We start from the raw sequence: 288,358 nt of genomic DNA, 5'->3' as shown, positions 1-288,358 counted from the left end.
ATTATAGTCAAAACAGGAATAGTGAGATTTTTGTAAATAATGAATCCATTAATTTAATTGAATTGATTCAGATTAGAAAAATATATTTAGTGTTCCAAGTCCATTAACCATGTTTTCTATCACTGAGTTCCACATGTATAAAGAAATATTTCCATCACTCTAACTCTTATGCCATAATAGAGAAGAAAGGTAATTATAATAGCTTTTTATTGACAGATTACAAGTATGCAGTGAAGTACACAGATCCTAAGTAATCAGTATAATGAGTTATCACAAAATAAAAGTCCCATGCTACCAATCCCAGGGCAAGAAACAGAATCTAACCATACTGCAGGACCAGCCCCTGTCCTCATTTCATTTGCTATTCTTTCCCTTCTACCCAAAAGGAACTACTATTCTAACACCATGGATTATTTTTGCTTGTTTTCAATCTTTGTATGGATGGAATAGCACAATACCAATTTATTTCTTCCACTGAAATTTTAATCGGTCATCTATCTTGTGTGCAGCAATAATTTTGTCTTTTTCATATCTGTGTAATGACAGATTAGTATATGATAGTTTAAATAGCCATTCTACCATAAAAGGACCAGTGTGTTACTTCTAATTCTTGACTCTCACAAATACTTGTCGCAAGCATTCTCATTCTGGTCTTTCAGCAAGCATATGTCTAAATGTCTGGTGAAGAGATTTTCTGTGTCAAAGAGGATATATACCAAATAATTTGTATTGAACACAAATTAATATTCATTCCAGCAGTGTTGATAGGTTCTTTTGCATCATATTCTATCTTATACTTGATAATGGTCACTTTCATGCTTTTATCCATTCTTTTTGAGTAGTAGTATCTAAATGTGAAAATTGCTTACAAATCCTACATTACTAAATAAGGTGGCAATTTTTTTTTGATATTTAGCAAACTATACGGATGTCTTCTTTTGTGAAGTTCCCAGACTTAAATTTTTTAATTGAAATTCCTAGCTTTCACTTATCAATTTGGAGGAATTTACATCGATTAAATATTAACACTTTGTCAGTTATATATCTTGAATGTACCTTTTCTCAGTTTATGCTTGTTGGCTCACTCCTTTAATGAAGTCTTCTTAACACGGAAAATGTTCAGTGTAGATCAATTTTTTCTTTGCTATTTAATCCCTTTTTCTGGTTTAAAAAAAATCTACTCCATAATCTTCAATGGCTTGATATTTTGTATGCTTGTGTGTGTATGTGTGTGTAGACTACCATTTAGTTATTCATTAACTCTGATGTTTCTTCTCTCAGTTGCACAATTTTGTCAAAGACTCTTCTTATCATGTAAACATTAGAGCAACAGCTTTCAAAAGCATCCATTCCCTTGGGTGGAAAAATCTCCTCGTATGTGATACTTACCACATGTTCTCCCTTCTTTTTTTAGTATAAATTTATTTAATTGGAGGCTAATTACTTTACAATATTGTATTGGTTTTACCATACATCAACATGAATCCACCACGGGGGTACACGTGCTCCCCATCCTGAACCCCCTCCCACCTCCCTCCCCATCCCATCCCTCTGGGTCATCCCAGTGCACCAGCTCCGAGCATCCTGTATCATGTTCTCCCTTCTTATTAGTGAACTTGGGCTGCCATAACCAAATTCCATAGACTGGGTGACTTAAATCACCGAAATTGATATTCTTGCAATTCTGGAGGCTATAACTTAGGAATTAAGGTGTCAGCATGGTCAACTTCTGGTGAGGGCCCTCTTTCTGACTTGCAGATGGCTGCCTTCTTCTGTCCTCATGTGGAGAAGACAGAAAGGAGAGGGAGAGAGAGAGTCTGCACTCTGGTCTTTCTTCCTCTTTAATATAAACGTCAACATGCAAATTTTCAGTCCATCATACTTTTTTTCTTGGATTTTGATCTTACAATTTCTCAAAATCATTGTCCACTCCCTGATATAAAGAACATGTTTTTAATATTTTGTTCAGTTTTTATAGTTGTTCACTGAAAGAATTGAGTCTTCCATTTCAGTCTACAAATTAGATGAACTCAGATGTAACCCTGATCCTCTGTTTGATCTGTTTGTTTGTCCCTCGGCCTTGAGCCTCATTGTGTTTTATTCAAGAAGATTATTTGATTACTGTAGCAAAATCCTAGTCCATTTCTTATTTCCTATGAATTATAAAATTATATAAGGATATACACACAATAAACATGAATCAGTTATGTATGTTGTTGAATAATTTTCAGAAATCCCTGTTAAATGATCTTCTATTCATTAAACTGGCTCATACTACCCTGTCCCTGAACTGTGCTTGTGGAAAACAAGTGATGTTAGACATTAGTGGCACAGAAATTAGATACAGGAGAAATAGAATCAGAAATCACAAAGAATAAATCTGGTAGAAGTAAGAGAGGGGTTGCTTAGGATGCTACAATTTTTAAAAATTGGGATTCAAAGTTTTGCCATCTCTGTTGCTATGTAGTATATTCTTCAGCCAGGCACAATGTAGAAGATAGTGTGAGGATTAATAACAATATACTGAAATTGTAGGTTCACTTCAGTCAACTATGTAATACATAGCATAAAATCCCTAAGGAACACGGGAGAAAAGACACATTTAGACTTTAATTTGCATGTATAATGAAATATTTTGTAACTCATGCATCTAATTTTGTGTCATTTCTTTAGATCATTCTATTCTTCTGAAACTGAATGAGACTTCACCACGGACTTTCTGCTGGCCGTAGAATTTGTTGAAGCAGTATTATATCGCCCATACTTTGAAAGTTCAGCAGAATTCCTAGTGGGTTTCCCACACAGGCCACTCACAGATCAGGATCGTAATGTTCTCATGAGTAACTTCAGCAGATGGGAAAAAGCACTTATGACGGCAGTAAAACTCATTCAAAAGATAAATAAAAGCACAGGTATGATTATGAGTTATACTGTCCATGAAACCTAAATGAACTAAAGTCATTTGAGAACTAAATATATTTAATGATCCATTCAATAGGAATGATTGAATACCTGCTATATTACAGATATATTGAATATAATTATAACAGTTAGTGAAAACTACCCTTCTAGGACCTCACATATCATGCAGTTTCTGCAATAGTGACAGTTCTAAAATAAACACTTTCATATATTTCTTCTTAAAATACTTATTGCTACCCTAAAAATACTCTAAGTTTTAGATTACATTTCAAAAGTGCTAATCCATGATAATCAGACCCTTCATTATTGGTGTATAATTCTCCCCTGTGTAAGGTGTGCTCATCCACCAAGACAGAGAATATAATAAGAAACAGATGGCTGGGGTGCAACTAGGAAGACAGAGTGCAGAGATACAGAGTTATATAAGATTTTTGAATATCAATTAAATAATAGATATTAGGTTTCACGTTTTCACACATCAGTTTATTTATTGTCCTTAAAAACAGTATGTTGATGACAGTGTTTACATTTTGGAGTAAAAAGATCCACTGAAGACAAATAACATGTCCTAAAGGATATTCTGAAGCAAAATAAAACTGCTGCTGCTGCTAAGTCGCTTTAGTCGTGTGTGACTCTGTGCGACCCCATAAACGGCAGCCCACCAGGCTCCCCATCCCTGGGATTCTCCAGGCAAGAACACTGGAGTGGGTTGCCATTTCCTTCTCCAATGCATGAAAGTGAAAGTGAAGTCGCTCAGTCAGGTCCGACTCCTAGCAACCCCACAGACTTCAGCCTACCAGGCTCCTCCGCCCATGGGATTTTCCAGGCAAGAATACCGGAGCGGGGTGCCATTGCCCTCTCCTGGGTTGTGTTTTACTACAATTTTTGTTGGTGTGTTTTTTTTTTTTTACTATCCAGTATTGCCTGCCTTGAAAATACAGAAGTATTGATGAACTAACAAACACTTAAATATCAATGTTTTAAAATTAGGACTGTGGAGTCTCTGCTATCCTAGTCCATCTTTTCATGGACTAACCCTATAGTTCAGGGAGGCTAAGTTGGCAAATATCACTTAGTTTTAGTGCCAGTTGGACATCATGAGATCTCCTTCCTCCAGGGAAAACATTCACTCTAGAAAGAAAACATTGCAAACAAGAGTAAGAAAAGGGTTAACATGGGTCTCAACAATTTTATTTGTAACACAGTGATGATACATAGTAGGTGCATTTAATTTATTCCATAAAATATTGTGACTGTTACATTGTGTGAGAATTTTTGAATGCATCTCATTCTCAAATAAGGGAAATAGCACTTCATTTTACTGTTAGATTGCCCCAAACAATGCATTTTCTTTTATACTTTGACAAGGCTATTGTCTCACAGGACTACTAATATGTTACAAATCCTTTAATTAGAAATTTTACCTTACTCTGTATACTTTTGTATTTCTAAGTTCTTCATAATTTTATTAACGGAAACATAAATATTTCTATTTTCACAGGAGGTTTATTTTTAACAGTTTGGAAGAAGCTCATGACTTCAAAATTTGCTCGGGCTATGGGACGTTTCTTCATTGAAAAGCTCCTCTTAATACCAATTTAGTAGCCTAAATTTATGCTATTACAGGTTGATCAGTTTAATTCCATGAATAAAAGCAATCAAATTTTATAATGACTATGAGAAGTTTGTGGTCCTTATTATCCCTGCTTCATCTTTGTATTTTCAAAGTTATCAGCCAATAATCCCCTCAGCCAACCTCTCCTTAGAATTCAGTTACATGTCTGGTGGAACCCTAATTAATCTCAGAATGCTTGAGTTACATATGAATATGTCAATATCTGTGTCAAAGGAAGGTTGTTGTTGTTATTTAGTCATGAAGTCGTGTCCAACTCTTTTGTGACCCCATGGACTGTAGTCTTCCAAGCTCCTCTGTCCATGGGATTTTCCAAGTTTTGATATTTCTTTCAATGCTCATTTATATATTGCCAGATAAGCAATGCAAATTCTCCTGTAAGAGATTATTCTTACAAGATACAACTTTGGGCACTGAAGAGAGTTTTTAACTAATTTATATTCTAGGACTGAACTCAAAGTACTTTGCCTTATGAGCACAATTATCAATCCATGTAGTGAAAGAGGCTGCTTTCTTAGTGTCTGAGCACTTGGAGAAATCATTTCAACATCAAGTAGAAAATTTCTGAGCTATTCTGGTGTAAACTAAACAAAACTGTAATTTTCCTTTTAAATACAATTTTTGTTTCTATTGAAGGCGCTAAGTAAAAAAGCACATATTAAAAATGAATAAAAAAGTATCTGAAACTGTGTTTAAACTACTGCTAATGGCATGAGGACTGATGCTGAAGCTGAAACTCCAGTACTTTGGCCACCTCATGCGAAGAGTTGATTCATTGGAAAAGACTGATGCTGGGAGGGATTGGGGGCAGGAGAAGGGGACGACAGAGGATGAGATGGCTGGATGGCATCACCAACTCGATGGACATGAGTTTGGGTGAACTCCGGGAGTTCGTGATGGACAGGGAGGCCTGCTGCTACTGCTGCTAAGTCACTTAAGTCGTGTCCGACTCTGTGCAACCCCATAGACGGCAGCCCACCAGGCTCCCCCTTCCCTGGGATTCTCCAGGCAAGAACACTGGAGTGGGTTGCCATTTCCTTCTCCAATACAGGGAGGCCTGGTGTGCTGTAATTCATGGGGTCGCAAAGAGTCAGACACAACTGAGTGACTGAACTGAACTGAACTGAATGGCATGAGTCAGACTAAATAAGTAGGCTAATTATCTTCTGATGGTTCTGGTCACCAGTCGTACTTTTCCCCTATATTATGTCACTTTTTCGTTTCCCCTGCAAACCCCAGTATTCTTTAACTACCTCTCAACCAAATGTGTCCCTTATGAAAATAAATGATTTTTTATGTTGTGTGCGTTTGCTAGGGGAAGGTCTTATTAGGGAAGATCTATTGTTCAAAAGTAGAAAACAGATTGGTCAATGTCTACATACAGGTGAGACATTTTTACATTACAAAAATAAAACTAATAAGTGAAGTCAAGTGACAAAGATGTATCTAACCACAAAAATACCCAAATCACCAAAACAACCTTGAGACAGAATAAAAAGCTGGAAGGCTCACCCTCCCTGGTTTTAAACTGTGTAATAAATCTATAGTAACCAAAACAGTATGATATGGACATATAAAGAGGCACATAGATCAATGCAAAAAAAAAAAAAATAGAGCCTAGGAAAAAACCTAAAAATATTTTGGTCAATTAATTTACAACAATGCAGATTAGAATATACATGGGGAAAGGGCAGTCTCTTTAATAAATGGTGTTGGGAAAACCAGAGACCCACATGCCAAACAGCTGAGACTGGACCACTATCTTTTATCGTTCTAGTGCTCAGTCATGTGTGACTCTTTGTGGCCCCTTGAAATGTAGCCTGCCAGGCTCCTCTGTCCATGGAATTTTCCAGGCAAGAATACTGAAGTGAATTATCAATTCCTTCTGCAGGGGATCTTCCCAACCCGGGGACTGAACCTGAGTATCTTGTGTCTCCTGCGTTAACTGGCAGATTCTTTACCCCTGAAGCACCAGGGAAACAGTATAGGATTTCCTCAAAAAATTAAAAGTAGAACTGCCAGTGATTCAGCAGTTTCACTTCTAGGTATTTACCCAAATAAAACAAAAACAATTCAAAAGGAGATTAGCACTTAACTGTTTATTTCCACATTATTTACAATAGCCAAGATGCGGAAGCAACTTTGGTGTCTATTATCATGAATAAACACAAAGGCACACACACAAACACACACGCAGAGGACTTTTGCTCAGTTATAAAAAAAATGAAATGCTGCTATTTGCAAAAACATGGATGGACTAGAAGTCATCATGTTAAGTGAAACAAGTCAGACATAAAGACAAATACTGTAATGTCCCACTTTTATGGGGATTCTAAAAAACATAACAAACAAAAAACAAAATGAAAGCACATTCATAGATACAGAAAACAAATGGGTGGTTTCCAGAGAGGAGAGTGTGAGGGATTGTGTGAAATAGATGTCAACTGTAAACAGGAACTTGCCATCTACCTCTGCAAAGATTAAATCATGTGCTGCTGCAGCTGCTGATTTTTAACACCCCTTGAAAGGAGTTCAGAGTAGAGAGCAGAAATGAAGCACTCTGTGTTCATAGTTAGATATTTTCTGAAGCTGATTTGTGAGTCCAATTCTCCTATCTCCTCATATCTAGAAAAGCTCTAAAATCCTTCATGGTGATAGCCACTCCTTGTGACAAGCAGAAACGTTCTGAAAGAAAATATGTGCTTGACTACATGCACCCTCTCTTCACCGAAATCACATATATACCAACCTTCCCCTCTACCTCTTAGCAGCAATTTCTCAGAGCTATCTGAGGTGCTGTCTCCTGGGCTGCAGTCCTCATTTTGCCCCAAATAAAACTTAACTTGCAACTCTGATACTGTGCATTTTTTTAAGTTGACACAGCTAAAGGAGATTAAGAGGTTCAGACTTCCCATTATGAAATAAATAAGTCAGAGGAATATAACATACAGCATAAGGAACATAGCCAATAATATTGTAATTACTTTGCATGGAAACAGATAATTACTAAGTTATGATGACCATTTCATAATGTTTTTATATGGTGCATCTCCTGTTGTACAGTGGAAACTAATATAATGTTGTAGATCCATTGTTTCATTAAAAAGAAAGAAATTTAAAAAGACTATCAAAACTGGTATCTGTTAAAGTCGCAAATATTTAGAAACAAAACAATAAAGGAACAAATAATTCATAAATAACAGAATATATGACAAAGAACACTTTTAAAAAATTTACTGAATGAAAATAAAAATCTGACAGTCCAAAATTCAGTGGAATGCTCCTAAAGCAGTGCTACAAAGGAAATTTATATTTTTAAAAAGTTAGATTGAAAAAAAAAATGGGGTCAAAAGTCAATAATCATCTTCCATGCTAAGAATCAAGAAATAGAAGACAAAAGTAGACTCAAGATACAATGAGAGGAAGAAAAGAATGAGTGGAAATCAAGGAAATAGAAAAAGAAGAAGAATGGATCAGCAAAACCAGTTTCAAGTTGTTCAAAAATGCAAGTAATGTTGATCGAGATAGAAAGATAAAGACATTAGATTAATGAAGGAACCTCACTACACATCCTATAGACATTAAAAAAATAATAAAGAAATAATATGAGCAAAATGGTGCTAATAAATTTGACCCCCAAAAAACAGATTCATGGAAAGACATCCTTTACCAAAACTGATTTGAGCAGACTTCCCTGGTGGTGTGGTGGTAAAGAATTCACCTGCCAATGGAGGAGATGCAAGAGATAAGAATTTGATCCCTGGGTCAGAAAGATCCCCTGGAGAAGGAAATGGCAACACACTCCGGTATTCTTGCCTGCAAAATTCCATGTACAGAGGAGCCTGTCAGATTACAGTTCATGGGGTAATAACAGTTCCAAAAGTCTTAATTCATTTCAACTTTAATTCTAAAGTCTAAGCCCAAAGTCTCATCTAAATCCTGTATGGATGAGACTCAAGGTATGATTCATCATGAGGCAACTTCTTCTCTAGCTATGAACCTATGAAACCAAAGAAAGTGTGTATCTTCCAAGATAGAACAGGCATAAAATAGGCATTCTGATTCCAAAAGGAAGAAATAAGAAAAAGACAGAGGTATCTGGTCCCACGGAGAAGGCAATGGCACCCCACTCCAGTATTCTTTCCTGGAAAATCCCATGGGCGGAGGAGCCTGGTAGGCTGCAGTTCATGGGGTCGCTAAGAGTCAGACACGACTGAGCAACTTCACTTTCACTTTTCACTTTCATGCATTGGAGAAGGAAATGGCAACCCACTCCAGTGTTCTTGCCTGGAGAATCCCAGGGACGGGGGAGCCTGGTAGGCTACTGTCTATTGGGTCACACAGAGTCGGACATGACTGAAGTGACTTAGCATAGCATAGCATAGCATCTGGTCCCAAGTTTGTCTAAAAGGGCAAACAACATGAAATCTGAAGGCTTTTAGATTTGATTCTTTGTCATCTGCACCCTTCAGAGGATCAACATTACCCCAACAGCTCGGGAAGGGGGTCCTTGCAGCAGCTCTCTGCTTGTTTATCACTTATCACACATAAACAGAGAAATTTTAGATTTTTTGGGCAGAGCTGGTGATGGGATTTAATCTTGAAGGGTATTTTTAAATCTGTGTAAGTATAAACTAGCATAAAACTGGGGAGCCCCCAAAGTAAAATAACTGCCTTCAAAGCAGTGTATTTGCATACATTTTTCAGATGACATCTGTTAATCTGAATTCAAATTGCATATTACTGAAGTAGAATGAGACAAGCAGGGTGCAGTGTCTGAAGATTTCTTGCCCTTTAAAAATAAAATCTGTCTCCATCTGCTTCTTACTTATATCCTTAAAATCATTAATTAAGTTTGGGATTGGGAAAGATTTACAGTTCATGTGAATATGCTTTGACAGCGATATTCTTTGTCGTAACACATTCATAATAAGAGAAATGCAAATTAAGCACATGCTGGAACACCAGTTCTCTACTCGCCTCTGAAATTAGCAAAGCTAATTTATGAAACATGAAATCTTTCATACCAGTGTGTGTCTGCTTAGTCGCTCAGGCATGTCCAATTCTTTGAGACACCATGCAGTGTAGCCCACCAGGCTCCTCTGTCCATGGGAATTCTCCAGGCGGGAATTCTCCAGGCAAGAGTTCTGAGTGGGTTACCATGCCTTCCTTCAGGGGATCTTCCCAACCCAGGGATTGAACCCAGGGCTCCTACATTGCAAACAGATCCAGGGAAGCCCCCTCAAAATATGGAACATCTCATGAATTTTTGTGTCATTATTATCAGTTCAGTTCAGTTCAGTTCAGTTCATTTGCTCAGTCGCATCTGACTCTTTGAGACCCCATGGACTGAAGCACATCAGGCTTCCCATCACCAACTCCTGGAGCTTGTTCAAATGCATGTCCATCGAGTCACTGATGCCACCTCATCCTCTGTCACCCACTTTTCCTCCTGCCTTCAATCTTTCCCAGCAGCAGGGTCTTTTCCAATGAGTCAGTTCTTCGCATCAGGTGGCCAAAGTATTGGACCACGGCAAAATAGTACAAGCACAAAATAGTACAAGACCAGGGCAAAATAGTACAGAAAGGATCTGGCCATGTATAGCAAGACCACATGCATTCTCACTTTTCAAAAGTATATTTTGCTACAACCATAAATTCATTGCTATTCAGTCACTCATTCAAGTCCAACTCTTTGCCACCCCATGAACTGCAGCATGCCAGGCTTCCCCTTCCTTCACTATCTCCTGAAGTTTGCTCAAACTCATGTCCATTAAGTCGATGGTGCTATCCAACCACCTCTTCCTCTGTCGCCCCTTCTCCTCCTGCCCTCATCTTTCCCAGCACCAAGGTCTTTTCTAATGAGTCGGCTCTTTGAATCAGGTGGCCAAAGAATTAGAGCTTCAGCATCAGTGCTTCCAATCAATATTCAAGGTTGATTTCCTTTAAGATTGACTGGTTTGATCTTCTTGCTGTCCAAGGAATTCTCAAGAGCCTTCTTCAGCACCACAGTTTAAAAGTATCAATAATTTGTTGGAAAGTGCAAAAAAACTGTACAGGGAATTCTCCCAGGCACCCATCACCTAAATTCCCTCAATGTTAAGATTTTACATTATCAAAACCAGGATATTGATGTTGACATTGTTTCAATCCATACAACCTGTTCAGATTTCACTGGTTACAGCAGTACCCATGTGTGTACCTGTATGTACGTGTATCTCCGCAAATTTATCACATTTGTAGCTTTGTGCAATTATTACCATAATTAATACACATAACTGTACCATTAACACAAGGCTGGGACATCATTCTACCTCTTTACATGACTTTCCTGATGGCTCAGTGGTAAAGAATCTGCCTGACAATGCAAGAGACACAGATATCATTCCTAGGTCAGGAAGATACCCTGGAAAAGGAAATGACAACTCCCTCTAGTAGTCTCCCCTAGGAAATCCCATGGACAGAGGAGCCTGGCAGGCTACAGTCCATGGAGTCTCAAAAGAGTAGGCCATGACTTGGCAACTGAACAACTAATATTCTTTGCTATAGGTGTATGAATTTGTTTATTCATTTATCCACTAATGCTCTTCAGGCTTCTGGCTATTATAGCTTTTAGCTACTACAAAGTAAGCCACAAAAAATCTCTGTGTACAAATGTTTTGCATGGAAATAAGCTATCATTTCCTGGGGCTGTATATCTAAGAGTTTAATTGCTAAGTCATATGGTAAGTCCATTTTAGTATTAAAAGGAACTGCCAGATTATTTTCCAAAGTGGTTTTGCCATTTTACATTTCTGTCAGAAACATATGAATGATCCAATTTCTTGCATCCTAACTAGCATTTGTATTATCTCTATTTATTTTTTAGCCATTCTAATAGGCATGTAATGACCACTCACTATGGGTTTTAATTTCCTCAATAGCTAATTTTGTTAACATCTTTTCATGTCCTTATTTAACATCCATATCTTTTCTTACCTAAAATGGTGTTTTGCTCATTTTTAAAATTTAAAAAAACTTATTTAAATTGAAGTATAGTTGATTTCCAATGGGGTTTGATTCTAAATGCAATTTCGTCCCTCCTACCATCTTGCTGGGACTTCTCCTTTGCCTTTGGATGTGGGGTATCTTTTTTTGGTGGGATCCAACATTCTCCTGTCAATGGTTGTTCAGCAGCAAGTTGTAATTTTGGAGTTCTCTCAGGAGAAGATGAGCGCAAGTCCTTCTACTCCGCCATCTTAAAATACATCCTAAAGGAAATCAGTCCTGAATATTATTGGAAGGACTAATACTGAAGCTGAAACTCCAATACTTTGGCCATGTGATAAGAAGAACTGACTCATTGGAAAAGACCCTGATGCTGGGAAAGATTGAAGGTAGGAGGAGAAGGGGATGACAGAGGATGAGGTGGTTGGATGGCATCACTGATTCAATGGACATGAGTTTGAGTAAGCTCTGGGTGTTGGTGATGGACATGGAAGCCGGGCATGCTGCAGTCCATGGGGTAGCAAAGAGTCATACATGACTGAGCAACTGAACTGAACTGATTTTCAACGGTGTGATGGGCTCTGCTTAGTCACTCTGTCACATCTGACTCTTTGCAACCCACGGAATGTAGCCTGCCAGGCTCCTCTGCCCATGCAGATTCTCAGGCAAGAATACTGGAATGTGTTACAGTGCCCTCTTCCAGGGAATCTTCCCAGCTCAAGGATCAAACCCAGGTCTCCTGCACCGCAGAAGGAATCTTTCCATCTGAACCACCAGGGACGATCTCACCAATAAGCCTCAAAGATAAGATAAGGACTCTAAGTACAAGAATAGCTCAGAAAAGAGTGTCAACCATAGGCTGAGATTAACACATTATTGGCTGGAGATGTATCAATACTTTTTTAGAGAATGATAGAATAAACATCACCTTGTGAAGTTGTTACAGCTTAAAATTGATCAAAAGTTCATTATATAAGAGTACATTATACAATGTACAAGAATTCATTGCACATTTTACAATATACATTATGATTGGTGTTAGCGTTCACAATTCACTCCATTAGGCTTTTGTTCCAATCTCATGTATGTTAGACAGTCCATGGAATTCTCCAGGCCAGAATACTGGAGTGGGTAGCCTTTCCCTTCTCCAGGGGACCTTCCCAACCCAGGGATCAAACTCAGGTCTCCTACACTGCAGGTGGATTCTTTACCAGCTGAGCCACAAGGGAAGCCCAAGAATACTAGAGTGTTTAGCCTATCCCATCTCCAGTGGATCTTCCCAGCCCAGTACTCACACCAGGGTCTCCTGCATTGCAGGCGGATTCTTTACCATCTGAGCTATCAAGTGAAGTGAAGTGAAGTAGCTCAGTCGTGTCCAACTCTTTGTGATCCCATGGACTGTAGTCTACCAGGCTTCTCTGTCCATGGGATTTTCCAGGCCAGAGTACTGGAGTGGGTTGCCATTTCCTTCTCCAGGGGATCTTCCTGACTTAGGGATTGAACTCATGTCTCCTGCATTGCAGGCAGATCCTTTACCCTCTGAGCCACCAGGGAAGCCCTTCAATTCAGTTCAGTACAGTCACTCAGTCATATCTGACTCTCTGTGACCTCTAGGACTGCAGCACAACAGGCTGCCTTGTCCATCACTAACACCCAGAGCTTGCTCAAACTCATGTCCATCGAGTCAGTGATGTCATCCAACCATCTCCTCCTCTGTCGTCCCCTTCTCCTCCTGCCTTCCCTTCTTTCCCAACATCAGGGTCTTTTCCAATGAGTCAGTTCTTCGCATCAGGTGGCCAAAGTATTGGAGTGTCAGCTTCAGTCATTCCTTCTGATGAATAATCAGGACTGATTTCCTTTAGGACTGACTGATTTGATCTCCTTGCAGTCCAAGGGACTCTCAAGAGTCTTCTCCAACACCACAGGGTCTTCTCCAACACCACAGAGAATCCCCTACATAAGAAGAAAGTAGGGACCAAGGAACATGGTAAAGGCATAGCCAGAATATTACAGAAATGGCAATGACAGAAGGTTGTATCAGAAACAAGACTACCACGTTGGTGGGAGAATTGGAATGTAAAACAAGTAATGGATAGTAAATTTGGGAAGATCAGTTAGGGCCTGTTTAAGAAATATCTTTAAATTTAGACTGAGGCATTTTAATTGGGCTCTTAAGGTTTAATTTAACAACAAGGATATAATGCTTGTGCAGTAGGACTTCTGAATGTTTCCTTCTTGCTTATTTAGTAGAGTTTTTAATCGCTCTATTAATATATAATAAGCATTCAAAAATTTCCACATTTAAAAGTGTATTTACTGATAAATCTGATATGTTTTGTGGCTTTGGACCAATCGTCATAGATAATGACTGCATGCATTACTCTAAAAAATTTCTTTTCTCCTTTGTGTTCTTACCTTCAAGAACCTCCCTACTCTGATGTCCACTCTCTCCCTGACCCCCACATACCACTAACTCCTCACCCCACCCCACTCCCCAACTTCACAGGCACCACTGATCTGCTTTCTATCACTGCAGATTAGACATTAGCTAGAGATTTCAAGCTGTTGTGTGCTCTTTTTTGTCTGGTTTATTTCAGTTATAATTATTTTGAGATTCAGCAATCTACTTGTACATGTCAATATTCATTCATTCTCATTGCTTAGCAGGATTTTAATTGAAAAGGATGTTGGAATTGGAAAGAGACTATTGAAAGTCTGAGTCAGGATAATGCTTTCCCTTGAAGATCTTCCAGTTGGTTAAGAGTTAGAACTATACAATCAGAGGACAATAAGAGGCTAAGGCATAAAATATTGGACAAAAGTGAGTGTGTTGTGAGCTGGAATAATCTGGGAATAGAATAAGATAGGAAATGAATCTTGAAAAAAGAGTAAATGTTGATGGACTGAAAAGAAAAATATCCATGAATAAAGAAATAGAATGAGTTAAAGGATGGAGTTTGAAATTAGTATGTACATGCTAAGTTGCTTCAGTCATGTGCAACTTTTTGCGATCCCGTGGACTGTATCCCACCAGGCTCCTCTGTACATAGGTTTTATCCAAGTAAGAATAATGGAGTGGGTTGCCATGCCCTCCTCCAGGGGATCTTCCTAACCAAAGGATTGAACACACATCTCTTATGTCTCCTGAAGAAGTTAGTTTGAATAGTAAAAGATATAACATTAATTTTATTCTGGAAAAAATGGATACCAAAAAAAAAAAAGGAAATAACAGGTTTTGGTCAATGTTATTGGGAATGATGTATTTCCTGCCGTCGAAGCCAAGAAAAATATTCTTCAGAGGAAAAATCAATAGGAAGTGAGAACAGTTTGGCTATAAAGAAGGAGGCACTTTTTGTGATCTTATTAATGTTTCTTCACCAAAACTGATTCATGAAGTTTGTCATTTTGACAATAGATCAGGAGTTTATTGCATGTTCAGTGGGGAGGACTGGGAATTTTAGAGTCTCCAGTATGACTAGGTTGTTGTTTGGTCAAATCAGAGCTTTCTCTTTTTAACAAATGAACAATTGTGAAATTTACAACCTTGTATTTCTTTTCCTGAGGCCAACTGTTGGGCTTCTCAAGTCATTTTTCTACGTTATCATTTGGGAAAATATCCCTTTGGATCATAATGGAGATTTGGCTGCTAATGGTACCTTTAAGGGCAGCATTCCTTGTGGAATTATTGACAGGGTGATTTTCTTTAGCTAACAGGATTTTGTGTGCAAGCCTGAATTTTGTTCCAATCAGTGTTTTGGAAAAACCCTAGAAATTGTTTGATGAAGTCACCTAGAGATTGCTTGAAGCTGAGCATGTAGTAGGCTAGTGGGCTGATCGCCTAGAGATCTTTCAGGATTTCCCTATTAGCAGGTTTTATGCAATTATGGGCTCCCCAGGTGGCACTAGTGGTAAAGAACCGGCCTGCCAATTCAGGAGACAGTCTTCTCTGTTAGAAACAATATTAAATAATATTATTTTTAGCTGACAGGTAGGTGCATGGTAGGTGAATGGAAAGAGGAAACTGAAAGGTGGCTGTCAGGTGTTTGGTGTGGCTTGAGACACATGTGGGTTCCCAAGACCACATTCATCCAGTCATAGAGGAAAGGTTTAACTGTTTTCAGACTGATCCTTGGAATGGCAGCCACTTGCCCCTCTCCTCTTGAACTAAAGACTTTTTCCAACTTCAGTGTGTTTTTGCCTTGAGATAACTACAATAACTCAGAGTTCAATGCAACTCATCTTTGTACAAAGGTGGATTAATATTTATTACTCTTTTTTGACATGTTGCCAGTTCTAAGCTGCCAGGTCATTGAATCAACCTATTTATGTACAGTTATGTTGATTCTCCTTTCTTTACTAGCCAAACAAAAATTTTTTTCAAGGTCTTCACGTCCTTTGTTGATCACAATCAACAGCTAGAGACATCACTCTGTCAGAAAAAAATGGGGAGGGGTAATTGTATCAAATATTCTCAAGCACAAATAGTTTCCTTCAAAATGCTTGAACCTTGGCTCACCTTTCTTCTGCTACACTGAATCTTCTTTGAGCTCTTTCCATTGTGTCCCCTGATTCATTTTAAATAATCAACAAATATAGTCCTCACTCCCTTCATGGACTGTCCCTCCTTTTCCATTGCTTTATCTTTCCTTCAACACTTTTTTCCATGGAGAATAGTTTCTGGGTAGACTTGTTCACTTACAGCTCATAAACTACAAAGCAGACTCCCCAAGATGGAAACTACCTCACTGAACACTGTTCATAAATTCCTACAACATCACCATTTCTATTTACTTTCATCTCTATTTCTCCATCATTAACAAAAATTGATTGCTGTACATTCTTAACAATAATTCTGCCCCGACATTCCACGTCCAAGATGGCCGCAGTCGGCAAGGAGAGACGTCGCTAAGGGGCTTACCTCAGGCGAGGGCTTAGAGGTTTTAGAAAAAAAAAAAAAAACAATAATTCTTCTTTTAAAATTATCTATTAAAAACCTTACTGCTGGTGTTTCTCCTTATTTTCTGTCATTCGTTATCTCAAAATGAATTCTTAGAATTAGACACTCCAGTAGAAACAGGAATATTTTCCTTGATAAGCTTGATACTCACCCTCTTGGGATTAAGCAGATCCATAATCCTATATGGATAATATCACTGTGCTAGATATAAAATGGCCACACGATCTGTGCAGCTCCGCCCATAAAGGGCTAGAGTCTACCTCTCTACTTCTTAAACTGGACTGGTAGGCGATTTGCTTTGACCATAGAATATAGTAAAAGCATTGCTGAGTGAATTCCCAGCCTAGACCTTAAGATGCCTTCTGCTCTTGCCCTTTAAGAAAGCACACGTCTTGTGAACAAGCTCCATCTACCCTGCTGAAGAGACACAAGGTAGAAAATTAGATTACAGAAGCCAATCACCAAAATTGAGGTTGTTCTATATCATCCATCTTCAATTCAGCCTCCAGATTACTAAAATCACATTAGTGAGCCAAGGCAAGATCAACAAAAAATCTGTCCAGCAGAGCCTAACACAAATTGCTGGCCCACAGACTGAGTTCACCATGAATGTTGTTATAAGCTGCTAAGTTTAGGGGCGATTTGTAGCATGGCAATACACAACAGATAGAAACACATTAGTAATTTAGAAAGCAGATATTTTTCAGGTTTTAGAAAGGTAAGTTCAAAAATATAAAAAAATCAAGTACATTCTAAAAACTTGCAGATAGGAAAATCAAAATCACACACAATAATCAAATGACTTAGATATTTTACCAGTAATTGAAAAAAAGGACAATGGAGTAGAGTTTTCAAAGAATTGAAGGAAAAAGCCTTAAATCTTAGGATTTTATATCCTATCAAGTTGTCATTTACATTTCAGGATATAAAAAAATATATATGCATTCAGTTCAGTTCAGTTCAGTCGCTCACTCGTGTCTGACTCTTTGCGATCCCATGAATTGCAGCACGCCAGGCCTCCCTGTCCATCACCAACTCTCGGAGTTCACTCAGACTCACATCCATCGAGTCAGTGATGCCATCCAGCCATCTCATCCTCTGTCGTCCCCTTCTCCTCCTGCCCCCAACCCCTCCCAGCATCACAGTCTTTTCCAATGAGTCAACTCTTCACATGAGGTGGCCAAAGTATTGGAGTTTCAGCTTTAGCGTCAGTCCTTCCAATGAACACCCTGGGCTGATCTCCTTTAGGATAGACTAGTTGGATCTCCTTGCAGTCCAAGGGACTCTCAAGAGTCTTCTCCAACACCACAGTTCAAAAGCATCAGTTCTTCGGCGCTCAGCTTTCTTTATAGTCCAACTTTCACATCCATACATGACCACTGGAAAAACCATACCCTTGACTAGATGGACCTTTGTTGGCAAAGTAATATCTCTGCTTTTCAATATACTATCTAGGTTGGTCATAACTTTCCTTCCAAAGAGTAATTGTCTTTTAATTTCATAGCTAAAATCACCATCTGCAGTGATCTTGGAGCCCCCCAAAATTAATACATCAGTTTTCCTTAAATGATGACTTAATGGCAAACTTTTTCATCCTTAATGCTTTAAAATTTCACTATAATAGATCTCTTGATTTCTTTCCTCTTGGAACTCTAATTAGATCTTTTGTTGCAACTCCATGTTTTAAGTTTTAAAGACCATTTCTTTATTCTTTTGCCAGAGAACTTCTTAGCTTACTTCCAGATCACTTGTTTGATTAGCTGTGTTTATTTGAATATTCAGCCCATTTGTTCACTTCAGTTTTTCCAAGATATATAGCTGGTTCCTTCTCATGATCATTTATCCTTGTTTCAAACAAGATTATTATAAGATTAAATGTATTAAGATTCTGGCTTAATTTCAGTGATTTGTTTTCTTACTGTCTGTGCTTCTGTTATGTACTGGCTTTCCACATGTTTAAGCAGTGACACCATTTATTGTACAAATGGCAGAATACATAATCTGAGCAGGCACTGTTTTTAGATACTTTATATAGTCCTTAATCCTTTTATTTGGACAGTTCAGTTCAGTGTCGTCCCCTTTTCCTCCTGTCCCCAATCCCTCCCAGTATCAGAGTCTTTTCCAATGAGTCAACTCTTCACATGAGGTGGCCAAAGGACTGGAGTTTCAGCCTTAGCATCATTACTTCCAAAGAAAACCCAGGGCTGATCTCCTTTAGAATGGACTGGTTGGATCTCCTTGCAGCCCAAGGGACTCTCAAGAGTCTTCTCCAACACCACAGTTCAAAACATCAGTTCTTTGGCGCTCAGCCTTCTTCACAGTCCAACTCTCACATCCATACATGACTACTGGAAAAACCGTAGCCTTGACTAGATGGACCTTTGTTGGCAAAGTAATGTCTCTGCTTTTGAATATGCTATCTAGGTTGGTCATAACTTTCCTTCCAAGGAGTAAGCATCTTTTAATTTCATGGCTGCAGTCACCATCTGCAGTGATTTTGGAGCCTAAAAAATAAAGTCTGACACTGTTTCCACTGTTTCCCCATCTATTTCCCATGAAGTGATGGGACCAGATGCTATGATCTTAGTTTTCTGAATGTTGAGCTTTAAGCTAACATTTTCACTCTCTACTTTCACTTTCATCAAGAGGCTTTTGAGTTCCTCTTCACTTTCTGGCATAAGGGTGGTGTCATCTGCATATCTGAGGTTATTGATATTCCTCCCACCAATCTTGATTCCAGCTTGTGCTTCTTCCAGCCCAGCGTTTCTCATGATGTATTCTGCATATAAGTTAAATAAGCAGGGTGACAATATACAGCCTTGACGTACTCCTTTTCCCATATATGCATTATATAACTTTAAGTAGAGTCTGAGCCAAATCCTATAATCAAACACAAAGTTTCTGTAATGAAACCAAAGGCTTTAGATTTCAGAAGATTGAATGAGTTTTCAATGAGGCATTCTAGTGGTAAAGAACCATGCTAGTGGTAAAGAACCCAACTGACATTGCAGGAGACATAAGAGATCCCTGGGTCAATCCCTGGGTCAGGAAGATGCCCTGGAAGGAAGGTATAGAAACCCACTCCAGTATTCTTGCCTGGAGAATCCCCATGGACAGAGGAGCCTAGTGGGCAACAGTCCATGGGACATGACTGAAGAGACTTAGCATGCACACACTCACATCCTAAACAAGAGAAAGAAGAAGTTTAAGAGACGACACAATAGATCTATGAAGTTTATGCAGTCAAATGAATAAGGCTAAACACCTTGGTAAAATTTATTTTTGTCTTAGAAAAATACCAAAGGTAAAGTATGTGAACCATAAAATTGAGGGTAGTCATCAATTAGATCCATTAAACTATGATTTACTTAACAAATAATGAACTGTAACTTGCTTTCAATGATCAAGCTCACTTTTTTTTTTTTTTTTACAAAAACTTACATGTCCTCAAAGCCTCACACAGCCTAAACAGTAAGATGTTTGTTTAAGTTGTTTTTCGGAAACTTGGAGTCAGCTGTTTCCAGTTTGAACTTGAGTCTGTTAAGACAGGTTGACCACCAACCTTCCCACTGGGCAATTGTAGTTCCTCAGCCCTGGTAGTTTGAAAGAGGAAAGGCGAGGATGTGACTTCCAGAAGTTAATCCATCTCCTCCTGTTTTCCTTCAGTTCAGTTCAGTTCAGACTCTTTGCCACCCCATGAATTGCAGCACGCCAGGCCTCCCTGTCCATCACCAACTCCCGGAGTTCACTCAGACTCACGTCCATCGAGTCAGTGATGCCATCCAGCCATCTCATCCTCTGTCATCCCCTTCTCCTCCTGCCCCCAATCTCTCCCAGCATCAGAGTCTTTTCCAATGAATCAACTCTTCACATGGCCTTGCATGAGGTGGCCTGTTTTCCTTAGCTACTTCTAAACAAGGGCTTTTGCACTGCTCTGATTTTCTTTCTTAAAAAGTGGCAGGAACTGACACTGTGTTTTGTTTTTTTTTTTCCCTCACCTCCAGGTTGGATCCTACTCCAGGTAAAAGCCACGCCATCTTCATACAGTCACCTCAGGGATTTCTCCAATTTTCTATTTTTTCCTGATGTTTTTCCTATGGGCTAGCTAATCTTGGAGAAGGGAATCAGGAATTATCTTAAATCAGCATTTGGACAGGAAGAGAAAACAAAATTAAAATTCAATTACAACTTTCTCCAGCTTTTCTATGTGCCATTCTATATTGTCACTCTTGCTCCATTAGGTTTCTTAAACTTATTTCTCTTATTGAGATTTCTGGACACAAGGTTATGAACACATTTAAGGCTTTTGATACACACTGTCAAATTGCAATGAAATATTTAAATTTATAATATAGCTGTTAATGAAAGTGTTTATTTCCCCAGTCTAGGGCTAACACTGGACAGGTAGTATTTACATTTTTTTCTGATTTGATAAATCATAGTTTTAGTTTTTCCTTGTGATGACAAACACTTTTATAAGTTTATTGTTTAGTCACTAAGTCATTTTTGACTTTCACAACCCCATGGACTCTAGCCTGACAGGAACTTCTGCCCGTGGGATTTCCTAGGTAAGAATACTGGAATGGGTTACCATTTCCTTCTCCAGGAGATATTCTCAACCCAGGGATTGAACCCACATCTCTTGTGTCTCCTGCATTGGCAGGTGGATGCTTAACCATTGAGCCAGTGTTGGAAAGCCCTATAAATTTATTGGCCATCTGTGTTCTTTATTATTGCATTTTCACATTATAAGTTTTGCCCACTCTTTCTTTGAGAATATTATCTTTTTCTTATTGAATTAGCAATACTAATTTATAAACTAATTAATATTAATATCTAATTAATAAATTAGAAAGTACTAACATTACCTCTTGAGAAACCTATATGCAGGTCAGGAAGCAACAGTTAGAACTGCACATGGAACAACAGACTGGTTCCAAATAGGAAAAGGAATACGTCAAGGCTGTATATTGTCACCCTGCTTGTTTAACTTATATGCAGAGTACATCATGAGAAAGGCTGGCTGGAAGAAGCACAAGCTGAAATCAAGATTGCTAGGAGAAATATCAATAACCTTGGATATGCAGATGACACCACCCTTATGGCAGAAAGTGAGGAAGAACTAAGAGCCTCTTGATGAAAGTGAAAGATAAGAGTGAAAATGTTGGCTTAAAGCTCAACATTCAGAAAACGAAGATCATGGCATCTGGTCCCATCACTTCATGGGAAATAGATGGGGAAAGAGTGGAAATAGTGTCAGACTTTATTGGGGGGGCTCTAAAATCACTGCAGATGGTGATTGCAGCCATGATTAAAAGATGCTTACTCCTTGGAAGGAAAGTTATGACCAACCTAGATAGCATATTAAAAAGCAGAGACATTACTTTGCCAACAAAGGTCCATCTAGTCAAGGCTATGGTTTTTCCAGTGGTCATGTATGGATGTGAGACTTGGACTGTGAAGAAAGCTGAGCTCAAAGAATTGATGCTTTTGAACTGTGGTGTTGGAGAAGACTCTTGAGAGTCCCTTGGACTGCAAGGAGATCCAACCAGTCCATCCTCAAGGAGATCAGTCCTGGTGTTCATTGGAAGAACTGATGTTGAAGCTGAAACTCCAATACTTTGGCCAACTGATGCCAAGACTTGACTCACTGGAAAAGACCCTGATGTTGGGAAGGATTGAAGGCAGGAGGAAAGGGGATGACAGAGGATGAGATGGCTGGGTGGCATCACTGACTTGATGGACATGGGTTTGAGTGGACTCCAGGAGTTGGTGATGGACAGGGAGGCCTGGTGTGCTGCAGTTCATCAGGTCTCAAATTTGTCAGACACGACTGAGCGACTGAACTGAACTAAATTGAACATTACCTAGGAGAAGGCAATGGCACCCCACTCCAGTACTCTTGCCTGGAAAATCCCATGGATGGAGGAGCCTGGAAGGCTGCAGTCCATGGGGTCACTGAGCATAGGACACGACCGAGCAACTTCACTTTCACTTTTCACTTTCATGCATTGGAGAAGGAAATGGCAACCCACTCCAGTGTTCTTCCCTGGAGAATCCCAGGGATGGGGGAGCCTTGTGGGCTGCCGTCTATGGGGTCGCACAGAGCCGAACACGACTGAAGCGACTTAGCAGCAGTAGCAGCAGTAACATTACCTAGTGATAATTTCTTTGCTTCTTCTGGTTTCTCTCTACAACTCTCTAGCAACAAAAGGCACATGGTGACAACTGAGAATGTGTAATACTTTGAAATGTCCTTGATCTTAATTACAAATACATTTTTTAATATTTTCACTTTTTCAAGCATTTGTTCCTGTTCTGTAAATAGATTTTACCAATCACCCTATTAACTCTTTTTTTCAATAAAATATATGAATTGACGCATTTAAATTTATCTGCTTGATCTTTAAACTGAGCGTTTTTTTTCTCTTGCTTAAATTATTTGTAACTTTACCTTATGTTATTATGTTCTAACATCTTCTATACATCCTACTGTGCAGGCAACAGTGTTTCATTGTATTTTGCCTTCACTTGTCCTTGTGTCACAGGAAATGCTGTACTATTCATGGTTTCATAGCCTGAACTACCTGAAATATCTTGTTGATGTGAGGAACTGTTATATGAAGAACAATATAGTCTGCTCATTTACTGATGGTTCAGGCATGGGGTAGTGGATGGCAGGTTTTCGGATCAGGATTTTTTAAATGTTCTGGCAAACTTTGCAGATTTCTCACTGGTTATACCTGGGCTGCCACGTTACTTTACTCCTCATCCTCGTGCATCCTCGTACCCCCACTTTCCATCACCCCTGATTATCAGTCGTCTTTCACCTATACTGTTCTTACTACAGTTAATACTTTTGGCACTTCTACTATAAGCAGGAACCACATGTAAACTCTCATTTTAAAATCTACCACTCTGTGTTTGTTTCTTTATTGTGTTGATGGTTTCCTTTTTGAAATTCATCCCACCTGTTCTTCAGCTTCAGTGGGGTTCAGTTTCATGTATAAAATCTTCAAAAAAAAAAAAAAAAAAAAGCCATCTTTCTTTCTGGTTTATACCTTTGGTTTATTTCCTGGTTCTCTACAACCTTTGGTTTATTTTCTCATTTTTCCTACTGTCATTACTGCTGAAACTCAGAGGACTATCTCCTGGGTCATGAATAATATTGATAGCTCAATGGCACTGATGTTTGGTAGAGGTCTGAATATGTGCATAAGATTATTTTAGAAGTGACTATTTTTAAGTTTATGCATCAAAAGAGTGTTCTATTTGTTCTAAATTAACCAAGATCTCAAAATAGTTTCAAACCACTCTATATGCAGAGGGTACTTGAACTAAATCCTGCCCCAAATGCCTTTCTCATGCATAAGGCCTAAGTAAAAATGCATTTATTTTTAAATTGTTACAGTTGTGAAACATTCTTTGGACGCTGTTACATCTACCTACTTATCAGATTAGATCAGTCGCTCAGTCCTGTCCGACTCTTTGCGACCCCATGAATCACAGCACGCCAGGCCTCCCTGTCCATCACCAACTCCCGGAGTTCACTCAGACTCACATCCATCGAGTCAGTGATGCCATCCAGCCATGTCATCCTCTGTCATCCCCTTCTCCTCTTGCCCCCAATCCCTCCCAGCATCAGAGTCTTTTCCAATGAGTCAACTCTTTGCATGAGGTGGCCAAAGGACTGGAGTTTCAGCTTTAGCATCATTCCGTCCAAAGAAATCCCAGGGCTGATCTCCTTCAGAATGGACTGGTTGGATCTCCTTGCAGTCCAAGGGACTCTCAAGAGTCTTCTCCAACACCACAGTTCAAAAGCATCAATTCTTCAGCGCTCAGCCTTCTTCACAGTCCAACTCTCACATCCATACATGACCACAGGAAAAACCATAGCCTTGACTAGACGGACCTTTGTTGGCAAAGTAATGTCTCTGCTTTTCAATATGCTATCTAGGTTGGTCATAACTTTCCTTCCAAGGAGTAAGCGTCTTTTAATTTCATGGCTGAAGTCACCATCTGTAGTGATTTTGGAGCCCCCCAAAATAAAGTCTGACACTGTTTCCACTGTTTCCCCATCTATTTTCCATGAAGTGATGGGACTGGATGCCATGATCTTAGTTTTCTGAATGTTGAGCTTTAAGCCAACTTTTCTCACTCTCCACTTTCACTTTCATCAAGAGGCTTTTGAGTTCCTCTTCACTTTCTGGCATAAGGGTGGTGTCATCTGCATATCTGAGGTTATTGATATTTCTCCAGGCAATCTTGATTCCAGTTTGTGTTTCTTCCAGTCCAGCGTTTCTCATGATGTACTCTGCATAGAAATTAAATAAGCAGGGTGACAATATACAGCCTTGACATACTCCTTTTCCTATTTGGAACCAGTCTGTTGTTCCATGTCCAGTTCTAACTCTTGCTTCCTGACCTGCATACAAATTTCTCAAGAGGCAGATCAGGTGGTCTGGTATTCCCATCTCTTTCAGAATTTTCCACAGTTTATTGTGATCCACACAGTCAAAGGCTTTGGCCTAGTCAATAAAGCAGAAATAGATGCTTTTCTGGAACTCTCTTGCTTTTTCGATGATCCAGTGGATGTTGGCAATTTGATCTTTGGTTCCTCTGCCTTTTCTAAAACCAGCTTGAACATCTGGAAGTTCACAGTTCACATATTGCTGAAGCCTGGCTTGGAGAATTTTGAGAATTACTTTACTAGCGTGTGAGATGAGTGCAATTGTGTGGTAGTTTGAGCATTCTTTGGCATTGCCTTTCTTTGGGATTGGAATGAAAACTGATCTTTTCCAGTCCTGTGGCCACTGCTGAGTTTTCCAAATTTGCTGGCGTATTGAGTGCAGCACTTTCACAGCATCATCTTTCAGGATTTGGAATAGCTCAACTGGAATTCCATCACCTCCACTAGCTTTGTTCGTAGTGATGCTTTCTAAGGTGCACTTAACTTCACATTCCAGGATGTCTGGCTCTAGGTCAGTGATCACACCATTGTGATTATCTGGGTCGTGAAGATCTTTTTTGTACAGTTCTTCTGTGTATTCTATTACGGTCTATTTGAAATGAAATTTTTCTTTCTTGAAGGAAGTAGGATGGCAGGTCCTTCACTCCCTGCTTGCACAGAGAGAACCAGCATAGCCAGCAGGCTTTCCTTTCCATATCGGTAAATGTCGAGGAGCTGTCTGACATTTAGTAATTGTGCAATCCCTCACTACAGATGATTTATTGTATTGCCAGGTGTCTCCTCATCCAGCAACTGTACTTCTTTCTATTCCCAGTGGGAAGCATGATTGCTACCTCAGATTCATCTTTTTAGCCTTGTCCACACCACACCATATTAGAAGGGCCTTTGATGAGGTTTCCTCCAAAACCTGCAGTCAGTTTTCCCAATGGGCTAGAGAGGGCTATCCCTCTCATGTTCTTTATTGGCCCAGATCTATCTGGAGGTTTCAGTAGACCTTAAAACATAAAGTGAAAGAAAATGCAAGTGAAAAGATTGAACCCAGGTCTCCTGCATTGCAGGCAGATGCTTTACCATTTGAGCCACCAGGGAAACTCCAAAAATAGAAAAGTTAGGCAAAACAAGATTTATGGCATATGACTTCCTGTTGCTATGCCTCCCTTTTCAAAACATATACTGGAGTAAGGAGAGAAAAAGGCTTTGAGATTTTTACTTTTTCTCTATTGTGTATTGTCATATCCCAGATAAAATGGCAAAAGAAGTGTCCTTTTTACGGTGGTGATCAAGGCATTTCATATATAAAAATGCAGGTGTGTGTGTGTATGTGTGTGTGTATGTGTGCATGCTAAGTCACTCAGTCATGTCCCACTCTTTGCAACCCTGTGGACTGTAGCCCACCAATCTCCTCTGTCCATGGGATTCTCAAGGCAAGAATACTGGAGTGGGTTGCCACGCCCTCCTTCAGGGGATCCTCCCTATTCAGGGAGCAAACCCGCATTTCTTATGTCTTCTGCATTGACAGATGGGTTCTTTACCACTAGCCCCACCTGGGAAGACTCCAAAATGCAGGAGTTCTGATTAAGTAGAAGCCTTGTGAGAATATCACTCTTATACTGAGAAAAAAAAAAAGTCTTGCAATATTCAAAATCATACATTTATTTCAGCTCGTTGGAGAAATGCAATCAAAAGCAATTGAGGTGAGCTGAATTCTAGAGATCATCAAGCCCTTCCAAGGAGAAATGAGACCTAAGAAATTCTGTTTTGCCAGAGCACAGGGCACTGAAGTGGCAGCCCTAGTGTGAGTAAGAGGAACACAACTGAAATTCTAACAAATTTGTAAAGGCTGTGTGTGGGCTAATATGACAGTTTAGAAATCCCTGGGATCCCAAGTCATAAGAGACATACAGATTTATTCAGCAGATTGTCTCCTTGAGCTGCATCCTCTGACTTCTGAGAATGATTTGACATAGATTGCAACAATATTCTTTTAGAGCTTTCTCCTAGAGTAATGGAAATAAAAGCAATAATAAACAAATGGGACCTAATTAAACTTAAGAGCTTTTGCACAGTCAAGGAAACCATAAACAAAAAGATAAAATACAGAATGAGGGAAAATATTTGCAAACAATGCTACCAACAATGGATTCATTTTCAAAATATACAAATAACATATAAAGCTTAACATCAAAAAAGCAAATAACCCAATTAAGATAAAAAAGGACTGTTCTATACATCAGTGTCTCTTTTGCTGTCTCGTATACAGGGTTATTGTTACCATCTTTCTAAATTCCATATATATGCGTTAGTATACTGTATTGGTGTTTTTCTTTCTGGCTTACTTCACTCTGTATAATAGGCTCCAGTTTTATCCACCTCATTAGAACTGATTCAAATGTGTTCTTTTTAATGGCTGAGTAATACTCCATTGTGTATATGTACCACAGCTTCTTATCCATTATCTGCTGATGGACATCTAGGTTGCTTCCATGTCCTGGCTATTATAAACAGTGCTGCGATGAACATTGGGGTACATGTGTCTCTTTCAACTCTGGTTTCCTCAGTGTGTATGCCCAGCAGTGGGATTGCTGGATCATAAGGCAGTTCTATTTCCAGTTTTTTAAGGAATCTCCACACTGTTCTCCATAGTGGCTGTACTAGTTTGCATTCCCACCAACAGCATAAAAGGGTTCCCTTTTCTCCACACCCTCTCCAGCATTTATTGCTTGTAGACTTTTGGATCGCAGCCATTCTGACTGGCGTGAAATGGTACCTCATAGTGGTTTTGATTTGCATTTCTCTGATAATGAGTGATGTTGAGCATCTTTTCATGTGTTTGTTAGCCATCTGTATGTCTCCTTAGTCTTTTGGACTCTGTGGGAGAGGGAGAGGGTGGGATGATTTGGGAGAATGGCATTGAAATATGTATAATATCATATATGAAATGAGTTGCCAGTCCAGGTTCGATGCACGATACTGGATGCTTGGGGCTGGTGCACTGGGACGACCCAGAAGGATGGTATGGGGAGGGAGGAGGGAGGAGGGTTCAGGATGGGGAACACATGTATACCTGTGGCAGATTCATTTTGATATATGGCAAAACCAATACAATATTGTAAAGTTAAATAAAATAAAATTTAAAAAAAAGAAGAAAAAAAATAAATAAATAAATAAATAAAAAAGGACTGATGATCTAAATAGACATTTCTCCAAAGAAGACTTACACATGGCCAATAGGCACATGAAAAGATACTCAACACTGCTAATTATTAGAAAAATGCAAGTCAAAATGTCCATGAGGTATCACCTCACACCAGTCAGAATACCCATTTTCAAAAAGGCTATGAATAATAAATGCTGGAGAGGGTGTGGAGAAAAAGGAACTCTTCCACACTGTTAGTGGGAATGTAAATTGTTCCAACCATTATGATGAATAGCATGGAGAGTCCTTAAAATACTAAAAATAAAACTATCATATAATCCAGTGACCCCATTCCTAGGCATGTATCTGGTGAGTGAAGTCGTTCATTTATGTCCGACTCTTTGGACTGTAGCCTAACAGGCTCCTCCTTCCATGGGATTTTCCAGGCAAGAATACTGGAGTGGGTTGCCATTTCTGGAGAGAACAATAATTCAAAAAGATACATGGCCCCAGTGTTCATAGCAGCTAGCCAAGACGTGGAAGCAACCTAATGTCCATCAACAGATGAATATGAATAAAGATGTGATACGTATACACAATGGAATATAATTCAACCATAAAAGAAAATGAAATAATGCTATTTGCAGCAACATGGATGGACCTAGAGATTATCATGCTAAGAGAAGTCAGATAGAGAAGACAAATATGATACTTCTTATATGTAAAATCCTAAAAAAGTGATACAAATGAATTTATTTAAAAAACAGAAATAGACTCCATTTGAAAACAAACTTGTGGTTACCAAAGGGGAAAGGGAGTGGGAGTTTGGGATTAAATTATTCATGCTACTACATATATGACCAACCTAGACAGCATATTAAAAAGCAGAGACATTGCTTTGTCAACAAAGTTCTGTCTGGTCAAAGCTATGGTTTTTCCAGTAGTCATGTATGGATGTGAGAGTTGGACTATAAAGAAAGCTGAGTGCTGAAGAATTGATGCTTTTGAACTATGGTCCCTTGGACTGCAAGGAAATCCAAGAAGTCCATCCTAAAAGAGATCAGTCCTGGGTGTTCATTGGAAGGACTGATGTCAAGGCTGAAACTCCAATACTTTGGCCACCTGATGCAAAGAGCTGACTCATTTGAAAAGACCCTGATATTGGGAAAGATTGAAGCAGGAGGAGAAGGGGCCAACCGAGGATAAGATGGTTAGATGGCATCACTGACTCAATGGACATGAGTTTGGATAAACTCCGGGAGTTGGTGATGGACAGGGAGGCCTGGCATGCTGCGGTTCATGGGGTCACAAAGAGTTGGATACAACTGAGCGACTGAACTGAACTACATATAAAATAGTTAAAATAGATAACCAACAAGGACCTACTGTATAGTGCAAGGAACTATACTTATAGTATCTTGCAATAACCTATAATAGAAGAGATTCTAAAAAACTATATATATATATATGTAGAACTGAATCACTTTGCTGTATACTTGATGATAACACAACATCATAAATAAACAATATTTCAATTTAAAAATTTCAAAAGTATACTTGCAATGAGAAACCTTTCCCTGCAAGTCAAAATAAATATAAATTTAAATATTAATTTAAACTAATACTTTTATTAATGTGCACATCCCAACAACTTTCAGCAGTGCTATAATGAATTGTTATAATTTTTGCCAATATAACTAAATAAATTTTTATCTTTCTTTTAGCAAGATTAAGAACATTTACCTAGTTCTTCCCTCTTAAATTAATTGCCTCTTCACTTTTTTTATTTTTGTTATTTCTTTTTCTTAATGATTTGCACACTGAATTATATAATAAGAACTGTATATTAATTTTTCTCTAACACAAGGCATATATTTCTCTAACATATATTTTCTCTAACACAAGGCACATATAACATATATATTTCATATTTGATTATGTTGATTTAAATAAATACAAAGATTATTCATTTTTTTCTGATACAATTTTGTCTTTATTGGATCTAATGTATGAGATGAGCGTATAGATTTTTTAGAGTTAAGATGATCAGAAAATAACAGAAAAATTGCAAAATATTTTTTAAATATTTAAAAAATTACAAGATCAACCCCAGCCATTACGATTCAATTTCATCAAATATATTTGTTTATATGTTTGCAGTCCTGATATTCTTCTAAAATAATTCAGCCTTTAGTGTCAGTTGTCTATAAAAATAGAACTCTATGTCTGCACAACTGAGACCTAAAACTATGCTTTATAATTTTATATTAACACTATTTTAAAACCACGATAAAATCAAGAATATCGTATCAACCTAGTTTAAGTTCTTAGTACTGATCAAATTTTAGGATATTACTTGAACTATTTTTGCATTTTTATCCCACTTACTAAAACATTTCCATTGTTTAAATTCCTATAGTTTCATTAGCAAGTCTTTTTTTCTTACATAAATTCTTGTATAGCAACATCATAAACATGGCCATTAACTTGATTAAAAGTTAAAGTCCTCTATTTGTATGATACACTTCAGCAGAAAATCTTTCCTTAAGGAAATGACATTTATTTGGGAATAATATTTTTTCTAGAAATCCTTCAATTCTATTTTTTCCAAAATGATATTGGCAACGGCTTAGTCGTTATATACAATGAGGACAGAAATTAAAATTCCAGTATGCATTGTTGTTAGGAATTGGGATTCAGCTCAAAGGACTGTTGACTTTCGAACTCAGGGAAACCTTGTTAACATAAAGTCAAGAGGACTGAAGCAAAATATAACAAAGGTAATATACAAGGAGTGACAAAGGGACAGAGTTTTGGTCTATGTTTTGGCCAGTGATAAGGTGGAGATAGGGAGAAGATCCAGAAAGCAAATAGACTAGGCACTAGTGATGTAGTCCAAATCCTGGGTGACAAACATAGCACTTCTCTTTGTAGAAACTTAGTGGACAAGCATATCACAAACCAAAGACAGGTGCTCCATCCACAAACTCTAAATTCACAACACAGTGGCATAGTGCCACTCACAGAAGACTGCTCGCCAGGATGCAAACCAAAACTCAGTAAGGACATTAGATACTCTGCTGTCATAGTTACTTGCCGTTGTGCTCCCCAGGCTTCCCAGAAAGCTCAGTGGTAAAGAATCTGCCTGCCAATGCTGGAAGTCCAGGAGATGCAGGTTGGATCCCTGGGTCAGGAAGATCCCCTGGAGGAGGAAATGGCAACCCACTCCAGTATTTTGCTTGGACAATCCTATGGAGAGAGGAACCTGGAGAGCTACAGTCCATGGGGTCACAAAGTGAGACATGACTGAGTGACTGACCACATGAGCACGTGCTCCCTGGGAACACAGACTCAAGAGGTCCAGTGGTGAACACTTTGGGCCCCCTGCTGTTCTAAATCAGTGGTTGGCAACTAGGTGCAATTTTGCCTTCTGGGGGACATTTGGCAATATCTGGAAACACTTTTGGTTGTCACACCTGGAAGACGGCATGCTACTGACATCTAGTGGGTAAAGGCCAGACATGCCTCTATGAATCCTACAACCTATATGCCAGTCCCCTACCGTAAAGAATTATGTGGACAGAAAGGTCAATTAGTGCTGAGGTTAGAAACCCTCATCTAGATGAAGGAAAGCCAACAGGTTCACTGGTAACTCCAGGTCTTGTTGTTCCCCTGCAGGAAAAATACGAAGAGGATCATCCTATGGTTCAAACATGCCAACCACCACCCAGAATTTGATGTTAGGAATCATGGCCTTTATTGTCCTAAGAAACTGAGGTCCAGTCCAGAGACATCAAGTTGCCCAAAATCACATGTTGCATCAAGAAGAGAAAAAGGCCTTGTACTGATGAACCTATCTGCAGGTAAAGGATGGAGATGCAGATGGAGAGAATGGACTTGTGGACACAGCAAGGAAAGGAGCTGATTCTGCTGTTAAGTCACTTCAGTCGTGTCCAACTCTGTGTTACCCCAGAGACGGCAGCCCACCAGGCTCCCCCGTCCCTGGGATTCTCCAGGGAAGAACACTGGAGTGGGTTGCCACTTCCTTCTCCAATGCGTGAAAGTGAAAAGTGAAAGTGAAGTCGCTCAGTCGTGTCCGACTCTTCGCAACCCCATGGACTACAGCCTACCAGGCTCCTCCGTCCATGGGATTTTCCAGGCGAGAGTACTGGAGTGGGTGCCAAATCGAAAAAGTAGCATTGACATATATACACTACCGTGTGCAAAATAGCTAGCTAGTGGGAAGCTGCTGTATAACACAGGGAACCCAGCCGGGCGCTCTGTACCTACCCAGAGGAGTGGGCTGGTGGTTTAGGGGGTTGGGAGGTAGGCTCAAGAGGGAGGGGATATATAGTTATGACTGACTCCTCTTGTGTGACAGAAAACAATACAACTTTGTAAAACAATTATCTTCCAATTAAAAAAAAAGAAAGAAATAGGCCTAGAACTCAGATATTACAGTTCTTCCATCTGGCACTTTTATTTGCAAAATATGTGCCCTGCATTTAAAAGGCTGTTAAGAAATGGACAGGTCAAGAGAGCGACCTAGAGATGGTTCTGATCTCAGGGAAGATGAAACAGACTAGGGAACAAATGAGCCTTTCCACCAGCGAGTTGCCTTACCAATGAGGCAGTCTACCAGCAGGGGGCGCACAGCTACCTTCTTGAAAAAAATTTTCAATCAGCCTGTTTGTTACCAGGAAGATAAATCTTAACAATCCACAGACCCTGTCATTGAAGACAACTTGTTTTGGAACTTCTTAGAACTTTAAGATGCTAATTTGCTTCAAGTTGACATCTGTATAAGAGGGAGATGACAGTCACAAACTTGTTTTTTTAAATGACACTTTATTCTGTATTAGCTTTAGTATGATTGAAAGCATGGGAATTGGGGTAAATATCCAGACTTTCGAGAGCAGAGAGTGGCCAAACCAAGTGTTCAGTTCCTGAAAAAATAACTCAAGCCCTTAATCCTATGGCATATTTAATAGAGCCACAATAATGAGTTAATATGAGATTACATCTTAGAGAAGATGAAGACGACTACGGCTAGATTTAGAATTATTTTGGCAGATAAACTAGTGGATAGATTTTAGACATCAGAGATCTAGCTCTGTTAAATTAAAAAAATCTGAAGAAATTTCAAGAGTGGAGTGCAGACAGAGAGAACAGGTTTGATCTGGGACCAAAGTGCTGTTTTCCACTGAAGGAAAAAAAAAAAAAAAAAAAAAAAAGAGGCTATAAATTGTCTGGGTATGAGAATGGAAGTGATGTGCAATGCATAGACTGCAGGCAACATTAGCATTCATTTTGAATTTTGAACTAAGTTTAAAAGCATATAAACAACAGAGAAAATAGCTTCTTGATGTTATGTGGTATCCCTTTGTCATAAGAAACTTTTTAAATCAAGCATTACAGATGTTTTTTATTTTATTGAAATGTAGTTGATTTGTAATGTTGTGTTAATTTCTGCTGCACAGCAAACTGATTCAGTTATATACACATATATTCTTTTTCATATTCTTTACATTATGGTTTATCATAGGATATTGAATATAGTTTCCTGTACTATTCAGTAGGACCTTGTTGCCTATCTATTTTATATATAATAGTCTGCATCTGCTAACCCCAAATTCTCAATCTTGCCTTCCCCAACCTGAAACCACTGTCTTTATGTCTTGTTAGTATGTTTCCATTTTGCACATATGTTCATTTGTGTTGGGGTTTTTTGTTTGTTTTGTTTCGTTTTGCTGTACTGGGTCTCCCTTGCTGTGAGGACTTTTCTCTAGCTGCAGCAAATAGGAGCTACTCTCTAGTTGCAGTGCATGAGCTTCTCATTGTGGTGGCTTCTCTTGTTGCAGAGCACAGGCTCTAGGGCACACAGGCTTCAGTAGTTGTGGCTCCCCGGCTCTAGAGCACAGGCTCAATAGTTGTGGTGCACGGGCTTAGTTGCTCTGTGGCCTGTGGGATCTTCCCAAATCAGGGATCAAACTTGTGTTTTCTGCATTGGTAGGCAGATTCTTTACCACTGAGCCACCAGGGAAGCCCCCAAATTACTTGCTTCTTTAAATGTCTTTAAAATTGCAGGTGGACACAAATCATAGATTGTTGGGGGCCAGAGTGAGGTACTCCGCCCGTGACAAAGGTCATGAGGAAGGAGGCTCGACATACGCAAAGGTGGGATTGAGCCTCAGGAGTCCCCCTGGAAATCCTCGAGCATCTACCCCCATAACCAGAGCCTGCTTACTTTACTTCTTTGTGCTCTCACCTACACCTCTGACTTTACAGGGGGCTGTCCCCCACCACCTCTTTCGGAGAAGGAGTTAACCTAGAGATCCAGTTAATAATAATTCCTGGGCGTGATAAGACTGTTTTAACCTACAAACTCCTCTGAAGGTTCTCTAGCCTGCCTGACAGGCTTGTCCGGCCACATGTGATTGCTCACAGCCTCCCAACCATGAGAGGCACGAGATGCTTTAAACCTTCTAAAAACAGGTTCCTTAGAAAAGTTAGAAAACTATTAGTATAAGTATAATGGGCTAATTAGAAATTGTGTTGGTGAAGGGTTTTTCATTTGTTGAGCCAATGTTTGTTGCTAAGTCTCCATATCCCCTGCCCTTACACACATTAATGAATATATAGAATTAACCTTTGATATTAATCACGTTAGACCTTAGGCTAAGTAAATTCTTTCCTTAACTAAAACCCACTACACCCTCACCCTGTAGGAATGTAACTTTATTTGGGTGGCGTCTGTTTTGAGAATAATCAGCCCTGGAGAAATAAGTGTCCTGGTTGACTGACTGCTGTCACAAGGAGAGGGTTGTAAATTGTCAGCAGGCCCCCCCGCCCAGAAGATGATGTAACACCCCTAAGACCTCTGTATACATTTGTGTGAAGCACCTGACTTTAATAAAAGTCAGGACTGCTGTCCCCACGTGACTTTTGTATAACATCTCAGTGTATAAAAACAGACTCTGGAAAATAAAGAATTGGGATCAGTTTCTTGAAATACTGGTCTCCCCATGTCGCTCGCTCTCTCACTCTGGCTGAGTCTCCATCTGGAGCGCGGAACCCTCCATGCTTACTAATTATGCCTGGGCTTCTAAGATCCGACCGGGGAGGCCTCAGTGTCTCCTCTCCTTCGGGAGAACGGAAGGACGCCTGCAGCCTACGTAAGTGGTGCAAACTTCTTGTCTTGAAGTTTTATTGGTCTCCCGCGTAAACCAAGCTACTCAGCCTCTTTTCTCCACTGAATTTTCCTACTGAGCTATCCTTATTCTATTACTCTTTATATCTTTAATTAATATCTAATTGAAGCTATCGTATCCTGATCCTCGCCTATGCCGTCTCTCCTTTGAATACCCTGGATCAGCCGGGGCTGGTCCCCGGCAATAGATTACATTCTTTTATTCCCCAGCTGTATTGAAAGATACTTGGCTTGTGCTATACCCAAGATTCTTAGAGATATATTCACAGATCCTCTGTGGATAAGCTTGGCGGTTCATGGCAGAGTTCTGTTGCCTGAAGTAGGAGAATGTGGCCATCATTTTTTAAAATTCAGATATTGAATGGGACTTCCCTGGTATTTCAGTGGTTAAGAAGCTGTGCTTCCAAGGTATGGGGCTCAGGTTCAATCCCTGGTTAGGGAGCAAGAATCCCACATGCCATGAAAAGTGTTAGTCACTCATCTGTATCCAACTCTTTGCAACCCCATGGGCTCCTTTCAGGCTCCTCCATCCATGGAATTCTCCAGGCAATAATACTGGAGTGGGTAGCCATTCCCTTCTCCAGGAGATCTTCCTGACCCAGGGATCAAACCTGGGTCTCCTGCACTGCAGGCAGATAGTTTACTGTCTGGTCCACCAGGAAAGCCGTCACATGCCATGCTGCTGCTGCTGCTGCTAAGTCGCTTCAGTCGTGTCCAACTCTGTGCGACCCCATAGACCGCCCACCAGGCTCCCCTGTCCCTGGGATTCTCCAGGCAAGAACACTGGAGTGGGTTGCCATTTCCTTCTCCAATGCATGAAAGTGAAAAGTGAAAGTGAAATCGCTCAGTCGTGTCCGACCCTCAGCGACCCCATGGACTGCAGTCTTCCAGGCTCCTTCGCCCATGGGATTTTCCAGGCAAGAGTACTGGAGTGGGGTGCCATTGCCTTCTCCGGTCATATGCCATGAGGCACAGCCAAAAAAAAAAAAAAGTCATATATTGATGGGTGAACCTTGGAAATGCAGATCAATGAACTTGAGCTCAATATCCAGCAAGATTCTAGTATGGATCATTAAATAGATGGAGAGTGAGAATTTAGGAAAGCCCATCACCAGCCATTGCTAGTCAGAATGTTTAAAGCTTTTGACTGCTGCATCTGGGCTGCTAAGGACCATATACCCTTTAAAGGGCCAGTTACCTAGTAGCAAGTCCTCCCAACCTGTACTCAGTTCAGAGCATCCTAAAGGTGTTTTCATTTCTTAGTGTTAACAAAATCACATTTTGAATGAGAAAGAACTGAATCTTACTATGCTGTTAATTGTTTAAGATGCTGCCTCAGGGAAGCCCTAAGTTTTTCACAGCCACTGAGCACTAAGCACTGACAAAGAGAAAACACTTTTCCAGACATCACTGTAGGCAGAAAATGAATGTTGCAGAGGAAATCTTACCTGGCTACATGCTATTTTTTCCTGTAACTTAAATTAAGGATATTAAGAAATAGAATAACGTGCTTTCCTTAATTAATCACAGTGAATATGGCTTATCATTTTCAATATCATTTTTTTAATGAGAACTTACCCCAGATTAGTTACTCTTGGCAAGAATATACCAACTGCTGTAGTCCGTATTTCTTGTCCTGGCAATCCTTCATTAGGAAAACTTCTTTAGAAGTTAGTGAAAGTGAAGTCGCTCAGTTGTGTCCAACTCTTTGTGACCCCATGGACTGTAGCCCACCAGGCTCCTCCATCTGTGGAATTTTTCCAGGCAAGAATACTGAAGTGGGTTGCCATTTCCTTCTCCAGGAGAACTTCCCAACCCAGGGATTGAACCCTGGTCTCCTGCACTGTAGGCAGATGCTTTACCATCTGAGCCACCAGGGAAGTCAAGTAGAAATTTATACATATATAAATTATATATGTTTTTCTTCTAACAGTTATATGGTCCATTTTTTTCTTAGGTAGTCTTTCCTCAGGTTAAACTTCCAACCTGCTGTCACGCATTTGTCTCATCCTTGAATGTGTTCAAAGTTAGAAATAAAATGGATTTCACTTTCTCCAGAGGAAATCTCTTAAATTATATCACCTTTTCATTGGGTATTTCCTGCCATTTTGTGAACTTCCTGACTATGTGATCAATACTTTTTATAGAAATATATATTGTTGACTATTAGAAGGTGTTTATTAAGTTAAACAAACAACTGTTTTTCATAAATGCAGTTTCTCACCCACTGTTCTTCCGTCTAACTCCCACCTCTAATTTTGACACTTTATTAGTTAGAAATACTTTCAGTGGCAAATAATAGAAAACACACTAACTGTGGCTTGAGTAGACAGGAGTTCATTTTTCTCACATATCAAGAGGTCCAGAGGATGGCAGTCCAGGGCATCTGGTAGCTCATTGATGTTATTGAGGAGCCAAGCTATTTTCTGCCATCTTCAGCCTCTCAGCTTCTATAATCATGGCAGTTGTCTCATTTGGCTCCACCTTTGGGCAGACAGAGGAAGAGAGAACAGCAAAAGGCCAAAGGTCTATGCTAGTCAAGTCTGTCCATTAAAAAATCCTTTCACTTACTTAATTGACCCTGACTGGGTTACTCCGGCATCCTCACACCAATCATTGGAAGATGGCTAGAGAGAAAGCCTGTGGATGGGACAGACTCCACCAAGCAACCCCATCTGCCACATCTACTTATCTCCTCCTACTACACCCTCCATCCTAGTGAAATAGTAATTTCAGTGATTCTTAACATGTTTTGATTGTTCAGTACTGCCAAGTGTGATACAGAGTAAATTATATTCATTATTTTGTTTAAACCTGATAAAATCCCATTCAGTAATCATCAGTTCAGTTCAGTCACTCAGTCGTGTCACTGTTACTATTAATATTCTTATTTTAATGTTGAAAAAGGGGAGAGGTCATATGGCTAATAAGTGGCAGGGCCTATATCTGGCCCAATGAAATGTCGTGAACTTAATAAGCATTGATTTGGCCTCCCAGCTGTGAGCTACAGTATGAAAAGTGGACTTAGAGATTCTTTTTCTCCTTTTACATTTACAAAAACGTAAAATTCTTGAGTGTTAATGTTTCAGACCGCTCCGATACCTAAACTTCTGAAAAGAAAGTGAACCTGTAAGATGAAATGTGAGGAAAGAACCAAATTTTTGTCTACAATCAATGATCTTTGTCCTATTTTCTCTTTGAGAGGAGGGACAAGGGGTTTGAGAAGAATGCTAAGTTAGGCGTGCAGGATCTGATTTTTTTTTAAAGGTGCTTGAGGCAGGAGGGCGAGCTGCTTTCTTTATTTAATTTTTATTATTTTTTAATTTTTTTTTTGGCCTTGCCTCCAAAGAATGTGGGATCTTAGTTCCTCAAACAGGGATTGAACCTGCACCCCTGCACTGCAGTGTGGAGTTTTAATCACTTGACTGACAGGGAAGTCTCTAGGCTCTGATTTTAACACTCTTCAGCTGTGTGAACTTGAGCTGGGAAATGTTTAGCACCTGGTTCTCTGGGGATAGCTTTGACATGAATGTTGATCGATAATTGTACTTGTGTTACCAAGACTAAAGTGAGGCCATGAAGGATTTGTGTTAGATCTTCTCTTGTTTGTCAATGACGTGACTTCTTCACTAAGTCAGATAACAGCACTTAAATATTAGAAGGAGATTTTCTCAATTTTTCACAATGTAACAGCTATGGACTAAACACATTTTTAAGTTTAATCTGTTTTATTAACATTTTCTTCATTTTCTTTTGATAGACAGTCAACAGACTGAAAAATTGAACGCTGACTTCCACCATGTAAATATTTCCCTTATAGCCAGTTTCAAGCTACCAGTGTGATGTTGCTGAATGTGGGATTGGGAAAATGGGCAGTAAAGAGCACACCATTATACACTGTTTCCATTATACAGATACAATAGATATAAGTAACCTTAAGAGAACACAAAAATAATAGGTTGGCCAAAGAGTTCATTCAGGTTTTCCATAACATTTTATGGAAAAACCCCAAAATACTCTTTGGCCAACCCAATAATTAGAAAGTGATGAGATGTGAGTATCTATTACTTTTATTTTTAATATATTTTATTTTTAATAATGACTGTGTTTAACAACTGGATCCCAAGACTCCTGAAACCTTAACATTGGACTGATTCTCAGGAGCTTGTTGGAGTGAGGCCCAGTACCTGATTTAATTTATTTGACTTACTATTTCCTTAATATAAAAGGGGTTGACTTACTATTTCCTTAGTATAAAAGGGAAATTAAAATGCTTGCCTTGTCTAACAATCTATGATTGTTGTGAGAGTTACATAAAATGATCCATTTGGTGAAAGAACTTCCTAACATCAAAGAAAGTAAAAGTGAAAGTTGCTCAGTCATGTCCAACTCTTTGCAACCCCATGCACTATATAGTCCATGGAATTCTCCAAGCCAGAATACTGGAGTTGGTAGCCTTTCCCTTTTCCAGGGGATCTTCCCAACTCAGGGATGGAACCCATGTCTCCCACATTGCAGGCAAATTCTTTACCAGCTGAGCCACAAGGGAAGCCCAAGTATACTAGAGTGGGTAGCCTATCCCTTCTCCAGTGGATCGTCCTGACCCAGAAATCAAATCAGGGTCTCCTGCATTGCAGGTGAATTCTTTACCAACTGAGCTACGAAGGAAGCCCCCCTAATGCCAAAGTACTATGTAAATATTATCTCAGGAAAAAATTTTTTTAAAAAGGAGAATGTAGGAAGACAAAGCAAAAAGCATGTCCTGGAGAAATGAGCACTGTTTCAAAGAGATAAAATTAAAAATAAATCTCAGGTCAATGCATCACTTTGACAGTAAAAACATTCTGCGAGGGTTCAGGAAAGAAAATGAACTCAGGGACGTGGTGAATGGTAAAACTGGCCAATTCTTTGCATCTCCTCCCACCAAGAGGTTAATGATGGGCTAACCTGGTAACTTGCTTTGGCCAGTAGAGTGTGGTACAGTCAATGTACCATTCGTTCTGGGCTTGGCACACTTCTAATTGCTGCTTTTGGAACCTAATGACTGCAATATGATGGGAATGGGGGGCAACTTCAGACTTAGGAGGGACCCCCCAGTAGAGATTAGCTAAGCCTGCCTAAGTCAGATGATTGCCGAGTTGAGCCTAGTCCAAATTATTGAACTTCAGCACCATGAACTGAATAAATGGCAGTTGTTAAATCACTAAGACTTGAGGTAGTTTGTTACAGAGTAAAACCCAACATTGCAGTATTCAAGGGTTCAAGGGTTTATATCAGGTTCTTAGTTTGAGGTTGTATTAGAGTCTCCGTATTACTTATTGTCAATTTGTATAAGAACCTGTGAGTATGCATTTTTTTAAATTGAAGTATAGTTGATCCACAATGATGTGTTAGTTTTAGGTGTACAGCAAAGTGATTCAAATATACATTTGTGCATATATATATTCTTTTTCAGATTCTATTCCATTACAGATTATTGTAAGACATTAAGTATAGTTTCTTGTGCTGTATAGTAAGTCCTTGGTGATTATCTATTTTACATGTGAAAAGTGAAAGTGTTGCTCAGTCATGTCTGACCATGACCCCATGTAACGTAGTCTGCCAGGCTCCTCTGTTCATGGAGACTCAGGTTCAATCTCTGGCTCAGGAAGATCCCCTGGAGTAGGAAATGGCAACCCACTCCAGTATTCTTGCCTGGAAAATTCCATGGATGGAAGAGCCTGGTGGTCTGCAGTCTATGGGATCACAAAGAGTCAGACATGAAGTTTCAATACTATATATACAATAGATAATTAATAAGGACCTACTGTATAGTATAGGCACTCTTCTTAATACTCTGTAATGACCTATATAGGAAAAGAATCTAAAAAGAGTAGATATATATGTGTATGTGTATTTATATATATATATATATATATATATATATACACACACAACTGATTCACCTTGCTGTATAGGAGAAACTAACACAGCATCTTAAACCAACTATACTCTAATAAAAATTTTAAAAAATCAAACTTGTACCTTTTTCTCATCATTGTATCAGAACATAAAATAAATGCCTGTCAAACTCTTGGTGTAAGATTCTGTATGATGCCACATTCAAAAAAGTTCTCTGTTCTTATTTATTATCGACACAGAAATATTAACATGATTTTTATCTTTGAAAAGTGTAACATCAGCATTCCCTGGAGCCAGCTCACTTGGTACAGAAGAGTTATAAATGCAGTAAAAATAAAATTTATGATCTTGTTCTTAATAATTTTCCAAGATACTATTTTTCAAAGTAAATATTTACTTAAGGGTTCGGACATCATTCCTGGATAGTTAGAGCAATTATTCCATTCTGAGGTTTTAAAAAAATTGTTAAATTAGCTTTTTGGATCATATGGTACAGACTATGGGGTCTGTTTGAATTACAAACAGTCCTGTTTCCAATGCTTCCACCATTTTTGGGAGGCTGGGGCATGACTAAAAAAATCCACCCATCAATGCAGGAGATGCAAGAGACATGGGTTTAGTCCTTGAGTTGGGAAGATCCCCTGGAGTAGGAAATGGCAACCTACTCCAGTATTCTTGCCTGGGAAATTCCATGGACAGAGGAGCCTGGCGGGCTGCAGTCGATGGGGTCACAAGGAGCTGGACACGACTGAGTGACTGAGCACACACGCACTTGAAATGCTGAGAACAGAAGGAAGAAGGAAGGGGCATGACAAAGAGAGGCAGAAATTAATTGGAAATATACTAGGATGTAATAATCATGATTAAAAAAAAATCTGGGAATGTTTTGAGTAAAAGAAGCACAGATTTGGAAAGGGTGTGATGTACAGTTCATGCCATTGCTTCTGATGAGCACTTTACCCAGGATAACCCAGGAGATAGATTTCTATCATAAACATATGTCTGAAGGAGAGAAGATGTGAATCATGCAACAGAACCATGTTTGTGTTCAGCTTGAAAACACATCAAACAGCATTATCATCAAATATTTGCAGAGCACGGCTTGTATACATGAATCTGTATTAGATGTTATGATCAGTTGCTCCTGTGCCGCTATGCATTAGTACTCTATAAATACTAACACTCCGCTGCATACAACTGTTTACAGGTCAAACCACGTTATTAGAAATGGAAATAGATCTCTTCTAGGAGAGGCCAAGACCCCACCATGGTGGGGAATAGCCATGTTCTAACGATCACTTCAGGAGGTCAGAGACAGTCTAGTATGGGAAATTACTAGTTTGCTCTCCTTTAAGATAGCACATGAGGAAACAATCGTTTAAGACGGGGAACAATCCTTTAAGATGGGGAAATAATGGAAACAGTGAGAGACTTTATTTTCACGGGCTCCAAAATCACTGCAGTTAGTGACTGTAGCCATGAAATTAAAAGACACTTGCTCCTTGGAAGAAAAGTTATGACCAACTTAGACAGCATATTAAAAAGCAGAGACATTACTTTGCCAACATAGGTCTGTCTAGTCAAGGCTATGGTTTTTCCAGTAGTCATATATGGATGTGAGAGTTGGACCATAAAGAAGACTGAGCACCGAAGAATTGATGCTTTTGAACTGTGGTATCGGAGAAGAATCTTGAGAGTCTCTTGGACTGCAAGGAGATCCAACCAGTCAATCCTAAAGGAAATCAGTACTGAATATTCATTGGAAGGATTGATACTGAAGCTGAAACTACAATATTTTGGCCACCTGATGCAAATAACTGACTCATTGGAAAAGACCCTGATGCTGGGAAAGATTGAAGGCGGAGGAGAAGGGGATGACAGAGAGGGTTGGATGGCATCACCAACTTGATGGACATGAGTTTGAGTAAACGCCAGGAGTTGGTGATAGACAGAGAAGCCTAGCGTGCTGTAGTCCATGGGGTCACAAAGAGTTGGACATGACTGAGCAACTGAGTTGAGCTGATGATAATACACTTATATAACAGTTATAATACTTATATAACAGGCACAGTAATATTTAATTTGAAAGATCATTAGGAAGTTGAAATCACTGCTTGTCACAGTAAGTAGGCTATTATTTTGGTTCAAATCTACCCTCTACCCTCAAAAAACAAAACAATATAAACTGGGTACATCCTGAAGGTATTGTGGTTAGGATGGTAGGAGCTTAATAACACAAGATTAGTTTTAAAAGTGAACATACATTTATTGTTTTTTTTAAGTAATTTTCTTTTAATAAGGGGGTAATTCTTAACTAGTTTAGGCAGTAAGGTATATTGGAAAATGTGCAAGATTTTTTTTTCTTTCTTTTTTTTTTTATTTTTTAACTTTACAATATTGTATTGGTTTTGCCATATATCAAAATGAATCCACCACAAGTATACATGTGTTCCCCATCCTGAACCCTCCTCCCACCTCCCTCCCCACTTGGTCATCCCAGTGCACCAGCTCCAAGCATCCAGTATTGTGCATCGAACCTGGACTGGCGACTCATTTCATATAAATGATATTATACATGTTTCAATGCCATTCTCCCAAATCATCCCATACATTTAGAAGGAGAAAATAAATAAACCATAACAAGTTAGACATTTTTTAAGATGCTGATTTAAAAATCCAGATGAAACATCATATTCTTTGTTAGATTCCTCAAATAGCATTTGTAATAGCATTTTTTTATATTGATAAAAGGAAAATAATTCAGATTTTCCTCTAACATGCTTGATGGACCTTGGTTTTTATTCTATTTAGTCTGGAAAAAATTTGGGAAGTGGTTCATAACTTTTTCTTGGGAAGTGCATGTTAAGTTTTGGAATTGATGCCAGTTTTAGAAGAGTCTATCAAGCTTCTTTCCTATATGAGTTACAAGATTTGGGGGAATTTCAAGTTTTCACTAAATGACAAATTTTAAGTATTCTTTTAAAAGGATATAAACAACACTTGACCTATTTTTTTGTTGATGTCCTCATGTCATGATGTGGATAGAATGGGAAGAAGCTATATATACTCTTTCAATATAAGAATAGGTTATAATATATATCTGAAAGCTATTCTTATATCTGGTAAACAAGCAGTAATTTAACTATACCCAGATGTGACTTTTTATCCCATGATTCCAATAAATCCAAACTAAGTATATCTCCAATTCAACTTCCCCTTAATTTGTATCCCAGCATCCCATACTGAGGAGGGGAAATTTAAGTGGAAAGGAAATGGCCTTACAACAAACTGTAGGAAAAATATCTTTCTCTCGAGAAATACACAAAACCTACAATCAAATGCTAGTCCATTGCTAGTGTTCCTCTTAGGGCCTTGGAAGAGGTACATGTAACTATGAGGCAGTGAAGCTTATCTTAAGCTTCACCTAAAATTCACCTTTGCTTTTCACCTTTTTCCTTCCTTTCCTGCTCAAACACATCACATCTTTCTTAACATCCTTTCATTGCTTCAGCTCCCCATGTTCTGACATTTTGCTCCATCGTTATTGAAATTGTTCCCTCAAATGTAACAACATTCAACAGCTTTTCCTTGGTTTCCATTCTACTTGATCTTATAACATTTTAGGCTATTGATCACATGCTCCTTGAAACTCCCCCTTCTCTTTTGTTTTTTGCTGACTTTTGGGTCCCCAGTTGTCCTTCAGCCTTGCAAGTCTTCTTTTTCTGCTCTGTTCTGGCCTGTCTCTTCCTTAGCCTCCCACATCACATAGATCCCTATGATCTCCTTATCTGCCTTCTGTACTCATCACTCTGTGGACTCCAGAGAGAACCCTCACCTCTTACAATTGCAGCTAGGACCTCCACAGGGAGTGATCTCTTAATCTCTAATTCCCATCTTTCCCTTTCAGTTTGCTTCAATTTCATTTTTCCACCCATCTGAAGGGCAGGCTGCTTCACAGTCACACCAGCACCTTAAAATGACATGTTAGAAATCTGCTTCATCCTCAAGCTTCCTCAACTGACTCCACATTGGTCTCAAGGATATAAATTTTGGAGTAATTTTGATGAGATCCTCTTTGAAATATTTTAAATCTCAGGTTATCTTCAAGGCAATTCATTGAAAAGGCCTCCTTAACTCTCTGTCAATATAAATTACCATTTCCATCCATCTGTCTATGAGCTTTGCACTGAACCCTGAATAGTATACTGTGAATATTCAAACCTTACCCATCTTTCAAAGTCTAGTTTATAAACCACATCTTCCTTTCAAGTGCCTCTGAAGAGGCCCATTAACATTGACTTTCATCACTTGGCAAAATCAGCAACAACTCCCTTCTCTGAACTGGGCTTAATTTGGATTCTTCCAAGTTAAGCAATGGAGACAGAAGTTTGAAGACTCCAAGAAACTTCAAGGCCAGTTAATTTTTCCACCACTCCTTCATTTATTCTCTACTAAGAATACTGTTATACATTTGGACATTACCCAGACAGGTTTTTGGTCCTCTATTGGTGAGATTTTTTTCCCAAATGCCCAAGTACATCTGAACCTCTATCTTAGGGGCTGAGGACCCAGAGTTATATGCACATCTAGGTTATCTAAGCTTGTTATCCCAGACAAGCCCATTGTGATTTGTTTACTTTCAGGCTTCCCTGGTGGTGCAGCAGTAAAAGATCCAGCTGCCAATGCAGGAAACACAGAAGATGCTTCCATCCCTGAGTGGGGAAGATCCCCTGGGGAAGAAATGGCAACCCACTCCAGTACTATTGCCTAGAGAATCCCCACAGACAGAGGAGCATCCATGGGGTCACAAAGAGTTGGACACGGCTGAGCACAAGCACAATCACCTGGTCACATTCCTGGTCTCCCTGCTGGAGCCACATCAATCTCTCCCTTTGCAGTTGGAGAACCAATCCTGGAGAAATTAGCAGATGCTCCAAGGATGTGTGGGAGCTCACTGCACTTTCTGCTCAGTCATGCTATGAACCTAAAACACTAGGTTATTACCTTACAGAAAGGACTGGCATTCTGTCTTTCCAGACACATATGTGACAAAAATGGTAATCACTGTAAGAGTAAAGTCACTCAGTCATGTCCGACTCTTTGCGACCCCACGGACTGCAGCCTACCAGGCTCCTCTGTCCATGGGATTTCCAGGCAGAGTACCTGAGTGGATTGCTGTAACCACTGTGCTACACACTAACTCCATGTCTTCATTTGAGGACAGTTCAATCCAGAAGCCCCTCTAGTCTCTAAAAATGACCCAGAAAACAGCAGACAAACAGCTTGTTTGCAACTTGTTATGCATGCGTGTGTGTATGTGTGTGCTATGTCATGTCCAACTCTCTGGGACCCCATGGACTATGTAGTTGCCATTTTCTTCTCCAGGGGATCTTCCTGACCCAGAAATCGAACCCTCCTCTCCTGTGTCTCCTGCATTGCAGGCAGACTCTTTACCACTGAACCACCTGTGACCAGCTTGTTCCATTTGTTCAGTTCAGTTCAGTTCAGTCTCTGAGTCATGTCCAACTCTTTGCGATCCCATGAACCACAGCACTCCAAGCCTCCCTGTCCATCACCAACTCCTGAGGTCCACCCAAACCCATGTCCATTGAGTCAGTGATGCCATGCAAACATCTCATCCTCTGTCGTCCCCTTATTTTCCTGCCCTCAATCCTTCCCAGCATCAGGGTCTTTTCAAATGAGTCAGTTCTTCTCATCAGGTGGCCGAAATATGGGAGTTTCAGCTTCAACATCTGTCCTACCAAAGAACACCCAGGACTGATCTCATTTAGCATGGACTGGTTGGATACCCTTGCAGTCCAAGGGACTCTCAAGAGTCTTCTCCAACACCACAGTTCAAAAGCATCATATCTTTGGCACTCAGCTTTCTTTATAGTTCAACTCTCACATCCATACATGACCACAGGAAAAACCATAGGCTTGACTAGACGGACCTTTGTTGGCAAAGTAATGTCTCTGCTTTTTAATATGCTGTCTAGGTTGGTCATAACTTTCCTTCCAAGGAGTAAGCGTCTTTTAATTTCATGGCTGCAGTCACCATCTGCAGTGATTTTGGAGGCCCCAAAAATAGTCAGCCCCTGTTTTCACTGATTCCCCATCTATTTGCCATGAAGTGATGGGACTGGATGCCATGATCTTAGTTTTCTGAATGTTGAGCTTTAAGCCAACTTTTTCACTCTCTTCTTTCACTTTCATCAAGAGGCTCTTTAGTTCTTCTTCACTTTCTGCCCTAAGGGTGGTGTCATCTGCATATCTGAGGTTACTGAGATATTTCTCCTGGCAATCTTGTTCCATTTGTTACAGTTTGTGAAATCTACCTTCCCAAAAAAGCACCCATCAAACCTTATTGCAAGAAAGAGCAAACACAGTCAGCTAATCCCATTCATTTCCCGATAGGAAAAATCATCAGCTGTGCGGTTGACATGGTTTCAGGCCCATGCAGGAGAATTTGAGCATGCATCTTCCAAAATGCATTTCTATCATTCTTTTCTAAATTTCCACTTCACTCCTAGTCTGTATTTTGGGGAAGAGGGAAGAAGAAATGTGGGAGAAGTAATGACTTCTCACATTTTTTAGAGATTCAGTAATAGTATCAGAATTTTAAAACTGATTTCTTTATGGAGGCCTCACACATCAGCCCACAGATTAAGAGAAGGGGAAGACTCTTCATGATTTGAGTCCAGGCTTTTGTGGGAGCAGGAATTTACTTAATGTACTATTTACTTAATGTGCTAATTACTTGTTGACCTCTAATTATCTATTATCTCCCCAAAGACTATAAATTTATGAAGGTTTAGAAATGTCTGCTCCCCTCCTCCTCCTCCGTTCTCCCTTCTCCTCCTTTTCTTCTTCTTCTACTTTTTCTCCAGCTTCTCCTACTTCTCCTTCCTTGAATTACCAGACAGTGCCAGTTATATAATTGCTACTCAGTTAATATGTGCAAATAAAAAATTAAAGGATTAATTTTAGAATACTGAGGAAAATTCTATACATCTGTTTCTTACATTCAGTATTGTTTGCTTAAATTGACTTTACATGCATAATACCTATTATATTTCCAGGGAATCTTGGAACTTAGGGAAATAAGGGGAAACTCACTAAGATTTATGAAGACAATGACATGTACAACACCCTAATTGCATGGTCCTTCATTAGGATAAGAAAATCTGTCAGACACTATCATCTGCCAACCAAAAAATCATCAGATTAAAAAGCACAAGCAAATCAAGTCAATAGATGACTCACAAAAGGGATACATATTTGAAAGGCACCACATTATATAATGAGTAACAAAGCTGAGTACAAAAGAATTGATGCTTTTGAACTGTGGTGTTGGAAAAGACTCTTGAGAGTCCCTTGAACTGCAAGGAGATTCAACCAGTCCATCCTAAAGGAAATCAGTCCTGGGTGTTCATTGGGAGGATTGATGTTGAAGCTGAAACTCCAATATTTTGGCCACCTGATGCAAAGATCTGACTCATTTGAAAAGACCCTGATGTTGGGAAAGATTGAGGGCAGGAGGAGAAGGGGATGACAGAGGATGAGATGGTTAAATGACATCACCGACTCAATGGACATGAGTTTGGGTAAACTCTGGGAGTTGGTGATGGACAGGGAGGCCTGGCATGCTGCGGTTCATGGGGTCTCAAAGAGTCGGACACGACTGAGTGACTGAACTGAACTGAAAGTGTAAAACAGTGGAAAGACAGTGAAGTGGGAGGAGAGGTGGAGGAAGGGGAGTTCTGACTATGATTATCCAGTTGCCATGTCACTGTCAAGGTACAAGACAAGAAGATGTAGGGTAGGGGGATGATGACGAAGTAAATTAACTACTCTCTTCCTGTACCATTCCTGCAGAGACTCAGGAAAGTATTGCATCTCAGGAAGACATCTTGTTGTGTTTTAATCATGACTGTCTTTCATTTCTTGGTTAAATCTGTGATCAAGGATGGAGAAAGAAGGGAAAGGATAGAGAACTTCAAATTTACTCACTGAAACACAGTTATCCTCTAAAAGAAGCATATTGATCCAGGATCATTCACATTGTCTCAGGCGTATGACCCAACTCTGAACAAGAAAAATGCTCCTGAAAGGAGCTGGAGACTGACATTATGTGGTCCAAATGTGAATAGCTGCCATGTTATTGAGTTCTTAGCATGGGCCAAGCACCTGGAAGTGCTCTACAATTAAAATTGCATCAATCCACACAGAATCTTTATATATTTGGGACAGTTAATTATCCTGATTTCACAGATAAGCAAACGGAGGCACAGAAAGATTAAGTAAATTGCCCAAGGTTACATGGTTTGAAAGTATCAGAATGAAGTTCTGATCCCAGGCAATCTTTAAATTTCATGTCTTCATGAAGAAACTTCATTTTTATCATATGCTGTTACATCACTGTGTTTTAATGCATTTAGATCATTTGATTATTATAAAAAAGAATGTATCAATAGATGAATTGTATCATGAAAATATCAATTAAATTGAAAATTCTGTAAAAGTGGGTGGCAACTATTACAATTACTTCCCTTTTAATAAAAGAAACTGATGTACAAATGAACCAGAATTGAGAGCCAGTGTGAAATAATGAGATAATTATATATCAACTTTGTCTTCTGGGTGATCGCAGATTATATACAGTTTTACAACTAAGTTAAAAATCTTAATGTTGTTAAGGGATTAGTCCAGTTTAAAGTTTAACTCATTTAAAATCAAAAAGGAAAGAAAACATTGAAAGCATTTATCTTGCACTCTTGCAGAAGATTCAAACATACACTTTTTATTGAATATCTCAACTCAGAAAGTTTTGAAAAGATTGGTAAGATTTACATCTCTACAGTGCTTAAGAACACCCAGCACAGATATTTTTAAAAGACTTCCTTTTAAATAAAACTATGTATGATTAGCCAAATTTCCAATGACTTGTATCTTAGTTTGGTGTCCCACAGAAACAAACGCTGAGATAAGAACTAAACAGCAAATATAACTGTCTGGGAAGAGAAGGCTGTAGCCAGAGGACAGTGGTGAAGAGAGACAGGAAGGAGAGACCCAGTAAAGGGAAGCCTGCTATCTCCCATATGAGTGGGGCCTAATTTTCCTGGGGAAACCCTGAAAGCCAGTGGAGACCATGCACCCAGGAAGGGTGAGGGAGTGGGGACACTGACACACCAACTTCCATCGGTTGCTGTTTCAGTCATTGAATGAGGGCTGCTCGAGAGAGGGGCAATGATTCTGCCTGTGTCAGGCCTGCCCTATGGGAGGGGGTGTGGGCTCCAGTAGCAAGAGAAGGTCCTTGCTTGGCACAAATGTTGGCAGCTGGAAGCCTATTGAGGGTGGGGACACCAGCATCTGATATACCTCTCCCCCATCCTACCTTTCACTATAAAGGACATTAATTTGTCTCTAAATCTTTACATCCAAACAGCATTTCCTCTTGATAATAATAAAAGGAAAGATCAAATTGTCCTACAAAGAGACTCCATCACATTAGTTTGTGTGAGCGTTTCCACAAAAGCAAATGCCCAGGAAGGGAATCCAAGCTCCCTGTTTCAAGCTGCTCTGATGAGCAAATACACAAGGTCTTGCATAGAAGGATGGATTATGAGTCAGTGGGAAAGACTTATGCAAGAAGCCAAGTCCACTGAGTATACATCACCAATCCAGGACATCAAGATGCCTCCTGACAAGTCTCTCTTTTCTTGCCCTCAATGTAAAATATTGTTATTATTGGACCTCATGGTCATTATTCTTACTCTCTCCTTTCACAAAATCCTAAAGTTCTGCTGGTCTCCAAATCCTTAATTTATGAGGCAAGGAGATTTGCAATTCAGAGACATATCAAGTGGTTTATCTTTGGTCATAAGCTGAGTCAATAGTTCAATGAAAGCCAGCACTAATTCAACATGGTCAAGGAGATGACAGGATTTGAAGTTAAAAATCTTCCCCAGGTTACCCACTCTCCTCTAAGTGGTATATGTTTTCATCCTCCTTCTAATTGTCTCCTTCTTTCCTTCCTTTCACATAAAAGTTCCCGAATCGGCTAAATGGCCAAATGACCAGATAGATGTTTCTCCTTTCTATATTCTTGCTTCATTGTGGCTATAGGTTATGACCTGTACCCCTTTCTCAGGAATGAAAAATACGAGGTAATGAAGTAAACTCTCATGGGATTAGAAGATGCAAAGTAATTTTCAGCCATTTCTTCTGACCCTGTAGCCTGTTTCTGTTCATCTACCTCTGAACCATATGCCCACATAGTTAGAAATAAAGATCTATTTGTGGGTGTTCTAGTCTGCCCCAGCTCTTCCTGTATGAAACTCTTTCTAAGAACAGTTCCTTGATGCTTTGTCCTGAAAACCCCCCATTCATTACCCAAACAATAATAATAATCAAAATTACTTAACTTTAAAAAAATCAATTATAAAGATGACCCAAGTTGGGAGAAAGAGGCATTCAAGAAAGAAATGATTTCAACCAAAAAAAAATGTAATGAAAAGTGGGGAATCATATGGAGTGATTTTCACCCTCTTATTGGATGCCTAGTAGGATTGCTTAGAAGAGGGAGAAAAAAGGATCAACTATGTGATTTATATTTGCACTTTGAAATTTGTCCTCAGTCTGAAATCAAATCTCCATGTTTACTCAGCCATAGCATGGAATCATACTACTCCTCCAACTGATGACTCACAAGAAACTCTGGATGATTTTCAACAGAAAAATTAGCATAATGCTCCTTTTCAGAGCATTTTGAAAGATAGAGGAGTGAGAGAAAGATGGAAAATGTCTTCTGAGAGTCACCATTCAAAAATTCTTATCAAGTTCTGAAGAGAGCAGAAATACTGATGTTTTCCTCTGGTCTTGCAATGGAAAGTATGAAAAGCTGCTGTTACATTGTAAGTGGATTTACTGGAAGGTTTTCTTCCCAGCTAAAGGTCCAGGGTGTGTATGCACCTGTGAATGTGTGTGTGTGCCTATGTGTGTTTGCATGTAAAACAGAAAGGCATTGGCATAGGACCAGGGGCATAAAACTTATATATATTTATCCCAAGGCTTGCTATGCATTTCTCTTTTATATCTTTGGAAAGAAACATCATAAAGTTCTGAAGTATATAAGTGTATAGATGACGATTACAATGGAAAAGCAAAATACAGCAAAGTTATTAAAGTTGCAATTACAACTTTGCATGATCTGAGCATGACATTGAATCATCCTCAGCAGAATAGCATATATTCCTGTAAAAAAAAAAAAAAAAAACTACATGGAGGACAACATATGGACGCTACCGTGTTCCATTTACATCAAGAAGACTGGTGATCAGCCAACATTGATTGGATATAGGATTGATAAGAACATCCTGCCAATTGAGGGTTTATTTATCTACTCTACTTGATTATTTAGTTGAAGTTATATCCATTATTTATTTAATGCTCTTGTTAATTTGGTCTGCTCCACATGTCTTAGGCTATGGTCTAGTAGAAACTGGCTCTAAGGTACCTACTTAAGTCAGAGACTGTATTCTATTTATACCAGGGCATGCCATCCTTATGAAATGCTCTGTCATTCAAGTTGGACAAAAGGGTAACCACCAAATCTTGATTTCCTAGTGAACTCAGATTCTTCTCCTTTTACATCCTCAACTAGAGCTTGAGGCTCAAGGAATACATAGGGAATCCATATCCCTAACTATGAATTAAGAATTATGAAAAGGTAATAGCAATTTGATAGACATTCAAAACTGCAGGGAACATCTGGGAATAGTGGCAAATTACCTTAACTATGTCTAACAATGATTCACTTAGGCAGAAATTTTAATTAATGACAGGAGCAAAAGAACAGAAGTGTCAGATCATTCTGGCATTATGTAGAGACTTTCTGATCTTCAGATAGCACATACACCAAGTACTTATCCTGTAAAAATATAATCCCTTGAATCTATAAAACATAACTGTCCAACACAACTATCTGCGATGATGGAATGTTCTGTATATGCTCTGCCCAATGCAGTAGCCACTAACTACACATGACACTTGAAATAGAGCTTGTGCTTTGGAGAAAATGTATTTTAAATTTGATTTAATTGTAAACAATTTAAATTAAAGTAGGAACTTTTCATTTATTGCTGATGAGATTGCAAAATGGTACAGTCACTTTGTAAGGCAGTTTAGTGGTTTCTTTTTTTTTTAATTTTATTTTATTTAACTTTACAATATTGTATTGGTTTTGCCATATATCAAAATGAATCTGCCACAGGTATACATTTGTTCCCCATCCTGAACCCTCCTCCCACCTCCCTCCCCATACCATCCCTCTGGGTCATCCCAGTGCACCAGCCCCAAGCATCCAGTATCGTGCATTGAACCTGGACTGGTGACTCATTTCATATATGATATTATACATATTTCAATGCCATTCTACCAAATCTTCCCACCCTCTCCCTCTCCCACAGAGTCCAAAAGACTGTTCTATACATCAGTGTCTCTTTTGCTGTCTCATATACAGGGTTATTGTTACCATCTTTCTAAATTCCATATATATGTGTTAGTATACTATATTGGTGTTTTTCTTTCTGGCTTACTTCACTCTGTATAATAGGCTCCAGTTTCATCCACCTCATTAGAACTTTTCAAATGTATTCTTTTTAATGGCTGAGTCCCATATGATCCAGCAACTATACCCTTTGGTATTTACTCAAAGGAGTTGAAAACTTCTGTCCACACAAAAATCTGCAAATTGATATTTATAGCAGCTTTATTCATAATCTCCAAAACTTGGAAGCAACCAAAGATGTCCTACTTTGAATCAGGTTAAAAACTCTTTGAAACTCTCTTCCCTTCTTGAGTTCTTTGGCCCTGGTGTCCAGCTTCTCCTCCTCTTCTCTTCCTTCTCAGTCTCCATTTTGGTTCCTTGGTTTCTATGTACTTTCATGCCTCCTATTTGAGCTTTTGTCCCCTGAGCCCTTAAGATTCTTCTCTTGATATCTGCTTGCTTCACCCAGCCCAGTTCACTATTCATTCCCATGACTAGGTTTTTGACTCACAAACCAGTATCTTGAGGCCCCAGGCTTCATACTGGGCTGCTTCATCTACCTATTAACTCCCTAGAACCCTTCTGCCTGCATGTTCCATACAAACCCAACATAGGATTTGACTCAATAACCCTCTAATATGAATACCTTCTGACACTATTAGTCTACAGGTCTATCATTTAATATCCAGATTGATCTTATCATGGATCTCATCTTCTGTGGGTGGTTATACTAATACAGTACATCTTCTATGGGTGGTAATACAGAGTACTTCTCTGGAGACTGGAGATGTTGGTGTCTAGAACATTATCCTTTAATTCAATTCATCAACAATCCAATCTTCCTCTGTAAATGTCCTTCACATGCATCCTGCTTGCTCTTCCTGCAGAGTGAGCTGGAGGTCTGGGGCTCTAAGATCTAAGGCAGCCTGGGCATGGGAATGGGAAGGGGGTGGGCCGTGACCATGTGACCAGAGCACTGGACACTTGGGATTCATCACCCATCAACCCACCCACTGAGAGATCAAAGTAGCAAGTCCATTGGAGAGGACTGAGAACAGCAGTGAGAAATATGGGGAAGGTTTTGTAGCGTAGAACCTGAATGATGCAATAAGCAAGTTTGAGAGGCAAGGTCCACAAGGGATTCTAGAAGCATAAATATTGGGCAAAGAGAACTTTATGAGCTTCTGTTGATGACTTTGGGGGCAAGAAGTATGCTATTAAGATTACAGAGCTTACTAGGCTCTCTTTTCTCTTATCCCTAATACATTAACCTAGCCTAAGCCCTCATGCCCATATTACTACTTAATTACTGTATTACTGCTTTGTCTAAACTTTTACCTTTGCTAAGTCTGGAAAACTCTCAGTGGCTCAGACCCTTATCTGTGAAAGTGTTCCTACCCATCTCACAGAGTCATTTGAGGATTAGATGGATTACTATATGGAGAGCATTTAGAAGAGAGTCTGGCCTATAATAAAATCTACATAAGCATTTGTGTTTTGTTTTGGGTGTGTGTGCTCAGTCATGTTTGCCTCTTTGAGACCCCATGGACTGTAGCACACAAGGCTCCTCTGTCCATGGGATTCTCCAGGCAAGAATACTGGAGTGGGTTGCCATTTTCTTCTCCTGGGGATCTTCCTGACCCAGGGATCAAATCTTTGTCTTTTGTGTCTCCTGCATTGGAAGGCAGATTCTTTACCACTGAGCCATCTGGGAAGCCATGTAAGCATTAGCTGTTGTTATTATAATGTCCTATTAATATTATTATTTCTGTAACAGTTTTTTAACTGGCCCATCTATTCCCAGACTCTATCCTCTCCATTCCATTCTGCATGCAATTTTGCCATCATTTTCTTCACTGTCCTTCTTTGACCATCATTATTTTTTTGATTACTTCATCAGGCCCAAACTCCTCTGACTATCATGACCTTCAGTAATCAAGCCTCATCCACCCAGCTTGACTTGTCTTTGCTCCCCAGCGCATCATCTCTCCATGCAGAAACCTGTTTACTGTCTCCAGAGGAAGTCAAGCCCTTTCACACCTCCCTACTTTTGTTCAGGTTACTTTTCTTCCCTGGAAAGATCTCCATTCTTATCTACTATCTGTGTCAATTCTAACCACTTTTCAGGGCCCAGATCAAGTTCTACCTTTTCTACTATAGCCGAGGTAATGCCGGTTATGCTTTTCCAATGAGTATGTCTAATAACATTATGAAGAATATCTAGTACATAGTGTGTATTTGGTAAATATTTCTGCTTTAATTATCCTTTCTCTAGTATTTAACATCACAGATTTTAGAACTATCTTTTGCTTGACTGATAGTTTATGAATATAGGTTGTAACAGTTTAGAAAACCTTCAGTTACATGTCATAGAAGAGTATATTAATGGATTCTAAACCCTAAGGATATTTATTGTCTTCTTCCAAAATTTCATCAACAACCCATAAATGTCTTTCTGCGCCTTGGTTTTACCATTCTCAGCCTGTTGGATTTTCATCTATGTACTTTTTATCTCACCTCACAAGATTGGGGCTTCCTAGGTGGAGTAGTAGTAAAGGACCCGCCTGCCACTGCAGGGGACGTAAGAGACACAGATTCAGTTCTTGGGTCAGGAAGATCCCCTGGAGGAGGGCATGGCAACCCACTCCAGTATTCTTGCCTGGAGACTCCCATGGACAGAGGAGCCTGGCGGGCTACAGTCTATAGGGTTGCAAAGAGTCGGACACGACTGAAGCCACTTTGCAGGAGCATGCACGAGCCCATCTGCCTGGCGTACTGCAGTCCATGTGGTCACAAAGTCAGACACGACTGGGCGACTGAACTGAACTGATACTGATTCCTGCAAAAGGTCAGAAACCAAACTACAAATTTTGAAAATTTTGTTGTTGTTGTTGTTACTTTCTGCTTGGTGTAAACATGTGCTTACCCGAGCTGGGAGTCCTTTAGTTATCTTTTCAGGAAGCCTTGTTGATAGTGTCGATCCTAAAGCAACCAACCAGAGCAGTCTCCTGTTAGCCCATACTCTAGAACAGGAGTCCACTCCAAATAACAATTCCCTCCTGAGCACATTATAGTATTTACCTGAATGAAAGGTAATTAATATCTCCAGCAAGTCAAATTTCTGATTGCATCATATGGTCTCAGCAACTCTCAGGCCACTCACCCATCTGGTTGCAGCACTGTAGCCATTTGCCAGCATGTGGGTTTGTGTGTGTAGAGTTGAGGGGAGCCAGGACTGTTGGGTGTTTGGAGTAACACGTTACCACATGTGCATAGACAGGATTGTAACCTGTCCCCAGTCACTGCCTGCCTCTGCTCAAGTCAGAAAGGGACAGCTGCTCCTGGTCACACCACTCTTGAATTTAAATCCTGAAACATTCCCTGCTCACTGTCTCTGGAGAATATCACAGCATGGAAGAGATTAAGGTTTTACAGTTAACTGGATGAAAAGCTATAGCCTTAGCTGTGAAAGGAAAAGCCTACAAGTCAAGAATACAGCAGCAGTTCTAGATAAAAGCCATATTGAATTTTTGATCCATTGAAGAGAATGATATAGAATGAAAAGTGATTGCTAAATCAACTTAGTCTACTTATGTCTTCCTAAATTATGCACATGCAGATTAATTGAAGGCAATATACAAACACTGGAGTGGAGAATGAAAAATTCCAAATATTACCAGATGAATTGGTTGTATGACACTCCACACACAGTTGTTTTGTATCCGAAGTCTTACTTTTCTTTCACCTGTGTTGAAAGTACATAAATGCAATACACAAATCTACACAGGTGTAAGGACAACTGGCCCAATGTATACAATAGTTAGTAGCAATGCTAAGAAATATTCAGCCCAGGTGTTTGGATTGTCTGAAGTTTGCTGGTCATTGGCTATCCTGAGAAGTCATTAAATAAACATAACTGGCATAGCTTATGTGTTACTGAAGCTCATGAATGGCTACTCGGTAAATATGTTGAAGCAAAATAAAAGAAATAAAATGGGCTGTGGATATTCCACACAAGCTAAACATAGCGCTTGCAACAAATATCACCTGTGGCCAGATGGAATTGCAAGTTTCAATCACATTATTTCAAGACATCTTTCTGTTTAGTTTTCCACAGAGAGAGAATGCCAGCCCACCTGGAATGAGCACTTGAGATGCTGTCCTCATAGTGGCTACGATGATCTTGCCTTGATATTAACAATTACTGCTTCCAGGCTCAGGTGGGAAATACAGGTGACTGTCAAGAGCAGAGAGGGAAATGACCAAAGTGGCCCTCCACCCCAGTGTGTGCGATTGCTTCTTGCTACCGCTGGCTCTGACTCGCACTCTGACGTCAGTTCAGCACATGCTGATGTTCCCGTGAACAGTGGAAGAGCGCGTGGGGACAGTCAGCGTGGTGGGAGGGTGGAGGTTCTGGATGGATAAAGACCCAACTCTGTGAGGCTTTAATTTGGGCAAACTGCTCAACTTTTCTAAATCTCAGTGTCCTTTGTGTGTGTGTGTGTAGATTGAAGACAATGAATTTAATTATTTCATAGGATTATGGGCAGATTGAACCAAATAATCACATGTGTTGTTTAGCCCATGATAAGCTCTAAAAATGTTAACTCCTATTATTATTACTTTAGTTACATTGGTGATAAAAGAGGGTGTAGGAGACTTCCCTGGTAGTGCAGTGACTAAGGCTGTGCTTCCAGTGCTGGACTCCCACATGCCATGTGGCAAGGACAAAAAAAAAGTTTAAAAAAAAAGAGAAGGGGGCCTTTTAAAACCTATTTGAGACATCATTCATTCACTCATTACTTCATTCTAAAGAAACCTCTTGGTTTTCATACTGGGTACCCGCTATATTGGGGTAGACATAATGATATGGAACACAAAATCTCAACTCAGTGAAATTTGTGTCTCAGATTTCTTTCCTCTCAGCTACCCTCCTCCACAGGTGTTTCCTCCCACTGCCCTGGTGGTTCAGAACTGCGCACTGAAGATCACCTTGGTAGGCCAAACTGTTACCTCACTCATCCCCTACCAAGGTCCCATGTCCTCAGATGTTTTCTTTGGTGACTGACTTAATTCACTAAGATGTTACATTTAATGCAATTATTAATTATTACATTTAATATAATTATTAACTATCTTCTAGATAATAAGCCTGCAGTTCAACAGTAGAGTCATAGTGCTTTACACATTAGAGTCCTGCTCGTGTGGAATTTCGGAGCTCAGAGCAAGTCCATGGGGTAAGGACCTTGGAACAAGTAAGATGTTCAGCATCTCTCAGATCAGTTCACACAGAAAGTTCTGTTTAGGCACAAGGATGGCTTGACGAAGGATAATGAAGTTTTATCCTTATCTGATAGAGCACGCAGTTCAGTTGGAGATAAGAAGTGTATCAGTTAGAAAGCAATAGAATGAAATCCAATGCATAATATTGTTAGATAATAACCATTAGATAATTTTATTCTGAGGACACTTAAAATGCCTAAAGTTATCTAGTAATAATAACTAATGTTTATGGAATGCTTACTATGCAACAACAAATTTTAATGTGATAAAGTACATGTAATATAAAATGTATCATTAGTAACATTTTAATATTCACAGTGTTGTACAACTATCCCCCCTATTTAGTCCCAGAACATTTTCATCACCCCAAAAAGAAACCCCACACCCCTTCCCAGCCTCCCCTCCTACCAGTCCCTGGCACCTACTAATGTGCTTTTTGTCTCTATGGATTTGCTTATTCTGAGTACTTCATATAAACTGATTCATTTAATAAGCAGCTGTTTAGATCTAGCTTCTTTTCCTGAGTGTATTATTTTTAAGATTTCATCCGTGTTGCAGCATGCATCGGCACTTTGTTCCTTTTCATGGGTGAGTAATATTCCACTGTTTGGATGTACCACATTTGTTTATCCATTCATCGAGTGATGGACACTTGGGTTGTTTCTATGTTTTGCCTATTGGAAATAGTTGTGCTCTGAATATTCATGTTCACATTTTTGTTTGGGCACTTTTTTTCAGTTCTTTTGAGTATATATTCTAGTGTGGAATTACTGGGTCATATAGTCATTCTGTGCTTAACTTATTGAGAAACTTCCAGACTATTTTTCACAGTTTCCATTTTTCATTACCACCGGCCATATACAAGGGTTCTAGTTTCTCCACATCATCACCAACATTTACTGTTTTTCATTTTTTTTAATTCTAGCTTTCCTAGGAGGTGTGAAGTGATGTCTTGCTGTAGCTTTTGGTTTGCATCTCCTTTATAGTTAATGACATGGAGCATCTTTTCATGTGCTTTTTGGCCATCTGTATGTCTTTATGACAGCATTTTAAACACCTGTTTCAGTTGACTTACCCTAAACCTGAGGGGTATTTTACAGATAGGTAAACTGAGGCTTTGTAAGTGATTTCAATAAATTGTCCAAAGTCAGAGCAAAATTAGGTTCAAATTGATTTTGATGCTCTGGATCTAGGGGAAGCAAACAAGGCAAATGATGGTCTTGGGTAATTGAAGAGTATCTGGACCTCCCAAGTTAGGAAAAACTTCCAAGGATACTGCAGTTAACGATCAAGTCACAGTGAAGCAGCTCACCTGTGAAGCAGCTCAGTTCTAGAGGAAAACCACACACAGTGGGCCCCTGAGCCATTGGCTCATGTGTGGCTTGAGGCATTCAGTTTTCACAGTGGAAGTTTTGGGAAGCCTCTGTAGGCCACTGGAAACTTTTGTTTCCATTATGTTTCTCATTATTAAAAAGAAAAAGAAGCCGCCTGCCATAATTGCACCAAGATCTACTTTCCTTCACAAAATGCCCTTTTATTTAATTAACTAGAACACTGAGGTCAGAAGGTACAAGATGAAGAAGTTAGACTTACATAACCCAATAGGAACAGAATCCAGACTGTATTTCAAAGAGCTTGGGGTCACTCAGGATATTCAAAGGGTTTTGGAACAGGTCAGGTGAGTAAGGGAACGTGTGCTCCTTTAACCCTCAGGCTGACTCAACCACTCCAGAGAAGAGTGTCTGCGTTGACATACTGCACGGACCATGTGTGTGGATGTGCCGCAGGCTTCCAGGGGCCACCGGCAGCTGGTTAGACTTTATGTGCATCTTGGTTACCTACCCTGCCTCCTCTTTAGATTATTCTGGAATTCATTAAGTAATTTGGAAGCTAAATAATGCACATATAGAATGAGAGTCCCTACAGAGTGCCTTTGATATGGTTGTTTCTAGAAAGAAACTTCCTTTTGGACACTTGGGTTGTTTCTGTTTTGCCTATTGGAAATAGTGGTGCTCTGAATATTTATGGTCAAATTTTTGTTTGGGCATTTCTTTTCAATTCCTTTGAGTATATATTCTGGTGTGGAATTACTGGGCCATATGGCCTTGAGTTTCTCTTACTAGTCCTAGCGTCTATTTGACTCTCTCTGCTTCTGTTTTACAATGTCATGCCATACTTTAATACCCTCTCGCAGAAAGTGAAAGATTATTCAGTATTTAGGATAAAATAGACTATAACTTAAAATTCTATATTTCAAAGAGCTTTATTTCACACTGTTCTCTGGAACGGCTGAGTCAGTCCAAGAGTTAAAACAGCACACGTTCCTTATTCACCTGGCCTATTCTAAAGTCCTTTGAATATCTTGAGTGATCAGAAGCCCTTTGAAATACAGTCTGGATTCTGTTCCTATTGGGTTATGTAAGTCTAACTTCTTCATCTAGTACCTTCTGACCTCAGTGTTCTAGTTAATCAAATAAAGGTGCATATGATCAATAAATACCTAAAATACATGGAAATTAAGCCAAATGAAGGAGAATTTTAAGTTACAGTCTGTTTTATCCCAAACACTGAATAATCTTTCACTTTCTGTGAGAGGGTATTAAAGTATGGCATGACATTGTAAAACAGAATTAGAGAGAGACAAATAGACACTAGGACTAGTTAGAGAAACTCAAGTTTGAACATTGGTGCCTTTAAAGTATCAACAAATGACATGAATGGGACAAAGCTTGCCTCCTATGCTATGTGGAACATGGTCTTTTCTCGGGTACTTGTGTGAGTAACACTTGCCAGTCACAAACCACTTGGGCCATGTGGAGTGTTTTCATTAACACATAGAGTGATCTCCAGCCAAACCAGCGCTTTCTGTTTTCTTTAAAGGAAGTGCAAAGTATAGATGTTTACCAAATCTGGACTAGACTGCTTAGTCTCCAAAGAGTTTGGTTGTGGTTTCTGTGTTTTCTTAAATGTGTTTCAATATGGAAGAGAGCAATTTTGGACAGAAAAGCGTGAGATTCACTTGAATACTTTTTCTCCTATGATCTGGACCTTCCAAGGGAAGATGAGGAAATTGGCAGGAATATTCTTATCAAGGATGGTGACTATGTAATGTCACCCATATAAAGTATATAGATCATGTTTTTAAGAAATACCTATAAAGGTTAGTCATTAAAATGAATTTTTTCCCCAAGAATCTTCTATGCTTGTATTAAAAAAAGAAAGTGTGTGTGTTAGTCTCTCAGTCATCCCCAACTCTTTGCAACCCCATAGACTGTAGCCTGCCAGGCTCCTCTGTCCATGGAATTCTCCAGGGAAGAACACAAGAGTGGGTTGTCATGCCCAGGGACTGAACTCGACTCTCCTGCATTACAGGCAGATACTTTACCCTGAGCCACTAGGAAAGCTCCTACCCCTCAAAAAAGAAAACCTCTCAGCGAAGGTTTACCTAAAGATGAGGCATTAGTGAGGCAACTGGGGAGGGAGCATTTGCTGGTGCCAGGCTGATATCTGGAGCATTTGTTTCCTGGAGAGTGTGATGAGATAAAGTGGGCTCTTTAATCCTCTGCATCCAAAATATAGATGCCTTAAATCCTGTTGCAGTGCAGAGCTTAATCAGAGTTGGAGTTTGACTGTGAAACCACAGATCCTTTGTAACAAGGTCTTTATGTGTTTGGCTGTACAGAGTGGGTACAATCCAGCCAAACTGATTTGAGTTCCCTGAATGTTGTAAAAATACTTAAGGATCTTTCAAAGCAGTTATATGTTTATTTGAACTATACAATTCCAAATTCATAAAACCAATATATTTGACATTAAAAGCTTATGGAGGATAATTGCTTTACAAAATTGTGTTGGTTTCTGCTATATATCAACATGAATCAGCCTTAGGTTATGTGTAAAAAATTAAAAACAACACATATAAGTCATGGCTATGTCCCTTCGCTGTTCACCTGAAACTGTTACAACATTGTTTGTTAATCAGTGATGCCCAATACAAAAAAATTTATGCTTTCAAATTGTGGTGCTGGAGAAGACTCTTGAGAGTCCCTTGGACAGCAAGGAGATTAAAACAGTCTATCTTAAAAGAAATCAACCCTGAATATTCACTGGAAGGACTGATGCTGAAGCTGAAGGTCCAATATTTTGGCCACTTGATGCAAAGAGTCGACTCATTGGAAAAGACCCTGATGCTGGCAAAGATTGAGGACAGGAGGAGAAGGTGGTAACAGAGGACGAGATTATTGGATGGCATCACCAACTCAATGAATCTGAGCAAACCCTAGGAGACAGTGAAGGACAGGGAAGCCTGGCGTGCTACAATCTGTGTGTGCATGCTTAGTCACTTCAGTCGTGTCTGACTCTTTGCAACCCTATGGATTGTAGCCTGCCAGGCTCCTCTGTCCATGGGATTTTTCCAGGCAAGAATACTGGAGTGGCTTGCCATACCCTCTGCCAGGGAGTCTTCCTGACCCAGGGATCAAACCTGCATCTCCTGCATTGCAGGAGGCTTTTTTACTTCTGAGCCACTGGGAAAGCCTGTGCTGCAGTCCATGGGGTCACAAAGAGTTGGACATGACTTGGCAACTAAACAACTGCAAAATAACTGGTCACTACTCTTGAAAAAAATGCCAAGGTCATGAAAGACAAAAAGACTAAGGGACTGTTACAGATTAAAGGGGACTAAGGAGGCATGCAAACTAAAATCAGTGTATATTCCTGGATTGGATGGATCCTTGATAGGAGAAAAGAAAAACAGGAATAAAGGGCATTATTAGGGTAATTGGTTGTATTTGAATATTTACTGGGGATTAGATAATAGTCATTGTATCAAGGTAGAATATCCTGGTTTTGTTAATTGCTCTGTGATTATTAAAGAAATTGTTCTTGATTAGAAGATATGCACACTAAAGTGTTTAGGAGTAAAGAGGTGTAATGACTGCAACTTATTCTCATATAATTGAGAAAAATGAGTGTGTGCGTGTATATATATATATACATACATAGAGAGAAAAGATACAAAGGGCAAAATGTTTAACAATTGGTGAACTTGGGTAAACGGCATATAGAGGCCCTTGCAACCTTTCTATAAGTTCAAGATTATACATATTAAAAATTATAAAAGATATACTCTAGCTAAAAGATTCCCTTCAAGATATAATCGTTTCAGGTGTCATTCGATGATTAAGGGTAATCCCAGTAGACCAATTTATCCTGTCTCACTTGTCCAAACTTAGAGAAATTTGCTTTCTAATCATACCTAGTGCTATGATCGAAGGCATGATAGCTCCAGACTCCCAGAGCCCGCTGAATCTATAAGTATGAAGTAGTGTGCATGCGTACTAAGTCACTTCAGTCATATCTGACTCTGTGCAACCCCATGGGCTGTAGCCCACCAGGCTCCTCTTGTCCACAGGATTCTCCAGGCAAGAACATTGGAGTGGGTTGTCATGCCCTTCCTGAGCGGATCTTTCCAACTCAGAGATCGAACCCTCATCTCTTACATCTCGTGCATTGACAAGCGGATTCTTTACCACCAGCATCACCTGGGAAGCCCCAAGTATGAAGTAGGGAATCAACTAATTTATGGATTATTCTGATAAAATTTCTTGCAGGTAGTTTTACATAATAACTGCTACAGAACAGTGTGGCAGAGGCTGCTAGTTGCCATCTCAATATTCATTATTCCTTGGTAAAAATATCCCTGATTTTTAGGAAAGGAAAGGGCTGCTCCCAATAAAGACTTTATTTCCCAATTCTCCTTACAGCTAGGTGTGGCTATTTGGCTAAATTCTGACCAAAGAAAATAAAAATGAAAGTTATATGGCAACTTCCAAAAACACCTTCTTAATATAATCAATCATAAGTCCTTTTACCCTTCTTCTTTGTCTCTTCTCCCAGAATACCCAGTGTGTACATGTGAGGCCTGGATCTCTAGCAGCTATCTTGGGCAACAAAGGCAGAGTCCATACCCTTGGGGTGGTAGAACAGAGAGAAGGAAACTCTGTGGGTCCCCGATTAAAAGTAGCTGTTATTCCAACCTTAGAATGTCTACTCATTAAACTATTTTTACTTTACAGGAGAAAAAGAAACTTTAATTTTGTTTGTCATTGCTAATTTGAGATTCTATTATGTATCATTAAAAAAAATGGTACTTTTTAAAAAATATAAGGGGCTAAAGTCTGACTTAGACTCATAGTTTCTATAAAGTTTTCAGGTGATAAATCACTCCATGAGGGTGGATCCCATTGATATACCTTCTTAGAGTCTAGCAGAGTCTTCACATAGTTTTAGTAGATGAATATTTTTAGAATGAATGAAAACTATTTTGATAAAAACAACTCCAAAATGCTGCCTACATAATTAGAAATTCACCTCAATTTGGCATTGCTTTTTGATCATTATGATTTGCTTCAAAGATCACGTTAAATACATTTCTTTCCCTATAAACCTTTGGTCAAAAGCAAAATAACCCTTATCTAGACTTCTAGCTTGTTAAGATTATAGGAAGAATTTTATGATTATAGTGTTTGCTTCTATGGCATTCTTTATTAACAGATCAAAAGGTAAAATGAATCAGGCAGCACAGACTATGTCATATCAGGAACAAACAACTCCAAAATCTCACTAGTTAAAAACCGCAAAGTTTGCTTCTGGTGGGTGGGAGTTCCTCCATATCTTCCTTATTCAGACTGCCGCAATCTCCTCCATCCAGACAAGGAGGAAAGGTACATGACAACTGCCCATTGGTTCGTAAGGCTTCCATTCAGAAATGAGACATATCACTTCCACCATGCATCACAAAGCCATACCTGACTTCAAGTGACAGGCAGGAAGAGCACCCTGCCATGTACCTAAGATGAGCCTCCCAGAATTCCTGGAGAAACCTAGTGACTACCAGATAAAGCATTTCACAACTGATTCTGAGCTCATGGCTTCTCCTCTTAGTCTCCTGAATTTTTTTTCAATAATTTTTAAAGATAACTCAAATTTGGTTGGTTAACAGATGAGTCATTTATCATGATCATAGAGAGTGAAATTTTCCTTAAGGCAGAGAACTGGCTCTAATTCTTCTAATTTTTGCAAGTATTTGCTTGTGACTCCCTGATGATGGAAAATGAAACAATATGGACCCTTAAAGTTTTGGTGTCGTCTGACCATGTTAGATTAGTGGATTATGAAGTATGCAGGACTTCTGTGGAATCTCTAGAATGCATGTAAGGGTTAAAAAAAATGCTTTCTTTTCCAAACATACTTGTTTGAAACCAGATTTCCTTCATGTACTTCGACCAGGATGACATACTGCAACAGACTGAATGCAGAACAGACAAGAGAATCCAATCATTTTCTATAAAGTTAAATATTAAAGAGATTTGCAAAAGAAATTAGTTTAGAAAAAAGTTATTTTTATAAAATACATATTTTATATTACTATGCAACAGGATATTGTTATTCTAAAGGAATAAATATACATAGCTTGAAATGTTCTCACTTTTAATTTTTAATACAGTAACTATTGACAGATATAACCCACATTAAGTAAAGGTCCTTGGGGCTCTTAACTTTTTATTTTGAAATCAGTTCAGTTCAGTTCAGTCACTCAGTCATGTCTGACTCTTTGCGAAACCATGGACTGCAGCACACCAGGCTTTTCTGTCTATCACCCACTCCCAGAGCTTACTCAAACTCATGTCCATCACGTCAGTGATGCCATCCAACCATCTCATCCTCTGTCTTCCCCTTCTTCTCCTGCCTTCGATCTTTCCCAGCATCAGGGTCTTTCCCAATGAGTTGGTTCTTCGCATCAGGTGGCCAAAGTATTGGAGTTTCAGCTTCAACATCAGTCCCTCCAATGAATATTCAGGAATGATTTCCTTTAGGATTGACTGATTGGATCTCCTTGCAGTCCAAGGGACTCTCAAGAGTCTTCTCCAACACCACAGTTCAAATAATTATTCTCAATAATTTTTAGGAGTTTAAAGGGGTCCTGAGACTAAAAGTATCAAGAACCACCTTAGATAATATCTTGCTTGGTAAATTTCAATTTAGTCTTTCAAAAGAGAGAACTACTAAAAAACATTTTCTCTACCACAAAGATTTTAAGAATCAGTGAGATAACGATAACAATTTGAATATACCTATATGAGGAGCAGGCTTCCCCAGTGTCTCATTAGTGAAGCATCCACCTGCAATGCAGGAGCCACAGGAGATGTGGGTTCAATTCCTGGGCCATGAAGATCCCCTGGAGAAGGAAATGGCAACAGTATTCTTGCCTGGGAAAATTCCAGGGACAGAGGAGCCTGGTGGGCTACAGTCTTTGGGGTCACAAAGAGTCGGATACGACTCAGTACACACACATACAAGGAGCATTGCCTGGTGAATACTCATCCCATTGCTGAGAAGAGTATTTTGACCTTATCTATGTGAAATACTAAGTCAATTATATATTTAGATTATAAAAAAATATATTCAGTTAACCTACTAAACACTACCTGAGAATAGAACTAGTCACTGAATGAAGATCACTCTGCTGCAAATAACTAAAACTCATCTAAAAGAGGCTAAAATTGAAATAAGAAAATTACTATTTTCATATAAGGAATCCAGATGTTGAGTATTTCCACTGAAGATTATTTGATAACCTCAACTGCATTAAAATGTTCCCAGGATCCTTATATCCTTCTAACCTGTTAGTTTCTGGATCCCGGCTCATATCCATTCTTACCAGCCGCAAATACTGACATCAAAAGTAAATATAAGATCAAGAGATAGAACATAGAGGAGTGGTATATTTTTTCCCATGTGTTTCTTTTAGACAGCAAGAAAGATTTTTCCTAAAATCACTCTGCCACTGTTAACACTGACTTGTTTTCAAACATCATGTGTCAGAAGTGGATCACCAATCCCTGGCCAGTGGAGAAGCTCAAATCAGTCCTGGGATAGTGGAATTGGAGGTTACCATGATTGGCTGAAACCAACACAATTCCCTCTTTGTGGTTGAAGAAGGACATAGCTTCTCCAAAAACATCTGACTGCTTGATATTGGCACAAAATGGGGTTCTTTCAGTAAAAATGAGAGTGGGAATGGGGAATAGCTATGGACTAGGGAACCAGTAGGTTCCTGCATAATCATGACAACTGAAATGTCTCATTGTGGTCCCCAGGACTGTTATGGAATAATATTGGATTTGCCAAAAAGTCCATTTGGATTTTCTGTACCACCCCACAAATGAACTTTTTGACGAACACAAAAGATAAAATTCAGAGACATTTTAGGACTTCCTGGGTGGCCCAGTGGTTAAGAATCTGCACTTCCACTTCAGGGGGCAAGGGTTTGATTCTTAGTTGGGGAACTAATATCCTAGATGACACATGGCTCAGCCAAAAAAAAAAATTACAGAGATGTTTTATAAATATCATATTTGTCTGTTTTCCTTCTTTTAATTAGTCAGTTGTCATAGAGTGCCTAATGAATGCTTAGATGCATTAAAGATACACAAAGTCTCATTTAACTTTTTACTGATATCTCATTCTTAGCTTGTAATATATAATCTATTCAATAATAACAAAAAGTTAATTCTACTCAATCTGCTACTACTACATTTTTGTTTCCTTAAATTATTCTGCACATGTCACTGCTGATACATTATAGCATCATACCTTTTACACTTAATGCTTTCAGTTAAAATTTGACTCCCCATTAAACTGGAAACATTTATGTATTTGAAGAATATAAATTTCATTCTATAATCCAAGTAATTCTCTAAGTAATTAATAAAAGTCAGAAACAAATACAGAAAAATACTATCCAATATGTTCTTCCTTTTCTAGAACAACCCACACAACAGCTGTCTGGTCTCTCACTAACAGTATGAGCCACAAGAGCAGCTACATATTTTCTGCTATGATCCTGTATGGTCTGGTTACAGCAGGAATGATTTATAGATCATTCAGGAAATAATACTCTACCATTTTTCCTTCAAGGCTCAGCTTATATGTCATCTCTTCAGAGGCCTTTCCTGATCACCCTGTTTAAAAGAGGCTTCCTCAGATTACTTTATATTAAATTACTCTTCTAATTCCATCTATAGCAGTCTTGCAAATCTGTAATTTCTTGTGCATGCATTTGTTATTTTCTGTTTCCCAAACTAGAATATAAGCCCTATAAGAGCTGGAAAACATGTTGGTCTTATTCTACACTGTACTAAAAGTTTAATACAGTGTCTGACACATAGTGGCTGATCAACAGATATTTAATTGAGAAAGTTTTCTTGGGAAAGAAAACTATTTTATGTTATATTCTGAAAGCAAAATTTAAACTTGAATCTTGGTGCTTATCATCTTTTGGTCATTGACATGTAATAATATAGGACATTGTAACTATATAATTAATGGATATTTCACATAAGGTGTCAGATGTGGTAAAACACTGTAAACACAGATAAATCAATCTTTTTATGCCAAACGGATACTTTTTTTTACATATTGTGTTTTCATTTCAGATAATTTATTAAGTATGAGAAATTAACCTAATAATTTAATCTGGGGTTAACACAGTTTAGAAATGTCAAGAAATGAGTCTGGCCAGAACTTACAATACTTTTGTATCTTTAATATACTTTGAATGGGAACTATCTCTCGTGAACTCTCATGGTGATTATAATAATATACATCCAACTGTAATTATAAAACAAAGCATGGAATATTTTAGGCCATTAAACATTTTTTAAAGTTTTTTTTAATGTGGATCATTTTAAAAGTCTTAATTAAATCTGTTAAAATATTGCTTCTGTTTTAGGTTTTGGTTTTTTGGCAAGTGAGATCTTAGCTCCCCAACCAAGGATCAACCCTACAGCCCCTGCATGGAAGCTGAAGTCTTAACCATTGGATGGCCAGGGAGGTCCCTAGGCCATTAAATATTATACTTTATTGTTATTAACGAAGTATGCAAGTTACTGAAAGGGTGACTTGGAGTCTGTCTGTTTTCAATGGAGATATTCCCATGTACGGGTGTGATTAGCACAGAGTTGCTAAATCTCTCTCTGAGCCATCTGTGAGCACCTTCTTGGTTAAAAACAACACGGACTCGCTCTGCTCAGTTTTTAGTTTTTTGCCACAACTGTTATCTTTATCTTAAACCTGGGAAGTTTCTCAAATGCCTCAAGTTTGGAAATGCCACCTTTCACAAAGAATCTGATCTTCAGATTGAAAAAAAGACCTCTATTAAGTCAACTACCTCAAACAAAATTTTATTGACATAAAATGTTGATCATAGAAGTGCCAATTCAACTGTAAAGGAATAAAGAGAATTTTAGCTTACTATTGAGTTTAGAATACTTTCATGTGTTTGACTTTCTAATAATGCAAAATAAAATTCCTAGCTACTTGAGCACACTGGCTTGGTCTTTGGATCTATCTCAAGTTAGGGTGACTCATTATAAAAGCTCCTTTTATAATGGCCTCTGTGTAAGGTCTTAGTTCTGGCAAATCAGCAGTAGTAGAGACCTTGCTGACAAAGACCTCGCAGATAGCCTGTCATTGCACTTGATGCTTTGGAGGCCTATGTCCTTACTACAGACCCAGCACAATCTCCTCTAAATAACTTGATCTGATTGCTATGGATGATCCATTCAGGTGGAACCTCAGGGAGATCACTGCAATAAAAATACCTAGAACTGTCCAGAGACCGTATAAATAAAATGTCTGCTTTAAAATAAATTCTAAAGTGATCACAGCCATCCTAACAATCACTTTTTCTACCAAAGATGCATGTTTTTAAAAACCAGCCTATCAGAAACATCTAAATAGGCCTGAGGACTTCCCTCGTGGTCCAGTGATCAGGGTTCTGTGCTTCTACTGCAGGGGGCACAGGTTTGATTCCTGGTCAGGGAAGTTCCACCTGCTGTGTGATGCAGCCAAAAAAAAAGAAATAGATTAAGAAAAAGGCTTGATTTTGACTGCACTGTTTAGTTCCTCAAGTCCAAGCTGAGTATGATTAGGAAGCCATTCTTTAATGCACTTCCATCATAAAGTATACTGCTTCATATCCATAATGTATATTGCTTCATATCCATCCAAACAGTTAGGGATAAATCTTTTCTGTGTTACTAAGATTATGAATACAAAATTTAGCTTTAGAAAATATATACTGCTAGTAACAATTTTGGGGCTTCCCCAGTGGCTCAGTGATAAAGAATCCACCTGCAATGCAGGAGATGTGGGTTTGATCTCTGGGTCGGGAAGATCCCCTGGAGAAGGAAATGGCAACCCACTCCAGTATTCTTACCTGTGAAATCCCATGGACAGAAGAGCCTGGCAGATTACAGTCCATGGGATCACAAAAGAGTCAGATATGACTAACTGAAAAAAAACAACAACATTAACAGTTTTTTATTGTACATAATTCAGAGTGGGGATGAAACAATTTTCTACAAAGAATAACCTTTTAGATCTTTAAAGCTATTGATACCATCATATTTCATTAACCATAAATAAAGTAAGTGAATTGAAAAAATTAACATCTCTTCAAAAAGATCTCTCATACATATTTATATTCAGGTTTTTTTTAATTAATTTATTTTTTACTGAAGGATAATTACAGAATTTCTCTGTTTTCTGTCAAACCTCAACGTGAATCCGCCATAGGTATACATATATCCCCTCCCTTTTGAAACTCCCTCTCCTCTCCCTCCTGTTCAGGGTTTTATACTGCCTTTTTCACAGGTTTTATGTGTGAAAACGTAATTACATAATTGAAATAAAATACCAAAATGTTAACAAGTTTGATTCTGTTGGCATTCACACACAAATGAATCCTTTTCTCAGAAAGGAGCATTTTGTATGTACAATCTTTTACAAAAGAGTCTAGCTAAGCAGAGAGATATTATAATTTTAAAAAGTAATATTCATAAAATCATGGGTAAGAGGGGATGTATAAACACTGCTATATTTAAAATGGATAATCAGCAAGGACTATAATAGAGGGAACTCTGCTCAATGTTATCTGGCAGCCTGGATGGGTGGGGAATTCAGGTGTGAATGGATACGTGTATACGTATGGCTGAGTTCCTTTGCTGTCCACCTGAAACTATCATACTGTTAATAATCTATACTCCAATATAAAATAAGAAGTTAAAAAATAAATTAAAAAAAGAGAGGATATATAAGAACTGAGACTGGCCCTGCCTTTGAACAAGCAAACAGGTCTCACTCAGGAGGCACGTGGTGGCAGCAGCAGCTGTGAGTCCCTATCTTCCCTGCATTCCTGCACATGGCAGCTTCTCACCTCAGTCTCTAAGCGGAGAGTAAGTCATGCCCAAGTTGAGGTCATCCTGTCCATCAAAAAGAGCAGGGAAACATCAGGTCACATTCAAAATGGGAAATTAGCTCAAGGTCTAATTTTTTTTTTTTTTTTTTGGTTATTATTTTCTGGATTAGACAGAAGCTCTTGTCCATTTTTCTAATGTGGTCTCGATTTTTTCCATACTTCTTACTCAGTGACTCTCACCTAGTATCCTTTCTCCAGGACATGCCCGCTTTCTTTCATCCTGTAGTCATTCATAAATCCAAAGATTTTTTTTAAAAAGCATATTGAGTCCACATGTACCATGTATAAGGTGAATTTATAATATCTATTTAAGGTAAAATATAAAAGCTTGTAGCTTAGATGTCTGTTAGAATATAAGCTCCTTGAAGGCAAGGAATTTTGTCTGTTTTGTCCACTGACATCTCCTGAGTTGCTAGAAGTGTCTGGCACACAGAGGGCGTTCAATAAATATTTGTTGAAGGAATTAAGGTTTTTATATTTTTCATTCTAACTTTAATTCTCACTGATGTGTTATGGAAAGCATATTGATATGTTATATAAAGCACATATTTTAGAATGGATAATTTCCTAGAAACATACAACCTACCAAGATTGAATCATGAAAAAATAGAAAATCTGAGCAGAACCACTATTAAAAAAGAAGATGAATCAGTAGTCAAAAAACCTCTCAATTAGCAACTATAAAAATGAAGGAAATCCCATCATTTGCAACAGCATGAATGCACCTTGAGGAAGTTTTTCTAAGTGAAATAAGTCAGATAGAGAAAGATAGTTCAGTTCAGTCGCTCAGTCGTGTCCGACTCTTTGCGACCCCATGAATCGCAGCACGCCAGGCCTCCCTGTCCATCACCAACTCCCGGAGTTCACTCAAACTCACATCCATCGAGTCGGTGATGCCATCCAGCCATCTCATCCTCTGTCGTCCCCTCTTCCTCCTGTCCCCAATCCCTCCCAGCATCAGAGTCTTTTCCAATGAGTCAACTCTTCGCATGAGGTGGCCAAAGGACTGGAGTTTCAGCTTCAGCATCATTCCTTCCAAAGAAATCCCAGGGCTGATCTCCTTCAGAATGGACTGGTTGGATCTCCTTGCAGTCCAAGGGACTCTCAAGAGTCTTCTCCAATACCACAGTTCAAAAGCATCAATTCTTCGGCACTCAGCTTTCTTCACAGTCCAACTCTCACATCCATACATGACCACTGGAAAAACCATAGCCTTGACTAGACGGACCTTTGTTGGCAAAGTAATGTCTCTGCTTTTGAATATGCCATCTAGGTTGGTCATAACATTTCTTTTTTTTTTTTTAATAACATTTCTTCCAAGGAGTAAGCGTCTTTTAATTTCATGGTTGCAGTCACCATCTGCAGTGATTTTGGGGCTCCAAAAAATCAAGTCTGACAGTTTCCACTGTCTCCCCATCTATTTCCCATGAAATGATGGGACCAGATGCCATGATCTTCGTTTTCTGAATGTTGAGCTTTAAGCCAACTTTTTCACTCTCCTCTTTGACTTTCATCAAGAGGCTTTTCAGTTCCTCTTCACTTTCTGCCATAAGTACTGTACAATCTCACTGTATAATAATGTCTGTATTAATAGCTGGCATAAATGGAATAAATGTATAAATGGAAAGTTTATGATCCTGTAGCTCTAATAATCCATATTTCTATTTCTCAGTTTACCTAAGTTTTATCAAGTATAAATCTTGCCCTATATTCTTTTTTAAATATTTATTTATCATTGATTCTTCCTTTTTTCCTTCTAGGAATTTATTCTTATTTTCTTCGCCGTTTTAAGACAACTGAAGTCCTCTAGGATTTATTTCTCATCATCACAATATACCAACCCTTCCCCACACCATTTCTAGTCCCCTTGATTAAATTTGCTTTCTTGATTTGTTCCCAGGCCTGGATTACTGTTATCACTGAAACATACGCTCCAATCATATGAAAATCCTCCTGAGGGCTATTGATCTCCTTGTTTCCTTCCCCCTAAAGGACCATGAGCTATCAATCAGGTCCAGTGCTTTCTCTTTGTAGATGCTTCTCCTTCCCTGCTTCCTCTCTTCATCTTACCATCATTCTCCTGTCTCTTACACACCAAAACCAAAATCCCTCCACTGATTCAGCCTTTCCCTTCTCTCTTTTTATCCCCTGTAAAATGGTAACATCATCTCACAGTTTTTATTTCTTCACGTCTCAACTTACTGTAAAAAGAATTTTCCACCTCCATACACTTAATACGTTGTTTTAAAGTCACTTATAAACCCCTTGGTATCACTTAATACCTCAGATCTTTCCTTTTTTGTTGGAATGCTTTCCTCCTGTGTTTCCATTACACCTTGTTCTAGTAATGTACCTTCTGCCACCTTCACCATTCTTGTACAGCAAGTGTTTGTTCTTTTTCATTTTGTTTCATTTATTTTTTGCATATCTTCTCATTTTGCTTTTCAGAGCTCTGTCTTTGGTCCTGGTCTCAAACTTACAAAATTTCCATGGGAAAACTAATCAATTCCTATCATTTTAATTTCTACTTCTTTTTCTTTTTTAAAATGATTCCTACATTTATATCTTTAAACTCTCCACTAAACTCCAGATATCATATTTCTGGTTGTCCTCTAGATATCTGCTCAATGTATGTATTCCTAAGCCTTCTAAAATCTATTAATTTTATTCCCTTCCCCCTGTTATGCCAAGTGGCAATTTTCCAGAGGAAATAGGCTCCAAACTTTTTATCCTTAAGTGAAGATGATGTGTCAATCTCTCATCAAATATATATATATATATATATATATATATATATATATATATGACTTGAGTAAGAAATAAACCTCTAATATTTTTTGGAGTTTGTTGTTATTGCTGTCTGGATCAGCTGGGCCTAACTGATTCAAAATCCAAAACCAAATTCATTGCTGTTTCCCTGAGCACTATTAACAGAATGAAGGAACATGCTCTTCTCACCTGCTCTTATTCCTCTATTCCATTTTCTTTGTGTTTTCTGAGCCATCAATATCTACCCACTCAAGCAGGCTAGGCACCTGGAAGCATATCTAGACTTCACGTTCATGTCCACCCACATTCCTGATTCAGGTAGTTCTATAGATTCAGTTTCCAAGTATCCCTCAAATATTTTCTTTTATTTCCATCCTTAGTATACATCTTCTCATTATCTGTTGCCTGAACTATTTCAGTGAGTTTGTAAATGATTTCCTTGTCTCTAGGATCAGGCTTCCCTAAGTCCATATGGCTATCAGAGTAACTTTTATAAAACAAACTTTGTTTATTCCACTCTCCTGTTAAAATCTCTCACCAGTGCTTACAGAATAACACTGAAATGCTTTGTCATGGTATATTAGACTCTTAATACTCCAGGCCTTTTCACTCTCCTCAACCGCATCTCTGCTCCAGCAACACCTAACCCCGTGAAGCACTGGTCCTTCCACTCTTGCATCACACACACACACACACACACACACACACAGTCCATTAGTCCTCAACTGATCCTTCTTGAAATCCCAATTTTGGTTTCTTTTACTTTAAGAAGGTTTTCTAGTTTTGACGCACATCAATTCTCTCCTGATATTACTTCTTGGCTTAAAATGTGCTTTTGCTATTGAATGTGGCAATTTTTAAAAACCTTTGCTCATACAGCCACTGTGATAGCCATAGATGGCCACGGCTGTAATCCTCTTGAGAATAGGGGGTTATCTTACTGCAATAATATATGGAAAACACAGAACTTAGCACATTACAGACACCCTAAAAGATGTTTACAAAATGGAAATGATAAGCCTTTTCCTCAGATAGTTTAGCATCTGCTAAGGGTTACATTTTTTATATAACTTAAAATTTATAGAGAGCTTACTGTGTGTCAGGCACTGTAGCAACTATTCTGTAAGTTTTATTTTATTTAGCCTAACAGTAAATCTAGGGCACTGAAACATGCATTAGATACCTATCCTTACTGATTTCATTATCTGAAGCAAACCCTATTTCACCTTTCTGACAGGTAGGTCATTATAGGTTCTTGGGTATTAATTGGATGGATTTCTTTCCTACACAGTAACTGAATGAATAGCAGAAACATTACAGTTTACATTTGGGGTTTTTCTCTACAACTTTCAAGAGGAAGTTCAGCTATTTTGAACAAAAATTATGACAAGTTTCATGGACCTCTATGATAAGTAAGAAGTAACTTAAGTAAGAGACACAGGCACAGAGGGGTTGATTAACTGGTTCTACATTATAACTTTTAAGACTTCATTATTATTCTACACACAACCATCAACCACAAAAGAATTTGCTAATTATCATTGAGTGGCACAATTCCAAGAGTGACAGAATTGTATAGATGACACTCAAGACTTATTTTGGAGGACACTGATAAGATGTTGGAAGAGCTCTAGGCCCAAATCCTATGACTCCACTCTCTGGTCCTCTAGGTCGGAACATGCCTTTTATAATTCAGTTCTTGCAACTCTTTCATCTTCAAATAATAATAGGCAGATGTAGGAACCTAGGACTTCCTAGGTTCAAACAAACAAGGGACTTGCCTGGTAATCCAATGGCTGCAAAGCCAGGCTCCGGATACAAGCGGACCCGGTTCCATCCCTGGTCTGGAGACTAGATCCCACGCGCTGAAACTACCACCTGGTGCAGCCAAACAAATCGTTTTAAAATATATTTTTTAAAAAAGAAACAAGGAACTAAAAAAACAAAAAACCAACCAATATTCCTTTCCTAAGGAGTCCAGAGCCAGTGGCATTTGCCGAAGGCCAAAAGCCATGGGACGATGGAGCAATGACCTGCCTCTTGGCCTTTTTTGCAGAAATACACAAAACGTGTAGAATCGCTTAGGTTTAACCCCTCCTAGCCTCATCACTTGGAAATTGGATGCTCTGAGGAATGTTGTATCCCACCCTACCCCCGCAGCCAAGGGTGAAAGAGTGATTAACAATCGCTTGGCAAAACAGCTTCCCAGGCCATTTGGGAGTTGCACGCGTTCGTCCCCGGGGTTCGGGCCGCTGCGCCTTCACGCGCAGCCTTTTTGTTTACTCCGCCAGCAGGGGAGACAGGGAGCCAGCGTGTAAAGATGCTCCGGGACCCGGGGGCTATATAAAGCTTTGGGTTCGGGCCAGGTGGGTGCCAGGGGCCAGCCTGTCCATGGAGATCGCGAAACGTACGGAGAGCGGAAGCGGCCAGTGTGTGCACCTCTGTCGCCCGCCGCCAGCTCCAGATCTTCCGATGCAGCACAGGGGCGCGGACTCCGGGTACAACGCCTTGGCCCCGCCTCGCGCTTACCCCGCTCTATCCCTCCCGCCTGCCCCTTCCCGGCTCCTCCCCTCGGATCTTCCAGCCCCACACCCACCCTGCCCTGGCTCAGCTGCGGTCAGGTCTCCTGGGTCTAGGTTCGCATCTTCTCTGCGCGTCTTGTGCTCCCCACCTCGCAGATCCGCAGTCTTCTGGAGACCGTGGATTGACGACGGAGGAGAGAAGGAGCAGGAGGCGCCGCACAACGCCGTGGAGGCGGTGAGTGAACCGCGCGTGGCGGGCCGCGCCTCCCAGGGGCTCCGTTGATCGACCCGCGCAGGGTACGCGGGACCCCGGGGAGACGCGCGCCTGGCCTGCCCCTGGCGTATTACCGCACCAGCAGGTGGCCCTACCGGTGGCCTTGTCTGTGCTGTGCGGTGAGTGCGTCCGCCGCTCCCGGGACGCGAGGATCGAGCCGGGAGGGAGGCTTCTGAGCCCCCGGGGTCACATTCCCTGCCGACGGGAGGAACGCTTGGTCGCCCGGGTTTGCAGTTTTTTAGAAAGGGGTGAGTGATAACTGCGATCCGTTTCCTTACACCCCCTCAGATGCCAGATGGCCCCGGAATAACGGACGCCTCAGGAAAGCTTTCCCAATACAGACACCCAGTCAGGTGAGTGACAGGCCTCATCGAAGGGCTCCAGCAGCTCCAGGGAAGGGTCTCGCACAGCCCTGCTCAGCAGCTGATCCCGAAGTTTTTCTCTCTTGGAAAAATCTACCTTCAAGATTTATCTTCCTAGTCTCAGAGGTCCTTTGCTCAGGGAGTTGAAAAATGTAGTTCACGCTCTCATCCTAAAGAACGGTTAATCAGTGCCCACTCAGTAAGCGCTTTACAATATCTATTATGAAGAGGGAACGCGGTAGCATTAGTAAAAGTAGAGTGATGACGTCTTGTGCCTGCGAAACAATTTCTTTTTAATGCCAAAAGGTTTGAGTGAAACTGGCTTCACACCAGGCTGAATGGAAATATTCTTTTTTGCAAATCAGAATCAAGAATGGTGTTCGCAATTGCGGTTTACAGCAAACCGAACAAATCAACAAATGGAACTTGAGACGGAAGAGAAAATGGAAACGTAATGAAAATCCCAAAGATTACAGGACCGTAAAAGCGATCGAAAGTTATTTGACCTAACAATTAAGAGCTAGTTTGCTGTTCCTAGCCACAGGAAGTCAGTCTTCCTGCAAGATGATTAGTAGCTTTTAATCAGGTGAAAGCTTAAGTCTTCATTGCCTGCTTTAGAGAGCTGTTAAATGAAGAGCTGTATAAAGTTTGTAGAATGTGCATGTGTTTATAATAGCATGTAGTAGTCAATAAGTGTTAGTCTCTCAGTTGTGTCCTACTGTTTGCAATCCCATAGACTGTAGCCTGCCAGACTCCTCTGTCTATGGAATTCTCTAGGCAAGAATACTGGAGTGGGTAGCCATTCTCTTTTCCAGGGGATCTTCCTGACCCAGGAATCCAACCGGGTGTCCTGCATTGCAGGTAGATTCTTTACCATGTGAGCCACCGGGGGAAGACCATAGTAGTCAATTAGTGTTGATTAATTTCCTACCCTTTGCTAGCACTAGTGAAGAACATGGGAAGAGATAATCATAGCCCTTTGGAAGTGTTATAATGGTTTACTTTGGTCAATTTTATGACTAACTCTACCAGGAGTGGGGAGGTGGGAAAGTGTCAGGGAACTGTGTATCGTAGATGTGATTACCTGGCTGAGTCTTGAGGTTAACCCAGTGGAGAACTTGTGGGGTGGGGCAGAAGACATTGAGAGGAAAAAGAATAGCACAGTTCCTTCTGGGAGCATCAAGGAACTGGCATTTGAGTGTGTGGAGCTGTGGTTACTCCAGCAGGGAAGCCAGAGCAGATCTTGTACACCTTGGTACAAGACTTTTGTCCTGCTCCTGTGTATGGCATTGGGAACTTAGGGACTTTATTCTGTAGGTGGTATTGGGGGTTACTCAAAGGATTTTAATTAAAATATTAATGTGATCAGATTTATGCTTCAGAAAAATCAGTAAGGAAATTGTATACAGCCTTAGTTAGAACATCAAAAGTGAAACTGGAAGTTATTGCAATTAAGGCATTGATGGAACTGGGTGAATTTGGGGAATGCTTAGTTGACAGAGTAGATTAGGTTTAGGCTTATGATGTATTGGATATGGTAGGTAAAAAGAAGTAAAAAGACAGAATGGTTCCCAGGTTGGTGGCTGATGACCAGGTGAATGTTATACTAATGAAATGGAAATTAAGGCTTAAAAGATAACTTAGGAACAAGATAGCATGTCAGAGTTCCCATTTGTCATATTTCATGTGCTTATGGGGCCTCCAAATAGATCTGTCCAGTAAGGAGCTGCATATACAGGTCAGTGGTCCAGAGTCCAGTTCTTAAGTGGAAATACAGACTTAGGAGGCTTTGGTAAATAAACAGGGGAATCATGGCAGTGAGTCAGGTCATCTGGAGGAGTGAAAAAGGAAAGATGATCATTCTTGATAAGATGCTGGGGGAAGGCCAGCATCTAACCTGTCTACAGAGAAAGAGAGGTACACAAACCTGACTGGGAAGAATTAAACAGAACAGGGAAGAAGTCAGCAAAGTGTAAAGTCCCTGTAAGAAAAATGGCCAGTGAGAGATTCTGGGGAGACAGAGTGTGAAAATAATTAAACAACATTCTTTGGGTTTGACAGTTTTACACATTAGAAAATCAATTGCATTTTTTAGGAGCAATTTCTTTTCTGAACTAATGTAGCCATTTCTTTGTATTTCTCTTTAAGTTCTATCTTGTATATTATTGTGTGTTTCTGATTCTTTTTACTCAATTATAAACTTCTTGAAGATAGGGATCATGATTTATCTGTCTTTGAATTATGAGTTATGATTGGCATAAGAGATTACTAAAATATTTATAGGATGACTGATATTGCTTATTTAGGCACCCAATTTATAAACTTAACTGTTTGGCTAGAAACATTTATCAACTACATTGCCTATATTTTTGCTTTTTAAAATGAAGCATACTGAATATAATGAAATTTTCTCTTTGTTAGAATCAATCTGATTTGGACACATGAGGCTATTTATTGTACACTAAAATACCAGGCACTCTAGTTGGTGGTGCAACCTTATCCTTTTATTTCCCCTGAATGAAAAATAATAGAAGATCAGATGGTAAGATTAATATTTGTTGTAAATTTGAAATTTTAAGGTAATCACATTTACATGCAAATTATTTGCACAAAATCAGTATTATTTTCAATATCTCAACATACTGTTCCCAAATTTAGTTGGGTGGGGAAAAGGGAGAGAGATGGGATCAAGGTTGGGGTCAGAGATAGCCTTTTGAAAAAGTTGCTTTTTATATGTTTCTAAACTTGATTTGGTTCCATCTACATCTACAAACTAAGTCTGAGTGTCAAACAAGATGCTAGGTAATTTCTGCCTTTGTGTAAGGTGCATAATATTTTGTCATCTTTATAAAGTTTTTATCATCCCAATATTTAATGTCATGGTAGGATTCATTTTTTCCCCAAAGGAATTTGGAAATTGGAAGATAAACTTTCTTCTGTATTTTGTAAGAATAAGTATATCCATAATGCCTGAAGTAAGCTATCTAAATATTGATCTTAAGCTCATGGAGGGTTTAATGTGAATGTGATCCAACTTATAACTTGGATAAAGATTTAAAACAGTGAATCAATTATTGATACTTTATCAAATAGACTCCATGAAGGCTGTAACACCAGCATTTTAAACTCTATTTAAATGCATAAATCAGTTGATAAATATATGGAGCTCTTGAAATTTGAGCATTTCATGAGAACAAAGATTCTGAATGTGGAAAAAAAAATAAAGCATATTATGTTGTCTGCTTCTTTCAGACTATTTTGGCCAAAATCAAAGTGTTATGATTACTTATATCAAGAAGCAGAAGCTCTTCTGAAAAATTTTCCAATTCAAGCCACAATTTCATTTTATGAAGATTCTGATAGTGAAGACGAAACTGAGGAGCTGATCTGTGAAAATTAACCCGATTAGTTTTGATGACATTCAAAGTTTGTAGGTACAAATTAGATTAGTGTACAAATGTATCATAATCCTTTTAAAATTAATTTATTTGTATATAAGTTATTAATAAAATGAAATATTTAGTAATTACTATGGTAGTTGGGCCTTTTTTATCCCTACACTATAATACAATGTTGGAATTTAAAAATAGGTTCTGTTTACAAGTGTTTTGATTGTATTGTAAACATTTGGAGCTTACAAAAGATAATTTAGATTGCTTCCTCAAATTACAAATTTATCTTTGTTTATAATTTTGAAAACATTTATGTATGACTTTTCAAAGAATAACAATATTTAATTTTCAAGACTGAGTTTTGTAATATCTGGTATTTCCTACTGATCCCCATTAGATGTTGTAGTTACAGATGTGTATTATCTTATTAGGTAATGAGGAAAATCACCTTATGTTATCAATCACATGTTACTATTATGTATTAGCCAGCAGATGGTGAAAAAGATTGTAAACATTGTCTATAATTAAGATTGGGAATCAATGTTAGGAATATTAAATTTTAGCAATTTTAATGAATGGTGAGTCAAGTTATTCTCACTTTAATACTCTTCTGCTGCCCTTAAATTCAGTAGTAAAATAGCATGGGTGTTTAGTACTTATGGCACCACACTGAGGGATCCCCAGAGTTAAAACAAAACATCTTACTTAAGTGGAGTCTAAAAAGGGGGAGACAAAATGCCAGAATTTGATAATCATTTTTTCATTTCAGTACACAAGGGAGCTAAGAAATGTGGCAGATAGGAAACATTCTCCAATAATATCACCTTCCATTGCTCTGGTTCCCAGGTCCTATATTCTCATGTAAAAAATTTTCTCCTGGGAAGTGAAATAAGAAATTCTTAGTGATTAGCTTAAAAAATTTTTATAGAAGAATACATCCTTTTTTTTAATGAAAGAGAAAACAGAAGCACTTTGCATGGTAGATAGAGGTAACATAGTAATTATGATCATGAAATTCTTTTAGCTCAAATACAGTCTTTTCAATTACAAGTAGCTGAAATACAAGTGTTTCCATTGCTTAGCTAAGAAATGCCCCCTTACAATCATTGATTTACAGGCACTTTAAGAACAAGGCAATTGAAATAGAACAAGTTCAAACCATGTTTCAGAGTCAGGAAAAATTAGTTATGGAAGGAGGATAGAGAGAGTTACTTAGAACTATATTTCTTCTCTTGAAAACTTTCCTTTCACTGGATTCTACTCTCAGGATGTATGTGTTCCTCAATAGATATGCAAAACCCCACCAGATCACCAACATGGACCTTGAGCGTTAGATACTGGTGTTTGCCTGCACAGTATTTGTGCTGCTGTTATTAATGTGTTGGAATAGTATTAAGAGCCACAGTCACATTTATTGAGTGCCTACCATTAGCCAGACATCTCACTTAATCCTTACTAAGTAAAACCTAAACCCATTGTGTAAGTGGAAAATGAGGCATTGAGATATTAAAGTAACCTGCATAAGGTTGCTCATTTATTAACCCCAGGGGTGGCATCCAAACTAAACCTCAGTTCAGTTCAGTTCAGTCCAGTCCCTCAGTCCTGTCGGACTCTTTGCGACCCAATGAATCGCAGCACGCCAGGCCTCCCTGTCCATCACCAGCTCCTGGAGTTTACTCAGACTCATGTCCATCGAGTCAGTGATGCCATCCAGCCATCTCATCCTCTGTCGTCACCTTCTCTTCCTGCCCCCAATCCCTCCCAGCATCAGAGTCTTTTCCAATGAGTCAACTCTTTGCACGAGGTGGCCAAAGTACTGGAGTTTCAGCTTTAGCATCAGTCCTTCCAAAGAACACCCAGGACTGATCTCCTTTAGAATGGACTGGTTGGATCTCCTTGCAGTCCAAGGGACTCTCAAGAGTCTTCTCCAACACCACAGTTCAAAAGCATCAATTCTTCGGCGCTCAGCTTTCTTCACAGTCCAACTCTCACATCCATACATGACCACTGGAAAAACCATAGCCTTGACTAGATGGACCTTTGTTGGCAAAGTAATGTCTCTGCTTTTTAATATGCTATCTAGGTTGGTCATAACTTTCCTTCCAAGGAGTAAGCGTCTTTTAATTTCATGGCTGCCATGAAACTAAACCTATCTGACTCTTAAACTTGGCTAACTATGCAACACAACATTCGGGGGTAAGCTGCATTAGTCTACATTTCGCTCTATCTTTCAAGAAAGAGAGGAAGTTAGATGAGGAAGACCTTGTCAGTGGGTGAATGGAGCAGAGCGAGACTTTACTAACCTCTTCAACTCGTTCACTAGTCATTAGCGAGAGTTCCTAAAGGTTAAGTGTTCTCTGCACTTCACAGGAGTGCCTGTTTGCATTTGACATCTCAGCTCTTAAAAGTTCTCTTTTCTGTACAGATTGGTGCCTTCCTTAAAAGAGAGTTTCTGGCAAATCAAAATGCCTTAATAGTGTTATTTTATTCCATATTTCAAGCAGCGTGATGGTAGTGCTTTAACAATGGACAGACAGTTGTGTTCTGGGTTCACAGGCATCTCTAGAAATTTATTCTCAGATTCGGTCAGCACCAAGGCTTAGCAACAGTTTCACTCTTTAATCTTTCCACAGAATAGCTGTCACCTCCTTGCAGTGCTGAAATTCAGGGTGCAGGACGAATGAGGCATGCGTAGTTTGCACTGGTTCCAACCCTGCCCGCTCTCCATTCGTCCTGTTGGCTCCGCCTCACGCAGCCTCGACGTGCTACGTCACGGCGCGCCTCACCCTGGACGACCCCGGAAGTGGGTCGGGGGCTTGGCCTCTGCCCGGCCTCGGAGCCGGAGCGGGAGGTGTTACTCCACAGGCGTTGAGCTGAGCTGTCGAGTCGGGCGGCGGACCCCGGGTAAGGCCCGGGCCAGGGGTCCAGGATGCTGAACGTCCCTTCCCAGTCTTTCCCGGGCCCCAGCTCGCAGCAGCGCGTCGCCTCCGGGGCGTAGCAAGGTAAGCGCGCTGCAGTCCTCTCTTCCTGCCGGGATCTCAGGCTCCGGCACAGTCCGTTCTCTCCTTACGTACCCTCTCCCACCTCCTGTCCCCATCTCTGGCTTTCATCCCCTCCTACCCTTGCTGGCGATCTCTTTCAGATCCCATGCGTTCTCCAGTCCTGGAACTCTCTTAACCAACATCTCTTACCAGCTGGTCCCTTTTCTTTCCCATCCCTTTATCCCGTTCTGTCAATTCCCTTCTTCCAACTCTTTTTCCCACTAATCAGATTCAGATATAAGGTAATGACAGGCTCCGTGCTTCCCATATTGTTAGGTACTCTGTATCGGCTTCCTTCCTTCAACATAACCTGATCTCAGTTCTTTTGTTCACTTTCCGAAGAAGTTGTGAGCGATCTGGGTTCCCTAGAAGAGGGGAAAGGCTGGGCAATAGCAGCAGTGACCAGTGTTTATCCCGCCAAGAGTGGGGACTCCAGGAGCTAGGGAAGATGGGAGAAGAGAGAACAAATTTCTATATACAAACCTGCTGTTAGGTTTAGGGATACTTCTCCAAGTCACACTGCCTTTCTCTCTTCCTCTGGTACTTGATTGTTTTATCACTGTCTTTTCTACTGATATCTCTTGCTAATTTTGAAGCTAATATAATGCTCTTTTAAGTTTTTGTTGAACATAGTTACTGTTACTAACAGGTGGGATGCAAATGTGTTTTATATTTGCAGAATTTAATGAAATTGTCTCCCATGTTTATTGCAATATGAATGTTGCTTGCTCCTGTTGTTTGTTAGTTCCTCATTTTATAACCACATCTTCATGTTTTGTTTTCAAGACTTCCACCTGATCAGGCCATTCCTTTCTTCATTTCTGGACTCTTGAGTCTTTAGCATTAACGTCATTTGGGAACTTCATCAACTTTGTTTTCTCCGCATGGACCTGGAGCTTGACCCTAGGTCAGAATTATGGGTTCAGAGATCTGTAGCTTTCATTAGCCTTTCAGAAGTCTCAAACCCCAACTATAATAATATAGCTGAAATTGATTAAGTGCTTACTGACAGCCTGAGTGCTTTACATGTATTACCTTGTGTAATCTTTCCAGTGATCCTGTGAAGTGGGTGCTTTTGTTATCGCCATTTCACAGCAAAGGAAACTGAGGTTAAGAAATGCTGCCTTGAAAGAGGCTTATATGGTATGACTCTGATGGTGACTTTTCTTTTATTGTTCCGTATATCGGCCAACCATCCAATCACTTGTCCTCTCCTTGGGGTTTGACCTATTTCTCTCCTTAAATGCTTGGCTAAATAGTAGAAACTTTGCAAAGAAAGAACCTCTGAATTAGAATATGAGAGTTGCTCCCCTTCTCCTTTAAAACTACCAGCCACGTTCTCAGTATCATTTAAAGGAAATGATACTGACCCAAACACTCACAGGTGAGTGTTTGGGTCCAGAAAGTGAATAAAATAAGTTTATTGTGCAATTCAGACTCACACTGATTTTTGTGTTTTTTTTTTTTTTTCCCCCGCTTTGTGAACTTGTTGCTGAACTGAACTTGGGTTCACTTGCCTGACATGCAGCAAAGCCAATCCACTGACACTGGGTTGTGGTGGAGGAAAGTACTGCTTTTATTTGCAGGGCATCAAGTAGGCAGAGGAGAAGAGGGTGACAGAGGATGAGGTGGTTGGATGGCATCACTGATGGAATGGACGTGAACTTGGGCAAACTCTGGGAGATGGTGAGCAACAGGGAGGCCTGGCATGCTGCAGTCCATGGGGTCTCGAAGAGTTGGACACAACTTGGTGACTGAACAACAACAAGCAGGGAGAACAGGCAGTTAATGACCAAAAGACCCAAACTCCCTGATGGCTTTCAGGCAAAGATTTTTAAATTCCGCATTTGAGATGAGAGTCTCAGGGTGCATGGTTAGCTTGTGGATCTCTTCTGTTTGGTTGCTGGTGAGGTAACATAGTGATATTTTAGAAATCTCAATCCTCTGTCTTGTTCCAGCCAGTCTAGGATCTGTATGTTTGTGGTTAGCAGTTTCTATCCCTTGAGGTTCTGGTTTCTTTAAAACAACTCAAGGACATTAGGTTGTTAACTATATCCATTCAGGAGGGACTAGGAGTCCTGTGGCTATGTTATTTTCTTGCTTGACCAATGTTCCTTGGTTTCTGCATTTTCTCACATCTGTAGTTATTAGCTGTTTGAGACTGCTCTTTGGAATTTGGGAAGGCCTCGGAGGCTAAAGCTTTTTCTAGAAACAAGAAGTAGGGACATGAACCCGGGAGGGTCCCTCAGGGCCTTGCTCAATTTCAAAACAGGCTAATCTGGAACATGTGAGAACCTGTGTCAGGATTGTATGAAATGGGTTGTAGATAAGAAGACAGAACTTAGTTGGGGAGGTTTGTGTATCATAATTGTTAGAAGCATGGACTTTTGAGTGAGAAAGACTCATTCTGTTTCCATCCCTACCTTTTAGCCTCTTTGAGTCTCTTTCCTCAGCTGTAAATGGGACTAATATGAATAATACCCATTTTATAGGATTGTTCATAGGATTAAATGAGCTAATGTTTTTCTCAGCACAGTCCTGGGTTATGGTAAGCACTTACTAGATGTTACTAGCTTGTAGGCTTTTACGCAAGCCTCATTGATTGTTGAGGGATTGCTGTGCGGAAAAACCCATAGCACAGTGCCTGGTGCAGAGAATGCACTCAGTATGGTAGCTAATGTTATTTATAATAACCAACTAATAAGTATTTATTGAGAACCTACCATATGCTGGAGATATGGTCTCTTTTGGGGAGGGAGAAATTTCCACTTTTATCCATCCCTCTTGAGTCCTTGTGGCTAGACTGATAAAGTTGACACAAGACAGATTAGCAGTAGAAAAGATTTAAATTTTATTCATGCTTTTAAGCTTTTAGATAATAAATTTGATGCTGAAAGCTCAGCTTCCGTGTATACTGGTGCTGAATCAAATCTTGGAGACAGATTTTTGGGTGAAGTAGCAAAGGATAGCTTTATTGCTTTGCCAGGCAAAGGGAGACATGTCAGGCTCCTGTCCTCAAAACCACGTGTCCTAACTTGGGCAAGATAGTGACAAGTTTTGTGGTAAAAAAGGGTGTGATCAGCTCGTGGACAGTTCTTCCGATGGGTTGGTGGTGAGGTAAATAGGAGTCACTGGAAAAGACCCTGCTGCTGACAGAGATTGAGGGCAGGAGGAGAAGGTGGCAACCGAGGATGAGGTGGTTGGATGGCATCATCAACTCAATGGACATGCATTTGAGCAAACTCCTAGAGATGGTGAAGAACAAGGAAGCCTGGTGTGCTGTTGTCCACGGGGTCGCAAAGAGTCAGACACACAGCTAAGCGACTGAACAACCACAAATAGGAGTCAACATTGACAACCTTCAGGTCCAACTGCTCTGGGGGTCTATATGCTTGTGGACAGCATACCATAACTTCCCCCACCTAGAAGGGGTTTCACTTCCTGCAAAACAGCTCAAAGATACTGTTGGGCTTCCTAGGTGGCTCAGTGGGTAAAGAATCCTCCTGAAATGCAGGAGAAACAGGAGATGCAGGTTTGATCGCTGGGTCAGGTAGATCTCCTGGAGGCGGAAATGGCACCCCACTCCAGTATTCTTGCCTGGGAAATCCCATGAACAGAGGAGCCTGGCAGACTACAGTCCATAGGGTCGCAAAGAGTCGACATGACTGAAGCAACTGAGCATGCAGACTTGATGGGGAAACAGGACCTTGCCCCAAGACTGCTCTTGACTGTTTCTCCCTGGTCTCACCACCCCTCCCTTCCCTAATTAGCAACTGCTTGGATCTGCCCATTGGAACTCAGGGAAGGTCACAGAGGCTTAGTGAAGGCTGTTTCGGATAATCAAAAAAGTGAGGGACACAGAAAAGCTAAGGATCCCAACAGGGCCCTGCATGATACCAAATTTGAGAGGAATTGATGGCACAAAGAAACTTGGGTCTGGGTACTTAATTAGTAAGGAATTTAAGCAAAGTTTGGGCTTGGGTAGTAGATTAGTAAAGAAGTAACACGGCTTGCTTATAGTCTTCTGGGCCCCGAATTTCCTATCTCTGAGAGAAGGATGTCTTTCTACCTTCCAATACAGGAAGGGCACCTTCCACAGGGGAGATTTGTTTCCTGCTTTCAAGGAGACCAAGAGGGTGGTCCAAGTATTCATCTTGCATGGCCTGCACTGGGCCCCAACAGCTCTGTTTTCAAGGAGTTTAATCCAGTGGACTTCACAGTTATAAATGCCTAAGGACTATAATAGTCTGTTATGACCATGAAGAAGTTGGTGCCAGAGAAAGCTTCTGGAGGAAGTAATGTCTGTGGCTGGTAGGGGCGAATCATCTTCCATTTGCCTAAAATATAGAACTCTAGTATTCGTGCCTGGAGAATCCCCATGGACAGAGGAGCCTGGTGGGCTACAGTCCATGGGGTCACAAAGAGTCGGACACGACTGAACGACTAGAACGACTAAGCACAGCATAGCAAAGTATAGAATGGCTTCCCAGATGGCTTAGTGGTAAAGAATTCGCCTTCCAATGCAAAAGATGCAGGAGACACTGGTTGGATCCCTGGGTCAGGAAAATTCCCCGATGGAGGTAATGGCAACCCGCTCCAGTATTCTTGCCTGAGAAATGCTATGGACAGAGAACCTTGGCAGGTTACAGTCCATGGGGTTGCAAAGAGTGGGATGAGACTGACTGAACATGCACTCTTGCAAAGCATAGAATGGGAAGGGACAAAAGTTCAGACATGGAGCTAGTGAAGTCAACTCTGACCAGATTATAAAGGGCCTGGTCAACCTCTGTAGGGAATTTAGAAACATTATAAGAAATATGAGGAGCCACTGAAGGAGGCAGGGCCCTGGATTAGATCTGCATTTCCAAAAGATAACTTTTAACTACCCTACAGGTGTGGAATGGTGAAAGAGAAGTGATTTTGGTTTGGGATAGGAAAAATCATATGTGTTCTCACACTTCATTTATGAAGACCAAGAGACCTAGAGAGTTGTAGTTAGTGATGGTAAGGATGGATGATGAGGATTAGTAAGAAGGAATGTGAAGTTGCCAAGACACCACAGACCTATTAACCTGGCTATTTTGGGGACAATTGAATGTCTAAAATAGATATGATTTAGGGAATTGAGATATTTAAATGTTTTAGTCCCTTTGGGCTTCTCTAACAGAATACCATAGGTGCCTCATAGACAACAGAAACTTATTTCTCACACTTCTAATTGATCTCAGGTCAGCTCGAACTGTAGCAGCTTGAAGCGGGGCTTTGGTTCCTGGCCAGAGTTTAAGTTGTGGCAGTGAAAACACTGAATCCTAGCCAATAGACTAGTGGTCAGTGACAAGGCCCTGGACCTTCAGTTTTGCAGAAAAAATTCCCACAAAGACAGGAAGTGGTGAGACAAGTAAAGTATTTATTGGGAGGAAAAAGAGTACAGTACACGTGGATAGACACACAGGCAGACTAAGAGAGAGTTGCTGAATCGTACTTCCCTGGGGGCTCAGATGATAAAGCGTCTGCCTGCAATATGGGAGACCCAGGTTCGATCCCTGGGTTGGAAAGATCTCCTGGAGAAGGAAATGGCAACCCACTCCAGTATTCCTGCCTGGAGAATCCCAGGGATGGAGGAGCCTGGTAGGCTACAGTCCATGGGGTTGCAAAGAGTCGGACATGACTGAGCAACTTCACTTCATTACACGTGTCCTCATGGCAGTTTGAATTACTTACATGGAGCATATTTTCTGGGTTTCCTTTGGCCAGTCATTTTGATTTCCCTGGTTCAGAGACTGTATTTGATATATCTCAGAATCCTCCCATGTGTGGGGGGACATCTTTTAGGCAAGATGGACAATGAGCCTATGGGTAAAGAGCATCAGTTGGCATCAGTCCCCTTTTGATTTCCAAAGAGCCTTTCTGCACAGATGTAGTCAGGGAGATCTTTCTCAGTTGTCCAGATTTTCTAGTCTTGGAGTTTTGGTCCACCAGGAAGGAATCTCCAATGACTTTACCCTGGGGGGGCCCACCTACCTCTTGCCTTATCGTGACTGGGAATTCCAAGATCAGTGCAAAACTGGCCAGTTTTGTGTCTGGTGAGAGCCTGATTCCTGTTTTGTAGCCATCTTTTCTGGAGAAGGCAATGGCAGCCCACTCCAGTACTCTTGTCTGGCAAATCCCATGGACAGAGGAGCCTGGTAGGCTGCAGTCCATGGGGTCACTAGGAGTCGGACACCACTGAGTGACTTCACTTTCACTTTTCACTTTCATGCATTGGAGAAGGAAATGGCAACCCACTCCAGTGTTCTTGTCTGGAGAATCCCAGGGACGAGGGAGCCTGGTGGGCTGCCATCTCTGGGGTCACAGAGAGTCAGACACGACTCAAGTGACTTAGCAGCAGCAGCCATCTTTTCAGTGTCCTTACTTGGTGGAAGAGGTGAGGGAGCTCTCTATATGGCCTCTTTTATAAGGGCCTTAATCCCAACAACCTCATCACCCACCAAAGGTGCCACTTCCTAGTACCAGCGTATCAAGGATCGGCATTTCAACCTAATTTGGTAGGGGGATACAAACATTCAGTCTATAGCAATAAGCTTCCTCGAATAATGTGACTGCTTTTACGTTAAACAGTTATCTGGTACTATGTTACATACTAGTTATACAGGTTAGATGTGTGGAAAAATTTCCACTAGGGTGTCTTAACTGGTTAAAATACTAATGACATAATAATACCCCTTATCAAAAAGCCTTGAAAATGTATTAAAACAAAACCCTGCAAAATCCCAAACATCTTGTTATTAGACCCTCTGAACAGGTGCAGGCAAAGTTTTGTGGACAAGGCAAGATAATAAATATTTTAGGCTTTGAGGATGTCATAAGGACTCAATCTCTTCACCATCACCAGCACCACCACATGTAGAAATTATTCTTGGCTCAAGGGCTACACAGAAACAGAAACAGGAACAGGCCAGTTTGCCAACCCCTTCCCTAGAGTGTGGCAGTTTTATTATCTTCTATTACTTGATAACCTTTGTTTCTCAGTGGATGGATTCTTAGAAAACATCTTTCTATCTCACGTGAGTTCTAATAGCCTGTGTATGTTGAAAGTCCAGAAAGTCAGCGTTAGCCAATTGTTTCTATTTTCTTTTTTTTTTTTTTAAATGGCATTTGTGACATCACCATATTGGTTTTTTATTTTTATTTTTTAATTTAATTTAATTAAATTTTTATTTTATTTTATTTTTAAACTTTATATAATTGTATTAGTTTTGCCAAATATCAAAATGAATCCGCCACAGGTATATATGTGTTCCCCATCCTAGACCCTCCTCCCTCCTCCCTCCCCATACCATCCCTCTGGGTCGTCCCAGTGCACTAGCCCCAAGCATCCAGTATCGTGCATCGAACCTGGACTGGCATCTCGTTTCTTACATGATATTTTACGTGTTTCAATGTCATTCTCCCAAATCTTCCCACCCTCTCCCTCTCCCACAGAGTCCATAAGACTGTTCTATACATCAGTGTCTCTTTTGCTGTCTCGTACACCGGGTTATTGTTACCATCTTTCTAAATTCCATATATATGTGTTAGTATACTGTATTGATGTTTTTCCTTCTGGCTTACTTCACTCTGTATAATAGGCTCCAGTTTCATCCACCTCATTAGAACTGATTCAAATGTATTCTTTTTAATGTCTGAGTAATACTCCATTGTGTATATGTACCACAGCTTTATTATCCATTCATCTGCTGATGGACATCTAGGTTGCTTCCATGTCCTGGCTATTATAAACAGTGCTGCGATGAACATTGGGGTACATGTGTCTCTTTCCCTTCTGGTTTCCTCAGTGTGTATGCCGAGCAGTGGGATTGCTGGATCATAAGGCAGTTCTATTTCCAGTTTTTTAAGGAATCTCCACACTGTTCTCCATAGTGGCTGTACTAGTTTGCATTCCCACCAACAGTGTAAGAGGGTTCCCTTTTCTCCACACCCTCTCCAGCATTTATTATTTGTAGATTTTTGGATTGCAGCCATTCTGACTGGTGTGAAATGGTACCTCATAGTGGTTTTGATTGAGGGAGAGATGGCAGAAATGGGAGAAAATAATAGCAAATGAAGCAACTGACAAACAACTAATCTCAAAAATATACAAGCAACTCCTACAGCTCAACTCCAGAAAAATAAATGACCCAATCAAAAAATGGGCCAAAGAACTAAATAGACATTTCTCCAAAGAAGACATACAGATGGCTAACAAACACATGAAAAGATGCTCAACATCACTCATTATCAGAGAAATGCAAATCAAAACCACTATGAGGTACCATTTCACACCAGTCAGAATGGCTGTTTCTATTTTCTTCTATCAAATCTCATTTGATTTTTTAAGGCAAAAAATTGTTGGTCCAGGTTGGTAAGCAGCTATAACATATTAGTGATAGAGCCAGGACCAAAACTTTTCTTCTGACTCTGGGGTCAGTACTACCCTTGGACTGTGATTTCATTAGATTGACATTTGTGTCCAGAATTTCTAAACCCCATCTCATGGCCCAGGCGTTAATGTTCCATTTGTAATTCTAATACACCCTCCTAAAGATGGAAGAAGATTTTTAGAATTTTTAGATTTGTTTTCTTATCCTTTTGAGTGGGAATCTGAGTAATGAAGTGTCCTGAAGACAAGCAGCAGGAGGGGGAAGGAAATTCAGCTGATTTGAAGAAGCCACGTTGAATTCTTCCCTTTTCCTTTTTGAGGTCCCTCTGAAACAGGGCAGAAGTCTCATGGATTGGATTCGACTGACCAAAAGTGGAAAGGACCTAACGGGATTAAAAGGCAGATTAATTGAAGTAACTGAAGAAGAACTTAAAAAACACAACAAAAAAGATGACTGTTGGATATGCATAAGAGGTAGGTGGAATTTACTGTGTACTGCAGAATGTTTTGGCGGGCTTTCCCCTTGTAATGCCGTATACTTCTTGGCCCTGTTATTTGGTAATATGATTCACAGTTAGTAACAAAACGTTAGTTACAGTTAGTAACTGTAAACACAATTTTCAGTTAGTAACAAACATTTGCAGTTAGTAAAAAACATGCCTTATGCTGGACAATAAATAAATTCTTTAATTCTGAATTTGAACAGTATTTCTCTCTAAATCAGTGTTCATACAGTATTCCTGTACTGTATTCCCTTTGAAAGAAAACAAGCGTTTGACAGATAATATAATACAAAGTAATAAAATTATTCAGCAGCATCTAGTTTAAATGCATTAATGTTCCACCTTTGTGTCTTACAACAGAATTCCATAGGAAAAAAGTGTCTCTGAAACTCTAAAGTAAATCAGAAAGCCCACATTAAAGCAGGATCTTTTGTTCTCATTTGCAGCAATTTTTATTACTTAATCCATGTTTGTTAGCAATATTAGTTACCTGATTTTCCTAGCCCACAACAAATTAGAAGCAACAAATTGGAAATACTGAGTTGGCCAAAAAGTTCATTCAGATTTTTCCATAAGATATTATAGAAAAACCTGAACGAAATTTTTGACCAACTCAATAGATAGATTGGGGAGAATGAGCAGAGAAATAGAACAGTAGCTGATGAAAGTAGATTTCGTGGTGTCTGCCAACCTGGCATGGTGAGGGAAGCAAAAACAATGAAGGGCTTACAGCTCTACGCTGGGTCTCGACAGAGTCCTTGAGTCATCCAGCAAGAGTTCAGTATATTTGCTTTCCTCAGTTTAAAGAAGAAAGGAAATGAATCACTTATTGCTGTTATCACTGTTGTAATTTTATCACAGTATAATTTTGATTTGGGGTGTGTGTGTGTGTGTTAGTCACTCAGTCATGTCTGACTCTTTGTGACCCCATGGTCTGTAGCCTACCAGGCTCCTCTGTCCTTGGAATTCTCCAGGCAATACTGGAATGGGTTGCCATTCTCTTCTCCAGGGTGTTTTCCCAACCCAGGGATTGAACCTGGGTCTCCTGAATTGTGGGCAGATTCTTTACCATCTGAGCCACCAGGGAGGCCATTGTTGTTAGTTATCCTGGTAACACTGTCACCCATATGAGGGCAGAGACCATGTCAGTTACCTGCCCTGTCTTCAGTGCTTGGTACATTGAGGTCATCCCTTTGTTTGTTGAACTAGTGCAACACTTATCATTTTCAAGAAATTTGGTTACTTGAATAGGTGTGTGGTTGTCCCAGTCAATCAGGGATAGGATAAATGGAAAGACACCAGTAGCCCTGTTAGTTTGCTAAGTAGGCACAGACAAAATATAACAAACTGAGTGACTTGAAGCACAGAAATTTATTATCTCCCAGATCTGAAGGCTAAACTTTGAGATCAGGCTGTCTTTGGGCTTGAAGAAGAATCTGTTCCATGCTTCTCACCTTTCTTCTGGTGGTTTGCTGGCAGTCTTTGGAGTTGCTTGGCTTGTTGGAAAATCACCCTGATCTCTGACTTCATCTTTATATGACTTTCCTCCTGTATGCTTGTTGGTGTCCAGATTTGCTGATTTTATAAGGACACCCAGTCATATTGGAGAGGAGCCTGTCGGATTCTATTATGACCTCACCTGATTACATCTGCATTGACCCCGTATCCACATAAGGTCATGTTCTGAAGTACTGCAAGACTTTAACATCTGAGTATGAGGGATACACAAGTCAACTCATTACAGATGGAAGTAGTGTGTAGAATGTTTTCCAGCAGCAGAGGGTATGGAATCTTCCAGCAGGGGCTGGGATAGCTTGTCCTAAGACAGATGCTCTTTGGGAAGTTTCTCAGGGAAATAAACTGTTTCTAATACCCTTCCTGCCTTCTGTCTGTGCTGCAGACCCATTTACCAGGTGCAGGTCACTGGCAGCAGGTGCTGTCCCCATTCTTCCTGAGTGTCTTCTGCTGGCCTCTGTGAAGTGGAGGTCAGTTTTCCCATGAGCATCTCTCAGCTGGTCCAGGCTACAGGCATGTCTGACCTGTTTCTGCAGTGAGTGAAGTTGCTGAGTCGTGTCCGACTCTTTGTGACCCCATGGACTGTAACCCCCCCAGGCTCCTCCGTCCATGGGATTCTCCAGGCAAGAATACTGGAGTGGATTGCCATTTCCTACTTCTTCTGCAGTAGGAAGCCACTTTTCCAGAAAAGTCTCTCATGTGAACCCTTCACATCCTAATGCTGTTAAATAAATGAGTCGTTGTTATAGTACAGCAATACTTTATTATTCATTTGATATATTGATGGAGACCAGGGACTGTTTTGGTATGTTTGAAACATAATACATGTTGTTTCCAGCTACATATCTCCCACAGTGAATTGAATGGCTGGCACTCTTCCAGTGAGGTCATTGATTTAAGGTTAAATTCTTTTAGAGTTTCTATTGAAGAGTATATTCTACCCTATTAATAAGACTTCTCCCCTGATTGCCAAGTAAGATGTGTTTGTTTTTTTTTTTTCCTATTGACAGAGTTTGGTTTTTAATTTTAATAAAGAAGCAGTTGATTGAGACACTGCCCTGGGATCTTCCACTCTAGCAGGAGAAAGTAAATGACTGTTGGACAAGACCCAGAGAAGTGCCCTATGAGGGCTATAAGGAAAGTGAGATCAGATTTCAGGGAGGGAGACATGGGTTAGGAAAATCAGAGATGCTTTTGTGATAGAGATAAGCCTTGAAACGGTGTTGAGGATTTCAATGGGAAGTGAGGCAGAAGCACACCCAAGTGGAGGGAAATGCATAACTAAGGGTGTAGACACAGAAAAGCTGGAGGTGTGTTCTGGAGCTTAGCCTACGTGTTAAGAGAATTGTAAGAAAGGAGACTATAAAGGCATGTTAGGGAAGATTGCGGAGGACCTTGAAAACCAGGCTGAGAAATGTATTCTTAATTTTGATAGCAGTGTGAACTATTGGAGATGTTTGAATGTGGAAACAGTATGATCAGAGATGGCCTTGGAAAGATCAGTCTGGTGGGTGTAGTGGATTGACATGAGACTAGGAAAGTTTTTAGCTCGTACAAAAGTTCGGGAGGTAATAGATAACCCAGGATGTTGTCAAAGGCAACAAAGTAGGATGAACATGAGACAGATTACTGGTAATTTCTGACACCGTCGTCTAGGAAAGTAGAAGAAAGCACAGGACTAAATGTAATTCTTTTTCTTCTTAATTGTTCTAATTTAAAATATTAATGATACCTTCTTAAATGTATGCCAGATCTAGCTTTGTAGGTCAGAGATAGTGTTCGGACACAAGTTTTAATCTAAAGCTGTACCACAGATCATGGTATAAATTTTTTTTCTCCTTTTTAAAGTATTCTTCATTTTCTAACAATTACACCATTTTTATGTCAGTTCAAATTTCAGCTTGATCAGCCCAAGAGAGACATAAAATGTCTCTATAGAAAATATTTACTTTAGTATGTAATATTTAATATCGGCAGTAGTATAGTGTTAGTTACTCAGTCATGTCTGACTCTTTGCAACCCCGTGGACTATAGCCCACCAGGCTCTTTTGTCCATGGAATTCTCCAGGCAAGAATACTGGAATGAATAGCCATTCCCTTCTCCAGGATATTGGATTACACTCTCAGTCCTATCTGACTCTTATGGACACCATGGACTGTAGCACACCAGGCTTCTCTGTCCATGGGATTTCCCAGGTGAGATTACTGGAGGAGGTTGCCATTTCCTCTTCCAGGGGATCTTCCTGACCAAGGGATCAAACCCACATCTCTTGTGTCTTCTGCATTGCAGGCAGATTCTTTATCCATTGAGCCATCAGAGAAGATTTCTACCCCTTTTATCTAGTAACTAACAAAATTATTGGGATTGGCTCTGATCGACACAGTTTTGATCATGTTCTCATTGCTAGAATAGTGGTTCTATTTAGGGGAAAATGGTGTAACTTACTCACTTAAACCGAGGTTACAAGTTCATCCTGTAGCCTAGAGAGGGGCCAGACTGAAGTGTCAGGGAGGATATGACTCCTTGAACAAAAAGTGATGCAGTTGCTGGAAGTAGAGTAGATCTCAGGGATATTAAATCTTATGCCACTACAGAAAGTAGAGTACCTTGCCAAAGTCATAGCTGATGAGAATGGAGCCACTATTTTAACCTAGGCAACTTGATTCTAAGCTGTTATGCTTAAACCACATTGCACTGCTTTCTGTTTTATCATATTCAACTCTAGATTCGGAGAAGGCCATGGCACCCCACTCCAGTGCTCTTGCCTGGAAACTCCCATGGACGGAGGAGCCTGGTGGGCTGCAGTCCGTGGGGTCGTGAAGAGTTGGACACGACTGAGTGACTTCACTTTCACTTTTCACTTTCATGCATTGGAGAAGGAAATGGCAACCCACTCCAGTGTTCTTGCCTGGAGAATCCCAGGGATGGGGAAGCCTGGTAGGCTGCCGTCTAGGGGGTCACACAGAGTTGGACACGACTGAAGTGACTTAGCAGCAGCAGCAGCAGCAACTCTAGATTGGATCCTGGCTTAGCCTTTGTGCTGTAACCCACTTGTGAGTGCCATTTGTGAACTAATTCATTATGAGATTACAGTGAAGTGCCTACTGCTTGCAGCTCTCCTCTTGTGCTAAATAACATTACTAATTAAAAGTCATACAGGTTTTTCCATAAGATATTACTGCAAAACCTGAATGAGGATTGAGACTATTTTTATTTTTAGAAATTTAGTGAAGTATAGCTTTTACTTTTTTGTGTGACTTTGTGTATAGTTGTCACTCGGGCTCTAAGTTTTACCTTTCTCTTTCTGTGCATTGGTTCACTCGTGTAAGCGATATTTCTTGGGATCTACTATATGTCATGCACTGTACCAGGTCCTGGGTAGTGACCTGGGTATTTAGAACAGAGGTGGCCCCTGCTGTTGTGGCATTTATAATCTAGTGCAGAACACAAAGCGTTAACCAAGACTGAGGAGTATTGTGAAAGAGAGGTCTGCTGTGTCAAGAGTGAAGATTGTGGAGGACTGAGCAGAGATGAAAGATAAGTGGGTGTTAACTAAAGAGGAAAGGGAACAATATTATAGGTTCCGGAAAAAGCATGTGCAAGGTCTGGATGGTGTGACTGTGTAAGGAAAAAAAAAGGTGTATATGTATACATATAACTGATTCACTTTGCTGTACAGTAGAAACTAACACACTATTGTAAAGCAACTATACTCCAATAAAAATTAATTAAAATAATTTTTTTTAAAAAGCTCAAATGCAACATATAGGTATTCATTGTGAATATGAGGAACTTCAAATTAGTGATACCTGTATTCTTTCTTCTCTCCCTTTTGTTAAAAAGTCAAAAATTTTCTTTCTAAGGCTCACTCACTCTTTTCTAAGTCTTAACCCTTTATGTGCTCCTATCAATTCTCTTCAGCCTCCTCTGTGATCTCAGGCAGTTGTTTAACCATTATTTAAACACAGTTCGTTCTCCCAACAGTTTCTTCCTTTCAATCTTCTCCTCTTAGCCTGGTCCTCTTGGAATTTGCTTCTTCCCCTGGGCTTTCTTCCTCAGCATTTGATATAGGACCTCTGTTAGAACATGTCAGGTTGGTGCAAATGTAATTATGGTTTCGCACCATGAATTTTGGGCTTCCCTGGTGGCTCAGATGGTAAAGAATCTGCCTGCAGTGTGGGAGACCTGGGTTCGATCCCTGGGTTGTTAAGATCCCCTGAAGAAAGGAATATCTACCCACTCCAGTATTCTGGCCTGGAGAATTCCATGGACAGAGGAGCCTGGCAGGCTACAGTCCATGCAGTTGCAGAGTCAGACACTACTGAGTGAGTTTTACTTCACCATGAATTTTAAGTCATTATAACTAGGCTCAACCACTTTTTTATTAATAAGAATAGGAACCATTACAGTCAACACATTTTTGCCAACAATAAATAAGTTTGTTTATCCTATAGCATAAAAATTTGTGCTTCAGGACTCTGCGGACTTTTAGAAAGCATTTTCTGCATCCTGCTGGTTGTGGAAGCGTCTTCCCTGCAAAAAGTCATGACATTTGAAGAAATGGTAGTCCGTTGGCAAGAGGTCAGGTGAATATGGTGGATGAGGCAAAACTTCATAGCCCAGTTTGTTCAACTTTTAAAGCATCGGTGGTGTGACGTGCAGTTGGGCATTGTCATTGAGATGAATTGGGCCCTTTCTGTTGACCAGTGCCGGCTGCAGGCTTTGCAGTTTTCAGTGCATCTCATCGATTTGCTGAGCATACTTCTCAGATATAATGATTTTGCCAGGATTCAGAAAGCTGTAGTGTATCAACCCAGCAGCAGACCACCAAACAGTGACTATGACCTTTTCTTGGCTCAAGTTTGGCTTTGGAAAGTGCTTTGAAGTTTCTCAGTCCATCTACTGAGCCAGTCGTTACCTTTTTGTTGCACATCACAATCTGATTGATAAAGTATTGTTGCATTGAATAAGAGAAGATGGCACTTCCAAATGATAATTTTCTTGATTTGTGGTCAGCTCATGAAGTACCCACTTATCAATCTTTTTTCCCTTCCAGTTTGCTTCAAATGCCAAACGACCATAGAATGGTCATTAGCAGTTCCTGGGCCAAATGTGTTGTTGATGTTGCAAGTTGTCTTCACTGCTTTATGACCCATTTTGAACTCCAATAAGAAAATCACTCAAATTTGTTTTTTGTCTTAACATAATTTCTATAGTCTAAAGTAAATATAAAATAAACAGCAAGGAATGTCATTAGCAAAAAAACATAAAAGCAAGAAATGTGCATTAAAATTATATGTAACATAACTGTATTTATTTAGAATGTATTCCAATATCAAATGGCAAATTTCAACAATGCAAAAACTTCAATTACTTTTACACCCACTTAATATATTATCTTTTGGGACACTTCATCTATTACTGTCTTTTAATTTAAATTGAGTTTCAGGGTATTAATTTACTGTTTCTCTCCCTACCCCTAGCATCTAGTACAGGGCATGGCTCATGGGTAGTGCTCAGTAAGTATCCTTTGAATCATGTGTAGAACTTTTAAACAACCTTCGGTAGGGATATTTTAATGATTTCACAAAATAGTAACCAGTTGAGAGACTTGTAATTTTGCTATTTCCAGATGATTGGCTCTTGGAGTTAGGAAATATATCAGTTCCTTAATCAAAATATTTGTTATTTCTAGACAGTTTTCTAATATATTCTATGGTCAGTTATTCATTTTGGGGTCTTATAGAATGTAAACTGCAGCCTGATGGAGCTCATATGTTATCTTTCCATGTACAGCTTCATGTTGTCTTCTGCAGGCTTTGCACTTGGCAGGGGTTAAATAAATATTGGAGGTTTCTTCAGGGCCATTTTTTGTCATTAATATTTTCAGTTAAACCTTTTATTTTGAAAAAGTTTCAAACTTACAAAAAAAAACAACAAACAGTTGTAAAGGTGATGCAGTGATCTCTAGAAATCCTTCACCTGTCCTGAGTCAACCATTATTGACATGTTGTTGTTGTTATTGTGTTTGACTTTTTGTGACCCCATGGACTGCACCATGCCCAGCTTCCCTATCCCTCACTATCTCTTAGAGTTTTCCCAAGTTCATGTCCATTGATCAGTGGTGCCATGCAACCATCTCATCCTCTACTGTCCTCTTCTCCTTTTGCTTTCAATTTTTCCCAGTACCAGAGTCTTTCCAGTGAGTCAGCTCTTTGCATCAGGTGAGCAAAGTATTGGAGCTTCAGATTCAGCAAAACCCCTTCCAGTGAGTATTCAGGGTTGATTTCCTTTAGGATTGACTGGTTTGATCTCCTTACAGTCCAGGGAACTCTCAAGAGTCTTCTCCAGCACCATAGTTCAAAAGCATCAATTCTTCGGCACTCCACCTTCCTTACTGTCCAGCTCTCACATCCATACGTGACTACTAGGAAGACCATAGCTTTGACTGTATGGACCTTTGTTGGCAAAGTGATGTCTTTGCTTTTTAATACACAGTCTAGGTTTGTCATTGCTTTCCTTCCAAAAAGCAAGTGTCTTTTAATTTCATGGCTGCAGTCACCATCCACAGTGATTTTACAGCCCAAGAAGAGAAAATCTGTCACTGCTTCCACTTTTTCTGCTTCTATTTGAAGTGAAGGGATCAGATGCTGTGATCTTAGTTTTTTTCATATTGAGTTTTAAGCCAGCTTTTTCACTCTCTTTTCACCCTCATCAAGAGGCTCTTTACTTCCTCTTTGCTTTCTGCCATTAGAGTGGTATCATCTGTTGTTGACATGAAAGTGAAAGTGAAGTTGCTCAGTTGTGTCTGACTCTTTGCGACCCCATGGGCTGTAGCCTACCAGGCTTCTCTGTCCATGGGATTTTCCAGGCAAGAGTACTGGAGTGGGTTGCCATTTCCTTCTCCAGGAGATCTTCCCAACCCAGGGATTGAACCCGGGTCTCCTGCATTGTTGACATAGTCATCATTACATTTTAATGAATCCATTTTATCTTCACTGTTAACTTATTCCTTATACTTTTTTGTCATCTTTGTTTTAGTCATTACACTAAGGGTTTATGATACTCATTTTTAATGTATCACAGTCTACCTTCAAACAGTATTATACCATTTTACATATAGTATAAGAGTATATAGGCTATACTTCCATTTCTTTCTCTTGTGTCTTGTCTAATCCTTATTATTTATTCTGCATACTCTATACATCCTGCAATATATTACAGTTTTTGCTTAGACCGTCACTTATCTTTTAAAGAGATTAAGAAAATGAAAAAAGTTACCCATATTTTTACCATTTTCAGTGCTTTTTATTTCTTTGTGTTGATCCAGATTTCCCTTAAAGACTTGACTTTCACATTTCTTGTAGTACAGGTTTTCTGGCAATGAATTTTCAGCTTTTCTTCATCTGACAATGTCATTGTTTTGCCTTCATTTAGGGATGTGTTATCATTGAGCGTAAAATTCTAGGTTCAGCCATTTATCTTCCTCAGCACTTTAAAAATATCACACCATCTTCTAGTTTGCATAGATGAGAACTCTGTTGTTATTCTTAACTGTTTTCCTGTAGGATATAAGGTTTCTCTCTCCTCTGCCTGCCTTTAAAATTTTGCTTTGTTTTTCAGCAGTTTGACTATTAATATATATTTTTTATATTTTCTACTTCAGTCAATGAAGTCACTCAGTCGTATCAAACTTTTTGCAGCCCCATGGACTGTAGCCCACCAGGCTCTTCCATCCATGGGATTTTTCCAGGCAAGAGTACTGGAGTAGGTTGCCATTTCCTTCTCCAGGGGATCTTCCTGACCCAGGGATCGAACCCAGGTCTCCCACGTTGCAGGCAGACGCTTTACCCTCTGAGCCACCAGGGAACTACTTGGAGTTCTCTAAATTAATTTTGGGAAGTTTGGGGCCATTATCTCTTCAAGTACTTCTACTCATTACTTCTTTTGGGATTCCAGTTGCATATGTGTTAGTCTGTATTATCCCATAGCTCTAAAAGGCACCATTCTGTTTTTTCACTCATTTTTTCTTTGTGTTTCAATTTAATCATTACTGTTGACTTTTCTTCCAGTTTACTTATTCTTTCCAGTTTACTTTTTCTTTCTTCTACTGTATCCAGTCCGCTGATTCACCCTTCAGAGGAATTCATCTTTCATCTCTGTGCTGAACATTTATTAAGTGTCAACCTTATTTTCTACTAGATCTTCTAATATATTAAAAGTTATTTCAGTGTCTCTATCTGACAAGTTCCAATATATGCATCATCTCTAAGTGTGTCTGTTGCTATTTTTCTCTCTTGACAGTGGTTTTTATCATTTTGAAAAATGTTTCTTGTAATTTTTTGATTGAGTGTTACACATTGATTATAGATGAAGAGTAGAACCTTAGATGTTTATATTCAGAACTCATATACCTTTTCTGATAATTAGGATGAGTCAGTCTAGTTTGTTGAGCTAAGTTTGGGGTGGTGGTTACCGTTACCATAGGTGTACCACTGACTTCAGATTCCTCTCGTAGTAGGTTAGTACTACCTTGTTTTTGATGTGAAGCCTTCAGTGTTGGAGGACTTTTTTAGTTGCTCCTGTACCACTCTTTGGAGAAGGCAATAGCACCCCACTCCAGTACTCCTGCCTGGAAAATCCCATGGATGGAGGAGTCTGGTAGGCTGCAGTCCATGGGGTCACTAAGAGTCGGACACGACTGAGCGACTTAACTTTGACTTTTCACTTTCATGCATTGGAGAAGGAAATAGCAACCCACTCCAGTATTCTTGCCTAGAGAATCCCAGGGACGGGGGAGCCTGGTGGACTGCCGTCTAAGGGGTCGCACAGAGTCGGGCAAGACTGAAGCGACTTAGCAGCAGTAGCAGCAGCAGTACCACTCTTAGCTGACAGCTTGGCCTATATACTTATGAAGTGTCTCTCATCACATTCTTGCCCCCTCCCAGGGGCAGATCGCTTTTACTTGTTTGATGTAAGATTTAGGTGCTGGAAGGAGTTTTGCAGTTTTCCTGTTAGAACCTCAATCTTAGGCCAGTTCTGTTACCTGAGCCCCAAGGGCAGAGCTTTCTCAGTGATTCTGTCACTTCCCCACTGTCTCTGACTCAGTGCAGGGTTTAAGAATGCAGGGAGATTCTTGTCTGTGGCAGCTGAGCTTTGCTCTGTATCAGAAGGGGAGGAGGAGGAGAGCAGGGCAGAGGGTGTGGGGCTGAGCAGTTTCCCCACCTGTCTTCCAGTGCTAGAAGACATCTGGTTCATATCTGCATAGAATCTGGCCTGAGTGGGCTTTCTGTCCCTCCTCCAGTGTTTGGCTTGCATTTGCCTCACGTCAGTGCAGAGTAAAGGAGGATGTGTGTTTCCTGCTCTTTCCAACAGCAGCTAACCTTTGCCTGCTGTCAGTGCAGGGACTCGCATATGCGAGGCTTTATTATCCCTACCCAGCAGCAGACTGCTTTTGCTACCTGTTAGGGTTGATCTGTGACATCGGTGAATTTCTTGCTCCTTCCCCAGTAGACGATCATCACCTTGCGCTCCAGCAGGCCTAAAATGTAAATGAACTTGTCTTGGTTCTCCTGCTCTAGCCGCAAGTCTTAGAGCAGGTACTATGCACCTGGACCACCTATGGGCCTTTCTCAAATCCGTCCTGTTCACACTTTTTCATGATCATCTCATGAGGTACAGGATCATGAAAAAAGAATTGAGTGGGTGCAGAGTCCCCTTGTGTCTGGGCCTCTTGGAGTTTTAAATTGGCATACTTGGCCCTAAAAGAGTTGGTTAAAATTCAGTTTTTATAGCAACATTTCTTTTTTTTTTTTTTTTCTATTTTGGTCATGCTGCACAACACGTGGGACCTTAGTTCCCCAACCAGAAATCGAACCCACACCCTCTGCCGTGGAAGTGCAGTGTCTTAACCACTGGACCACCAGGGAAGTCCTGGCATCATCTCTCTTTGCTGTGGTCTGTCAAAGGTGATGAGAAGTGGTTCGTGTGTCCCATTTCCTCAAAGGGCCTTGTCATCCTGTGGAATTTAGAGTCCTAACCACTGCACCACCAGGGAAGCCCACAGCATTACATCTTAATTAATCTTTGCAGCTTGCTTGTTTTGGAAAATAGGAAATAACTCAAAGCATAAGAACATAGTTGGCCTTTTTTTTAGTAGCAGGGCAGTTCAGAGCTGGGGTAACTCTCATTGGTAGCCCTAAGGCACAGACAGGGAAATTATCACATGGAATAGGAAAGAGGGGGTTGGAAAACTGATCCTTTAGAGATAGGATGCCTTGCTTAATGCTGTTGTGTGTTGTAAATCAGTTTAAGAATAGTAAAGGTAACTGTTGTTAATAATGTTTGGTCATTATTCTTTCTAGGAAAAGTTTGTGGATTTTTTCCCCCAAATACTCAGTGTAACTGACTCCTCAGACTGCTGGTTAATTTTTAATGCTTTTACACATCAATTTCCTTTTAGTTAAATGTCAGAACTATTTTTCCTAGTACTAATAATGTCACATAATAATGTCACATTAGATGACCTTTGATAACTTTGCAGTTGACCTTCTGAAGTGCTGGAGACCTTTATTACGCTCCATTTCAGTTTTCCTGGGCAAACTAAGGCATCCAGACCAGATTATTTTAGCCCTTTTCCTAACTGGGCTGGCCATCATTGAAGTTGTTTGGTGCAGTTTGAATTTCTAAGTTATATTCAGGACAGTTGCTACCTGATTCTCATGTCTCTGAGGTAGTGCTGGTCTCATTTCTAGTCTCCTCGCCCCCCTCCTTAAAAATTGTGCAGCAGAACTTGACAGTAAGTACTTAAGATACTATTTTTTTTTTTTTTTTTTTAAAATGTGTGTTTATTTATGTATTTTGGCTATGCTGGGTTTTCGTCATGGCACGTAGGCTTCTCTAGTTGAAGTGCACAGGCTTAATTGCCCTGCGGCACATGGGATCTTAGTTCCCCAACCAGGGATTGAACCCCAAATCTCCTGCATTGGAAGGTGGATTCTTAACCACTGGACCATCAGGGAAGTCCCAATATAATAATTTTAATTGTAGAGGCTTTGGTCAAATGTTCTGCCCCTTCATGGTGACAGTAATGGCCCAGAAAGCTGAATGGAAGTTCCATGTGTTCAGACAGAACATTTTTTTATGAATTGACTCAGGGCAGTAGCAGGAAGGGCTTCCCTGGTGGCTTAGACGGTAAAGAATCCACCTGCAATGTGGGAGACCTGGGTTCCATCTCTGGGTTGGGAGGATCCCCTGGAGGAGGGCGTGGCAACCCACTCGGGTATTCTTGCCTGAAGAATCCCCCTTGGACAGAGAAGCCTGGCAGGCTACAGTCCATGGGGTTCACAAAGAGTCGGACACGACCGAGCAACTAAGCACAGTGGCAGGGATCCCCAGCCTCCTTTGTCTAAGTCTTTTTCTTTTAGGCTACAATTTTCCAATCATCTGCAAATGTTCTGCTGTGATGGGTGGTAGGAGGTGGATCCTGTTAATATTTTGACACATGATCTTTTACTTCTTGTTTTCAGTTCAGGCCTCTCCTCCACTAACTGTGCTGTTTCCCTGAGGGTGCTGTATCTCATTGCCCTAGGGAGTAAGCCTACACTTCTTGTGGATTTAGGTAGGGAGGGGCTTATTACTTGGTTGTATGGGATGCAGGAGAGGATTTAAGCATCATATTGCTTTTTATATTGAATTGTAGACCATCCTACATGCTCACTTTCAGAACTACCTGGGGTTTCTGATTACTTCACCTTTTGAGGGTTCTGTTGCACATACTGGCTCCCCTCCAATTTACACATAGGCTTTATTTCACCTTTCTTCACTCTGTTAATTATATTATTGCTTATCATTTGCTTGTCAGTCTTCCAAAATTTAATTGTTGTCTTCTCCTCTTCAAATTTCTGTGCCTCTGTGGTTTTATGACTTATTTATTCTTTGTAGTCATTAGAAAGATTTGAGGAGTGTGAGAGGCAAATGAGTGCTTTTAATCCGGAAGTCCTAAAATACTCTATTATCCAAAACCTTGCAAGCCAACATTCTATTTATTGTTCTTAAATACCAAGGCCCCCAAATGATTTACTTTTAATCATTATGAAATCCATTTGTCTTTCATTACTTTCTTTTCCATTTGTCTCGATTGAAAGTAGCAAGTTAATTGCCTAGTTTTCTAAAATAATGTGCAGAGTTCTGCTCTTGTTACAGCTGATTAACTCCTTTTGGGCTAACAGTCCTGCAGATACCAATGATAAACTCAGGACAACATATTAAAAAAAAAAAGCTATCAAAAAAACACTGGTGAGCAACCAAAAGCAGACAGAAACTAGAGGGTAAGGTTCATCTGTACTTGTAAGAAGGAATTATCACTGGGTGAATTGCTATTTCTTATGGCATTTAACTTGAGGTCATGCCCAGTTTGGTACTGTGAAGGGTGACTAAAATTTAGATGTAGACCCCCAGTCTTGGCTTGAAGAGTTTGGAGTTTGACTCCAGTCAAGTTAAATGCCTGCTGAAATAGTCAATAACCTTTGGAGAAATGTGACAGAATCCAGAATTTGGCTGGCTTAAAGAACTAGATGACACAATTTGGAGCATTTGCACTAACTGAAAAATGAGGAATACAGAAAAAGTGATCCAGAGAGGAGTATAAGCTGTCTAAATCTTGCATATGGACAAACTCTGGGCAACCTAACTAAGGCTAAAAGGATTGAACAGAGGTTTTAGTTTTCATTCCCCCACAGGGGAAACAAGAGTTTGGAGTTTGACTCCAGTCAAGTTAAATGCCTATTAAAATAGGCAATAATCTTTGGAGGAATGTGACAGAATCCAGATTTTCTACAACATATTATTTACAATGACCAGAATATAATCCAGAGTTTCTAGACATGCTCAAGGAAAAGGACAACTCTTTGAGATTGACCCTGAGGTGACCCATATGTTGAATTTAGTTCACAAGGATTTTAAAGTACCTATTATGACAATACTCAAGGAAGTAGAGAAACATAGATTATATAATAAATGAACAAATATGAAATCTCAGAAAGTCTCATCATTTTTCATAATGAACAAATGGACTATAAAAAATGGGAATGTAGACCTGAGAAGTGCTATATATGAAGCAAAACATTTTATCAAATAGGCTTAATAGCAGAGTGGAACTAACAAAAGGAAGCTTAGTGAACTTGCAGATAGATTAATAGGAATTATCCAGTCTGTAGAACAGAGAGGAAAATGACCCAAAGTAAAATGAATGGAGGCTCAGGGACCTCTGAGATAAAATAAAAATGTCTAATATATGTTTATTGGCAATTCCAGAAGGAAAGGAATGGGAGAATGGTACAGAAAAGTATTTAAAGAAATATTGGCCAAAATTGGTGAAAGGCCTAAAATTATTAATTCAAAATGAAAGAAAGTGAAAATTGCTCAGTCGTGTCCAATGCATTTCGACTCCATAGACAGTACAGTCCACGGAATTCTCCAGGCCAGAATACTGGAGTGGGTAGCCTTTCCCTTCTCCAGGGGTATCTTCCCAACCCAGGAGTTGAACCCAGATCTCCCACATTGCATGCGGATTCTTGACCAGCTGAGCCACCAGAGAAGCAGAAGCATGACAAATCCACTCATGATCAATACAAAGAAAATCACATAGGGGCATGTTATATTCAGACTGCTGAAAGCCAAAGATAAAGAGAAAATCTTGAAAATAACCAGAAGTAAAACAGCTGGACCCTATAAAAAAAAGATTGCTGAAGATTTAAAAAAAAAAAAAATCAACTCTAAATTCTGTATCATTAAAGCTACTTTAAAGATACAAATGAAATAAAGATGAACTTTTTTGGATAAACAAAAACTAAGAATTTAGTATCAGCAGACCTATACTACAAGGAGCTCTAAAGGAAATTCATCAGGTTAAAGGCTAATGATACCAGATGGAAACTCAGATCTTTAGGAGATAGTAACTATGTGAGGAAACAAGGATTAGTCTTTTTTCCCCTTATCTTTTAAAATATACATGACTTTTTCAAGCAAAAACTATAACATTGTGTTGTAGAGCTCCTTAAAGTGGCAGGAATGGAATGTAGTAAATGGTTCTTACATTACATGTGAAGGGGTTACAACATTAACTGAAGTAAACTAGTTAAGCTTAAGGATATATATTGTAAGTAAATCAGAAAGTGAAGAGGAACTAAAAAGCCTCTTGATGAAAGTGAAAGAGGAGAGTGAAAAAGTTGGCTTAAAGCTCAACATTCAGAAAACAAAGATCATGGCATCTGGTCCCATCGCTTCATGGGAAATAGATGCGGAAACAGCGGAAACAGTGTCAGACTTTGTTTTTGGGGGCTCCAAAATCACTGCAGATGGTGACTGCAGCCATGAAATTAAAAGACACTTACTCCTTGGAAGAAAAGTTATGACCAACCTAGATAGCATATTGAAAATCAGAGACATTACTTTGCCAACAAAGGTCCTTCTAGTCAAGGCTATGGTTTTTCCAGTGGTCATGTATGGATGTGAGAGTTGGACTGTGAAGAAAGCTGAGCGCCGAAGAATTGATGCTTTTGAACTGTGGTGTTGGAGAAGACTCTTGAGAGTCCATTGGCCTGCAAGGAGATCCAACCAGTCCATTCTAAAGATCAGCCCTGGGTGTTCTTTGGAAGGAATGATGCTAAAGCTGAAACTCCAGTACTCTGGCCACCTCATGCGAAGAGTTGACTCATTGGAAAAGACTCTGATGCTGGGAGGGATTGGGGGCAGGAGGAGAAGGTGACGACAGAGGATGAGATGGCTGGATGGCATCACCAACTTGATAGACATGGGTTTAAGTGAACTCCGGGAGCTGGTGATGGACAGGGAGGCCTGGCGTGCTGCGATTCATGGGGTCGCAAAGAGTCGGACACGACTGAGCGACTGATCTGAACTGAATGCCTACAACAGTCTCTTAAAATATAATGCTAAGAGGTATATTAAAAACCCATAGATGAAATAAAATGAAATTCTAAAAAAATATTTGGTTAGCCCAAAAGAAGTCTCTGAAAGAGGAATAGAGACACAAACAGAAAACTTGGAGGGAAAAAAAAAAAAAAGAAAACTTGGGTCTGGGGAAAGAGGCTAATAAGATGGTAGCTCTAAATTCAGTCACATCAGTAATTAAGTGTAAATGTAAATTTTTAATGAAAGAGATTTTCTGTGTGTATATGTGTATCAAGACCCAACTACATAATGCGAGATATGCTTTGAATATAAAAGACAAGAGTTGAAAGTAAATGTGTAGGAGAAACTATACTATGTGAAAAGTAAATATGTGGAATTCCATGAAGGTCCAATGGTTAGGACTTGGTGCTTTCATTCCCTGGGCCCAGGTTTGACCCCCTAGTCAAACCTGGACCCAGGGGTTCAGGATGGGGAACACGTGTACGCCTGTGGCGGATTCATGTTGATGTGTGGCAGAACCAATACAATATTGTAAAGTAATTAGCCTCCAATTAAAATAAATAAATTGAAAATTTTAAAAATAGTTTCATTATTTTATCTCTAAAATAAAATAATGAAAATAATGTGCAGTTTCTTTACTGAACACAAGATGGCAGAGTAGTCACAATACTTGCAAAAATGGATCTGTGCATTGAATACAATGAAATATGCCATATTTTACTATGTGAACACACCTTTTTTCCTTCATTTATTTTAGAGCCAAAAAAATGAACGGTGGTGATTAGTGTAATACATAGGCATATCGCAGTATAGTGTCATAATAGTTTGTACATGTGTGATAAACATTAAATAAATTTTTGTTGGATGAATGTAATGTGGGGCTTTGAAGTTATATTTGTTTTTGAATTTTAAAACAAAAATTATTTTAAAATCTAATTATAAAAATACCACTTTTCCTTAGTAGCGGTAGTTCTCAGACTTTTTGGTTTTAAGATCCCTTTACTCCTTTAAAAATTATTGAGGACCCCAAAGAACTTTTTGTTTATGATGTTCATATCTATTGATATTTAGAAACTGAAAGAATTTCTTAATTTAATAAAAAAATAAATTTACTGTATATTATCATAAATAATAATATTTTCATGAAAAATAACTATGTTTTCCAAAACAAAACATAGTGAATAAGTGGCATTGTTTCACATGTTGGCAGATATCTTTAATGTATGGCTTTGTAGGTGACAACTATATTCTGACATCCCCTTCTGTTTTTAATCTTATGCACTTGTGAAAGAATGAGATTTTTAGAAAGGCAGGCAGCATCTTAATATCACTATGAAAAAGTTTTGATCTTGGACCACTGAAAGAGTCTTGAGCTGTGGGGGAGCCCCTCAGCTGTACTTGGAAACTCCCTGACTTATAGAACAAAGAAAAAATGAAACATTATCAGTTACAGTGTGTGGCCTGAGCCATGGGGATACAGTTCCCTCCTCATTGGTGGGCTGTAAAGGGTTCACATATATTGTTACCCAACCTGAAAAATTGTGAGAGCCTCCTCTGGGAGATAGATTAATAGATATAATATATCACTTGAGTCTTACATTGTTCTGTGTTGTCTAGAGCTAGGAGTTAAGAATAGTTTGGAGCATGCTGAATTCCAGTTCTGAGTTCAGTTATTTGAGATATGAGGTATGATTCAGGTTCTCTAGGTGGCAAAACACTTTTCCTCTCTAACCAGAGTTGGAGAAGTGACTAAAAAAAGAGCTCTCTGGAACTGGAAACTTCACCCATTGCTGCAGAGAACGGAAGATGATCTGGCAGTTGAACACAGATTGCCATATGACCCAAGAAATTCAATCCAATGTATATACTCAAGAGAAATACAAATATATGTCCACATAAAGACATGTACACAAATGTTCATAGCAGCATTATTCATCATAGCTAAAAAGTGGAAACAACTTAAGTGTTCCTGAGCTGATGGGTGGATAAATAAAATGTGATCCATCCATACATGGACTATGATTCAGCCATAAAAAGGAATGAAGTACTGATACATGCGCCAGCATGGATGAATGTTGAAAATAGTATACTAAATGACAGAAGGTAAACACAAAAGATGACATATTGTGTGATTCCACTTATGTAAAATGCCCAAAGTACGTGAGTCTAAAGAGACAGAAAGTACCTTTGTGATTACCCAGGGCCAGGGAGGATGGGAGAATTGCTCCCTGAAGAATGTTTCTGCATTTTGTTAAATTGTGGTATGTATTATATGGTCCGTGACCCCTATATAGGGACTCATAATTTTTCACAGTATCAGTATCAAAAGCTTGAAGGGAGTCTCCCCTTTAAAGAACTGATGAGTCTCTGTTTGTTTGTTTCCATTTTAAAACTTTTTAAGATCAAATCATGAGACTTCTATAACTAGTATCTCTTTTATCCTTAGCTCCTAGGAACTGCAGGATCACTTTTAATTGCTTAGTCATAGTAATATTGTTAGGTTTGGCAACTGGTATGTTTTCTGTTACACTTTTTAAAATTTGTACACACAAACTTACACAAGCTTGAGATTAAAGTATTATGATAAGACGCCCATAGTAGCAGTTGGGGTTTAAATTACCACAAATTTAAATGTACATGAAAAACCAGAGGCAGTGTTTGCTAAGATGGAAGAGCTCTTTGCATGTAAAATGGCAACATCAGTATTCAGGTTATACCTGAAATGATACTGAAATGTCTCCCATCAATAACGTTAAGCTAACAAAAGACATATTAATACATCTCTGGTCAATACGTTGTAAAGACTGTCATTCTGTGATTGATTTGATAATTTTGAAGTGGCTAGTTTTTATTCTAGGAACTTATGTGAGAGCTCAGAGTTCCAGATATATAACATAAACAAGATAATTTCGTTTGAAAATGTTAGAACAGATACTGCCAGTGCATTGCCTAAAGAGGTCAGTGTAGCTGTTTTTCTGAGTGTGCTTCCAATTGTACTGCAGCTCTGCTAGGCTGAATGAGCTATAAAATGTACCCCCTGAATGTTGCTATGGCATTTTTATTGGTATATTTAAACATTAAAGTATATGTTCCCAATGGAACTGATTTAGTTTTAGTAAGTAACTCCTCCTCCTCTTTTTTTCTCCCCCAGCTTCACTGAGATTTGACCTATAATATTGTGTTAGTTTAGGGTTTACAACATTATGCTTTGGTATGTGTATATGTTGTGAAATTAAGTTGCTGTTCTTCACAGTAGTCAGCCAGTCCATTTCTTCTATCTACTCCTGGTTGGGGTTTAAAAAACAAAATACAAAAAATAAAATCTCAGCACAAAGGAGGGGATAGACAGGTAGGTAAGTCAGTAAGTAGCCTCCTTAAATCTCCCTCTACCACTGAAAGTCATCCGTGTAAATAATCTAAAAGCAACCGTTGGGCTATGACTAGAGGATCTTGGTCTCAGCCGAGTTTCGCACCATTTGGGATTGATGTTTCATGAATCCCTTCCTACCCATCCTTGTTCTTAATGTTATTATTAGGATTTAGGTTTTGCAAAATTTATTAGTAGCCTAGCATTAATGAGATTGTATCTTGGGGTCCATAAATACTATTCATTTATAGTTAGAGGGTAGTCAGCTGTGTAAATCTGCCACACCTGAACAAAAAAATAGAGCTTTAGAAAGACATTATGTCATTTTAAAATTTAGAAAGTTGCAAAATTCTAAAAGTCAAGTGGTAAGAACTCATGGGAGACAAATCTTGCACTTTAGAAAGTGCTATTTAAAAGTCATGCAGGGTGCAGATTTGTTATTGTTTAGTTGCTAAGTCGTGTCTGACTCTTGGCAACCCTATGGACTATAGCCTGCCTGGCTCTTCTGTCCATGGGATTTTTCAGGCAAGAATACTGGAGTGGGTTGCCATTTACTCCTCCAGGGGATCTTCCTGACCCAGGGATTGAACCCAAGTCTTTTGCACTGCCTGCAGTGGCAGGCAGATTCTTTACTGCTGAGCCATCTGGGAAGCCCATGGTGTAAATAGAATACAGTAAAGCATGAAGGAAAAGCATAAAGCTAGGTTCTTTGTGACTGTTTTCTTCTGCCAGTCAGGGGTCCAAGTTTTAGTTGGTAGGAAATGCTTTTGAAAAAAAAAAAAAAGGAAAGAGATAAGAGGGAAGAAGAAAAAGAGGGAAGAGAGTCTCTGAACCAGGGGAGATGCATTTTAGGACAGGTTTGAAAGTCTCATAATTAGCAAATTACTAATACTGCCAAATGTGGTTGGATCTAACATTTCTTGGGCTTTAATTCCACACAGTGAGGGATTTTATAAGCATTCATAGTTTTGTCCATTTGAAGGGGATGAGAAGTTCTTCAGGTCTGGAGTCCATCAAAAAGGAGGGTAGATTATGAGAGGATGAGGGTTGATCTAAAGAACTGGGAGGCAGTCAAGAACACATGTGGGAGATACAAGGCTCTCTGTGCTGATCAGGGACAGCTGTTAAACTGCCTGGTCATCTCTCTGCTGTTGCTGAAACACATGGATTTCCATCAGAAGATTAGATGATCGTGTGTTATAGATTTCATGTTCCTGAGAAACACTAGAACTCTGAATGTTTGGAATGCATTCTCTGTCTTTAAAAACCTATTGGGAATAACTCTGATCCTAATCATTACTTCCTTGGACTGCAAGGAGATCCAACCAGTCCATTCTGAAAGAGATCAGCCCTGGGATTTCTTTGGAAGGAATGATGCTGAAGCTGAAACTCCAGTACTTTGGCCACCTCATGCGAAGAGTTGACTCATTGGAAAAGACTGTGATGCTGGGAGGGATTGGGGGCAGGAGAAGGGGATGACAGAGGATGAGATGGCTGGATGGCATCACTGACTTGATGGACGCGAGTCTGAGTGAACTCCGGGAGTTGGTGATGGACAGGGAGGCCTGGTGTGCTGTGATTCATGGGGTCGCAAAGAGTCAGACATGACTGAGCGACTGAACTGAACTGAACTGAATCATTACTTCAGACATTTGTGGTCTGTGGGACTTTGGAGCATTAAACAATAGCAAAAATTCCTTCTAAATTGGCTGGGAAAGGTTTATGGGGAAGGAGAGAGGAGGGTGCTCTACCAGTTTCCCCCCTACCCCCATTTTCCTGACTTATTTGGAGGACTGTTGAAAGAGAGATTTTGTGAATTTACCTCTTTTTGTTGCCTAAATTTCCTTTAAGTAATTTTATAAAGCAATTCAGACTGGCTGGTTATTTTCCAAAATTAAATTGGTGGGGAAACTGCAGTACCCTTCTTGGGTTTGAAATTTAACTACTTCCCTTCAAAGGTGATTATATAGGATGAACATCTTAAATTATCTGAGTTTATTTAAATTCATGGAAGTCATTACATAAAGAAGGATTAGTCCTGGAAATAAGAAAACCAGTTGTTCTCCTTGCACTCTTGAGGTGTCTTGAAAGGCTAGGTTTGTCTACTATCTAGTTTTCAAATAAAGGATTAAAAGAAGTTCACTTCCTTGGGAAGGCTATTCAGTGAGCTCTTCCCTCCTCTATTTGTTACTTCTATTCTTCCTTCTTCTTAAAAGATGAAAATGTACCAGAAGGTGGACTCCTTCCAGGGTCCAGGAGTGGACTCTTGTCTAACACTTGGGAATGAATCGTCCAAGAAGATACATGTACTGACAGAGCAAAAGACGTCATTGGAAAGGGGAACCTGGGCGGGAGAGAGCAGGGTAAGAGAACCCAGGAGGACTGCTCTGCCATGTGGCTCACAGTCTCAGGTTTTATAATAATAAGGTTAGTTTTCCAGCTTGTCTCTGGCCAATCATCTTACTTGTGCCTGTGATTGCATCTCTCAGTCAAGATGGTTTCCAGTGCAAGGGTTTCTGGAAGGTTGGCAGGTGGGTGTCTCCTTACCCCTTATGCTCTCTCCTGAATTCTTCCAGCTGGCAGCAGTTTTGTCAGTTCTGGGTTCCATGTTGTGAGATAACACTCAAGCAGTTATTATCCTGCCTGGCCATGGTAGGAATGTTTCTGTCAATGGTTTCCTAACAAAAATATAGTTAAATATATGAACAGATGAAATAAGTATTTGGGGAAGATGAAAGAATTCCTAAGATTTAAACAGTAATCTTGGTTCCTTGAACAAGTGCAGAAAAGAACTGCTTGCTTTCACAGAGTGTGCCTCAGTGACCCAGTCCCCATCTCTCATCCTTTGCTGAGATGATCGATTTATGGATGACAGCTCCATTCCTTTTCATCAGATTCTCCTGCCAGGGCAATAGAGGATGATGTGATAATATGAGAGAGAAAGGTTGGGGGAGAGGGTTGGGAAGAGAGAGAACTTTTAAAATATTAAATTCAGTGTTGCATGATTTTTTGTGTGTGTTGGGAGGCAGTTCTCTTATAGGTCTTTTGCACATCTTGCAAGCCGAGGCACTGACTCTGTCTTATTCTAGCCCCCTTTTCAGAAATTTTTGCATGGTGATCATCCTTCAGTGGTACAGGTAGTGTTTCCTTCTAGAGCAAAGAAAGGAGAGATTTGTTTACTGTTCAGTATAAACAGAGATCATGTCTGCCTCCAGAACAAAGGGCAGGTGTATTTACTGCCCCTTATAAAAGGTTCGGGGCTTCCTATGCTCAAGGTTCCTTTTCCATCATGCAGCACGTTGAGTGTACAGCTGCTTATCCGGCCCTCTTCACAAAGCTCTGTGGGAACTGGGGCTTGGGAAACTTACGTAGGTGCCGAATTTTCTAGTTACTGCTGCTGATGTAAGTACTCAGCTATCCTTTGTCTCTAACCTAGGAGTCTCGTGTTTTCTGTCAGGACCCATGAAACCAGCAGCCTAACTTGTTAGCTTGCAAGTATGGTGAAACCTCAGACCCTTTATATCCTTAATACTTCTGAGTAACGGTTTGTTAAGTGGGAGGTATTTGGAAAAATTTATTAAAACATCTACTTTGTACACCTACTTTGTACAGTTTTTAAGAAGTTCATTTAGGGTATTATTTCTCCTTATTTGATGTAGGCTTTGTTTATAATGTCAGCCCATATATGGAGTATCATCCTGGTGGAGAAGATGAACTTATGAGAGCAGCAGGATCAGATGGCACTGACCTTTTTGATCAGGTAAGGTGCTGAAAGTGATCATTCTATCCTAGTTGGGACCACACTCTTAGGTTCAGTAGTGTGGCAGTGAGAGAGAGAAAGAAAATAGTGGCATAAATTTCAGATATGTTGGCTTGAATTTTGAAGTGTGGGAAGATGCTCATAAATAGCAACTGCTCATTTAATTTGCCTATGCATTAGGAATAGAAATTTGCCTTCATCTGACAAATGCTTTATTTTGTATTTTAGTGATGATTAATAACCATGTTGTAGTACTGGACTTTACCAGTTGAGATACCTGAACCAGTTGAGTTATTTTTAGAGTTGTCTTCTGAACAAATGAAATTTAATTTCTGTTCCTTTTATGTTCTCATCCATTTGGAGATTTATTTTTTTACCAGGCTACCAGAAATACAATTTGTTTTGTATTTTAATGTACTTACACGCACCTGCTTAAATAGCCAAATATCATTTGCTATTAATGTTTTTACTGGCTTGGAAAAAAGTCATTTTTGCTTATCAGTGATACTAGGATTCTCCTTGGGAGGCTCTTATTGCTAATTTAAGGTAAATTCCCATTGTAATTTGGTATTGGTTATCTGCTAGCAATGCAAGTGAAATAGAAAACTGTTTGGGAACATTTGCCAGGAAAATTTATCTACCAGATTTTCATCTCTCCTGTGTGTCAACTTGAAAAAACAAACAAAACAGTGTGAGAATTGTGATTAAGTTTTATTGGTGGCAAAATGAGAGCTGTAGTCTGGGAGACAGCATTTCAGACAGCTCTGAGAAACTGCTCCAATGGGGTTGCGGGAGAGGTCGTATGTTTTTAGTGAAGTGGGGTACATGTAGTCAAGCTCATATTTCGGCAGAGGCTTGCTGTTAGTCACAAAGAGCAGATGTCACTCTTAGTGATTTTAATGCTTCCTAAGTGTGAGAAGATGTAAGAATTTAGGCTCATAAAATCTTCTCTTGAAATCGTCTAACTCTGTGAAGGCCCTTTTTGCCAGTTTTTACCGGAACACAGAGTGTCTCATTCTTGATCTGTGCCCTGAATTCCTTTCAGGGTATGTTGAAGGTCAGTGGCTGCAGTGGCTGGTAACTTCATCTTTGTAGAGGCAGATGGCAAGAGACCATTTTTAGTTGGCTCCTGTAACCTCTTGATGGCTGAATGTACTCTGCCATAGATGAATTTCCAGTAACATCTAGTCCTGTTTATATTTCTTAGTGTCATGTGATTGTAAGGACCTTATTTAAGCTTGTTGGGGGGAAATCATAAGAACTACTGTATTGTTAAGTTCTTTAGCAAGTTCTACAATCCTTTTGTTGACCAAAAAAAAAAAAAAAAAATGCACTCGGGGCATTATTGAGAACTATAGTCCAGAAGCAGCCTGTCAGATAGCTTTGAGAAGGTGTTCCCAAAGAGATAAGGGAGAAACCAGGATTTATAGGAATTTTTGCTGGGAAAAAAAAAACATCAATTGAATATCAAAAGATTACTAATCACAAAAAGAAAACCTCTCAAGTTAATGATTTTAGTGTTTTTCTATGTATAGGAAGATCAATTACTCCTTTGATGTCACCTTAACTCTCTAGAGCCAGTATCCTCTTTTTCTCCATCCTGAATTCTCCTTGGTGGGTGGTGATGGTTTAGTCACTAAGTCACGTCCAACTCTCTTGCTGCTCCTATGGACTGTAGCCCACCGGGCTCCTCTGCCCATGGCATTCCCCAGGCAGTGCTGGACTGGGCTGCCATCTCCTTCTCCAGGGGATCTTCCAACCCAGGTCTCCTGTACTTCACATGGATTCTTTACCGACTGAGCCGCCAGAGAAGCCTGAATTCTCCTTAGGGCACGATAGCAGGCAGCTGTCGTGGTTGATTGCTTTATGGCTACAAGATCCTTGTTTATTAAAATGGCAGGCTGCATTCTTTGTCCACACTAGTTACCAGATTGCTGCATTCCCCTTATTTATGACTTTTCCTCACAGAAGGAAACTTTATATTTTAGAAACGATAGTGAAACTTCTTGTATCTTTAATATTTAGTATTTGAGTTGTACAAAGAATGTTAAGTAATCTCTTTACTGTCAGACTTCTGTCTAGTTTTTTTTCTCATTCCTGATTACTTGTTTAGTATCTCCAGTTGTTGGATGGACAGTGTGATAACCTGTTGATACTTGAGCTTAGCGCACCCTCAGATAACATCAACTCATATTCTTCTTCCCTTTTTCCCTCCTCTGTTTCCTGTTTCTGGAAATGAGAACTTGAAACCACTTGAGTAGTCTTTGCCCTCTCTCGTTGTGTTACCAAATCGGTCACCTGGACTTGTGCCCGAGTGTTAGCCTAGGCCGAGACCCCTTGTCTCAACCAGGGAGGTTCTTTTTTTGCTCAGATTCATACAACCAATGACAAAACCAGTGTTGAGACTGCAACAGCACAAGCTTTATTCAGTGATCAAAGGATGGAGAAGCAAGAACTAGTTCGCGGATCAATTTCTTGACCCTGCTCAGGCTGAGACACCATATATATAGAAGGTTGAGGTAAAATGGAGGGAATTTGATAAAGAGTGGGAGGAATATTAATGACTTTTCTGAGACAGAGGTGTGGTTTGGATCCAGAATGAGGCAACACTCCTTTTCACTTGTTTTTTTGGGTTCTTCTGGTTGATGTCATGGCAATTGTCAGCTGTTGTGGCACTGGGGGATGTGTCCCTTAGCATGCTAATGTATTACAGTGAATGTATAAAGAGGGCTCAGTCCACTGGAGGTCAGCAGGTCTTTTGCCATTTGGGCCTCATTGGTTCTAACTGATTCTTTAGAAAGTTCTTTAGGAGCAGCTTCGTCCTTTTCTAATTGGGCCAGAAACTCAGATAAGGGTAGTTAGTTTCCACATGAGGGATAGGCAGGGTTATGATTCTGGGGCAACATTCTTGGTAACAAAGGTGTCCCAATATCCAATTTCTGGTAAAATTCTGTGATTCTGTCTTTAAATATTGCACCTTTTCTCTTTCCCCACTGCCTCTAGTCAGGTCATCACCACCCTCTCTCACCCGAGTATTTTAATACTGCCCTAATACCTTTACCTTCAGCACCATTTAGATAACATGACAACTAAAGTAGTATTCTCAGAGACAGTTGTCTTAGAACCTTGCTCTGCAGCTCTCGGAGGCTCACCATTGGCAGTTGTTGACTGAAAAATAGTCACAACCTGAAAAGTGAGAGTTCTTAGGACTTCATTCCCGGAGGCAGCATCTCAAGTAGCTCCAAGGAGGCAGGGAAGGAGTCAGATTTTATAGAAGTGTGCAGCAAAGGGGGCAGATAGTCTGAACATGAAAGATTATTGTTAATTAAGGAAAGCCAGATATCTCAAACTAAGAAATTTAGCACTCTTCTATACATGGGACAATGACAGACTTTATTTCCTTGGACTCCAAAATCACTGCAGATGGTGAATGCAGACACAAAATTAAAAGACACTTGTTCCATGGACAAGCTGTGACCAACCTAGACAGTGTATTAAAAAGCAGAGACATTACTTTGCTGACAAAGGTCCCTGTAATCATGTATGGATGTGACAGTTGAACTATAAAGAAGGCTGAACGCCAAAGAATTGATGCTTTTGAACTGTGGTATTGGAGAAGACTCTTGAGAGTCCCTTGGACGGCAAGGAGATCAAACCCATCAATCCTGAATATTCACTGGAAGGACTGATGCTGAGGATGAAGCTTCAGTACTTTGGCCACCTAATGCAAAGCACTGACTCATTGGAAAAGACTCTGATGCTGGGAAAGATTGAGGGCAGGAGGAGATGGGAATGACAGAGGATGAGATGATTGGATGGCATCACCGACTTGATGGACATGAGTTTGAGCAAGCTCCAGGAGATAGTGAAGAACAGGGAGTCCTGGCGTGCTGCAGTCCATGGGGTCACAAAGAGCTGGACACAACTGAGCAACTTGGAAGATACTAGCTTCAGGGCTTACTGAAATAATTTCCTTCAGTGAAGTGTTTCTTAGCTATCTAGGGCCAGCATCCTGCACCCATCTGTTTTTACATCCCCTATCCCTCATCTGTAGAGAGTGGCTGTAGCCCGATAGCAAGTATTCTCCTTTTTTAATTCCCTTTTAGAACTAACACCCAAAAAAGATGTCCTTTTCATTATGGGGGACTGGAATGCAAAAGTAGGAAGTCAAGAAACACCTGGAGTAACAGGCAAATTTGGCCTTGGAATATGAAATGAAGCAGGGCAAAGGCTAATAGAGTTTTGCCGAGAGAATGCACTGGTCATAGCAAACACCCTCTTCCAACAACACAAGAGAAGACTCTACACATGGACATCACCATATGGTCAACACCGAAATCAGATTGATTATATTCTTCGCGGCCAAAGATGGAGAAGCTCTATACAGTCAGCAAAAACAAGACCGGGAGCTGACTGTGGCTCAGATCATGAACTCTTTATTGCCAAATTCAGACTAAAATTGAAGAAAGTAGGGACAACCACTAGACCATTCAGGTATGACCTAAATCAAATCCCTTATGATTATAAGTGGAAGTGAGAAATAGATTTAAGGGACTAGATCTGATAGAGTGCCTGAGATGGAGGTTCATGACATTGTACAGGAGACAAGGATCAAGACCATCCCCGTGGAAAAGAAATGCAAAAAACCAAAATGGCTCTCTGAGGAGGCCTTACAAATAGCTGTGAAAAGAAGAAAAGTGAAAAGCAAAGGAGAAAAGGAAACATAAAGCATCTGAATGCAGAGTTCCAAAGAATAGCAAGGAGAGATAAGAAAACCTTCCTCAGCGATCAATGCAAAGAAATAGAGGAAAACAACAGAATGGGAAAAACTAGAGATCTCTTCAAGAAAATTAGAGATACCAAGGGAACATTTCATGCAAAGATGGGCTCGATAAAGGACAGAAATGGTATGGACCTAACAGAAGAAGAAGATATTAAGAAAAGGTGGCAAGAATACACAGAAGAACTGTACAAAAAGATTTTCATGACCAAGATAATCACGATGGTGTGATCACTTACCTAGAGCCAGACATCCTGGAATGTGGGCCTTAGAAATCATCACTATGAACAAAGCTAGTGGAGGTGATAGAATTGCAGTTGACCTATTTCAAATCCTGAAAGATGATGGTGTGAAATTGCTGCACTCAATACACCAGCAAATTTGGAAAACTCAACAGTGGCCACAGAACTTGAAAAGGTCAGTTTTCATTCCAATCCCAAAGAAAGGCAATGCCAAAGAATGCTCAAACTACCACACAATTGCACTCATCTCACACGCTGGGAAAGTAATGCTCAAAATTCTTCAAGCCAGGCTTCAGCAGTACGTGAACCATGAACTTCCAGATGTTCAAGCTGGTTTTAGAAAAGGCAGAGGAACCAGAGATCAAATTGCCAACATCTGCTGGATCATGGAAAAAGCAAGAGAGTTCCAGAAAAACATCTATTTCTGCTTTATTGACTATGTCAAAGCCTTTGACTGTGTGGATCACAAGAAACTGTGGAAAATTCTGAAAGAGATCCAGACCACCTGACCTGCCTCTTGAGAAACCTGTATGCAGGTCAGGAAGCAACAGTTAGAACTGGACATGGAACACAGACTGGTTCCAAATAGGAAAAGGAGTACGTCAAGGCTGTATATTGTGACCCTGCTTATTTAACTTAATGTAAAGTACATCATCGGAGAAGGCAATGGCACCCCACTCCAGTACTCTTGCCTGGAAAATCCAATGGACAGAGGAGCCTGGTGGGCTGCATTCTATGGGGTTGCTAGGAGTCGGACACGACCGCGATTTCACTTTCACTTTTCACTTTCCTACATTGGAGAAGGAAATGGCAACCCACTCCAGTGTTCTTGCCTGGAGAATCCCAGGGACGGCGGAGCCTGGTGGGCTGCCGTCTATGGGGTCACACAGAGTCAGACATGACTGAAGTGACTTAGCAGCAGCAGCAGCAGAGTACATCATGAGAAACGCTGGGCTGGACGAAGCACAGGCTGGAATCAAGATTGCCGGGAGAAATATCAATAACCTCAGATATGCAGATGACACCACCTTGTGGCAGAAAGTGAAGAGGAACTAAAAAGCCTCTTGATGAAGGTAAAAGTGGAGAGTGAAAAAGTTGGCTTAAAGCTCAACCTTCAGAAAACGAAGATCATGGCATCTGGTCCCATCACTTCATGGGAAATAGATGGGAAACAGTGGAAACAGTGGCAGACTTTATTTTGGGGGGCTCCAAAATCACTGTAGATGGCGATTGCAGCCATGAAATTAAAAGGTGCTTACTCCTTGGAAGGAAAGTTATGACCAACCTAGATAGGATATTGAAAAGCAGAGACATTACTTTGCCAACAAATGTCCGTCTAGTCAAGGCTATGGTTTTTCCAGTGGTCATGTATGGATGTGAGAGTTGGACTGTGAAGAAAGCTGAGTGCTGAAGAATTGATGCTGTTGAACTGTGGTGTTGGAGAAGACTCTTGAGAGTCCCTTGGACTGCAAGGAGATCCAGTCAGTCCATTCTGAAGGAGATCAGCCCTGGGATTTCTTTGGAAGGAATGACGCTAAAGCTGAAACTCCAATACTTTGGCCACCTTATGCGAAGAGTTGACTCATTGAAAAAGACTCTGATGCTGAGAGGGATTGGGGACAAGAGGAGAAGGGGACGACAGCGAATGAGATGGCTGGATGGCATCACCAACTCGCTGGACGTGAGTTTGAGTGAACTCCGGGTTTGCTGCTGCACAGCGAGGCCTGGTGTGCTGCAGTTCATGTAGTCGCAAAGGGTCAGACACGACTGAGGGACTGAACTGAACTGAACTGAACTGAACTAGGGCTCACTGGCTTACATGGGAGGGATGTAACGGCTGATGACTGTGACAGCCTTAAGTTCCTCAGCTAACAGCTGCTTCATTGCAGGCATTGTTCTCTCTTTTGGGGGCCCTCCAGGCTCAGAAATGCACATTTGAAGGCCTGAAGTCTCTGATGGCTGTTTCATCCTTGTTTTAATAAACATGTGGCATGAGATATTCCATTTCACATAGTATAATACATTTAAGGTCATTAGTCTGGCTTTTGAGGGCCTAAAAGTAATGTGTCAAGGTAAATATTCTCAACATGGACCTTGCTTTGAGCAAACTGAAGTGCTTTGAGCGAATCGCTAGCTTTGACAAATCCTGTACCTTTGCCTCTTTGAATATCTTTTTCCTTCATCTATCTGTTAAAATTCTACATAGCCCCAGAGATGGTACTTTACACATAACTGGATACTCTATAAATATTTGGTAAATAAAATTTAAATTTCTATTAGTGATTGCCCATTTATAATTACATATATATTTTTTACATATTTTCTATTTTAAAATATTTGTAAATAAAATTTAAATTTCTATTAGTGATTGCCCATTTATAATTACATATATATTTTTACATATTTTCTATTTTAATGTAAATTTATATATTCAGGAAACGTACATAAAGATTCTGATGACGGTATTATTTGACCTGATTATTTTAATTATTATATAGCATTTATTGAATAATATATTATGATTTTCTGTTATGATCTTTTACAATTGGTCTTTTAGGTTGTTCCCAATATTTTGCTAATATAAATAGTGCTATGATGAGTGTCCTGGTGCCTGGATATTTCTGTATATGTAAATATTTTCCCAGGTAAATTCCGGAATTACTAAATAGAAGAGTTGCGTATTTTAAGATTTTTAGTGTATATTGAGAATATGTCCTCCAGAAAGATTGTTTAAATTTAATTCCCATTTTTAAGTCTGGCAACAAATACTGTTAGTTGTTTTCCTTGAGATGACAATTTCACTCTGTTCATTTTGAAGAAAATGTCTATTAGATACCCAAGTCCGAGTAACTAGTTTATAAGTCATGCATTTTCTTTTACGTATAAACATCCTTTCAAGAAAAAACAGTTTGATATGCAAATCAAACAATTGCCTAAATGTTTTTCCTCAGGGAAACCATCTTACTTAGCAGCATAAGTGTTTTTGAGAACTTCCCATTTGTCACACAGCGTATAAAAAAAGTCCTGAAACCAAGGGTTCAGGTTTAAGAACGTTTTTTTTTTCCTACCTCAGGAAGGATATTCTCAAATGAAACCAATTCCCTCCACCCCCATGAGTCTGTGGTGGTGAAGAATATCATGATTGAGGCCACTGCCTTGCTATATGCTAAGATGCGGTTTTACCCACATTGCTTTTTCAAAAACTGTTGCAGATGTTAACACAGTGAAAAAGGTAAATAACATCTTAGTGTTACTGAATTGGCCAAAAAGTTCATTCAGGTTTTCCCATAAGACATTATGGAAAAACCCAAATGAACATTGTAACCAACCCAGTATTGACACTAGTCAAGACCTTATGGGTATCTGGGCATCGGGATTCTCCAGAGGTCTACCGACGACACTTGGAGAACATTTTTCTAAACCATCCCTGCATATGCTCTCATTCTGTCCCTCCCTTGTTGGCTAATTGAATCTGCTTTTTAGTTTTTCAGAGCAGTGTAAGAATGTCTAGTTTTGATCAGAAAAAAAATGGTAGCATCTCATGGAGTTGGAGTCATGTTGCTTTTATATTACTTTTCTCCCACGCCAGGTTCATCGTTGGGTCAACTATGAATCCATGCTAAAAGAATGCCTGGTGGGCAGGATGGCCATGAAACCTGCTTTTCCTAAAGGTACGTGGATCCAGGGATAAACTGGCATTGGTGTTAGACACAGGTGGACTATCTTTTAGAGGGATTTCAGCAAATAGATTTAAATAAATGACTAAATCATTCTCATTTCACTGGCCTCCTAGTCCAGCCACTATAAAGGTTTTTCTTAAGTTATTTAGAACGAAACAGTGACTTTACCTGAAAAATTTGACTGTTTTGAGAGAACTTTCATAGTGTAGGGAATAAACATAATTGAAGTGAAAGGACTTTGTTTACTCGGGTTTTGTTAGTCTTTTGTTACAAGACTATGTAACCAGTCTCGTTACATACAGTAGCTTGAACACTTGATTAGAGTTGACTTTTAGACTAGTTTCCTAGAGTGTAATTGTTTGAATATGTAACTTATTCCCGTGACTCAAAAATCAGAAAATATAAAAAGTTATACAGTGAAATTTTCCTTCCCATCTTTATCTCCCATTCCTTGACTATTTATCATAGACAACCTATATTCTGATTTTAAAGTACTTTTTTAAAAAAAACCCATTTCTTGCCTTTACCTTGACAACTGCCACTCTGCAATCAGCACAGTGTTGGAAAGCATCTCTTTACTCCTAAGCTTCTTTTGCAAAGAAGTGCCTTTGCAAAGGTTTCAACATGCAGTAAGAGTAGCAGAAGCACTTTGTGTAAGTCCTTTACTGTAGATGGAATGGAGTCATTTATTTTGAACAACTCTTGATTTTGACATCCAAAGTAGGAGTAAATTGGCTTGTTTGACCTGACTCTGCTACTATTTATGTAGTTAAGTGAGTTTTGTATTTCCAGGCTTTATTGATGGAGGCCTCCATTGGCTGTGTCAACCTACCTAGATTTGAACCCTTGTTCCATGGCCTGTTAATGGTGCCATAAAGATGGCTCTTTTTATCACTGAGCCTCGAGTTTTTTTTTAATCTATGCAAAGATTGATAGGGCTAATAATTCATATGAGTAAATCAGCATGATAGCATTGTAACAGATACTCAAAAAGGCTTTTTTCTTTCTACTAATACTACTACAAAACAAATAAGCATTACACGTACATAGGCAGACTTGAGAAGTATTGCAAGTTCGTTTCAGACCTCCACAATAAAGCAGATACCACAGTAAAGGAAATCACATGAATTTTTTGGTTTCCCAGTACATATAAAAGTTATATTTGCTCTCTACTATAGTCTATTAAGCGTGCAATAGCAGTATGTCTGCAAAAACAATGTGCATACCTTAATTGAAAAACACTTTTGTATTGCTCATCCTGTTCGTGATGCTAGTTGTCTTCTGTTCATACTGTTTGACTGTTTGCTGAACCCAGGGTAGGCAAGGCAGAAGCTACGAGGCTGGAAGGAGATTCGAGGAGCTATAAGAAGTACAGACACATTTATTCTCTCCTGGCTGGAACAGCAGCCATAATACAACCTCTCTCCTGGCTGATGCAGCAGCCATAGCAGCAGCCACAACATAACCATAACGTACCCATAACAAAACCATAACATAACCTTGAATAACATAATCATGATGTCATTCCACTGTAGCCTCAGTGCTGCATCAGCCAGGGCTTTCATGGTGAAACTCATACAGGCGTACCACACAAGGTAGCCCGTGACCAAGGGAGCACCTCATGGGCAGTGCTAAAAGTGATCTCAGCTATTACATAATCATTTACAAATCATAGGGCAAGAGTGAGAGACCATGGGATGAGAGAGCCTGACCATGCCATCTTGGCTAATTTGCTCTTTCCCTTCAACTTTATTACTGAAAAAAAAAGCAACCATCATCTGAACCCTCAGCAAGTTCTAATCTTTTTGCTGGTGGAGTGTCTGGCCTTGATATTGATGACTGCTGACTTATCAGGGTGGTGGTTGGTTCCTAGAGTTAGGGTCAGCTGTGGAGTTTCTTAAGACCACAAAGGAATTTGCCACATTGATTGATTCTTCCTTTCATGAATGATTTTTCTGTATTATATAGACCTATTCGATAGCATTTTACCCACAGTAGAACATCGTTCAAAATCAGTCACTAGTGAAGTCACTAGTGAAGTCGCTCAGTCGTGTCCAACTCTTTGCGACCCCATGGACTGTATGTAGCCTACCAAGCTCCTCTGTCCATGGGATTTTCCAGGCAATAGTACTGGAGTGGATTGCCATTTCCTTCTCCAGGGGATCTTCCTGACCCAGGGATTGAACCTGGGTCTCCCACATTGTAGACAGACGCTTTACCGTCTGAGCCACCAGGGAAGTCAGTCCTCTCAAATGCTGATGCTGCTACTTTATCAACTGAGTTTATGTAATGTTCTAAATCCTTTGTTGTCATTTCAACAACGTTCAAGGCATCTGCACTGGGAGTAGGTTCCATCTCAGGAAACCACTTTTGAGCTTATCCATAAGAATCAACTCCTCATTACAAGGAGGCGGTCCTAAGATGGTGGAGGAATAGGACAGGGAGAGCACTTTCTCCCCCACAAATTCATCAAAAGAACATTTGAACGCTGAGTAAATTCCACAAAACAACTTTGGAATGCCAGCAGAAGACAGCAGGCACTCAGAAAAGCAGCCCATTGTCTTTGAAAGGAGATGGAGATGTCTTGAGGCTACTGTAAAAATAAGACTGAAAACCAGAAGCAGGAGGCTTAAGTCCAAATCCTGAGAACACCAGAGAACTCCTGACTCCAGGGAACATTAATTGACAGGAGCTCATCAAATGCTTCCATACCTACACTGAAACCAAGCACCACCCAAGGGCCAACAAGTTCCAGAGCAAGACATACCATGCAAATTCTCCAGCAACACAGGAACATAGCCCTGAGCTTCAATATACAGGCTGCCCAAAGTCACTCCAAACGCATTTACATCTCATAACTCATTACTGGACGCTTCATTGCACTCCAGAGAGAAGAAATCCAGCTCCACCCACCAGAACACCGACACAAGCTTCCCTAACCAGGAAAACTTGACAAGCCACCTGTACAACCCCACCCACACCTAGGAAACTCCACAATAAAGAGAACTCCATAAACTGCCAGAATACAGAGGCCACCCCAAACAGCAATATAAACAAGATGAAGAGACAGAGGAATACCCAGCAGGTAAAGGAACAGTATAAATGCCCACCAAACCAAACAAAAGAGGAAGAGATAGTGAATCTACCTGATAAAGAATTCCAAATAATAATAGCGAAAATGATCCAAAATCTTGAAAACAAAATGGAATCACAGGTAAATAGCCTGGAGACAAGGATTGAGAAGATGCAAGAAGGGTTTAACAAAGACCTATAAGAAATAAAAAAGAGTCAATACATAATGAATAATGCAATGCTGCTGCTGCTAAATCGCTCCCCTGTCCCTGGGATTCTCCAGGCAAGAACACTGGAGTGGGTTGCCATGTCCTTCTCCAATGCATGAAAGTGAAAAGTGAAAGTGAAGTCGCTCAGTCATGTCCGACTCTTAGCGACCCCATGGACTGCAGCCCACCAGGCTCCTCCATCCACGGGATTCTCCAGGCAAGAGTACTGGAGTGGGGTACCATTGCCTTCTACTGAATAATGCAATAAATGAGATCAAAAACACTCTGGAGGGAACAAATAGTAGAATAACAGAGGCAGAAGATAGGATTAGTGAAGTAGAAGATAGAATGGTAGAAATAAATGAATCAGAGGAAAAAAGAAAAATGAATTAAAAGAAATGAGGACAATCTCAGAGACCTCTGGGACAATGTTAAATGCCCCAACATCCGAATCATAGGAGTCCCAGAAGAAAAAGACAAAAAGAAAGACCATGAGAAAATACTTGAGGAGATAATAGTTGAAAACTTCCGTAAAATGGGGAAGGAAATAATCACCCAAGTCCAAGAAACCCAGAGAGTCCCAAACAGGACAAACCCAAGGTGAAAACACCCCAAGACACATATTAATCAAATTAACAAAGATCAAACACAAAGAACAAATATTAAAAGCAACAAAGGAAAAACAACAAATAACACACAAGGGGATTCCCATAAGGATAACAGCTGATCTTTCAGTAGAAACTCTTCAGGCCAGGAGGAAATGGCAGAACATACTTAAAGTGATGAAAGAAAATACCTACAGCCCAGATTACTGTACCCAGCAAGGATCTCATTCAAATATGAAGGAGAAATCAAAATCTTTACAGACAAGCAAAAGCTGAGAGAATTCAGCACCACCAAACCAGCTCTCCAACAAATGCTAAAGGATCTTCTCTAGACAGGAAACACAAAAGGGGAGTATAAACTCAAACCTAAAACAATAAAGTAAATGGCAACAGGATGATACTTGTCAATAATTACCTTAAACGTAAATGGGTTGAATGCCCTAAACAAAAGACAAAGACTGGCTGAATGGATACAAAAACAAGACCCCTATATATGTTGTCTACAAGAGACCCACCTCAAAACAAGGGACACATACAGACTGAAAGTGAAGGACCGGAAAAAGATATTCCACACAAATAGAGACCAAAAGAAAGCAGGAGGAGCAATACTCATATCAGATAAAATAAACTTTAAAACAAAGGCTGTGAAAAGAAACAAAGATGGACACTACATAATGATCAAAGGATCAATCCAAGAAGAAGATATAACAATTATAAATATATATGGACCCAACATAGGAAGCACCACAATATGTAAGACAAATGCTAACAAGTATGAAAGGGGAAATTAACAATAGCACAATAATAGTGGGAGACTTTAATACCCCACTCACACCTATGGATAGGTCAACTAAACAAAAAATTAACAAGGAAACACAAACTTTAAATGATACAATAGACTAGTTAGACCTATTGATATCTATAGGACATTTCACCCCAAAACAATGAATTTCACCTTTTTCTCAAGTTCACACAGAACCTTCTCCAGGATAGAACACATCCTGGGCCATAAATCTAGTCTTGGTAAATTCAAAAAAATTAAAATCATTCCAAGCGTCTTTTCTGACCACAATGCAGTAAGATTAGATCTCAATTATAGGAGAAAAACTATTAAAAATTCCAACATATGGAGGCTGAACAACACGCTGCTGAATAACCAACAAATCACAGAAGAAATCAAAAAAGAAGTCAAAATATACATAGAAATGAATGAGAATGAAAACACAACAACCCAAAACCTGTGGGACACTGTAAAAGCAGTGCTAAGGGGAAGGTTCACAGGAATACAAGCATACCTCAAGAAACAAGAAAAAAGTCAAATAAATAACCTAACTCTACACCTAAAGCAACTAGAAAAGGAAGAAATGAAGAACCCCAGGGTTAGTAGAAGGAAAGAAATTAGGGCAGAAATAAATGCAAAAGAAACAAAAGAGACCATAACAAAAATTAACAAAGCCAAAGCTGGTTCTTTGAGAGGATAAATAAAATTGACAAACTTTTAGCCAGACTCATCAAGAAACAAAGGGAGAAAAATCAAATCAATAAAATTAGGAATGAAAATGGAGAGATCACAACAGACAACACAGAAATACAAAGGATCATAAGAGACTACTATCAGCAATTATATGCCAATAAAATGGACAACGAGGAAGAAATGGACAAATTCTTAGAAAAGTACAACTTTCCAAAACTGGACCAGGAAGAAATAGAAAATCTTAACAGACCCATCACAAGCACGGAAATTGAAACTGTAATCAGAAATCTTCCAGCAAACAAAAGCCCAGGTCCAGATGGCTTCACAGCTGAATTCTACCAAAAATTTAGAGAAGAGATAACACCTATCCTACTCAAACTCTTCCAGAAAATTGCAGAGGAAGGTAAACTTCCAAACTCATTCTATGAGGCCACCATCACCCTAATACCAAATCCTGACAAAGATGCCACAAAAAAAAAGAAAACTACAGGCCAATATCACTGATGAACATAGATGCAAAACTCCTTAACAAAATTCTAGCAATCAGAATCCAGCAACACATTAAAAAGATCATACACCATGACCAAGTGGGCTTTATCCCAGCGATGAAAGGATTCTTCAATATCCACAAATCAGTCAGTGTAATACACCACATTAACAAATTGAAAAATAAAAGCCATATGATTGTCTCAGTAGATGCAGAGAAAGCCTTTGACAAAATTCAAAATCCATTTATGATAAAAAAAAAACTCCAGAAAGCAGGAATAGAAGGAACATACCTCAAAATAATAAAAGCTATATATGATAAACATTATCCTCAGCAAACATTATCCTCCATGGTGAAAAACTGAAAGCATTTCCCCTAAAGTCAGGAACAAGACAAGGGTGCCCACTCTCACCACTACTATTCAACATAGTTTTGGAAGTTTTGGCCATAGCAATCAGAGCAGAAAAAGAAATAAAAGGAATCTAAGTTGGAAAAGCAGAAGTAAAACGCTCACTGTTTGCAGAAGACATGATCCTCTACATAGAAAACCCTAAAGACTCCACCAGAAAATTACTAGAGCTAATCAATGAATATAGTAAAGTTGCAGGATATAAAATCAACACACAGAAATCCCTTGCATTCCTATACACTAATAATGAGAAAATAGAGAAATTAAGGAAACAATTCCAGTCACCATTGCAACGAGAAGAATGAAATACTTAGGAATATACCTACCTAAAGAAACAAAAGACCTATATATAGAAAACTATAAAACACTGGTGAAAGAAATCAAAGAGGACACAAATAGATGGAGAAATATACCATGTTCATGGATCAGAAGAATCAATATAGTGAAAATGAGTATACTACCCAAAGCAATCTATAGATTCAGTGCAATCCCTATCAAGCTACCAACGGTATTTTTCACAGAGGTAGAACAAATAATTTCACAATTTGTATGGAAATACAAAAAACCTCGAATAGCCAAAGCAATCTTGAGAAAGAAGAATGGAACTGGAGGAATCAACCTGCCTGACTTCAGGCTCTACTGCAAAGCCACAGTCATCAAGACAGTATGGTACTGGCACAAAGACAGAAATATAGATCAATGGAACAAAATAGAAAGCCCAGAGATAAATCCACGCACCTATGGACACCTTATCTTTGACAAAGGAGGCAAGCATATACAACAGAGAAAAGACAATCTCTTTAACAAGTGGTGCTGGGAAAACTGGTCAACCACTTGTAAAAGAATGAAACTAGAACACTTTTGAACACCATACACAAAAATAAACTCAAAATGGATTAAAGATCTAAACGTAAGACCAGAAACTATAAAACTCCTAGAAGAAAACATAGACAAAACACTCTCTGACATAAATCACAGCCGGATCCTCTATGACCTACCTCCCAGAATATTGGAAATAAAAGCAAAAATAAGCAAATGGGACCTAATTAAAATTAAAAGCTTCTGCACAGCAAAGGAAACTATAAGCAAGGTGAAAAGACAGCCTTCAAAATGGGAGAAAATAATAGCAAATGAAGCAACTGACAAAGAACTAATCTCAAAAATATACAAGTAACTCCTGCAGCTCAATTCCAGAAAAATAAACGACCCAATCAAAAAACGGGCCAAAGAACTAAACAGACATTTCTCCAAAGAAGACATACAGATGGCTAACAAACACATGAAAAAATGTTCAACATCACTCATTAGCAGAGAAATGCAAATCAAACCTCAATGAGGTACCATTTCATGCCAGTCAGAATGGCTGCTATCTAAAAGCCTACAAGCAATAAATGCTGGAGGGGGTATGGAGAAAAGGGAACCCTCTTACACTGTTGGTGGGAATGCAAACTAGTACAGCCACTATGGAGAACAGTGTGGAGATTCCTTAAAAAACTGGAAATAGAACTGCCTTATGACCCAGCAATCCCACCGCTGGGCATACGCACTGAGGAAACCAGAATTGAAAGAGACACGTGTACCCCAGTGTTCATCGCAGCACTGTTTATAATAGCCAGAACATGGAAGCAACCTAGATGTCCATCAGCAGACAAATGGATAAGAAAGCTGTGGTACATATACACAATGTAGTATTGCTCAGCCATTAAAAAGAATACATTTGAATCAGTTCTAATGAGGTGGATGAAACTGGAGCCTATTATACAGAGTGAAGTAAGCCAGAAAGAAAAACACCAATACAGTGTACTAATACATATATATGGGATTTAGAAAGATGGTAACGATAACCCTGTGTGCGAGACAGCAAAAGAGACACAGATGTATATAACAGTCTTTTGGACTCTGGGGGAGAGGGCGAGGGTGGGATGATTTTGGAGAATGGCATTGAAACATGTATAATATCATATGTGAAACGAATTGCCAGTCCAGGTTCAATGCATTAGACAGGGTGCCTGGGGCTGATGCACTGGGATGACCCAGAGGGATGGTATGGGGAGGGAGGTGGGAGGAGGTTTCAGGATGGTGAACACATGTACACCCGTGGCGGATTCATGTTGATGTATGGCAGAACCAATACAATATTGTAAAGTAATTAGCCTCCAATTAAAATAAATTTATATTTAAAGAAAAAGAATCAACTCCTCATCTATCAAGTTTTATGATGAAATTATAGCAACTCAGTCACATTTTCAGGTTTCACTTCTAATTCTAGTTCTTTTCTTATGTCTACCACATCTGCAGTTACTTACTCCACCATAGTCTTGAACCCCTCAGAGTTATCTGTGAGGGTTAGAATCAACTTCTTCCAGACTCCTCTGAAAGTTTGTATTTTGGCCTCTTCCCATGAATCATGAAAGTTTTTGGTGGCATCTAGAAAGTTACTCTTTTCCAGAAGGTTTTCAGTTGACTTTGCCAAGATCCATCAGAAGACTCACTATCTATGGCAGCTATATAGCCTTATAAAATATATTTCTTAAATAAGACTTGAAAGTCAAAATGACTCTTTGATCCACAGGCCACAGAATCGATGTTGTGTTATTGTTGTTTAATCACTCACTCGTCTCTTGACTCTTTTGTGACACCATGGACTGTAGCCCACCAGGCTCCTCTGCCCATGGAATTCTCCAGGCAAGAATACTGGAGGAAATTGCCTTCCTCAGAGGATCTTCCTGTCCCAAGGATCAGACCTGTGTCTTTTGCTTGGCAGGCACTTTCTTTACCACTGAGCCACAAGAGAAGCCTAGATGTTGTGTTAGCAGGCATGAAAAGAGCATGAATCTTGTGTATCTCCATACTGTTTGATATAGAAAACTTAGCTTTCAGCCTGTCTTGTCTTTCGACATGCCTTCCTCACTAAGCCTAGTCATTTCTAGCTTTTGATTTAAAGTGAGAGTCGCGGAACTCATCCTTTCACTTGAACACTTCAAGGCCATTGTAGGGTTATGTTCATGGGCCTAATATCAAATTGCTGTGTCTCAGGGAATAGAGACACCCAAGGAGAGGAAGAGAGAGGGAAATGGCCAGTCCATGGAACAGTCAAATCATACACATTTATAGATTAAATTTGCAGTCTTACATGGGTGTGCAGTTCATGGTGCCCCCAGATAATTACAGTGGTAACATCAGATCACTGATCACAGATCACCATAACAAATATAATAATGATGAAAAAAATTTGAAATATTGCCAGAATTACCAAAATGTGACCCAGAAACCTAAGTGAGCAAATGCTGTTGGAAAAATGGCCCCAGTAGACCTGGTCTATGCAGGGTTGCCACAAGCCTTCAATTTTTTAGGAACTCTATATGTGCAAAGTAGATAAAGCAATGCACAGTAGACGAGGTCTTCCAGTACACCAAAAGCAAATTAGTTTGAACTTTAGTGTCCGACAGTTCTTCCAAACCAGGTTACCTTTGTAAACAAATACCTTTATTTTCTTAATTGCTCCAGAGCTCACCAGATCACTGCCATCAGGGAACACGTTCTTAACTAAAATTTCTAAATGGCTAACTTTACTTCACCCTAAATATTACATGTCTTGTTTACACCGTCTGGTACTAAAGGTCACATGCTTCTCTGTACTACCATTCAGGATGGTCAGAAAATGTCCCAGCTCCTTAGGCTTCTGTGTCATAGGCATGAAACAAATGAAAGGACTCAGGATTTCCTTCCTGCCTGCCTGGAAATGAAAGACAGGGAACCTTCAAAATGATTCACCAAATACAGCAGACGCTGTTTAAAATGAGCAGATTCCACAGGGAAGTTGCCAGGTTAAGGGGAAAAAAGTAGGTGGAACAATTCAAAGTGATAAGCTAGCTCTCATACCTTCACTTTCAGAAAACACTTATCAGATACTTGAACTTAGAGCCACACAGGAATTTTAATGGTCACATAGGAAAAGAAAAATCAGATCTTGGGTCGGTAAAGAGAAGGAATTAGAACTGAGATCCCTGCCTGTGGCTTGGCTCCTGAAGTCTGTATAATCAGTGAAATGTGAATGCTTAACGGAAAAATCTGTCCAACAACAAAGGGAGATGTCAGGATAGTCTGCCTTGACCTTGTTTATGAGGTGATGGGGGAGAGGAAAGAGAAGTTTCCTTTGAGAATTTGTAGCCACAGTCTTACCCATATATGAGTTGGGCATTCAAATATATACCACCTATGTAGTCTTAGAAACCTCAAACCAGGAAGTAAAATGGTCTCCCATTATTGGTTTCCCAGGCTGCTTCGCAGATTTATAGATACCTTTTTAGTGGTGGAAAAACTTTCAATCTAAAACCCTCAAAATTGCCACAGGTATAGAGCAGCAGTTATTAGTGTACAGTGAAAAATTAATGCTTGAGGAAACAAGTCAGCAGAAATAAAGGCAGAATTTCACCTGTTGGACTTTAATATTTGTATACAGAATAAATAACTTTGTCTGATGTGATTAGGAAAATAAGAATAAATTAATAACATAATAAAGAAGGAGACTAGTAATTGTGTAGTATTGAAAAAAATAGAATCTTTGGAAATGAAAAATCAAGCTGATGAAATAAAAAAGTGCATAACATAAATAGTGAGAGATTAGACATACAACAGTCCAATGAACTATAAAATTGAGCAGCAGAAATTGGACAGGATGTGGTACAGAGAAACAAAATGATAGAAAAACATTCAAGAGCCACACGGAATACAGTAATAAGATCTAGCACTTATAATCAGATTTCCAGAAGGAAGTAATAGTGAGAATGAGGAAGAGGCATCTGAATGGCTGAGAACTTTCCAGAATTGATAAATCACAAATATCAGAGATAGCAAATTCACCAAATCCTGATCAAGATAAATAAAAAGGAATCTACACATATTCTCTTTGTAGTCAAATTGAAGAACACCAAGACAATGAGAAGATATGAAAAACAGCCAGAGAGAGACAGAGTCACTGAGAAACCGGTAAATTGACAGCTAATTTACTCATGTAATTTACAAGCTGTTACAGCTAATTTATTAGAATATCAGTAGAAGACAGAAGCCAATAGAACATTACCTTGAAAGTTCTGAGAGAAAATATGACAACCTAAATTTATTTAGTAACAAGGTTGAAATAAAATTAGTTGGATGGGGAAGGAGGTGGGAGGGGCTTCAAGATGGGGAACACATGGACACCCATGGCTGATTCATGTCAATGTATGGCAAAAACCACTATAATATTGTAAAATAATTAGCTTCCAATTAAAATAAATTAATAATTTTTTTTAAAAAAGACTAACGAAAGGAAATTTATGAAACTAAAATCAGCAGGGTTGAGGAAACTGAGGATTTGACTGAATCTTAATGGTAAAGAACTAAACTGTCATGAGTATTCCTTCTCCTTCTCACCACTTGGTTCAGCAAAGTGCAAACGTATTTCTTACCCAGAATGAGACATGGACTCTGAAATACTGTACATTCATAAATTAAAAGTTCCCTTTTTCACACTGTCTGTAGCCCTGAGTTTGATTGCTGAGGCTGCATGATCTGTAGGAAGAACACAGGTTTCATATAGACAAACACGGCGTCAGATCTCATCTCTGCCTCAGGTTACACTCATACGCTTTTGTGATCTTCAGCATCCGTTAATAGACATGAGTTGTTTTTTTTTTCTTCAGCAGTATAATGGGGTTTAAGAATGAAACATCCCAGAGTCATTGTGAAGATTAAATAATGTTTGCTAAACACTCGATGCATCAGAAGCAACAGTTGGTAGGGACAGTAGAAGTGGGTGTTGCTGTTAGTGGCTGCCTTTGCCCCTCTGTTCTGTGATGCTAAGGCTGCTTATGTTTTCTGTTCCCTTTTTGTACCCTTGTAATTATCAGCATGTACTGATGTGTCTTACCGTGGCTCTGTTTCTGGGAAAAATCAAGTATTATCATCATTATTGACAGTGCATGTGAGAGCATGGTTGTGAAACTCTGTTTCACTATAAAGCCTTTGGGGATTATAAATGTTTTGCTGGGGTGTGGCCGGTAACAGGTAAAGATATAAGGCAACTTGCAAGGTATTAGGGAGCAAAGACAAGAATTCTTCAGGAACGTGTTGATTGCAATAAATGGATCAGGTGTTTTTTTTTAAACAGTAGAGACTTTAAGATCTAACAAGTTACAGTTTGAATTGCAGGCTAACAAGAGAAGTAGATCATGTAAAAGGGACAGAGTAACTGAAGAGAAAGGTTTAATATGTTAGAAATAAAGAATATTCTTTATTTTAAAGAAATATTAATTAAAGTGAAATTTTTTTAAGAGTATTTCATATGCCTTTTATCTATAGGCAGGGTTGATCATTGCAGTCTACTGGCCTGAGATTTACGGATAGAACTATTAGATGGGGTAGCAGTGTCATTGTCCAAACTGGGATGGATTTGAGAAAGATTGGGCTCCTATTAGTAGTTACACTAGTTCAAGAGAGGGCAGCCAGTAAATGGTGACTCTCCATGGCAAACTCAAGAATGTATTCACATGCTCTAATCTACAGTTAGAACTTATAGATGAAATGGAAACAGAGAGATGAAATGGGAATAGAGGGTGAAAACAGAGACAGTAGGCAGTAGATGGAGACTTGCTAACAGGATTTACAAGGGGTTGGGAGGGACGATGGATATACTGAAGAGAAATTTTGTACATGGACTTCTTTCGATATGAGATCCCCGACACCACGTTTTAGGTGGGGTGACCGCCAGACCCCAGTGCAGGGATGATCCAGAAGTAGCATTTCATAGGCATCCCCATAGCTGAGCAGATTTGAGAGGACAGTTTTCCATTTATCACCTGGTTTCTAATGGGGGAGTGATGTCTGAAAAGAACACAGAAGAGCTAACTGTCAGAATATAAAACAGGTAATACTCGTGAGCCCTTATCAAGCCAAAAATCAGTGTACTTTTTATAATCCTTTGTTTAAAAAGGATTGTAGTTTGTTTCATGCTTTAGAAAGATGTCAATAATGAATAAAAGGAGAAACTTTGCTTGAAAAGGTGAGCTTCAGTCACTGCTGATTTATTTATGTGGAACACTTCATTCTCTGGCAAAGATGAGAAATGTTCTTGCTTTTTGCCCTTTTTTTAATCCTTTTCTATCTCTGTTATAGCCACTGGCCACATATGGGTGGCTAGTGAGCATGGGAATTCTCTCCATATTGAAATGTGCTGGAAGTGTAAGTGCTACATTTTAAGAATTAGGATGAAAAATTATAAAATATCTCATAACTTTACATTGATTACATTGTCATGTGAAAATGATAATATTCTGAATATGCTGTATTAAGTAAAAATATATTATTAAAGTTAATTTGACCTGTTCTTTTTGTTCTTTGTTAATGTGGTTATGTGGTATGGATGTGAAAGTTGGACTATTAAGAAAGCTGAGCACTGAAGAATTGATGCTTTTGAACTATGGTATTGGAAAAGACTCTTGAGAGTCCCTTGGACTGCAAGGAGATCCAGCCAGTCCATCCTAAAGGAGATCAGTCCTGGGTGTTCATTGGAAAGACTGATGTTGATGCTGAAACTCCAGTACTTTGGCCACCTCATGCAAAGCACTGACTCATTGGAAAAGACCCTGATGCTGGGAAAGATTGAAGGTGGGAGGAGAAGGGGATGACAGAGGATGAGATGGTTGGAAGGCATCACCGACTCAGCGGACATGAGTTTGAGTAAACTCTGGGAGTTGGTGATGGACAGGGAGGCCTGGAGTGCTGCAGTCCATGGGGTCACAAAGAGTCAGACACGACTGAGCAACTAAACTGAACTGAACTGAATGTGGTTTTTAGAAAATTTTAAATTATACTTGTGACTTGTATTATATTTCTTCTGGACAGCACTGTTCCAGACTTAAATGTACTTTTAAATTTTTAATTTGGTGTGGGAAGTGGGGGTGGTGGTGCTTTTACTGCTTGGTTTATGAGATCTTACTTCCCAGACCAGGGATTGCACCCAGCCCAGGTGGTGAAAGCACTGAGTCCTAACCACTGGACAACCAGGGAATTCCCTTTATTTCCTGATTTTAAATAATTATTTAGTGAAAAAAAAAATGACAAAATCCCAGCTGAAATCATTTTTTAAAACAGTCACATTTTGTTTATATATATGTATATATATGTAAATGTATATTCAGTTAAAGAATATGTATTCTTTAATTGCAATATAGTTGATTTACAGTGTGTTCATTTCTGCTGCACAGAAAAGTGAATCACTTATATATCTATATATAGATAAAGATATATATACACACACAAACACAATCTGTTTTTGAAATTCTTTTCTATTATGGTTTTTCATAGGATATTGAATATGGTTCTCTGTGCCATACAGTAGGACCTTGTTTATCCATCCTATATGTAATAGCTTATATCTGCTAACCTCAAACTTCCATTCCATCCCTTCCCTACTTCCCCTTCTTCTTGGCAAACATAAGTCTGTTCTTTACATCTGTGAGTCTGTTTCTGTTTTGTGGATAGGTTCATTTCTGTCAAATTTCAGACTCCACATATAAGTGATATCATGTAGTATCTTTCTCTTTCTGGCTTACTTCACTTAGTATGGTAAGTGTATCCATGTTGCTACAAATGGCATTGTTTTGTTCTTTTTCCTGGCTGAATAGTGGTCCATTGTGTATATATACAACATCTTTTTTGTCCATTCATCTGTTGATGAACATTTAGATAGTTTCTATGTCTTGGCTAATGTGACTCTTGTTGCTAGGTGTGCCTGTATCTTTTTTAATTAGAGTTTACTCTGGATATATGCCCAGGAATGGGATTGCTGGTTATTGTTCATTCACTCAGCCATGTCCCACTCTTTGCGACCCCAGCATGGACTGCAGCATGCTAGGCTGCCCTGTCCTTCACTCTCTCCTGGAGTTTTCTCAGGCTTATGTCCATTGAGTCAATGATGCCATCCAACCATCTCATTCTGTGTCACCACCTTCTCCTTATGCCTTCAGTCTTTGCCACAGCATCAGGGTCTTTTTTAATGAGTCAGCCCTTTGCATCAGGTGGCCAGAATTTTGGAGCTGCGGCCTCAGCATCAGTCCTTTCAATGAATATTCAGGGTTGATTTCCTTTAGATTGACTGGTTTGATCTTCTTGCTGTCCAAGAAACTCTCAAGAGTCTTCTCCATCATATGGTACCATTAGGTACCATATGCTGTGGTACCATAGCACCATCATATGGTAATACTGTTTTTAGATTTTTGAGGAACCCCTATACTGTTTTCCATACTAGTGACTGTACCAATTTATATTCCCACCAACAGTGTAGGAGGTTCCCTTTTCTCCACATCCTTTCCAGCATTTATTTGTAATGATGGTCATTCCGTAAAATAGTCACATTTTCTAATGGCATAGCTCATGTCAGAAATGTGCATATGTGTGTGTGCACACACACACTTGTGCTTGCTCAGTCCTGTCTGACTCTTTGTGACCCATAAACTGTATCCCACCAGGCTCCTCTGTCCTTGAAATTGTTCAAGCAAGAATACTGGAGTGGGTTGTCATTTCCTTCTCCAGGGAATCTTCCCAACCCAGGGATCAAACCCAGATCTCTTGTATCTCCTGTATTGGCAGGCAGATTCTTTACCACTAGCACCACTTGGGTGTTTGTTCTTAATTTCTCATAGGTTTATCATGATTTCCAATATTAATGCTTTATGTTTTGACTTTTCGTTCCTGTTTTCTCAAGCAGCTACTGACTATAAAGCACTTAGAGCCATAGACCAGGAGAGTACTTTCGAGGTAGAAGAGGGATTCTCTTCTAACAACCTCAGTTTAAAAGTTCAGAGACTGAAGCTTGTAGGTATATATACCTTCCTTAACTAATAATAGTTATTTAATTGGAAAAGTTCACCCTTGAAAGAAATCCTGGATACTTCTTTTTGTAAGGTAGAGATCACCTCATTAAAGTTATCCTCTTTTGAATAATGTATTTTCCTTTGGTATACACCAGTGGTTCTTGGATTGGTTTTTCTCCCTGCCAGACTGGTGGCTCAGATGGTAAAGCATCTGTCTACAATGCGGAAGACCTGAGTTTGATCCCTGGGTCGGGAAGATTCCCTGGAGAAGGAAATGGCAACCCACTCCAGTACTCTTGCCTAGAAAATCCCATGGATGGAGGAGCCTGGTGTCCATGGGGTTGCAAATAGTCGGATGTGACTGAGTGACTTCACTTCACTTCAGAGACACTAGAGGCTTCCCAGGTGACTCAATGGTAAAGAATCTGCCTGCCAATCCCAGAGCCACAAGAGATGTTGGTTCGCTCTTTGGATTGGGAAGAGCCCCTGGAGGAGGAAATGACAACCCACTCCAGTATTCTTGCCTGGAGAATTCCATGGTCAGAGGAGCCTGGCGGGCTACAGTCCATGGGTTCTCAAAGAGTTGGACATGACTGAATGGCTTTCATTTTCCAGAAAGCAGAGGCTCTTATCAGAGTAATGCACTCTAACCAATGTTATAAGAAGATGCAAATTTTCTTGGCCATGGAGCCAACCAAATAGTAGAATTAGTTAACAAAACAGAATGTTAAGTTTTTTGTTAAACAGGAAAGTATCTCGTGCCTAAAATGACTCAGATGTGACTATGCTTCATAGTAAATAATAGTCTGTCTTATTTCTGTGACTCAGTTTTCCAAAAGAATTGCAAAGATAAGACTTGTAGAGCTTTAAAGGTTTTTTAGATCATTTAAGTAGGTTCTCTTCTTGCTGGTACTTCTTATATTAAAAAAAAAAAAAAAAAGCTCAGAAAAAAAGCAGTTGCAGGATCTGACAGGTTCAAATCAATTCACATCAGATGGGAAATAATCATAGGAGATGATTTTTTTTTTCCCCCTAGAAACAAATTACTTGGAAGAAGTGTTTAAAATCTGTGAGTCTCTTAGATAAAAGCAAATTATTTTACATGATCAATGAGATTCATTGAACTGCCAAATATGTTGTGCACTGAAATTAGACTTAATTTACTTTTGTTATGGTGAGTTTGCTATTTGTTCTAAGATAAAACCAATGATCACAAGTACAGTAGCAAAGACAGGTGAAATTGGATGGAGGTCAGTTGCCAAGCCAGACCATCAGTGATCCCTTGCAAACTAATGACTAGATTTTTATCTAGAGGTTGAGAAACAAAACTCATTTTGAGACATAATTTAAATGGTCTTTAGGCCTTGTGTCTTTTGAGAAAGTATTAACTCTCTCAATGGCATATTAAGAAAAATGGTGTTCAGTTCAGGGGATATAAAGTTTAACCTCAGCTTTACTGCTGAAGAGCCGTGGGTTTCATTCAAGTCCTGACCTCTATTTTCAACCTTCAATGAGGAGAATGGATGATAATTTGGTGTGTGTTGTTAAGATCCCTTTAAGCTCCGAACTTATTTCAGTAAAATGGAGAAAATAAAAGAATGGTTATCTGACCTCCTTAATCATAGTTATTTTATGACGTGAGTGACAAGTGGTAGTAATTTTATGAGGTCTCTGGTTGATTGAAAATTAAAATATAAAAGAATTTGGAAGCTTGGATGTACATATTTTGGTTTCTTTTTCTACAAAACAAGGTGATGTCATGTTAACAAGTAATGTCTATCAATTCAGTTTACTTCTTGAATATTTTGTGTTAGCTTGGCGTTCTTTTTTTTAAGAGAACTCTGGCAACTTGCTGATGGTTTTATTTTGACATAGGGTTATAAAACTTGTGGTGATCAAGGTATAATATAGATTTGTGAGCCGGTTGCCATCCTGAAAGAAAACACTCATTAAACTTTTTCTGGCTTGTAACCCAAATGATTGATTGTACTGATAAACAAGTAAAAATCTTACCATATTTCAGCACTTGGCCATTTAAATTTGAATAATCATTTTAAGTGCTCACCTGGTTAAGAGAGAAAGGTAGTAAGGTGTCTTTCTTTGGGTTAATATGTATGTTTCTGATATAAAGTGTAATCTAATAAATTTTGGATAGTTTTGACTAATTTAGATAATGACAACCTGGAGAAAACTTGGGTCTTTATGTGCTTTCTAAAGAAATTCACCAAGATATTAGGGGAGAAAAATCCAGAAAAGGAGGGGAAAGCCGTGAATTCTGAGACAGACATCTGCAGAAATGACTTGGCAGTCTTCAGAGATGAAATGACTTACTTAAAAGAGAGGCCATCTGTTTATCAGCCTTATTTCTCTCCTCAGGGCTTTTGTTAAAGAAAGCCCTTTTAGAAGAGGGCTGTTATCCTTATGTCAATAATATAAACTGATCTTCTCTGATGTTACACTTTTCTTAACCTAACTTTTTTCTTTTCCTAAACTGTTGTACAGACTATCATGAGGAAAAGAAAGTCTTAAATGGTAAGTCGTATACATTTATAGTGAAAAACTGAATCATATTCACATGACTGTATACAAAATGCCTTACAGAATTATTTGGGATATTTAGATATTTTTATGCAAAAGATATGTTTACTTGCTAAGCTTAGAGGATTTGACAGGACTCTGTAGATCCCTTACTGAAGCCATGACTCTTTCTATAGTCCTTTCTATGGCATCTCTGAACTTGTGTTCATCTGTCCTCAGCTTGAATACAGTAAGTCCCCTGTATACGAACGAGTTCTGTTCCGAGAGTGTCTTCATAAGTCCAATGTGTTCATAAGTCCAACAAAGTTAGCCTAGGTACTCAACTAACACAATAGGCTATATAATAGTGTATGACAGGTTTATAATACTTTTCACACAAATGATAAATTAAAAAAAAATAAAACATTTTTAGTCTTATAGTACTTTGAAAAGTACAGCAATACCAGCTGCATCACGGCTGCTTTTGCACTTGCTTCCAAGTATTCTGGGCTTAAAATAAAGATACTGTGCTAGTATACTCTGTACTCGGCTTCCCAGGTGGCACTAGTAGTAAAGAACCCAGCTGCCAATGCAGAAGGCAAAGGAGATACAGGTTCAATCCCTTGGTGGGGAAGATCCCTTGGAGGAAGGCATTGCAACTCACTCCTGTATTCTTGCCTGGAGAATCTCATGGACAGAGGAGGCTGGAAAGCTATAGTCCATGGGGTCTCAGAGAGTCAGACACAACTGAAGCAACTTAGCACACATGCACTCTATACAGAACTGTACAGTAAAGCACACAAAAGCACAACCACATGTAGAGGATGCATGCATGTGACAGTGTACACTATACACATGAACTGACTTACATGATTGGACACGTGAATGCATGTTTGCCTCTTTGAAAGTTCGAGACTTGAAGGTTCTTATGTAGGGGACTTAACTATACTTGCGTTGACTTGGAGTTCCCCCCTCCGATGCCAGGCTGAGGGCACCTCTCCCTCAGGCACAGGGCTCTCCTCCAGTGTCTATGCAGATACTGAGTAGCCTGTTAATCCCCTCTTCTCTGGGCTCGGCAGCTCTCCTCAGCCATTCACTATGATTTGGAATCGTGACTGACACTACCCCTAACCTCCTCAAAAACTTTGGTGTGAGACTTTCAAAACTGCCTGGGGCTACTCTGACTGAACTGTAATACTAATATATGTTTTAAAATGCATTTTTTTCCTTTCTGTTTTGGACAAGAAAGTTGTAGAAATTCAGCTAACAAGCTAGATTGCCAGATGAATTACCTCTTCGTTTTCAAGTAGAGGAAACAGTCTTCTTATAGACTAATACATGCAGTGTGTGATGTGCCACCTGAAGTTGTTTGTCTGGCAGGGTCACCGCATTAAAGGAAGGGCTGTTCTTGGGTTTCAGCTGATACTTTACTCTTACATGATACTAGGCAAACAGCCTTTCCTTAAAGGCTAATTACTGATTGGCTATTTTCTTTCCCGCCACATTGCTTTCCTTTGGGTGCATGGCACTTAACATGTCAGTTAACAGTGGCCTTAAAAATGTGATATTACATTGTCCAGTGGTCTGGGCAGCACAGTTACCTCTTTTATATGAATATGTATGCCTCAAATATTTGACTTATATAAGTGTATATGGTTAAGTCTGCATATTTACAGATGTCATCTGCCTGCTTTCTGTGTCATCATTTAAACGTCATTTAAAACACTGAAGCCAGCATTCCTCTAGAGACCCAGTCTCTTCAAATTGACATAAGTCCATCAATTCTCTCGTGTTTTAACAGAAGGTTCTCTGGATAAGAAGAATCTTGAAAACCTCTAAACTACCGTGTCTCCTAGGTGCCTCCCAACACTGACTTTGTATAATTACCATGCCTTCTAATTGAGAATTCTAAGACTCGCCAAAGCCTAATTTTTTTTTTCCTGCACAAAGAGTACACTCCTATTGTAGAAGAAAAATAGTTAATGTTTACAGAATCTCTGAAGCTCTTCCCTGTTCTCAGAGTTTTCAAAAACAATTCAAAACCCAGAGCCTTGGTGGGCATTTAAAATGTGATGTTGAGACACACCCACAAGAAAATCTAAAATGAAAAAGACAGAATACCACGTGTCAGCAAGGTATTGGAGCAACCAGGCATCCATACCCTTATGGTAAAAATTGTAAGTTGATATGACCTTTTTGGAAAACTGTTTAGCAGTATTTACTAAAGCTGAACATACTCATGTCCTATATACCTACCAGATATGTAGATGGATGTTCTTTAAGAATGAGTGTGTACATGTACCAAGAATATTAATAACAGCACTATACATAATCACCAAAAACTGCCCAAATATCCATCAACAGTAGAATGAATAGATTCTAATAAATGGTATATGGTATATTGAGAGAGTATAATAATACTCAGTAGTAAAACAGAACAAACTACTAATGCATTCAGCAGCATGGATAACATCTCAGAAAACTCCAGACCTGACTCATTGCTTACTATTAATCATGCTAATTTGACATTAACTGTAACGTCTATGGAACTGTCCCAAAAACCCAGACCAAAAGAAAGCATGTTTTATGATTCCACTTTTTCATAAAGGCCAAATGCAGGCAAAAACTAATCATGATGTTAAAAGTCAGAATAGTGATTATCTTGGGGGAGAGGTGGTGAATGGAAGGGCACAGGGAGGGTGATGGTTACAAGGGTATGTTTTACAGATGGAAATTCATTGAGTAGTATATTTATGACTTGTCTCCTTTTATAATATTTCAATAAGAAGTTTACTGGAGAGATGGGGTGAAAAAAAGAAAAATGCAACATAGATGAACTGTAGCTATTTTGTTTATTTTTCTTTGTGAAGGCATGCTTCCTCAGAGCCAAGTGACAGATACACTTGCCAAAGAAGGTCCTAGTTCTCCAAGGTATGCTTTCTAATTTTATTTTCTTTAAAGCTTAATCAGTTCTACACCAAAATATGCACATTAAAAAAAATGGCTCTAAGTTTGATTTATTGCTTATTATATTAATCATGCTTTTTTGATACAAGAACTGCACTGCCTCATTTATCAGGCATTGTTGAAAAATGAGCTGTTCCCTAAATATGAATTTTTAGCATAACTGAAGTTTAACCCATTTTAAACACCACAACTTAAAAAAGAACTATTTAAAACAATTTTTTTCTGATTATCACATATATATTCATGGTAGCAAACTTAGAAACACAGGGAAATACAAAAGAAAGTGATAAAAGTCAGTCCCATCAACCCTAAATATATACTCTTAATATTTGGTTTATTCTATCCACTTTGATTCATGTAGTACCTATTTCCATATTATTCTGACAGTATCGGTATTACAGTATATTATGTGATCAACTTTGTATGTCATGAAATATTCTGCAAAGGCATTTTCTGGTCTGTATTCCATTGTATGATGGAAATTGATCAAGTATCCATAATTTATTCAACTGTAATATGCTTCCCTAGTGGCTCAGTGGTCAAGAATCCTTCTGCTAATGCAGGAGATGGAGGTTCATCCCCTGTGTAGGGAAGATCCTCTAGAGAAGGAAATGGCAACTCACTCCAGTATTCTTGCCTGGGAAATCCCATGCACAGAGGAGGAGCCTGGCAGGCTACAGTCCATGGGGTTGCAGAAGAGTCAGACACAACTTAGCAACTAAACAACAACAGCATTATTTTGCATGTCTAGTTTGTTTTATCAGTTTTTTAATGAAAATTCTTGGAAATGTATTGCACTGTCTTAGTAAATTAAACAATCCATGTATAATTTTGTTAATGATATTTCACATGCCCTAGGGTTATGTGTGTTATTTGTCATTTTTCTCTTACCACCTTTCCCCACAAGGTGAATCTGTAACAGTAGCATCCTGCTATACTTGTTATATCTGTTAAGTTATTTCATATACAATTTTAAGTTAAGGGCCTCAGGGTATCTCTTGTAAGATTCACACTGGGGGCCTGTATACAGGTAATAAGAACAAAATCAATTTGATCAGAAGTTTTACAAAACAGATGATGTAGCTTTTCCTTAAATTTTTGCTGTTGACTGTTAAACATCCTTGGTGAGTTAATTTTGTCGGTAATATATTTGTGACAGGAAAGAGTCAAGGTAATAAGCATGTAGATTTTGTCATTTTCCTTCAGAAAATATGTTGTGTTATTGCTCTGATACAAGGCATTTTAGATGTGTAACCTTTATAAAAAGTGTCTTGTCAAGGAGGTGGTTTGTCTTTATCCAAGTTGGTATACCTGTAGTATATGTCCATGTATTTGCTGGTATACATGAAGTATTGTTGTTCAGTTACTAAGTTGTATCTGACTCCTTGCAGCCCCATGGAGTACAGCAAGCCATTCTTCCCTGTCCTTCACCATCTCCTGGAGTTTGCTCAAACTCCTGGTCATTGAGTCAGTGATGCCATCCATCCATCTTATCCTCTGTTGCCCTTCTCCTCATGCCCTCAATCTTTCCCAGCATCAGGGTCTTTTCCAAGGAGTTGACTCTTCCTATCAGGTGGCCAAAGTATTGGAGCTTCAGCATCAGTCCTTCTATTGAATACTCATGATTTCCTTTAGGATTGACTTGTTTGATCTCCTTGCAGTCCAACGGACTCTCAAATGTCTTCTCCAGCACCACAGTTCAAAAGCATCAATTCTTTGGCGTTCAGCCATTTTTATTGTCCAGCTCTCACATCTGTACATGACTATTGGAAAAACCATAGCTTTGATTATACAGACCTTTGTCAGCAAAGTGATGTCTCTGCTTTGTAATATGCTGTATAGGTTTATGATAGCTTTCCTTCCAAGGAACAAATGTCTTTTAATTTCATGGTTGCAGTCATTATCTGTAGTGATTTTGGAGACCAAGAAAATAAAATCTTCCATTTTTTCCCCTTCTATTTGCCATGAAGTGATGGGACCAGATGCCACAATCTTCATTTTGTTAATGTTGAATTTTAAGCCAGCTTTTTTCACTCTCCTTTTTTACCCTCATCAAGAGGCTCTTTAGTTCCTCTTCGATTTCTGCCATTAGTAGTATCATCTGCATGTCTGAGGTTATTGATATTACTGCCAGCAATCTTGATTCCAGTTTGTGATTCATCCAACCTGGCATTTTGCATGGTATTCTGCATATAAGTTAAATAAGCAGGGTGACAGTATACAGACTTGACATACTCCTTTCCCAATTTTTGAACCAGTCTATTTGCCATGTCCAGTTCTAACTATTGCTTCTTGACTTCTTGACCTGCATACAGATTTCTCAGGAGACAAGTAAGTTAGTCTAGTATTCCCATCTCTTTAAGAATTTTCCAGTATGTTGTGATCACACAGTCAAAGGCTTTAACATAGTCAATGACAAGAAGTAGATGCTTTTCTGGTATTCTCTTGCTTTCTCTAGTGGATGTTGGCAATTTTGATCTCTGATTCTTCTGCCTTTTCTAAGCTTGTTGCTTAGAAAAGTCAGCTTGTACATCGGAAATTTCTTGATTCACATACTGCTAAAGCCTAGCTTGAAGGATCTTGAGTATTACCTTGCTAGCATGTGAAATGAGTGCACTTTTATGGTTGTTTGAACATTCTTTGGTATTGGAATGAAAACTGACCTTTTCCAGTCCTGTGGCCACTGCTGAGTATTCTAAGTTTGCTGATGTATTGAGCTGACTTTAACAGCATCATCTTTTAGGATTTAAAATAGCTCAGCTCGAATTCCATCACCTCTACTAGCTTTGTTGGTGTAATGCTTCCTAAGGCCCTCTTGACTTCACATTCCAGGATGTGTGGCTCTAGGTGAGTGACCACACCATTGTCGTTATTTGGGTCACTGCAATATTGTTTGTATAGTTCTTCTGTGTTTTATTACCACCTCTTCTTAATCTCTTCTGTTTCTCTTAGGTCCTTGCCATTTCTGTCATTTCATCATGCCCATTCTTGAATGAAATTTTCCCTTGATATCTCAAATTTTCATGAAGGGATTTCTGTTCTTTTCCATTCTATTGTTTACCTCTTTTCTTTGCATTGTTCACGTAAGAAGGCTTTCTTTTCTCTCCTTACTATTCTCTGGAACTCTGCATTCAGATGGGTATGTCTTTCCTTTTTCCTTTGCCTTTGGCTTCTCTCATCAGCTCTTTGGAAAGCCTCCTTAGACAATCAGTTAGCCTTCTTGCATTTCTTTTTCTTTGGGGTGATTTTGATCAACACCTGCTGTACAATGTTACAAACCTCTGTCCATAGTTTTTCAGGCAGTCTGTATACCAGATCTGATCCCTTGAATCTGTTTGTCATTTCCACTGTAAAATCATGAGGGTTTTGATTTAGGTCATATCTGAATGGCCTAGTGTTTTTCCCTACTTTCTTCAATTCAAGCCTGAATTTCGCAGTGAAGAGCTCATGAGCCACAGTCAGCTCCGGGTCTTATTTCTGCTGACTGTATAGAGCTTCTCTATCTTTGGCTGCAAAGATTATAATCAACCTGATTTCAGTATTGATCATCTGGTGATGTCTATGTGTAGAGTCATCTCTTGTGTCATTGGAAGAGGGTGTTTGCTATGACCAGTGTGTTCTCTTGACAAAACTCTGTTAGTCTTTGCCCTGCTTCATTTTGTACTTCAAGGCCAAACTTGCCTGTTACTCCAGATATCTCTTGACTTCCTACTTTTGCATTCTAGTCTCCTATGATGAAAAGGACATCTGTTTTTGGTGTTAATTCTAGAAGGTCTTGTAGGTCTTCAAAGAATTGGTTAACCTCAGCTGCTTTGGCGTTAATGGTTGGGGCATGAACATGGAAGTATAGGCATTTTAAATTGAGAAATAATTGTGAGTTATTTCATCTCACACTACTGATTATGTAGTGAAAAAGTTTCCCTCAAAAAATGTATTTCTTACTGTAGGTTTCAAAATAAATGTTTTAAATCATGTATCTGTTGTGTTATATTGTATGTTTTTTTTTTTGTTGTTGTTGTTGTTGTTTTATTTTTTATTTATTTATTTTTTTTTTTTTATTTTTTTCTCTAATTTTATTTTATTTTTAAACTTTACATAATTGTATTAGTTTTTTTGTATATTTTTTAAAATTATATCTTTAATGGTTAATTTATGTTAATGCATATAATTATTCATTCTTTTTTGAATATTTTACAGCTATGACTGGTTCCAAACAGACTCTTTAGTCACCATCGTCATATATACTAAACAGAAGGTAAACATGTTTTTAACATCAGAAAAAAATAAAAAGCTACATGCAGGCACATTTCTGAGCACTCATCTTGTATTAACTTACAGCAATTCTATGAGATAGATCCTTTCATTATCCCTATTTTACAGGTGAGGAAACAGAGATTAGGTAATTTAGCAGAGTCATACAGTAAATGGGAGATCTAACATTTTGATCCCAGACAGGCTGGCTCCATAGTATATGCTCTTAACAAACATGCCATAGCATCTCAGGAAAAAAAACAGAAAGTAGTGGGTTGGCCAAGAAGTTCGATCCAATTTTTCCATAACATCGTACAAAAACCCGAAGAAAACTTTCAGCCAACGCATTATTTTATATGCTCTTCTGTGATTTTGTTTGTTTTTATGCATGGATAACAGCAGTTAGTACCCTTGGACTGCAAGGAGATCAAACCAGTCAATTCTAAAGGAAATCAGTCCTGAATATTCATTGGAAGGACTGATGCTGAAGCTGAAATCCTAATACTTTGGCCACCTGATGCGAAGAACTGACTCATTGGAAAAGACCCTGATGCTGGGAAAGATTGAAGGCAGGAGGAAAAGGGGATGACAGAGGAAGAGATGGTTGGATGGCATCACCGACTCAATGGACATGAGTTTGAGCAAGTTCTGGGAATTGATGATGGGATGGGGAAGCCTGGCGTGCTGCAGTCCATCAGGTCGGAAAGAGTCGTACACGAGTGAACAAATGAACTGAACTGAACAGCAGTGAGAGTCCCAGTTTAACTTCACCATATGAACTGATTTCCTGCACTTGAATTGGAATTCAAGAGACAGGAGAGAGGATTGCTGTGTCTTAGTACGCTTAAGCTGCTAACCAGCTTTAGATGTCCTCTGGAAACTAAAATTAGGGAATTAACTCATTCATTAAGTATTTATTGAACACTGCTTCATTCTGGACACTGCTGTAGAATTCAGAAATCTACAGGTGGGCCAGATTCATAGAGACTGAGACCTCACCAGGCTTACAGTCCAACCTGGAAAATCAGATGAATAAGCAGGCAACTTACACCATCTCCAGGCACATCCTCCAGCAGCCTGCAGGGTCTCCACACTTGAGGAACCATAGAGATTTAGAGAGAAATTCTGGCAGCCAAGGATTCTTGAGAATTCATGCTACTTCTGCCATGGCAGAACTGTATCTGAGTGAGTGAGTTCCTCCTCCTCCTGAAGTAGGATTTGATGTTCCCGCCGGAGTGTCCAGCCTCTGCCTGAAAGAGCCAGCATGTCCAGAGGCACTGCATGTCCTACTTCCTACTCCCTCCTCACCAAGCAGTCTAGAACCAAGAGGGCAGGGCCTAGGGAACCTGGGATCCGTCTCTTCCCATTGGTGATACCAGTGAGGCACAGAGGGTGGATGACTGAGGGGAAGGGGGAGCTTACTATGTTGAAAGATGTGTTCCTTGTGTAAATGAAAGGCAGAAAAATAACTTGCATCAAAGCTATGTAGAAGCTAGAGACATCTGAAAAGTTGTTAGTGATATATATTTTTTTTTGATAAGCTGAGCTTAAGAAGTTGTGTTAAGACAGTCCCTTATGCTTAGAGTTTACAGATGAGTGCGTAAGGTAGACATTAAGCATAGACACATATGTAGTTAAAATTATGATGTATGCTTTGAAGGAGAAGAACGTGGTATGAGAGAGCGAAAAACAGGAGTAATGTGGGTTTAGCTTATGGGCTCTGTAAATAATTACCATGTGAACTTCCACTGATCAGCTTAAATGTATAGTGATAAAGTTTAGAAAAAAGTTTATTTTCCTTTTCTATTTCTGTTTAAGGATATCAACTTAGATTCAGTAATAGTTGATCACCGGGATGATTCCTTTAGAGCCGAGACAGTTATCAAGGATTATTCATACCTTGTACATGTTGGTAAGTAACTTATTCTATATTCATGGAAACAACTTTTGTTAAAGTATAGTCATGACTGGTTGTAGAGTCTTGATAAACTATAATATTTTATCTGCTACTGTCATTTTGGTTTGTCATTTTAAAGATTTATTTACTTATTTTTAGCTGTGCTGGGTCTTTGTTCCTCTGTGGACTTTCTCTTATTGTGGCGAGTGGGGTCTGCTCTCTAGCTGCAGTGCATAGGCTTCTTCTTGTGGTGTCTTCTCTTGCTGTGGAGCATGGATTCCGGGGCATGCGGGCTTTAGCAGTTGTGCCACATGGGCTCCGTAGTTATGGCTCCCGGGCTCTAGAGCACAGGCTCAATAGTTGTGGTGCGCGGGCCCAGCTGCTCCATGGCGTGTTGGAACTTCTGGGCTAGGATCAAACCTGTGTCTCCTGCATTGGCAGGTCTTCATCATTGAGGCACCAGAGAAGCCTGGTTTATCATTTTATGATCAGTTTTGGGTTTTTTTGTTTGTTTGTTTGTTTTTTCCCCATTATTTCTTTAGACTAGTGAAAGGGCTAGCAAATGGCAGTATGACCTCACTTTTCCCAAGTTTAAACAGTTTGATTAGATGTGATCGAAATCAGTCATATGAAATACTTGCTGGCCCAGCTTTGTAAGATCATATTACTTAATACCTGCAAACACATCTCCAGAGGCCTGCCTGTCATGTGCTCCTGCTGAGTGGACATCACCAGGCACTCTTCCTGGCCTATCTCCTGCCAGCTCTGTCATGGGAAGTCAGAGGCTACATCACAGTAGCCTAGGCCACAAGGTTGTACTATACCCTCCAGTGCCTGTCCCTTCACAGCCAGAGCCCAACCATATAATTCACTTCTGTCTGTTTTGAGAGGTTGCAGATATATCAGGAGAAAGAACTCAGGACTGAAATCTGGAATCAAAGGTATTAGTAGCAGATTCCTAATCCATTTCTCACCTGTAATGACTCTAGGATTTCATCCTTTTCTCCTTCAAAGAAAGTAATATTCCAGTTAAAAAGTAAAAAGGAAACAAACCAAAACAACAAGAAGAAAACTGTATCTTAAGCATGCATTCTTATGTAAAGAATGTTCTGTTTACTTTTGTAAAACAAACTGAAAATCTCCAGATCTCAGCTGACTTGGGATTCTGCTCATGGTTTTCTTAATGAAGGACATTTATTCGTAAATTTGATTGAAGTTGACAAATGTTTTTTGTTTCTTATTTTCCCCCATTCATTAGATTAATCAACCTCAATTCTTACACCTTTCTTCTGGAAGTACATCCTATCTTATTTTTTACCTGCATAAGATCTAATATACATTGCCTCTTAGGGAGAGTTTTAACAAAAAACTCAGATGTCTAAAAAAATATATATTATTCATTAGCTCCGTCATGTTTTTTTTTTTTAACAAAGACTTTTGTGTCAGCATTTATTATGTTTCAAATATTTTATGGCTAGTGCTGTTCACATCATAGCTAACTGTAGCTAGCACATATATGAGAAAACAAAAGCTCCACAGTCAAAAATGTGAAACTCCTGGTTGCTAATATTAAATCAGAATCAAAATGGTAAGTTTCACAGAACCATATTAACATAGAGAACTTTAGAACAGATGTTTGTAAAAATACTTCATCTCCCCCTTCTGGGATGTAAGTTCTGGAAAGGCACAGATTTTTCCCTTTCCCTAACTGTGGTACCCACAGCATCTGCAAAGTGTGTGACACACAGTTCAGTTCAGTTCAGTCACTCAGTCATGTCTGACTCTTGCGACCGCATGAACCACAGTACGCCAGGCCTTCCTGTCCATCACCAACTCCCGGAGTTTACCCAAACTCATGTCTGCTGAGTCAGCGATGCCACCCAAACATCTCTTCCTCTGTCTTCCCCTTCTCCTCCTGCCCTCAATCTTACCCAGCATCAGGCTCTTTTCAAATGAGTCAGCTCTTGGCATCAGGTAGCCAAAGTATTGGAGCAGCTTCAACATCAGTCCTTCCAATGAACACCCAGGACTGATCTCTTTTAGGATGGACTGGTTGAATCTCCTTGCAGTCCAAGGGACCCTCAAGAGTCTTCTCTAACACCACAGTTCAAAAGCATCAATTCTTTGGTGCTCAGCTTTCTTTATAGTCCAGCTCTCACATCCATTCATGACTACTGGAAAAACCATAGCCTTGACTGGTAGACGGACCTTTGTTGACAAAATAATGTCTCTGCTTTTTAATATGCTGTCTAGGTTGGTCATAACTTTCCTTCCAAGCAGTAAACATCTTTTAATTTCATGGCTGCAATCACCATCTGCAGTGATTTTGGAGCCTCAAAAAATAAAGTCAGCCACTGTTTCCCCATCTATTTCCCATGAAGTGATGGGACTGGATGCCATGATCTTAGTTTTCTGAATGTTGAGCTTTAGGCCAACTTTTTCACTCTCCTCTTTACTTTCATCAAGAGGCTTTTTAGTTTTTCTTCACTTCTGCCATAAGGGTGGTGTCATCTGCATATATCTGAGGTTATTGATATTTCTCCCAGCAATCTTGATTCCAGCTTGTGCTTCATCTAGCCCAGTGTTTCTCATAATGTATTCTGCATAGAAGTTAAATAAGCAGAGTGACAATATACAGCCTTGACGTACTCCTTTTCCTATTTGGAACTAGTCTGTTGTTCCATGTCCAGTTCTAACTGTTGCTTTCTGACCTGCATGCAGGTTTCTCAAGAGGCAAGTCAGTTGGTCTGGTAGTCACATCTCTTGAAGAATTTTCCACAGTTTATTGTGATCCACACGGTCACAGGCTTTGGCATAGTCAGTAAAACAGAAATAGATGTTTTTCTGAAACTCTTGCTTTTTCAATGATCCAGTGGATATTGGCAATTTGATCTCTGGTTCCTTTGCCTTTTCTAAAACCAGCTTGAACATCTGGAAGTTCACAGTTCACATATTGCTGAAGCCTGGCTTAGAGAATTTTGAACATTACTTTACTAGCATGTGAGATGAGTGCAATTGTGTGGTAGTTTGAGCATTCTTTGGCATTGCCTTTCTTTGGGATTGGAATGAAAACTGACCTTTTCTAGTGCTGTGGCCACTGCTGAGTTTTCCAAATTTGCTGGCATATTGAGTGCAGCACTTTCACAGCATCATCTTTTAGGATTTGAAATAGCTGAACTGGAATTCCATCACCTCCTCTAGCTTTGTTCATAGTGATGCTTCCTAAGGCCCACTTGACTTCACATTCCAGGATTTCTGGCTCTAGTTGAGTGATCACACCGTCGTGATTATTTGGGTTGTGAAGATCTTTTTTGTACAGTTCTTCTAAATGACTATCCAACTTAGAGAACAATAAGAAAAGAAAAATTTATCCAGACCCAGACCTGGCCTACCCTCACATGTACTTGTGCACACCCTGGAGCTTGTGTGTTTCATGTGCTGCCTCTCTCCCTGCCCTGCTCCTTTCTTGGTTTGTAGGATTTGTCAGGCTGGGACCACCCTTAAACCAGTGTGGGTTACCCACTTGTGGGCAACTGAATATTTGCTCTTTAGTTAATAAGGAGAGAAATGGAACAACTAAAAGAATATATTTAAATATTTTTTCTCAAAGTATATACATTTTGGTTGCATTCAGTTTTTCTTATGGTTTCTTAGGATATGTTTGAGAGATTTGAAAAAAATAGTGCATGAAAGAACCATTTAAATGATCTTATACCGTGTTTGTAGACTGTAGGAATTGAAGTTGGATCTTAACTGAATTTTTTTTTCTTTTTCTCCAGCCCTGAGTCATGAGATTCAAGAAGATTTTTCTGGTAAGCTACCAACATTATGTATGTATGTACATATACACACACACACACATACATACACACCCATGGGGGGACAGCTACCAATGTAATGTATGTATGTACATATACACACATATACATATGCATGTATGAGGGGACAGCAGTTTGTCTTATTGTTCACATGTATATTTTCATGTTGCAGAACAGGGATATGATGTTTTCTATATAAACATATATGTTAATTTTTAAATATACCTTTTCCATCTGGTTTCAGTTCCTCCTACCCCTTGTTCCTTTTCCCTTATTCATTTCATCTGTGCCCTTTTCATTTCCTCTCACTAGAAAAAAAATTCTTGTCTTCCATTCTTCCCTCCTGCCCTACTCCTGACGTGTAGCTTATAGAAATACATGTTACCAGACAAGTTTTTCTTAGGTGTATATATAAATATTTAATGTTAACAAGGACTTCCCTGGTAGCTCAGATGGTAAAGCGTCTGCTTACAATGCAGAAGACCCAAAGCATATTAAATTATGTATATCATTACATATAAATGTACAATGGATTTTACACAGCTGTTTAACAATAGAAAACTCATCAGAGAATGGTAGTTTTTTTTTTTTCTTTAGCTTTATTGAGATATAATTAACAAAATTGTGATCTGTTTAAAGATTTAAAGTATACAAGATGTTGATTCAATAAAGGTATACATTGTGAAGATTCACACAATCAAATTAACACATCCATCATCTCACATGTTTACCTTTTGTATAATTTCAGTTATACAAGACAGTATCATCAACTGCAGTCACCATGTTATACATGAGATCTTCAGACCTTATTCACCTTATAGCTGAAATTTCATACTCTTTTGTCAACCTCTTCCTATTTCCCCCTCATCCCTGACGCCTGGCACTGTTTTGCTACTGTTTCTTTGAGTTTGACTTTTTTTTTTAATTTGCACATATAAGTGATACCATGCATTTGTCTTCTCTGTTTTATTTACTTCACTTAGTATAATGCCCTCTAGGTTTATCATAGATTGTTACAGCTATCAGGATTCCCTTTTATAAGGCTGAATAATATTCTACTCTATATTTGTATATATGTGGTTTCTCATTTTAAAGCACTGTGAGATTACATTACACTGGTTCTGTACCTTCCTTTTTCTATATACACCATAGTAAGTTCTATAAATTATATTAATTAAACTCTTTGAAGTCAAGGACTTTTTTGTCTATTAAGCTTCAAATCAGTGCTCATGGAACTGAATTCATCCGACTATGCTGTCTTTAAAAGTTGTTAAATTGCTGCTGATTTCTATGTTTACAGTGAGGAAGACTAATATTGTTTCTAAAGGCAAAAAGAAATATACTTTAAATATTTAAAAACACATTTAATTCATAAAATATAATCACCTTTTAAAGCTTATTATATCAACAAAGCCAAAAGCTGGTTCTTTGAGAAGATAAATAAAATTGACAAATCATTAGCCAGGCTCAAGAAACAAAGGGAGAATAATCAAATCAACAAAATTAGAAATGAAAATGGAGAGATCATAACAGACAACACAGAAATACAAAGGATCATAAGAGACTACTGTCAGCAGCGATGTGCCAGTAAAATGGACAACTTGGAAGAAATGGACAAATTCTTAGAAAAGTACAACTTTCCAAAACTGAACCAGGAAGAAATAGAAAATCTTAACAGACCCATCACAAGCACGGAAATTGAAACTGTAATCAGAAATCTTCCAACAAACAAAAGACCAGGACCAGATGGCTTCACAACTGAATTCTACCAAAAATTTAGAGGAGAGCTAACACCTATCCTACTCAAACTCTTTCAGAAAATTGCAGAGGAAGGTGAACTTCCAAACTCATTCTATGAAGCCCCATCACCCTAATACCAAAATCAGACAAAGATGCCACAAAAAAATAAAACTACAGGCCAATATCACTGATGAACATAGATGCAAAAATCCTTAATAAAATTCTAGCAAACAGAATCCAACAACACATTAAAAAGATCATACATCATGACCAAGTGGGCTTTATCCCAGGGATGCAAGGATTCTTCAATATCTGCAAATCAATCGACATAATACACCACATTAACAAATTGAAAGATAAAAACCATGTGATTATCTCAAGATGCAGAGAAAGCCTTTGACAAAATCAACATCCATTTATGATTAAAAAAAAAAAAAACCTACAGAAAGCAGGAATAGAAGGAACATACCTCAACATAATAAAAGCTATATATGACAAACCCACAGCAAACTTTATCCTCGATGGTGAAAAATTGAAAGCATTTCCCCTAGAGTCAGGAACAAGACAAGGGTGCCCACTTTCACCACTGCTACTCAACATAGTTTTGAAAGTTTTGGCCACAGCAATCAGAGAAGAAAAAGAAATAAAAGGAATACAGATTGGAAAAGAAGAAGTAAAACTCTCACTGTTTTCAGGTGACATGATCCTCCACATAGAAAACCCTAAAGACTCCACCAGAAAATTACTAGAGCTAATCAATGAATATAGTAAAGTTTCAGGATATAAAATTAACACACAGAAATCCCTTGCATTCCTATACACTCACAATGAGAAAACAGAAAGAAATTAAGGAAACAATTCCAGTCACCATTGCAATGAAATGAATAGAATACTTAGGAATATATCTACCTAAAGAAACAAAAGACCTATATATAGAAAACTATAAAACACTGGTGAAAGAAATCAAAGAGGACACTAATAGATGGAGAAATATACCATGTTCATGGATCAGAAGAATCAATATAGTGAAAATGAGTATACTACCCAAAGCAATCTATAGATTCAATGCAATCCCTATCAAGCTACCAACGGTATTCTTCACAGAGCTAGAACAAATAATTTCACAATTTGTATGGAAATACAAAAAACCTCAAATAGCCAAAGCAATCTTGAGAAAGAAGAATGGAACTGGAGGAATCAACCCGCCTGACTTCAGGCTCTACTACAAAGCCACAGTCATCAAGACAGTATGGTACTGGCACAAAGACAGGAATATAGATCAATGGAACAAAACAGAAAACCCAGAGATAAATCCATGCTCCTATGGACGCCTTATCTTTGACAAAGTAGGCCAGAATATACAACAGAGAAAAGACAATCTCTTTAACAAGTGGTGCTGGGAAAACTGGTCAACCACTTGTAAAAGAATGAAACTAGAACACTTTCTAACACCATACACAAAAATAAACTCAAAATGGATTAAAGATCTAAACGTAAGACCAAAAACTATAAAACTCCTAGAAGAAAACATAGGCAAAACACTCTCCGACATAAATCACAGCGGGATCCTCTATGATCCACCTCCCAGAATATTGGAAATAAAAACAAAAATAAACAAGTGGGACCTAGTTAAACTTAAAAGCTTTTGCACAACAAAGGAAACTATAAGCAAGGTGAAAAGACAGCCTTCAGAATGGGAGAAAATAATAGCAAATGAAGCAACTGACAAAGAATTAATCTCAAAAATATACAAGCAACTCCTGCAGCTCAATTCCAGAAAAATAAACGACCCAATCAAAAAATAGTCCAAAGAACCAAACAGACATTTCTCCAAAGAAGACATACAGATGGCTAACAAACACATGAAAAGATGCTCAACATCACTCATTGTCAGAGAAATGCAAGTCAAAACTACAGTGAGGTCAATGGCCAGTCAGAATGGCTGCTATCCAAAAGCCTACAAGCAATAAATGCTGGAGAGGGTGTGGAGAAAAGGGAACCCTCTTACACTGTTGGTGGGAATGCAAACTAGTACAGCCACTATGGAGAACAGTGTGGAGATTCCTTAAAAAACTGAAAATAGAACTGCCATATGACCCAGCAATCCCACTGCTGGGCATACACTGAGGAAACCAGAATTGAAAGAGACACATGTACCCCAATGTTCATCACAGCACTGTTTATAATAGCCAGAACATGGAATCAACCTAGATGTCCATCAGCAGATGAATGGATAAGAAAGCTGTGGTACATATACACAATGGAATATTACTCAACCATTAGAAAGAATACATTTGAATCAGTTCTCATGAGGTGGATGACACTGGAGCCTATTATACAGAGTGAAGTAAGCCAGAAAGAAAAACACCAATACAGTATATTAACGCATATATATGGAATTTAGAAAGATGGTAATACTAACCCTGTATGCGAGACAGCAAAAGAGACACAGATGTATAGAACAGTCTTTTGGACTCTGTGGGAGAGGGCGAGGGTGGGATGATTTGGAAGAATGGCATTGAAACATGTATATTATCATACGTGAAACGAATCGCCAGTCCAGGTTCAATGCATGAGACAGGGTGCTCAGGACTGGTGTACTTGGGATGACCCAGAGGGATGGGATGAGGAGGGAAGTGGGAGAGGGATTCAGGATGGGGAAACACATGTACACCCATGGCAGATTCATTTCAATGTATTTCAAAACCACTACAATATTGTAAAGTAATTAGCCTCCAATTAAAATAAATTTATATTTTTAAAACTTTTTTAAATTAAAAAAAAAAACAAAAAAAGTTTTTGATTACCAAAATTCTCTACACAAGCCATATTTATATTGAAGAATAGAAAAGTTTCAAGCTAACCTTTCTGAGTTGGCAGCAGCACTCCCTGAAAAGCATTTACCTTCATCACTTCTTGTTTTTCATCTGCTGCAAAAATGTTAGGTACTTCTCCAGTATTGAGCACACTGTCAATATCCTCTAGAAAAGCTTCCTCTTGAATCTCAGTGTCCATGATCAAAAAGACTGTCTTCTGGCCTTTCATGCCCACATTCCTTAAAAGGGCCTTAAAATAAAAATGTACTTAGAATAAAAGAAAAAATAAAATAAAAATAAAGCTTATTATATGATTAATATTATATTCATATATTCTAAACTATTTCAAATATTCAAAAATAAGATAATATAAAACATTTTTAATTATCAAAGATTGATAATTATAAGGATAATTTATAGGGATTCATTCTCCTGGAGCCTTTTCTGTTTATTAAGCTCAATATTGGTTTACTGAATTCACTCATAAGACTCTCTCAGATCCCAAGAAATGTTAATACAGTATAAATTAAATTTGCTTTTGTCGATTCATTCAATGGCTAGTTTGTATATTTAAGGTTTTTTTTTTTAAGTTGTGTGTTAGTTGCCATGGCTCTATTTGAGCTTATATGAAAACCAGCATTATGTATTAGTTTGGCCCCTGATACATCAATTTGAAAGACATTAGTCTGAATTTAAGATAAACTGGATTTAACATCATATAAGGCATAAACAATTTTGAGGAATATGTACCAAAAATTTTATTTATTTCACTAATGATCAATGTCATTCATATCAGATCAGGGCATTTGGGTTGTTTGAGAGAGACTGGTTTAAAAATAAACTCTCATATTTAATATCAATGAATACAAATGGAGTTTATCTTCTTTTAGTGCTAGTTGTTGAGAATGTGGGAAAAATAGAGATCGTCCTGAAGAAAAAAGAGAATACTTCTTGGAAATGCCTTGGTCATCCCCAGGAGAATCATAATTCATTTATTCCAAAGAAAGATACAGGTAGGCTATGCTGTTATTTTGAGTCCTGGGTTCATGAAAATGTATGTCAGTGGCTTAGTTGTACCAGAATTTGGAGGGCCACTTTGAGTGAGCCAAAGGGTCCTTGTATCTCTTTCTGCTGCTGCTGCTGCTAAGTCGCTTCAGTCGTGTCCAACTCTGTGCAACCCCATAGACGGCAGCTCACCAGGCTCCCCCGTCCCTGGGATTCTCCAGGCAAGAAGACTGGAATGGGTTGCCATTTCCTTCTCCAGTGCATGAAAGTGAAAAGTGAAAGTGAAGTTGCTCAGTCGTGTCCAACTCTTCAAGACCCCATGGACTGCAGCCTACCAGGCTCCTCCATCCATGGGATTTTCCAGGCAAGAGTACTGGAGTGGGGTGCCATTGCCTTCTCTGTGTATCTCTTTCTAAAGAATTGAAATGGGGCATTGGGTTTGTTACCCTCCCTTTTTTTTTTTTTTTTTTTTTAAACAGAGATTACATTTCTGACTCTGCTATCTAATGTTTAGGCATAATGGGGTCATTCAGTAATGATAGCTAAATGGAGAATACCCATTTAGACCTTTCATTCCTTCACTCCTTCATTCCTCCAGGTTCCCTTTTACAAAAGGTGCAAAAACAAGTAAAGTTGATGCCCTGTAGGCATATCTAATTTTTTTCTATTAGAGAAGGCACGTTTATTGCCTCTGCTACTGCTGCTGCTGCTAAGTCGCTTCAGTCATGTCCGACTCTGTGCAACCCCAGAGACAGAAGCCCACCAGGCTCCCCTATCCCTGGGATTCTCCAGGCAAGAGCACTGGAGTGAGTTGCCATTTCCTTCTCCAATGCATGAAATGAAAAGTTAAAGTGAAGTCGCTCAGTCGTGTCCGACTCTTCGCAACCCCATGGACTACAGCCTACCAGGCTCCTCCACCCATGGGATTTTCCAGGCAAGAGTACCAGTTTACTTCCTAAAGATAATACCATTCATTTTAAGTGTAACATCTTACAGGCAAAGGTGCATATTATAAGTGTTCCTGCTTGATGAATTTTCACAAAGTGAATGCACTCCATATTTTCTTTGGAAATTGGTAGGATTTGCCTCTTGTTCCAAGTGTTTTGAAATTTCATAGTTTGATAGACCTTAATGGAGGTCTGTTTTCAACTTTTGTGCCAAATGGTCATCCTTTGTGCTAATCTTTCCATTATGGAAGCTTAAGACACATGTATCTGGAAAGTACTTATTTGTCATCCCTCCATGGTCTGTTTTTACTTTTTAGAAGTGTTCTTTTTTTTTTAAGACTTTAAAAAAAATAGGTTATTTTTTATTTATTTATTTTTGGCTGCACTGGGCCCTTTGATGTGGCACACCTGGTCTTCATTGATGTGCTCTGGCTTTGGCTAGTGTGGTGCTCAGGCTTCATGTTGCAGTGGCTTCTCTTGCTGAGGAACACTGCTCTAGAGCGTGCGGGCTCAGTAGCTATGGCTTAGTCAGCCCACGGCGTGGGGTGGGATCTTAGTTCCCAGACCAGGGATGGAACCCATGTCTCTCCTGCAGAAGGCAGGGGTATCTGTAAACTTTAATTTCCTTTTTAAAATTTGTTTTGTCAACTGTCCTGTATTAGTCTACAAAAGTGAAAGTGAAGTCGCTCAGTCGTGTCCGACTCTTTGCGACCCCGTCGATTGTAGCCCACCAGGCTCCTCCATCCGTGGAATATTAACCACTGGACCACCAACCAGGGAAGTCCCTAAAAATGATCTTATTTTAAGCCTTCTTAACCAGTTCTCTATGTATCTTGTCTTTTCTCTCTCATTTTCAATTTTGTCCTTTTGCTCTACTTTTTGAGAGTTGTTTTCAGCTGTCTTCTAACTCTGCTGTTGAGTAACTCATTTCTACTTTCATATTTTTAACTTTAGAGAACTCTTTTGATTTTTATTTGTTTTAGCATCCTATTTGCTCCCTTCTCTTAGCTTTTTGAGAATTACTGATAGTGTTTTAGAGTTTTTGTTTCCCTGTGTAGCCTAGCCTCGTTTTGGTCTGTCTTTCATATTAGATGCTTCCTTTGAATGTCTGCTGATCCTTGACTGTGCGTATTTCTGGGTTGAACTCTAAAAGCTAGTTGAAAACTGTGTGTGGGGCCTTGCTTGCTGACAATAACATTGGCTGTGTGGCTGGATCCTTTCTTTGGATCAGAAAAGAAACATTCACTGTGTGGCTGGATCAGAAAAGTCTGATGCCAGTGTTTTGCTGGAGTCTCTAAACAGTTTCTACCTTGCACCCAACATTTCAAAAATTACATGGGAAAAGAAGGCAGGGGTATCTGTAAACTTTAATTTCCTTTTTAAGATTTGTTTTGTCAACTGTCCTGTATTAGTCTACTAAAGTGAAAGTGAAGTCACTCAGTTTGCGACCCTGTGAACTGTAGCCCACCAGGCTCCTCCATCCATGGGATTCTCCAGGCAAGAATACTGGAGTGGGTTGCCATTTCCTTCTCCAGGGGATCTTCCCGACCCAGGTATCGAACCCAGGTCTCCCGCATTGCAGGCAGACGCTCTAACCTCTGAGCTGGTTGCCATAAAAAAGTACCACAGACTTAGTGGGATAATAACAGAAGTTTATTTTCTCACAGTCTGAAGGTAAAGTCTGACACTAAGATTCTGGTAGGGTTGGCTTCTCCTGACATGTCTCCTTGGCTTGTAGATGGCTGTCTTCACATGATCTTCCCTCTGTGTCTGTGTCCCTGTTGCCTCTTCTTATAAGGACATCAGGCTCATTGGACTAGGAACCATCCAAACAACCTCATTTTAACTTACTTTGTAATACCACATTTCCAAATATGTTGCATTCTCTAGTACTGGAGACGTGACTTTAATGTGGAACATTGAGATGCACACGGTTCAGCCTGTAAAATATACGCAATCCAGAGACCCTATGTTTTGCCCTCTACAAGAGAGCAAAATTCTGATATTTTGCCAGAATAATAGAGAATCGGCCTGTGGCTGTGTGAAATAGGGAAAGACTTCAGAAAGGTGGGGCTAGGGGAGACAGCTAGGCTTCTAAATGAACTTTAATCCAGAAAGCAGTTTTAGTTCTGCCTTCCCTCTGATTCCAGAAATACTTGGTCCTGCCAATTTCTGAGCCTTAATGAGATCTTATATTACAGATGGATTGATTCTTGGCTTTTTGTATGTCTAGTTTGGGATTTAGCTTTCCAGTTAACTGAGTTAGTTTTTTCTATCCTTACAGGCTATGCCTTAAAAAACAACCAAACACTCTCACTCACTCACACATACACACACACACATTCACACACCATCTTTGCTTTTATTTTAGGGAAGGGTTAGAAGACACTAACTGCATCTATTCAGTTTACCATCTTTAAATATTTAAAACTATAAAAATATATTTGTAGATAATATTTTAATTTTCAGAAAAGTATCGGGTAGCTGCATTTTGAGTACTTATTGTGTGTGGAATGCTATTTTAGGTATTGTGGTATGTAACAAATAAATGACATCAGAATTATTTTCCTAGGTGGAAGAAATAACATACATAAACATGGGGTTAAAGAATACTTATATCAAGACATAGGCCAATAAGAGGAAGTTACTTAGTGCAAACTTGAATATATTCTAAGGTAACCTTAAGTGATCAGATGCAGATCAATCTGACCTTGAGCAACTCCCCATGAATGAAGATGAATTTCAAGCAATGTTTTGAAAGTGACTTAAAAAAGAAAGTCATGAAGGACTTTCCAGATATCATTACTGGGTGCTTATTGTGCCAGACCTTTTGCAGGTGGCAGAGAAAGAAAATGTAAGCCATATGTGGGAAAGGTCAAATAGATTCATTTTCCAAGAGCAGGAGGTCTCAATTGCATGATATAAGGTAGGCAGAAGAGAGAGGAATAATAGCAGATGCAGCAGATCAGAAGAGAACAGGTAAAAGACCATGAAAATGAAAAAAGATACTATTAAGGTAAAATCTGTTGCCCTGAAATTATCTGGCTGTCTAGACTCTGATGCTGGGAGGGATTGGGGGCAGGAGGAGAAGGGGACGACGGAGGATGAGATGGCTGGATGGCGTCACTGACTCGATGGACGTGAATCTGAGTGAACTCCGGGAGTTGGTGATGGACAGGGAGGCCTGGCGTGCTGCGATTCATGGGGTCGCAAAGAGTCGGACACGACTGAGCGACTGAACTGACTGACTGACTGATTGAAAAATCATAGCAAACCAGATAAAAGCTAAGTCCTAGAAATAAATGATACTGAGAAACAAAGTTGACCTGTATTTAGAAATAGTTAGAATGAGCATTGCTCAAGTATTCTTCCCTATAATTTCCTGAGGCTTTCCATGAACTCTCTCCTCCCTGCTATAAATTTCGGCTTGAGTCGTGAGCCACCATAGTTTGTTTTAGCTTTCTTGTGTGAAATTGGAGCCACGCTTGTATTTTTCAGTGAATTAGATTTTCTGCTTTGGAAAATGACTCAGTTTAGGGGATTTTTTCTATTTATTTGCCTGAATTAGCACAGATTCATTTCTTCTTTGTCCTTTCTCTTCCCTAACTCATGATAAAAACTATAGGTTATTTTCTGCACTAGCAAAGCTGAATACTTACATCATCAAAATATTATGATTTAACTTGCTGTCAGTAAGTTTAAATGTTTACTCTATTATGTGGTTCCTAGATTTTCAATGTGTATTACCAGAATTATCAATTTTTATGATATTAGCATGCTGGCTTCTTCCATTTTTCCTAGTTAAAAAATTTAAGTTTGAAACTAAGCATGTGAGTTGAAGACTTTTAATGCAATAACTTCTCACGTCAAATCTAGAGTTTACTTACACAGAAGATTTAAATATAGCAAAGAACATAATCAGAGCAGAGAAACTACTTCATTTTTTACCTTTAATCCAGGTGTAACAGTTGATAAATTAAATTGTATGAATATAACCAGACTACCATTTGTAACTTGGGCACTTCCAATTATTTTTTTCTTCTCAAAGATGACGATTATGAGTGAGTATTTGTGTGGTGTGGTGTGTGTGTGATATGACTAATAAACTTGTCTATTAAGAGTCAGAAACTAATAGAATATTGGGTTGCTATTTCTGTACCCAGCCTAAAAATTTATTTTAATTGTGATTACCTTTAGTATAGGGATTCAGATCATCACACAAAGGTTGTTTTGTAAATTTGACAACTAACAGCTCAGTAAATGAATATTGAGATACTAAAGAATAAACAAGATTTTGAAAAGTTGTGTCATAATTTTGATATGTCAATAGCCACTTATAAACCTTTAGATTAAATACATATAGAATCTATAACTGTGTTTTTAAATCATGCTGAACTGTATGAAACCACCGCTGTTTATTTTTTACCTAGAAAAATGGCAGTTTTGCATAATTTGAACTATGCTTTTATCAGGGCTTCTTAATTGCTAACACTACACGCGTACACATCTAGAAGTGCTGTCTGTACCTGTAAACATGCTTGTTGACACTTTGTGAGCAGTCACTTAATTGAGGCTTTCTATGGGGCCTGGGATTCTGCAGGCAAGCTGTTTGCTGTCATAAGGAACAACAGCTCTTCTTGTCAGTGTATAAAGATACCCCTTCGCCCCTTCCTAACCCTTTATTGCCTGTGCAGCCATGTTTCTTTGCTGCCTAAAACAGTCATTCAGAATTACTGGAAAAGAAGAGACTCCTATGGCTAGCAAATAGGACTTCACGGTACTTTATGCTTTTAAATTGTCTGCTCAGCCCAGCAGGTGTAAAGTTGTCACTTGCACACTAATTACAAGATGCGTTAGCATGTTGCTGTCTTATTCTCATTTCTAGCAGAACAGCCTGAATATGAAGAAACACAGGATAGATGGAGCAGGCTGTAAATAAGTAAGAAATTATATACTGTGTTAAAAGACAGAATAGATGAAGTTTAAAAACTTGGAATTCAAGCACTTTAATGTATAATGTTGACTGAATTATTAGTTATGGAGCTGAGGAAAGGTGATAAGCACAGAGATGTTCGAATCTAGTGACGACCTTACTAAACGATATGGGCCTCATTGTCTAAGGACCCCATTGAACCTAGTCTTGGAAGAAAAGCTGCCTTTTTCTTAGCTTAACACTGATGTTTAACTCTACAAAATCCTTACTTTGAAAGAAAGATTCAGCTCACATCAGGCTAGGTAAGGTAGTAAAAGAACTGAATACATTTCAAATTTATTTTTAATAGTGATAGTTAAAACAGAAAGGAGTCTGTGCTCTGTTGTCAGTTTACTAATTGGAAAAAGCATGTACCCATACACATTTATCATCCTGGGTGTTAGAAGATGTGTTATGAATGTTTTCTTACTCATATATGCAAGAGTGGTTTGAGTGAGGATAGTAAAGCTATATTACAAAAGGTCAGATGAGATGGTTGGATAGCATCACTGAGTTTGAGCAAACTCCAGGAGATGGTGAAGGACAGGGAAGCCTGGCGTGCTGCAGTCCTTGAGGCTGCAGAGAGTCAGACATGACTTAGTAGTGACTGAACAGCAACCACCAGAGGTTAAGTGAAAACCTTATCAAAATTAGTACAAAGGCTGAATAATTTTTAAAAACAGCAGCATAATTGCAGTTTATGTAATACTTTTAAAAGCACATAATAACTAAAACTTTGTTGTTTCTTCTGCATAAGTTCATTTCCAGCCCCTCTTTCCTCTCCAGAGGGTGGGCTATGTATGGAGCAGGAAATTGCAAACTTTTGACCATAATTCAGTCTTTCTGGTGACCAGCCCCCATCCAGGAATCCACCTAGAGTCACCACATGAGAACAAAGATGTTCCTAGTTTTCCCTTATTGCTTAGGAATTTACCAGGATATTAGGAATCCCATGTTCGAGATCAGAGTCAAAGACAGATACAGTGCCCCCACTTTATTTGCAGCTTTGCTTTCTGAGGTTTCACTTACCCTTGGTCAGTCGTGGTCCAAAAATATTAAATGGAAAATTCCAGAAATAATTCATAGATTTTCAATTACAAACTATTCTGAATAGCATGATGAAATCCCAAGGTGTCCTGCTGGGGATGTTGAAGAAGAGAGGTACCTGAGATAGATGGTGACTTGCTGAACTGGTTCCTTAATTTGGACATTAAATAGTTACTAGGGAGTTGTAAAGGGTAGGGGGATAGTCTATAGATATTTGTGTTTGAACCGACATGGTTAAAATGAGGAAGATGCTAAAGGACAATGTACTGGTCTATAATTATAGTTCTCAAACTTTTTGAACAAGGTTTATGAGTTGGGGCAAGAAACTCTCATAACTTCTTCCCCCATCCCACATCTTCTCTAGTGACCCTGTGATCTTGGGCAAACTATTTAACTTCTGTAAGCCCCTGTTTCCAGCAGGGAAAATGAGCGTGAATAGCAGTGGCACCCCACTCCAGTACTTTTGGCTGGAAAATCCCATGAATGGAGGAGCCTGGTAGGCTGCAGTCCATGGGGTCGCTAGAGTCGGACACGACTGAGCGACTTCACTTTCACTTTTCACTTTCATGCATTGGAGAAGGAAATGGCAGCCCACTCCAGTGTTCTTGCCTAGAGAATCCCAGGGACGGGGGAGCCTGGTGGGCTGCCGTCTATGGGGTCGCACAGAGTCAGACACAACTGAAGCGACTTAGCAGCAGCAGCAGCAGCAGCAGCAGCAGGTGCTTTGAAAGAACACTAGGGGAATTCAGTGGTTAGGACTCCACACTTCCCCTGCAGGGGCACATGGGTTTAATCCCTAGTCTGGGAACTGAGGTCCTGCGTGCTGCATGGCATGGCCAAAAAAACAAAAAAAGTACTTAGAACAGGAAGGTGTGGACTCCCAATCCAGTGCTCTTTCATAGCTCTCTCCCACTGAGCTTTGTCTTTATTTTTGCCTTGTGAAATTCTACTCTCTAGAAGGAAAGCTGTAGTTTCTTTTCAACAAGAAGAATAAAGAATGCCCAAATTACCATATTATCCTCAGTGTTGCAGTGTTACCCTGAGTATCTCAATATTATTTGTATGTTATTAAAAAAATTTAGTCTGGGATTAACAGATACATACTGCTGCTGCTGCTGCTGCTGCGTCGCTTCAGTCGTGTCCGGCTCTGTGCGACCCCGTAGACGGCAGCCCACCAGGCTCCACCATCCCTGGGATTCTCCAGGCAAGAACACTGGAGTGGGTTGCCATTTCCTTCTCCAATGCATGGAAGTGAAAAGTGAAAGTGAAGTCGCTCAGTCGTGTCCGACTCTTAGTGACCCCATGGACTGCAGCCCACCAGGCTCCTCCATCCATGGGATTTTCCAGGCAAGAGTACTGGAGTGGGGTGCCATTGCCTTCTCCAAGATACACACTACTGTACATAAAGTAGATAACAAGGACCTACCATATAGCACAGGGAACTATATTCAATAACTTAGAATAATCCGTAATGAAAAGAAACCTGAAAAAGAACGTGTGTGTGTGTGTGTGTGTGTGTGTGCATGTATACATATATATATATATATATATAAACTGAATCACTTTGCTGTACTCCAATTTAAAAATTAAGATTTTTTTTTTTTCCAAAAAACATTAGGTTTCTGAACAAACGTTTTTCTGTCCTGTGTTTTTTGTTTTACCATCTCATATTTATTTTCAGTTTTTCATTTTCTTGTATAGTTATGCTTATAAAACCAAAAACCTGACACCTTAATACCAGCATTATTCAGTCTCAGGTCAACAAATCTGCTTTATCTTCCTTTATCCCCATGCTTTAGGTCCATGCCTATGTGACTTCTCTCTTCAGTGTAGGTGAAAGAGTGAAAGACGAAAACATTCTTAAATCTTTCTTAAGACTTTTAGAACCTATCGTTAGCATGTCCCATTGAAATTATGGCAGTTTTATTATTTTATTGGTAAGATATTGAATGCAGGTGACCAGGGTTCGATCCCTGGGTCAGTAAGTTCCCCTGGAGAAGGAAATGCCAACCCTCTCCAGTATTCTTGCCTGGGAAATCCCATAGACAGAGGAGCCTGGCAGGCTACAGTCCATAGGATTGCAAAGAGTCACACACAGCTCAGCGACTAACACTTAAAGATGCTGACATTATCTCACAGTGTTAAATAGCAGGAATTCCGTGTTACTTCTCTGTCTAGAAAGCCAGTCCATCATTGTAACCCAGAGTTTGCTTGTGTTTTAAGTACAGTCGAAGAGATGCAGACTTACTGTAACAAATCCTTTCTGACAAAGGCTAGAGGTGAAATTGTCAGGTCTGAAGATGAGTCTTTTCATCAGAGGGTATGCACTAGATTTGATTAGAGGAAAGCACTGTGGCCCCTGGACCTTTTCATGAGGGACACCTACCTTGGATTCCGTGCTTGGGGAACAACACAAGGGCTCTCCACCAACCGCACATCCTTCACAGGGTGAGGAGGGTGCAAAGCGAGGAATTGTCCCCCCAGAATTGAAGCTCTTTCCTTAATCACTGCACTCCAGGTATCTGGAGCCCCAGAATTCCCTGCGCAAATGACCCCAAATCCACTTCTATCCATGAAATTGTTGTTTAGTCACTAAGTTGTATCTGACTCTTTGGGACCCCATTGACTATAGCCCACCAGGCTCCCCTGTCCATGGGGTTTCCGAAGCAAAAATACTGGAGTGATAGCCATTCCCTTTTCTGGGGGATCTTCCCTATCCAGATATCAAACCCGCGTCTCCTGCATTGGCAGGCAGTTCTTTACCACTGAGCCACCTGGGAAGCCTATCCAAGGAGTGGCCAAGGCTAGTTATGGGGACAGCAAGTAGATAAGCTTGAACATATGGGCTAGTGTCCCCACATCCACACAAGGCTCCACTCAGGGTCAGACAGCGGGACTGAGAAGAGCAGGATTCAGGCCATTAACAGTTTGGGGGTACAACTCTCATCCCCTTGCCTTCTTCCTGCATGGAACTCTGAGGAGTTCACAAATCCTGAATTTGAACCTAGCCTTCTAAAGGGGCATTATGAAGGTACATTTCAGGGTGCAGCACAGAACTTATTAACAGTTATTTGTCTGATTTATAACTTTCATGTGTTTAGACCTGGAGGTCTCATTGCATATTGTGATTTAGTCGCTAAGTCATGTAAGTCGTGTCCAACTCTTGTGACCCCATGAACTGTACCCTGCCAGGCTCCTCTGTCCATGGGATTCTCTAGGCAAGAATACTGGAGTGGGTTGCCATTTCCTCCTCCAGGGGATCTTCTCAACCCAGGGATTGAACCCAGGTCTCCTGAATTGCAGGTAGATTCTTTACCCACTGAGTTACAAGGGAAGCCCTCATCACATATTGGTTGGCCAAATATCTGTTCCGGTTTTTCTGTAACACCTTATGGAAAATCCTGAATGAATTCTGTGGCCAACCCAATATTTCCACTCTGGGTCACAGGAAGGGTCTAGAGGAAGAGAAAAGGAGATCATCTGAACCTTCATTTCTTCTTGTGGGTGAGCCTAGCTCCTTTGATCCTTCGTCAGTCTAGCACTGGATTGGGCCTTCTGGTATAATTCTGGGATGGTGCCCTTGGCCATGATCTTGTCTAAATTCTGCCTTGGCCACGATGTGCGCTTAAGTTTGTGTGCACGCTGAGCTACCGTGGTAGCGGGTAGAAAGATGTAGTGACCAGGGTCTTTGGGGCACCAAGCGAAAAGGGAAGAGAATTGGATGAAACTGTGGCCAAAATGGTTTCTTAGGATTCTATGTGAATTTTAGTTTTCTACTAACCATTGATTATTTGATGTAGGGCCTTCAAATGCTAAGGTCTGAAGTAAATCTTTACCTACTTAAATATTTTTAGGTTAGAAAAAAGAGCTTAATTAGGATAATAAGATGCTTTGTTATTGTTTTTGTTCAGTCGCTAAGTCGTGTCCAACTCTTTGCGACCCCACAGACTGCAGCACACCAGCCTCCTCTGACCTCCAGTACCATCCAGAGTTTGCTCAGATTCATGTCCATTGAATCGGTGATGCTATCTAACTGTCTCATCCTCTGCCACCCCCTTTTGCTTTCAGTCTTTCCCAGCATCAGGGTCTTTTCTAATGAGTCGACTCTTCACATGGCCAAAGATGCCTTATTAGGATTAATTCCTGATACATCTCTGTGAATGCTGTTTTATAAAAAAGAGGAAATTATGAAACAAATCAGTGTCATTAGTCTATTCTGGTATGCTGTTTACATTCAAAAGAGAATTTGCCAGTGAAAATATTTATGCTTTCAGAACTTCTGTAATAAGATCTTCTAATCCAATGGTATTATTTTGCTCTGTATGCAAATATTTCCTGAGCTTAGGGTATTAACTTCAGATATTTCCAGTATTTATAGAAATACTTGGTTCCTTTTATTTGTATTTTAGTACCACAAACCTGCAATCTTCAGTAGTTCATTTAAATTTTTCCAGATAATCAGACCTTATACCCTTATTAACCTGTTTATTTTTGTTTTAATCATATTTTGACTGTTGAAATGTCCTATAATTCATATACATATAGATTTTGTTTGTGTATATATAACACACATACAGAGACACAAGAATGTATATTTTCCTGCCTTTATCAAAGAAATATTTATAAGTTATTGAATAGTGCTGGTATTGTTAAACTTTAAATGGTTGAGTTTCAGGACTTTGCCATTCTGTAAGAAAAGAATTTAAAATGAACTTTGATGGTTATCAACTATTTTTCACATCTACAGTTTAATTATATAGCTATTGATAAAGGCATAAAGGATGAAATTATTTTAAAAAGTAAATTTAAGAAGAAAAAACTAGGCTTTCATTTTGTATACTGTAATGGTTTTAACATGCTATAAAAACAGACATGAGCAAATAACACTCATTTTATAGAGCTGTTTTTTCAAATTACGGAAGTATTTACAGGTTTTAGAAAATGGATATGTCAGGAAGTAAAATGGAAAAAACTAACACTATAAGATTTTCAAAATAGTGATGAATTTATTTTAATGTCATAGACCTGTTAGTGAAATTCAAGCTCACTAAAGAGCAGAAGCTGAGTCTGTGCTTTTGAGTAGTGGGTCTGGGAGTACTTCTTACCTAATTTATTTGTCACTAAGAGAAAATGAACTTCTTTCTAGGTTTGTTCTACAGAAAATGCCAGTTAGTTTCCAAGGAAGATGTGACTCATGATACGAAGCTGTTCTGCTTAATGCTGCCACCAAGCACACATCTTGAGGTGCCAGTTGGGCAACACGTTTACCTCAGGCTACCTATTACAGGTGAGGCTTTGCAGAAACGTTTTCTTTAATAAGGAGTTTGTAATCAGTACTAATGTAAGCACCCATGTAGGTTATTAGTGAAGCGTTTCTGGGCAGCTGGTCTTTGTGATATCCCATTTCTGGGTTTGTGGATGCAGAGTGCCTGCAAGTGGGAACTCTAGCTACGCTGCATCACTGTGTGGAGCAAAGAAATTGTCACTCGTCACAGAGACGGTGCCACCAACATTGTAATTTATTACTTTTGTTGTTGTTTACTTGCTAAGTTGTCTCTGACTCTGCAACCTGCCAGGTTCCTCTGTCCTTGGGATTTCCCAGGCAAGAATACTAGAGTGGGTTGCCATTACCTCCCACAGGGAATCTGTTATTAGCAAAGCCTTAAAAGAAAGAGATTAGAGAGCACACAGTCTTCTGTGAAGACAGCTACCAGAAACATACACTAGCATCTCTTATTAGCCAGTTTTAAGTTCAAGGTTGTTTATGAAGTTGAATTTATAAAGCTGAAAATGAGTGGATGATTATAGATGATTTCCTTGCATGTGCCACCAGTAAAAGAAGCTCTTGTAAGTGTATTCCTTACTGTGTAAATGCTCTTTCCTTTATTTTCACCCCCAAATTACCTCGTTTTAAATACCCTTCCAGCTGTTGTCTAATATCTTCTTAATCTGTTGAAGCTGAAAAGGTAACATTCCCATGTCAGTCCTAGTGTTTCCAGCAAGTAGCTTTACAGACTACCAGCCAGGATTTGATAAATATAGTGTATTATACACACTGTTCAATTTTTCTCTTCATCATCACTAATGCCAAGTTATTCAATAACTGATATCTTCCCCAGTGTATTTATCGTCCAAGTATTGTATCTAATTTACACATAGTTAATTTCATATATGTGAGGGAGCCATGTATAAAATTTTGGTCTTTCAAATGTGTTAACTCCTCTTTCTTTGGATTTTGGCTAGCTAAAATATAACATGGCTTCTTACTAATTTTACCCTGTTTTTTATTTTTATATTCTTAGTAGTAGTTGGATTAGTGTTCTTTTCAATTACCAAAATAATGCATAAAATGATAAATTGTTAAAATAATTCAAAAATTCATGCCTTCCTAAAACTCAAATTATCCCATTGGCCATCAGTATTCATTGTTAAAAATTTGGTATATAATTAAAATTATTGTGTAAGTATCTCCTTGTATCTCTGTGTAAACTTCTGATGCCATTTTTGTTGTGGCCCATTACAAAGCTTATATGCTGATGGCAAAGATGGTTGTTTTAAGTTTATTAGCATAAAATCCTATCATTTTATGCCACACTTAATAAAAACAGGTTATTCATATTATGGTGAATTACTGATTTGTTAAAATTATTTCAACACATTTTGGCTTAGAGTATATATGCATGTGCTGTATACATATAGAACATAGTTAGAAATATGTTACATTAAGGGTGCAGTTTTAAATATATACTGATAGCATCATAACATTTTTATGTTTCATCTTCATTTGTTTAGATTTTTAGAATTGAATTTCTTTGTTTTGACTTTCTCGAGGTACTGAAATTGTGAAGCCATATACACCTGTATGTGATTCCTTATTCTCAGAGTTCAAGGAACCAGTTCTTCCCAACAATATATACATCTACTTTTTGATCAAAATCTACCCTGCTGGATTCTTCACACCAGAGCTTGATCAGCTTCAGATTGGTTAGTATTTTTTTTTTTTAATTTAGATTGTGTTCTAGATTGGATCACATACTACACTCTCCTTTGGTTACTTCCTTGTGGAATCTGTCAAATATCTTAAACTCACCATGTCTGCAGCCAAAGTTGTGTTCTCTTAGTCTCACCATATTGCTTCCATATTCCTCATCTGTTCTTTGCTTCTTTGCAAAATATTATCTGTTCATCCTCCACCCCATTTGGAAACTTGAGTCTTCCCTGAGTCTTCCCATTCAGTTCAGTTCAGTTTCATCACTCAGTCATGTCCAACTCTTTGCAACCCTGTAGACTGCAGCATGCCCAGGCTTCCCTGTCCCATCACCAACTCCCAGAGCCTACTCAGACTCATGGCCATCACATCGGTGATGCCATCCAACCATCTCATCCTCTGTTGTCCCCTTCTCCTCCTGCCGTCAATGTTTCCCAGCATCAGGGTCTTTTCCAATGAGTCAGTTCTTTGCATCAGATGGCCAAAGTGTTGGAGCTTCAGCTTCAGCATCAGTCCTTCCAATGAATATTCAGGACTGATTTCCTTTAGGATGGACTGGTTGGATCTTGCAATCCAAGAGACTCTCAAGAGTCTTCTCCAACACCAGAGTTCAAAAGCATCAATTCTTTGAAACTCAGCTTTCGTTATGGTTCAGTCTCACATCCATACATGACTACTGGAAAAACCACAGCTTTGACTATACAGACCTTTGTCAGTGAAGTAATATCTCTGCTTTTTAACATGCTGTCTAGGTTTGTCATAGCTATTCTTCCAAGGAACAAGCATCTTAATTTCATGTTTATTTCAATTTAAGTTAATTTCAATTTAAAGTCATCATCTGCAGTGATTTTGGAACACAAGAAAATAAAGTCTGTCACTGTTTTCCATTGTTTCTTCATCTATATGCCATGAAGTAATGGTACCAGATGCCATGATCTTAGTTTTCTGAATGTTGAGTTTCAAACCAACTTTTTCACTCTCTCCTTTCACTTTCATCAAGTCTCTTTAGTTCCTCTCTGCTTTCTGCCATAAGTGTGATGTCATCTGCATATCTGAGGTTATTGGTCTTTCTCCTTGCAGTCTTGATTCTGCTGCTGCTACTGCTGCTAAGTCGCTTCAGTCGTGTCCGACTCTGTGCAACCCCATAGACGGCAGCCCACCAGGCTCCGCCATCCCTGGGATTCTCCAGGCAAGAACACTGGAGTGGGTTGCCATTTCCTTCTCCAATGCATGAAAGTGAAAAGTGAAAGTGAAGTTGCTCAGTCGTGTCCAACTCTTCGCAACCCCATGGACTGCAGCCTACCAGGCTCCTCCATCCATGGGATTTTCCAGGCAAGAGTACTGGAGTGGGGTGCCATTGCCTTCTCCGGAGTCTTGATTCTAGCTTGTGCTTCATCTAATCAAGTGTTCACCTGATGTACCCTGCATATAAGTTAAATAAGCAGGCTGACAATATACAGCCTTGACGTACTTACTTCTTTCCCAATTTGGAACCAGTCTGTTGTTTCATGTCCGGTTCTGTTACTTGAACTGCATACAGATTTCTCAGGAGTTAGGTAAGGTCGTCTGGTATTCCCATCTCTTGAAAAATTTTCCACATAGTCAAAGGCTTTAGCATAGTCAGTGAAGCAGAAGTAGACGTTTTTCTGGAATTCTCTTGCTTTTTCTGTGAGCCAACAGATATTGACAATTTGATCTCTGGTTCTTCTGCCTTTTCTTCATCCAGTCTGAACATCTGGAAGTTCTCGGTTCACATACTGTTGAAGCCTAGCTTGGAGAATTTTGAGCATTACTTTGCTAGCTAGCATGTGAAATGAGTGCAATTGTGCAGTGATTTGAACATTCTTTGGCATTGCCTTTCTTCAGTATTAGAATGAAAACTGACCTTTTCCAGTCCTGTGGCCAATGCTGAGTTTTCCAAATTTGCTGGCATATTGAATATAGCACTTTCACAGCATCATCTTTTAGGATTTGAAAAAGCTCAGCTGGAATTCCATCACCTCCACTAGTTTTGTTCATAGTGATTAGTTCATAGTTCCTAAGGCCCACTTGACTTCACATTCCAGGATGTCTGGCTCTAGGTGAGTGATCACACCATTGTGGTTTGTCTGGGTCATTAAGATCTTTTTTGAGTAGTACTTCTGTGCATTCTTGCCACTTCTTGATATCTTCTGCTTCTGTCAGGTCCATACTGTTTCTGTCTTTTATGTTCTTTTGATGTCTTTTATGTTCTTTTATGTTCTGTCTTGAAATGTTCTTTTGGTGTCTCTAATTTTCTTGAAGAGAGCTCTAGTCTTTCCCATTCTATTGTTTTCTATGTCTTTGCATTGATCACTTAGGAAGGCTTTCTTATCTCTCCTTGCTATTCTTTGGAACTCTGCATTGAGATGGATATATCTTTCCTTTTCTCCTTTGCCTTCACTTCTCTTCTTTTCTCAGCTATTTGTAAGGCCTCCTCAGACAACCATTGCCTCCCTCCCAATCCAGTCAGTGGCTAAGTTCTGATGAGTCTACCTCCCAGTAGCTTTTTAATCTGTCTTTTCTATCCTTTCTGCTACCTCTTAGATCAATCCTTCATCACTTCTCTCTTGATCTGTAACTGGTCTCTCTCAGTTGCCTTTAACTGATATCTTACTATTAATCTGCATTTTCCAGTTCTTTATCCATATCTGCCCTGATAATCAATTTAATCATGTTGCTCTGCAGGTTTGATACCTTGGATGGGTCTCCATTACCTAACTGATTACACCCTTTTCATGGCCTATGAAGACTTTGATGAACTCTCCAGCTTCACCTCTCACTATACAAAATACTTGTGCTACTCAGGCTCTACAAGTTTGCCATCCTCATTCATTGACACATGAGCTTTGTAGGATGCCCATTGACCCTCTTTCTACCTGTCAAGTACCTTTGTTTTAGTATTTTTTAAAAATATCACTTCCTTTATGAAACTTCCCTCCTCTTCTGAACCCCTCAGTAACTAACACTGTTCATAGCTCTAGGATAAGAATACATAATATTTCCTATTTACAGAACTTTGAGTTTAAGGATATAGATTGTCTTATCTTTGTATTTCCCATCCCTAGCAGAGCAGTTGGCACATAATGGGCTTTTAATAAAAGTACTCTGAAAGAATTAATAAAGGGACTATAATGAAATCTACTAATATTTAGAGATTCCCTCCCTTACTATTTTACTCCTTTTTCTATGTCTTCAGCTTTTCACTGTCTTTTGCCTAACAATAAATGTGCCCTTCCCCCTTTAAGACCACATTAGCAGTAATATCGAGTGAAATAGATTGCTGAAATTTGGAAATAGAGAAAATTTTTGCTATCTGAAAGTTAAGCTCAGCAATCAACATATAACAAATGTGACGAGTCATCTTTGGTTACATAAATCAAAATATTGAACATAAATGTGAACCTATAGAATTTTGGAATACCTACGGATCTAATGAAGGTGATACGACCTCGTGAAGGACTGACAGCACAATTGTAATATAGAAGGTGGAAACTTAACCAGTGGTCTTACAACCTATCTGTAGACATTGTGTAACACAAAACAGAGTGGAGAGTCAGCCTACAGCATGCAAAAGGAAAGCTGAAATAGTAAGGCCAGTGTTTTTTCAATTTCATCTAGGGGAGCTCTCATGGCACAGACACTGGTGCCCCTTAGAGGGTTTTACACTGGCATGACAGTGATAACTCATGAAACTCCATTATGACCTATAGGAGCTACCTTATCAAACTATCCACTTTGTTTCAATTCTGTGTTCATTGAGCAATTTTATATGATTATTTTGACCTTCCAAATAGTCCAGTTTTTTATCTTCCTGCACTGGGAATGGAAGTCCCGGATGGAGCTCAGGTTACTAGATGCAGGTGGTCTGCTGAAAATCGTTGCCATTCTGGCAGGTATGCTTTAATCTCTTGTGAATTAGAGTAGCATTAGGTCCATGCCTGAGTCTAATCAATTTTATGACATTGGAAAGACTGGACTGTGGACAGAAATTATCAAGATAATATCATTCTGTGAGGCTTCTTTAGTAAACAAACAGCTGATTTTTTCCCGAGGATATTCTGCTCTCATGGTTCCTTTCAAATTATAACAGGGAGCTTCTGTTACTTTCTAATGTTTAACTCATCAATTACTACCCAATTCTTACTATCCTGCCATGGACAAGAAAGGGAAAAGAGATGAGCAGCCAAGCATTAAAAATAAACCAGAGCATTTGAAATTGTTTTTTAAAGTATGGACTTTATTTTTTTTATTATTTTTAATATTACATTGAAAATTTCTGAAATGTCCTGAAGACAGTTCTCTTATTTGAGTGGTGCACAGAGATTATATCAGTTGCATACCAGAAAAGGGTTTATTCAAATATTTTGATTGTAGATTTGGTAGTAGTGTGCCCCAAGTATGGTTTCTGATCATGCTTTGTTTTTAATAGGAATTCAGAACAGCTCTTGTTTTATTTTGTGGGTTTTTTTTCCAGTTGTGTTTAAAAAAATTTTTTTAATTGAAGTATAGTTGATTTACATGTTGTGTCAGTCTCTGCTGTACAGCAAATTGACTCAGTTATACACATATAGACATTCTTTTTTTAATATTCTTTTCCATTATGGTTTATCACAGGATATTGAATATAGTTTCCTATGCTCTATGGTAGGACCTTGTTGTTTATCATCCTATATATAATAGTTTATACCTGTTCATCCTGAACTCCCAGTCCTCCCCTCTCCCACCTCCTCCCCCTTGGCAACCACAAGTCTGTTCTCTATGTCTGTGAGTCTGTTTCTGTTCTGTAGATACGTTCATTTGTGCCATTAGATTCCACATATAAGTGATATCTTATAATATTTTGTCTTTCTCTTTCTGACTTACTGCAGTTAGTATGATAATCTCTAGTTGCATCGATGTTGCTGCAAATGGCATTATGTCATTCTTTTTTATGGCTGAGTATTACCCGATTGTATATATGTACATTTATCCATTCATCTGTTGCTAAACATTTAGATTATTTCTGTGTCTTGGCTACTGTGAATAGTGCTGCTGTGAACATAGGTGTGCGTGTCTCTTTTTGAATTATTGATTTGTCCATGTATATGCCCAGGCATAGGATTGCTGAATCGTATGGTAATTCTATTTTCAGTTTTCTGAGGAACCTTCACACTGTTTTCCATAGTAGCTGTACCAATTTACATTCCCACCAAATGAGTAGGAGGGTTTCCTTTTCTCTACACCCTTTCCAGCATTTGTTGTTTGTATATTTTTTAATGATGGTCATTCTAACTGGTGTGAGGTGGTTCCTCATTGTGGTTTTGATTTGCATTTCTCTAATGATTAGTGATGTTGAGCATCTCTTCATGTGCCTATTGGCCATCTGTATGTTCTTTGAAGAAATGTCTACTAAGATCTTTTACCTATTTTTCCATTGGGTTGTTTGTTTTTTTTTGTTGTTGAGTTGTATGAGCTGTTTGTATATTTTGGAGATTAAGTCCTTGTCTGTCACATCATTGGCAAATATTTTCTCCCATTCTGTACGTTGTCTTTTTTTTTTCTTTTTATGGTCTCTTTTGTGTGCAAAAGCCTATATGTTTAATTAGGTCCATCCCATTTGTTTATTTTGTTTTTATTTCTATTGTCTTGGGAGACTGAGCTAAGAAAACAATAGTACATAAGATAATATTTTAAAAATGCATTTTGCTGTGCCAAACCACCTAGGCTCAAAAGGCTACAAATTGTACAGTTTTACCATTTATATGACATTCTGGAAAAGCAAAACTGTAGGAATGGAACAGATAAATAGTTGTGAGGGGTGGGGTGAGGGGTTGAATACAAAGGGGAATTTTTAGGGTGATAGAAGCATTCTGTATGCTGTTGAGATGGTGGACACATGACTATGCATTTGTCAAAGACCATGCAGAGTGAATTTTACTATGTGAAAAAAATATAAAACTTTCAGAAAAAAATGCAAGTTCTGCAACTTGTGTTTGGTGATGTCAGGGAATCCCAGATGGAATGCAGAGTGTGGCAAATGAATCTGTTTTACAAATGTATGAAGTAACCTCAGTGAAGGGAGTGGGGAATAAAATAAACTAAAAAAATTAAAATGGACTAAAGAATTATCTCAAATTATTAACAGTATCTAGGAGTGATTTTTATTGCTGTATATTTGCATATTTTTAAATGTTCTTTGGTAAGGAAATGTGACTTTTGTAATTAAAAAATTAACAGTAGAAAGATAATAAGATATTAGAAAGTATTTCTATTTCAATTTTTTTCTCCTACTAGGTTTATTACTATGATTAAGAATCAGTATGTAAGTAGTGAATATGTATTCTCCACTCTGTACTATGCAAGACAGGTATACACAGACTCTGCTTTTTAAATAGTTTTATCAATAGTTTAGCAATCAAGACTTTATTGATAATTAGTGGCAGTAGTTTATAAATTAGAGATGCCAGATGGTTTGGGAAAATAATGTTGGGAAATAAGTATAATAAAACCTTATTATTAATTTGATTATAATGAAAATGTGAGTATAATGACATACTTGGGGGCCTAATGAATATTCTTAAAACTGCTTACATTCCTTGAAAACTGAGATATAGTCTGATAATTATGCAACCTGCTTCTCCTAGTGTTCTTAATTTGGCTAGGTTAACTGTTTCAGTTTTCCTGATTTTTTTTTTTTTTTTTCTGATTTCATGTATATTTCGTTGTATAGGAGATTATGTTTCTGTAAGCAATCCTGAGGGCAATTTTATAATATCCCAGCTCCAAGAATTGGAAGATCTCTTTTTATTGGCAGCAGGAACAGGCTTCACACCAATGGTTAAAGTACTGAATTATGCTTTGACTAATATACCCAGTCTCAGGTATGTCATTTTACATTTAATTCCTGTCCCTTGTGAGGCTGTTAGATTAGTAGAAGGTGTTCTAAATCTATTAAAAACTCAATGGACTTCAACAGACATGTTCTCATCCCTTAGTCATCATTTCTTTCTCTTCTTCCTCTACTCTAAGCTGTTTTATTCACTTGATTCCTTTAGTTTTGTTACCTTTGATTACCTAATTGACACTGAAAAAACACTCATGCTAATTCACGGTTAGACTTTCCATTCATGCATATTTTAAATATAATTGAAATAGTACTTTTGAATTGTTGTTTTTTCTTTTAAGGAAAGTGAAGCTGATGTTCTTCAATAAAACAGAGGATGACATAATTTGGAGAAGCCAGTTGGAGAAATTAGCATTTAAGGATAAAAGGTATTAAAGTAGTATTAGCTCTGTGTTTAAATATTTTCATACATGTTCAGTCAGTTGAGACCTTAACCTCTTTCAGTTCCAGTTCTTAGTTGACCAGAAAACTCCTTCTAATAAAAACTAAACAAATCAATAATTCTCTTTTAAAAAATTTAAATGTAAGTAATGTTAATACACCTTCCCCAAAGAAATACTATTTGATAAGGTCAATGTGACATCAAATATGTATTGATAAAATATATAATGGACTTTATATTGATTTTTTTAATTAAAAAAAAATTTTGGCTGCACCACATTGCTCATGGGATCATATTCCCCAACTAAGGATCGAACCCACACCCCCTACATTGAAAGCTCAGAGTCCTAACCACTGGACCGCCAGGGAAGTTCCTGGGCTTTCTGTTTATGTTATGTTTTATAGTGAGTTGGGTTTCTTTGAAAATGATCCAGTGTAGTCAGTTTGGTAATTCAAGATTTTCTAATTATAATGGGGACAAATCAAATAAGTTTGGTGAGATGAGTTAAACAAAAATAAAGATGTTTTGGGACTTCCCAGGTGGTCCAGTGGTTAAGACTCCATACTTCCAATGCAGGTAGCCTGGGTTCAATCCCTGGTCAGGGAGCTAGATCCTGCATGCTGCAACCAAGAGCCCACATGATGCAACTCAGGATCCCACATGCCACAGCTAAGTCCCAGTGCAGCCAAATTAAATAAGCAAACATGATTCTTTACTACAGGATTTCTTAGAGCCTTTACCATCCATGCCAGTGCCTGTTGTGACTTTACAGAAAGGGGGTTAATTATACATTGTTTAGCAAGATTCTCTTCATTTTTGTTTGTTTACATAAACACAATTAAATATCACAAATGATCCTCAGTAGACACTTTGGGAAATGCCAGTATAGTTCATGGAAAAAAATTTGAGGCAGGCTGAACTCAGTGGCAGAATGAGGCAGCAAGGACAGCAAGGTAACAATTTGTTTCATAGAAAAAGAGCCCAAGCATAGTGAAGAAGGTGAGATAGGTTAACAGGCATATGCTCTATCTCCCCTAAAGAGAGGTAAAAGCAGTATGAAATTCAAAACACATCTTTTAGGAGAAGAGCGAATGGAACAAGCTGTCATACATCCTGAAGCATTTTTGTAATCGTTAAAAACTATTTCTAGAATTGCAGAACTTCCTAAGTCACACAAAGTATCTGACGTAAATGTTTATGTTTTTGACGGTATAGTATAGATAAAGTTCTCTGCCTTTTCAAAGGTAAAGACTTCAGGAACTCAGCTGTTCCAGGGCCTCCAGGTACTTCAGAATATTTTCCAAACATCTTCACTAAGGTGATGCCATGGTTCCTTCTAGTCTTCTCTCTGTTGTCTCCCATCCTCCCCCTCATTCTTGTTTAGTAAGTAATTTGCACAAATTAAGAATGATCTGAATTTAATGATCTTTGAAGTGCTTTCTCTTCTTAATATACTTAAAACATAATCCTAAAAATATTTATTATGTCTAAGTAGTTACATGGCAATTTAGAGCCTAATTTAAAGAAATACAGATTCCTGGGTTTTTCTAGTGTCTTTTTCACTCAAAGTGGAAAATTGGAAGCAACGTTTATGAAAAAACCTAAAGACCTAAATTCTGGCTTTCTGTCTACCCTTTACTAGCTTGAAACTGTATTCAAAAATTACTTACTCTGTAGGCCTGTCTCTTTATCTTCAAAATAGAATAATGACATCTGTCGTACTTCCTTCCTAAGGCTATTGTGCAGACTAGAGAAGGCAGTGTAAATGCTTTGGAAACTGTGAAGCCCTGCCTCAGATTATTTGGATTGTGGTTAGGGAGGACCTCTGTGGACATGCATTTCATTTCTGTATTGACTACTTGAGCTTCTTTTTTCTAAACAATCATTTAAAAGACTTTAGACAGACGTAGCTATACTTCTGTGGCTAGTTTTTGTTTTTTCTTTTGTAAGTACTTCTGGCAGTTTGGGGACATGGTATTTTGTAAGATCTTTTCCTTGTACAAGGAAAATTCATTTACTATTATTTCGGCAAACAGTATTTCTTTGATGTAAGAACTAATTGGTAAAGGGTATGTGTTGACAGTTTCTGAACACAAAGTATGCTTTAACAACATCCCCTGTGTGTTTTTTCTTGCATGGTCCATGTAATTTGGGTTGGTGGCATTGTGTAGGCTTGAGGATAAGGAAAGGCCCCTTTATCCCCACTTCTGGATGAGTGGCTCTAACAGTACTCATCAGGTGAGAGAGACGCTCCAGTTTGCTGGGAGAAGTGAGAGTGTTTTGACTGCCAGCCCGCCTTTATCCTCTCTCTTCTGCTCCCATTCCTGTGCGTTCTCTGCTCCCTGCCTTCTCTTCGGCCTTCTGGAGATACACTCGCCTTGCTGGAGGCCCACTACTAGCACTGACTTCCAGCACTGGCTGATCTGTGTTCCCTGGATACTCATGGTCAGACCCTCACTGGAAAACGCATGGCTTCATATGGGTACGTGGCTTTGGAACATTTATCAGGAACCTTCCATATTCTGAGACTATGCAGATGGTGGAGAAACCTGGCCTTGAAGGCTTACCAATGGGTTTTGGTAGTAGTATTCAGTCAAGATATATAACTGTTGAGTCCCACACATTCAAGGAAAGTAAAAGTTTAAATTTAATGTAAGGTAGTTTTAATTGGTCATAACTATCATTTAGTTGGGCTTCCAGGGTGGCTCAATGGTAAAGAATCTGCCTGCCAGTGCAGGCTGTCCCTGGGTTTGATCCCTGGGGCAGGAAGAACCCCTGGAGAAGGAAATGGCAACCCACTCAGTATTCTTGCCTGGGAAATCCCATGGACAGAGGAGCCTGTTGGGCTACAGTCATAAACATCATTTAGTTAACATTTAAGGCTTTATTTTTTATCTGTTAAATCATACTTTCCACACATTTCCTACATTGACTCTCCTGTGTCACTTCTCATTTTACCAATACATTTCTGATGACAAAATGTGACACTTGAACACATCATCTTGGTTAGATTATTATTGGATTGTGGCAATAAAAACGTGTGTAGTTAAATGAAATACCCTGTTCTCTGTAGGATTAGGACACAGTTTCTAATCAGTCCTTTGTAGAACAAGGAGGAATAGGAAAAATAGATGCTGAGACTGGTGTGTAATCTAGTACTTTCATTTTCAGCAAGCATGTTTATCCAAATAATGTGTTTGGCAAGGGAAATTCTTTGAAACACAATTGTATAATGGAAACTTATTAACCTTGTGACCTTGAGCAAGTTACTTGATCTGATGGAGCTTCATTTTTTCCATCTATGAAAAGGGACATCAATATCTACATCATAGGATTGTTTGCAAAAGGGGGCAGTGAAATGGCAGAGTAGGTGCTGGGCCCAGAATTAGTATATTTGTAACGTTCGATGGCACCCCACTCCAGTACTCTTGCCTGGAAAATCCCATGGACGGAGGAGCCTGGTGGGCTGCAGTCCATGGGGTCGCGAAGAATGGGACTCGACTGAGTGACTTCCCTTTCACTTTTCACTTTCATGCATTGGAGAAGGAAATGGCAACCCACTCCAGTGTTCTTGCCTGGAGAATCCCAGGGACGGGGAGCCTGGTGAGCTGCAGTCTATGGGGTTGCACAGAGTTGGACACGACTGAAGTGACTCAACAGCAACAGCAAGGCAGTTCTATTAGATAACCTATTTGTTAGGGCTGCCATCTATGGGGTCACACAGAGTCGGACACGACTGAAGTGACTTAGCAGTAGCAATGTTCATTCATTCATGAAATACTTGTGAGCGTCTGCCATGTGCCTGTTCCCCAGGGCTATGATAGGAAGCAGGGATGTTGTGTTGCCTTATTTTCTCATGCAATCCGGGAAATGGATCTCTTCATTTTCCCACGTTGCTAAATTTACTAGAATTGCAGAAAATAGATAGACCATAAGTGCTTTGTTAGGATGTTTCTGTTTCAATTCAGTTTTCATGTCATTAAGGCTTAAATGTGAGGAGGGAAAGAAAGCTTGCCTGAATTTTATCCAAATACTATTACACTTGACTATTAACTCCAGTAATTGGAATTTGGTTCACAACATTCCAAGTTTAGGGAAGTCTCCTACATATACTTTCCTAAAGAAAAATGAGAGAAAAACAGAACATAAATATGTACAGCAACAGCTGTAGCTATTATGTAAACTGTGATCCAAATTAAATGTCTCATATTTTTGTCTTTTACTGAGCAGTGTTATGAGGCCTGCTTGGCTCAGTATTATACATCGGTACTTCCCTCGCCCCTCAGTAGAATGCATCTACTCTGAGTTCTCTACTTTTGCAGAATTAGTTTTGTGGGGAAGGACAGTTTTACAATGAGATTTACTCCTGGGTGGCATTTTGTAATACACAAATATAATAAGTATTTTCCTTCCCTTTCAAAGTAATCATTTTTGAAGACAATAACCTTATTTTAGTAAAGTTAGTAGCATATTCTTCTCTGTAAATAGTGGAATTTGATGATTTGTTGATTTCTCTGTTTATAGAATTAATATGAATTTATATAGAAAAATATATATGGGGAAAAAAATCATCTGTAGTCTTACCATCCAAGCAAAAGTAATGGTCTGTATCTTTCCATTTTCTTTCTCTTTCTCCCCTTTTCCACCTGCCCACACATACTTATATACATGTATTATTTGTTTTCTTTTGTATTTTTTAAATAATGTAGTCCTACTGACTATACTTTTATAACTACATTTTCTCTTTAGTGTATTGTGTATGTTCTATGTATCAGATCAGATCAGATCAGATCAGTCGCTCAGTCATGTCCGACTCTTTGCGACCCCATGAATCCCTGCACGCCAGGCCTCCTGTCCATCACCAACTCCCAGAGTTCACTCAGACTCACGTCCATCGAGTCAGTGATGCCATCCAGCCATCTCATCCTCTGTCGTCCCCTTCTCCTCTTGCCCCCAATCCCTTCCAGCATCAGAGTCTTTTCCAATGAGTCAACTCTTCGCATCAGGTGGCCAAAGTACTGGAGTTTCAGCTTTAGCATCATTCCTTCCAAAGAAATCCCAGGGCTGATCTCCTTCAGAATGGACTGGTTGGATCTCCTTGCAGTCCAAGGGACTCTCAAGAGTCTTCTCCAACACCACAGTTCAAAAGCATCAATTCTTCAGCGCTCAGCCTTCTTCACAGTCCAACTCTCACATCCATACATGACCACTGGAAAAACCATAGCGTTGACTAGACAGACCTCTGTTGGCAAAGTAATGTCTCTGCTTTTCAATATGCTATCTAGGTTGGTCATAACTTTCCTTCCAAGGAGTAAGCGTCTTTTAATTTCATGGCTGCAGTCACCATCTGCAGTGATTTTGGAGCCCAGAAAAATAAAGTCTGACACTGTTTCCACTGTTTCCCCATCTATTTCCCATGAAGTGATGGGACCAGATGCCATGATCTTCGTTTTCTGAATGTTGAGCTTTAAGCCAACTTTCTCACTCTCCACTTTCACTTTCATCAAGAGGCTTTTTAGTTCCTCTTCACTTTCTGCCATAAGGGTGGTGTCATCTGCATATCTGAGGTTATTGATATTTCTCCCAGCCATTTTGATTCCAGCTTGTGTTTCTTCCAGTCCAGCATTTCTCATGATGTACTCTGCATATAAATTAAATAAGCAGGGTGACAATATACAGCCTTGATGTACTCCTTTTCGCATTTGCAACCAGTCTGTTGTTCCATGTCCAGTTCAAACTGTTGCTTCCTGACCTGCATACAAATTTCTCAAGAGGCAGATCAGGTGGTCTGGTATTCCCATCCCTTGCAGAATTTTCCACAGTTTATTGTGATCCACACAGTCAAAGGCTTTGGCATAGTCAATAAAGCAGAAATAGATGTTTTTCTGGAACTCTCTTGCTTTTTCCGTGATCCAGTGGATGTTGACAATTTGATCTCTGGTTCCTCTGCCTTTTCTAAAACCAGCTTGAACATCTGGAAGTTCACAGTTCACATATTGCTGAAGCCTGGCTTGGAGAATTTTGATCATTACTTTACTAGCGTGTGAGATGAGTGCAATTGTGTGGTAGTTTGAGCATTCTTTGGCATTGCCTTTCTTTGGGATTGGAATGAAAACTGACCTTTTCCAGTCCTATGGGCACTGCTGAGTTTTCCAAATTTGCTGGCATATTGAGTGCAGCACTTTCACAGCAGCATCTTCCAGGATTTGAAATAGCTCAACTGGAATTCCATCACTTCCACTAGCTTTGTTTGTAGTGATGCTTTCTAAGGCCCACTTAACTTCACATTCTTGCCCTGGATTCTACACCCTAGGGGGCATTTATGTCTGGAAACATTTTTGATTATAACAACTGATGAAGGGGGTTCCCCTGGCACCTAGTGGGTAGAGGCCAAGAATGCTGCTAAGAGCCTACAGTGCACAGAACAACACAAGATGACAGAAAATTATTCTGCCCAAAATGCCAGCAGTGCTAGTTGGGAAAACCTGCATTATACCATGGTTTTTAATAGCTGCATTGTATTCTGTCATTGTTTTTCAATCACTTTATCGTGTCTGACTCTTTGCTACCCCATGGACTGCAGCACACCAGGCTTCCCCGTCTACCACAAACTCCTGGAGCTTACTCAAACTCATGTCCATTAAGTTGGTGATGCCATCTAACCATCTCATCCTCTGTCGTTCGCTTCACCTACCTTCAATCTTTCCCAGATTCAGGGACTTTTCCAGTGAGTCAGTTCTTTTCATCAGGTGGCCAAAGTATTAGAGCTTCAGCATCAGTCCTTCCAATGAATATTTAGGATTGATTTCCTTTAGGAATGACTGGTTTCATCTCCTTGCAGTCCAAGAGATTCTCAAGAGTCTTCTCCAACACCACAGTTCAAAAGCATCAATTCTTCAGTGCTCAGCCTTAGGGTCCAATTCTCACATCGGTACATGACTACTGGAAAAACCATAGCTTTGATTATATGGACCTTTGTTGACAAAGTGTTATCTCTGCTTTTTAATATGCTAAGTTTGTCATAGCTTTTCTTCCAAGGAACAAGCATCTTTTAATTTCATGGCTAGAGTCACCATCTGCAGTGATTTTGGAGCCCAAGAACATAAAGTCTGTCACTGTTTCCATTGTTTCTCCATCTATTTGCCATGAAATGATGGGACCAGATGTCACAGTCTTAGTTTTTGAATGTTGAGTTTTAAGCCAGCTTTTTTACTCTCCTCTTTCACTTTCATCAAGAGGCTCTTTAGTTCCTCTTTGCTTTCTGCCATTAGGGTGGTGTCATGTGCATATCTGAGGTTATTGCTATTTCTCCTGGCAATCTTGATTCTAGTTTGTGCTTCATCCAGCCTGGCATTTCTCATGATGTACCCTGCATATAAGTTAAATAAGCAGGCTGACAATATACAGCCTTGATGTACTTCTTTTCCAATTTTGAACCAGTCCGTTGTTGCATATCCGTTCTAACTATTGCTCCTTGACCTGCATACAGGTTTCTCAGGAGGCAGGTAAGGTGGTCTGGTATTCCCATCTCTTTAAGGATTTTCCACAGTTTGTTGTGATCCACACAGCCAAAGGCTTTAGTGTAGTCAGTGAAGCAGAAGTAGATGTTTTTCTGAAATTCTCTTGCTTTTTCTATGATCCAGCAGATGTTGACAATTTGATCTCTGGTTCTTCTGCCTTTTCTAAATCCAGCTTATACATCTGGAAGTTCTCAGTTCACATACTGTTGAAGCCTAGCTGGGAGGATTTTGAGCATTACCTTGCTGGCTTGTGAAATGAGTGCAATTTTATGGTAGTTTGACCATTCTCTTGTATTGCCCTTCTTTGTTATTGGAATGAAAACCGACCTTTTCCAGTCCTATGGCTATTGCCGAGTTTTCCAAATTTGCTGACAGATCAAGTACAGCACTTTAATAGCATCATCTTTTAGGAGCTGAAATAGCTCAGCTGGAGTTCTATCACCTCCACTAACTTGGTTCGTAGTAATGCTTCCTAAGGCCCACTTAACTTCACACTCCAGGATGTCTGGCTCTCGGTAAGGGATTACATCATCATGGTTATCTGGATCATTAAGACCTTTTTTGTACAGTTCTGTGTATTGCAGGATAGAAATTCACCAGAAGACTCACTAAGTCAAAGTGTACCAAAGCTACTGATCCATTTTGACAAATAGCCTCTCAAAAGGTAAAGTTTTTCTGTACTCTGGGGACTAGCAATGTGTTAGTTCCTTTAAGATAGAAAAATCCAGTGATTCCGGAAGCATAAGGAAACTGAAGAAAGTTCTTGAATCCCTTCCTTTTCCTGCAGCCTGTGAGGCAACTCAGATACATGGGTCCCTAATCTGGACCCTAAACCATTTTCTGTTCCCCTGCTAGATGTTCCTCCAGGGGTGTGTTTCTTCGAATGTGTTCATGTATTCCCACCCTAAAGGGCTCTGTGATTAAATAGGTTTGAGAAATAATGTGTGCTCTGTTAGCTTCTTGAAGCTTAATATGAACTTACCATGTTCAAGGTTTTGAAAAATTCTAAAGAAATATCTTTTAATTTTCCCCCAAACTTACTTGATTAGGTTAGCTTCCCCCTCCCCCACCATGGACTACCACTAACATTTGAAAGAACACAGGTGTTTCATCAGATTCATTTTGAGAAATGTTTCTATAAGATGTACGTTTTATCTCATGTTAACGTCAGCTGTTTATGAGCTGTTTCTCCCATGAGCAAATAGCGTTCACCACAGTTTCTAGTATTTTTCTTTAGTTTAGAAAAGCCAGGGAAAGCTGGGGCCCCAAATACTTTTGAAATACTATTTTGTGGGTAGTAACAAGTCACTGAAGCTTTTTAAGCAAAGTAATTGTGAGATTGGATCTGTGTTTTTAGGAAAACTAGTATAACGAGGATGTGCCAGGTAGATGAGGATAAGGCTAATAGAGCAGCATCTTAGACGAGGGATAGAAGGGCTGGAACTGAAGCTATGGCAGTAAAAATGGGAGGGCAGGGCCATGCCTGTGTTAAGAAGTAGGAATCAGTGGGTCCGGGAAGTTGATTGCCTGGGGGAGGAGGGAATATGTTGTTAAATGACTTCAGGCTCTGCATGCGGTTTAGACTAATGAATACATTTGTATTTCAAGATTTTTTATCTCAAGTCGTTATCAGTCTACTTAAAAATAATTTCTTTTTCACAAGCTTGTTTACTTTCATTGACATTTAGACCTCATAGAATCAGGTCTCTCTTTCTCTCTCATATATATTGCTTTGCACTTTATGGATCCTCGAAATGTATTTTCTGATAACTTTTTCAAGAGTCCGAGTCCTTTCTGGCACTTTTGAAATAATAGGGTGGAAAGGAATTTCAGGACATTCACCTGAGGCAGTGCACGCCTCAAAGCTACAAATGCTTCAGACAGTAAGTTGCCTTTTAGAAAAATTCGGAAGTAACCATCCATAATAACCGTCTGTATCTTGATGTGGTGTAAAAAGTCCTTCATTCAGGTATTCTTGAGTTAACTTGGGATTGCTCCCACTCCAGTTTAAGCTCTTTTCTAGTCCCAGGAAGGAGAAGATCATTCAGTCGTGTCCTTCTCTTTGTGACCCCATGGACTGTAGCCCACCAGGCTCCTCTGTCCATGGAATTCTCCAGACAAGAACACTGGAGAGGGTTGCCATTTCCTTCTCCAGAACAGTCTCCTTACCGTCCTCTAAAACTGCATCCATGCCACCTGGTCTTTTTCTTTTGAGAGCCCCAAAGGTATACCCAGGGGACCAATATGTAACTAAGTACAAAACATATAAGGGGGAGGAGCCAAGATGGCGGAGGAGTAGGACGGGGAGAACACTTTCTCCCCCACAAATTCATCAAAAGAGCGTTTAAACGTCGAGTAAATTCCACAAAACAACTTCTGAATGCCGGCAGAGGACATCAGGCACCCAGAAAAGCAATCCAACTCTTCGAAAGGAGGTAGGAAAAAATATAAAAGACAAAAAAAGAGACAAAAGAGGGAGGGACGGAGTTCCGTCCCGGGAAGGGAGTCTTAAAAAGAGAGAAGTTTCCAAACACCAGGAAACCTTCTCACTGCCGAATCTGTGCCGAGCTTTGGAAGCACAGAGGGCAACATAACAGGAAGAAAAAATAAATAAACAATTAAAACTCGAAGATTGCGAGTCCTATGGTAACTCCCCCAGCGGAGAAACAGCGCAGACGCCTGCACGCGCCATTAGCAAGCGGGGGCTGGGCAGGGAGGCGCAGCGCGGGCTGCATCGCTTAGAGTAAGAATCTGGCCTGAATACCCTGAGCACTATCTGAGCGAAATAATTTGGAAGCAAACCAGACTGTGGGATATCTACCACGCGAAAAACCAGCCCTAACCTAAGACCGCCAGGCCCGCACACGGAACAAAGAATTGAACAGAGATAGCCGGCTGCAGACCTTCCCCCTCCGGTGACAGGCAGCCAGAGCCGGAAGGGGGCAATCGCAGCCCCAGAGAGACATTATCTATAAAACTGTAAGCAGCCTTCTTTGCTAACTAAAACTTTTTGGGGGTCTGGACGGTTAACATCTGCCTGAGAAGGTGCGCCGGTTTTACACCCAGATAACCGAGTGGCGGGGAGGCGATAAGTCGCAGCATTGGCGCTCGCCAAACACCTCATCACTTGAGCTGCTCGGACCTGGGAAGAGCACAAAACTCAGGCCCAACTGAGTCTGCGCCTCTGAGGACTACCTGAGTGCCTGAACCTGAGCGGCTTGGACCTGGGAGGTACATGCAACCCAGGGCCAGCCTCGGATTGTTCCCGGCGGAACAACCTAGAGCCCGAGCAGTGTGGGCAGAGAGGCTACACGCGCCGTGAGTGGGGGCAGACCCAGTGTGGTTGAGGCACTGCGAGCGCACGCCAGTGTTATTTGTTTGCAGCATCCCTCCCTCCCTCCCCACAGCACGACTGAACAAAGAGAAGAAATACAGCTCCACCCATCAGAACACCGACACAAGCTTCCCTAACCAGGAAACCTTGACAAGCCACCTGTACAAACCCACACACAGCGAGGAAAAGCCACAATAAAGAGAACTCCACAAACTGCCAGAATACAGAAAGGACACCCCAAACTCAGCAATTTAAACAAGATGAAGAGACAGAGGAATAGCCAGCAGATAAAGGAACAGGATAAATGCCCACCAAACCAAACAAAAGAGGAAAAGATAGGGAATCTACCTGATAAAGAATTCCGAATAATGATAGTGAAATTGATCCAAAATCTTGAAATTAAAATGGAATCACAGATAAATAGCTTGGAGACAAGGATTGAGAAGATGCAAGAAAGGTTTAACAAGGACCTAGAAGAAATAAAAAAGAGTCAATATATAATGAATAATGCAATAAATGAAATTAAAAACACTCTGGAGGGAACAAATAGTAGAATAACAGAGGCAGAAGATAGGATAAGTGAAGTAGAAGATAGAATGGTAGAAATAAATGAGTCAGAGAGAATAAAAGAAAAACGAATTAAAAGAAATGAGGACAATCTCAGAGACCTCCAGGACAATATTAAACGCTACAACATTCGAATCATAGGGGTTCCAGAAGAAGAAGACAAAAAGAAAGACCATGAGAAAATACTTGAGATAATAGTTGAAAACTTCCCTAAACTGGGGAAGGAAATAATCACCCAAGTCCAAGAAACCCAGAGAATCCCAAATAGGATAAACCCAAGGCGAAACACCCCAAGACACATATTAATCAAATTAACAAAGATCAAACACAAAGAACAAATATGAAAAGCAGCAAGGGAAAAACAACAAATAACACACAAGGGAATTCCCATAAGGATAACAGCTGATCTTTCAATAGAAACTCTTCAAGCCAGGAGGGAATGGCAAGACATACTTAAAATGATGAAAGAAAATAACCTACAGCCCAGATTATTGTACCCAGCAAGGATCTCATTCAAGTATGAAGGAGAAATCAAAAGCTTCTCAGACAAGCAAAAGCTGAGAGAATTCTGCACCACCAAACCAGCTCTCCAACAAATACTAAAGGATATTCTCTAGACAGGAAACACAAAAATGGTGTATAAACTCGAACCCCAAACAATAAAGTAAATGGCAACGGGATCATACTTATCAGTAATTACCTTAAACATAAATGGGTTGAATGCCCCAACCAAAAGACAAAGACTGGCTGAATGGATACAAAAACAAGACCCCTACATATGTTGTCTACAGGAGACCCACCTCAAAACAGGGGACACATACAGACTGAAAGTGAAGGGCTGGAAAAAGATTTTCCATGCAAATAGGGACCAAAAGAAAGCAGGAGTAGCAATACTTATATCAGATAAAATAGACTTTAAAACAAAGGCTGTGAAAAGAGACAAAGAAGGTCACTACATAATGATCAAAGGATCAATCCAAGAAGAAGATATAACAATTATAAATATATATGCACCCAACACGGGAGCACCGCAGTATGTAAGACAAATGCTAACAAGTATGAAAGGAGAAATTAACAATAACACAATAATAGTGGGAGACTTTAATACCCCACTCACACCTATGGATAGATCAACTAAACAGAAAATTAACAAGGAAACACAAACTTTAAACGATACAATAGACCAGTTAGACCTAATTGATATCTATAGGACATTTCATCCCAAAACAATGAATTTCACCTTTTTCTCAAGTGCACATGGAACCTTCTCCAGGATAGATCACATCCTGGGCCATAAAGCTAGCCTTGTAAATTCAAAAAAATAGAAATCATTCCAAGCATCTTTTCTGACCACAATGCAGTAAGATTAGATCTCAATTACAGGAGAAAAACTATTAAAAATTCCAACATATGGAGGATGAACAACACCCTGCTGAATAACCAACAAATCACAGAAGAAATCAAAAAGAAATCAAAATTTGCATAGAAACGAATGAAAATGAAAACACAACAACCCAAAACCTGTGGGACACAGTAAAAGCAGTCCTAAGGGGAAAGTTCATAGCAATACAGGCACACCTCAAGAAACAAGAAAAAAGTCAAATAAATAACCTAACTCTACACCTAAAGCAACTAGAAAAGGAAGAAATGAAGAACCCCAGGGTTAGTAGAAGGAAAGAAATCTTAAAAAATTAGAGCAGAAATAAATGCAAAAGAAACAAAAGAGACCATAGCAAAAATCAACAAAGCCAAAAGCTGGTTCTTTGAAAGGATAAATAAAATTGATAAACCATTAGCCAGACTCATCAAGAAACAAAGGGAGAAAAATCAAATCAAAAAAATTAGAAACGAAAATGGAGAGATCACAACAGACAACACAGAAATACAAAGGATCATAAGAGACTATTATCAACAATTATATGCCAATAAAATGGACAACGAGGAAGAAATGGACAAATTCTTAGAAAAGTACAACTTTCCAAAACTCGACCAGGAAGAAATAGAAAACCTTAACAGACCCATCACAAGCACGGAAATTGAAACTGTAATCAAAAATCTTCCAGCAAACAAAAGCCCAGGTCCAGACGGCTTCACAGCTGAATTCTACCAAAAATTTAGAGAAGAGCTAACACCTATCCTGCTCAAACTCTTCCAGAAAATTGCAGAGGAAGGTAAACTTCCAAACTCATTCTATGAGGCCACCATCACCCTAATACCAAAACCTGACAAAGATCCCACAAAAAAAGAAAACTACAGACCAATATCACTGATGAATATAGATGCAAAAATCCTAAACAAAATTCTAGCAATCAGAATCCAACAACACATTAAAAAGATCATACACCATGACCAAGTGGGCTTTATCCCAGGGATGCAAGGATTCTTCAATATCCGCAAATCAATCAATGTAATATACCACATTAACAAATTGAAAAACAAAAACCATATGATTATCTCAATAGATGCAGAGAAAGCCTTTGACAAAATTCAACACCCATTTATGATAAAAACTCTCCAGAAAGCAGGAATAGAAGGAACATACCTCAACATAATAAAAGCTATATATGACAAACCCACAGCAAACATTATCCTCAATGGTGAAAAATTGAAAGCATTTCCTCTAAAGTCAGGAACAAGACAAGGGTGCCCACTTTCACCATTACTATTCAACATAGTTTTGGAAGTTTTGGCCACAGCAATCAGAGCAGAAAAAGAAATAAAAGGAATCCAAATTGGAAAAGAAGAAGTAAAACTCTCACTATTTGCAGATGACATGATCCTCTACATAGAAAACCCTAAAGACTCCACCAGAAAATTACTAGAACTAATCAATGATTATAGTAAAGTTGCAGGATATAAAATCAACACACAGAAATCCCTTGCATTCCTATACACTAATAATGAGAAAACAGAAAGAGAAATTAAGGAAACAATTCCATTCACCATTGCAACGAAAAGAATAAAATACTTAGGAATATATCTACCTAAAGAAACTAAAGACCTATATATAGAAAACTATAAAAACACTGGTGAAAGAAATCAAAGAGGACACTAATAGATGGAGAAATATACCATGTTCATGGATTGGAAGAATCAATATAGTGAAAATGAGTATACTACCCAAAGCAATTTATAGATTCAATGCAATCCCTATCAAGCTACCAACAGTATTCTTCACAGAGCTAGAACAAATAATTTCACAATTTGTATGGAAATACAAAAAACCTCGAATAGCCAAAGCGATCTTGAGAAAGAAAAAGAACTGGAGGAATCAACCTACCTGACTTCAGGCTCTACTACAAAGCCACAGTTATCAAGACAGTATGGTACTGGCACAAAGACAGAAATATAGATCAATGGAACAAAATAGAAAGCCCAGAGATAAATCCACGCACATATGGACACCTTATCTTTGACAAAGGAGGCAAGAATATACAATGGATTAAAGACAATCTCTTTAACAAGTGGTGCTGGGAAATCTGGTCAACCACTTGTAAAAGAATGAAACTAGAACACTTTCTAACACCATATACAAAAATAAACTCAAAATGGATTAAAGATCTCAACGTAAAACCAGAAACTATAAAACTCCTAGAGGAGAACATAGGCAAAACACTCTCTGACATACATCACAGCAGGATCCTCTATGACCCACCTCCCAGAATATTGGAAATAAAAGCAAAAATAAACAAATGGGACCTAATTAACCTTAAAAGCTTCTGCACATCAAAGGAAACTATTAGCAAGGTGAAAAGACAGCCTTCAGAATGGGAGAAAATAATAGCAAATGAAGCAACCGACAAACAACTAATCTCAAAAATATACAAGCTACTCCTACAGCTCAACTCCAGAAAAATAAATGACCCAATCAAAAAATGGGCCAAAGATCTAAATAGACATTTCTCCAAAGAAGACATACAGATGGCTAACAAACACATGAAAAGATGCTCAACATCACTCATTATCAGAGAAATGCAAATCAAAACCACTATGAGATACCATTTCACACCAGTCAGAGTGGCTGCGATCCAAAAGTCTACAAATAATAAATGCTGGAGAGGGTGTGGAGAAAAGGGAACCCTCTTACACTGTTGGTGGGAATGCAAACTAGTACAGCCACTATGGAGAACAGTGTGGAGATTCCTTAAAAAACTGGAAATAGAACTGCCTTATGATCCAGCAATCCCACTGCTGGGCATACACACTGAGGAAACTAGAAGGGAAAGAGACACGTGTACCCCAATGTTCATCGCAGCACTGTTTATAATAGCCAGGACATGGAAGCAACCTAGATGTCCATCAGCAGATGAATGGATAAGAAAGCTGTGGTACATATACACAATGGAGTATTACTCAGCCATTAAAAAGAATACATTTGAATCAGTTCTAATGAGGTGGATGAAACTGGAGCCTATTATACAGAGTGAAGTAAGCCAGAAGGAAAAACACCAATACAGTATACTAATGCATATATATGGAATTTAGAAAGATGGTAACGATAACCCTGTATACGAGACAGCAAAAGAGACACTGATGTATAGAACAGGCTTATGGACTCTGTGGGAGAGGGAGAGGGTGGGAAGATTTTGGAGGAAAAAAAAAAAACATCACAGTGATTTTTCTGGTTCTATCATTTCTTCTATATTTATTAGCTGCCATTCTTCTGTAAGAAGAACTTTTTCTCATTGATCGATTGATTACCAGTATGGCTCATGGATTCTGGCTATCAGTGGATTATAATCTATGACTATTGTTATTTATTTTGATGCCCAACTTTTGTAGACGTGGCCATGGGAACTCTGTTAAGCTGGCTCCTGAGACTCTTGGATAAATTCCTATTATTCTTTGAGCACTTATTTGCTTTCTGACACAACAAAATGTTTTAGGTTCATTTTACACTTTCCATGTCTGTGGCTGAAGATCAACCATTTCTCCAAAGAGCTCTGGTTCTTTTTCATAGAGAATAATATTTAGAAGCCTTGATCTGGGCATTAGATGTTCCTGTTGCTAATGATGTGTGTAAAAATAATCTTTTTTAAAAAAAAAAAAACATATAAGGAATTTATACCATTTACGTAAGGATCACAGTTATTTTTCACCCTATGGTAGATGCCTGTAGAAAGTATGCCACTGATGAGGATTTTTTTTTTCTTTTTAAAGCAGCTCATTAAAGGAAAAGCAGGATTTTTTTGGATGACAAAGGACACCCAATATTGATTTACATATCTTAGCAGTTTTATTCCAGTGACAGGTTTATTGGAAAATAGAGGCAGAGGAGACTATCTTTCATTTGTAATTTAACAAGGCAGTTGCTGTCTTCCATTGTACTGTCTATGTATAGTTAGAAATGTCTTAAGATAGTGATTCTGCAGCTGCTCTTGGGTCCCCTTTGATAATCTGATGAAAGGTTATGGACCTTCCCAGAAAAATGCTCCCACAAATTTGCATACATTTTTATATGTAATTTCATAGATACCAGCATATGGCTTTGCTTTTCCAAGTATACTGTTTATTTTTAACCAGTATAGCTTGTTCAATAAATTCTTTTATTTATTCATCAAGTATTTTTTGCACATTTGTCTCAAACCAAGCCTGAATACAGTGTAGAAGAAGATAAACAAGGACTCTGCCCTCATGAAGCAGTAAACAGACATCACATTCCAGAATTATCTAACACTTTCTTAATTATAACTGCAGGGAAGGAAAAAATGTTAGTGAAAGAATGTTTTTTGGGGGTGCTATTTTCTATAGGGTGGATTTGAATCACTGCTAAAACAAAATGGGAATCTTGAAAGCAAGAAATAAAACAGGTCTCTATAGGGTTTTTAAATATAAAATCAGATTATTAGAATTGTAAGAGCATGTAGTTTTTCCCACCTAGAGTCTGGGTCTGCTGAGAGCTGGGATGGCTTTTCTGTCCCCAGCTGGACCCTGAGGTGATCTGTGTACCTGTGCCACCCTCACCCTCCCCACCCCGACTCCCATCAGCTTTTGGGAGCGTTAACCTGCTGCAGTGCAGCCAGGCAAGGACCACTGCACCAGCTGCCTCTTGTTTCTGTTCTGGTGTTCGGCTACCCAGGCCACCTCACGAGAGAAATGATTCACTTCAGCGTTTTCTTGAGATTAACATATAATTAATTTCTGCCACTATTGAGAAAAGATCTAAATTACTCAAGCAGAAAATGTAGCAACGCATTTGATCTATGCTGCTGAAAAATGATAAGAATTAGTGGTGTTTGAAAACAGAGCAAAGGGACCAGGTACAGCTTAGAATTTTCGATTTGCTCTGGCTCTTCACCAGCAGGTCACATATCATATTACAGAGCTGTGGGAAGAACTGGTCTGGAGCTCCTTTTGAGACTTGGTTTGATGTACTTCTTTCTTCTTGTAATTCTGTACTCTTCTCAAATGCCTTCCTCCCTGTGTGCTGGCTACTAGGGGTGCAGCGGTAACCAGTCCCTGCCCTCATTGAGTTTCTAGTCTTATGGGGAAAGTGGACACGACTGAGCGACTTCACTTTCACTTTTTCACTTTCATGCATTGGAGTAGGAAATGGCAACCCACTCCAGTGTTCTTGCCTGGAGAATCCCAGGGGCAGGAGAGCCTGGTGGGCTGACGTCTGTGGAGTCACAGAGAGTCAGACACGACTGAAGTGACTTAGCAACAGCAGCAGACATTACTAAAATAATCATCTCGGTGACCACCTATTTACAGCCTGATTTAAGAGTGATAAAGAAGAGGAAAAGGGAAACATTTCTACAACACATATAAGAAAAGACAGTGGAACAGCAGTGCTTCCCTAGAAATGATGCTTGAGCTAAGAACTGAACGGTGGGGTGTGGTAGAAACATTACAGAAAGAGAACAGGCAGGCTGTGGCAGTGCAGGCTGAGAAGCAGAGCACAGAGTTAGGAGCTAGGATCAGGGAGAATCTGGATGTGAAAGGTGAGGCAGATCAGTCTCAGGTTTCTGGTTTGTGCACCCACGTGAGTGTGTGCCATTCACAGCAGTGAAGCCAAGTGTGGCACAGGGAGACTGCAGGGTGAGGTGAGCCCATGGAGACGTTAACAGAAAAGAGGCAGATAGGCAATTGGTCATCAGAGTCAAGGACTCATTAGAAGGGTTTGAGTCAGAGATTAAAATGCACATGTCATTGGTCATGTTCTTTACTGAGCAGATTAATAGAAGCGTGGAGCTCTCTGAGATAACTTTGAGCTTTCTTTTTTTAATTCAAAATATTTTAATTTAAAATGATTTGGTTTGTAGGGTCCCTAAAAACCACATTCTCTATCTTGGATATAGTCATCCTTGGTTGAACTCAACAACTGTTTATTGAGTGGAATACATTTATATGTAGGTAGAATGTAATTACACACAGGTCATGAACCCAGGCTAAGCTCTCTCTGAGTTCAGTAAAAAATGTCAAATTATTCTCTTTTCTGTAACAAAAGTTTATGTTAAATAACTATGGATTTACTTGTATTTTTTGTGAAATCTTTGTTTACAATCCCTTCCAGTGCTCTTCTAGCAAGTGTATCAACCTTCCTATATTCAGTTGTTCTCCAGAGGAGAAAAAAGATGTTTTATTGAACTTGAAACATGTTCCTGACATGTTTAACATAATAAACTTTTTAAAGAAATGTTTCTTTTCTCCAGATTTGAGGTAGAATTTGTCCTCTCAGCACCTACTTCTGAATGGAGTGGCAAACAGGGATACATTTCACCAGCTCTGCTCTCTGAATTTTTGAAAAGAAGATCAGACACATCCAAAGTCCTCATCTGCCTTTGTGGACCAACGCCATTCACAGAACAAGGAATGAAGTGAGTAGCAATGTGGTAGGAGAAAGAACTGCAGCACTGGTGAAATACAGCCTCCTGTAAAAAGCAGTTGATGTGGCTCTCAGTTCTTCCTGTTCATATGAACCTGCACTTTAGAAGTCTGTCACAGTGTAAGAAAATACTGACCAAGTGTTTCATCTGTATGCAGTGAAGGGTCGGAGGCCCCAGTTATGCACAGAGTTAAACGTGAACACAAAAATAAGATACACCCAGCTCTTGATAGCCTCTCCTAGTGGCAGGCAGCATGAACACATTCATAGAATGGGTGCCAGATCTTTTTAGGGCTCTAGATTCAGCCTCTCCTTCCACCAAAGCTTCATAATATATAATAATCTTTTAAAATATCATAAGCTATGTTCATCTCATTATAGCTTTTGATCCTCCCTCTCTGCAGCTGGGTGAGCATTAGTCACAGAGTTGAACTCTGTACAATGAAAACTCAGTGGTATGACTATCTTATTTAAAAATCACCTTGATCTGATTTAACTCTAAAATGACACTTTAACGTGTTTAGTTTAGATATAGCGATAGCCACTGTTATTGGGTTTCTAGATGATTTTAAAATACAGCTGCCTTAAATGCTCTGCATTTCCTTGTTTGGTATATGACTGAACCTAACACTTTCTAGATAGTTTTCTCTCTTGCTGTTTTATTTTTAATTATGAAAAAGACAGGCAGTATGGCTGAAAAGATAGGATGGGGTTAGATAGTGAGAGGCTTGCCTGCTGTACCACATTGGTCCTTTTGACTCCTGTGCCATCCTGGCCTTTGTGTGAATATGTGTGTATGCTCTGGAAGCTACCAGTTTGGGTTGGAAACCCAGCTCCACCACTTACAGTCACCCTGCAGTCATTAGCTACGAGCCAAAACTTTCTAAACTTGAGTGCATTTCTATATGTACATGTGTATCAGTCGCTCAGTCGTGTCCTACTCTTTGGGACCCTACAGACTGTAGCCCGGCAGGCTCCTCTGTCCATGGACTTCTCCAGGCAAGAATACTGGAGTGGGTTGCCATTTCCTCCTCCAGGGGATCTTTCCGACCCAGGAATCAACCCCGCATCTCCTGCATCTCTTGCATTGACTGGCAGATTCTTTACCACTGCCACCTGGGAAGCCTCATTTATACAAGGCAATAAATGATAATATTTATGCACTGAAGTGCTTAGCACAGTGACTACATAGAGGGAGTTCTAAATAAATGTTTATTTTTTTAGCAGCATTTTAAACAGCTACTTTTAAGGCACTATCTCCTTTGATAGTGTTTTCCAAGTTAAATTGTACTTAAGCCGTATTTCTACTTTTCCGTGAGGGAAAATTAAGATAGAATGCTATGGTATCAACTCCTTACTTTGAAAACTGATGAATAAAGGGGAAAAAAATAAGGATTTATTCTGCCTTTTCTGTATGAGCTATACTACTGTGTAACCACATAATAAGTGAGAAGAAGTTATTCTTTAGAGAATTCCTTGGCTGATAAATAATGATAGAAGTAGGATGTCATCAACTTCAGTCCCTAATGAACTAATTGATCCGTACCTAGATCATCAATGGTGGTTTGCATCCCAAAAGAGAGCCAACCAGGTATTATGTGCCTCGTGATGAAAGAGCACGATCTATGACGTAGTCTGGTCAAAAAGAATTGAACCTGTATCTGATCAGACCTCTAGATCTGATTATTAAATTTAGGGAGATAAAAGGAAAAAGGAACATATTATTAGAGTAAAGCCACAGGGATACTGCAAAATCAGAACCATGGGGGAGTCAATGTGTGAAAATCTCATTTTGTCAACAAATAAATTGCAGGACAGAGAGAGATGGAGGGGATCTTACAGCTCAAAAGATACCTAAAACACATATAAACCAGTCACAGTGAATAGACTTTAGTTGGATCTTGATTCAAACATACTTTTAAAAATTATAACACTTATGAGACAGCTGCAGGTGTGAACACTTACTAGATATTTGATGACACTAAGGAATTGTTAATTTTTTAGAAGTGAAAATTATGGGGTTTTTTAGACAGCACATACTAACTGGGAAATATGAAAAAATATTATGGTTACAGTGGTAAACTTTGATGTTATTTTATTTTCAAGCATCTTCCATAAGAAACATGTGCTTTGTATTTGTTTTTCAGGATGCTGCATGATCTGAACTTTTCCAAAGATGAGATCCATAGTTTTACAGCATAATGAAGAGCTGTCATTCAACTGTTTAATCTAAATTTGTGATTACTTAAGGTTTTTTTTAAGAGAACATTTTTGTATATACTAAAAGGTTAACTAGAATCCAAGTTTCAGTTTCTTAAACAAAAACAAACGTTTCTTCACTATAGATACCTTGTGGACTTTATTTTGTACCTTAACTTATTTTACTACTGATATTTGTCCTGAAAAGTCAATCATGACAACAAGTACGTATAGGATTCTTTGTTATGAATCACAAAGTTCCTTACCATGTAAACTGTATCACTGTTCTACAGTAAGCTCTCGTGTTTTATGACATGATAAAGCAAATGATCATTTTGATCACATTTCTATGCTGTACAATGTCTGATTAGCAATACAGATTAAATTTTACATTGCACTGTTAACTCAGGAAATGATTATTTATGTCCTTGTTCTTACTATGAAAACATGGAATGTTATAACTTATTAAGCGATCCAAACATTTTGTGTCTATGGCCTTGATACAGAGTAGAATAAAAATATACTTAAGTACTTTTTAATCTTTGTCATAGAAATGTGTTTGAATGCATGTTTGGGGTGGTATGTAAGGAGAATATTAAGAGGCAATGATAAAAGATTCTGGAGACACTCACACAGGTAGTTTTGGATTAGATGTGTTTAGAAACTTAGATAACTTTGACAGCTTTTCTTAGCCAAAACTAGAGACATCGGGAAAGATAATGGAAGTGTAGCCTCTGGACCCATGGCCTAAAACAATCATTTGCTGCTTTGGAATGGATTAAATTTAAATTCTTTTTGAGTCTGCCTAGACCAGCTAGGAAAATGAGGAACACGCCATCCTAAATGGTACCTTCCCTGGCTGGTTGCTCGCCCCACAAATGCCAGCTCAGTGGGGAGCCCTCCTAAGCTCTGCTGTGTGGTCATCTTATTCTCTGTCCCTGCCTCTGTGCACAGCCTGCAAAAAGCTCTCACAGATGGGGATTCTTCAAAGAGTATCGAGAAAAGCCATTGGGAGCTTTTTCATGAGGAAACCGCGTTGGATGCATGGGTGGTTCTGTATAAGCTAACTTCAATTTTTCACTCTTATTCAGGATAGCAGCATTGCTTTTTTACAGAAATGACGGGGAGGGGGGTTGGGGGACGGGTGTCTCCAACTTCTCTGTAAATGATTTTGTAAGCAGCTAAGCTTCAGCAAATGAATGGTATACTCAAGAGAAAACACAATATTAACATTCCCCAAATTACAAACCCCCAGCCTCGGAAGCTCCCCAAGTGCAAGTGGCTGAGTCAACACTGTCTTTCCCTATGTCTCCCTCTTCTGTCTGTCCTCATTCACCCAGGCAGGACCTAGCTGTCCTAGGCTGTCAATGCTCCCTGGTGGCTAACAGAAACATTTTCTATCTTCTGCCTTCCTACCACCTCCTTTTTCTCCCCTAAGATCATGAACTTTCTAGGCATACCTTTTTTTTGTAGTTAATTAGTAATATAGAAATTAATTCTACCTTAGCCAGCTTTCTTATTTTTTCTATCCTCCTTTTTCCTCTCTCCTCCAACCCCTTTTTGACTGCCTCCAGCAAATAAAGTCTCCTGTTACTCTCTGTATCTTTCCTCTGTCCTCTTCTTACTGTATTTTAAAGCAAAATAAAACCCATAAGCATCCTCTCAACCTGTATATTAATAATCCTCAGATTAGTGTCTTAAATTGAGAATCAACTGAGCTTCAATTTTACCTCCCGAATACCAGCTGGATGTTCCACAACCCACTAAAATTCAATAGATCCCAAACTAACCTTTTGCCATGACCGTCATGTAACCCAACCAGGTCTGATTGGCTGATGCTCAGCAAGCCAAAACACTGAGACACCAAGGTTTGCAGCAAAGTGAGGGTTTTTCCAATAGTCATGTATGGATGTGAGAGCTGGACTATAAAGAAATCTGAGTGCCATGAAGAATTGATGCTTTTGAACTGTGCTGTTGAAGAAGACGCTTGAGAGTCCCTTGGACTACAAGGAGATCCAACCAGTCCATCCTAAAGGAAATCAGTCCTGAATATTCATTGGAAGGACTGATGGTGAAGCTGAAACTCCAATACTTGGCCACCTGATGCAAAGAACTGACTCATTGGAAAAGACCCTGGTGCTGGGAAAGATTGAAGGCAGGAGGAGAAGGGGATGACAGAGGATGAGGTAGTTGGATGGCATCACCGACGTGATGGACATGAGTTTGAGTAGGCTCCCGGAGTTGGCAATGGACAGGGAGGCCTGGAGTGCTGCAGTCCATGGGGTCACAAAGAATTGGACATGACTGACTGACTGAATTGAACTGAGGGTTTTTTTAAAAATCTGCCAAGTCAGGAGGCCGGAGAACAAGTCTTAGATCTGGAAGGGGCTGGGGTACTTATGGGCTAAAGGATAAAGAAGCAGGGTTTTCTTAGGCATGGGGAGAGATGATTGGGAAAAGCTAGAGCAATTGTCATTCTGCCCATGCATGACTAAGCTCCAGGCCCTTGCATGTTCAAAAGTGGAGGCACTCTGCAGGATCTGAGGGTGGAGTTTTTAGCCCTCTGATATCAAAAGGTCACTGTGTGGCCACTCATCTGTGCTATTTGGAGCATCAATGATCCTATCCAGTCTTAACCAGCTCAGTTCCAGCTAGACACAGCTGACTCCAAGTTCCTAGGAAAGTAACTTCGGCAGATATTGCTTCAGCTACATGCCCCTTGGAAGACAGGCAAGTCTTAAAACCGCCTTAATTAGTGAGTCAGCTGAAGTGGATTTGAATCGACCCACAGTTTAAATTCTAGGAATCAGCGAACTAAAATGGACTGCAATGGGTGAATTTAACTCAGATGACCATTATATCTACTACTGTGGGCAGGAATCCCTTAGAAGAAATCGAGTAGCCATCATGGTCAACAAAAGAGTCCAAAATGCAGTACTTGGATGCAATCTCAAAATGACAGAATGATCTCTGTTCGTTTCCAAGGCAAACCATTCAATATCACAGTAATCCAAGTCTATGCCCCAACCAGTAACACTGAAGAAGCTAAAGTTGAATGGTTCTATGAAGACCTACAAGACCTTGTAGAACTAACACCCAAAAAAGATGTCCTTTTCATTATAGGGGACTGGAATGCAAAAGTAGGAAGTCAAGAAACACCTGGAGTAACAGGCAAATTTGGCCTTGGAATATGGAATGAAGCAGGGCAAAGACTAATAGAGTTTTGCCAAGAAAATGCACTGGTCATAGCAAACACCCTCTTCCAACAACACAAGAGAAGACTACACATGGACATCACCAGATGGTCAACACCAAAATCAGATTGATTATATTCTTTGCAGCCAAAGATGGAGAAGCTCTATACAGTCAACAAAAACAAGACCAGGAGCTGACTGTGGCTCAGATAATTAACTCCTTATTGCCAAATTCAGACTGAAATTGAAGAAAGAAGGGAAAACCACTAGACCATTCAGGTATGACCTAAATCAAATCCCTTATGATTATACAGTGGAAGTAAGAAATAGATTTAAGGGACTAGATCTGATAGATAGAGTGCTTGATGAACTATGGACTGAGGTTCATGACCTTGTACAGGAGACAGGGATCAACACCATCCCCATGGAAAAGAAATGCAAAAAAGCAAAATGGCTGTCGGGGGCGGCCTTACAAATAGCTGTGAAAAGAAGAGAAGCAAAAAGCAAAGGAGAAAAGGAAAGATATAAGCATCTGAATGCAGAGTTCCAAAGAATAGCAAGAAGAGATAAGAAGCCTTCCTCAGCGATCAATGCAAAGAAATAGAGGAAGACAACAGAATGGGAAAGACTCGAGATCTCTTCAAGAAAATTAGAGATACCAAGGGAACATTTCATGCAAAGATGGGCTTGACAAAGGACAGACATGGTATGGACCTAACAGAAGCAGAAGATATTAAGAAGAGGTGGCAAGAATACACAGAACTGTACAAAAAAGGTCTTCAAGACCAAGATAATCATGATGGTGTGATCACTCACCTGGAGCCAGACATCCTGGAATGTGAAGTCAAGTGGGGCTTAGAAAGCATCACTATGAACAAAGCTAGTGGAGGTGATAGAATTCCAGTTGAGCTATTCCAAATCCTGAAAGATGATGCTGTGAAAGTGCTGCACTCAATATGCCAGCAAATTTGGAAAACTCAGCAGTGGCCACAGGACTGGAAAAGGTCAGTTTTCATTCCAATCCCAAAGAAAGGCAATGCCAAAGAATGCTCAAACTACCACACATTTGCACTCATCTCACACGCTAGTAAAGTGATGCTCAAAATTCTCCAAGCCAGGCTTCAGCAATACGTGAACTGAACTTCCTGATGTTCAAGCTGGTTTTAGAACAGGCAGAGGAACCAGAGATCAAATTGCCAACATCCACTGGAACATGGAAAAAGCAAGAGAGTTCCAGAAAAACGTCTATTTCTGCTTTGCTTTATTGACTATGCCAAAGCCTTTGACTATGTGGATCACAGTAAACTGTGGAAAATTCTGAAAGAGATGGGAATACCAGATCACCTGACCTGCCTCTTAAGAAACCTGTGTGCAGGTCAGGAAGCAACAGTTAGAACTAGACATGGAACAACAGACTGCTTCCAAATAGGAAAAGGAGTATGTCAAGGCTGTATATTGTCACCCAGGTTATTTAACTTATATGCAGAGTACATCATGAGAAACGCTGGGCTGGAAGAAGCACAAGCTGGAATCAAGACTGCCAGGAGAAATATCAATAACCTCAGATATGCAGATGACACCACCCTTATGGCAGAAAGTGAAGAGGAACTAAAAAGCCTCTTGATGAAAGTGAAAGTGGAGAGTGAAAATGTTGGCTTAAAGCTCAACATTCAGAAAACTAAGATCATGGCATCTGGTCCCATCACTTCATGGGAAATAGATGGGAAAACAGTGGAAACAGTGCCAGACTTTATTTTTTAGGCTCCAAAATCACTGCAGATGGTGACTGCAGCCATGAAATTAAAAGACGCTTACTCCTTGGAAGAAAAGTTATGACCAACCAAGATAGCATATTCAAAAGCAGAGACATTACTTTGCCAACAAAGTTCATCTAGTCAAGGCTATGGATTCAAAAGCAGAGACATTACTTTGCCAACAAAGTCCATCTAGTCAACGCTATGGTTTTTCCAGTGGTCATGTATGGATGTGAGAGTTGGACTGTGAAGAAAGCTCAGCACCAAAGAATTGATGCTTTTGAACTGTGGTGTTGGAGAAGACTCTTGAGAGTCCCTTGGACTGCAAGGAGATCCAACCAGTCCATTCTGAAGGAGATCAGCCCTGGGATTTCTTTGGAAGGAGTGATGCTAAAGCTGAAACTCCAGTACTTCGGCCGCCTCATGCGAAGAATTGACTCATTGGAAGACTCTGATGCTGGGAGGGATTGGGGGCAGGAGGAAAAGGGGATGACAGAGGGTGAGATGGCTGGATGGCATCACTGACTTGATGGATGTGAGTCTGAGTGAACTCCAGGAGTTGGTGATGGACAGGGATGCCTGGCGTGCTGCGATTCATGGAGCGACATGACTGAGCAACTGAACTGAACAGTTTAAACACCTTCCACCTCGCCAGTCCTTCTAGAACCATTCAGGATCAGTGTTGCCCTCTCCAGTCTGATTTCATTCCAGTCAGCCCTTCCCTGTTGGCCCTAAACCACATCAGTGAAAGCCTTATAACTGGTCTTCCTATTGTAGTCTTTTATTGCTATTCTTATGGTAGCTCAGATGGTTAAGAACCCACCTGCAGTGCGGGAGAACTTGGTTCAGTCCCTGGGTTGGAAAGATCCCCTGGAGAAGGAAATGGCTACCCACTCTAGTGTTCTTCCCTGGAGAATTTCATGGACAGAGGAGCCTGGTGAGCTGTGTAGTCCGTGGGTTTGTAAAGAATCGATGCAACTGAACAACTAACAACAATGACAAAAGATTGCAGCCTTGATCTCACTGAAATCCATTCTCCATTCCAGTGTGTTCTAGAACGCCTTGGGAACTCCTCTGAATAGAGCCCCAGTCTCCCATTTAATGCAGCCATATACTGAGAAGCACGGATGGATTGTAACTATTATTCTTGAGCAAAGAGCTCCAAGACTCCTATTTCCTGCATTTGTAATAAGAAAAGGGAATTATATTCAAAGTCACGTTTCCTTGAGAATTCTGCTTGCTTACTTCCTTTTAAAAATATGTTTATGTGTCAGTTTTCCATTTCTGCCAGAACAAATTACCACAAATTTAGCGGCTTAAAACAACAGCCCATTTGTTCCATGGCTTAGAGGTCTGGGCCCAGTGAGGCTCATCTGGGTCTACTCGCGAAGCTGTAATAAGGATTGTCAGCTGGGCTCAACTCTTCCCTGGAGGCGCTGGAGAACATTTCGCTTTGGAGACCATTTGAAGAACATCTTTGGAAGACCATTCTGCCTACTGCAGTCTATGAAGGGAACAGAGAGAAACTTGTCCAAGGTAAGATAATTATATTTTGTCTAGCCATGTAAACTTGTCCTAAACTAGTTTGGGGCTGTGTTTGTTGATAACTGTAGACCCCACCTTTGGGCAGATGACAGTGTCTGCTTGGTCTCTGATATTTAGAATGGCGTTTGCTAGCTTAAAAAGAAAAAATGAAACCTCCACCAGACTCCTTCTCTTGGTGTCTTTCTGCTTTGGTTTTCTTATGAATCATCTTCATGCAGGGTTGCCAGTTTGGCAGGCCTCAGAACGCCAAAGTAACCTATCTACAGTGCAAAATACATGTTTTCTACCCTGGTTAAAGTCCTCTTCTGCTGCCCGGTCCCCACTCACGGAATGGAGGCTCCTCCATGGGGACAACATGCTGAGCTTGGAGCCCCCATAATGAGATATTGATTTCTCACCAGGAAAGCAAGGCCTGAGGACTTCAGGCCCCTGCCCCCAACCCCCTAGTCCTCCAGCAAGTGCTCAGCTCTCTTCACCTCGAGAGAAGCTTCTGTTATCCCAAGAATATTCATGTCCAAATCCTTCCATGGATGTATTTTTTCATTCCTCTTGGATGAATACCTACTACTGAAATTGCTGAGTCATATGATAACTGCATATTTAATTCTATTTTATTCTGCATATATTTTTAGATCTAATGTTGAGACATGCTAGTTAGATAATCATGCTTTTGAATGTACTGTTTCAGATTTTAAAGAAAATGCCAGGTTTAGTGGGTTTTTTATTTCTTTGTTTGTTTTGTTTGTTTGTTTCCCAAACTGGCTATACCATTTTACATTCCTACCAGCTCTGTATCAGAATTTCACTTCTTCCACATCCTCAACAACCTTGAATTATTAATCTTTTAAGCTTATAGGGGTATCTTATTGTGGTTTTTATTTATGTATTTATTTTTAATTGAAGGATAATTGCTTTACAATATTATAGTTTCAATGCATTGTCTGATGTCTACTGATGTCAAACTTGTTATCATGTGCCTGTTGGCTACTGGTGTATTGTCTTTCATACGGTGTCTGTTTTAATCTTTTGCTCCATTTTTAATTGGATGGTTTTTATTATTTAATTGTAAGCATTCTTTATATATTTAGGTAAGTCCTTTTTCAGGTGTGTTTCATGAATATTTTCTTCCATTATTTGACAGCAGATCCTATGGAGTGCTTAGTACAAGAATAAGTTTAGAGATATAAATCAATTTAAATTTGACTAAACCAAGAGAGTAAAGTAAATAATAGTGCAGAAGGCAACTCTGAAGTTGATATGTGAATGACTGCAATTCTAGGATGAGAACTCTGGTAATGGAGTTGGGAGAACATTTTGGAAGGGAAGGGTCTGAGAGGCAGACAGCTAATGACAAGCAGGATCATAATGAAACACCTTCAATTCTGGTTCAATGGCAAACACATTAAATAATGAAAATCATCACTGTCGGCAAATACAAACCACACAAGCTTTGTGGAAGCTTGGCTTTGTGGGAGAAACAACCACTGATTTGTTATGGTACATTTTGTCCATTGCTCTGTTAGCAACTAGGCACTTGGAGGTAAATCTGAAAATGCTGCTGGCAACCCTCTTCCTTAAATTTGAAGAGCCTCTGTTCTGACTCAGGATTTTCTAATTAGCCATCGCAGCCCATGATGATCAGAACAGCGAGGGGAATGTAGTTTTTGGTAATGTTTGCTGAGGCAGCCTGCATGGACTTCATTACAATTCTATTTCCTCTCATTTAGAACATGCTGAAAAACAGTTATTTGTGTTCAGTACCAATAACTCTTACTTGTAAACACATCTAAGGGAAAGCTGCTGAAATTCTTAGTGAAATACATTCAGGTATTTGTTATGCTGGGGATCTTTCACTCTCTGAGCAAGTTAATATTTTATTTATATATAAGAATTGTCACAAGGTAGATCTCGGATAGCCATGTGCTTGCACAGTTTAGAAAAAAATCACAGAAATCATTATGCATCTAGATTTTCCTCATTGCCTTTCACATATTATGTGGTGTATTCTAATATATACTATAGTGGCTCAGTGGTAAAGAATCCACCTGCCAATACAGGAGGTGCAGGTTCAAACCCTGGGTCAGGAAGATTCCCTGGAGAAGGAAATGGTAATCCACTCCAGTATTCTTACCTGGGAAATCCCATGAACAGAGGAGCCTGACAGGCTACAGTCCATGGGGTCACAAAGAATCAGACATGACTTAACAACTGAGTATATACTCATAAAGTATATAATATTTTAAAATCTTGAATTAATTGTTCTGAATCTTTGGTGAGGTGAGAATTCTATGCAATATACCATTAGAAGAAGGGCCATTCTTCCTCACCCATTTAGGAAGTGGCAAAAGCACCCAAATACAAGGCTCCTGGTAATTACTAGGGTTTAGGAAAAGCACAATCTAGATGGGTGGGATGGAGGAGATGGGAGGGAGGCCCAGGAGGGAGGGAATATATGTATACATACAGCTGATTCACTTCATTGTATAACAGAAACTAACACAATATGGTAAAGCTGCTGCTGCTGCTGCTAAGTCGCTTCAGTCATGCTCGACTCTGTGTGACCCCATAGACGGCAGCCCACCAGGCTCTTCTGTCCATGGGATTCTGCAGGCAAGAAAACTGGAGTGGGTTGCCATTTCCTTCTCCAATATGGTAAAGCAATTATACTCTAATTTTTAAAAATATGCAAAAGTAACGTGAAGATACCATCTGCTCACTCAGTAATGAAGCTGTGGAACTCAGCCCCTTGGTGCTGGACCAACTCTAGAAAAACTCCTGGTTCCTTGGTGCCCCTCCCCCACATCCTAGCTCAGGCACAAAGGAAGCCCTTACATGTGTGTGCTGCTTTGTGGGATGGAGACTCACCTCTTGCAGGAAGCGTTTTCATTCCTTAACATGCCCTGTTTTGTCCTCTTGGTCATGAAATCTTAATTACAGTGAATATTTACGTACTGCTTTTTCCATTGACAAATCCAGTTCCAACAACCCTGCAAGGGTAGCTGGTAAATGTTTAACAACCAACTTTTCAGTTCAGTTCAGTTCAGTTGCTCAGTTGTGTCTGACTCTTTGCGACCCCATCACTCTTTAACACGCCAGGCCTCCCTGTCCATTGCCAACTCCCAGAGTTTACTCAAAGTCATGTTCATCCAGTCGGTGATGCTACCCAACTATCTCATCCTCTGTCGTCCCCTTCTCCTCCCAACTTCAATCTTTCCCAGCATCAGGGTCTTTTCCAGTGAGTCAATTCTTCACATGAGGTAGCCAAAGTATTTGAGTTTCAGCTTCATCATCAGTCCTTCCAATGAATATTCAGGAATGATTTCCTGTAGGATGGACTGGTTGGATCTTCTTGCAGTCCAAGGGACTCTCAAGAGTCTTCTCCAACACCACAGTTCTTTGGTGCTCAGCTTTATTTATAGTCCAACTCTCACATCCGTACATAACTACTGGAAAAACCATAGCTTTGACTAGATGGACCTTTGTTGGAAAAGTAATGTCTCTGCTTTTTAATATGCTGTCTAGGTTGGTCATAACTTTTCTTCCAAGGAGCAAACATCTTTTAATTTCATGGCTGCAATCACCATCTGCAGTGATTTTGGAGCCCCAAAAAATAAAGTCAGCCTCTGTTTGTACTCTTTCCCCATCTATTTGCCATGAAGTGATGGGACCAGATGTCATGATCTTAGTTTTCTGAATGTTGAGTTTTAAGCCAACTTTTTCTACTCTCCTCTTTCACTTTCATCAAGAGGCTCTTTAGTTCTTCCTCACTTTCTGCCATAAGGGTGGTGTCATCTGCATATCTGAGGTTATTGATATTTCTCCCAGCAGTGTTGATTCCAGCTTGTGCTTCATCCAGCCTAGCATTTCTCATGATATACTCTGCATATAAGTTAAATAATCAGGGTGACAATATACAGCCTTGACGTACTCCTTTTCCTGTTTGGAACCAGTCTGTTGTTTCATGTGTTCATTTCCAAGGCAAACCATTCAACAGTAATCCAAGTCTATGCCTTGACCAGTAATGCTGAAGAAGCTAAAGTTGAACGGTTCTATGAAGACCTACAAGACCTTCTAGAACTAACATCTGAAAAAGATGTCCTTTTCATTATAGGGGACTGGAATGCAAAAGTAAGGAGTCAAGAAATACCTGGAGTAACAGGCAAATTTGGCCTTGGTGTACAGAATGAAGCAGGGCAAATGCTAATAGAGTTTTGCCAAGAGAACGTCCTGGTCATACATAGCAAGAATTCCAACAACACAAGAGAAGACTCTACACATGGATATCACCAGATGGTCAATACTGAAATCAGATTGATTATATTCTCTTGCAGCCAAAGATGGAGAAGTTCTATACAGTCAGCAAAAACAAGACTGGGAGCTGACTGTGGCATAGACCATGAACTCCTTATTGCCAAATTCAGACTTAAATTGAAGAAAGTAGGGAAAACCACTAGACCATTCAGGTATGACCTAAATCAAATCCCTTAAGATTATACAGTGGAAGTGAGAAATAGATTCAAGTGATTACATCTGATAGAGTGCCTGAAGAACTATGGATGGAGGTTTGTGACATTGTACAGGAAGCAGGGAAAAAGACCATCCCCAAGAAAAAGAAATGCAAAAAGGCAAAATGGTTGTTTGAGGAGGCATTACAAATAGCTGTGAAGAGAAGGGAAGGGTAAAGGAGAAAAGGAAAGATATACCCATTTAAATGTGGAGTTCCAAAGAATAGCAAGGAGAAATAAGAAAGCCTTCCTCAGTGATCAATGCAAAGAAATAGAAGAAAACAATAGAATGGGAAAGCCTACAGATCTCTTCAAGAAAATTAGAGATACCAAGGGAACATTTCATGCAAAGATGGGCACAATAAAGTACAGAAATAATTTGGACCTAACAGAAGCAGAAGATATTAAGAACAGGTGGCAAGAATACAAAGAAGAACTACACAAAAAAGATCTTCATGACCCAGATAATCGCAATAGTGCGATCACCAACCTAGAGCCAGACGTCCTGGAATGTGAAGTCAAATGGGCCTTAGGAAGCATCACAATGAACAAAGCAAGCGGAGGTTATGGAATTCCAGTTGAGCTATTACAAATCCTAAAAGATGATGCTGTGAAAGTGCTGCACTCAAAACACCAGCAACTTTGGAAAACTCAGCAGTGGCCACAGGACTGGAAAAGGTCAGTTTTCATTCCAATCCCAAAAAAAAGGCAATGCCAAAGAATGCTCAAACTACCACACAATTGCACTCATCTCACACTAGTAAAGTAATGCTCAAAATTCTCCAAGCCAGGCTTCAACCATGCATGAACTGTGAACTTCTAGATTTTCAAGCTGGATTTAGAAAAAGCAGAGGAACCAGAGATTTCCAACGTCTGCTGGATCATCAAAAAAGCAAGAGAGTTCCAGAAGAATATCTACTTCTGCTCTATTGACTGTGGCAAAGCCTTTGACTGTGTGTATCACAACAAACTCTGGAAAATTCTGAAAGAGGTGGGAATACCAGACCACCTGACCTACCTCCTGAGAAATCTGTATGCAGGTCAGGAGGTAACAGTTAGAACTGGACATGGAACAACCAACTCTTAGGAAAAACAAAAAAACAAAAAGCACTGGTGTGTAGAATTTGTCCATTTGTGTGGTTTAGGTCCTTTTGCTATGGCCAGATTTAATGTGAGGTGACTGAATATGGCCTTGGGAAGAGATGGGCGCCATTGACTTTGCCGCATGGGTAACCATCTCAGGTTATGGACCAGACAGTGGGCAGGAGATGTTGACATACTTTCACTTAGCACTCTCAGTCACTCAATGAGGTAGGTATTAAATACTTTGTTTTTTGTTTGTTTGTTTGTTTTTGAGGCTTAAAGAAGCTTAAAGGCTTCTTTAAGGCTTCTCTGATAGCTCAGCGGGTAAAGAATCTGCCTCTAGTACAGGAGACACAGGAGACCCGGGTTCGATCCCTGGTTCAGGAAGATGCCCTGAAGAAGGAAATGGCAACCCACTCCAGTATTCTTGCCTGAAAAATCCCATGGACAGAGGAGCCTAGTGGGCTACAGTCCAAAGGGTCATGGATGTGACTGAGCATGCAAGAAGCTGTGACAGGTCAGAAAGTGGTAGAACCGGGACTGGAATGCAGTTGGTCTGATTAACATGGGCAAGGTCACAAACTTGTAGGAGTTGTCACAGGGCCTTGGAGCCAGGAGTGCTGAGAGGGAGAGCTCTCTTCTTTCTTGGAAGCCCTTTGAGTTTTGTTTTCTATTCCGTGAAGTTAGAAAACACCACATTATGGTCGGGGCTTCCCTGATAGCTCAGTTGGTAAAGAATTCGCCTGCAATTCAGGAGACCCCAGTTTGAATCCTGGGTCAGGAAGATCCGCTGGAGAAGGGGTAGGCTGCCCACTCCAGTATTCTTGGGCTTCCCTTGTGGCTCAGCTGGTAAAGAATCTACCTGCAATGAGGGATACCTGGGTTCGATCCCTGGGTTGGGAATATCCCTTGGAGAAAGGAAAGGCTACCCACTCCAGTATTCTGGCCTGGAGAATTCCATGGCTGTATAGTCCTTGGAGTCACAAAGAGTCAGACACGACTGAGAAACTTTCACTTTCACATTATGATCAGGCCTAGAGAGTGCCAGAAGCACCTTTATTTTATGTATCCTGCTTTAAAAATTACTCTGAGATGAGACAGAAAAACAAAGGCTACCCTGGGAAGGGCAGAAGAGTGAGTGCCTAGAAGGCTCTGTCCCTATTTAGCTGGGTGGCTGTGGGAAATGGACGTCCTCCCTTGGTGCCCTGTTTTTCTTATATGTACAGTGGGAATGTTGGTGCCTGAAGCAGAGAAAGTACTGAATACATCTTAGCCTCTAATGCAATCTCAAAATGTTTTGACTTTTTATATATTTGATAGAACAAAGAGCTGAGTTTTTTTGAGGAAAGATCATGAGTATTTGTAGGCTCAGGAACATAGGATGAAATTAAGGGGAACTTTATGAACCATTGCTATTCTTACACTGTTTTGTGCTTTGAATTCTTATAAACACTTTTCAGAGTTTTGGCCAACATGAGGATTGATATATTTAGTTGAGTAACAAAGTAATCTGATGTCAGCACTTCCTTATCTTTTTAATAAAAATCAAATATTTCAGACATCTAGAAAAGATTTAGAGAAACTGTCAGGAACAGGCAAGTATTATCCACCTAACCTAAGAAACAAAGCACTTAAATATTAGTGAAGACTCCTGGGGACACTTCCATGATTCCATTTTCCTCTAGATCACCCTCAGAGTTACCATTATTCTGCATTTTGTGTTTATCATTCCCATGCATATTTTTTTATTCTTTAACTTTGTGAAAGTGATAGTGAAGTCGTGTCCAACTCTTTGTGGCCCCGTGGACTGTAGGCTCCTCCGTCCATGGGATTTTCCAGGCAAGAAGACTGGAATGGGTTGCCATTTCCTTTTCCAGGGGATCTTCCCAACCCAGGTATTGAACCCGGGTCTCCCACATTGTAGGCAGACGCTTTACTGTCTGAGCCACTAGGGAAGTCTCGCTTTAACTTTGTACCTGGGCCTAAACAATATCCCCATGCAAAATAGAGAATTGTCCTTTATGTTTTTAAATTCATTGATTTTCAGTCACTCAGTTGTGTCTGACTCTCTGCAACCCCATAGAATGCAGCAAGCCAGGCTTCCCTGTCATTCACTGTCTCCCAAGTTTCCTGAAACTCATGGTCATTGAGTTGATGATGCCATCCATCCATCTTATCCTCTGTCGCCCCTTCTCCTCATACCCTCAATCTTTCCCAGCATCAGGGTCCTTTCCAAGGAGTCGACTCTTCCCTTCAGGTGGCCAAAGTATTAGAGCTTCATCATCAGTCCTTCTAATGAATATTCAGGACTGATTTCCTTTAGGATTCACAGGTTTGATTTCCTTTAGGATTCACTGGTTTGATCTCCTTGCTGTCCAAGGGACTCTCAAGAGTCTTCTTCAGCACCACAGTTCAAAAGCATCAGTTCTTTGGCACTCAGCCTTCTTTATGGTCCAACTGTCACATCCATACATGACTACTGGAAAAACCATAGCTTTGATTATATGGACCTTTGTCAGCAAAGTGATATCTCTACTTTTTAATAGAGTAGCAGCTAGGTTTGTCATAGCTTTTCTTCCAAGGAACAAGCATCTTTTAATTTCATGGTTGCATTCATCATTTGCAGTGGTTTTAGAGCCCAAGAAAATAAAATCTGTCACTGTTTCCACTTTTTCCCCATCTATTTGCTATAAAGTGATGGAACCAGATGCCATGAACTTAGTTTTTTGAATGTTGACTTTTAGGACAGCTTTTTCACTCTCCTCTTTCACCTTCATCAAGAGGCTCTTTACTTCGTCTTTCATTTCTGCCATTAGGGTGGTGTCGTGTGCATATCTGAGGTTATTGATATTTCTCCCAGCAATCTGATTCCAGCTTGTGTTTCATCCAGTCTGACACTTCACATAATGTACTCTGCATATAAGTTAAATAATTAGTGTGACAGTATACAGGCTTGACATACTCCTTTCCCAATTTGGAACCACTCTGTTGTCCAGTTCTAACTGTTGCTTCTTGACCTGCATACAGGTTTCTCAGGAAGCAGGTGAGGTGGTCTAGCAGTCCCATCTCTTTAAGAATTTTCCACAGTTTTCTGTGATCCACACAGTCAAAGGCTTTAGCATAGTCAATAAAGCAGATGTTTTTATGGAACCCTTTGCTTTTTCTATGATCTAATGGATGTTGGCAACTTGATCTCTGGTTCCTCTGACTTTTCTGAATCCAGATTGTACATCTGGAAGTTCTCAGTTCACATACTATTGAAGCCTAGCTTGAAGGATTTTGAGCATTACCTTGCTGGCATGTGAAATGAGTGCAATTTTATGGTAGTTTGAACATTCTTTGGCATTGCCCCTCTTTGTTACTGGAATGAAAAATGACCTTTTCCAGTCCTGTGGCCACTGCTGAGTTTTCCAAATTTTCTGGCATATTGAGTGCAACATTTTAACAGCATCATGTTTTAGAATTTGAAAAAACTCTACTGTAATTACATTACCTCCACTAGCTTTGTCCATAGTGATGCTTCCTATGGCCCACTTGACTTCCCCCTCCAGGATATCTGACTCTAGGTGGATGATCACACCATCATGGTTATCCAGGTCATTAGGACCTTTTGTGTAAAGTTCTTCTGTGTAACGTTCTTCTGTGTATTCTTGCCACCTCTTCTTAATCTCTTCTGCTTCTGTTAGGACCTTACCATTTCTGTCCTTTATTGTTCCCATCTTTGCATGAAACATTCTCCTAGTATCTCTAATTTTCTTGAGATCTTTAACTTTTCCATTCTATTATTTTCCTCTATTTCTTTTGCATTGTTCACTTAAGAAAGTTTTATCTCTCCTTGCTTTTCTCTGGAACTCTGCATTCAGTTGGGTATATCTTTTCCTTTCTCCTTTGCCTTTCACTTCTCTTATTTTCTCAGCTATTTGTAAAGGCTCCTCTAGCAACCATTTTGCCTTGTTACAATTCTTTTTCTTGAGAATGGTTTTGATAACTGCCTTCTGTACAATGTTACGAAACTCCATCCATAGTTCTTCAGGCACTCTATCAGATCCAATCCCTTGAATCTATTCCTCACCTCCACTGTATAATCATAAGGGATTTGATTTAAGTCATACCTGAATGGCCTAGTGGTTTCCCCTACTTTCTTCCATTTAAGCCTGAATTTTGCAAGGAGGAGCTCATGATCTGAGCCACAGTCAGCTCCAGGTCTTGTTTTTGATGACTGTATAGAGCTTCTTCATCTTCAGCTGCAAAGAATATAATCAATCTGATTTTGGTATTGACCATCTGGTGGTGTTAATGCGTAGAGTTATCCTTTGTGTTGTTTGAAGAGAGTGTTTGCTATGATCAGTGTGTTCTCTTTGCAAAACTCTTTTAACCTTTGCCATGCTTCATTTTGTACTCCAAGGCTAAACTTGCCTGTTACTCCAGGTTCTCTTGACTTCCCACTTTTGCATTCCAAGCCCCTTTGATGAAAAGGACATCATTTTTGGCGGGGGGCGGGGGGGGGGCGGTGGGTGTTATTTCTAGAAGATCTTGTAAGTCTTCATAGAACTATTCGACCTCAGCTTCTTTGGTATTAGTGACTGGAGCATAGACTTTGATGCTGGATTGTTTGCCTTGGAAATGAAATGAGGTCATTCTGTCATTTTTGAGACTGCACCCAAGTACTGCATTTTGGATTCTTTTGACCTTGACTATGAGGGCTACTCCATTTCTTCTAAGGGATTCTTGCCCACAGTACTAGATATAATGGTCATCAGAATTAAATTTGCCCATTCCTGTCCATCTTAGTTTGTTGATTCCTAAAATGTTGGTGTTCACTCTTGCCATCTCCTGTTTGACTGCATCCAGTTTACCTTGGAGAAGACAATGGCACCCCACTCAGTACTCTTGCCTGGAAAATCCCATGGACAGAGGAGCCTGGTAGGCTGCAGTCCATGGGGTCGCAAAGAGTCAGACACGACTGAGCAACTTCACTTTCACTTTTCACTTTCATTCTTTGGAGAAGGAAATGACAACCCACTCCAGTGTTCTTGCCTGGAGAATCCCAGGGACGGGGGAGCCTGGTGGGCTGCCGTCTATGGGGTCGCACAGAGTTGGACATGACTGAAGTGACTTAGCAGCAGTTTACCTTGATTCATGGGCCTAACATACTAGGTTCCTATGCAATATAGTTCTTTCCAGCATCGAACTTTACTTTCACCACCAGACATATCCAAAACTGGATGTTGTTTCTGCTTTAGCTAAGCCTCTTCATTTTTTCTGGAGCTGTTTCTCCACTTCTCCCCAGTAGCATATTGGACACCAACGAACCGCGGGGGTTCATCTTTCAGTGTCATATCTTTTTGCTTTTTCATACTGTTCATGGGGTTCTTGAGCCAAGAATGCTGAAAACCTCCACAGGTCAGGTTTTCATCTATGAACGCATCAATACTTGAGTTCTCCATTCTGTTTGTATGCTTCTTTGGCTCTTCCCCTGTTCCACGCTGCTTCATTCTTCAAGTTTTAGGAAAGTCTGCATAGGTGCCAGGATGAGGGTTCTCACCCTGAAGTTTTCCATATTGTCATGTCTGACCTTGGCTGTTTGCTTTTCTACATAAATTTTAAGATGGTTTGTCAAATTCCATGAACAATAGTGTTGGGATTGTAACTGAAGCTTTACAGCTTATGGGGTGGGAGGGCAGTTAACATCCTTATAATATTCACTCTTATCCTTGAACATGGGATCCACTCTTCTTATCCACTTATATAATGAACTTCTTTAATGTCTTCCAATAAATTTTTATTATTTCCTTTATAAAGATATACATGTTTTCTTTAGATTTACTTACAATACCTTACATTTTGTTGCTGTTACATATGATATGCTTTAAAATTGTATGCATATATATATTTAGGTATGTAGGAATGCAACCTATTCATATATATTTGTCTTATTCCGACCTCAATTAGTAATTCTAATAATTGAGTTTTCTCAAGTTTGAGTTAGAGCCTGAATTCAGTTCAGTTCAGTCACTCAGTTGTGTCCGATTCTTTGCTACCCCATGGACTACAGCATGCCAGGCCAATGAATACTATTTGTGAATAATGGTTGTTTTATTTCTGCCTTTAAACTAATTTTAAAATTCTTTAGAATTAATATTTCACCATTAGATCGAATATTTGCTATAGTTTTACAAGCTTTACCAGATTAGGAAATCCCTTTTTATTCATAGTTTACACAGCATTATTTTTTGTTTTTTTTTTTAATGTATTGCAGTATTGTTGATTTATTATGTGTTAATTTCTGCTGCACTGCAAAGTGAGGCAGTTATACATACACACACACACACACACACATAAACAGTCTTGTCATATTCTTTTCCATTATGATTTATCACAGGATATTGAGTATATTTCCCTGTGTTCTACAGAGGGCTTCCTGGGTAGCTCAAATGGTAAAGAATCTGCCCACAATGTGGGAGACCTGGGTTTGATCCCGGGGTCAAGAAGATCCCCTAGAGAAGGGCAACCCACTCCAGTATTCTTGCCTGGAGAATCCCATGGGTAGAGGAGCCTGACAAGCTATAGTCCATGGAATCTGAAAGAGTCGGACACGACTGAGTGACTAACACCATGGTCCACTACTATGGTGCTCTACAGCAGGATCGTATTGCTTATCCATTCTGTGTACCATAGTTTGCATCTGCTAATCTCAAACTCCCAATCAACCATCCCCGAACCCCTCCCCTTTGGCAACCAGAAGTCTGTTCTTTCTGTGAGTTGCTTCTGTTTCATAGGTAAATTCATTAATGTTATAGTTTAGATTCCACATATAAGTGACATCATATGGTGTTTTTCTTTTTTTGACTTCACTAGTATGATAATCTCTAGTTGCATCCATATTGCTGCAAATGGCATTATTTTATTCTTTTTATGTATATATGTACCACATCTTATTTATCCATTCATCTGTCAATGGACATTTAGGTTATTTCCATGTCTTGGCTACTGTAAATTGAACATTGGGGCACATGTATCTTTTTCAAACTATAATTTTCTCCAGATATATGCATGGCGTTTGTTTTTAATTTTTTTAATTGAAGTATAGTTGCTTTAAATTATTATATGTTACAGTTATATAATATAGTGAATCACAACTGTTAAAGTTTATACTCCATTCATAGTTATTATAAAATATTGGCTCTGTTCCCTGCATTGTACAATATATCCTTGTAGTTTACTTTATACCTTTTAATCCTCTACCTCTCTCTTGCCCCCATCCCCACAGATGACCCTAGTTTGTTCTTTTTTGTATATATAATTTTTATGATTTATTTTTGGCTGTGCTAGGTCTTCATTGCTGCATGGGGAGCAGGAGTTACTCTCTAGTCGTGGTCCATGGGCTTCTCATTGTGGTGGCTTCTCTTGTTATGGGGGCTTCCCTGGTGGCTGAGACAGTAAAGAGTCTACCTGCAATATGAGAGACCCAGGTTCAATCCCTGGGTCAGGAAGATCCCCTGAGAAGGAAGTGGCAAGCACTCCAGTATTCTTGCCTGGAGAGTTCCATGGACAGAGTATCCTGGTGGGCTACAGCCCATGGGGTCGCAAAAAGTCAGACACGACTGAGAGGCAAACTCTGTCTCTCTCTCTCTCTCTCTCTCTCTCTCTCTCTCTCTCGTTGCAGAGTGTGGGCTCTAGGGCACGGGGGCTTCAATAGTTGAGGTTCTTGGGCTCTAGAGCACAGGCTCAGTAGTTGTAGGGCACGGGCTTTGTTGCTCTGTGTACACCATGTGGGATCTTCCCAGATCATGGATCAAACCATTGTCTCCTGATTTGGTAGGCAGGTGGATGCTTTACCACTGAGCCACCAGGAAAGCCCCTAGTTCTTTATATCTGAATCTGTTTTTAATTTTTAATGGTGTTAATTTTATCAAATGTTTTCCTAATTCTACTTTCTATTTTATTTATTTTTTTAATTTTATCTTTAAACTTTACAATATTGTATTGGTTCTGCCATATATCGAAGTGAATCCACCACAGGCATACATGTGTTCCCCATCCTGAACCCTCCTCCCTCCTCCCTCCCCATACCATCCCTCTGGGTCGTCCCAGTGCACCAGCTCCAAGCATCCAGTATTGTGCATCGAACCTGGACTGGCGACTCGTTTCATATAAATGATATTATACATGTTTCAATGCCATTCTCCCAAATCTTCCCACCCTCTCCCTCTCCCACAGAGTCCAAAAGACTGTTCTATACATCAGTGTTTCTTTTGCTGTCTCATATACAGGGTTATCGTTACCATCTTTCTAAATTCCATATATATGCGTTAGTATACTGTATTGGTGTTTTTCTTTCTGGCTTACTTCACTCTGTATAATAGGCTCCAGTTTCATCCACCTCATTAGAACTGATTCAAATGTATTCTTTTTAATGGCTGAGTAATACTCCATTGTGTATATGTACCACAGCTTTCTTATCCATTCATCTGCTGATGGACATCTAGGTTGCTTCCATGTCCTGGCTATTATAAACAGTGCTGTGATGAACCTTGGGGTACACATGTCTCTCTTTTTTTTTTTTTAATTTTTTATTCCTTTATTTCTCATGTGTTCCCCATCCTGAACCCTCCTCCCTCCTCCCTCCCCATACCATCCCTCTGGGTCATCCCAGTGCACCAGCCCCAAGCATCCAGCATCGTGCATTGAACCTGGACTGGCATCTCGTTTCATACATGACATTTCACATGTTTCAATGCCATTCTCCCAAATCTTCCCACCCTCTCCCTCTCCCACAGAGTCCATAAGCCTGTTCTATACATCAGTGTTTCTTTTGCTGTCTCGTATACAGGGTTATCGTTACCATCTTTCTAAATTCCATATATATGCGTTAGTATACTGTATTGGTGTTTTTCTTTCTGGCTTACTTCACTCTGTATAATAGGCTCCAGTTTCATCCACCTCATTAGAACTGATTCAAATGTATTCTTTTTAATGGCTGAGTAATACTCCATTGTGTATATGTACCACAGCTTTCTTATCCATTCATCTGCTGATGGACATCTAGGTTGTTTCCATGTCCTGGCTATTATAAACAGTGCTGCGATGAACATTGGGGTACACGTGTCTCTTTCCCTTCTGGTTTCCTCAGTGTGTATGCCCAGCAGTGGGATTGCTGGATCATAAGGCAGTTCTATTTCCAGTTTTTAAAGGAATCTCCACACTGTTCTCCATAGTGGCTGTACTAGTTTGCATTCCCACCAACAGTGTAAGAGGGTTCCCTTTTCTCCACACCCTCTTCAGCATTTATTGCTTGTAGACTTTTGGATCACAGCCATTCTGACTGGCATGAAATGGTACCTCATAGTGGTTTTGATTTGCATTTCTCTGATAATGAGTGATGTTGAGCATCTTTTCATCTGTTTGTTAGCCATCTGTATGTCTTCTTTGGAGAAATGTCTATTTAGTTCTTTGGCCCATTTTTTGATTGGGTCATTTATTTTTCTGGAGTTGAGCTATAGGAGTTGCTTGTATATTTTTGAGATTAGATGTTTGTCAGTTGCTTCATTTGCCATTATTTTCTCCCATTCTGAAGGCTGTCTTTTCACCTTGCTTATAGTTTCCTTTGTTGTGCAGAAGCTTTTAAGTTTAATTAGGTCCCATTTGTTTATTTTTGCTTTTATTTCCAATATTCTGGGAGGTGGGTTATAGAGGATCCTGCTGTGATGTATGTCGGAGAGTGTTTTGCCTATGTTCTCCTCTAGGAGTTTTATAGTTTCTGGTCTTACGTTTAGATCTTTAATCCATTTTGAGTTTATTTTTGTGTATGGTGTTAGAAAGTGGTCTAGTTTCTACTTTCTATTTTAAATATGATTTTTCTGTTGTATTAAAATTTATATTAGGTTGAGGAAATTTCCTTCTAAGTCTGCAAACAAATATGCTGTTTTTAAAATCATCAAATTAAAAACACAAGTTTTTCTCCATCTATTGAGAGGATCTTATTTTCTCTTTTATTCAGTTAATACGATAATAGATAAAATATAGATATAGATATTTTATAAAACAGGTTTTTCTAGACTTAACTCATATTCTTGGAGTAAACCCAGTTATCCAGTTTGGAGTAAACCCAGTTATCCAGTTGGGTAATAATTTTTATTTCATTTTCTGATCATTGGATCTTCTTTGCTAACATTTTATTAAGGAAATTTTTGTCAGTGTTTGTGAAATTAGCATTGTTATTTTCATTCTTTAAATCATTCTAACCTAGTTTTGATATCAGAGTAATACTGGTTATGTAATGTGTGTTTTGGAGTATATAATTCTTCTTTTTCTATTTTATGGTAAAGTTCCTAGGTGGCACTTCCATTGTTGGTAGATCTCCTTTGTGAAACTGTTTCATCACTTTCCCCTGATCCTATGGACAGATTTTTATTGGATTGGCCAAAAAGTTTGTTCATGTTTTTCCTTAAGATCTTATGGGAATAACCTGAGTGAACTTTCTGGCCAACACGATATATTCTTGTTTGCCTTTAATATTTATAAGTCTCTTTGGAGTTATCTTTGTCTGTTTAGGTTGATATAATAAAATGTCACAGACTGGGTAGCTTCTCAATAACATAAGTTTATTTCCCACAGTCTTGGGGGCTGAAAAGCCCAAGATCAAGGTGCCAGCCAGGCCTCTTCCCGGCTCACAGCTGGCGCCTTCTCTCTGTGTGCTCACATGCTGGAAGGGGTAGGTGTCTCTCTTGTATTCGGCACTAATCTCATTCATGAGGGCTCTATCCCCATGGATTAAGCATCCCCCTACTAAGTAGGCCCCACCTACTAATACCATCACCTTGAGGGGTTAGGGTTTCAGTATATGACTTTGTAATGACATAAACATTTTAGATTATAGCAGGGATTCTGTGCTTTCCCCCTCATTTGAGTCAGTTTTGATAATGTATTCATCTAGAAAATGGTTTGTTTTATCTAACTTTTCTAATTCACTGGGAAAAAATTGTTCAAAGTATTTTCTTATTTGGGGTGTTGGGTCTATAGCTGTAGTTAAGGGCATTTTCTTCATTGCTATTATTTGCTAGTTATCGCTCTCATCAGTCTTCCATACTTTAATAGTGTTTTTACATAATGAGTTTCTGTTTTTTTTCTGTCCTCCCGAATGTATTTTTGTTGTCAATCTTATTATTTTTGTCCTTCCTCTTTTCATCTACTCACCGTAGCTGCTTTACCATGACTCCCTTTCTTCCTGGGACTAGCAAGTGAGGCTCAAGAGGAGGAAGAAGAAAATGTACTATTCTTGAAATGAAATTAAGCCAAGAAAAATTGAGGCTGGCATTTCTTCCAAGAAGTGCTAGTTTCAAGTTGTTCTTTAAAGGAAAAGTTTTGAAACTCTTCTTTCAGCTATTGGAAAGCCCTGGAAGGTATGTTCTACGGGAACATTTTCAGAGAATGTTAATGGATGTTTTTACTGAATAACAAATGTCTAGGTAATCTTGGAGGCAACAGGAAAAGGATCTTTATTTTCTTTATTGCTGTGATTCATTGTAGAGCTCATAAATGCTACATTTTTTACAGCATGGAAGGCAAGGGAGGAGAAAATAATAAAGCAATGACTATATAATTTATTTCTAAGTCACAGTTCACAAGCTGAGCTCTGGCGTTTTGTCTCGCTCATGTACCCCTACCCACGTGAAGCCAAGGCCCACACAAATGGCAGGATATTCCCTACCTCCAGCATCTGCAAGCACCCAGATGGTACACAATTGTGAGGAAGAGTCTGTTCATCTCGGTTTTTATTTTCACCCACCCATCTCATCCCTATGTTAACTCAAAATTTCTGATGACCTCTGAGCCCACTTTGGGTGGACACTTACATCTCTCAGTACAATAGATTTTTTTTTAATCCAGAAGGCTTAATTTAGAGTGTAACAAATAAGTAAACAATTGTGCATTACAATAAATGATCACTAGAAATATGCAAAGAATGCTAGGAGAGGTATAGAGATACTCCTTTCCTAGTTCAAGGAATCATCAGGTTTCCTGGAAGAACTGGAGCTTAGGTTATCAAGCTGGGGAAATCACTTTCAGAATGGGCATGGAGGGGTAAGAGGATTTAAGGCCAGAGGGATGAAGGATGAGTGAGTCGTAAAAGGAAGTGAGGCCAGGCCGTAAAAGGAGGAGCCAGTGTCAGACTCCAGTAATGAGAAAGGAGGCAGGAGAAGAGCAGAGAGGGGAGTGGTGGGGCATCCCTTTCTTAACTGGATGAGCAATAGTGCTGTCCAGCGCAGAAGATGGGTACCAAGTCTCAGGTTTCACCTAAAGGACAACAGCTGCTCAATCAGAGTTGCTCCAAGCCTGAGCCGTCTGCTCCCACATCACCTGGCTGGTCTGCTACTTGTGTGTGCCCTCAAATGACTAGACCGTGCCACTGGATGACCTTCTCTCCTGCCTTGTTATTTCTAGAAGGGAGTATCAGCTGAGCCAGACCAGGGTGGTCAGGGATGGGGGCCCAGGTTCATTTGGTCAGTAAAAGCCAGGCTTTGAGACATGAAAACTGAATGAAGGCCATGCTGGCTGACCAACAGGCTGACCCCACCATGTGCGACAGGGCAGCAGATAGGGGACCTAAACCTTTTTGGAGAATGTTCTATTTCAAAAATAACTTTGAAGTTATTGCCATAAGAAAATTGTGTTATTAATAGAATTTCTTACACCAGTTTTCTTACACTTAATCTTTATCTCTGGCTCTAGGGTCTATGCGGAAGAATGCTAGATAAGATTGCAGAGGCCCTCAAGATGTCAGGGATGAGACAATGGTTAAGATTCCACCTTTTAATGCAGAGGGTGTGGGTTCAATCTCTAGGGAGGGAACTAAGGTTCCACTTTGTGGCCAAAAAATTTTTAAAAGGGTGTCATGGATGGAGTGTGTGGCAATTAGCATAACTGATGCCATTTGGAGCCCTTACAGTTTCTCCTGTCCTGCTGACTGCCCAGGACTGTACTGTACAGTAAAAAATCACTTCTCTGTTATCAAGGGCTTTTTAGTTAACAGGTATTATTTAACAATCATTAGGACTAGGTAACCTCAGTGCTCTATTAGTCCCCCCTGAAATCATAAAAACCTTCACTGACGTATTCCTGGCACCCATGAGACCAATCTTGACTTAAGAACGTGCTTCCTGTTTCCAAATGGCTAAGTCACTTCAGTCGTGTCCGACTCTGTGTGACCCCATAGACGGCAGCCCACCAGGCTCCCCCATCCCTGGGATTCTCCAGGCAAGAACACTGGAGTGGGTTGCCATTTCCTTCTCCAATGCATGAAAGTGAAAAGTGAAAGGGAAGTCGCTCAGTCATGTCCGACTCTCCACGACCCCATGGACTGCAGCCTACCAGGCTCCTACGTCCATGGGATTTTCCAGGCAAGAGTGGGGTGCCATTGCCTTCTCCGGCCCAAATACCTAACCAAATAACTCAGGTTAACTATAAAATTGCCCCAGTGACTCCTTGGTGTGGTGCAGAATGCAGCTGCAAATACTTCCAGGTCATTGTCTCCCCTCCCCCAATCCAGATACCACCCTGTAAGTTACCCTATATTAAACTGATTCATTGATTGTTTGAAGTTGCTTGCCTCACTTTTCCATCTCAAGATACCTTCTCAATTCAGTGAGCACTTTTTGTTCCCTCTGTTCTCCAACACGACCAGGGTCGTGGATAAAGGGATGGTATACAGGGATAAGTCCCTGATCCAAAGTGTTTCTGGGGAAGAGAGGTTGCAATGAGCCCAGTTAAGGGAATAACTGAGATCTCTAGCAAATGTTGCAGAGCGTTTTCATGAGCTGCATCTCACTTTTTCCTCACCAAACAGTATGCTCTACACATTGCACTCTCTCAATAATGCTCACTTTGCAGGTGGGGAAGAGGTGCTAGGGGAAATTACATAACTAACTAAGCTGGTGAGTGCAACATTCAGGACTCAAACCAGACCTTTAGACTTCTCAGCCCACATGAACCTCTCCCAATCCATAGCCTTGGCCTTGGGTACTCTTGGTTGGTTATGAGAGGATGGAGGTGGGCAGGATGTCTAGTCCTTTAAGGCTTGGTGACCAAGGAGGTTCTCAGTCCTGGGGAGCACAGTAGGAGTTTGAAGTGAGAACAGGGTCAGCGGTTGGAGGAATTGACCTTGTTCCCCTTATATCAGGGGAACCTGATATCCCCTTACATCCCCAACCTCCAGGATCTAATGCCTGATGATCTGCGGTGGAGCTGAGGTAGATGTAATAATAATAGAAATAAGGTGCACAATAAATGTAATGCTTGAATCATCTCCCTCCCCTGCCCACATTTTGTCTTCCACACAATTGATCCCTGGTGCCAAAAAGGTTGGGGGACCACTGCCTTACCTTCCTTCCTCCAAGGCCATGGAGGGGGCAGCTGGAATGCACACTGGGGTGAAGTGGCCTCAAAGGACAGTGGGAAGGAGGGAGGAGGGGAAGGTACCTAAAGCAGGACTTTGCCTTTTTTCACCTCAAAGTAAAGATTATTCTCATGCTGCTTAGTAACCTTGTGTGGGAAAGTTTTTCCTGGATAAGTCTTCTTTGTTGTATTTAAGTGGTTATGTCGATGGCCTTCAGGTACAACCCCAGCATTCGGTATTTCAGACCCAGTCAGGGTCCTTCTACTGCTGCTGAGGAGCGATGCTCAGGAGCTTGGGGGTTCATAGGCCAGTTGCACTGCATTTGCTGTAGTGGAGGTAGATCTACCGGCCATGAAGACCAGTGCATACGATTGGAGCTAATCTTGCTTTGTCTCTTCTCTATGTGAGTGAAAGTCTTGTTCTGTCTAGCACTTGGCTGTGTAGTGTCTTCCTTGGCTCTCCTGTACCAAGGTGCAAGTACATGTAATTAAACCATGATAAGAAGACATGTTGGGAGCTGTGACAAGAGGCTTATGGGAAGTCTTGATGATGCTGATAAAGGAGAGGTGGAGAGTCAGGGCTGGGACATAGCTTCTCCAGGGCTGATTAATCAGGGCTCTATGAGAACGTAATCCCAGGCCTCCCAAATGGCACCAGTCCTTACCACACACGTACTCTGGGATTTCCTCCATGACCTGGGAGACGTACTTCCTCTTCCTGCAGCCTAGAATTCTTGCCTGTAACATGACAGGTTTGGACCAGGCAGTTTCTAAGTTCCTTTCCTGCTCTGGCCTTCTGTGTGTGTGTGTGCTGTGCTCAGTTGTGTCTGACTCTTTGTGATCTCATGGACTGTAGCCCACCAGGCTCCTCTGTCCATGGGATTTTCTAGGCAGGACTACTGGAGTGGTTTCCATTTCCTACTCCAGGGGATCTTCCCAACCCAGGGATCGAACTCATATCTCTAGCATCTCCTGCATTGGCAGATGGGTTCTTTACTATTACACCACCATGACTCCATAATTTGTTTTCACACATCAACACTGTGATTTGGAAGAAAATGAGATGATATTCTGATAGAATTTGACAGCTATAGTTCTCTTAGCAAATGAAGTGAAAATATTCAATTTTTTGGTATTCAAATCCATCTTTACAAGCTCTGATTAGCATGGACTAGTCCTGTCTCCCAAATTACTTCTGGGCACATTCATCATATTTGTCAATCAAATTGCCTGATTAGTCCCACTCATCCTTTCCACAGCACATCACACACCAGTATCTAAGGTTGGAAATGGATACCCTCCCTGCAACAAACAAGGAAAATAGCCTCTAAATGCTGTTTTAAAAACACAGCAAAAAATGTAGACAATATGCAAAAACATAAAGGAAAAAGCAAAAATGACTAAAATCCCACCAATCTTACTCCGAGATGATCACCATCACAATTAACGTGGGTGGCCATTCTTGCATCTATTTTCTACATTTAGATATACAGACACACATCATTTTGTTTAAGTGAGAGCATACTATAGATACAAACAAGACTTTTAAAAGTTGATTGAAAAAGCTATATTTGAGAATTTTATGAGTTTAATAATTTTATTGTTGAATTTAAAAATTATACTTTTTCTTACCATTAAAGAAAGGATCTTGGCATAAAAAAGAAAGATGAGATTTGCTCTCTCAAACCACAGTTGTACCATCCATGTCTAAAGATGCTGACAAAAATGGAAACTGACACTGTAGAATTTCCTGACAAAAGAGAGTGCAAAACTCTACATGAAACTGATGACAAAACCTCTGTTTCCTTCACTTTATAGGTGTTAATAATTTGCCAACTGGGTCTTACGCAATAGAAAATTTTTAGATAATATAGAATATTAATTAAATTGTCACTCTATATTGCCAATTTAGAGTTGCCAATATTGAAACCAATAAATCAGAGTTTAAAAAATAATCAAATATTTTAAACATAGGTTTGATGAGCTCTTTAAATTCCAAAAATGATTTGTTTCAGCTTTTGAACTAGAGATGAAAACTCCCTGAAGCATCTTCTAGGATAAGTTATGTGACTGAAGGAGCACGAACAACTCTGAGACAAATAAATCCTGTAATCATTTTATAATCAGATATTGTTCACTGCCTGGTGGATGAAGAGTAAGTAAAGGGAATCCCATCAGTACCCATCAGCAACTCAGTAAATCCAAGACTTAGCTACAAATATGGAGACAGACTTCTCATCTTTCCTTCTGCAGAACTGCAAACTACAAATGGATTGGTCTATAGACAGGGATGGACTGACTTCTTTTTTTCTTCAGCTCCATCTCTTATTAGTACTAACAGTACAAAAAAGAGGTTCCTATATGTGAATGTTCCACAATGAGCCTCAGCTACACTGGAAAATTCAAAGGGTTGTTTCACTTTTTACTTTAATCTTACGGTTTATTCTTGTACAAATGTGTTGACATTTTATTGGAGATTCAAAAGCATTGGTGTGTAAAATTGCTGGAGCCTTAATACAAATTAAGGTAATTGCACCGAACCAGTGGTGTTTGTATTATTCAACATCATGCACACCCTGAAAAAAACAAACACCAGTTTCACTTAACAATGCCCTTGATGCAGAAGAAAAATATTGTGTAATACAAAATAGTAAGGACACGTATTTCTGCTGTAGACTGAAGGCAGTTGTTTCAAGGAAAAGCTCTTTGAATTGTAAGCTGAGCGGACTGTTTAGTTCAGAGAAGACTATTTTTACTTGAAACAACAAATGACATACAAGCTATGATTATTCAGACTGGTGGGTTTGGCAGGCATTTGTTTTAAAACCAGCAAAGTAGGCTGTCACTCCTAGGACTGACATTTTTGGCTAATTTTTTATTCTTTGCTAATGATAAAGTTTTGACTTTCAAGAGACTAGAATTTTGGAAAACTTGTGTCTTCTGTGAGTTTGACAGCTTCCAAATACTTAAAGATATTTTTGATGATATTGATGGAGCTACTGATAGATGTGATTTTTTTTTTTTTTTATTATTGTACAATTTGTTGTTGTTTAGTCACTTAGTCATGTCTAACTCTGTGACCCCATGAACTGCAGTACACCAGGCTTCCCTGTCCTTCACCATCTAGTTGATATCAACATTTGAAAGACCTGTACAATGTTGTGAGTAGATATTTACCAATATGCAATCTGGTAAAAAAAAAAAAAAATCCGTAATTAGAAGATCTACTCAAAGTACAAGATAGACCAATGGATTTTAACGTTACAAAATACAAAAGGTTCATTGACATCATTTCAGATTCCACAATGTGGTTTACCTTTGAGAAACTATTGTGGTTGAATTTTGATATTGTATCAAACAAGGTTATCCATAGTTATTTGTTGTTGTTCAGCCACTAAGTCACTTCCAACTCTTTATGACCCCATGGACTATAAAAAGCCAGGATACTCTGCCCTCCACTGTGTCCTGGAGTTTGCTCAAATTCATGTGCATTGAGTTGGTGATGCTATTATAGTTATTTAAAGGCTATTTAAATGTTTTTCTCATATGGAGAAAAGGAAACCCTTGTGCATTACTGGTGGAAATGAAAATTGGTACAGCCATTGTGGAAAAAATTATGGAGGGTCCTCAAAAAATCAGAAACAGAAATATGACCCAGCAACACATTTGAGTATATATATATTCAAAGGAAGCAAAAACAGGATCTCGAAGAGGTATCTGCACTCTCATGTTTATTTCAGTATCATTCACAAGAGCCAAGGTATAAAAACAACCTAAGTGTCTGGCAGCAGATAAAGATGTGTTTTACCACTCATTCGTGAGCCCACAGACTGTAGACTGCCAGGCTTCTCTGCCCATGGTATTTCCCAGCCAAGAATACTGGACTGGGTTGCCGTTTCCTTCTAGAGAGTATCTTCCCCACCCAGAAATCAAACCTGAGTTTCCTGCATTGGCAGGTGGGTTCTTTGCCACTGAGCCACCAGGGAAGCCCCATACATACAATGGAATATTATTTGGCTATGAGAAAGAAGGAAATCCTGCTGTTTGGGAAAATGTGGATGGAACTTGAGGGCATTATACTAAGTTAAATAAGCCAGACAAAGAAATACAAATACTGCATGAAATCACTTATATGTGGAATCTAATTACAAAGTCAAACTCCTGGAAACAGAGTAGAAAATGGTTAGCAGGGGTTGGGATGGGGAAACTAAGAAAAGCCTGAGAAAAGGATATAAACTTTCAGGTATAAGATGAATAAGGTCTGAGGATCTAATGTAAAACATGCAGATTATAGTTAGTAACACAGTCTTTATAATTGAAATCTCTTAAGAGAGTATAAATGTCCTCACCAAAGGAGAGGGAAAAAAAGGAAAATATATGAGGTAACAAACTTTTAAATGTAAAAAAGAGTCCTGAGGCCAAAACATTTGAGAACCACTGGTCTAAAGTAAATCCGAGTTTGCCCAAGTTATTTAATTAATGCCTTAATTGAAATTACCTATTATATTTACATTGTTTATTAAAAAGCTACACTCTGCTAAGGAAATAAAATGTAATCTATGCCTTATAAAATTGTTTATAGAAACCATAATGTTGATTTAGCACTTAAATATATGGTTCAGTGAATTCCCTGACTCTCCAGTGGTTAGGACTATGCTTTCACTGCTGAGGTCAATCCCTGATTGGGGAACTAAGATCCCACAAGCCAGCCAGAAAGAAAGTATGGTTCAATAGTACATATAGTACTTTGTTTTCTTTTTAGTGAATTTGAAATCAAAACTTATATTTTCACCTCCTATTACCCTTTCTTTCTTTTTTAATATCTGCTTAGCAAAGTGGGGCATTCATTTGACCAAAATGGCTCAGTGACTGGGATACACATTAAATGTGTACTACTGTTGGGTCGTGGGCAAACTTAGGCCTTTCTATTTCAATTTAAATGAGCCTTCATTTTTAAATAAGTCTAAGTGTAACTGGGCTTCTTAAGCAGGGATTCTTTTAACTTAAGGTCATTATTATTAAATCTTAAATTAGTGTACAGTCTGTGGTTTATTGCTATGTTTTCTCCTTGGCATTTAGCAAAGATCCTGGCAATTCACATTCAGTAAATGTTTGTTGAATGACTGACTGAGCAAATACACAAGGGAATGTATGTGCAAATGGATGAATGAATAGAGTCCTTAATCAAAAGATCAGATTTAGCTACAAGACAAACTAGAAGCAAAGCTGAGGCTTTGAATGAATGTGCCACCTCTTGCACTTGCAGTTCAGTGCTTCCTCATCCACCTGTGGGCTGGGCTGAGGGCCTGGGGCCTGTCCTTATGGTCCCACAGACTTTCTTTACACCCTCCCTTAGCCTGGACTCCTGTGTGCCCCTCCCCCCACCTTCATCCGACTGCACCGGGATTGCTGCCATAGCCACTGTCGACATCTGGCTTTTCTTGGTAGCAGCACAGGTAGAGATAAAGGGAGTTGACGCAGATACCCATTGTCTGACTCTCCTGCCTCCTGACCTGGTGACTTTGGGGTCAAGTTTCTTAACCTGCCTGTTGGGAGCCAGGTTAGGCATTACTGACAAAATGGAGGCACGGTCCCAGCCCCCTCTCCTCATTCCGCAGGCACAGATCCTGGGATGGAGGAGTTAGGCCTTGTAATTCTGACTTGTCTTTTCCTTTCCTCGGCTGAGTTGACTGAAAAGGAATATTAAGGTGCTTATTGTTCTTGAGAGGAGCATGAGAAGGCACAAAGCCTTCTGCAGTTGTGCGCAGAAAATAATTTATAAAGCTAATTATTGACATTTGTTCAAGGACTTTTACAAAAGAGTGTTCCAGGATGAGCACATAGGCCATAGCTTGAGGCCATGGGAGGGATTGATATCTGAAGCATATTTGTGAGAAGAATGTTTATGGCAAAGGAGTTTACTGAATTCAGGGCTTAGAAATAATTAAAATAGTTAGAAGTTAAAGATTTAAGGAAGGTTGTAAAGTTAGCATATTTTACTATAGCTAAGTCACTTCAGTCGTGTCCGACTCCGTGCGACCCCATAGACGGCAGCCCACCAGGCTCCCCCATCCCTGGGATTCTCCAGGCAAGAACACTGGAGTGGGTTGCCATTTCCTTCTCCAGTGCATGAAAGTGAAAAGTGAAAGTGAAGTCGCTCAGTCGTGTCCGACTCTTAGCGACTCCATGGACTGTGGCCTACCAGGCTCCTCTGTCCATGGGATTTTCCAGACAAGAGTACTGGAGTGGGTTGTCATTGCCTTCTCGGACTATAGCTTATAGAAGTTAGGAATTTTTAGAGACACTATAGCTAGAAGCCTTTTTATGAGATAGTGAGCTCAGGATGTTAGGGGCAAACAGGACTTAGGAAGATAAGTAGTAAACTGAGGAGTGTAGCATGAGTTACAATGTAATCACAAGTTAACTATAGGACACATTAGAAGAGGGAGATAATAGATGATAAGGCTGATTCCTGAGAGAATCACTGAAGCAGGAACTCTGTTTGAAGAGCAACAATGATTTATGGAGATAATAAATCTGGGAGAGGGGGAACTGAAAATGTCAAACCTCTGGCCTAATGTTTTTGTAAAAGTATAAAAGAGAATCTTAAACTTGAAATAAAGAGGCAGTCCAAGAAAAATGAGAGGCTGCCTCATTTCTCTCACCAACACCGTCCATCTTTTCAGGTTGAATCCCTGGTTGCTGGCGTAGGACTCCGGCACTGCCAGTGCCTCCATTCCCTCCTCTGTACAGTGGGAATCATAACACACCTTCACAAGGCAATGATGAGAATTTCACGAATGAGTCTTTGTAAATGATTAGGTGATGCCTGGCTGCAGTAAGTCTTTATTATAGTGTTTATTAAATAAATTTTAAAAAGATAAGTGCAGTAGGGCTCGGCTGACCTTTAGAAGCTCATCAGATTCATGGTGGGGTGGGAATCTCCAGGTTCCAGAGCCCCTTCCCTCTGTACCTTCCTGCTCCAGGGGGTAGTTCTCTGGACCCAAGTCCTGGCTAGTGACAGACTGTCTCACCCTCCCCTGTTGGGTCGCATCTGGATGCATTTTGAGAGGGACTAGCCCAACTACAGAACAAAACTTTGCACATCTAGGATAAGTGAAAGGGGCCAACTTTCAAACACAACTGTTTCATAAGGTATCTGTCCACCGTGTATAAATAGAAAATACCATCAGAAGAAGGCGAGAAGAGCATTTCTCTCAGTGGAAATTACTTAGACGAACAAAACAGAAGAAGGGAAGACAAATAAGTTCCAACTGGGAATAAACATCTCTGGATTATGTTATGAGCTGTTTGTAGTTGGAAAAAGTCATCCTGCCTAAAAGAATCAATAAATCTTCTTCTCTAGTTTACACTCTTTCAGACACTGGGAAAGGGACTGGAGAAGATTTGTTGCCTGAAAGCATGTAATATTGTTTGCAGTTTGTTCAGGAAAAGCGGGTCATTATTATACATTTGAATTAGTCACATCATGTTGGCTGAGCCTTCAAATCACTTCAAATTGGATCAGTTGCAAGCCTTTCTTTTTCTTGTTTAAACCTGGAGTTTAGATGTGCTTGATTTCCTATCAACTGTTTATGAGGATAATGTCTTTCTTCAGGGTTGGAAGAAAGAAAAAAAATTGTCTTTAGTAAGCACCTGAAGGACTGAGAAATCTCCTGGAGCTATTATGCCCTGGAGAGAGGGTCCAGTCATTTTATAAGAAATATCTTAAAATACACAAACTGTTCACCATATTGTTTGTACATGGGAAAAGGTCAGTCACTAAATTAGCCTTGAAATAATGGGTGGTCTTCAAGGAGCATTTGAGGAGATCCAAGTATTGCATTTGCCAACGAATAACATAACTGCCAGTCCACGAACCTGAAAAAGCTGACTATGATCACTCACCGGTGTGCAGTGTCAGCAGAGGCACCACGAGCAAGCCTGTGTGTGGCAGGATGTCCTGCTTGAAGGGAGACAAGATACAGTTATGAATCAGTGTCCAGAGTGCCTGTGAAGGGTACATCTGTGACTCAGGACCTGGGGTATGGTAGGTCAGGTTGGTTTTTTAAAAAATAAATCTAATTTAAAAAAAAATTTTTGTTGTTCAGCCACTCAGTCGTGTCTGACTCTTTGCAACCCCACCCCATAGACTGGCTTCCCTCTCCTTCACCATCTCCCAGAGTGTGCTCAAACTCATGTCATTGAGTCGGTAATGCCATCCAACCATCTCATCCTCTGTCCCCTTCTCCTCCTGCCCTCAGTCTTTCCCAGCATCAGAGTCTTTTCCAATGAGTTGGCTCTTTGCATTAGGTGGCCAGTGTATTGGCCTGGGATATAGTAGGTCAGGTTGGTTTTTTTTAAAAATAGATCTAATTTTTAAATGACCCTACATTCCTCCCCTAGGTATTTACCTAAGAGAAATAAAAGCATATATCACACAAAAATTTGTGAACAAATATTCATTGCAGCTTTATTCATAATGACTCCATGTGGAAACAACTAAAATGGAATCTTTTGCTGGTGGTATGTAGTTCACTATGTTGATTGTGGTGGTGGTTCACTGTGTATACTTATGCCAAAACTTATCAAATTGTACTCTAAATATATGAGCACTGTATTCTATGCCAAGTGTACTTCAATAAAGCTGTTGAAATTATCTTTAAAAGAAAAAACAAAGAGGACCCTGAAGCATCAGACAGGTCTGAGTAGTACCTTAATCATTCTCAGTAATTAAACAGGCCACTATTTCATCTGGTTATAAAAGTGCAATTACTTTTTTACCCCAACATCTCAAAACTTAAAACAATTTTTTTCAAAACAAACCGTTTTTAATGTATAGTTGAATTACAATGGTGTGTTATTTTCAAGTGTACAGTATTCAGTTTATATATATATATATATATATCTGAAAAATATATATATATATATACTTTTCCATTATAGGTTAGTACAAGATACTGAATAGATTTCCCTGTGCCATAATGTAGGTCCTTCTTGTTTATCTATTTCACATACAAGTAGTAGTGTGTATCTGTTAACCCCAAAGTCCCAATTTATCCCTCCTCTTTGGCAAACATAAATTTGTTTTCTATGTCTGTGAGTCTATTTCTGTTTTGTAAGTAAGTTCATTTGTATCATTATTTTAGATTTCACTTATAATCACTTCTTGGCCTTTTGGCTAGGATCAAGTGTAGATATCACTTATAAGTGATATCATATGATATTTGTCTTTCTCTGACTTACTTAATGTAATAATCTCTAGGTCCATCCATGTTGCTACAAATGGCATTATTTCATTCTTTTCATGGCTGAATAATATTATATTATATATTTATATATATTGTTTCCATGTCTTAGCTATTATAAACAATGCTGCTATTAACATTGGGGTGCATGTATCTTTTCAAATTAGATCTTTCATCTTTTCCAACTGTATGCCCAGAAGTAGCATTTCTGGATCATATGGTAACTTTATTTTCAGTTTTTTAAGAAAACTTAATACTGTTCTCCATGTGGCTATACCAATTTACATTCCCGCCAACAGTATAGGAGGATTCCTTTTCTCCACACCCTCCCCATCATTTATTACTTGTAGGCTTTTTAATGATGGACATTCTGATTGGTGTGAAGTGGTACCTTATTGTAATCTTGATTTGCATTTCTCTATTAATTAGCAATAGTGAGCATCTTTCCATGTGCCTGTTGGCCATCTTTCTTCTTTGGAGAAATGTCTGTTTAGGTCCTCTGCCCATTTTTTGATTGGGCTTTTTGTTTTTTGATATTGAACTGTATGATCTGTTTGCATATTTTCAAAACAAATCCCTTGTTGGTCACATTGTTTTCAAATATTTTTTCCCATTGCATAAATTGTCTTTTTGTTTTGTTTATGTTTTCCTTTGCTGTGCAAAAGGATTTAAGTTTTATTAGGTTCCATTTATTTATTTTTTCCATTATTCTAAGAAATGAATCAAAAAAATTTTTTGCAATTTATGTGAAAGCATACTATGCCTATATTTTTCTCTAGGTGTTTTATAGTATTTGATCTTGCATTTAGGTCTTTAATCCATTTTTTAATTTATTTTTGTATCTGGCATTAGAGAATGTTTCAATTTCATCCTTTTACATGCTGGCCAGTTTTCCCAGCACCACTTATTGAAGAGACTGTCTTTTCTCCACTGTATATTCTTGCCTAATTAATCATAGATGAATTGAACATAAGTGTGTGGGTTTATTTCTGGGCTCTTTATCCTGTTCCATTGATCTATGTGTCTGTTTTTGCACCAACACCATACTGTTTTGATTACTGTAATTTTGTAGTGTAGTCTGAAGTAAGGGCACATGATTCCTTTAGCTTTGTTATTTCTCAAGATTGTTTTTGCTATTTGAGGTCTTTTGTGTTTCCATAAAAAGTTAAAAATATGTTCTAGTTCTGTGAAAAAATGCAATTAATAATTTGATAGGAATTGCATTGAATATGTAGATTGCCTTGGGTAGTATGGCCATTTTAACAATATTAATTTTTCCAGTTCAATAATACAATATATGAAAAAATGCAATTACTTTTTAAGAATAACTCCTGATTTGTTTTTCCTGTGCATTTGAACTACTCATAATCCATTGCTCTGTTGCTCAGAGAACTATACAATCCTTCAGGACACTGGCCACACTCAAAGTCAGGCTTGGTTTTCCTGCCATCAAGTTCTTCTTCCCGCCTTTGAATCTGAATGAGAAATTACATATAATATCCATTAATTTAGGATAAGACCATCTCATCTCCTTCTCCCGCCCCCCAAGTGCTCTCCTTCCTTAACCCTAACACAACCCTTTCTCTGAAATACCAGAGCCCCAGGCAATATGACAGTATGTATGCACAGGAAGTAGTTTTCTGAAGATTGATTTTTTTTTTTTTAAACAAACTTTCTTCAGCAAATTTCAAAATTAGTTTACCAGTTCAGGAGTTCAGCCTGACCTGGAATTTCCATGTGAACAATACACATAGTTTAAAAAAAAGATTAAGAACACCTAAGACCAAAGCATATTTGTTGCAGCTGCTCAGAGAGAGACTGTGATGTTCATTCTAGCCTCTTGGCAGTAATAGATAATTCTGAGTTCTCAGCTGTGACATAGAGGTGAATTCTACAAGGTCACTGGGGGAGAAGCTGATGATGTGAAGCTTCAAATGTCCTGATAAAGAAGTGAATTTAGCATAAAAGGTGAACATCGGACAAACAGTTTTCAAAATGAAACCCTAAAAATAAGATGTCTATTAGCAAAACATTTTATAAAATGAGGAGAAATGTATTTTATGACCTTGAGTGCCAAGTCCTATTTCAAAACGCTGTAAAACCACATAGACGAGACTCTCTCTGGTGTAGTAAAGGAGAGAAGGCACTCTGTTCTGGTGCTCGTCTGGTGTGTAAAGAAAGAGACAGCCTGGGAAGGAGCAGGGACTTTTAACTTCTAGGACTTGAGTTCAGTACTTATGAGCTGTATCACCTCAAGTTACCTTGCTAAGTTTCATTCCCCTCCACCATAAAGTAATGATCACTGATCTGCTAAGATTGTTTCAAGGTAAGCAAACACTGGAAAACATTCAGCAGTGGGAAGGATGTAATAACTGTCAGCTTTACTATTACAGTTTAACTGTGATGTGCCTTGCAATTTTCTCCTATTCAGAGTTCCCCAAACTTGTCCCACCAGAGTCACTTGGGACACAAGTGTACGGATTCCAGGGCCCTGCCCCTGACCTACTAAACCTGCACCTCCCAGGGAAGGGGTCTGGGAGTCTGTTTGAAAAGGACCTCAGGGCTCCAGGCACATTTGGGAAACATTGATATGTTAGTCAAACTCCATATTCTCCACGTGTGTGCAAAGTTGCTTCAGTTGTGTTCGACTCTTTGTGACTCTATGAACTGTAGTCTACCAGGCCCCTCTGGCCATAGGATTTCTCAGGCATGAATACTGGAGTAGGTTGCCATCCCCTTCTCTAGGGGATCTTCCCAACCTAGGAATCGAACCTGAGTCTCTTCCATCTCCTGCACGGGCAGGCGAGTTCTTTACCACTAGTGCCACAGGGGAAGCCCTGTCTCTACTTGGGTGGGTCTCAAATTTGGGAAACTGATTAAAATACACACTCCTAGCATCCCCCACTGCCAGAGATTCCGATTTAACTCTTGGATGGAGTCTACAAAATTACATTTTAAATAAACCACGCTGGTGATATATGAGGAAAAGGACTCACAGCCCACACATGGGAAACACTGCCCAACATTGTCATACCCCCATTTAGACTAAACAGAGAACTCTAAGAAGAGTCTGCTATCCGGAGGAAATATCCTATACCTTTACTTCTGCTCCCAGCTCATGGAATACATGAATTAGTGGGAATCACTTTGCTAACTACTGTTTGATTTCACAGATTAAAATTGGTCCCTTCTGTGCCAAGTTCTTTGGCTTGAGGTTAAAAAGTAACCATCTGTTATGCATGGGGTCGCAGAGAGTCAGACATGACTGAGCAGCTGAACTAAACTGATTATGCACTTAATGTGTCTATTCAGGGTTTGCATGGCTGTGCTTATAGAGGCCTTTTTATCTACTCAGATCACCCAATCTGATTTAGTGCCTTGTAGGCACCCTCAAGGTGAGAATGTACTTGCTTAACTTGTGTGTGATGCTGAGAACCGCTGAGGCATTGCTTATGAGCAGAGGGCCCAAGGGGAACAAGAACAAAGGAGCTGAGAGCTGGCCTGCTGGTAGAAGCACTAAGGTCAGAGTGAGGCTCTGTAGTGCTGTACTTACCAGCTGCCCCAGTGCCCCTCCTCAGGCTTCTGGATTCATCTAATGTGCTGAGAGAAGCAGCAGACAGACTGTCTTAGTAGAGGCAGGCTCCATGGACATTATATGTGTCAACTTTCTCTTCTTTGGCTGCACTGGGTCTTTTGCTGCCTGTGGGCTTTCTCTAGTTGTGGAGCACAGGCTCTCTGCACATGGGCTTCAGCAGTCGTGGCACATGGGCTTGGTTGCCCTGAAGCATGTGGGATCTTAGTTCCCTGACCAGGGATCGAACCTGAATCCCTGCATTGTAAGGTGGATTCTCAACCACTGGACCATCAGGAAAGTCCCTATATGTGTCAACTTAATTGTGCAGCACTTGAGAGGTCAAAGATAAACGCGCAATCGTGTAAGCAGTTGAAAGACAGGTCTGGAAAGATGTGACAGGATGTCTGAGCTGGGGAGTGTAGAAGGCTGGAAAAGAAGCACAGCCCAGCAGAGAGGAGCAGGCAACTGTTCTGCTAGTCCTGTGAGCCTCCACCATGCACTGAGAAATCATTTCGTTGTGACAAGTGTATGGTCACCCACACAAAGTTAAGAGCCAAAACAAAACAGAAGTTATGGCATACATATAACCCAGTGTGTCACAAATGTGGGGGAGCATCTTGCTAAATAACTGACATTTCCAAGCGTGTATGAGTGTGTGGGATCTGTGGGCCTGGGCTAGGGTCAGTTCGTCCATCTCCCTTGAAAATGGATTCACTCTATTTTCTTAAAAGTCAACCCCCTCCCACCCCGCAAAAAAAAAGTCAACCCAGGAAGTCAGTTTTATTTTTCATAATGTACCAGTTCCAAACTCTACAGTCCTTGAAACTCATTTAAATTAATCATTCAAGGAGATTTTATTTCCTAGCCATCTCTTTCATCTATGATAGTATAGAAGCTTGAAATCTGCCTCTGATAAGCAGAATCATTTAGAGAATTAGAATGAAGAATAAAAATTGGTGAAGCACTAAAGTCTATTCCTCTCTCCATTCCTCATTTACTGGGGGAATACTGGCAAGTTAAATTCCTAGCTCCTGAATTTCTTCTCCCAAGGTCCACAGCCAGTCACTAGCTGAGTCATGTGCACACAGCCTCCTGAGGATGGAGATGTCTTTCCACAACTCCATGCTGATGAATAATAAAGAGGACGAATAGCTTAAAATTATAGGTAATGTTGGAAACTGTCAGAATGCAGGTCTTCTTACTAAAGTTCTAGGAATCTATGTCTGAATGAAGCAGTTTTTCATTTGTTTTTTAATGGCCACAATGGTCCCCACCAATAACAGAAAATCTCATTAGCACCCTTTCTTTCTGCACACACCTGCTCCACATAGCCTAGAGGCAAAGGGGGGCTTAATTTGTTCTGTGTCAGGAGAAGGGAGGTATTCAGAAAATTAAACCTTGGATCAATTTGAAGCAGACACAGTCGGAAGAGATCTCATCATGAAGTTCTATTTATAAAGTTCCTGTATTCACACAACTCTCCCAACTTACCAGAACTCAAGCCAGCTTGTAAACCTTATGTGTTTCTTTCCTCCCAATCTTCTGTCTATCCCTTCTGCCCTATGTATTAGCTAGAAATATTTTTAGCTGCAAGTAATAAAGTGCAAGTATGAGTAGCTTAAATATCATGAGGATATATATTTTTGTTTACTGAGTGAAACAACTCAGGATTGCTTGTCATCTCAAAAATGATATTAAAGACGTGAATTATTTATTTATGTGTTCTTCTGCTTCACCAACCTTAGACTGTGGGTCTGTCCTTCTTGTCTGTCATCAAATGCTCATAAGAAGGCTGGTGTGACTCCAGCATCACATCCTTACATCATTTTATTTTTAAATTAAAATTTTTTTTCACTGAAGTATAGTTGATTTACAGTGCTGTGTTAGTTTCAGGTGTATAGCAAAGTGATTCAGTTATACATATATATATTCATATATATGAATGTATACAATATATTCATATATTCATATATATATATATATATACATACATGTTGTTTAGTCACCAAGTCATATCTGACACTTTTGCAACCCCATGGACTGTAGCCTGCCAAGCTTCTCTGTCCATGGGATTTCCCAGGCAAAATTACTGGAGTGGATTGTCATTTCCTTCTCCAGGGTATCTTCCCAACCCAGGGATTGAGTCTCCTGCATTGGCAGGCAGATTCTTTACCACTGAGCCACCAGGAAAGCCTATACATATATATGAAAACATATAACAAATATATATATATATGAGTAAAGATATACAGCAAAGTGATTTAGTTATACCTATAAATATATTTGTATATATATACACACACATATATAGTTTTTCAGATTCTTTTCCCTTATAAGTTACTACAGAGCATTGAGTATAGCTCCCTGCATTGTAAAGCAGGGCCTTGCTTGTTGGTTATCACTTTTTTATGTGTGTATGTGTTATTCCCAAACTCCTTATGTCATTTTTAATGCTGGGAAGCAGAAAGAGAAGGGGAAGATGCAAAAAAGTGTAGCTTGGCCCTGACTCATGACACAAGGAAGGCAGAGGAGAAGACTAGTTCATCCCAGTATGGCTTAAGTTAGGAAAAATGAAAAACAAATAACCATAAATAATATTGAGCACTTTGGGCCAGGCCTTGTGCTTTACATTTGTCATCTTAATTCTCATGGCAGTACTATGAGATGGGTATTATTAAAAGCACAGTTCTATAGCAATAAAAATTTGATGTAGCAACATTAAAAGGGATTTTTACATGAAGGCTTTTGAATGACACTGTATCCGGCCATTTCATACCAAATGTTCTCATTTTTGTACTGAATATGGACATGTGTGACTCAGCTTGCATCAAGGAAGGAATTGTGGGCTCAGCTACTAAGAGTGTTGTCAGCAGACAGCCTTCAGGTGGAGCCCCTGCAACCGAGAACTGTTTCTCCTGAGGCCACCCCTCCCTGGAGTGGCCCGCATCCTGTGACTGAGCGTGCGGACCATGCAGAACAGGGATTCCAACCCAACAGGGACAACTCTGAGGGACCAGGGCAGCTAGACTTCTCCCTGCCCTCCCCGCTTCTAATTCGTCTTTCCCACAAGTCTTAATATTAAGGGCTCCCTAAAAAAACAACTTGAAGTCAACTCCATCACAGAGTCTACCTCCCATAAAAATCACACTGGACCTTTCTAACTTACTTCACTCTGTGTGACAGAGTGAAGTTTAGAATCACTTATATATGGATTCTAGAAAAATGGTAGAGATGCACTTGTTTGCAGAGCAGAAATAGAGACAAATATAGAGAACAAACTTATGGACACCAAAAGGGGAAGGTTGGAAGTGGGGAGTGGGATGGATTAGGAGATTGGGATTGACATATATACACTATGATGCATAAGTGAGAGAGAGTGAAGTCGCTCAGTCGTTGTCTGACTCTTTGCAACCCCATGGACTGAAGCGTACCATGCTCCTCCATCCATGGGATTTTCCAGGCAAGAGTACTGGAGTGGGTTGCCATTTCCTTCTCCAGAGGATCTTCCTGACCCAGGGATCGAACCCGGGTCTCCCACATTGTAGGCAGACACTTTACCATCTGAGCCACCAGGGAAGTCCTATGATGTATAAAATAGGTAATTAATGAGAACCTACTATATAGCACAGGGATTCTATTCAATGCTCTGTGATGACCTAAATGGGCAGGAAATCCAAAAAAGAGGGGGTATATATACACACACACACATATAACTGATTCAGTTTGTTGTACAGCAGAAACTACACAACATTATAAAATGGCTATGTGCTTAGTCGCTCAGTCGTGACCCCATGGACTATAGCCCACCAGGCTCTTCTGTCCGTGGGGATTCTCCAGGAAAGAATACTGGAGTGGGTTGCCATGCCCTCCTCCAGGGAAAACAACTATACTCCAATAAAAATTAATTGAAAAGAATCAAACTGGGACTATTTTTAACACCTTTCCACCCCTTGTTTACATACTGGGTTTCTTCCATATCCAAAGTAGAGTGTTCCTAAGAAACTTTTTGTAAATCAGCATGGTGTGAAGTGAAGAAGCAATTGCCCAGGGACACAATCCAGCTAAGGGGTGCACAAAAGAAATTGAAATTAAAGTGTAGATGCTCACAGACACCTGCTTCCCAGGTGGTTCAATGGTAAAGAGCCCGCCATCAATGCAGAAGATGGGGTTTGATCCCTGGATCAGAAAGATCCCCTAAAGGAGGAAATGGCCACCCACTGCAGTATTCTTGCCTGGAAGATCCCATGGACAGAGGAGCCTGGCAGGCTACAGTCCATGGATTTGCAGAGACAGACACAACTGAGCGGGCACACTTGCTCAGAGACACAGTTAAATCTAAGACAACCTGATACTGAGATGCTGACCATAGTTCTAAGGAAAGATCTTGGTGGTGCTACTCTCTCTGCTTAGGGTACACATGGCCTCTAACAGCTCACTGCAAACAGATGCTGAACATTCTTTTTGTTTTTCACCTTTTTCCCATAAAAACAAGAATCCTTTTAGGATTTCTTTCCATTAGTGAAAGCAGATGCTAATGTAAGCCTTTCATAAAAATGAAGTGGTATAAAAGTGAACTTTCAAAAAGAGTGGAGGGTAACTATTGGATTTTTATTTTACATTATTGCAGACATACCAGAGCACTATTTTATTCTGTTTTTTAAACTTAATATATTGTCATGAACAGTTCCTCACATTACTATTTAGCCATCATAATTACCTATGTAAAATGTAAAACTAATATAATATATCACAGAACATTTGAAAAAGAGTTACCAGTAATTCTACTACCAAACTGTTGATCTTTGTATATTTTTTTTTAAATTCAAATTTACTTTGTATTTAAATTAATTATCTTATTTTTTTATTTAAATTTTTTTAACTTTTTCTTGTTTTTTTACTTTTTGGCCCCACTATGTGGCTTGTGGAAATTTAGCTTCTTGACCATGGATCAAACCCATGCCCCCTGCATATAAATAGTTTTCATAAGGTTATAATCACAGTGTATAAAGTGTCCTACTCACATTTTACAATCTTTACTTATTTTTATGCTCTCCCTTGGGCCAGAAAGTGTTAAAGGCAGGTTATAAAGTTACATAAGCTTACTAAAATGTATGCTAGGCTTCAGCCAGGGCCTCAGAGAGTCAAACATGACAAATGAGAATTCAGAGCCCTTCTATGGTTTTGAGAATTTCTTACAAGTCATATATTCATCGTTTTGTCCTCAGCTCTGTGTCTGCCTCAGGGATACAAAGTGCCTGCCTAAGTCCTGTCATGTCAACTAGGATGATAAGCAAAGCACCTTCCTCAGTTTGCCACACACACATACCAACCCCACAAAATAAACAAAACCAAAATCTACTTTGACCAGGTGTTTTGTAACTTTGATCATTCCCTAAAGTTTTGGGAGCCCTAGAATCCCAGGGATGGGGGAGCCTGGTGGGCTGCCGTCTATGGGGTCGCACAGAGTCGGACACAACTGAAGCGACTTAGCAGCAGCAGCAGCAGGGTGCAAAGCCTCTGTCATCTCGCTGGCATCCCCATCCTTCCTCCTCTGAGTAACAAGCTCTTCCCCTCACCTCACCTGCAACAGTCCCACCCACTTTCAGGCCCTTCCTAACCAAAAGCAGCTGATTCTGATTCAGATCATTTCCTCAACAAGGGAGGTCGGGCTCTTCAAGGATGTCTCTGGTATTTTGCAGCTAAGAAAAGTGTTTCTGGACTTCTAACATTACAATACAAGGGTTAGGAAACAGGTCAGAGAGAAAGAAACTGATGCCAAGAGACAGGTTAGCACGGGAGGTGTAAGTCAGTGAAGTTTGGGAAGTTGCTGGGGAGGGTGGAGGAAGGGATGAAGTCCAGCAAAACAAAAGTATCTGAAGAATGTAGCAGCTGGTGGGGCCTGAAGACCAGAAGTGACACGTCTGGGACCAGCATGAGAAGTCTGGGCCTGGGGGAAAATGGCCCCACCTTGAGATGAAATGAGGATCTTGGGAAGGTAGGTCATTTGGGAGGGAAGGGGATGCATGCACCTTCACAGGGGAGGTATTTGTAAATGGACTTGGAGGGTGGATGAACTGGAAACTGGGGCCATTCCTGGGTCTGTCCTGGCTCCTGGCTGCCTGTGAACATTTGGGAAGAACTATGAATTGACACTATAAAATCAATCCAAAGATAAGGGAGGGTTGTAGTGAGGGTAGAGTTCAATAAAAAAAAAAAAAGTATTTTCGGTATGGATTAGGTGATGGGGTGGTGTAGGAAGATGGGTTGAGTGGAGCAAGGGAGGAGACTTTATCTGTGAATTCTGGAGTGTTAACAGGGTTTTTTTTTTTGTTACTTTGTCGGGGTGTTGGAGTTATTTTGTAAAAGGGGAAGGAACTGTGCTGGGGATGGAAAATGATTTTCTGCCTCTTGCTTCATTCACCTGTTACCATGGCGACTGATTTCATCAGCCAGGAGGGAGGGCTTGCTACAGAGACACCCTATATTGGACTGTTGTGGCTTTGAAGGGAAATATTTACAGCTCTGTCAGCATAGCTGTTCCAGTTGAGACTGTGACTTCATGGTACATTCAGCTACATTTCTGAAGTTTGTTATTGATTCCAAGTAACATCACTATTTTTGATCAGCTACCAGGAGCAAATCACAGCAGGATGTATGTTAACCCCTACATTGGTTGGGGTTAGTTTATCTTTTTCTTTCAGTTCTCTCAGTGATAAAATTAGTTGCTCCACTTGGGGTTTTGAATCCAACCAAAAGACGAAAATAATTGTGTGAGACACATGTGGCTGGGTCCTGGGAAATCTATTGTCCTCACTCCATGACTTTCTGGGAGCAGAAGTCAGACAGTCCTCATTCTCCAATAAAATGCCCCTCCCTTGAGCATTGGTGAGAAATGAACATTTTAAAGGAGGCTGCTTGGGCAGCTGGTTTATATTACAGAGCTCAGCCCATTTTACCTCTTCCCTATGGTGGAATCCTTCACTTACCAGAATCCTTCTTCCTTAGAAAATAAGGGAGTACTAATAAATAAAAAATCTTTTTTTCCCTCTGCTTCTATTTAAAACTATATGAGTTATTATAGGTTTGTGCATACTTTTGGTTTGAAACCTGGTTTCTTGGCTTTTTACCAAAGGAACATTTCATGCAAAGATGGGCTCGATAAAGGACAGAAATGGTATGGACCTAACAGAAGCAGAAGATATTAAGAAGAGATGGCAAGAATACACAGAAGAACTGTACAAAAAAGATCTTCACGACCCAGATAATCACAATGGTGTGATCACTGACCTAGAGCCAGACATCCTGGAATGTGAAGTCAAGTGGGCCTTAGAAAGCATCACTACGAACAAAGCTAGTGGAGGTGATGGAATTCCAGTTGAGCTATTTCAAATCCTGAAAGATGATGCTGTGAAAGTGCTGCACTCAATATGCCAGCAAATTTGGAAAACTCAGCAGTGGCCACAGGACTGGAAAATGTCAGTTTTCATTCCAATCCCAAAGAAAGGCAATGCCAAAGAATGCTCAAACTACTGCACAGTTGCACTCATCTCACACGCTAGTAAAGTAATGCTCAAAATTCTCCAAGCCAGGCTTCAGCAATACATGAACCGTGAACTTCCAGATGTTCAAGCTGGTTTTAGAAAAGGCAGAGGAACCAGAGATCAAATTGCCAACATCCACTGGATCATGGAAAAAGCAAGAGAGTCCCAGAAAAACATCTATTTCTGCTTTATTGACTATGTCAAAGCCTTTGTGTGGATCACAAGAAACTGTGGGAAATTCTGAAAGAGATGGGAATACCAGACCACCTGACTGCCTCTTGAGAAATTTGTATGCAGGTCAGGAAGCAACAGTTAGAACTGGACATGGAACAACAGACTGGTTCCAAATAGGAAAAGGAGTTCATCAAGGCTGTATATTGTCACCCTGTTTATTTAACTTCTATACATCATGAGAAACGCTGGACTGGAAGAAACACAAGCTGGAATCAAGTTTGCCGGGAGAAATATCAAAAACCTCAGATATGCAGATGACACAACCCTTATGGCAGAAAGTGAAGAGGAACTAAAAAGCCTCTTGATGAAAGTGAAAGTGGAGAGTGAAAAAGTTGGCTTAAAGCTCAACATTCAGAAAACAAAGATCATGGCATCCGGTCCTATCACTTCATGGGAAATAGATGGAGAAACAGTGGAAACAGTGTCAGACTTTATTTTTCTGGGCTCCAAAATCACTGCAGATGGTGACTGCAGCCATGAAATTAAAAGATGCTTACTCCTTGGAAGGAAAGTTATGACCAACCTAGATAGCATATTCAAAAGCAGAGACATTACTTTGCCAACAAAGGTCCGGGTAGTCAAGGCTATGGTTTTTCCTGTGGTCATGTATGGATGTCAGAGTTGGACTGTGAAGAAGGCTGAGTGCCGAAGAATTGATGCTTTTGAACTGTGGTGTTGGAGAAGACTCTTGAGAGTCCCTTGGACTGCAGAGAGATCCAACCAGTCCATTCTGAAGGAGATCAGCCCTGGGATTTCTTTGGAAGGAATGATGCTAAAGCTGAAACTCCAGTACTTTGGCCACCTCATGCAAAGAGTTGACTCATTGGAAAAGACTCTGATGCTGGGAGGGATTGGGGCAAGAGGAGAAGGGGACGACAGAGGATGAGATGGCTGGGTGGCGTCACTGACTCAGTGGATGTGAGTCTGAGTGAACTCCAGGAGTTGGAGATGGACAGGGAGGCCTGGCGTGCTGCAATTCATGGGGTCGCAAAGAGTTGGACACGACTGAGTGACTGATCTGATCTTCTTGGCTTTTGAAGGTGAGTACCTATTCTGCTACTGCTGCTAAGTCACTTCAGTCGTGTCCAACTCTGTGTGACCCCATAGACGTCAGCCCACCAGGCTCCCCCATCCCTGGGATTCTCCAGGCAAGAACACTGGAGTGGGTTGCCATTTCCTTCTCCAATGCATGAAAGTGAAAAAGTGAAAGTGAAGTCGCTCAGTCGTGTCTGACTCTTAGTGACCCCATGGACTGCAGCCTACCAGGCTCCTCCATCCATGGGATTTTCCAGGCAAGAGTACTGGAGTGGGGTGCCATTGCCTTCTCCAAGTACCTCTTCAGATTCCATCAATAACAAATCTGGATATACTGTCCTGCACCAAAAGCATAGAGAGTAAGAGTCTGAGTCTTTCAGACTCCTGGTATAAGGTTGTATTTGCATGCATGCTTGTCGTGTCTGAGTCTTTGAGACCCCAAGGACTATAACCAGACTCTGTCCTTGGAATGTCTCAGGCAAGAATATTGGAGTGGATTGCCACTTCCTACTCCAGGGGATCTTCCCAACCTAGGGATCAAACCCGCATGTCTTGCATCCTCTCTATTGGCAGTATTCTTTACCTCTGAGCTACCTGAGAAGCCAGTGTAAGATTGCCTCCAACTTAATTAGCAAAGTGTTATTCTCATTCTAATTGAGTGCTTGAATGTAACTTTCAAAAAATGATTGCTTCACTTTCTACAGTGATGTTTTCCATCTTGAAAAATAATTTTGTTAATTACGTTAATCTTTTTTTTTTCTAACACCAAAAGCAGTTTGTATTGGGGTATAGCTGATTAACAATATTGTGATAGTTTCAGGTGAACAGTGAAGGGACTCAGCCATACATATACATATACACGTATCCATTCTCCCCCAAGCACGCCTCCCATTCAGGCTGGCACATAACACTGAACAGAGTTCCATGTGCTACACAATAGGTTTTTGTTGGTTATCCATTTTAAATATAGCAGTGTGTGCATGACCTTCCCAAAGTCCGTAACTGTGCCTTCCCACTGGCAACCATGAGTTCATTTTCTAAGTCTGTGAGTCTTTTTCTGTTTTGTAAGTAAATTCATTTGTATCATTTCTTTTTAGATTCCACATGTAAGGGATTAAGTTAATCTTGATGAAATATTTGTGTGTAAAGAGGGAGTTGAAGGAAATATTGAGGATTTTTACATATTCCTAGTCCAGTTCTCAAAGCAGCGTTACTCTAAACACAGTTCATCAGAGAAGTAAAAACAATCTTCTGACAGACACTCATCATTGAAACCTTTTAACCTTTTCCCTAAACTTTGACTTCATCTAAAACAGAGGGTCTCTTACTCATTCTTAATTCATCTATAGATTTGTTGAGGTATTATTGTGAACTTGGAACATTTTGAACATACATTGTGGATATTGTCGATATTGTACTTGAATTTGCTTCTGGAAGAGGTATATTTTGTTTTACTTATATGGCAAAGTAGACTTTAGATTCAAAACCTAAGATTCTTTTGATTAATTTTTTATAAGTACCACTATTTTATTTTTTAAGAAGAGTAATGACTAACTCAGGACTAAGAAAATTTTAAATATTTGCCATATTAGGCCTTACCTGGTGGGTCAGATGGTAAAGAATCTACCTGCAATGAAGGAGACTTGCATTCAATCCCTGAGTCAGGAAGATCCCCTGGAGAAGGGAATGCCTACCCACTCCAGTATTCTTCCCTGGAGAATTCCATGGACAGAGGAGCCTGGCAAGTTACCGCCCATGGGGTTGCAAAGAGTTGGACACAACTGACCGATTAACACTCTTAATAGGAAATCTCCCCTTGAGTTCCTCATCAAAATATCATTAACACCTAGAGTGTTTCGTTTCAGCCATCTGAATAAAAGCATTTTAAGAGCTTTTGTTTTTATTTCCCTTCTAAATGCAGGTATGGGAAAGACACCAGTGTTTTTAGAAATAAAGATACTATGATATCACAGATGAAGACACAGTTTCTCTTTACAAGGAATTTACACTAATGTGGGGGAGATAGATAAGTAAGTAAATATTACATAGCAGTATAGTAAGGGTAGTGAGAGAGTTATGCAGAACATTCAAGGATGACTAACTGGCCTAGAAAAGTTGGAAATCAGGAAGTTTGCTCAGGGGAGTTGATACTGGTATTGATATTTAAGGACCAAGATAAGTTTGCCTATCAGGGTAAGGTTGAGGGAGGGCACAGGTGCTCCAGATGAGGAAACCACAATAAGGCAAGGGAAATGCTGGTAAACAGGTGGAACTATGATTTAGGGGGAAAAAAAAAAAAAAGCGCACAACTTGTTGAGAATTTACTATATGCCAGGTACTATGTGCAACCCATTTCTAATTTGAAACGCTTTAAGGTATGTTGTTACTATTATTTCTTTTTTAAAAATTATTTCTTTTTTATGAGGGGAGGAAACAGAGGTTTAATGAGGATGAGTACTTGCCCGAGGTCCCAGTGATGGAATGGGACATCCAGACCAACTCAGCTGACCTTAGAGGAGTTTGTTTCCACTTGTTTTGAGTAGAGTCAGTATATAATTGGACTGAAAGAGGGCGTAGGCTTCTGTTTGATTCAATTTCCTCATAAATGATATGATCATGTATTATAATTATGAATAATTTACTCAGTTATGATAAATAAAGTGATTTCATAGAGACTCAGGTGTTTGAACAAGACTTTGGATGTAAAATATGAGCCTGAGATGGAATTTCCTGATTGAAATATTTTGATAAAATGTATTTTTCTGACATGTAAGAGACCCATTTCTAAAACCAAGGCTTCTTAAAGGGGTCCTCTTTCTGTTTACTGTGTCATGGGAGATGTGGAGAGGTGGGTGTTGGTAGCGTCAGGTAGAAGCTTTTGTGGGCTTCTCTTCTTTTTCTCCTTAAGGAAAAGAACTAAAATGCTGAAATAAATTAGTGGAACATTAAGTTTGGAAGTTTTAAATATATACGGTCTCAGAAAATACACACCTAAAGCATCATTTTCTTCATGTATGAAGAAAACAGGTGCCGTTGCACTTTCAGAGCACATTTATATTCCCCATTGTACAACTGCCTTGGTGGCAAACCCACTGTGTATCTTTTGAAATGAATATGTCCCGGTGTACTCAAGAGTCTGTTTAGTACATCCTACAGATTGCCTTGGAATTTGTCCCTGAAGTTGTAAACATAGGAGAGCAGACTAGTAATCATTCTATCAAAGTGTTTGAAATGTATAAGCACAGAATACTGCCTACTTTTTCTTATTCCCAATTACATTTTTTATACCTCACCCTCCATATAGTAAGCATGATTTAAGACCAGGGACTGTGCTAACTATGGGCCACTATATTGGTTTCTAAGGATAAAAAGATAACATCTGGTATCTGCCAATTTTAACAGGGCTGCTGCTGCTACTGCAGCTAAGTCACTTCAGTCATGTCCGGACCTGTGTGACCCCATAGATGGCAGCCCACCAGGCTCCCCCATCCCTGGGATTCTCCAGGCAAGAACACTGGAGTGGGTTTCCATTTCCTTCCTCCCGGAGAAGGCAGTGGCACCTCACTCCAGTACTTTTGCCTAGAAAATCCCATGGACGGAGGAGCCTGGTAGACTGCAGTCCATGCGGTTGATAGAGTCGGACATGACTGAGCAACTTCACTTTCACTTTTCACTTTCATGCATTGGAGAAGGAAATGGCAACCCACTCCAGTGTTCTTGCCTGGAGAATCCCAGGGACAGGATGCCTGGTTGGCTGCCGTCTATGGGGTCGCACAGAGTCGGACACGACTGAAGCAATGCAGCAGCAGCAGCAGCAAACTTCTATTCCACTAATCACCATGTAGCTTAGTGACCAATAAAACAGAGATATGGGCATTCAGCTGGAGAAGATATAGGAAGACCCAGCGAATTATGCCATAATTAGGGAGGGCTTCAAAGGGTTTCACAAAGGCATTACTTCTTCAGTCTCAAGAATGAGTAGGGTCCCTTTAGGAAGATAAGTAGAAGGATATTCCAAAAAGTGAGATCAGCATCAGCAAAAGCATGGAGGTATGAAAATGCACAAGAGGTTTTAAAAACAGGAAGTTAAAACCAGGCCAGAGACAAGAATGTATCATGTAGAGAGAGGACAGCAGGTGTCTAGCAGCAGGCCCAGTTTACAAGGTATCCTGGTGCGGATTATGAAGGGCTTTGCTCCCTGTTCTAAAGTAATTAAACAAAAAGCCAGTGCAGGGTGTTTAAGCAAGTGAATTGAGAGCTCAGTACCTCAAGGCTGGTTGGCTTCAGTCTGTATATGCTTTTAGTAACCTAGTCCTGTTTTCACAGTCTGACTTGGATATTCAAGCTCAACCATTCATGTCTTCATGAAAGATGGTAAATGGTCAGCAATCATCTTGTACACAGAAGTTCTGCTCTGTCACCTCCCAGTTTTCCCTTTTCTTGGCTGAATCAGACTCACTCCTCATGGAGCTTATTCTCAAGTCTTTAGATAACTGCCTTTATAGGGTTCCACTGAACTTCTGCCAAGTTCTTTTCTTCCTCTGGACTTCATCATTAAAAACTCATGTATTTATTTTTGAATAGGCAATGCATTGAAATAATTCAAACATAAATCCCCAAGTAGTATTATATCTTTCCCATCCTATCCTCCATCTGCCCATTTGTTATTGTCCTCTCCCAAAGATAACCACTGTTGTTAGTTTCCTATTTGCCTTTCCAGGATTTTTAGCATATAAAAGCCAGTGGAATAATATGTGATTTTTTCTTTTTTAAAAAACAAAGGTTAGATTTCTCTTCATAAAGCTCTGCACTTTAATTTGGTCACTTAATGTCTTGAAACTATTTCTAAAGTAGTTCACAAAGTTTTACTTCATTCTTTTCTAAGATGCACAATAATCCATTGAATGACTATACTATAATTTTTTAAACCAACCCCCCATTGATGGACAGCTAGGTTGTATGCATGTGTTTGCTATTTAAATTTCACACATGTAAATATATGTAGAGGATAAGTTTTTTGAAGTGCAATTTCTATGCAAAGTGAAATACATACACACACACACACACATATATATATCCAACTGTAATTTTGGTGTGTTAGTGTGTGCTAAATTGCTTCAGTTCTGCCTGACTCTTTGCGACCCCATGGACTGTAGCCCACCAGGCTCCTCTGTCCATGGGATTCTCCAGGCAAGAATACTGGAGTGGTATGAATAAAATGCATATTATAAGATTTTAGAAGGTGGAAAGAAAGCAGAAATCATGTTCTCTTCCAGCAGTGTCCAGAGGCAAATTAGTGTCCATCAGCTGCTCTGAGTCTTTGCAGGAACTTTCAGATTCCCCTTCCGGCCACCCTTCTCAGGACTACAGGGCTACTGGGAAATTGACTGAAGTTTTTGGCCACCCCATGTGAAGAATTGACTCAGTGGAAAAGACCCTGATGCTGGGAGGGACTAGGGGCAGGAGGAGAAGGAGACGACAAAGGATGAGATGGCTGGATGGCATCACCGACTCGATGGACATGAGTTTGAGTGAACTCCAGGAGATGGACAGGGAGGCCTGGCGTGCTGTGATTCATGGGGTTGCAAAGAGTTGGACACGACTGAGCAACTGACCTGAACTGAACTGAACTGGGTATTTGGCAATAAAAATCAGCTGAAAAATTTACAGTTCAGTAAAGGAGCATGTTAATAGCTCAGTCATGTCCAACTCTTTGTGACCCCATGGACTGTAACCCTCCAGACTCCACTATCCTTGGGATTCTCCAGGTAAGAACACTGGAGTGGGTTACCATTCCCTTCTCCAGAGGATCTTCCTGATCTAGGAATCAAACTCAGATCTCCTGCACTGTAGGCGGATTCTTTACCACCTGGGCTACCAGGGAAGCCCAAAGGAGCATAGTATAACACTAATATTAATAAATGTATATATATTCACACACACATATATATTTCTCTATATATCCATATATACAGTTAGTATAACAACTTAATGGAATAAGCCTATTAATAATAGTGATGAATAAGGTAAAATATCAAGAGATAAGTGTATCAATAATTAAACAAAGACCTATGTGAAATAAATGATAGGATATTTATGTAGGACAAAATGGCCTTGGACAAATGGAAAGACATTCATTTTCTTGGATGGCAAAACTCACTATCATAAAGAATTTATTGAGATTTTATTTGTATACTAGTCTGGTCAGTTTTAGTTGACTATACTATGGGTGTTTGAAAAGGAGATGTATTCTCTATTTTCTAGGTATTGCATTTTTATTAATTATCTCTATTAATTATGTTATTTAGGTATTCTATATCCTTATTCAGTTTTTGCCAATTTATTTCTGAGAGATAAACTCCTATTAGAAATATATTTTGCCAATCTTTCTGGTATTTCCTATAGTTTCTGAATTATGAAAATTTTTGCTACGTTATTTTATGCTCAAGTAAATATTTATAGCTGTTACAGAATCACCATTAATTACAAGGAGTTAGGATTTTAAAATGCCTTCTCATTGTTTCATTAATGTTCCTTTTCTGGTACTACATCTATTATGATTTTATAATTGGGATCCCTGCTTTCTTTTGGTTTCTAAATACCTGGTATAACTTTCCCCACTTTTATTTTAAACCTTTCTGGCTTACTTTGTTTTAAGTGATTCTTTTACACACAGCTTGGAGTTGTGTTTTGCTTTTTAGTCTTGCCTACAATTCTTTTTCTTTTAATAGATATGTTCATTCCATTTATATTTATTGATTTAAAAGACATGTAGTCTCAATTCTGTTATATTTTTATATATGTCATTTTATAGTTTCTAAAAAAGTATTTTAAAAAAGTATTTCAGTCTGTGATCTTTATAGTCTGGATGATTTATCTGATATTTAGGAAGTTTAGTGGTTTTGTTTTGTGGTTACTTGTATAATTGTAGATACGTATTACCCTTAGCACTTTCTTTTTTTTTTTTAATTTTATTTTATTTTTAAACTTTACATAATTGTATTAGTTTTGCCAAATATCAAAATGAATCCGCCACAGGTATACATGTGTTCCCCATCCTGAACCCTCCTCCCTCCTCCCTCCCCATACCATCCCTCTGGGTCGTCCCAGTGCACTAGCCCCAAGCATCCAGTATTGTGTATCGAACCTGGACTGGCAACTCGTTTCTTACATGATATTTTACATGTTTCAATGTCATTCTCCCAAATCTTCCCACCCTCTCCCTCTCCCACAGAGTCCATAAGACTGTTCTATACATCAGTGTCTCTTTTGCTGTCTCGTACACCGGGTTATTGTTACCATCTTCCTAAATTGAATATATATGCGTTAGTATACTGTATTTATGTTTTTCCTTCTGGCTTACTTCACTCTGTATAATAGGCTCCAGTTTCATCCACCTCATTAGAACTGATTCAAATGTATTCTTTTTAATGGCTGAGTAATACTCCATTGTGTATATGTACCACAGCTTTCTTATCCATTCATCTGCTGATGGACATCTAGGTTGCTTCCATGTCCTGGCTATTATAAACAGTGCTGCGATGAATATTGGGGTACACGTGTCTCTTTCCCTTCTGGTTTCCTCAGTGTGTATGCCCAGCAGTGGGATTGCTGGATCATAAGGCAGTTCTATTTCCAGTTTTTTAAGCAGTGTAAGAGGGTTCCCTTTTCTCCACACCCTCTCCAGCATTTATTATTTGTAGACTTTTGGACCGCAGCCATTCTGACTGGTGTGAAATGGTACCTCATAGTGGTTTTGATTTGCATTTCTCTGACAATGAGTGATGTTGAGCATCTTTTCATGTGTTTGTTAGCCATCTGTATGTTCTTTGGAGAAATGTCTGTTTAGTTCTTTGGCCCATTTTTTGATTGGGTCATTTATTTTTCTGGAGTTGAGCTGTAGGAGTTGCTTGTATATTTTTGAGATTAGTTGTTTGTCAGTTGCTTCATTTGCTATTATTTTCTCCCATTCTGAAGGCTGTCTTTTCACCTTGCTAATAGTTTCCTTTGATGTGCAGAAGCTTTTAAGGTTAATTAGGTCCCATTTGTTTATTTTTGCTTTTATTTCCAATATTCTGGGAGGTGGGTCATAGAGGATCCTGCTGTGATGTATGTCAGAGAGTGTTTTGCCTATGTTCTCCTCTAGGAGTTTTATAGTTTCTGGTCTTACGTTTTAGGTCTTTAATCCATTTTGAGTTTATTTTTGTGTATGGTGTTAGAAAGTGGTCTAGTTTCATTCTTTTACAAGTGGTTGACCAGTTTTCCCAGCACCACTTGTTAAAGAGATTGTCTTTAATCCATTGTATATTCTTGCCTCCTTTGTCAAAGATAAGGTGTCCATATGTGCGTGGATTTATCTCTGGGCTTTCTATTTTATTCCATTGATCTATATTTCTGTCTTTGTGCCAGTACCATACTGTCTTGATAACTGTGGCTTTGTAGTAGAGCCTGAAGTCAGGTAGGTTGATTCCTCCAGTTCCATTCTTCTTTCTCAAGATCGCTTTGGCTATTCGAGGTTTTTTGTTTTTCCATACAAATTGTGAAATTATTTGTTCTAGCTCTGTGAAGAATACTGTTGGTAGCTTGATAGGGATTGCATTGAATCTATACATTGCTTTGGGTAGTATACTCATTTTCACTATATTGATTCTTCCAATCCATGAACATGGTATATTTCTCCATCTATTAGTGTCCTCTTTGATTTCTTTCACCAGTGTTTTATAGTTTTTCTATATATAGGTCTTTAGTTTCTTTTAGGTAGATATATTCCTAAGTATTTTATTCTTTCCGTTGCAATGGTGAATGGAATTGTTTCCTTAATTTCTCTCTCTGTTTTCTCATTATTAGTGTATAGGAATGCAAGGGATTTCTGTGTGTTGATTTTATATCCTGCAACTTTACTATAGTCATTGATTATTTCTAGTAATTTTCTGGTGGAAGCTTTAGGGTTTTCTATGTAGAGGATCATGTCATCTGCAAATAGTGAGAGTTTTACTTCTTATTTTCCAATTTGGATTCCTTTTATTTCTTTTTCTGCTCTGATTGCTGTGGCCAAAACTTCCAAAACTATGTTGAATAGTAATGGTGAAAGTGGGCACCCTTGTCTTGTTCCTGACTTTAGAGGAAATGCTTTCAATTTTTCACCATTGAGGATAATGTTTGCTGTGGGTTTGTCATATATAGCTTTTATTATGTTGAGGTATGTTCCTTCTATTCCTGCTTTCTGGAGAGAGCACTTTATTTCTTTAGATACAATATCTATTTTTCCTTACTATGAGCAATAATGTGCTGTGCTGTGCTGTGATAAGTTGCTTCAGTCGTGTCCAACTCTTTGCAACCCCATTGACTGTAGCCCACCAGGCTCCTCTATCCAAGGGATTCTTCATGCAAGAAACTGGAGTGGGTTGCCATTTCCTTCTAAAACAAGCTGATTTTCATGTTTTCCACTAACTCCTTCCCCTACATCTCCTAATTTTGGTAAAAAACAATTTTTAAAATGTATCTTTTTACCTTTATATATGCTTGTATTTATATTCATATCCTTTGACTCAGATATATTACAGATCATTGGATTTTTCTTCCCACTTTTTTTGCCCATCTTCCCATTTCACTGTGTAATAGTTAAATCACATTTATACTGCTAGACATATACTAATTATTATACAATGTCTCTATATTGCAGGGGTTGTATCATATTTACCATTATGTTTCTGTCCCTCTCATTCTCATACTACTTAAGTAGTTTTTCTCTCTTTGGTAATTTCAACTATCTGTTGGATTTCCTTTGCCTGTTTCTTTATCATTTTCTTTCCAATTCTTTTCAACTTTCAAAGAATTTTTTTTTTGTTACAGTGTCGATTTGATTTGCGTTTCCTCCAATTTTGCCTTATTTCTATGGTTTTTCTTTTCCAGTTCTTTGCTGGTTTCCACCAGCTCTTGTTTCATCTCCTCCCATTGTTTGCCATCTCCTTCCTGAGTACTAACATTTCTGTCTTCTATTTTGGTTATTTACTGAAATGCCTGGGGAAAATATGCTACCTGGACACTTACTATGAAACAAATTATCTTCATGGGGAGGGGAGGGCATGCTAAATATCTCATGGTTTATGTGCCCTGTTATGTAAATGGGGATTTATGTAAATCCCAGCTAAAGATATGCATGCTGAAATATTTAGGAGGTTATGAACTAATATCTATAATTTACTTTCAAATGCATAAAAATAAGATAAATTGACAGGTAGATTGACGGTTGGACCAATGGATAGTTATATGAGAGAGCAAATGTTAATGATATAATCCAGGTGATGCTGACCATAAAATTCTTTTAACTTTGCTATATGCTTGATATTTTTCAGGGTGAAATGTTGGGGGAAATTATGGAAGTCAAAGCAATTACTGTGTAGTTGTTGGTTTCATGGCATTTATAATGTTCCCAAATTAAGGGCTTTTTACCTTTAATTCCAACAGAGTAAAATGGAGGAGTCAGTCACAAACACTTGATGATTACTCTCTACTTTGCCTTTTCTCAGTGCTGCCTGATTGGTGTGTTTGGTTCAAAGGTTGGGTTGTCTTAACTTGAAATTCATTTCAAGGTGCTTTTGGCCAAGATCCCTCCAAAGATGAGAAAAACATCACCCAGTGGAGCTGGTTTCAGGGGAACTGCTGCTACTGCAATTCCATTACTATTCTGAAATCAGGAAAACTACTTTCCAAGCATTCTTGTTTTGTAATCCCACTGGAAGTTGTCCAAGTTTGGTGGATCAGATAGGAAACTTCCAGTTTTGGTCTCCTCCTTGATCATCCAATATCTCCCAACACCCTAAATTTTGTGTAAACTCCCAACACCCTAAATTTTGGTCTCCTATTATATGTGATACGTTTGAATTCTGTAAGTCAACTTCAAATAGGATATTTCCAGTGACTGCCCAAATGCAGCAGCTCAAGTGGATTATTTTAATGAGGATAAAGGGCAGTTACCTGATGGGTATCTTTTAAAAGCCACTATACAAAACATATATAAAACCTAACTTGCTGACATGCAAATCTCATGGGTGAAGCCAAAGGCTTACATTTTTAGGGTGAATAGGTCCATAAAATGGTTTACACAGAATGATTTCTTGAACTTTAGTCATTTTGGTTAAGATTATAAAAATTTGTTTCTGGCTACGGTCGAGTTGAATTTTGTCACCCTAGAAAGGTACGTTGAAGTGCTAAGCTCTGGACCTGTCCATGTGACCTTTTTGGAAATAGAATCTTTGCACATGTAATTAAGATATGTTAAGATGAAGTCATACTGAGGTAGGGTGGATCCCTTATTCAATATGATTAGCATCCTTATAAGAAGAGAAAGCAAAGACACAGACACGCATGTGATAATGGAGGTAGATGCTTGAGTGATGCATCTACAAACCAAGGAATGCCAAGATTACTGGCAACCACCATAGGCTAGGAGAGAAACCTAGAACAGAATCTCCTTCAGAGATATCCAGAAAGAACCAACTTGCTGGCCCCTTGATTTCAGACTTCGAGCTTTCAGAACTGTAAGAGAATGAATTTCTGTTGTTTTAAGCCACCAAGTTTATGAGATTTTGCTCTGGCAGCCCTAAGAAGCTAATATACCAACCAAAACTATGGAGCCTGTAGACATAACTTCCAAGGTCAACATGATAAATAATCTCTTCCTGTTTTCTAAAATCTCACTACTTATTTCTTTACTTCTTAGAGTCATGCCAGGTCATCAATGATGCTTTCAACTTCAATCAGGAAAGACCATAAAATAAAAATACAGGTAGAGATTCACCAATAGAAGCAGGAACTAATGTGTGAGTCATATTGAGGTGGTAATTCCAGCAAGACATTCTGGGTCAGATATTGATTTTGATTAGAGAAGGTTGTTTATAACTCCCTTGGGAGAATTTAAACTCTCCCTGCTAACAGGCTTTCTTTCTCCTAATAAAAGAAGTGGGGAATGTTGAAATGGGTTGTCTTAACTTGAAATTTTCTTTTTTCTTAACTTTAATTTTCTTTTTTCTTAACTTTATTTCTTAAAGATTTTTTTAATGTGGACCATTTTTAAAGTCTTTATTGAATTTGTTACAATATTGTTTTTGTTTTATGTTTTGTTTTTTTGGCCACAAGACATGTGGAATCTTAGCTCACTGACCAGGGATCAAACCTGCACCCTTGGAAGGCAAAGTCTTAACTGCTGGACCACCAGGGAAGTCCCTCGGGGAAATAATTTTTTGAAAAGTCAAGCCCAATTTAAGTCAGCTTCTGGCTTCTTTTTTAAATAAGATTTTTTTCCTCTTTTGTTCTGAGTTTCCTCACTAAATTCATATTTTCTCAGCCTTGAACTTAGAAAGGAAATGCAAATACACATATAATTTTGATATCATTTTTCTCTTTAAAACAAAAAGAATGAGGTTTATAGAAATCATTTAGAACTGTGGGCAGAATTTCCTTCCTCTGTTGTGATTTCCATGGTAAAGTCCTTAAAACTTGGCAAAAGATGAAAGTAAAGAATAAAACTTCCATTGCAATTTTCTTTTTCCTTTATTCTTTCAGAAAGACACAAATCGGGGCACCTGTATTTCTGGACATAAGGAAATATAGTCCATGAGGCAGTGGACTTTGACTCTCCCCAGACTTTAGGGTCACTTGTTATTCATTGAGTTAAACACAGTTACTAATTGGCTAGAAGAAAATACTTTGAATTACTTGTGCATTGCATGGTGTATGGCTTGGGACCAATAAGTTCATCCTGGTAAGGAAAGGAGCCAGAAATTGCCTGATGAAGAGCAATGTTTTCAAACAATGTTTTCTCAAGCTTTTATTGTTGCTATAAAAATGCCTTTCCTCTACTGCCTGCTGACCTGCCCTGGGAATCTCAACTTCCTGCTATCTTTGTAACTCTCTCAAAGGAGGTACTAGCACTTTAAATCACAGCATCAAAAATCATGATTGAATGTTTTTTCCTTTCTTTGTGTCCTAGGGGTCTCACTGTTCTAAAGAGACACATGGGTAATGCTCTAGCTGGTAAAAATAAGCATGAGCTCATAACTGCACTTTTCTGCTGGGATATCAAAATGTCAGTGTTATGAACGACGGGAAATTTGATGGAACCACTGAATTGGGAGGGTCTGTAAGCCAAGTGGTCTTCTGACTCCCACACTGTAAGCTGCTGCTGCTGCTAAGTCACTTCAGTCGTGTCAGACTCAGTGCGACCCCATAGATGGCAGCCCACCAGGCTCCCCCATCCCTGGGATTCTCCAGGCAAGAACACTGGAGTGGGTTGCCATTTCCTTTTCCAATGCATGAAAGTGAAAAGTGAAAGTGAAGTCGCTCAGTCCTGTCCAACTCTTAGCCACCCCATGGACTGCAGCCTACCAGGCTCCTCCATCCATGGGATTTTCCAGGCAAGAGTACTGGAGTGGGGTGCCATCGCCTTTAGTCACAGGCTATTTAACTCCATGGTTTTAGGTTTCCCTTCTCAAATCTTTATATCCAGTGGAGTTGGAAAGGAAGCATTGATTGGGCATCTTTTCCTTACCTGTTTGTCTTTCTATACAATATGAATTAAAGCCCTCATGTGTTCACTAGAATGGAGGGGTTTTTAATTTGTTTTTAAGCATCTTCTCTTCAGGTCTCACTTCTCAAATAGAAATGACATAAAAACAATTTCTGAGCCCCTAATTGCTTTTTCTTTCAAGGTTCCATGGTCTCTTAACATGTATGTGTTTACCAACACATTGCCTATATGTACCCTGAATCCCAGACCAGTTACACAACAACAATAATTTAACTAGGTGTCATTATGGATAACTGAGTTTTGCTGGGAGTGGGGGAAAGTTGGCCTCTTTAGAAAGTAAATTTGCCAACTTCATCAGCATGAAGCTTGGGTGTTTTTTTTTTTTTCCTTGGTGATCTTTCTTGCAGTTTGTACATTTCATTGCCCTTTCATGCTGGGTTTGACCAGCCTTACTTTGCTCTCCTGAGGGGTCATCTCAAAACTTTGTTCTTGGCACACGACTCTGGCTATGGCTCTGCGGTTATTGCAGGGCACTACTCAGATCTCTCTTTCCACCTCCTTTTCCAAACTCCTGTTATTGTCCTATGCTGCCCTGGAACTTGTTTAACCAAATTTTGAAAGCCTGCCAGGGCCACTGAACACAGAGGCCCCAAAAGCTTTTCCTTATTCAGAGTTACACAGTTGTCAGTCTGCAGTGAGCTAAGGGCTTCTTTCCACACTGTTTAGGGTATTGAGATCCTCCATAGGAAGACATCCTTCAGTTAGAGGTGCCCTATCACACGAGTTGGCACATTCATCACTGACTGCATATACTTAGACACATTGCAGTAAATTTCTCTTCACTGAATGAAGTCTTCCAAAAGGTATTGGGGGTTTGTCTAGAGTATCAACATGAAATGCTAACTGTACACAAGGGTTAAGTGTGCAACCTTGACCATTTTTCTTGGAGCCAGGGTACTCTTCTGAGAGGAAATAATGGAGCTTAAGGGAAAGAGAAAGATGTTTGCTTGATGAGATGGTCCCTATCCGAACACTAGCCACTTGCAGCCAGATGAAGCTAAGAACAGAGACCACAACTCTGGTGGAGAAGAGGCTTATCTGTCTCTTTTGAGTTCCGCTTATCTAGTTTGTTTCATTCCTCTTAGGAAGGGTCTACATTCTCCAGGAACATAGATAGAGATTTATGAACATCACAGGAAGAAGTAATGGTCCACTCTAAGAAAATATAATGTTCATTACACTTAAGTAACACAGTCTACTGTATACTTAAATACACAGTCTTGTAGTCTAAAATGGGTCTTAGTGCCAGTTGCTACTACTCATTCTTCAGAGTTATCTTGGTTGCAAGACAGCCTGGATTCATGTGTGTGTGTCCATGTGGTTCTTGATCTCACTGTCCTGAATTCGTTTCTGCCTTTTGCTCAGAAAGCCTCTGTCCTTAAAAAAATATTTTTCTTAATTTGTTCCAATAGCAGAGCTGATGCTCTAAATCATCATCAGTTGACTTCTAAGGGAGAGTATGCTCCCCGACTCAGTCTGCTCTGACTAGAACTGACTTTCTCTAGGCCCTTTGGTAAACAGAATCCATCCACAATGGGACCCTCGCCAGTGCACCCCCACCATGGCATTGCCTGTGTAACCGCTGGATCTCTCCCCCTACCCAGCAATGTCAACTCCGTAGATAACCATTAAATTACTTAGTACCCATTATCATGTTATCTTCCAGAAGTTCTAAAAGGAAAAACTGCCAGATTCAAGAAGCAACTCCTGAGATTATGACTGCCAAATCAGGGAATCTCAGCATTTGACAAAATCAAACCTAGAAGGGCGATTCGGAATGTTTGTCATCTGTACTTCACCTGGAATTCTTTCGGCAGCCTTCTCTGAAACCTGTGTGTTCTGTGAAGCAGGGGCAGAATTTATCTTGTTCACTAACATATCTTCAGAACCTAGTATAGATCCAGGAATGGAAAAGTAGTTAATAACGTTCATTTTGATTTGTAATACCATAGTGTCTATCCCTGGTACTCAACAAAAGTGAGACGAATTTTTGTCTTTTGGTATGTCTCTGTGTGTGTGCATGCCTGCTCAGTCATGTCTGATTCTTTGTAACCCCATGGACTGTAGCCTGCCAGGCTCCGCTGTTCATGGGATGCTTCAGGCAAAAATACTGGAGTGGGTTGCCATACCCTCCTCCATTGGATCTTCCCAACCCAGGGACTGAACCCAGGTCTCCCACATTGCAGGCAGATTCTTTACCATCTGAGCCACCAGGGAAGCCCAAGAATACTGGAGTGGGTAGCCTATCACTTCTCCAGGGGATCTTCCTGACCAAGGAATCGAACCAGGGTCTCCTCCATTGCAGGCAGATTCTTTACCAGGGAAGCCCTTATAAAGTCTGGATAAGAGTAAATGATACCTAAATGTTAAATATAAACAAGCAGTTGTCTTTGAGAGAAAGAAGACAAGGATGTTTCCATGTATCTTAGAGTCCAGGGTCTCCTATTCTGTTGCAAATATTCTGTATTTCTTTAGAAAATACAAAAATCCAGTGTTATCTACTTGGGATATAAGGAAGATGAGTTATTGATTTAAGTCTAGCATCTGGCATAGAGCTAAACCTCTCCTGCCCAAAGAGACATCTGAAATGGAGCCCACGGTTGATTGTTCTTTGATGATTCAGTGTTCACTCTGCTTCCAAAATCTGGGGGAATATCCATTAGAGTTTGGCAAAAAGACTCTTGCTCTCTAATCAGCAGTACAAGCCCTGAGTTTTCCTCAGAAGCTGGAGGGAAGGACTGGTTTTCAAACAATGTAATTGCCAATCAGACAAGACAGAGCTTGCTCCTTTTGTTTGATTTTTGAGTTAAATGATTTCTCCTGGTCCTGGGAGGGAAGTGACAGCTGAATGTGTCATCCACCCTCTACAGATCACTGTTTCTGATGACTAAAGGAACTATAGGCACATCCATAATCTGCGTTGAATCAGGCAACACGCTGCTTCCAGATTCATTTGAGTCCTAAAGCAGAGCCCTCTCCAGAAGATTACAGGGAACTAATTTTCCTACCATCATGAGGAAGAAAGTGCTGTGTGACTTTAGTTCTTTCTGTTTATTTATTTGGCCTCACTGTGTGTCGTGTGTGATTGTTTCCAGACCAGGAATCGAACCCATGCTCTCTGTACTGGAAGCACGGAGTCTTAGCCACTGGATGACTGGAAAAATCCTGTTTTTTTCTTATAAGGCAGATACCTTACCAAAGCTGATCCCAAAGGGATAAAAATGAAAGAGGAAATGGGTAGAAAATTAAAATAATTGGGAGTCCAAGGACACAGGTAGACTCTATAGACTCAAGTGGTGGGATCGGTAAGAGGCAGAGCTGGAGGTGGGATGAAGGGATGTGTGCCCAGGGACCCTCTGATCTATGTGCGGCTGGAAAGTACCCGAGTTCCCACTTGGCATGATTGTCTTGCTTGACTGACTGCTTTCATTCAAGCATTCCATCCATCTGGCTAGATCTGACACTGTTTGGTATCACTGTCCTGCTTGATGTTATGAGTTTAGCTGAATTCAGATTCAAAGAGTAGTTTATAATGAAAGCCTTTTATCTCAAATTTGAGGGAAATCTGTCTGATGGGAATGACATCTCCACCTAGGTTTCTAAATTCCATCAATTTCTCCTCCTGATGCTCATCTAGGTTATCTTGGCAGACTAAGTACCAGGTCTTTACATCTGGCAGATCTCAAAAGCGATTCAAAATGGGCACCTGCCTTTGGTTTATGGACCCTCCCAAGAGGCATGAAGCTCACCTTCCAGACTGATGCCTGATACATGAAGCTTGAACAAACTCCTTTTGTCCTTTACCAGCATCCTGACTGATCACAAGATGGGACTGTCTAATCAGATTCACAGGAATCAGAGATCTTACCCAGGGGTTTCCCAGGTGGCGCTAGTGGTAAAGAACCTGCCTGCCAAGGCAGGAGACATAAGAGGTGTGGATTTGATCCCCAGGTGGGGAAGATCCCCTGGAGAAGTAAATGGCAACCCACCCCAGTATTCTTGCCTGGAGAATCCCCATGGACAGAGGAGCATGGTGGGCTACAGTCCATGGGGTCACAGAGTCGGACACAACTAAAGTCACTTAGTACACATGCACACACCCAGAGTTAAGCATTTCTGATAATTTCAAGGAGATAATAGATCAAGAATCACAGGGTAATCAGGGACCAGCCTAGGGCTATCAACACAGGTCTTCAGGATGTTTCGTGAAGTCCTGGATTCACTGTAGCTCAGGAGAATTCTGGACATGTCTGAGGGATATGTCAGGTCAGATCATGTACAGAAGAGGGCCATTTTAGTCTTGAAACCTCTCCTTTTCATACTCAGTTGGTTACAGAGCTTACATGCCTGTGACAGAGAACTCTGCCCCAGAACTTTACAAAGCCCAGGCTTGATAACCTGGTACCCATGGGTAAACCTTTCCTTAGAGAAGGACTCTTCTACCAGCAATTTAGTTATTTTCTTGGCAGGAGAGCTGTCACTAGCATCTTTATAGGGAGATTAGACCAAGCTACCTTCTTTGTTTTCTGCAGGCATCTCTGTCCCCTTAATGAGGAGAGTGAGTTGCAGACCTGCTGTTTCATCATATCCCCCTAGAGATAAAGTGGAAAGCCTTGGAAAGTGCCTTTCATTTGGAAAGCCTGAGGGAGCACTCTTCTGGGGAATCCATGCTGAGAGTAGATGTCACAGAGTCCATTCTTTTCAGCAAAGGAAAGAGCCATGGGACAAGATCTCCCAGAACTGCAGATATTAAAAACAAACTTCTAATTCTTTTCTATTTGAGTTGAGAACACTTCTGCCTGGGGACTTTTTCCCCCTAATTATGTTCTGCATGCATGCCAGAGTTTGAGTTCCCCAAGTCACCATCACATCTTGTAAAAAGGAAGCAACCCAGCTCCAGAAAATATTGTTGGGCACAGAGGAAAACCACAGCATGGACACAAACTAGAGCAAGCAGCTTCATCGTCTCCCTGGGAGACATTCTAGTTTCATAGAAAGTCTTTTGGAAGTAAAACCCACTCAGATCTTGGGGTGCATGTTTTTATAATTTTTTTTATTGAAGTATAGTTGATTTACAATGTTGTGTTAGTTTCTGGTGTACAGTAAAGTGGTTCAGATGTATATATACAGGCACACACATATATACATGGTGGAAAAGATATAGATTATAACAAGACATTGAGTATTTCCCTGTGCTATACAGTAGGTCCTTGCTGGTTATCTGTTTTCTGTATAGTTGTGTGTATATTTTAATCCCAAACTCCTAATTTAATCCCTTCCTCACTCCAATGTTCCCCTTTGGTAACCATAAGTTTGTTTTCTATATCTGTGAGTCTGTTTCTGCTTTGTAAGTAAGTTCCTTTGTACCATTTTTTAAGATTCCACATATAAGTGATATCATATGATATTTGTCTTTGTCTAATTTGCTTCATTTAATATGACAATCTCTAACTCCATTCATATTGCTACAAATGGCATTATTTCATTCTTTTTATGACTAATATTCCATTGTATGTATATATCACGTCTTCTTGATCCATTCACCTGTCGAAGGACATTTAGGTTGCTTCCATATCTTAGCTTGTAAATAGTTGTAAATAGTGCTGCTGTGAACAATGGGGTTCAAGCATCTTTTCAGATTAGAGTTTTCTCTGGATATATGCTCAGGAGTGGGGCTGCTGGCTCATACAGCAACTCTATTTTTAGTTTTTTTAAGGAACCTCCTTTCTGTGCTCCATAGTGGTTGTCCAAACTTATACTCCAACCAACAATGTAGGAGGGTTCACTTTTCTGGTGAGACTGCTTTGAAGTTGTTGTTCAGTCACTTACTATGTCCAACTCTTTGTGACCCCATGGACTGCAGCATACCAGGCTTCCCTCTCCTTCACTCTCTCTCCAAGTTTGTTCAAACTCATGTCCACTGAGTCGGTAATACCATCCAACCATCTCATCCTCTGTCATCCCTTTCTCCTTCTGCCCTCAATCTTTTCCAGAATCAGGGTCTTTTCCAATGAGTCAGCTCTTCCCATCAGGTGGCCAAAGTATTGGAGTTTCAGCTTCAGTAACAGTCCTTCCAATGAATATTCAGGGTTGATTTACTTTAGGATTGACTGGTTTGATTTCCTCACTATCCAAGGAACTCTCAAGAGTCTTCTCCAGAACCACAGTTCAAAAGCACCAATTCTTTGGCACTTAGCCTTCTTCAAGGTCCAACTCTCACATCTGTGCATGACTGCTGCTTTGAAGTAAGCCATCCTTGATTCCACTTCTCATGTGACTCTGGAATTGAAATGAAATTAGCTGCTAGTTGTGAGGATTGGCTGGCCAATGCCTTGTTACCAATAGGAGTATAAACAGATTCATTGATTTGCCCAGAGCACAAAATTGTTTACTTTTGGACTCAAAAGTCCAGACTCAAAATATCTTGTCTTTTCTCTGCAAGGCTGAGCCTATGGCCCTGTGATTACTGCCAACATCATGTATAACCAAGCCACTGCTGCTTCTGATGAGTATTTACTATGACAGACAGCATCTTAAGCCCTTCACATAAGTGACCTCATTCTAGTCCCAACAATTCTGAAGACAGTGCTTATCTTTACTTTGCAGATGAAATAACTGAGGAACAGAACAAGTGAGTGGCAGATCAGAGATTCTACTCCAGGTCTGTCTAGCTCTAACCCTGCCTCCTCACCACTGGCTACATCATCTCTCCTTAACTGCTTGCTGCTGCTGCTAAGTGGCTTCAGTTGTGTCCAACTCTGTGCGACCCCAGAGATGGCAGCCCACCAGGCTCTGCCGTTCTGGGATTCTCCAGGCAAGAACACTGGAGTGGGTTGCCATTGCCTTCGCCAATGCATGAAAGTGAAAAGGGAAAGTGAAGTCACTCAGTTGTGTCCGACTCTTCGCGACCCCATGGACTGTAGCTACCAGGCTCCTCTGTCCATGGGATTTTCCAGGCAAGAGTGCTGAGTGAGTTGCCATTGCCTTCTCTGCCTTAACTGCTTGGAAGCCACCAAACAACTTCTTTCCTTTCATTGATCTTTAACATTTTTTTCTCAAGTGAACAAGTGTGAGCAATTATTGAATTAGCCAAAAAGTTTCTTCTGGTTTCTCCATAAGATGTAACAGAAAAACCCAAATGGATTTTTTTCCCCCAAATCAATATTTTGACAGGGCACAGACACTGAATTTATTATTTTTTTTATTCTCCTGGGTTGAGACACAGTTTTGAAGAGTATGAGCCAGCTGTGTCCTCCTTTGCCTGGCAAATCAATAAAGCTATTCTTTTGTTTGTTTGTTCTTCTTTTTAAATTTATTATTAATGGGAGGATACTTGCTTTACAATATTGTGTTGGTTTCTGCCATATAACAACATGAATCAGCCATAGTATACCTATGTGTCCTCCCTCTTGAACCTCCCTCCCACCTCCTACACCATCTGACCCCTCTAGGTTGTCACAGGGCACCAAATTTGAGCTCCCTGCATCATACAGCAAATTTCCACTGGCTATTTAATTTTACATATAGTAATGTATATGTTTCAATGCTACTCTCTCAATCTGCCTTTTTATTTTTTTTGCCTGAACACAGACACTGAATTTAGAATGGTCTTCAGGATTGAGCTTTTGCAGGTTTTCCCATCTACCTAGATAGACGTGTGTTTTACATTGTTTTCACCCGACATTCTTTCCTTTCCTTTTTCTCATGTATTCTATACAGTATGTTTAGTATAGAAATAAACTGGGTTGACAAAAAAATGGTTCATGTTTTTCCATATGATGTAACAGGAAAAACCAAATGAACTTTTTGGCCACCACTATAGTATTTCTGGTCTTCCCTGGTGTCTCAGACAGTAAAGAATCTACCTGCAATGAGAGAGACCCAGGTTTGATTCCTGGGTCAGGAAGATCACCTAGAGAAGGAAACGGCAACCCTTTCCAGCATTCTTGCCTGGGAAACCCCATGGACAGAGGAACCTAGTGAGCTAAAGACCATGGGGTGGCAAAGAGTCGAACATGACTGAATGACTAACATGTAGGCAAATTAGGCATAATATTTCTATTTCTAAATATATATTTATGCTTCTACATGTATGCATACAGATATATATGTATATGAGTGTAAAAACAGTTGTTTTTACAGCTCAATCATGTCTGACTCTTTGTGACCCTGTGGACTGCAGCCCACCAGGCTTCTCTCTCCTTCACTATCTCCTGGAGTTCGCTCAAACCCCTGTCCTTTGAGTTGATGATGCCATTCAACCATCTCATGCTCTGTCGCCCCATTTGCCTCAATCTTTTCCAGCATCAGGGTCTAGGGTTAGGGTTAGGGTTAGGGTTAGTTTTTCACATCAGGTGGTCAAAGTATTGAAGCTTCAGCTTCAGCATCAGTCCTTCCAATGAATATTAAGGGTTGATTTCCTTTAGATTGACTGGTTTGATCTCCCTGCTCTCCAAGGTATTCTCAAGAGTCTTCTCCAGCACCACAGTTTGAAAGCATCAATTCTTTGTTGCTCAGCCTTCATCCAACTCTCACATTTGTAGGTGTATATATATGTATGCATGTATGCATGTATATGTATATATGCATGTATGTATGCATCTCCTTTGCTACACTAGCTCTAATGTGGCTTTTTTCTCAGGTGATGAGGACTTGAAAAGGGAGCTTGTTGGGGGCCAGCTTGAGGCACTCCGCCCACGGCAAAGGTCATGAGGAAGGAGGCTCAACATACACAAAGGCGGGATCGAGCCTCAGGAGTCCCCCTGGAAATCCTCGAGCATCTACCCCCATAACCAGAGGCTGCCTACTTTACTACTTTGTGCTCTCATGTACACCTCTGACTTTGTGGGGGGCTGTCCCCCACCACCTCTTTCGGAGAAGGAGTTAACTTAGAGCTCCAGTTAATAAAAATTCCTGGGTGTGACAAGAGTGTTTTAACCTACAAACTCCTCTGAAGGTTCTCTAGCCTGCCTGACAGGCTTGTCCGGCCACATGTGATTGCTCATAGCCTCCCAACCGTGAGAGGCATGAGATGCTTTAAACCTTCTAAAAACAGGTTCCTTAGAAAAGTTAGAAAACCATTAGTATAAGTATAGTGGGCTGATTAGAAATTGTATTGGTGAAGGGTTTTTCATTTGTTGAGCCAATGTTTGTTGCTAAGTCTCCACATCCCCTGCCCTTATACACATTAATGAATATATAGAAGAAATAAGTATTAACCTTTGATATTAATCACGTTAGACCTTAGGCTAAGTAAATTCTATCCTTAATTAAAACCCACTACACCCTCACCCTATAGGAATGTAACTTTATCTGGTACCTTCGGAAGGTGGAGTCTGTTTTAAGAATAATCACCCCTGGAGAAATAAGTGTCCTGGTTGACTGACCACTGTCACAAGGAGAGGGTCATAAATTGTCAGCAGGCCCCCTGGCCAGAAGATGATGTAACACCCCTAAGACCTCTGTATACATTTGTATGAAGCACCTGACTTTGATAAAAGTCAGGACTGCTGACCCTGCGTGACTTTTGCATAACATCTCAGTGTATAAAAGTAGACCATGGAAAATAAAGCATTGGGATCAGTTTCTCAAAATACTGGTCTCCCCATGTCGCTGTCTCTCATTCTGGCTGAGTCTCCATCTGGAGCGTGGAACCCGCCATGCTTACTAATTATGCCTGGGCTTCTAAGATCCGGCCGGGGAGGCCTCAGTGTCTCCTCTCCTTTGGGAGAATGGAAGGATGACTGCGGCCTACATAAGTGGTGGAAACTCCTTGTCTTTAAGTTTTATTGGTCTCCCGCGTAAACCAAGCTACTCAGCCTCTTTTCTCCACTGAATTTTCCTACTGAGCTATCCTCATTCTATTACTCTTTATATCTCTAATTAATATCTAATTGAAGCTATTGTATCCTGATCCTCGCCGACGCCGTCCCCGCTTCGAACTCCCTGGATCAGCTGGGGCTGGACCCCAGCAGGAGCTTGCTGCCGTCTTTTCACTAACTTCTCCCTCTAAACAGAGACCTTCTAGAAACCTGCCATGGAAAGATGTGCTTACTTTTTTCTTCATTTCCAAGGACAGAGAATGCCTGTGATGTCCCAACGTGTCCCAATCTGGACTATACTTCTAGGTAATCCAGTGATAACAATGAAGAACTTAGTTGAACTACTGGAAAGTGAAAAGCCAGTATTTCATTAACCAGAACACACTGGACTCACTGAGAAAATAATCATGCGATTCTCAAAATAGTTAATGCTTGAAGATGGAAATGAGGTCAGACCCTTGCTTCATCCAGACATCAGTGTGACCCATGGACTGGCATGTCTGTTGTACCAAGCATTTCTGATACCCAGATCCCTATCTTACTCTTCCAGTTTCTTCAAAGTCATGTGAAATGATGTAACTTTCCATTTCTGAGTTATGTAATTTCACAAGAACAGCATACTTGAAAAACACAATGTTAGAACAGCATCTGATATTGATGAGTTATGGTTCTTCACAAACAAACGCTGATAAAGCATGTACTATGTACCAGGCATGAAGTTTTAAAACATGGATAAAATACAGTGTCAGCCTTTGAGAACCTCATAGCTTAGAAATTGAAATATCTTAGGCTTGTAATGAGACTTCTTCTGAGGCTTAACCTCCTTCCTATGTTAAAAATGCAGTCATTTTCAGGGAATTCAGGACGTGTTGCCCATTTGGGTAGTCTGAGTTGGAACAGTAGAAATCCAGGCCCATGGGTCAGGACACGGCTTGCACAGAGCACTGTGACAGTGGCTCCTAGGGCTTTGTTTTCCTCCCTCCCCACAACTCAGCTTGTGCTCCTGGGCCAGTCACTGGACCCTCCTAAGCCTTTACCTCCTCATGCACAATGGAGAGAATCCCTGATCTATTCTCCTCATGCTGTCATTCTGGGGTCAAATAAGAAAAATCACACAGAGACGTCCCTGGTGGTCCAGTGATGTGACTCCACCCTCCAGTGCAGAGTGTGTGAGTTCCATCCTTGGTCAGGGAGCTGAGATCCCACATGTCTTGTGACCGAAAACCCTAACATTAAAAATGGTCCACATCAAAAAAAGAAAGTCTTAACAACAACAACACACACAGACACATAAAACCATTTTTGAAGACTGAATCAGGTATCTGTAAGCACTATGAAGGCTGGTTTTTTAATTATTTTTCTGTTTTGCTCACTCTTACATTCCTAGCATCTAAAATAATGCCCGAATCATGCTAGATGTATGATGCAGATTTACTGAATAAATGCACTCCGTTATAAAAGAACTTGCCTTGTCACTATAAACTGTCCAAAATTATGGTAATTGATTCTTTTCTATATTACAAAAGGAAAAACTCATTTTATGTAACTTCTAGAGTGACCATATCTCAGGGTGGAAAGAGGTCTTATAGAGCATCCAGCCTAGGCTTGCAGGGTGACTTGAATTCACCTTGAGTCCTTGCTAGGGTCTGTCCACTCTGCTCCAGATCGCAGCCTTCAGATGGAATCTCTCCAGGTCACGCTGAGAAGTTCCCCTTACTTGGCAGAAACCTGCCTCCACCTGCGGCCACCCAACTCTCCACCTCCACCTTCACCTCCCCCAACTCTTCCCCTTTTACTTGGTAATGTTATATTATCATCCTTCCCTGCTCTCAGTTTTCTCATATCCAGGCTAAGTTGAGTAATTTCTCATTGATAAACTTAAGGTACTTCATAACGACATTTCTTATTAATAAAATAACTAGACACAAAATAAAAACTCTTACTGGTACATTCTGCTCTTACTCACCCACTGCTGCTAAGTTGCTGTTAAGTCGCTTCAGTCGTGTCCGACTCTGTGCGACCCCATAGGCGGCAGCCCATGAGGCTCCCCTGTCCCTGGGATTCTCCAGGCAAGAACACTGGAGTGGGTTGCCATTTCCCAGGCTTTTCCAAAGGTGGATGTTGCTGGCGCCACCTATTGGCGGACATCTGAAAAATGTCTGCAAGTGTAAAATAATAGATTTTTGTAGTTCCAGTACAGACAGAAAAATTGCTGTGAATTTTGTCATCTGCTTTTATATAAGATAAACACAAATATCATTACAGCAAAACTTATAGTAGAAAAAAATCAGAATCTACCAAACTATCAGTAATGAGATGAATTATGGTACCTACTCAATGAAATATTGTAGCTATTAAAAGTGATGGTCCTAAAGATTATATAATAAAATATAAAATGCCTACAATATAGTGGGGTTAAGCGAAAAAAACATATACAAATTTGTAAAGACCATATGATTACTACTTATACATAATTGTAAACAGCCATGTTTCACTACAGTCTAAAAATTAATGCAAAATGCCGTCATTGGTAGTTTTATGGCAGTGAAGTTACATATGATTTTCTTTTTTGTCTTTCTATAAAGTACTTCATAAAGTACTAGTGATACTTTTAAAATAATAAAAATTTAAATGTTTTTACATATCTTTCAATATCTCTCTCTGACATTTTAGACAAAACACACATACCCAGATGTATATATATTCATGTACTACTTCTTTATTATTCATCATTTTCACCTTGAGTCAGTTTCTTATAAATGTGGACATGCATTTTGGTGGAGCCAGAAATATTAAGAATAGTTTTACTGATCATTTGAGGAGAGGCAGAAGTATGCTGCATGCTTTCAGTGCACAGGGGCATATGGCACCTGCCTATCCTTGTTAAGCATCCCTTTCCACATCTATAAAATGGGGCTGAGAACAGCAGCAGCAGCTATTCCATAGGATGATTGTGAGGATGGAAAGTGATGCCTCCAAAGCAACTGGCATGGCATGGAGTAAGTGCTCTGAGTATTACTGGATTCTCTTCTGTGGTGGTGGTTTAGTAGCTAAGTCGCATCCAATTCTTGAGACCCCATGGACTGTAGCCCATCAGGCTCCTCTGTCTGTGGGATTCTCCAGGCAAGAATACTGGAGTGGGTTGCTATTTCCTTCTATTCTGAGATCATTGTAAAATTACAGTGGATTGAAATTGCGTCTCTGTGTGTGTGTGTAAGTGTGGATTGTCAAGGAAGGCTAGAGAGGAATGGGACCAAGGGTGACAGGAATGTGACTGAGAGCTAGAGGCAGCCTCCCGCAGCAAGTTCACCCAGGGCCAGACTATCTGAAATTCCTGGGGATGAGGGAGGAGCTTCTTGTTTGACCAAATTGGAAGTGGTCAAACAAGAGATGGCAAGAGTGAATGTCGACATTCTAGGAATCAGCGAACTAAAATGGCTGGAATGGGTGAATTTAACTCAGATGACCATTATATCTACTACTGCGGGCAGGAATCCCTCAGAAGAAATGGAGAAGCCATCATGGTCGACAAAAGAGTCCGAAATGCACTATGTGGATGCAATCTCAAATGATCAGAATGATCTCTGTTCGTTTCCAAGGCAAACCATTCAATATCATAGTAATCCAAGTCTATGCCCCAACCAGTACTGCTGAAGAAGCTGAAGTTGAATGGTTCTATGAAGACCTACAAGACCTTTTAGAACTAACACCCAAAAAAGATGTCCTTTTCATTATAGGAGACTGGAATGCAAAAGTAGGAAGTCAAGAAACACCTGGAGTAACAGGCAAATTTGGCCTTGGAAGCAGGGCAAAGACTAATAGAGTTTTGCCAAGAAAATGCACTGGTCATAGCAAACACCCTCTTCCAACAACACAAGAGAAGACTCTACACATGGACATCACCAGATGGTCAACATTGAAAACAGATTGATTATATTCTTTGCAGCCAAAGATGGAGAAGCTCTATACAGTCAACACAAAAAAGACCAGGAGCTGACTGTGGCTCAGATCATGAACTCCTTATTACCAAATGCAGACTTAAATTGAAGAAAGTAGGGAAAACCACTAGACTATTCAGGTATGACCTAAATCAAATCCCTTATGATTATACAGTGGAAGTGAGAAATAGATTTAAGGGCCTAGATCTGATAGATAGAGTGCCTGATGAACTATGGAATGAGGTTCGTGACACTGTGCAGGAGACAGGGATCAAGACCATCCCCATGGAAAAGAAATGCAAAAAAGCAAAATGGCTGTCTGGGGAGGGCTTACAAATAGCTGTGAAAAGAAGAGAAGCGAAAAGCAAAGGAGAAAAGGAAAGATATAAGCATCTGAATGCAGAGTTCCAAAGAATAGCAAGAAGAGATAAGAAAGCCTTCTTCAGTGATCAATGCAAAGAAATAGAGGAAAACAACAGAATGGGAAAGACTACAGATCTCTTCAAGAAAATCAGAGATACCAAAGGAACATTTCATGCAAAGATGGGCTCGATAAAGGACAGAAATGGTATAGACCTAACAGAAGCAGAAGATATTAAGAAGAGGTGGCAAGAATACACAGAAGAACTGTACAAAAAAGATCTTCATGACCCAGATAATCATGATCACTGACCTAGAGCCAGACATCCTGGAATGTAAAGTCAAGTGGGCCTTAGAAAGCATCACTACAAACAAAGCTAGTGTAGGTGATGGAATTCCAGTTGAGCTATTTCAAATGCTGAAAGATGATGCTGTGAAAGTGCTGCACTCAATATGCCACCAAATTTGGAAAACTCAGCAATGGCCACAGACTGGAAAAGGTCAGTTTTCATTCCAATCCCAAAGAAAGACAATGCCAAAGAATGCTCAAACTACCGCACAGTTGCACTCATCTCACATGCTAGTAAAGTAATGCTCAAAATTCTCCAAGCCAGGCTTCAGCAATACGTGAACTGTGAACTTCCTGATGTTCAAGCTGGTTTTAGAAAAGGCAAAGGAACCAGAGATCAAATTGCCAACATCCGCTGGATCACTGAAAAAGCAAAAGAGTTCAAGAAAAACATCTATTTCTGCTTTATTGACTATGCCAAAGCCTTTGACTGTGTGGATCACAATAAACTGTGGGAAATTCTGAAAGAGATGGGAATACCAGACCACCTGATCTGCCTCTTGAGAAATCTGTATGCAGGTCAGGAAACAACAGTTCGAACTGGACATGGAACAACAGACTGGTTGCAAATAGGAAAAGGAGTACATCAGGGCTGTATATTGTCACCCTGCTTATTTAACTTCTATGCAGAGTACATCATGAGAAATGCTGGACTGGAAGAAACACAAGCTGGAATCTAGATTGCCAGGAGAAATATCAATAACCTCAGATATGCAGATGACACCACCCTTATGGCAGAAAGTGAAGAGGAACTAAAAAGCCTCTTGATGAAAGTGAAAGTGGAGAGTGAGAAAGTTGGCTTAAAGCTCAACATTCAGAAAACAAAGATCATGGCATCCGGTCCCACCACTTCATGGATAATAGATGGGGAAACAGTGGAAACAGTGTCAGACTTTATTTCTTTGGGCTCCAAAATCACTGCAGATGGTGACTGCAGCCATGAAATTAAAAGATGCTTACTCCTTGGAAGGAAAGTTATGACCAACCTAGATAGCATATTGAAAAGCAGAGACATTACTTTGCCAACAAAGGTCCGTCTAGTCAAGGCTATGGTTTTTCCTGTGGTCATGTATGGATGTGAGAGTTGGACTGTGAAGAAGGCTGAGCACCGAAGAATTGATGCTTTTGAACTGTGGTGTTGGAGAAGACTCTTGAGAGTCCCTTGGACTGCAAGGAGATCCAACCAGTCCATTCTAAAGGAGATCAGCCCTGGGATTTCTTTGGAAGGAATGATGCTAAAGCTGAAACTCCAGTACTTTGGCTGCCTCATGCAAAGAGTTGACTCATTGGAAAAGACTCTGATGCTGGGAGGGATTGGGGGCAGGAGGAGAAGGGGACGACAGAGGATGAGATGGCTGGATGGCATCATTGACTTGATGGATGTGAGTCTGAGTGAACTCTGGGAGTTGGTGATGGACAGGGAGGCCTGGCGTGCTGCGATTCATGGGGTCGCAAAGAGTCGGACACGACTGAGTGACTGAACTGAACTGAACTGAAGGCAGGAGCAGAGAGGGCGTGAACAGAGTGGCCCAGGTACTGGGCCAGCAGTGCTTGTGAGTTTGCAGGAATTCAGTGAAGGCTGTGAGTAGTGGGCTCCCATTTGAGCGTTGGCATTTTGGGGGACTGCTTCTGGGTCAGTACATGTTCTCTGACAGCAGGGATACACTGGCTTGGTCATGCATGAACCGAAACCAGATAAGGAGATCCTTCCTGTAAAGATGGTGAGTGTAAATTTTCCCTGAGGCCAAAGGACCAGGAACAAAATGGTGGAAGGAACGTGGGCTCCCTGGGAAGATGAAGCCATGGGGGGCTTCAAGACCTCTTCTTGTTCTCACTGGTAGGGTTGCTGTGCAAGTAGGCAGCATGCAGACAGAGAAAGCCATGCACATTTAAGGGCCACCCACGTGGCCATAGTTTCCAGTATCATAGCCAGAGTCAGTATGCTTTTCCACTTTGGAATAATTCCTGCATGTGATACAATTTAAGGAAAAACAAGGAGCAAGTAGCCAGGACGAGCCCAATCTCTCTTTCTTATTTGCTGTCAGATTGGATCAGCCCAGAGTCAACAGACTGAATCTTCCTCATTATTGTGTGATAGTAAATGAATGAGCAGCCACCAGAAATTCACTCCCAAACAGTATGATTTCGAAAAAAAGAAATATGTGAGCATCAGAGCCTCTAGTTGCAAGTTATCACCACAAGGCTATAGTTTTTCCCTGGGCCACTCTCTCTCTTTCCCTGGCGGTGTAAAATGTATTCTAGTTGACATTTCAGAGCGGCTGGCAGCTCCATTGTCTTGATTGAATGCCAAACATGAGCTAAAATGCATTAACTGTTTTGTCTGCCTGGTGCCATTTCTGTGGGTGGACATCTTGTGTCATTCTGCTGGAAGAATAACAGGATTAACAGAAAGAGGAGAGCTCCAGACAAAAGCTCAAGTCTCAGAAGGAAAGGAATGGGGTGGATATACCCAGGAGGGAGTCTGTGTGTGCAGATGGTATTCCCTGGTCTGTGTCTGCTCCATGCAATAAAAGGGCACAGTTGGCAAGGGAGAGCAGTTTACATATTCTCAGAAACAACTGTGCTAATTTGAAAAGAGCAACAGGATAACCAAGACAAGGCAATGAAATCCAAGTCAGGCAAAAAGAAAGAAAAAGGTGACAATTCTCAAATCACCTAAGAAAATCGGTGGAGCACACCTACCATGGCTGACTTGGGAGAGATTCTCTATTAGAACATGGCCAGCTACAGACTCAGAGAAGGCAATGGCAACCCACTCCAATACTCTTGCCTGGAAAATCCCATGGACGGAAGAGCCTGGTAGGCTACAGTCCATGGGGTTGCGAAGAGTCGGACACAATTGAATGACTTCACTTTCACTTTTCACTTTCATGCATTGGAGAAGTCAATGGCAACCCACTCCAGTGTTCTTGCCTGGAGAATCCCAGGGATGGGGAGCCTGGTGGGCTGCTGTCTATGGGGTCGCACAGAGTCAGACATGACTGAAGTGACGCAGCAGCAGCAGCTACAGACTGTGCTCCTCATGTTGTAGGTTTCTGAACATTCACTCTATTTATTTTTGGAAACTTAATTGAACAACTGTATGGAGGCAAATTGTACTTTCTGCTCCTTTGGATAACTTTGCATAGTGGAGTGTGTGTGTGTATGTATGTGTGATTTTGCCTTTGATTGGGTTTTTTTTTTAAACCATGGGTTACATTTTCTTTTTTTTTGTTAAATAGAAGAGTTTCTTATATTTTGCAATGAAGCAAAGAGTTGGCAAACAAATTACGGCTAGAGACAAATGACAAATTTTATACTATCTTTCTGATTAAACTATCAACTATTTGGAAAATATAGAATGTTTTTATGATAGATTATCTTTTCATTAACAGGATTAATGCTGTTGTATTATACACTTTGACCTCTGAAAACAGTGTCGATATTTCATTCCCATCCCTTTCCTTTAGTTGTTTCTTGCATCATTACTGAATTCACTCAACCTCTGCCAAGTTTCCCTCTCCCAGACACAGTAGCTATTAGGGATGTGTCCTTCTCTGAGAGAGGTCTGAATATTTACTGGTTCCTGCTGGCCCATTGGCATGGATCCTGGCCAACCAGAAGATAAATGGAGCTGTCCCAGGTCTTGAGCCAACACTGAGCCCTGCCTGGAAGCCGCCCACCAGCCATGGCCGGGGAGCCACACCTGAGTCCCTTTTTTATATTCTCCTTCCTTTTCCCTATCCCCTCTCCAAAGTCACTCCTCTGCAGTGATTTACCAAATGCCTCCAGGTTTTCCCCCCAGCTCATTCTGCTTCCAAATATTTCCTTGTTGCTCAGACACTTTGGAACCTCCTTGCTGTGTTTCATTGTCATTTATCTTTTCCATGAGAAATTTCTTAACCAGAAATTTTGTCTGTCTGTCATCATTTTGAACAGCTGGGAGGCAGTTTCTCTTACCTGTTCTTATGTATCCATCCTTCCCTTCCCCAAAGTTCCCCATCCCCAGTAGGATTCAGGATAAAGCCATGTGCTAACCACTGAGTAAACAAATGACTGAATTTCTCAAAGGTAATTCAGATAATGTTTTTTGTTTTTGTTTTTCCTTTTTTTTTTTTTTTTTAACCTCTGGCTGTTATTTTGATTGATTTTCTTACTCTATTCTCTAATGTCTTATTTCATCAATGATTTTCTCTCTCAACTCTGCCTTCAACTTCTTTCTTCCTTCTGGGTCCTGGCTGTCAATCGATAAACAGGTTTGTCTCTTGCGTTGGAAACAGAATAAAGACAAAACACAGGCAACTCTTCTCTTAACTCTGTGTCCCATTCATTTGTGGAACATGTGTTACTGGACCTCCTATGTGTCAGTACTGCTGCCAGCGCCAGGTGGAGACAGAACAGCTGCTGCTCCCGTGGAGCCGTGAGGGGATGCAGATAATAAACGCACCAACACACGAAGCTCTAGTTGCAGCTCTGTTATTCAAAGTGAGGCCATTAGGTGTCTTTGTCAGAAGACTTTCCCATCAGCCCTTCCTGCAGGCTGACATGCCTTGGTGACAGAGTGTGGGCTGGCTTTCAGTCTCCTGTCCCTTGGGTCTTCATAGGCCTGCACCAAGGTCCTCAACAGTCCTACCACCCCTCCCCTCCTCCCCCTCCCCTCCTCCACCCTTCCCCTCCTCCACCCCCCAGCCTCCTTAGAAGGGTAGGCTGCAACTGCAGCCCTTACTCCTGATCCAGCAGCAACCTGGCCTCAATTCCCACCACATGACCTTCATGCAAAGGTCAATGGTCTTCGGTTCTTAGTCCCATGACCTTGAGCCTTAGACCCTAGGGCTCATTTCTCCATTAGGGGTCACCTTCCTCCTCTCATCCACCCCTGCTTTCTCTAGTTGCTTTTTCTCTGTCTTCTTCCCTTCCTCCCCTCCTTCCTTTCTAGCTTCCATTACCGGCCCTCTGGTGTTTTCATTTCACATTCCCAGGGAGCAGTCTCACCCATTCTCATGGCTTTCACCTCACTTCTCTGCTGATGAATCCCTAGTTGTCTTCAGATCATTGTTCCCATATTTCTAAGTTCTGGCATCATGGGCATGTGGCCAGCATGGGGTCTGGAACTCCACACTTCAGAGGGCCTCATTTGAGATTTAATGCTCTGTGTCACCATATTGAAATTCTTAAAAATTTTATCTTTGAGGTGTGAATCTGTGTTTTGTGAACCTATGAGTCTGCTAGGGCTGCCATAACAAAACACCACAGACTGGATGGCTTAAAGAACAAATTTTGTTCTCATAGTTCTGGAGACTGGGATGCCAAGATCAGGGTGCCTCTGGCTTGGTTTCCTCTGAAGAATGAAAGGAGAAGGTCTGTTCCAGGTCACTTTCCTTGGCTTCCAGAGGTCCATCCCCTTGCTGCCTCTTCCCATGGTGGTCCCTCTGTACATGAGTGCCCCTGGTCTCTCTGTGTGTCTTAATCTCTTCTTATAAAGATACCACTCAGCTACCTGCTCCTTTTGTCTTGAGAGCATACGAAGATGCTGAGAGGGTCAGGGTCCAGCCATCCTTGCCCAGGACTGGCAGCACCACTGCATGTTTTGAGGTGATTTGGCAGGGCTCAGCCTTACACCCCTGCCCAGGTATACAGAGCATCCTGGCTGATGTTGCAATCCCTTGGTAAGTTCCCCTTACCATGGCCTGTGATCTGTGAATTGGACAGCAGGCCATGGTGAGGGGAACTGATTTCCCTCCATCCCAGCCCTTTGAGACTCTAACTAAACATCACAAAACTCTCCTGCACAAAGTTTTTGTACATAGTAATCCATGATTTTATACATGTTCAGGGGATAATTGACTCCATGGAGCTAATGTGTGGACCATCTGTGGTTTGGCTTTGCTTACCTTTTCAACCCCATCTCAGTACCTCCTTCACTATGCTGCAGCCCTCCTGAATTACTGTAGCCCGTCTCTGAATGCACGTTTTCTTGCATGTTTCCATATTTTTGCATGTGCTCTTCACTCTTCCTACCATATGCTTTTCTTTAATATCATTCTATCAAACTATGATGTATCCTCCAAAATTAAAATTACATTTTATCTCAGTGAATCCCTATTGTCATCACCTAAGGTTCAACAAAGCACTCCTGTAGAGCCTCTATGCATCTCTTTTATAAGATTTCTAACACTAAAGTCTGACTGTTTCCTAATCGGTCTGTCCCTTCTACCAGATTAAAAGCAATTTTGAGGGCAATACTATGTTTTAACCACCTGTCATTTTCTCAGCAACTGCTGCAGAGCTGAGTACAGTAAATAGAAACATTTGTTGATCACTCAGTGTATGAATGCACATATGAATACATGACTGAATGAGGAGATGCATAAGTTTGTGGTGAAGGGCATGTACTTTGGAGTCAAACAGCCCTGGGTTTAAATCTCAGCTCTGGCAATGAGCTGAGTTTAAATCTC

At 39.7% G+C, this 288,358-nt stretch overlaps 2 protein-coding genes across 7 annotated transcripts; both read left to right on the top strand.

The window, feature by feature from the left end:
- The first annotated feature begins 77,385 nt into the window (after positions 1–77,385).
- On the top strand, positions 77,386–82,199 carry RIPPLY2 (ripply transcriptional repressor 2). Its single transcript, XM_070376647.1, has 3 exons — positions 77,386–77,899; positions 78,227–78,291; positions 81,553–82,199. The coding sequence occupies exons 1-3, from the start codon at positions 77,534–77,536 to the stop codon at positions 81,698–81,700; spliced, it is 579 nt and encodes a 192-aa protein (XP_070232748.1). The 5' UTR covers positions 77,386–77,533; the 3' UTR covers positions 81,701–82,199.
- On the top strand, positions 78,245–206,279 carry CYB5R4 (cytochrome b5 reductase 4). Of its 6 annotated transcripts, none has more exons than XM_070376646.1 (16): positions 78,245–78,291; positions 93,473–93,626; positions 117,129–117,229; positions 125,841–125,922; positions 144,544–144,573; positions 147,429–147,489; positions 151,723–151,780; positions 153,595–153,688; positions 157,453–157,485; positions 162,938–163,060; positions 175,165–175,305; positions 176,850–177,002; positions 183,737–183,887; positions 184,192–184,278; positions 203,369–203,533; positions 205,689–206,279. In XM_070376646.1, the coding sequence occupies exons 2-16, from the start codon at positions 93,500–93,502 to the stop codon at positions 205,741–205,743; spliced, it is 1,461 nt and encodes a 486-aa protein (XP_070232747.1). In that variant the 5' UTR covers positions 78,245–78,291; positions 93,473–93,499; the 3' UTR covers positions 205,744–206,279. The 6 variants fall into 6 exon arrangements, with proteins under 6 accessions (XP_070232747.1, XP_005897657.2, XP_070232743.1 ...); XM_005897595.2 differs by lacking the exon at positions 78,245–78,291 and adding an exon at positions 84,544–84,694; XM_070376642.1 differs by lacking the exons at positions 78,245–78,291; positions 144,544–144,573 and adding an exon at positions 84,544–84,694.
- The last annotated feature ends 82,079 nt before the right edge of the window (positions 206,280–288,358 follow it).

Source organism: Bos mutus, chromosome 9 (genome assembly GCF_027580195.1).
Source record: "Bos mutus isolate GX-2022 chromosome 9, NWIPB_WYAK_1.1, whole genome shotgun sequence".
NCBI lineage: Eukaryota > Metazoa > Chordata > Mammalia > Artiodactyla > Bovidae > Bos > Bos mutus.
Note: the sequence above shows the minus strand (reverse complement) of the source record. Positions and strands in the feature narration are given on the sequence as shown.

Excerpts from the sequence above, each read along its gene's own strand:
- CYB5R4 (XM_070376646.1), top strand. The coding sequence starts at position 93,500 with ATGGATTGGATTCGACTGACCAAAAGTGGAAAGGACCTAACGGGATTA. Across the intron at positions 117,230-125,840 it reads GCACTGACCTTTTTGATCAG|GTTCATCGTTGGGTCAACTA; the intron begins GTAAGGTGCTGA and ends CTCCCACGCCAG. Across the intron at positions 183,888-184,191 it reads ACTAATATACCCAGTCTCAG|GAAAGTGAAGCTGATGTTCT; the intron begins GTATGTCATTTT and ends TTTTCTTTTAAG.
- RIPPLY2 (XM_070376647.1), top strand. The coding sequence starts at position 77,534 with ATGGAGATCGCGAAACGTACGGAGAGCGGAAGCGGCCAGTGTGTGCAC. Across the intron at positions 77,900-78,226 it reads CGCACAACGCCGTGGAGGCG|ATGCCAGATGGCCCCGGAAT; the intron begins GTGAGTGAACCG and ends ACACCCCCTCAG. Across the intron at positions 78,292-81,552 it reads CAATACAGACACCCAGTCAG|ACTATTTTGGCCAAAATCAA; the intron begins GTGAGTGACAGG and ends TGCTTCTTTCAG.